This window comes from Sorex araneus, chromosome 8 (assembly GCF_027595985.1).
Source record: "Sorex araneus isolate mSorAra2 chromosome 8, mSorAra2.pri, whole genome shotgun sequence".
Lineage (NCBI taxonomy): Eukaryota > Metazoa > Chordata > Mammalia > Eulipotyphla > Soricidae > Sorex > Sorex araneus.
This window is the reverse complement of record NC_073309.1, coordinates 7,705,352-7,986,282: the sequence shown is the minus strand read 5'-3', so window position 1 is coordinate 7,986,282 and position 280,931 is coordinate 7,705,352. Positions and strand designations below refer to the sequence as shown.

The following is a 280,931-nucleotide window of genomic DNA, read 5'->3' as shown; positions in this document are numbered from 1 at the left end:
CTGAGTCATTCTTGGTCTTGCTGTCCATGGGCCCGAGTTATTGATGGGTGGGGAGATGAACAGCTAAACCATCTGTGGGGTGGGTGCCTCTGAACAGGCAGGCTGGGCAGTGAGTAACCAAGGCGCTTGGGCAACTCTCAGTGCTCCAGGCTAAACAAAACCGCCAGGGCACAAGTGACCTCGTTTCCTCCAGCTCGGTGGAGCGCTCACTCTCTCTCGACGGCGCTGGCCGGAGCCAGGGACACCTCGAACAGGGCCAGGCCATCCGTGTCCATCTGCTAGGGAAGAAAGAACACGTGACTCCGGAGAGTGTCTGCGAATCAACTCGTGACAGAAAAGAGAAGGAAGCGGAGGGGTGGGCAGAGAGAATACAGACGTTAGGGAGTGCGGTCCCAGGTGAGAGCAAGAACACAGCGTAGAGGCTGCTTGCCCTGCAAGGTGCTGACCCGGGGTCAGTCCTCGGCACCCTGTATGTTCTCCCGAGACTGCCAGGAGTGATTCCTGAGTGCAGAGCCAGGAGTAAGCGCTGAGTGTCACTAGGTGTGGTCCAAACACAAAAAATAAAACAAACAAAATGAAACAATAGCGATGGGCTGGGGAGATTGCTCAAAGGGTTGGACAGATGCTTGGTAATCGCCAGGCGCCGAGTGAGTCCGGAGACCAGAGACCAGAGACCAGACTCCACAGTGCCACTTCACAGACACCTCACCAACGGGCACCAGACCCCTTTGGGAGGGAGGCCCAAAGGAGTGGGGAAAGGAAAAATAGTAAAATTAATTTGGAAAGGCTGTGGGTGCAGCGATGCAGAGATAAACAGCCTACCAGTCCTCAGGTATGGGTTTGGGGCCAGGGTCTTCCTTAGAATTTCTTTTCCAGTGCCCACATTCCATAGCCTGTCCACCACCTGCCAGGCTCTACCCAGCAGTCAGCCGGACGCTTCTGGTGCGGGGGCAAGTGGGCCAGGCAGTGCTCTGAACCCCCACCTAAGTGCTGCACCCCCACCCAGGATTCCCACCCAGTCTCTGGGGACATTACACACTTGCTGAGTGGGGCTGCAGAACCAGCCACAGGGCCAGGTCAAAGCTAGGGAGTAAGGGACGCCTTCGCTGCCCGCGGTGCCCAGGGGCGTCTGGTCACCATCTCCCCCCTCGGTTCCTGCTCCCCGCAACTCAGATCCTTCCCTAACGCAATTCTCCCACTCTCCCATCTCCTTCACTGAGTGGGTTCTCGTGTTTCCACTCTTCTTTGCCTCGGTGACAGGTCCAGGCTCCCAGTCTCTCGAAACCGCGCTGTTTGCTGGGTTCCAGCCCTGACCCTGACCGTCTCCCCTCTCCTGAGCCTGGAAATGCACTTCCTTAAGCCCCTCCAGGCGCATCAGGCCGGGCCCAAACCCCTGATCCGTGGTTCTGAGGCCAATCTCCACAGTGACATCATGAGACTGCAAATGCTCAGTGCTGAACCCAGAATTCTCCCTCGTTTCCCTCTCCCACACTCTCCAAACCCGTGAGCCAAACCACGTGCCAGCACTACCTCCAGGATGCCTCACCTACATGTGTTTTGTTCCCAGTTTCACTGAATTCTGACACAGAATGCTGTCGTCTGAAATACTAAGTTTAAGATGTACAGCACGATGACTTAATATTCGCACAGACTGGAAAAGGTTCACTACAGTGAGTTCAGTTAATGCCGGCTACTGCGTATAATTGCATTGATTTCCTGTGATAAGGGCTTTTATGAGCTTAGCAACTTCCATTGCTAAACAATGGCTGCACAGAGGAAGATTGCAAAGTTGTGGAGCAACCTGAGGAAATCGCTATGAACTGATCTTCAAGCTACACTGCCCAGTAGAAAAAGAAAGGGGCGGAAATGGAAAGAATCAAGTGCCCGTCAGGAAGGAGATGTGGCACCATATTTACATAGTAAAATATTTTTAGTGATTGAAATATTGTGCGGTGATCAAAAGAAGGAAGTTCTGAGGCAGAGATAGCACAGGAGCTCAGGCGCTGGCCTTGCATGTGGCTAACCTGGGTTCAATCCCAGGCACCACGTACGGTCCCCAGAACACTGCCAGCAGGGGTCCCTGAGCTCAGAGCCAGGAGCAGTTCCTGAGCAGCACCAGATATAGGTCAAAACTAAAAATTAAAGAAAAAAAAGAGAACATGGAAATCTGATCACTTTCTTTTTTATATATATATACTCTTTAAAAATTTATTTATTTTTAATTAGTGAATCACCATGAGGGTACAGTTACAGATTTATACATTTTTGTGCTCATGTTTCCCTCATACAAAGTTTGAGAACCCATCCCTTCACCAGTGCCCATTCTCCACCACCGGTAAACCCAGCATCCCTCCCACCCTCCCCAATTCCATCTCCCCCCACCCCACCCTGCCACTGTGGCAGGGCATTTCCTTTTGTTCTCTCTCTCTCATTAGGTGTTGTGGTTTGCAATAGAGGTGTTGAGTGGCCACTGTGTTCAGTCTCTAGACCACATTCAGCCCGCATCACCCTTCCCCCGAATGGCCTCCAACCGACCGCATTATACTTGGTGATCCCTTCTCTGAGTTGCCCTCTCCCCAGAATGTGAGGCCAGCTTCCAAGCCATGGAGTCAACCTCCTGGTACTTAGGAAATATGATCACTTTCAAGGACAGGTTGCCTTCAAAATAAAGCAAAAGGAAATCAAATGCTTAAGAATAATTTTAACAAAAGACAGGTAGGGCCAAGGAGACAAGCATTTAAGGTGCTTGCTTGCACACAGGTGACCTCAGTTCAATCCCCAGCACCATCTGAACACCCTAAACATACCTTGAGGATTACCAGGAATGACCCCTGAGCACAGGCATATGTGGTCCAAAACCAAACAAAAGAATGCAACTGTTTTCAATTTTTTGCCCAAATGATGTCTGTGGGTTTTCCCCTGTACTACTGATTTTCAAATGCCAATTGACTTGCATTCCTAGGTTAATGTCACTTGGTTGAGCTGTAGAATTGAAGAATCTTTTTCACATGCCAATATTTGGTTTGCTAACATTTACTATATATATGTATATATGTGTATACATATATACATATATATAGTAAATATATGTGTATACATATATACATATATATAAACATATTAAAATACTTGTCTGTGATTTTCTTTTTTTTGTACTGTCTTTGGTTTGGGTATCAGGATAATATTGCCATAACATAATGAGATGGGATGAGATCTCTCCTATTCTGTTTTTTGGATAAATTGCAAAAAAGTGATATAAATTATTCTCTAAACATTTGGTAGAATTTCACTGTATCACTGTATCACTGTTATCCTGTTGCTCATCGATTTGCTCAAGCGGGCACCAGTAACGTCTCCATTGTAAGATTTGTTGTTACTGTTTTTGGCATATCGAATACGCCTTAGGTAGCTTGCCAGGCTCTACTGTATGGACAAGATACTCTTGGTAGCTTTCGGGGCCGCATACAAGGCAAACGCCCTACCTGCTGTGCTATCGCTCCAGCCCATGGTAGAATTTACCAGTGAAAAATCTGGGCATGGGCTTTTCTTTTTGGGTAGTTTTAAAATTTTTAATTCAGAGGCCAGGGACTAGGGATGTAGCTAAAAATGGTAACAAAGGCCTTGCCTGGGCCAGGCCCTGGCTTCCATGTCCGGCACCTCCTGGGCCCCAAGCAGGTGTGGTCCTCGGGACACTGACTCACATAGGGTGTGGCCCTGAAACTAACAACAACAACATAATAAAAAAAATTTAGAAACTCATTCCCTTCTAGACTAGCTAAAAAGTTTATAGATTTTGTTGATTGTTTTCAAAAAATTAACTTTTGGGCAAAAGAGAGAGCTCAAAGGGCCGAGCTTGTTGCTTGCACATGCTCTACACTCAGGAGGTCCAGGCTAGACCCCCGTACTCATGTGGTCCCTAAACACGTCCGGAAATGCCCTCGGAGCATGAAACCGGGGAGCATCCTCCAGGCACTGCCAGGAGTTTTTGAAACCCACCCCACCCCCGCCCCAAAATTAACTTTTCATTTTGTTGATTTTCCGTATTGTTTTTCAGTTCTCAGTTTCATTGCATTTTCACTCTAATCCTTATTATTCCCTTCCTTCTACTTGCTTCGGGTTGTTTTCTCACTTGTCTATACTTTCTTAAGGTGTAAGGTTAAGTTATTGACTTGAGATTTTTTTAAATATTTGGTATTGATAACTGTGAGTCTTTTCCTAAGTACTGCTTTTACCACCTCTCACAAGTTAGGAATGTTAGGAAAAAGAATGTACCTTCTTTTTCCTTTATGTTGAAATGCCTCCTAATGTTTTTTTTTTTTTTTGGGGTTTTTTTGTGATTTCTTTCCTGCCTTGCTGGTTAGTTAGGAAGTGTGGTTTAATTTTTACATGTTTCTACCAATTATTAATATGTAACTTTGTAATTCATTGCAAATTGATCAGATTTTTAAGATTTGAAATTTTTGTTTTATTTATTTATCTTTGGAGGGGCCACACCTGACAATGCTCAGGAATTACTCCTGGCGGTGTTCAGTGGTGGGGGCTGGTGGGGGGAGCATCCAGGATGCCAGCAATTGAACCTGGTTTGGCCGCATGCAAGGTAAGTGCCTTACCTGATGTACTAATTTTGGCTCCTGATTTTGAAACGTTTAAATTTATTGAACATCTGGTCAGTAATTTCATGTGGTCTACCTGAGAGACCATGAATCTGAGAAGAATCAATATTCTGTTGTTGAGGACTGTGTTCTAGATATCATTATTATTTTTTGCTTGTTTGTCTGTTTTGGGGTCACACCTGGCTCTGTGCTCAGGAATTACTCCTGACAGTGCTCAGGGCACCATATGGATTGCTGGGGATCGAACCCTGGTTGGCCACGTGCCAGGCAACTGTTGAACTATACTTCCAGCCTAAATATTATCATTATTATTATTATTATTATTATTATTATTTTTGCTTTTTGGGTCACACCCGGTGATGCACAGAGGTTACTCCTGGCTCTGCACTCAGGAATTATCCCTGGCCGTGCTCAGGGGATCATATGGGATGCTGGGAACCGAACCCGGGCTGGCCGCGTGCAAGGCAAACGCCCTACCCGCTGTGCTATCTCTCCAGCCCCTAAATATCATTTTTGTTTGTATAATTTTTGTTTTGGGGCCACGCCAGCAGTGCTTAGGGCTTTTTTTTTTTAGTCATCTTGTTCAAATTTTCTCTTTTCTTCTTCTGTCCAGTTGTTCTAAACTTTACTGAAAATGGAGTACTGCGGGCCCCAAGTGTTACTGAATTGTTTCTCCCTTCAATTTTTGGCTTTCTTCTTTTACAGCTGTTAATGCATAATTATTTCTATTATTCCTATCTTGTTTTTGGGCTTTGCATTTTTACAGCTATGTTATTACATAATTATTCCTATTATTACTACTTTGGCTTTGGGCTTTGCTTTTTTACAGCTGTTAGTACATAATTATTTCTATGATGATGATGATGATGATTTTGGGTCACACCAGCAGTTCTCCGGGGTTACTCCTGACTCTGCACTCAAGGGTCACTTCTGGTGGGGCTCAAGGGACCATATGTGGTACCAGGAAGTGACTCTGGGCCAGCCACGGGCAAGGCAAGCAAACTACCCGCTATACTATCACTCAGCCCTGTAATTATTCCTATTATTAAAATTCCCAACTGATCCATTTACAATGATAAGATGTTCTATTTTATCTCTAGTAACATTTTTGCTTTAAAATGTATTTTATAATTGAGTGGCACCAGCCCACTCAGGAAACTATTTGCACAATAGTTTTCTTTCCATCCTTTCACTTTCAAATTTTTTTTGGGGGGCACATCTGGAGATGTTCCTGGCTCAGCACTTAAGAATCACTCCTGGCAATCTCGAGGACCACAGGGGAAGCTGGGGAACAAACTTGAGTCGACCATGTGCAAGACAAGCGCCCACACACTGTATCATTGCTCTGGCATCAACTATTTGTGTTTTTGAAGATAAAGTATGTCCCCTAAAGACAGAATGTAGTTTAATCTTCGACTTGAAATCTAGTTCGGGCCTGACCTGAGAGATGAGACAATGAGTAAGATGCAGTTTGACCATCTCTACCTTTTCCTTGAATAATTGAATCCATTTACATTTATTCTTGACACAGGTGGAATTAAATGGCATTTTCCTTTTTTCTGTCTCCTGTGGTTTTTAATTTGCTCCTGTATTCCTCCCTCATTATTGCACTTATTGGCATTAAATGATTCTTTTCTAATGTGACATTTATTTTCTTTAATTGCTGACCATATTTATTTGGATTATGGAGCGATAGCACTGCGGTTGGGCTTTCGCCTTTCACTCGGAACAACACGTGTTCGATTCCTCCGCCCCTCTCGGAGAGCCCGGTAAGCTACCGAGAGTATCGAGCCCGAGTGGCAGAGCCTGGCAAGCTACCCGTGCGTATTGGATATGCCAAAAACAGTAACAATAAGTCTCTCAATGAGAGATGTTACTGGTGCCCGCTTGAACATTATTATTATTATTATTATTATTATTATTGACTTTTTGGGTCACACCCAGCAATCCACAGGGGTTATTCCTGGCTCTGCACTCAGGAATTACTCCTGGCGGTGCTCGGGGGACCATATGGGATGCTGGAATCGAACCCAGGTTGACTGCAGTCAAGGCAAACACCCTACCCACTGTACTATAGCTCCAGCCCCTGGATTATTATTTCTTTTTTAAGAAAGTAAGTACATGTTTATAGGCGACAGAGTTATAGTAACCGTTTGTTTTGTTTTGTTTTTTACCATCTCTGGGTCTCTTCATTTCTTTCTATGGATTCACGTTCCAGTCAGTATCCTTTCTTCTTTTCCAGAAAAACTTTGTTCTCCTCCACCTCCTTGATACTATTATTGCCACCTACATTTATTTCCATGTTCCAGGTCCAACAAAACAATGATTGATTGTATTAAACAATGTTCTGACTTGATCTCTTGCATCATGTGTTGTTTAAAACAAGCGAGGGGGGGTGGCCTGTGCTGAAAGGAAGGATGGCTCACCCATGCCAAGAGCCTGGCAGAGATGAAAGCACATGGTTTGGACAGCAAGTACGTGGAGGCACCATCTAATACCTCTGCAGTCTCAGCAGAGTCTGAGGCAAGAGCTCCCAAGAGGAGACAGAGCTCGGGGCTTCAAGGGAGGGGGAGGGCTCCGTAGATGCTGCAGGCAATGGGCCAGCCATCTGGACACTCATCTCCACAGCTGTGAGTTGGGGACAGCCCCAGGTACAGTAGTAGGAACTCCACTGACTTGATCCTTGCACCACTGCGCTGGATGCTTGCACAATGGTAAGTGGGCTTGGAGACACTCCAAAGGCAACTCGCGGCTGATCTGTGCAACAGTGCTCGTCCAAAGCCCGCACGTAGCAGCCGTTCTTGGAGAGCTGATGAAATGACTCGGAGATGGAACATACATCTTACTGACCAAGAGAAGCTTCTCATGGGCTGTCGGGGAACTGACTTTAAGACAACTTTCTGGAGATCTGCCCACAGGTCCTACCAAAAATCTGTGGTACACAGGGACATCCCTTAATTCAAGACACACGATAGAGACAAGAGCTTTAATGAAACAAAAGTCAATCAATAAAATTTTATTTATTTATTTATTTATTTTGCTTTTTGGGTCACACCTGGCGATGCACAGGGGTTATTCCTGGCTCTGCACTCAGGAATTACTCCTGGCGGTGCTCAGGGGACCATATGGAATGCTGGGAATTGAACCCGGGTCGGCCACATGCAAGGCAAACGCCCTACCCACTGTGCTATCGCCCCAGCCCCAAACTTTATTATTTTGAATCTCTGCAGATTCATCTCAGTTCTATAGATTCTGATATTTCTGGACCAACACCTCCCGATTCCACAGCACAGAAATTCCAGTAGGAGCACCCCGGATTAGATGGGAAAATAACATAGAAGCCAACTAAATTCCCCCTACCAGCCCCACTCCCATAAAGAGCTGTGGACACAGGCACAAGAGTCCTGGGAACTGACAGTGCTCAGGAGCCCTAGAGGAGAGGCCCTGCCTCACGGGGGAGGCATTCTGCCCTTTCCCTAGATCAAACACTTCCTGAAAAGGAAAAAAAAGATGAACAAAGGTGGTCAGTGGGGTGGGGGGAGGGCCAGAGAAATAGCGCAGTGGATAGCAGTAGATAGGGTGTTTGCCTTGCATGTGGTCAACCTGGGTGTAATCCCTGGCACCACATGGTCACCTGAGCCCCAGAAGGGATGTGAACCCCCCAAAAAACACCCCCAAAATAAACAAACAAACAAACAAGACTAAGTTGGGCATTCCTTAAGGCAGTGAAATAAAATTTTATTCACAACTGCTGACAGTCAGGGTCAGTGCCGAGCTCGGTCTGTCTTGATTCTGTCCAGGGAGATTGTCTCCTGCTACTGAGTCCACCCAACACCTTCCCTGAACCCAAAGCCCACCAACAACGCCTCCGTTTCCTAAAACTGACCGACAATGCAACTGTTTCACCTGCTCCAAGTTTGCCTTTCTAGTGGCCCTTTATAAGACAGCAGACCCTGGGTGCTCCTGGTGGTAAAGACGTGAAATCCTCTCTTTCATATACACTGTATTTTAGATTTTTTAAAAAAGAAGCTGAGTCCTTTGAACAAAGCAATAGTACAGCGAGTAGGGTGCCTGCCTTTCACGTGGCCAACCTGGGTTCAATCCTGGCACTTCATATAGTTCCCAGAGCACCGCCAGGAGTGATCCCTGAGTCCAGAGCCAGGAAGCACCCCTGAGCATCTCCAGTGTGGCCCCAAAACAAAACCCAAAAACACATAGTCAAGTCTTTTAAAGAACGTTATTGTATATATAATAGAGAGAAGACAAAATCCACATGGGTGGTGAAAGCTGTGCCTGCGTATTACAAAGCAAAGCCAGTGGTCCTGAGGCAGGATGGAGACGCTGATGGAAATGCGACTTCCCGCCGGGCGCTGGTCCTGAGCCTGACTCCCGCGCTGGCCTGACGGCGCCTGAGGGGCTCGGGCCTGGAGCACACTCTGAAGGAAGGCCCTGGAGACCTTGGAGGTGGGTCTGGGAAGAGGGCTGTCCACTGGGAGCTGCCCACCGCGGGGTGCGGACCTGGAGCGCAGCACCCAGCCTGCCGCCCCTCACCACTAGGTGGCGGCCACGCGCTCTCACGCAGGGCGCGGAGGATCCAGGCTCTAGAAAGTCAGTTATTTCCCGGAAACCGAGTCTCCAAGGCATTTGGGGCAGCAGGAAATGAAAATGAGCCCAACTCAGGACTTCTTAACCTTGGCGCTTTCCTTGTGGTGCCCAAACTCCTCTGGCTACCCGAAGCCGCAGCAGCGTGCTTTGCATCAGGAGTTGAGGCCTGTGTAAGGGCCGCACCCAGCTGTGCTCCTGGCTGGGAGCTCAGGGGGGGCTCCTGGCTGGGGGATGGGGGCTCCTGGCTCAGAGGGAGCTCCTGGCCCAGAGGGGGCTCCTGGCCCAGAGGGGGCTCCTGGCTCAGAGGGGGCTCCTGGCCCAGAGGGGGCTCCTGGCTCAGAGGGAGCTCCTGGCCCAGAGGGGGCTCCTGGCCCAGAGGGGGCTCCTGGCTCAGAGGGGGCTCCTGGCTGCGAGATGGGGCCCTGTGTGGCGTTGGGGACAACGCCAAGGACAGCGTTAACCTTTTCCTGCCTCCCAGGCTCGCAAATAATGTTTTTAATTTTTTTCTTCTTTTTTAATGCGTAAAAGGTGGAATAAACGGCGCCACTGGATACTTTAGAAAAGTATATGCTGGTTCCAAGGGCTCTAGACCTCGGCAGCGACGTGAATGATGGGAAAGTCAGCTTTGACAAACGGCCACAACCTCTGCGGTTTATTTGCCGCCTGCAGTCAGGAGGGTAGAAAACCCTCAATGCCACAGAGTAGCAGAATAAGGCAGTAATTGTCCTAGGCCTGCCTGCACCATGGTGAAAGAATCTTTAGGGGGAAGCACAGGCCTAGGGACCAGGAGCGTGCTGGCCTGGGTGACAAGGTGACCACTGCCAGTTCTATCCCCAGCGGTGCCAGCCCCTGCCAGGGGGCAGTACTGGCTAGGCTGGGTGCAGCCCTGGGTCACCAGGCACCATTCCTAGAGCAGCGGGACTGGCAGGAAGGAGCCTGTGGTTGTGCCCTGGGCATCACACCCTGAGGCGTGGGAGGGGTGAGACCCACCTCTACGTCTACTTCCACCTTTGAGCCTATAGACCAACTGTTGGAACATGCTAGAACGTGGAGGGATGTGGGAGGGGGCAGGAGACTCCCAGGCTTGGGGCTGTCTCAATTCCTCTGATAGTTATGATGGGAAGAAGAGTCCGGCTTCTGGGAATAAGCTGAAATTCTGGAGTGTTCAGGACCCGCCTCCCGAGTGCCCTTTGAACCAACGCTTGAAAGAAGGACCGCCTCAGCCCGCGGGATGTCTTGAGGGAAAGGGAGGTTCAGAGAGAGGGAATTAGGGGTGGGGGTGCAAAGGGACAAATGTTCATTTCTGGTGGGGCCAGGGAGGGGTCCCCGAGACCACACTGGAGCAGCTGCAGCAGGGGCAGAGGAAACACCGTCACCACCTGGGGGGGGGGCGGGGGCAGAGCAGGCAGGCTCACTCTCTGCTTTGCTGGGGTGACCCTGTTCGCCTGTGCGTGTGCCCCCGTCATGCGGAAGGACAGTCTACCACAGCCACTTCCGCAGTGTGACTGGGCAGCTACGGTCAGCGTGGACTGGGAATCACGAAGAGAAGCCATGGCAGAAAGAACAGGAACACCCATCAGGGTGGGAGCAGGGAGCCATGGGCGGAGGAGTCCGGCACTCAGGGTCTGCTATGTTCTAGTATGTTCCAGCAGTTTAGCAGACTCAGAAAGCAGCAGACACTGATGGTCTCTTGGGAGCTCCCGGGTCCCTGCCCCTTCTGCCTCTCCTGCCCAGAAGAGGCAGACGGACGAAAGAGAAAGGGTGCCATGGCAGAGAACAGGGACCAGCGTCAGCCCTAGTCAGCCCTACCCAGAGCCTAGAGTGGGGACTCTATGTCCATCTTCTCCCGTTTGAGCGGAAGTGGCAGGTCAAGCAGAAAGGTCTGCCATGTCCAGAGCTCACCAGATATTCCCGAGGCTCTGTCCAGGGATCCCAGTACCCGACGTCCATGCCTGGCTTGGGTGTATACTAGACAGCGCTGACCACACAGTAGCAATGCAGAGCTCCTGTTCAAAATCTAGGAGGAATTTGCCAAGAGCCAGGAGTAAGTCCTGAGCACCGCTGGGTGCCGCCCAACCCTCCACCACCCTCCCCAAAATGGACAACTAGGAAGAATTTCAACACAAAACTGCAGAGCATAACCCCAGCCAGACCACGCAGCCCTAAAGTAAGCCGCCCTCGTGAACTGTTTCACAATCACTTTTGCATTCTAGGGGCCAAAGTCAGGTGGCATGTAAGAAAGGAGAAGAGGAGCGGCCAGAGTGATAGCACAGCAGGTAGGGCGTTTGCCTTGCACGCAGTGGACCCAGGTTCGATCTCCAGCATCCCATATGGTCCCCCAGCACTGCCAGGAGTAATTCCTGAGTGCAGAGCCAGGAGTAACCCCTGAGAAAAAAAGGAAAGAAGAAGAGGGGGCAGAGGGATAGGACAGTGGATGTCCCGGGGTTGAATGCCAGCACTGTCCATGGTCCCCTGACCAGTCCTGGGAATGGTCCCTCAGCGCAGAGCCAGGAGCAAGCCCTACATAGTAAAACCTGGGTACTCACACACACACACACACACACACACACACACACACACACACACACACACACACACACACACACAACAACGTAAGCCTGGGCTAACAGACTTGGAGTTACGGCCTGCCTCTGGCTGGGCCGGGCGTCCTGCTGCGTTAGAATACGGGTGTGCCGGACCCCATGGGTGTCTCGTCTCAGGGTAATCTAGAAATGTGGGTCAAGCAATGACACCTACAGGCCCCGTGGGGCTGTGGCCACGGAGAGAAACTGCTGGAAGGAAAGGGTGCTGGCAGCAGCCCAGGAACAAGCCAGAAGTCACAGGGTGAAGGGCCAGTCCGAGGTGTTAGGCAAGGGCCCGGGGGCCTCTGCCCCGGCTCCGTCTGCTCTGCGGCTGTGTCCGGAAAGGCCTGGGCCTGGCGGTGAGCACCGTCATCCAGGTGTGTGGAAATGAGGCCACAGGTCAAGGGGCAGAGCTGTAGGGAGGCCACCTAGAAGGGGCTGGGGAACGAGTTTGCGGCGGTTGCTGGGGGAGGGTATCTCCAGAGGGGTTTTGTAGGAATCCGTGATGGAGATTAGGCAAAGGTGGTCTTCCCTCCGGTGCTCCCATCCAGGCAAGGGTCCTCTCTCCTGTCCAACCGAAAAATCTGATTTGGTCCATTTTTTGACTTGTGGCTCTTGTCCTGATCAGCTCATTTTCCTGACTCCAAAGACTTCCATTTTTTCCCATTGCAATTGGGGGGGTATGAGTGGGGGGCACCCCTAGATGTATTCTAGGTTTACTTCCAGCCACGTGTTCAGGGGTCGTTCTGGCAGTGCTGGGCGGGGTAAGGGGCCATAGGACCCTGGGGCTCTAAGTCTGATCTCCTGCACGCAGAGCATGTGCTCCAGCACCACACCCCACCCTGAGTTCTCTCTCTGGCCCAGCACTGCCATTTTTATCATCGATGATTTTTCTAGGCCTCCCAAACAGTGCTCAGGATTTGGGGCTAGTCCTGGGGCCCTCATGCCCTGCGCTCTGGTGTTGCTTGTTTGGGGGCCTCACCCAGCGGTGCCAAGGGTTCACCTCCAGCTCTGAGCTCATGGTCCCTCGTGGGCTCAGGGGACCGTACAGGGTGCCAGGGACCGAACCTGGGTCGGCAGCGTGCGAGGCAAACACCCTCCCTGCTGGACTACCGTTCCGGCCCTGTCTCCGTTCCCAGATGGACAGTGGTGCAGAGCAAGGGGCGCCTGGCCTTCTCCAGCACAGCACCCATCGGGGTCACCCTAAGTGACACCAGAGAATTTGCTCTAGGGGATTCAGCCGCCCCGGGGCAGGAGGGAAGCCCAGAGAGTGTGACAAAGAAGAACGCGGTGAATTCAGAAAGTGCCCCGGAGTGTGGGGTCGCGGCGATCTATGCGCTTCTGGGAAGCTATCCAGGGGTTGGCAGCCTAGAAGTTCTGAGCTGGCACGGCTGGGTGAGTGCGGGCCCCGGGGTCGAGCACGTTTGGGCACTTCTGCCAAGAGTTTCCCCCTCCCTGAAAGCCGAAACATTTAGAAATAAAAAAGCAAGGCTCAAAATGGGTGGATGATCGGAAGACATGTCTCCAAGGAGATACACAAACGCCCACAAGCCCATAGGAGGCCCAGCATGAGCGTCAGGGAGAAGCAAGTCCAGCCACAGCCCCCCGAGGCCCAGCCAGGTGCTGTGACAAAGAAACACACAAAGGTCCCAGAAAAGCGAGCGCCTGAGAAGGCGGGCGCGGGGGCCCGTGTGCATGGCTGGAGAGAACACAGCTGGCACAGATGTGACGGGAAACAGCGAGGAGGTTCCTCCAAGAGTCAGGCAGAGAAGACAGGAGAGGGAGACCATATAGCGGGTCCGGAGAAGCTGCCAGGAACACGGGAGACCCACACCGCCTGCTCCCTCCCGGGGCTCCACCAGGAGCGACCCCCCAGCACTGAGCCCCGAGTCCAGCCGTGAGCACAGCCAGGCGTGACTCAACAGCTCCGTCCCAGGTGAGAGCCACGACGGTCGCATGATCCAGAAATTCTGTTCAGGGGTGGGGGCGGGTGGCCGGCCCGCTGAGGCTCTGTTCTGGGCTGCACCCCGGGGAGCTGGAGTAGGGTCGTGAGAGCGAGTCCCCTCTCCGGGTACGCGGCAGGGTCATTCACGGCAGCTCGAGCGCGGCAGAGATCCCGGAGCCTGTGAACATACAAACCGACATGGGCGAGATGCTGCGCTGTCCGGCCCGACCAGGCGGCGGGATGCTGACACGGGCGGTACGGCCCACGGGGAAACACGCCAGCCCCCACAGAGACCCAACGGCCACCTGTCACATTGGGTCAGCCACAGTCAGACAGGAAGTGGCGCGGCGGCTGCCAGGGGCTGGGGCGACTGGCTAAGAGGGACAGAAATTGGGTCTCAGAAGACGAAAAGGGTTTGGGGGCCGGGGCAAGAGGACAGCAGGGAGGGCGCAGCCCAGCACACGGCTGACCTGGGCTTAAGGCCTGATGGTCCCCAGAGCCCTTCCGGGAGATTCCTGAGTGCAGAGCCGGGAGTAAGTCCAGAGCACCCCTGGGTGTGACGCCCTTCCCCCCACAGGATGGAAAGGGTATGGAGGAGGGTGGGGTGACGGCTGCCCCTCTCTGTGAGGGCGCTTTCCACTCCTGAACTCGACAGGCTAAACGGCCATGAGGGCTGGAGAGCTCACCGGTCAGCACAGACCTGCGTGGCGGAGGCCTGGCTTCTGTCCCTACACCACCCGGTCCCCTGGCACTGCCAGGAGTGAGCCTGAGCAAAGAGCCAGGAGTAGCCCCTGAGCATTGCTGGGTGTCACCTCACCCCCCATTTTTTTTTAATAAAATGGTCCTGGGGGCTGGAGCGATAGCACAGCGGGTAGGGCGTTTGCCTTGCACGCAGCTGATCCAGGTTCGATTCCCAGCATCCCATATGGTCCCCTGAGCACCGCCAGGAGTAATTCCTGAGTGCAAAGCCAGGAGTATCCCCTGAGCATCGCCGGGTGTGACCCAAAAAGCAATCAATCAATCAATCAATAAAATGGGCCTGAGGGGCTGGGGAGGTAGCACGGGGTGGGCACATGCTTCACACAGGACTGATCAGGGGTAGGTCCCTGGCACCATGTGGATTCCTGAGCACTGCAGGAGCGACACTGGTGGTCCCAGGCTCTCCAGGACCTGTCATGGCATTGCCAGTCTGGTAGGCTGAGTATCACTGGGATGGCCCTGGGCCCCTGGCAGTATAAGGGAGACCCTCCCCCCAATAAAACACACATACAGAGAGAGAGAAAGAAAGATGGAGGGTAAAGAGAGGGGGGGAGAGGAGGTCACAGTGGAGGCCAGGGAGGGGCTGGAGCGATAGCACAGCGGGGAGGGCATTTGCCTTGCACGCGGCCAACCAGGGTTCAATTCCCAGCATCCCATATGGTCCCCCGAGCACCGCCAGGAGTAATTCCTGAGTGTAAAGCCAGGAGTAACCTCTGTGCATCGCTGGGTCTGACCCAAAAAGCAAAAAACAGTGGAGGCCGGGGAGATGGGTCACAGTGAGCACCGGCGTTCGTGCTCCCTGGCACCACATGTGCCCCAAGCGCCTCTGGGCGTGGCCCCAGCAGTGAGCTGGGAGTAGCCGAGCTTAGCTGGGCAGTTCAGCCCCACCAAGAACATGGTCAGATTTACCTTACATGCACTTCAACACAGTAAACATGCATCTGCAGGTTCTTTTTTTTTGCTGTTGTTTGTGGTTTGTGGTTTGGTTTTTCGGCCTCACCCTGTGATGCTCAGGGCCTTCTTGGGCTCTGCACTCAGGAACCAGCCCAGGCAGTGCTCGAGGGAACCATGTGGGATGCGGGGGAGAAACTCCCTTCCCGCTGTCCTAACGCTCAGGCCCCGCATCTGAAGGGTCTCCGGGAGCCCGCGGTGGGGAAGCTGTGAGCTCAACCCTGCCACTGCCGGCTGGTGCCAGACACCGCAGACTCACATGGACAGTGCTCCCAGGACAGGACTATGGGCAGAAAGGTCAAAGAGGAGGGACTTGCTGTGACAGACTGTGACCCAGGGAAGATTCTAGAGCAGTACCCTACTGCATCCAGGCCCGAGCCCAAGAGGGGCTGACGCCAGGATGAGCCCCTGGGGGTGGAGGCATCAGCGGCCCCAGGGTTATGGGGACCCTCACTTTCCTTGGACCCCATGCGGACAGCCGCCCTCTCTCCTGCCACCCCACCACAGAGAGAGAATTGGGGGGTGCAGGGGGTCGAGGAAGCCTCTGACCTTTTCGTCACTGAAGGTGTTGGGAATTGACGCCCCTCGGGGAGGTGAGGCCACCCTCTCTTTCCTCTGCTCCGGGGCGTGGTGGAAGCAGCTCTCTATGAACAGAGTGGGCGGCAGGCCACGCAATGGGGAAACAGGATTTCAACACTGCGGCCAAGAGTCTGAAGGCCACGGCAGGCCGGACCGGCCTCCTCCTGTTGGCCCTGCTGGGCCCCAGTCTCAGCACACAGGGACACGCGGGGCCCGTGGCCAGCTCCCCGAGTCTTTCCTAACTGGCCTCGGTCCACGGGTTCCAGTTCCAGCCCCACTCGCCCCCAGGAACCTCCACGTCGTGGTCAGTGCTGGGCTTCAGTGGGTGCGTGGGAGCCGAGTGTAGGCAGGCGCCCTGACCGGGGCCTCCGAGGTCCCCCTAACAATTCGGAGCCACCAAACACAATGAAAAAGGTGGAGCACACTGGGCGAGGGGCTCGAAAGGGCTGTTGGCCCATCACACAGGCTTCTGGGGTCTCCTGGGAAGCCAGAGTGAGTGAGCCGCTCGGGCGGGGGGGCTTCCTGCTGGTGGTGAGAGGGCTCCGAAGCGGAGGCTGGGGCCCGAGCGATACGACAGCGTCTAGAGCCTTTGCCTCGAGCTCGGCCACACGGGTTGGAGTCCCAGTACCCTATACGGTCCCCTGTGCCCTCCAGGACTGATCCTTGAGCGCAGAGCCAAGGAGTTAGGTCCTGAGCACTGCCAGGTGCGGCCAAAAACAAAACAAAAAAATTATATGATGAAAGCCACTGAACTCTGCCTTTAAATGGGAGTAACTGTGCGGCAGACTCAGTGTCACTGTTATCTTATTAAAAAACGCCTCTTAGTATGTCAAGATTTAGTACTCTATCTTTCCATAGTCTTCTGGCTTGCAGAGTGCCCTTTGATAGGTCTGCTGTACATCGTGTGGGCTTTCCTTTGTACGTAAGTTCCTTTTGAGCTTGCTGCGCTTCCAGTATTCTGTCTGTCTTTAGATTTTGCCTTTTTGGGTAAGCTGTGACTTGCAGTTTTCCTAGTTGGGTCTGTTTTCACTGGGACCTTTTTTTTTTTTTTTTGCTTTTTGGGTCACACCCAGCGATGCTCAGGGGTTACTCCTGGCTTTGCACTCAGGAATTACTCCTGGCGGTGCTTGGGGGACCATATGGGATGCCGGGGATTGAACCCAGGTGGGCCGCATGCAAGGCGAATGCCCTACCCACTGTGCTATCGCTCCGGCCCCTCACTGGGACCCTTTAGGGCCCCCTGGATCTTGATCCAGCTAGATTATCATTCACAGTTGAAGGAACTACACAGAGCTTCATGAGCAGACATAGTCTCAAATTCCCTGAGCTGTTTTGCGAGAAGTGTTAAAAGAGTTCCCTTAACAGACTGCAGAAATTTCCCATCATGTGGCATTGAGTACGGCATGCACTAGTGGTGTAAATTGCTGTCCTCTATTAGATTAAAAAAAGTTAAAGACATATAGCAATTCATCACAAATTGTTTTATATTGATTTATTCTCTAATAATTCTATTTGCCATTCTTTTAAGTTTATTTGGACCAAGTAATATAAAATAAATTTGTTATATGCCTACCAAGGGGAGAAAAACTTTTATTTGTTTGCATTTTGGGTCACACCCAACGAAGCTCAAGGATTACTCCTGGCTCTGCACTCAGAAATTATTCTAGCGGTTCTTGGGAGACCATATGGGATGCTGGGGATCAAACCCAGGTCAGCCGTGTGCAAGGCAAATGCCCTACCCGCTGTACTATCATTCCAGTCCAAGAAGAAAAATATTTTATAAACCACATACACATGGGGCTGGAGTGAGAGCACAGTGAGTAGGGCGTTTGCCTTGCATGCAGCTGACCTGGGTTCGATTCCCAGCATCCCATATTATCCCCTGAGCACCGCCAGGAGTAATTCCTGAGTGCAGAGCCAGGAGTAACCCCTGTGCAGTGCCAGGTGTGGCCCAAAAAGCAAACACACACACACACACACACACACACACACACACGAAGCCCCATTTATAACAGAAAAGATATGATGATTATAGGGGGGCAGGTGCCACCCAGCAGGTCAGCCTGTACCTGCGGAGCGAGTACACCAGCAGCCTGATGGCGTCTTCAGGCTTTCTAATACTCCAAAATTGCTGCTGTGCTTTGGCCAGACCCCAACAACTTGGGACCAAGTTTCCTGAGAAATTAAACGGCCAAAAGTTAGGTATGTGGGAGTCACGCCCACAAATCACCCCTGACTCAGCTATACAAGCTCATATATCAGCCTTGGATCAGATATCCTAAATAAATCTGAAAAGAGTTAAAAATCAGGCCACTTACATGCATTAACGGCCATGATTCAGAGACTCACAAGTAAATCTCGAAGAGCAGCAGCATGTTGCAGAGATGTCTTCCCACCCCACGCCAGGCTGATTTCACCAGGCCCCTCAGAGGGGGGCAGGTGTCTCCCTCCGCCTGCCCCCAATGAACCCCAGCAGTCATAAGCTTCCAGAACCCAATTTCCACCACGCTCACGACCAACCTTCACAAGCTCGTCTTAAGCCCCTCATGCATGAGAATGAATCTGCTGAAAAACACAGGTTTATGGGCCCAGCGACTGAAAACTCCAGGCTTCATGGGGCTGGGGGTGGGCAACCTCCCCCCATTTCCCTGCCCTTTTGGTTTCCTGGCAGTCACGACCAAGAACTGCCTCTGGGCACCATTTAAGTGCATTCATGGCCATGATTCAGACTCACAAATGAATCTTAGAAGAGAGCAGAACGGTAGAGAGATTCCTCCAGACCCAAATATTTAAAAAAATTTAGAATTCCAGTAGTGCCCAGCTGCTTTCGTGACCAAATGACATCTCATACCATTCATAACAAGCAATAAAAAATAAATTATTTAGTATCTGCCTATGGGGAAAGCTTGGGTGGTGGTGAAAAAATTCGAAATAATGGTGGTGGGAAGGTGTAATTATGGTGGGATTGGTGTTGAAATGTTGAGTATAAGCAATTGTGAACAACATTATCAAAATAAAATTTAAATGTTTTTCTTTTTGGGTCACACCCGGCAACACTCAGGGGTTACTCCTGGCTCTGCACTCAGGAATTACCCCTTCGGTGCTCAGGAGACCATATGGGATGCTGGGAATCAAACCGGGTCGGTCGCATGCAAGGCAAACGCCCTACCTGCTGTGCTATTGCTCCAGCCCCTAAAATTTAAATTTTTTTTAAAAAGTAATGTGGAGTTCATGCCTGCTTCAGTCAGCTTAATCAGTGACTGAATAAACAGCAGTACTCCTACATTAATATATATATATACATATATATACATATTTGGCATATCGAATATGCCACAAGTAGCTTGCCAGGCTCTGCCGTGCCGGGGGGATACTCTTGGTAGCTTGCCGGGCTTGCCAGGCTTGCTGAGAGGGATGGAGGAATATGGAGGAATAGGGCTGGAGTGATAGCACAGCAGGTAGGGCGTTTGCCTTGCATGCGGCCAAACTGGGGTCAATTCCAAGCATCCCATATAGTCCACTGAGCACCGCCAGGAGTAATTCCTGAGAATAATCCCTGTGCAACGTTGGGTGTGACCCAAAACGCAATATATATATATATATATATATATATATATATATAATTACAATAAGGTTCAAGTCACTGTCACTGTCACTGTCATCCCATTGCTCATTGATTTGCTTGAGCGGGCACCAGTAACATCTCCATTGTGAGACTTGCTATTACTGTTTTTGGCATATAGAATACACCACGGGTAGCTTGCCAGGCTCTCCGAGATCGGGGGAGGAATCAAACCCGGGTCAGCCACATGTAAGGCAAACGCCCTTTTCACTGCGCTATCGCTCCAGCCCCAAGGTTCAAGTACAAAATAAATTTTAATGCAATATGTTTTAGATGCCAGAGTTGAAAACTTAGCTATGTAAATCAGAATAGGCAGTATTATATTAAATGATATGAATTTTCATATTCCTCCATCCCTCAGGTCCCCGCAACTCACGTCTTCTTACGCCATAGCAGGAAATATATGACTGAGTTCACTCATGGGCAACAGAGATGATGGTTTGTCCATTTGACCATGGGACTGAGGGGCTCCTCACCTCTAGGGTCTTCTATGTCAAAATCCAGCCCCTATCATGAGATGAGCCTGACACAGCCCAAGTGGAGAACATTCTCCAAAATCCCTGACCAGTCCAGTCAAGGTCATCGGCACCAGGAGCGTCTAGAAAAGGGTCAGAGCCCAGAGGAGGCACAAGGCTGAGTGGAAGGTGGGGTCCTGGAACGGAGAGGGGGGATGGGAGGCCTCGGGAGCAGGAGGGAAGTGGCATGTGCACTGGGTTGGTGAGGGTTGTGTAGGGGCTGCTTTGTCGTGACAAGTGCACAACTCATTTCGGGGAGGGTGGAAACAAGGCGTGCAGGAAGTGCGTGCTCCCTCTCTGTACTTTGCCCAGGTCTTAAAATTCTTCTGAAATAGAGTCAGTAAGGGATTTGAGATTCCTCTTGATGAACCACAACACCCAAAAGGAGAGAGAGAGAACAAAAGGGAATGCCCTGCCACAGAGGTGGGGTGGGGTGGGGGGATACTGGGATCATCAGTGGAGAATGGGCACTGGTGGAGGGATGGGTTCTTGAGCATTGTATGACTGAAACACAAGCACAAAAATATGTAAATCTGTAACTGTACCCTCATGGTGATTTACTAATAAAAAAATAAAAAAAGATTTCTCTTGATGGCAGAACCACTGCCTTCCCAAAGCATTCATAAGAGCTAAAAAATTGGCTGAAGTATATATATGTATATGTGTGTATATATATACACATATATATATATATATTCACTTCTCTAGCTTTTTCTGGGGTGTTGTTTCACATTAACACATACAGTATAGGGCCAGTGAGATAGTACAGGAGGGAGGGCATTTGCCTGGCATAGAGCCAACCCAGGTTCAATCCCTGGCATCCCATATGGTCCCCCAAACACCACCAGGAGTAATTCCTGAGTGCAGAGCCAGGAGTAAGCCCTGAGCACAACTGAGTGTGGGCACCCTCCAAAACACACACACACACACACACACACACACACACACACACACACACACACTATAGACTATCGGCAATAGCAAAATTTCAAACACCCTGATCTGGCGTTTCTAATGACCAGTCAAATGGTAATTGCTCCTGGTGTTACCAGGAGAGTTCCCTCCATTCTTAGCTTGACATTTTAAGATCAAGGAGTAATCCAGGAGCGACACAGAAGCACTTCTCAGAGGCTGATGAAAGCTTTTCCATTTGGGCTGTAAAGCCAGTTAATCGTTCCTGGAAATGAGGAGCCACTTACATAGCATCCCCAGCTGTTACTACCCTGCTCTGGTTTCACTGGGTCACAGTAACAGCCTCCACACACACATCCACGCCTACCCCTCATGAAGAAACAATCTTGGCCAGCTCAGGAGCCCACACACCCCTCGCCAGCAAAGCTAAGATGTTCCAGAAAGTCTTGGCTGGCATGTGGAAGCAGGACCAAGTGGTGCAGTCTTAGGAAACAGTTGATGAGGGGCTGGAACAATAGGACAGGGGGGAGGGTGTTCGCCTGACACGCAGCCAACCCAGCTTTGATCCCCGGGATCTCATACGAACCCCCGAGCGCTGCCAGGAGTGATCCCTGAGCTCAGAGCCAAGAGTAAGTCCTGAGCATCACCAGGTGTGGCCCAACTCTCCCCCCCGGCCGAAAGAAAAGAGTTGGGGTTGGAGAGATGGTACAGCGGGTAGGGCATTTGCCTTGCACGCGGCCGACCTGGGTTCGAGCCCCAGCATCCCATATGGTCTGCCAGCAACGCCAGGAGTAATTCCTGAGTGCAGAGGCAGGAGTAATCCCTGAGCATTGCTGGGGTATGACCCAAAAAGCAAAAAAAAAAAAAAAAAAAAGGAAAGAGTTGGTGATAGCGCTCACGCGGCTCAACTCCCAGCCCCGAGACTCGAGTTTAACTGTAGGAATTTATTCCTGCTTGCATCAGTACACACACAAAATGTTTGCCGAGACGGTTACCTCCTGCTGAAGAGAAGAATCCACCTCAGTCCGTCGGGGAGAGGTTGGCTTGCGGGGTGCGTAAACACCAAGGGTGGGGCAAATCGCACGTGCTGAGGAGGCAGGCGGCCACTGCCAGGGGACCCATAGGTATCTCGACGTGAAAAAACACACAGTCAGGACTCAGGGTGAGGCACGGTGAGGCCGTGGCCACTCCAGCGCCACGGCCAAGGTTGCGACACTGACTGTGACAATGAAGGGAGGGGCTGGATAGGGGAAAGGAAAATAAAGGTAGAAAAGAAAACAGACTGATCACACGTGCCAAGCTGGGTCCTAGTTCTTTGTTTAAATTTTGGCCAGTGTAATTTACAGCGCCGTCAAGGACAGGATCTCACAAGCTCAAGGTTCCAACACTCCACACTCCAGTGTCGGTTTTCTTCCATCATTGTTTCAGGGTCCCACCTCCCCAGACACACCCCCTGCTTCCCCTTCTCCCTGAGCTCAGTTCTGGAGGATCGATTCACATGTTCTGTTGCTTTGGGCCCTTTGCTGTTCACTTACTATGCTTCTTTCTACCCCTCAGATGCGTTCATCCGGCCTCTGTCCTCTTCCTTCTACTGACTTTGCTCGGGATAATGCCCTCCAGACCTGTCCTTGGAGAGGAAACTCGCATGGTTTCACCTTAGAGCAAGAAGACCCCCATTACGTCTATACCACCGTGTCTTTAGCCACTCGTCTGTTCTGGACACTTGGTTGCTTTCAGAGTTTGGCTATTCTAAACAGCATTGTCATGAACATTGAAGCGCAAATGTCTTTTTGAAATACAGTTTTTGGATCCATAGGGTAGGTGCCAAGAAATGGAATTGCTGGGTCATGTGGAAGCTCCATTCTTAGTAGTTTTCTAAAAATAATTTTATTTTTAATTAACTAATTTATTTTTATTTGGGAGGCACACCTGGCAGTGCCCAGGGGTTACTTCTGCTTCTGTACTCAGGATTGACTTTTGGCGCTGCTCAAGGACTATATGGGATGCTGGGGTTGAACCCGGCTCACCTCGTGCAAGGCAAGCACCCTCCTTGCTGTACTGTCACTCCAACCCCAATTGTTTTGTTTTCTTTTGTTTGGGGGCCACGCCTAGTGATGCTCAGGACTTATTCCTGGCTCTGTGCCCAGGACTTAACTCCTAGTGGGTTCAGAAAACCATATGGGATGCTAAAGATTGAACCTAGGTCAGCTGTATGCAAGGACAACAGCCTACGCGCTGTACTATGGTTCCAACCCTATTTGTGGTTTTGCTTGTTTTGGGGCCAACCCACCTGTGCCCAGGGCTTACTCCTGGCTCTGCACCCAGGGATCACTCCTGACAGGGATGGGGGACCATATGGAGAGCCAGGGATTAAACCTGGGTCAGCCGTGTGCAAGGCAGGTGCCCTACCTGCTGTATTCTGAGGCCTCCATTGTTAGCTTCTTGAGAAGTGGCCCTATTGTTCTCAGAAGGCTGAAGGCGGTGGGATTCCCGCAGCAGTGGATGCGGGCTCCTTTCCCCACCTCTCCAGCGCTCGTCATTTGGGTTCCTTTACGTGTGTGCCAGCCTCACCGCTGCCAGGTGATGTTGGTGTTTTTCAATTTTTATTTATTTTGGGGCCGCAGTTATTTATCTTGGGCCACACCTGGCAGTGCTCAGGGCTTACTCTTGGCTTTGCACTCAGGGATCATTCCTGATGGGCTCAAGGGACCATGTGTGGTGCCAGGGATCAAAATCAAGCTTGCCACATACACGACAGGTGCCTTACCTGAGGCACTATCTCTCTAGTCCATGTTGGTCTTTGAAAATACCTCTTATGTATCTTTGAATGCATAGAGAATGTATGAAAAATGATGATGTGAGCTGGAGAGACCCTACACACGGCCTTTTGCCTTGCACACGGCCAACCCTGGTTCTGCCTCTGGCACCCCAAGCTCCGCCAGGAGTGTGCGGCGTCTATGTGGTATCCCAAGGTCACCCCAAGGACACAGGAAACGGTGATCCATCAGTAAATAATTGGAAATTTCCCTGGCCAAAAGTGAGTGGTATTTTGGGTTTTTTTTTTTTTTTAAGAACATTTTGCTGGCTGTTCAGCATTTGATTGAGAGTAAGGGTTTTGGAGGTCTTGGGCAGCAAAGGTTAGATGCGAACCACTTCTGCTCCTCAGTTTTCTTCTAAAACTATAGCTGAACCCTGGCCAGCTTGTTTCCATGCATCAAAAGTGTATGCAGGGGGGCTGGAGCAATAGCACAGTGGGTAGGGCGTTTGCCTTGCATGCGGCCGACCCGGGTTCGATTCCCAGCATCCCATATGGTCCCCTGAGCACCGCCAGGAGTAATTCCTGAGTGCAGAGCCAGGAGTAACCCCTGTGCATCGCCGGGTGTGACCCAAAAAGCAAAAAAAAAAAAAAAAAAAAGTGTATGCAGGGGGACCGGGGGCGGGGCCAGAGCAATAGGACAGCGGGGAGGGTGTTTGCCTTGCATGCAGCTGACCCGGCTTCGATCCCTGGTGTCTGGTATGGTCCCCCAAGCACCGCTAAGAGTGATTCCTGAGCTCAGAGCCACGAGTAACCCCTGAGCACAGCCGGGTGTGGCCCAAAGGCAAACAAGACAAATGCCTACGCGCAGGTTTTTTGCGAGTTCTGAGCTGATTCATGCCCGGCTAAGGAGTGTTTGACAGTTCAGATCAATATCAGCCGGGCCGGAGCCAGGGGCCGCTCCTTACTCGAAGGCTGAGAGTTGAGTTACTCGACGGTGGCAATTAAAATCGTACTTTGAAAGGACGTTCCTGAAGAGCTTGGGCGTTGTGTCTGTTACACGATCCTTGGAACAACAATCCCAGAGAAGTGGACTCTTCTTTCAAAAGAGTCTCCAAAGCCAGCTGTGGAGAGAGAGAAAATAGATTCCCCACAAGGAGGCTATTTGGTGTTTGCTGCAAGGAAGTATGCAAATATATTATTTGTGTGTGGGTGTTACTGAGGGTGAACCCATCCAGAAATTTTCCTTGGTTTTGGTTTATGGTCGTCCCTGGCAGTGCTGGGACACCCCGTGACACTAGGGAGCAGAGCAAGGCCCTGGGGTCGGACAGGCGCTCCAGCCCCTGACTTACCTCTTAGACCTCACCAAGGAAATTTGATGGGGGCTGGTGGGGGTCGGAGTTCAGGCCACACCCAGCGGAGCTCAGGGCTTACACCTGGCTCTGAGCTCAGGGGCCACTCCTGGCTGTGCTTCATATCCGATGTCTGAGACCTGACTGGGTTAGGTCTCACCCCTGTACTATCTCTAAGAACTTTGATTCAGGATGCTTGAAGGAAACATGTTAATACATTTGCCTTTATTATGTTAAGTAATAGAAAAGATAAGTAGTTACGATAATAGCTTAAGTAAAAAACAGCATCACTGTATCACTGTATCACTTTCATCCCTTGTTCATTGGTTTGCTCGAGCGGGCGCCAGTAACGTCTCCGTTCATCCTAGCCCTGAGATTTTAGCAACCTTTCTTGACTCGTCCTTCCCAACGGTGCCGCATTGGAGGCTCTTTCAGAGTCAGGGAAATGAGACCCATCATTGTTACTGTTTTTGGAATATCAAACACACCATACGGAGCTTGCCAGGCTCTGCTGTGCGGGCAGGATACTCTCAGTAGCTTGCCAGGTTCTCCAAGAGGGAGAACTAGACAATCCGCTGATGATATCTCTATCCATTATCTTTCTGACTTATGTCCAAACCTGGGATATCATGTACTAAGTTCAGTAAAAGAAGAGTTTAAACTTGTGGGATGACTGTAAGGAATATAGATGTGTGCCTTAAGTCAGAAAACAACATAATTTGTGAATTTTGTTCAACTTTTAAAAACAAACCTGCACATATACAAACTTTTCAACATTTCTCTGTGTTAAAAATCAAATTTCAGAGGCTAGGGATGTAACTCAGCAATAGAATGTATGCCTTGCATGCATACGGGCCTGGGCTTAATCCCTCCATCCCTCCATCCACACATACTTTTAAAAAATTAGAATTATTCAGCATGTAAACATTGACTGAAAACTTAATTTAAATTATAAGAATTACATTAAAACCATATGTTAAGGGACCAGAGAGTAGCATGTGGATTAAGGCACTTTCCTTGCACGAAGTCAACCCCAAATCACTCCCTGGCACCTCCTAACTTGTCCCCAGAACCACCAGGAGAGGCCCTGAGCACCACCAGAGGTGGGCCCCTCCAAAAAACCCAAAACACCCCAAACCACCGCATAGGTTAGATTCTCTGGGCTATCAAATTGCAATGTTTCAAACCCCTGAAAATGGAATCAGCCCTCTAAAGAAAAGCCCCATGATCACGCAATTCTTCACCCTCTTTCTATCGAGTTTTATCTTCTCCTCTGTTTGTTCTCTGGGCGACTCTCCTCGCCACCTCAGGACGCTGGGTCGCATCTCAAGGGAGATTCAGGGTCACTGGCCTTCACCCTGATGCTGGCTGTCCGCACCCCAGGGCCTGTGTTTTGTCTCGGTGGCTCCCACCCCACTGTTAGTGGTCAGGTCGGGTTAAGACCCCAGTCAAATGTTGCCTGTTCCCCTGGTTATTTTGGCTCCATGGGGGGCCACAGCCAGCTGTGTTGGGGGGTGTCGGGACTTGAATCTGGGATCTTACATTTCCGCACATGTTCTACCACCCGAGCCTGCTGATGAGTTTCCATTCTGAGTGGCACGTGTCTCTCCTTTCCCTTTGTCACTGCAGTTTCTGACTGATGGTGACCCACAGGGTATGGGGCGAGGCATCCCCGTTGGTGGTGCCACGAGTGTACTCGGCATCTGAGGAGGTGCCAGGGGTCAAACCTGGGGCCTTGTGACTGCAAGAAGGAGGTCTGCCACCGAGCCGCCCCTGGAACCCTCTCTCTCCAGAGGCTGAAAGAGCTGGTTTTGCAAATGTGTATCTAGGGATCAGTCGCCTCTCCACGGAGCCAGTGTCTCCTCGAGTTCCGGCCTCTGCACTGGGGATCAGTTCTCTCTGCCCCGGGTTTCTGGGTCAGAAGCAGCAGAGTGGCCAGACACCGTCATCAGGGCTTTGTCCGAGTCGCCTCAGCGTCTCCGCTTCCGGCCTCCCACTCTCCCATTTCCTCATCTCTGTAAGGTGAGAGATCACTGAGGAAAGTCAAGCCCATGGACAATACACCGATGCGAAGGAAAGGACGGCGTGGACCGTGGGCCTGAGCAGAGCCTGGGCACAAAATGCCTCTATGGTCACTGCTCGCCTGACACATTTCAAAAAGAAAATCTTGACTTCCCAGAATGGCTCGTAGGGCAAGTGCTTAAAGTGACCTAATTCAGTCTCTGCGGTCAAGCAAGAAATTTCCAGACTGGGACAGATAGTACAGGGGTAAAGGCGCCTGCCTTGCACGAGACCCACCCTGGTTCCATCTCTGGTACCACCTCTAGTCCCCTGAGCCAGAGTGACCCCAGAGATGGCCAGGCTGAGAAGCATCATGTCACAGCTCACGCTCTGAACTGTCGGTCCAGGTGGAGTATTGCAAGATGGGGTCCACTCAGTCCTCAGGGTGGCCTGTGGAGGAACTCGCCGGGTTCCTCTTCCCCGGCTTTGGTGAAGACCAGGGATTAGTGTGGTTTCCCTTCCGAAGCCACATCAGACATTACAAAAGAACTGAAAGGATTTATTTTAGACAGTCATCACCAAGTCTTTCGTAAAAGTGAAGCCTCCTTCGTTCACACCAGAAGGACCCAAATAGATGTTGGGCTTCCCCCGAAATGAAAATGAATATATGAGCGGTGTGAGCAAGAATGCAGAAACTGTCAAAGCTTCCTAAGGAAAACGTTCCCCCTCCACCGCCCCCCGCCCTGCTGTCCCCTTCACCCCCACCCACTCCCGGGAGCGGAGCCGCACACCCAGACCCTTTGGAGAAGCCTCGTTCTGTGCGTGAAAAGAACTGGTTCTTTCCCCGAACAATTGTTTCACGGACTGAGCCAAGCTGTATGGTTTTAGCGTCTGCAGGTTTGGGATCCCAGATTCAGCTGCTCATACTCCCGGCGGGGTTTGAGGAACGCACGCAGTCCGGGATGAGAGCAGCGTCGCCGAGTGTAAGGCAGCGCCTTAACCCCTCACCCAGTCTGGCACCAGTCTCGACTCTCACCGCAAAGTTCTCTCCCGGAGCTCTGTGCTGCCTCTTCCTCAGACAAGACTCCAGCTCTGTTTGTATTAAGAAGGTGTTTCCAGGAGCCGGAGCCATAGTCCAGCGGGGAGGGTGTCTGCCTTGCATGTAGCCGGCCCGGGTTGGGGATATGGGTCACTATCCCATATCCCCAAGCACCACCAAGAAGAGCAGTTCCTCAGTGCAGAGTCAGGAGGAGTAACCCCCGAGCATTGCCAAAAAGGAAAATAAATAATAATTAAGAGGACCCTCTGCGCCTAAAGACTTTGATTCCAGAGATCTAACACATTCGGGCATCCAGCGCAGCATCCGATAGCAATGCACTGGGACTGCGAACTGGGCTACAACTCTGTGCTGCCGGGGGTGGATTTGTTTCCTCCCCACCCTGTCTTCCTGCACGGAAAGCGGCGGGCTGGCGGCTCCCACATGGCAGGCGCCATCTTCTAGACTCCAAACCCAGAGGTATTCGGTTTTTACTTTTGGGGCTCCCAGGAACTCATGGGAAGGGGGTGTAACCGGCATGCCCTTGGCCCAGATAAATCCGGAGCCGCTGAGCGCGAATCGGACCCTCTGCGCCTAAAGACTTTGAATTCAGAGACTTCTTACAGCAATGCACTGGGACTGTGAGCTGGACTATGTAATTTCTGGCAGAATTTTCCCTGGACTTTATACAGAAATCCAAAACCGCGCAGACGCAGCAGACTTAATATTTATAATTGTCAGCAATGTGAAATGGTTCCTTTTGAATAGGTCTGACTTGGGGGGGAAACTCCAAATAATAACAGTAAGTTTTTGTTGAAATATTGAAGATTTTTAACGTAGCAGCCACCTCTCTGGACTGTGAACTAAGCAAAAGCCCCACGCTGGCTGACGCGGCATGGCGTACACCGTACTATGAGGTGCGAGAAGGGGGATGAGGGGGAAAAAGAAAAAAAAAAAGGGAAAAGGAAAAAGAAAAAAAAGAGAGAGAGAGAGAGAGAGAGTTATGTACTTGTAGCAGTGGGGCTACATATCTCTTCATTTCCAGCAATGAAAAACTAATTATCAAATGTAGTAGGTCTGTCTCTCTTGGTTGGAAACTCCAACAACTATAGTGAGTTTTGTGTTGAATTATGGAATGTAATCAAGGTAAAGAAAAAATGAAGTGAAATTCATTAGTTATACAGTAGGGGGTAGGGGGCGGGGGCGGGGGGTATACTGGGGATTTTGGTGGTGGAATATGGGCACTGGTGAAGGGATGGGTGTTTGAATATTGTATAACTGACATATAAACCTGAGAACTTTGTAACTTTCCACATGGTGATTTAATAAAAAGTTAAAAAAAATAATTAAGAAAGTGGAGGGTTTTTTTGTTTTTTTTTTTTGTTTTTTTTTGCTTTTTGGGTCACACCCAGCAGTGCACAGGGGTTACTCCTGGCTCTGCACTCAGGAATTACCCCCTGGCAGTGCTCAGGGAACCATATGGGATGCTGGGAATCGAACCTGGGTCGGCCACGTGCAAGGCAAACGCCATACCTGCTGTGCTATTGCTCCAGCCCCGAAAGTGAAGGTATTTCTAAAGGTGGATCCTCATTAATAAATTCTATTATAATTTATAAAGAGGAGGAAGACAGCTTTAAGATCTGGGGTACCAAGTTTGAACCCTGCACTGCCTTGAGCACTGCTGGAGCAGCCTTGGGGGCCCCGGTACCTCCAGTGCCACATTCCCGGGCCCTGGTGTTGAGTCGTCCAGCTCGGTGGACTGACCGTCCCTGGTAGTGGCCCCCGGGCCCTAAGCTCTACTGGCAGCTACCCCTACCTAAGAGAGAGAAGTTCAGGGTGCCGTTTAAATTCTTGTGTCATTTGGGTTTTTTTTTTTTTTACTGTATTTTTGAGTTATTGTTTTAGAAGTTGCCCTGAATTAGAATTATAAATTCTGGGGCCAGAGCGATAGCACAGCGGGTAGGGTGTTTGCCTTGCACGTGGCCGACCCGGGTTTGATCCCTGGCATCCCATATGGTCCCCCAAGCACTGCCAGGGGTAATTCCTGAGTGCAAAGTCAGGAGTAACCCCTGAGCATTGCTGAGAGTGACCCAAAAAGCAAAAAAAAAAAAAAAAAAAAAAAGAATTATAAATTCTAATTTAGAATTGCAATTAATACTTTATCCTGTCAGAATCTCGATCTTGGGGCCAGGGAAATAGCTCAGAAGGGTTCAGTTTGAGCTCTACTACCCGAATCTCCTGAGCACCACACCCCCGGTCTGGCCCCCAAAACCCAAAACTCAGACAAAGGAATCCAGCTCTCAGGCTGACGAGGCTCAAGTAGTAAAGCCCTGAGTTTGAACCCTGGCACCTCATGCCAGGATGCTCCTGGTGGCCCCCAGTTGTCCCTGGCCCAGCCATGGCACTGCAGGACAGCACGGGACAGTCAGGCCTGTACTTCAGGGCTGAGCAATGCAGGAAGGGACCCAGCCCTGCCTTGCCCCTCCCCAGCGCCTTGGGCATGGCCCTTCTTAAAACAAAAACAAACGAAAGAATGTGCTTGTCACTCATCAGCTTGGCCTGAGTGGTACGAGGCAGCTTTGTTCCTGCAGAGCTTCATTCTGTCCCGCCTTTGTGCTCCTGCAGTCACGCAGATAAGATCTTACCAGGCTGACCACAGGACAGATTTACAATCATTGGCTTATGCAATTGTCTTTTCAATCAGATTGGAGAAAAGGGAAACTTGTGAGGACACGTTAATGAGGCTTTTTCCGATGGCCCGTGCAGGCCCGTGTACCTGTGTTACTTCTTGGGGGTTCCGGTTAGGGGTTTCCAGCTGATTCCAGAGTTTCTTTGTTTCAGCCTACAAGACCCTCTCCAGGACATCGACATCCTATAGGACAGGGTCACAAAAATAAATAAATAAATAAATTAAATTAAAAATCTGGTTTTGTTTTGTTTTGGGGCCACACTGGGTGGTGCTCAGGATTTACTCCTGGCTCTGTGTGCACGGGATCACTCCCGGTGGGCTCCCAGGAACCACTGGGGCTTATGGAGGTTCGAGCAGATCAGCTGAGTGCAAGGAACTGCCCTACCCACTGTCTGTCTCTCCAGCCCTGTCTGTTGTCTTTCTTTTTTTTTTTTCTCTTGCTTTTTGGGTCACACCTGGCAATGCACAGGGGTTACTCCTGGCTCTGCACTCAGGAATTACTCCTAGCAGTGCTTGGGGGACCATACGGGATGCTGGGAATCAAACCTGGGTCGGCCGCGTGCAAGGCAAACTGCCCTACCCACTATGCTATTGCTCCAGCCCCTGTTTCTTTTTTGTTTGTTTGTTTGGTTTTTGGTTTTTTTTTTTTCTTTTTGGGTCACACCTGGCGATGCACAGGGGTTACTCCTGGCTCTGCACTCAGGAATTACTCCTGGCGGTGCTCAGGGGACCATATGGGATGCTGGGATTTGAACCCGGGTCGGCCGTGTGCAAGGCAAACGCCCTACCTGCTGTGCTATCGCTCCAGCCCCAGCCCCTGTTTCTTTTTAAAGCAAGTTGGTACCGATTATAAAGAAACACGGCGGGCAAGTTTCCTAAACATTCTCTTCTTTTTTTTTTTCTTTTTTGCTTTTTGGGTCACACCCGGCGATACACAGGGGTTATTCCTGGCTCTGCACTCAGGAATTACTCCTGGCAGTGCTCAGGGGACCATGCTGGGAATCGAAACTGGGTTGGCCAAGTGCAAGGCAAATGCCTTACCCGCTCCAGCCCCTCTCTTCTTCTTTGAAGCCGGGGGACGGAGGAGCGGGAAGATTGTGTTTTGCTTTGTTTTTTTATTTCTCTGCGACCCCCGCCCCTTCCCTTCTTGTTGCTGCTGTGATGGGGGTCACGAGAGTCATATGCTTGACTGTGTGATTCAGCTGCTCACTGGAGCCACAGTCACTAAGTTAGGATGCTCCAGCCCATACTGGGTGTCGTGCCCATGGGCGTCATGCTCAGTGTGTGAGAGATCACACACTCGGGCACTCAGCAGAGGGTTCCAGAGGGCAGATCTGCCGTGATCGGTGTGGGGTGGCAGTGGGAGCTGACTCCCGCCCAGGGCCTCTCCGGGACACTCTTTCAGACAGGCCAGAGGTTCAGCACAAGGATGAAGCATTGTTTGGCCCAGTCCCACGGTGCTGGGGGTTCCGCAGGGCCACCCGAGTGACGCTCAGGGCCTTCTTGGCTGTGTCTGGTAGTGTTGGAAGGAGCACAAGTGCTGGGAGGTCACACTTGGGTCTGCTGCATGACAGGCACCCGAACTCCTGTACTAGCTCTCTGGCCCATATTTCTATTTCTTATACAGTTGACGGATATTTGGCAGGGACTTTTAGCTAAGGGTCCCCCTCCCCCACCGTGGTCCTTGTTTCAATTTTTGGTGCCAGGGACCAATCCCTGGGCCTCATGCATGTAAAGATGCATGTGCCCACTGGGTGTGGCACCCAAATTTTTTTTTTCTTTTTGGGTCACACCTGGCGATGCACAGGGGTTACTCCTGGCTTTGCACTCAGGAATTACCCCTGGCGGTGCTCAGGGGACCATATGGGATGCTGGGATTCGAACCCGGGTCGGCCGCGTGCAAGGCAAACGCCCTACCCGCTGTGCTATCGCTCCAGCCCCCTGTGGCACCCAAATTAAAACAATCACATCAGCCTTACTGAGGGACTTTGGGGGTAGCTCAGTGGTAGAGTCTCTGTCCCCCCTGCTACTCCCCATGAAACCAGCCTCACTGAGCCGTTGGATGGTGGTGTTTATGTGGCACCAGAAAAAAATTTAAGAACCTGTAAGCAAGGACCCTGTCGCTCCTTTCTTGCTTTCTCCAACCTTCCTGTCTCCCAGCTGAATAAAACACACCCCAGTCTTAGGAATCCTGTGTCCAAATGCTGTCGAAATTGTTCGGAAAATATTTGTGAGTGGCCCTTGCAGCCCTTTCTGCAGTGCCCCCCATGCTGGAGAATGGGGCTAGGGGGGTGTCAGCCCTGTGATGACTCTCTCCAACACGGCAGAACACACGGCAGAACGGTGAGGGGAAAAAACAACCGGTTCCTGTTTTGATTGATCCGGGCTTGAAAATTAACAACCTGTGTCACTGGAAATCATAAATCAATGGGGAAGTGGTTTTCACCTCAAACAAAGGGTGGTTAGCCAGTGGCGATTACACTCGCCCCGTTTCAAGATCCTTTGAGCGGTTAATGATGTTCTGGGAGAGCAGAAGTGGTTGGCCAAACGAATGCACATTTAGAATTCCATCTGCACTAACTCACACTGCGGATACAGGTAGTGTAACTTAAAAACAAATAAACCTGTCTCACGGGTCAGGGAGGTGTCTTGGCGGTGGGGTGTGCTGTGCCCTGGAGTTAATCCCCAGATTGGCTGTACCAAAGAAACAGCCCTAAATTAAGTGCTGGTCCTGCAAGGTGGCTGGCTGCTCTGATTTCAGGGAGACTCGGTGGAAGCTGTTTGTGGGGGCAGCTTCTGTCCACGGCTTCCTGGCCGGGCTGCTTTGTTCGGTAGCCTCACGGCTTTGAGGTCGTTTTGTAAGATCTCCAGCCCTGGCCTGTCCCTGGCGGTGAGCCGTGACCCAAGAGAAACTCGCTCGGCCCAGGACACCAGGGCACAAACCTTCCCATCTGCGCTGCTTCCTTCAGGCTTCAATGGTGAGGTGGGGCCTCTGTCCACTCCCCGCGTCCCCCACCCCACCCCGGGGCTGCTCCCCTGGGCAGTGAGCTGGAACATCCAACAGCTTTCAAAGCCTTTTCAAAGACTGAAGCAGTAAGAAAGAAGCAAACAGCGGCTGACAGTTCCTAACTTGATTGCCATGTCTTGGTAATGTTTGGGATAGCCTGGATCAAATCAAATATATTTCTTTGCAAAATAAATTTCACCTTTTTAAACATGGCTATTAGACTTTCTGTAAGTGGTTCCTACCTGTGGTTTCCACTTTATCTCCTACAAAACTGACTTTACTAGGGGAACATTAGCCAATCGATTGTCTGTCTCCTCTGAACCAGGCCAAGTGTTCAACCAGGAGGGGAGCACCGAGCCCAAGGCATCAGGGAGGCCTTCCTGGATGAAGTGGCAACTGGACTAGCCTCCCTTGCTCCAGAGATCAGCAGGAGACTCAAGTTTCTTGACTTGCTACAGACTTTGCTCCTTTCATGTCTTTTGCCCACGTTTTAAAAGCTCGAAAGACATTGTTATACATCTGAGTAAATCAAGGTAAGCAGAGGGACTTAGACCTTAAATTTTGGAGTGTGCAGTCTCGGTGGAAGATAATATTACTGGTAAAGTTGTTCAAATTTAAAAACATTTAAATGAAGATTTTAAAAAAAAAGAAATGTTGGGGTGTGCTCTACAAATCACACCCCAACATTTCTTTTTTTTATGTTTAAAACTTTTTTTAAAATTTATTATTTTTAATTAGTGAATCACCATGAGGGTACAGTTACAGATTTATATATTTTTGTGCTCATGTTACCCCATACAAAATTTGAGAACCCATCCCTTCACCATTGCCCATTCTCCACCACCGGTACACCCAACATCCCTCCTACCCTCCCCAATCCCATCTCCCCCGACCCCACCCTGCCACTGTGGCAGGGCATTTCCTTTTGTTCTCTCTCTCTCATTAGGTGTTGTGGTTTGCAATAGAGGTGTTGAGTGGCCACTGTGTTCAGTCTCTAGACCACATTCAGCCCGCATCACCCTTCCCCTGCATGGCCTCCGACCTCATTATACTTGGTGATCCCTTCTCTGAGTTGCCCTCTCCCCAGAATGTGAGGCCAGCTTCCAAGCCATGGAGTCAACCTCCTGGTACTTATTTCTACTATTCTTCAATTCTTGACACCCCAACATTTCTTTACTACTATTTTCATTTTTTTTTTTTTTTTTTTTTTTTACTGCCCTCTTGAAGTTTACTCCTGATCTACTGTTCTGTTGGTTTGGGACGTTGGAGCTCAGCGGCTACCAGGTGGGATTTACAGGTCTGCGTGGTTCTTTTTTTTTTTTTTTTTTTTGCTTTTTGGGTCACACCTGGCAATGCACAGGGGTTATTCCTGGCTCTGCACTCAGGAATCACTCCTGGCGGTGCTCAGGGGACCATATGGGATGCTGGGAATCGAACCCGGGTCGGCCGAGTGCAAGGCAAACGCCCTACCCGCTGTGCTGTTGCTCCAGCCCCAGGTCTGTGTGGTTCTGCTTTCCTTGGGCGCAGCCAGCCGTGCTCAGGGTCCGCCTCCGGCGGCATGGGTGGGGGCGGGGGCCTGAGGTCCTGGGGTCCAGGCCAGGTCACCTGCACACAAAGGCTGCGTCAACTTGTTGAACCGTCTCTTGGAATCCTTGTCTTGGAAAAGACGGAGCCGCTCTGTCTTTCCAGGAGCACTTCCTGAGAAGCAGAAGGAGCATCCTGTCCGCGAGCCTCGCTGGGCTGGACGCTGGGAGACACCTGCGCTCTGTGGCTTCGCCGGGGGCTCCTCATAGGTGAATAGTAGGGGGTGCTGTGACTCTTTTTACAAAACCGAAACAGACCCCCCCCCACGTCCCCACCTCGGCTTTATATATATATATATATATATATATATATATATATATATATATATATATAATGTAGGAGCTGTTTATTCAGCCATTGATTAAGCTGATTGAATTGGGCATGAACTCCACAAACCCCCGGCTTAAAAAGAAAGTTTTGGTTTTTCTTTTTTTTTTTTTTTTTTTTTGGGAGGGGGTTTGGGTTACACCCGACGATGCTCAGGGCTGACTTCTGGCTCTACACTCAGGAATCACTCCTGGCAGTGCTCAGGGGACTATATGGGATGCTGGGAATCGAACCCGGGTTGGCCGCATGCAAGGCAAATGCCCTACCCGCTATACTATTGCTCCAGTCCTCCCAAAAAAAGTTTTTATTTGTTTGAGGGAGGTGGGGATTTGAACCCCACCTTACAGTTCTCTCAAGGCAAGTACCCCCGGTACCGTCACTCTAGCCCACCAAAAGCATGGGATTTACGGAAATCAGCAAAAGTCCATTTGTAGTGGTTAATTGATAGATGATTTTAACCTGTGTAAATAAGCTTTTTTGTTTATTTGTTTTTGCTTGTGTGTTTTGTTTTGTTTCAGGGAGACACACCGGGCAGTGCTCAAGGTTACTTCAGGTTCTGTCTCAGGGACTGACCCTGGACAATGCAGCGTCTTTCCCTGGACTATTTTTCTGGCCCCTAAACCCCCCTCCTTTTTTTCCCCTATTAGACATGGTGATTTACAAAGCTGTTCAAAATAGAACTATTTCAGGCACACAATGTTGTGACACCTGTCCCACACCAGCGTCCCCGGGGTCCCTGCCTTCCCCAGCCAGTCCCCTTGGCAGGCATATAACAGATTCATTTCATATTGCTTGATTCATCAAAACTTAGAGAAATGGCAAGTGGAATTATCAGAAGAGAAGTCAGCAAAGTCAATTTGTAGTGATTAATTGCTATATGATTTTAACCTGTGTAGCACTGCACTATAGCACTGTCCTCCCATTGTTCATCGACTTGCTTGAGCGGGCACCAGTAACGTCTCTATTGTGAGATTTGTTGTCACTGTGACAGGGGCTGCTGTGACAGGGGTCGCCTTCTCTCCAGGAAACGAAGGCAGGACCCCGCCCTCAGCAGCTCGGGGGACCTGGAAACCAACAATACCCCTGGGGAAACAACTGTGGCTCACACTTCCCAGAGAAACTGAGGCACAATGCCAAGGACCAGGCCACCGGGCTGGGACCACACAGACCCTTACCACGGCCAGGGCTCAGCTCTGTCGAACTCACACTCCCCCATAGCCGGTGCCCAGGGGCATCTGTCCTTCAGCTGCTGGCGACTGCTCTGCATCGCCTGCTCGCTCCATCTGGACAAGTGATGCAAAGGAGGGGGATGCTGCAAGGAACAATTCAGGGGGGACCCCCAAGTGGGTGCCGGCAGAGACCTGGAGGGGGGCAGCCCCCACTCCAAGCAGGGATCTGCTGACTCAGCATCTGGGATCATCTCAGAATCGACCCCTTAGATCGGATTCTGGACCCTGTGGCCAATTTAGCAACTAAAAATACAAGTTTGGGGCCAGTTGATGGCTCCAAGGACTGGAGCTTTGACCCCCCACCCAGAGGGTCCCCGCAAGCACCTTGGGGAGCAACATCCAAAAGCTGTATTCGGAGCAGGCCCCGGGCACCCGTGGGAGTGACCCCCAAACACAGTCCACACGATTAAATTTTAACTTCAGAATACTATATTCCAACTGAAACCCAAATTTGCTGGAGAATTTTACTTAATCTGTCAGGGCTCAGAGCCCCAGGCCGATCCCCGGCAGCCCTGCAGTTCCTCTGAGTCGCTTCTCATTCATAAATCTTTCCCGCTCAGGACAGTGGCAGCGGAGGCGGCTGTGTGACACATCGCCCCACACACAGGCCCTGACGCCAGGACGTCCATGTGGAAAAGGAAAGAGTCTCGGGTGCCGAATGCTCCCAGCAAAGTGCGGGCGGGAACAAGAGTCTTGCGTAAGGACGGAACTGTGGTGCAGCCGGTGCCAGAACATTCCACGTAGGGCCACTGCGAAACATACGGAGCATCTGCCTGAGGCTGGCCTGACCCCGCAGGCATCGGGTCCCTGGAATCCTTCTGGACCTTTATTTTCCCGGGGAGCAATCAGAGAGCGGCGCCATGGGCGGGGGGGGGGGGGGGGGCTCTCCGGGCTCAGACTCCCAGCATACACGCCAACCTGTGAGGGCAGGCGTCGTCTCCGACTCACGGGCGTGTCCCCTCCGAGGGCAGCACAACCCGACAGGACACACGGACACCAGCCGGATGGAGGGGTGCAGAAGCACACGGTGGCCTTTGGAAAGACCACGTATGTCACGATTAACGTGTGCTGCCACATTCCATTTCTTCTGATCCAGAGCTGACGTCTGGCTGGCAGGACATGGGCATGTGGAGACAAAGGTGGGGGGGGTAGTTTCTTCCTGGGGGCCACGGTGCTCCCCAGGCCTCACCAATACAAGCGTTTCTGGGATGGGATGGACACCCGCTACCTTGCTGGACAGTCGGAGCCCCGCCCTGTTACCTGCATCCTGAGTCCAAGGCACGGTCACCTGCACCCACACAGGAAGGTGGGCTCAGGGCTGCTGCCTGCCCCCAGTCCCCACACCCACATTCTCGTGGGTCTCCGGGCAGCACTGCCCCTCCCTTAGCGCCCACAGTCACTGTCTTCCCCGGCTACCCACTTCACTCCATCCCTACCCCCTCCACCCCCTTGCATTGCCCCAGAAGGCAACAGTATCAAGGGGCACGCACAGGAAATCCCTTCTGGGTTCATGCCAGTCTCACATCTCTTCCTACACTCATTGCCCACTTGGTTGGGCCCTCCCAGGGACCCGCTGCCCACCACCCCAGGTGACTCTCTCAGGGAATGGGGAAACCCCCTTCATCTCATTCCTCAAGAAATGGAGCCTGCAATCTCCTCTCCTCCTCACAGACCCCAGAGGCAGCTCGCCTTTGGAACGGTCTCATCCGGGTTATGACCCTCAATGGAACCCTCCCAGGATATGTGGATCTGTGATCCCGTGGCACGCGCATGCAGTTGTGATCAGTGGCTTTACTTTTTTTTTTTCTTCCCTACTATACTTGCATTGGACTGAAAAATATTTTCCTTGGAACCTGTTTTCATTAATCCCACTTTTGATGTCAGGAACTACCGAATAAATCTAATTTGTATTTTAGCCATTAAGAAGTCAGATTTTGGGCTGGAGAGACAGTCCACGGGTAACTTACCTGCAACCATCCCCATTTGATCCTGGGCACTACACACTGTCCCCTAAGCCAGGAGTGACACCCGAGCACTGTTGGGTATGGCCCCCAAACAACCCCCTGGTTCCTTTTGTTTAGTCTTTGGGGGGTGCCACACACGGAGATGCTCAGGAACTACTTACTCCTAACAGTGCTTGGGGGACCACATGGTATGCCAGAGTTCGAACCTGGGCCAGCCATGCGCAAGGCAAACACCCTTCCAACTACACTATTGCTCCATGCCACCCCCAGCCCCGTTCTTTTTTAAGCTCCTTCATCCTATAATTCTCTGATTAATCATTTCTAACTGTAGACATTGCTCTTCATAACCCCTTTGCAGTCTAGATCCATGACCGCAATTTTCTGATTATTCACATCTTGCTCTGAAGGGTACAGGCTCTGTTTCACCATGTCCACATGAGCAAGTTTCCCTCTGAACCACCCAGCAGAAAAGTGCCCTGCTTTCCTCCTCCTGGGGCAGAGGTCCCCAGGCTAATCCGGTCCGCCGTGCTCCTTTGCAGCAAATAAGAAAATTTAGCAAATGAGCAGCAGCAACAAAACTGCTCAGCCTCTCACTGAAAATTCTTCTTCAAGGGGAACACAGAATCCCCCTTGTGGCACCCAAGTATCGCCTGGCTTGTTTGTGTACCCCCAGAAGTCATCCACTCCTTGGGAGACAGAGCAACAGAAGCATCTGGGGCTCCCCAGCATGGTCATTCTGCCCATAACCTGGGGCCCAGAGTCACACACACACACACACACACACACACACACACACTCTTTGCCATCTGAGTTTCTTCTTCAATTCTGCAACCAGTATCTGCAGAATCCTCAGGCCACCTTACCAGCCAGGCTTCTAGATTTAGTTTGACCACGTCCACCTTATTGTCAATTGTCATCTCAACCAAGTTCCTTATTTATTGTTTCAATTTTGGGGGCCCCCACCTGGCTCTGTCCTCAGGGAGAGTGCTGGGGGCCACATGGAACCGGACCTTCTACATGTGAAGGTCCATTAGACCACTGAGATCTCTCTCTCTCTCTTTCTCTCTCTCTCTCTCTGACCCTGAGTTTTTCTTCCTTTAAATAAATGTTACAGGCTCCATTTTCAGCCATCATGCCTGAAAAATCGTTCACACCCCCTTAGGTAGGTGCAGGGCAGGGTTTCAGTATTCTTTTCTGACGGTGTTAGTTCTGTCACTGGGTGAGTTACAGGGAAGCGGGGTTTTCATTTCACAACTGGAGGAACAGGTGCAGGCTGCTCTGCTTTGACCTTTATCCTTGACCTGGGCATGGGCTGAGCCCGGGCTGGATCTCTGCTGCCCCCTGGTGTCAGCAAACTATTCCAAAGACATCCTGGCAATATCTTCATCTACATAGACTTATTCCGCATTTAATATACTACCTCTTAACCTTCAAATTAAAGAATCTGATAATACTGAAATACATGCTTTAATAATATTAGAGTCTGTAGCTTTTCCCAAAAGAAAATAAAAAAAAAAGATGTCCTGGGGCTGGAGCGATAGCACAGCGGGTAGGGCGTTTGCCTTGCACGCGACCGACCCGGGTTCAAATCCCATATGGTCCCCTGAGCACCACCAGGAGTAATTCCTGAATGCAGAGCCAGGAATAACCCCTGTGCATCGCCAGGTGTGACCCAAAAAGCTAATAAATAAATAAATAAATAAATAAATAAAAGATGTCCTGGCTCTGGAAGTGCTTTCCTGCAGCCCTGGTTTGGAAACCCCAACTTTATCATAAAGTCTTCCATGGTGAAAAGGCTGAAAAACATATATTCCACTTAGGGTGCACAAACGTTTCAAGGATTCGGAGCCCAGTGAGTTCGGATAGCTCGCCAGAGGAAACACATCTGCTGCCTGAAGCTGCTGGCCAGGTCCAGCTCTTGAAGCCACGAAGCACACAGCATCCTGGAATATTTTCCTGATGAGAAAGGAAAATGCTTTCTCCCTTTCTTCCTTTGCCGATCTTCAAGAGGAAAACAAAGAGACCCCTCAAAGAGACCCCACAAAGGCAGACCTGGGGATGGTCTCCACCAACATCCTGTGTCTCTGAATCCACGTCACAGAAGAGAGTGTCACGCAGAGGCCACAAGCCCATCAGCGGGGTATTTCCTGCTGAAAGCACAGGGGAGCCGGACGCGCTCCTGGCTGGCCACCCAGCGCCAGGCCAGCGGAAATGAAGGGTCGCTCCTCTGAGATCACCTTCTCATGCGTCATACCATGCCTTGGCTCAATGGAGCAGAATCAAGACGGTGAAAAGAAACTGCTACTGATTCATGTGATTGTTAGGAAATATTTTAAGAGGTTTTAAATCAACTCCTCGTTCTTTTTTCTCATTTATGATTCTTACCTGATGGTGCTCAGGGATCATATCTGGCTGTGCGGCCAGGGATCACCGCTGGTTCCGAACTCAGGGATTACTCCTGATTGTGTGTTCAGGGATCAGCCCTGGCGGGGCACAGGGAGTGCCAGGGATTAAACCTGGGTCAGCCACAGGCCAGGCAAGTTGGACGCTGGCTCCTGGTTGTTTGTCCCTGGTACACCCAGCTGGTCCTTCTAGCTCACAGGACACCGGGGGAGAAGCCAGCAGGGAGAGGAACTGATTTGTCTTGTCCTGCCCAGCATAGGGAGGTCTAGAAGCCCCTGTGAAGGGGGAGCGAGAGAACAGCCCGGCACTGGTCTTCAGTGGGGGCACGAGGGGTCTCCAGGCCCTTGTCTGGGCTCCAAGTTCACAGTTCCCAATTGTAGTGAGTCACAGTAACCAGTTTTTTAAAATACAACCATTTAAAAAATTATTTTAGATGACTGGGCTGGAGATACAGGACATCAGCCAACCTGGTGATGTCAGGCACACAGCTGACCTGGCATCCCAGCCCTGCCAGGAGCGACTGCTGAGCACAGAACCAGGAGTAACTCTGAGTGCCACCGGATGTGTCTCAAAACCAAAATTTGGGTTAGTTTGAGGGATGAATTCAACAGCCCAGATGGCCGGGAGTGCGGGGGCGGGGAGAAGCACAAGGGTCAGTCTTGTATGCGTGGGATCTGTCCAATCCCTCACACCATGTGGTCGTGAGTGTCCCCAAGCCCCACTTGGTGTGGCCCTGGGGGCCTGCAAATACCACAGGGGTGTCCCGGTGGTTCTGCCTCCGCAGGCCTGAGCAGTGCCACAGCCTGGGCCCTCCCTCACGCGCAGGCCTGGCTGGTGGACCACCAGCAGGATTGCCTGAGAGCCCCCGCCCCCCTCCCCCGAAACAAGACACACCTCGACTACTTTGGCCGAGTTTCTCCCACGGGAACATCTCGCCAGGCCACGCAGTCTCACTCACGGACTGTGGTGGAGGTTCGAAAGCCTGCACGGCTAATGCGGCCACGACCCTTCCCGCACCACGCGGACCCCCAGCTCGGCTGCACCCCGCTCCCCTGGAGCAGCGCCCAGTCTTGGCGCTCACACTTCTCCGGCTTCCCCTGAGCTCCGCTCTGGGCTCAGCCACACAACCCCGAAAGGCGACGTCCATCGGGAGCCCTGGGCATGGCCTCTGCTCGCAGCCTCTCCACCCCCCTCACCTCCACTCCAGCCTTCTCACTTCCTCCGAGTGCTGTATGGGATTCGGGGGGTGGCTCAGAGGCGGAGAGTGTCCATCTCACAGGCATGAGGGCCAACAGTTGGACACCTGGTGCCACCCACCCAGCAGCTCTGCTGTCGGGACCCCCCGTGGGTGCCACAGCAGAGACCCCCATCTCTGGTGAGACCTGCACGAGCAGCCTAAGTGGGTGTCCCACCCACCCCACCCGTCATCACTGCGACAGCGGCGAGGGGCGGGGGCTGCTCTGGATGAGATGACACGCACCAGAGTCTCGGGGACCGGCGGTTCCCTCCACGTCGCCCCCGGGTGCCCCCGGCCAGCACATTTCTTTTTATTGCCAATCAGCATTTCACAGTGTCAACACAGAACTTAACCTGGCCATGACCGAGTGGGTGGTACCGGCCCCTCCCCCCAGGGGTCCTGTACCCATGCAGAGCTGGTCTCAGCCTCCCGTGCGTCTCAGGGGCACTTTTGGTTTTCCATTCGGAGGTGGGAGGCCCGGAGGGCATGGGGTACCAGTGTTTCCGAGAAGAGGGTGGGGGCTCCGAGAGTGTGGGCGCCTCCGGGCTAACCATACTTGGTGAAGGCCCTCTGGGTTCATTCCAGCTCGGGGTGAGCACGGATGTTTCCGGTTCTTCCGTGTTTTATTTATTTATTTTTGTAAGCTACCCTACCTTCATAGTTTTTTAGAATCTGATCTCAATTTATTTTTTTCCTTTTTTTTTTCTTTCACGAGGTAAACCACACAGAACATGCAATGTGTCGTCACGGCCATTTCTCAGTGGACAGCTCGGTGGCACTGATATATCCACCACCTTGGGCGACCCTCAGCACTACCACCCCCCCCCTGCACCCCTCCCCTGCCAAGCCCTTTCTCTGGCAAAACTGAAACTACACACATCACGTGTGAAGCTGGATGTGAACTTCACCTTCCTCCTCCCCCAAGTACCTCCTGGAAGGGGAACTATACAGTGCTTGTCTTTTTGTTCTTTGCGGCCACATCTGGCAATGTTCGGGGTTACTCTTGGCTCTGTGCTCAGGAATCACTCTTGGTGAGGCTCGGGGGGACCATGTGGAGTGAAGAGGATTGGTTGGCCACGTGCACAGCAAACACCCTACCTGCTATACTATTTCTCCGACCCCCTACAATTTTTGTTTTGTTTTTTGGGTCACACCCGGCAATGCACAGGGGTTTTACCTCCTGGCTCTGCACTCTGAAATTACTCCCTCCCGGCAGTGCTTGGAGAACCATATGGGATGCTGGGGATTGAACCTGGTCTGGCTGTGTGCAAGGCAAAGGCCCTACCTGCTGTACTATCGCTCCAGTCCCCCGCTACAATTTTATAAAAAGCCACTTGATTCCCTTTCATGGCATGACCAAGAAAAGTAAGCCATTTGGATTTGGGGACGGGGATGGGGACCGAAGACAGGAGCCCAACGCCGAGCTGGAGGCGCCTGTTCTTTCCAGCAGGCTGCCCGAGCAACCTTTGTCTGGGGCACGCCAAGCAGTTCAAAGGTGCTCGAACACACAATTTGTGTTGTTGGAACAAACAAACAAGCACCCAGGTGCCCGGAAAGATCTACTCCTGATGGCCAGCATCCAGAACATTTCCACATGTGCGCTTTGTTGTTCTGTTTGGGGTTTCCCCCATATTATCCCTTTGCTCAGGTCACCTGGGACTTCAAAGGGAACACACAGGTTGACGGCAGGCATCGGAGCATACCTGAAGTGTCGTCTTTCTCAGCCTTGCAACAGGCCTCCTGGTGTGATGGCAAGGCCCCAAGAAACAAATGCCTGCACTGCAGAGCACTGTCCCCTGAGGGGCCCGCTGCCTCCTGCCAGACTCTCTTCCCTGAGGGGGGGACCCTGGGGGTGGAGTATGGGCAGATCCCAACGTGTCAGCCACAATTGCCTGAAAGAAATGAATGTATTGGGTGGCTGGGCGTGCACAGGCATGTGTGTGTGTGTGTGTGTGTGTGTGTGTGTGTGTGTGCGCGCGCGCGCGCGCACGTGTTTCTGATGGCTCGCACTCCTATTGGCCTTTATCCGCTACGCTGACACCACAGTCCATCCGTGGGGCCTGATGTTAAGTATGACACTTTCCTGTTTGGAGGCAGGGAGTTCCCTACTTCAACATGGCCGTTTCATTCTGAGGCAAATTTCACTAGAAATCACTGTATCACTGTCATCCCGTTGTTCGTCGAATTACTCGAGCGGGCACCATTAACGTCTCTATTCCTCCAATCCCTGAGATTTTAGCAGCCTCTCCTTACTCATCTTTCCCCATTGGAGGCTCTTTCAGGGTCAGGGGAATGAGACCTTTTGGCATATCGAATACACCATGGGTAGCCTGCCAGGCTCTGCCCATGCGGGTGGGATACTCTCAGTAGCTTGCCGGGCTCTTCGATAGGTATATATATATATATATATATATATATATATATATATATCACATATATATACACACATATATATACCTATATATATATGTCTCTTAGAATAATATATATATTTTTCTCTATGATTCGTTGCCTACTTCTGAACTCCATCAAATATGGTGTGGTAATTATGGAAAATGGGTAAGAAGTGTCTTATGTGTCCGGAAAGCAGCCTGGAGCGTGGTGGCGATTGGATAGTGGAAGTCAGCTGCTGGGGCTGGGTCCCTTGGGGCAGGGAGGGTTCTCACCCGCCCCCCTCTGGGGCGCCCCAGTGAAAACAGCCTGGCTCGGAGTCCTCAGTAGAAATACCAGAAAGAAATCCCCCGGCATGTCTGAGATTTGAAGAGCTGAACTATCAGGTGGACCCAAGAGTTGGTGAAGCTGGTGGGAAGGCAGCCACGCGTGGGAGGAACGTCTGAGGTGGTCGGATGAAGGGTCCGGCCTTACCCGCCTGCCTGCACGGGGAGGGGACCCTTGGAGCTCGCTCTGCACTGCACCCCACCCCCCTTCTGCTACAGGACACAAGAAAAAGACTGGAGGGGCGAGGGGGAAAATTGTAAGCATCAGATTCTATTTCTTCTGCCAGAAGCCAAGAGTAAATCAGCATTTCCACTGAAAACCTGAGTCTCACCCTGAGACATCAACTTCAAGTCACGTATGCGGAAGATTCATTAAAATGTTACTTTCCCCATCTCTCTTTCTCCCCCCTCAAATGGCAATGAGAACTTTATTTACTGAGGAAAAGGAGCTGGAAGACAAATGTACAAAACAGACAAACGGAAAGGCATCTTGAGAACCCTATGTACATCCTCTGTTCACAATTTAAGCATCGTATTTCGAAAGGCCACGTCCACCAGTCCAGTAAATATACCAATTCCGTCACAGGCCACTTGTCGGCTAAACATCCACTGTCCTGAGGCTGGAGAGATAGCACAGCGGGTAGGGCGTTTGCCTTGCACGCGGCCGACCCGGGTTCAAATCCCAGCATCCCATATGGTCCCCTGAGCACGACCAGGGGTAATTCCTGAGTGCAGAGCCAGGAGTAACCCCTGTGCATCGCCAGGTGTGACCCAAAAAGAAAAAAACAAAAAAACAAACAAAAAAAAACAACATCCACTGCCCTTCGGCTCCAGGGACCGTCCTCTGCATCCTCGCTGGGCCACGAGAGGGCTGGTGGCGCACGGTCCACGGGAGGGAGGCGCTTTTTCCCGTGAGCATTTCCACTTGGCTGCCTTCGCCCTGGGCAGCGGCGTGCTGGCCGAAGTCAGCGAAGAGATGAGAAGATGGAGGCTGGCGCCAGAGTGTGCCACGGCCATCCAGGAGAGGGGTGAGCCCCGTGGCGCTGGCGCTGGGTTCTGGCACGTCTCTCCGGGCCCAGGGGGCTCGGGGGGCCTCTGCAGCTCCCGCGCTGGGCGTTCAGAAAGTGCTTTCCAGCAGGCAGTGGCAACCACAGCCGGTGGGGCACACCTCCTGGGTCCGAAACCACTCCATCATGTGGCTGGTGTGGCCGCCGTGGCCGCAGGTCAGGCAGAAGTTGGAGGAGCCCCGCACGGCCACGTGGCAGATGACGCACTGGAAGGTGAAGCCTTTGCAGAGGGCGCACTGCGTGCCCCGGACCTCGCTGCGGCAGTGGCTGCAGTACACCCCGAACTCTGGAGGCCAGAACAAGACGCGTGAGATGGGGGAAGGGCGTACAACTGACACTCTGGGGGGTTTCAGGGGAGGGAGCAGAGAAAGCCCGGGACAGGACGCTGAGGAGTCTCCTGGTGCACGGACTCAGCGGCTGCCAGTCCCGGGGTGTCAGGAAACCACCCTCACGGGCTGCCTCCATGGCCAGCTGCACAGTGGTCCGTGTGTTAGCAGACACAGCCGCGGGCGAGGGAGAGGAAGACCCGCAGCCAACAGGTGGGCGCGAAACCGAGCAGCCGCCCACGGCTCAGGCAGCAGAGCCGGCACCTCGGGGGCAGAAGCTGCCCGTCTCCTGGCGCTGAGTTCTGGCCCGCCCCCACGGGGCAGGGCTGGCACCTTCCTCCCGGAGACATGTTTGGGTCCACGGAAGACTCCCCCCCCGCACCGAACCACCTCACCCCCTAAAACCAGGTCTGAGCCCATTCTGTGAACTCTGCCCCCCCCACCACCTTCAGGGAAATTCACTTTTGCCCCCACCCCTGCTGCAGGACGGGGGACCTCAGGTGTCACCTCACGAGCACGGAGCAAACTGCCAGACGCCCCCAGGGAGACTAGCTGGTGCTGGGGAGCCCTGTGGCAAGGTCCCGGCAGGACCCCCCATCGCTGGTGGGGGGCTCGGTGCGCCCAGTGTCCAGACTGCACAGGGATACACTTCCCCGTACTGCCTGTCGGAGGGTTCTTCACGATCCCCAAGGCCCTAAGAACCTTACACTACTGCTAACGCCAGGAGTACAGACTCTATTCATCCTAGAATATCATTCCACCTTCTGGAGTTTCTATTTTTCCTCTGGATTATAGAGTTCTGGGCCCCCGCCCCCCGCCCCCACCCTCCCTACAGACTCTCGTGAGGCTGCGGGACGCACGGGAACAGCTACAAATCTCTTCCCGAAAGCAACTTTTTTTTTTTTTCTTTTTGGGTCACAGCCAGCGATGCTCAGGGGTTACTCCTGGCTCTGCACTCAGGAATCACTCCTGGCGGTGCTCAGGGGACCATATGGGATGCTGGAAATCGAACCTGGATCAGCCACGTGCAAGGCAAACACCCTACCCGCTGTGCTATCTCTCCAGCCTCCCAAAAGCAACTTTTGAAAGATCAAGGGCTCCAAGTTCTCCCTGATATACCAACAAGCACTTAGATACCCTAAAGAAATACACATCCAATAGCCTTTGTGTCTGCAATTTTTCCCAGGACACAGACACAGACACACACACAGACATACACAGACACATATGCACACACATATACACACACAGACACACATGTGCACGCACGCACACACACACATATGCAGAGTAAAATAGTCCTTGCTGCTTGACAACTAAATCTGTTTTATTTTTTGTTCTGTTTTAATGGCAACTACCTGCCTAACAACTTTAAGAGTCAAAGACATCTGTACCTTTTTTTTTGGGGGGGAAGGGGTGGTAGGTTAAACCCAGTGATGCGCTCTCTCCAGCCCCACTTCTGTACATCTTTTTTGTTTGTTTGTTTTTTAGGCCACACCTGCAATGGTCAGGGGTTACTTCTGACTCTGCGCTCAGAAATCACTCCTGGCGGGGCTCGGGGGACCATACGGGGTGCCGGGGATGGAGGCCAGGTCTGTCTCTCCAGCGCCCCTACTTCTGGACATTTTACCAACAAACCCGACACTGGCGCCCGGCGCACCCTGCCCCTCTGAGGAAACCGCCAGCTCCCCTGAGCCTCCGCCTCCCTCTCTCTCAGCACCGCTACTAACGTCATTTCCGGCTTCGCAAACCTCAAGATTTTCTACGACGGTTCCCCAGTGACCCGTCCCTGTCGTCTCAGCGCACACAGCGGCAAAGTCCCTCAGGCGAGGCGTTCCCCGGTTAGTGCTGACTGCTCGGTACTGTTTGTTTTTTAAATATTTATCTAAACACGACTCAAAGTCAGTCATGCAGCACAGGGACACTTCCCTTCGACGTTGTTTTCCCGAGAGCCTTATTCATTTGCAATAAATCATCTCCGAACCCTCCCTCAAATATCTGACTCCTGCAGAAACGTGCTCAAGACTAGAAAGCCCTAGAACCTCTCGGCGCGCTCCTTTCCTTCAGAACAGCTCTCCCAGCGCTGCTCTCCCGCCCCGCCCAGGCGCCCTTCCCTGCTAGCTCACACTTCCCAGCCGAAGCCACGTGTCCGAAGACAGGGTAGGGGGTCCTCTCGGGGGGCCACATCGTCCGGGCCGTCTACACCGGATTGAACTCACTGCTGCGTCACTGCAGGTGCAGCCCCACTGTCCTCGCGGTCCCCGTGCCCGGCTCTGTCTCCGCTCCAGCGGCCAGAAGCCATTCCTATTCTGCACCTTTTATGTGGGACCTGGGTCCTCTCTGGAACCTTCTGGGACTTCCTCTCTACCCCGGGTCTTCCTTCGTCATGCTGGGAGCTGAGGGGCCCTTAGGGTCTGGAGAACAAAGCTCCGATCTTCTGCTGGACTCCCAGCTCGGGCTGCTCTTGGCGGCACTCAGGGGACCACGCGGCCCGGGGCTCCTTCAAGCGGAGCACTGCTCGGCCTGTCCACCCCCTCCGGCCTGCAGGCGACACTTTACCACGACTCACAGATCCTCCATCACCTTAGGGTCCGATTCTATCCCACTCTCCTGCATCACCGCGTTCCGGCCAGCAGCCTCCCTCCCTGCTACAGGGCCCATCCCCCACTGGTCTGGCGCGTGGCCAGCTCACTGCTGCCCACACCGAGGGCTCCTTCTTGCAGACGCAGCTCCTCAGAGGCCTTCTGGAGCCCCCCAGCGTGGCTCCCAAAACGCTTCCTCTCTACCCTGACATCCTCTCTGTCTGCTCAGGAATGGGTTCCCTATTTGTAATAATATTTAAGTTTTCTGCTTCACGGTCTAAGTTCCACAAGGGGAAGTGAAACATGCGAGCACTGGGCCTAGGAGGAACTTGATATATAATGGCTGAGTACAAATGCTAATAAATGTTCCTTACTTCCCACCAATATCTGAGCACGTTGCATAAAAACTACTTGTTTTTTTCAAGAGAAATGCAAATTCGGAGGCTGAAGCAATAGCACAGCGGGTAGGGTGTTTGCCTTGCACGTGGCCAACTCAGGTTCGATTCCCAGCATCCCTTATATATGGTTCCCTGAGCACCGCCAGGGGTAATTCCTGAGTGCAGAGCCAAGAGTAACCCCTGTGCATTGCTGGGTGTGACCCAAAAATAAAATTTAAAAAAAAAAGGAAAGAAAAAAAATTTGTCATTAAATGCAAACTTTTGTGTTTGGGCTTCCGAACCACACGATGGTGCTCAGTAGCCAGTCCCGGCTCTGCGGTCAAAGGGGAGCCCTGGTTACGCTCAGGGACCCCTGGGTGGCACTGGGAATCAAGAAGGGATCAGCTGGGGCTGGAGCAATAGTACAGTGGGTAGGGCGTTTGCCTTGCACGCAGCCAACTCAGGTTCGATTCCTAGCATCCCAGATAGTCCCCTGAGCACCACCAGGAGTAATTCCTGAGTGCATGAGCCAGGAGTAACCCCTGTGCATCACCGGGTGTGACCCAAAAAAAAAAAAAAAGAAAAAAAAAAAGAAAAAAAAAAAGAAGGGATCAGCTGGATGCCAGGCAAGTGCCTACCCCCCAGGGTTGGTGGTCTGACCCCCAAACTTTGTGTATGTTTGAGTCTCCGAAGCTCTTCTCCAGGGCTGCCAGCAGGACCCAGGCTGTGTGTGGGGGGGAGGGGAGGGGTCAGCTGGTGCTGAGAAATGGCCTCAGGTGCCTGGCACCATGCCCGCCGCCTGCCTCGTGAGCCCCCTCCCAGTCCGGAGAGCAAAGGTTCTCAGAAGCTCATCTTCCGAGTGGACGCTCTCGGACAGCGACGGGAGAGGAGGCGGCTCCCACTCACCGATGCCTTTGTGAGGGTCAGGCGGGCAGGACACGAACTTCAGCACCTCGGCGCGCTTCTCCCGAAGCCCCCAGCGGTACAGGATCTCCCCGTAGCACTTCTTGAAGTCGTCAAACTGCTGGGTGTTGGCAGGGTCCAGCAGCCTGGGGCAGTGGCAAAGGCGTCCGGTCAGCCCCTCTCCGGCCCTGAGCCCATCTCTGGGGGCCTGGGAGGGCGCCGCGCCGCCGCTACCTTTTGTTTTTGTCGTGCTGGTCACGCTCCCGCTCTCGGGGGTCGCTGTAGGTCAGGCTCCCGAAGCGGATCTCTTCCGGGGAAGACTCTCCCCAGGGGGAGGACGTGTGCTCCGTGTCTCTGCCCGCTGCGGAGAATCAAGTGGGAGGTAGAGAAGAAATCAGACCGAGGGGGCACGATCCGAAATCCCCCCAACACGGCGGGCATCCAAATTACTTCCTGGAGGAAACGAGGCTCAGGTGGAGGGCCTGAGAAAGAGAACTAAGCTGGGCCGGGAGCAGCACCGCGGGCGGGTCGACCGGGGCTCCATCTCCAGCATCCAACATGGTCCTCGGAGCCTGCAGGAGCGATCCCCGGGCCAGAGTGAAGCCCTGGGCACCGCCAGTGGGGCCCCCAAACAAAAAAGAAACAGAACTTCCCTACTCAAACTTTCTAGTGCAAGGCTCTGGATATTATGATTTTATTTTAAATTTGTGGTTGGAGTGACATGTGTGAGGCAAGCGCCTCCCTTCCCATGCTGCCCCTCGGGCCCCAGTGTTTATTACTAGGTGACTTGAAAGTCAGTACTCGAGGGATCATCAGGCAAATGACAGTCTGGGCTGGTCGGGTAGCAGGCCACTGTTATTATAAAAGCTTTCTGACATGTTCAAGTGTGAAAACGACATGAGAAGATGAGAAGATTTAAAACGGAACACAAAATCACAGTTATAGAATGATCCCACACACCCAAAGACTGGAAGAAAATGTTCTGGAATGTTAAACAGATGTTATTTCTAGGCGGAGGATTAGTGATTACTAATTTCTCCTCTAATATTTGCATCAGCTTTTCACTCCAGGCTCTGAGCTCAGCCAAGTCCAAGGCAAATGCCCGACCTTCAGCACTACTGCCCTGACCCCGAACTGCATTTATAATAATCATAATAATCTGTAACAAATCATCATGAGCAACTTTGTAAAAACCTAAATAAGTCAATCAATATTTAAAAAAATAATCATAATAAAAAAACAACTAAGATCATTTTTACAGGGGAAACTTAACCTGGCGCACGGGCTAGAGCAGCTGCTTGCAGGATGGCGCCTGGTCATCAGGGTCCCTTAGCATCAGCAGGGGCAAAGTGGCCCTCAGGCACTGAGCTGGGGGCAGACCCAAGCACTGCTGAGTCTGGCCCAGAAACAAAAACCAAGCAATGTTTAAAATCCAGAAGACATAAATGTATCCACTAATCAGATTTTTATGGCAGGTGTAATCACACTCAGCTTTGCTTCTCCACATCAACAGGAGGCGCTTGGGAAGAGGCGGACAATCAAGACAGAGGCTTGTGAAGGAGCAAGGGAGGGAAGGGCTCTGGCGTGAACAGTGCGAACTACCACTGTCAGGCCCTTAAGATGGTGAGACGGAAAGAGCCCAGCAAGCTGGCGAGGTGGCCTGGCACTACAGCACTCGCCTTGCATGTATGAGGCCCCGGGTTCAGTTTGTGGCACCACATCTGCACACGCACACACGTGTACATACACACACACACACACACACACACACACACACACAAACACACGGAATTCAGAAAAACAGCAGAACCTATAGAAACAGCCTGTTCAAATGTGAAAAACACACTCCCCTGATAATACAGCTATAGAAGAGATCCGAAAAGCCATGCAAAATAGTCATCCACCAAGAACAAGTATCAGGAGCCGGGAGCTCACAGGGCTGAATCCACTCTGCAGGTGCGAGACTGTGGTGCCGCCTCTGAGTGTAGCACCCACTGGGTGTAGCACCCCCAAAGCAAAACACACGCTCCATGACGGGAGCTCACAGGAAGCTCCCGGAGCACGGGAAATGCAGCCGGCCTACCGCGTGCTAACCTACCTATGTTCCAGCCGCCGGTGTTGAGCCCTGGGTCGGACATGCTCGAACAGGAGCCAGAGGAAGTAAAGCTGGGCTGTCGGACGGACAGACAGACAGACAGGAGCAGCATCAGAACAGTGTCCCCAGGCAGGCTGACCCCCGGGGCAAGTCAGACACAGCGGGAAAGTGGGGGCTTACGTAGCGACTGTGTGACACCACGAGGTTGGAGGAGCGGCTGGGGAAGGGCCCGAAGGGGTTGGGGATCCCCTGAGGCCGAGACTGGGCTTCAAACACGCTGCAGAGCATCGCCAACGTCTGGACGTCCCGGAGGCGGCAGTAATGAGCCAACCTGGGCACAGGGGAGCGGGGAGAAATGCATCAAGAGAAGGGGCGGAGGAAGAGGGGCCCTGGGGCCTCGGCCTCCTCCAGGGACACACCCCACTGGCCTGGTGAGAGGTCACCTACACCATCCTTCTGTCCCCGTTCCAAAGGAAAGTCCCACTGCCCTTGGGATGGGCCCCCCCCCCCGATACTTTAATCAAGTGACCTAGAGCTACATGAAGTCTCCCCTGAGCACGGTAAGCAGAGTCCAGAGCAGCTCATGACACACACGAGCTACTATCTCAGGGCACAGATGCAACATGCATCCCGTGAGCTAAGGATCAGAGACCGCCTCTGCAGAGGGGTACTGATGCTTTCCAAGAAACAGGCTTTATTTCAGGCGTGTCTTCACCTTCCTTACGGTGTCTGTACTTGACCGGGGGTGGGTGGGACAAGCACGATCATCTCAGGGTCGGCATTGGGAAACTGAGGCATGTGTCCTGGGTGGGGACTCCATGGGGAAAGCCAGCTCCCCCCAAGGAAACCAGAGCTGCTTCTCGGTCAGGACCTGGGCCTCATACAATGGAGATAAAAGTGGCTGTGGATCACTTGGCACATTTTATTTCTAGTTTGCAACGCAATAAATGAAGCTCAAGTCCAACAGCTCCATAAACTGCCTGATGGGGCGAAAGCGTCAGGTCTCTGGAAACCATGAAAACCAACATGCAATGGCTGAATCTGCACTCGGTGTAAAACTCTACAGCACCCAAAAAACTGCCCATCTCAGGAGCTCCAGTTCCTGAGTGGCGACTGATGTGACCCACAGCCACTGCATCCATCTCTCAGGGAGCCTCAGGGTCACACTACGAGTGACATCAATGACACAGTTCCTCCTGCTCAAAGAAATCCATTCTGCACAGAAACCGCCTTGGCGCAGAAAGGAAAGCTCTCCCTTCCTCCCCGGTCTCAGGCCACGGGACTCCTCTCTTCCTGGACCTAGAAGGGGCATCACTCCTTTTCCTCACTTCCAGTTCTCAAAACCTACAGGGACTCCAGCAGCTGTCGCCCAAACGGATGTCGCGCCCAGGGTGTCTCCAGATCCGGGTCAGACTTCGGACCAAGGCAAAGGTCTGTAGCAACTGTGGCCAGCGACCAAACCTGGACAGGTCAGAGAGAAGCCCAGACTCAGCGTGGGGAGGACGGGAGCCAGCGCGGGGGAGAGCCCGCCAGCCTCCCTCGCAGCCTCCGCCTCGCTGCTCTGGGCTGGGAGGCAGAATCTGAAGTCCCGCTGCAGGCCTGCTGAATCCGAATCTGCATTTTTAATAAGCTCCTCTGAGGGCGGAGTGCCCGATCATGTCTGAGACGCACGAGCCTTAGCAACTTCCACTAAAGGCACTTTGAAAAAAATGACTTGAAGAAATCTCTCCGGGTGGAGAGAGAGTAGAGTGGGGAGGGCACTCGCCTTGCATGCAGCCAACTGGGGTTCAATCCCGGAATTCCATAAGGTCCCTGAGCATCACCAGGAGTGATCCCTGAGTGCAGCGTCAGAAGAAACCCCTGAGTATTGTGTGGGTGTGACCCAAAAACCAAAACACAACAAAAGGACAATAAATGACAATTCAGTGAGTTGTCTGTTTGCTTGGGGGGCACACGCCGTGGTGCTCAGGGCTTACTGCTGGCTCTACCCTCAGAAATCACGCGTGGAGGGAGGGGCTCTGGGGACCAGAAGTGGTGCCCGGGATCAAACCCCGGTTGGCTACATGCAAGGCAAGCCCCTCACTCACTGTATTATCTCTGGCCTCCTGGATTCTGGTTAATCACTAACTTGGTGGTTTTGTCTGTTGTTAAGTTAGTAATCGGATGGGGAATAAAAAAGAGTAAGTGCATTCCAGGGTTTTATTTTTTTTTTCTTTTTGGGTCACACCCAGCAATGCACAGGGGTAACTCCTGGCTCTGTACTCAGGAATTTCTCCTGGTGGTGCTCAGGGGACCATAGGGGATGCTGGGAATTGAACCCGGGTCAGCCATATGCAAGGCAAACACCCAACCCACTGTGCTCTCGCTCCAGCCCCGGGTTTTTTTGTTGTTGTTGTTGCTGTTGTTTGGGAGTCCCACCCAGAGGTTTTCAGGAGAGGTAGGCCACATGCACATGCAAGGCAAATGCCCTACCGCCCTACCCCCCTACCCGCTGTACGGACCGCTCCAGGCCAAGTAAGGCATTCTGATTCCCCTGAGATCTGCCTTTCTTTCCCAGTTAATGAAAAACTTACAAGTTTAGATATGTAACCATAATCATGGTGCAAGATTAGGGAAGAGATATGATCAAGAAAAAGTATAGACTGGGGCTGGAGTGATAGCACAGCGGGTAGGGCGTTTGCCTTGCACACGGCCGACCCGGGTTCAAATCCCAGCATCCCATATGGTCCCCTGAGCACTGCCAGGGGTGATTCCTGAGTGCATGAGCCAGGAGTGACCCCTGTGCATTGCTGGATGTGACCCAAAAAAAGAAAAAAAAAAAAAAGAAAAAGTATAGACTAAATACATTCTGGACCTTCTCAAGTAAGAACCCATAAAAAAAAAAAACGCGCAAGGGATTTAGAAAACCAGATCCAGCCCCAGAGTTTGGCAAAGAAAATGGGAGAACTGCGAAGGAGGAGGGACATCTTGGAATGTCACGAACTCACAACCTCAGGCAAAAATAACGTGCTGCAGGAGGGAAACGTGAGAGCCCCAGCCAGAGGCATGGACCCTACCTGGACAAGGTCCTTCCGGCCCACCAGCAAGGCAGAGGTGGCATTCTTCTGGCAGGTCTCTTGAATGTCATTCACATTCAATCTGCAATGTCAGGAAGGAACAAGGAAGTTGCTGTCCAGGCCACCGTCCAAGTGCGGGCCCTGGTTTTGCAAACAGATTAGGAATGGCCTCCGTGGCCTCACTCAGGAGGTGCCGTGACTCTTGTCAACACGCAGACTTTGTTCCCACATGGCAGCGAAGAAAGCGCTCAACCCTGGCTGCCGTGGGGCGCCCAGGGGTGCTGGCAGACAGGTGGTGCCGGGGATGGCACCCAGAGTCTCATAGTGCAAGGCGAGTGCTCTGCCACTCAGCCCCGAGGGGTCCTGCAGCAGCTGGCCTGTTCCTGGAGGTAGGAGGGCATTTCTGAGGGCAGTTCCCGGCCCCCTACCGCTCACTCCCTGCATAACTCCGTCCACCAGCAAAGGCCCCTCCGAAATGTTCATGGCACATCCCTCCTGTGGACTTGTCGAAGGGGCGGTAGCTGGGGCGGGCCTGACCCAATCGAACTGCAGAGACTGCTGCCGCTCCGGGAGATGAGGCCAGCCACAGGCGGGCAGTCTACCAGCAGCCTGAGTGAGGCAGGACTGGAACCCTGAGCACTGAGCATCGGGTAGAGGAGACCACTCGCCTCGAGGGTGAGCCCCAGCCAAGACACGCCCAGACTTCTGACCCAAGCAAATCAGGAGGCAATAAACGATCTTGTCTGAGGCCACTCAACTTCCGGAGCAGCAAAAGAAAGCTATGTCAATGGGCTTCCAAAATATCTGCCTTAGAAAGAACAAAGGATTTCGAAGCTTGGAAAAAAAGAAAGAAAATCGTGACAACTGTGATGACGGGAAGTGACCAGCACAGCCTTCTTAAACTCACATATAAAGTTCTCCCAGCGACTTGTGAACCGGAAGCAGGCAGGCAATGTCCTGGATGACCACCTTGCCGGCAGCCTTGATGGGGCGGTTGCCGGAGTCCGACCCCTCACGCTTGCTCTTCCACCTCCTTGATTTCTGCAGGGAGAGAAGAGGCTGTGAGGAACGGGGGTGTGGCGGGGGAGGGGAGCGGCAGCTGCAGAGCTCAGGGAGCTGGCGCGCTGCTGAGACTGGCGTTGCATCGGACCCACAAACACACCACTTCGCATCTGGAGAAAACGAAAGGGGACCAAAGGGCCTGGAACTCTAGGGCCCAAAATCCCAACAGGAAAAACAAAAGCACCTGCCAAGGGCTGTGTACATTCTGGGTGCTCAGAACGGACATCCCTGAAGTCAGGATTTAAAAACAAACAAATAGAAAAAAAAAGGGGGGGGGAAGGGTCAGAAAGCAAATCAGTAAAGACCTCGAAAATGTGGGAGAAGGACAACTTTTGTTTTTTCCCATGTTCGGTTCAGGGCCAAGTTCAAAGTTTTCACTTGCTACTGATCACTGTCTTCACAGTTTTCATCAGATTTGTCGAGAACTTAACTCAGACAGACACCGCAGTGTGGCCTCTCCACCCCCGCCGTGCCTGGCAGACAGAAACAGCAGCTCGGGGAGAATGGGACAACAAAACCTCTGCTGCTACCAGACTCGGCGAGTTTGTAAAGCCATCGCTTCAGCATGTCTGAAACCCTGGGGCAGAGGGGGCTGCATAATGGACGCGGAAGAGCTTCACCTACAGACAGTTACGGGGGGCTCAGATGTGTCCAATGAGAGAGGTGCTGGAAAATGAGAATTACTGGTGCGTCCCATCTGGAATCTTCTGGATGAAATCAGCCTCAGGGGCAATGCTCTATTTTACTTTATTGTCAGAGTTCAGAAGGGGGCCAGCAGGCCGGAGCAAGAGGACATCGGGTACTTGCCTCGCACGCAGCTGACTGGGTTCAATCCCCAGCACCCCGTAGCATCCCCTGAGGCCTCCAGGAGTGATCCCTGAGCACAGAGCCAAGAGTTAGCCCAGCACAGCCATGTGTGCCTCCCTCCGCCATCCCCCACAAAAAGAAAATCAAAGAAAGGAGCCAGTAAAGTGATTCCATTCCAGAAGGAAGTAACATACTCATTGACAAAAGAGGGAGAAGTCAAGGGGCTGGAGAGATCGACAGGTTCATCACATGGTTTGCGTGTGGGAGGTCCCAGTTCAATGTCTGACACCATATGGTCCTCTGAGCACCAAACCACGAACAGTCTTTGAGGGTGCACATGAATGTGTGCACATGAGCGCGCACACACACACATACACACACACACACACACACACACACACACACAATCTGAAATCAGAAAGCCAAGGTTTCCTGGTATGGTCACTATATGCGCTGGTCCACATGTCCCCAGCCGAGTTACTTCCATTCTCCTTCTCTCTTCCCAGTGGTGGCCTGTAGGTCAGGACGAGCTATGCAGTCTCAATCTCACAGGACTGAGGTACACTCGGGAAATGAGTGGACATGATGTGAGAACCAGACACGTGTGACTGAAACATCGGCAACTTATATATACAAGGTCACAGTAATAGAGATGATATGTATTTTTTTTTGGGGGGGGGGTTTGGGTCATACCCGACAATGCTCAGGGCTGACTCCTGGCTCTATACTCAGGAATCACTCCTGGCAGTGCTCAGGGGACTATATGGGATGCTGGGAATCGAACCTGGGTTGGCCGCATGCAAGGCAAACACCCTACCCGCTGTGCTATCACTCCAGCCCCTGATATGTATTTTTTAAAGTGACTCTCAAATAGACTCATCTTTCACGACTGATTTGGGTTGTTTGTTTTTTCTTTTAGTTTTTGGGACACACCCAGTGATGCTCAGGGATGACTCCTTGCTCTGTGCTCAGGGATCACTCTTGGTGGTGCTCAGGGGATTAGACCTGGGTTGACCGCATGCATGGCCAGTGCCCTCCCTGCTGTGCTGTCATCACTCCAGGCCCACTCAGGCACCTTCTGATGAAGGCAAATGGGAAGCATCTGAACAATCCACTGACTCCCCAGGCTCGGCCCAAGAGGGCACAAATGGAGGGTCTGCAGCCTCCAGGCCAGGTGAAAACATCTCAACTCCCGAACTTCGAAGCAATCGGAATAAAAGCTTTAGATAAAGGCGAATGTGCCAGAGTGACTCGTTCGCAGAGTAGCTCATTCCAAACCTCTTCCTTGGGGCTAGAAATGTCGTTCTGTATGAGGCATAAGGTGTGAGCCCCAGGATCCCCTAGAATTGGGCAGGGGGAAGGGTCTTTTCCTAGTAGACTCAGATGATTTCTGGAGAGCGATTGCAGAACACCTGAAAACATCTGAGCAGAAATATCTGGGCAATGGAAAGAAACAGGAGCAAAGACCCTATCTCAGAGTCTGGCTCGCCGGTGGGAAGGAGACACAGGCAAGAACAGACATCAGGGGTTGGGCCACACTTGCGTATACTCTGAGCTTCCTCCTGGCTCCGTGATCAGGAACTTCCCTGGTTTCTGTGGGGACTGACCCAGGGTCGGGATGTGCCAAGGCGAGTGCCTTGCCCTGGACTCTCTCCAGTCCCTTGGCTTGGGAATTCAAACTCCTGTGCGGCTACTTCACTTCACCCGTGCAGAGGTCTGCTCGCCCTGGGGGTGTCTCAGCCTGGGCAGTCCATCCCTTACTCCAGGCGTGAAACTGAGGGTCAACACAGCACCTAAGCCTGTACTCGTTAAGAGTGCTCATGCGCGTGTGACTTCAGGCTAGAGAGGGAAAAGACGGGGAGGGTGAAGGGACTGGAGGGACAGCAGGGGAGGGTTTCTGACACGCTGACGGTGGCAGAGTGCACTAACATTAAAGGCCTCAGATATGACTATTAATATCACTGTAAATCAGGATATCTCAGTAAATTTTGCAGTTTTTTAGTTTTTTAATTTTTAGTTTTTCTTTTTTGCTATTTGGGTCACACCCGGTAATGCACAGGGGTTACTCCTGGCTCTGCACTCAGGAATCACCCCTGGCGGTGCTCAGAGGACCATATGGGATGCTGGGAATTGAACCCGGGTCAGCCGCGGGCAAGGCAAACTACTACCTGTACTATTGCTGTACAAGCAAGGCTGTACTATTGCTCCAGCCCCTTGTGTTTTTAAATGTTTGTTTTTTATTTTTTATAAAAAAGGAAAACTGTCCGTTCCTAAGATACATGTGAAAACGGTTTTGGTCCATTACTTATTATCATAAGATCTTTATATACAGGCTATATCCAGTGTCCTGGGGCTTGAGGCCACTCCTGGACAGTGTTTAGGGGATCACAGGGTGCCAGGGATCAAATATGGGGCCTTGCACATTTGAGAATGGTCCTAGCATTTTTTTTTTCTTTTTGGGTCACACCTGGCAGTGCACAGGAGTCATTCCTGGCTCATGCACTCAGGAATTATCCCTGGCGGTGCTCAAGGGACCATATGGGTTGCTGGGATTCGAACCCGGGTCGACCACGTGCAAGGCAAATGCCCTACCCGCTGTGCTATCACTCCAGCCCCATTGGTCCTAGCACTTGAGCTTCCTCCTGGCCTTGGTTCATTTTAACCAGACCCGTTCCTTCCTGCACCGGCGAGACCAATACCAGGTCTGGGGACCCTGGGGCGCCATTCCATAATCCAGTCACTCGCTTCCCAGCCCTCCTCCACCGAGCGGTGCGGGAGGGTTCAAGGAGGCAGGTTCAAGAGCCAGGACTTCCCATTGCTCAGCCAGCTGGGTGTGAGCCACACACGGGGGAGCAGACATCAGACACTCCCCCAATCAGGCTTAGGTGTGGAGGGACAGGGGGAGACAAATCAAAGTGTCACCAGGAAGCCTGAAGACCATGTAATGGACAATGGTCAGGGAGAGTTTCTGGCAACTTCCCCCCGGAGTGATGGAAAACACCGTTTGTTTCCTAGGCTTCTAGATGCTTCCCTACTTGATCTCTTTTCTTCTGAGGTGACATTTTGCGAAACCTCACTCAGGAGCCTGTGGGCCAGGGACAGGAGCATCCGCAGCTCCGGCTCCCCCTCACAGCTGCCGCCAAGAACCGAACTGCGGGAGTGACCACGGGACAGCTCTGAATCCAGCCCGGAAGAGCTGCCAGCCGCCAGCCAGTTTCGTGATTTGAGGGGAAATCACGAAACACTGTTGGCTTTTAATTTACCGGGTGGTAGTTTTCAACGCAAAACACCTGCCCTCTGGGCTCTCGGGGCCCTGATAACCCTGTGCGTGACTAGTTCCTCTGGAGCTGACGAAACACACTAGCTCAATGAGGCCACACAGTGGCTGGACGCCGGTCCCAGTGCGCTTCCAACAGCATGGCCGGCTGCTCTATGCAGAGCGCCTAGTCCACCCTGGCTCCCAGCACTTCTCTTGGCCTTAACACTGTGTGCTGGGGCTGGGGTGATGCACAGCGGGCAGGGCGTCTGCCTTGTACGCGGCCGACCCGAGTTCGATTCCCAGCATCCATTTTGGTCCCCCGAGCACTGCCAGGAGTAATTCCTGAGTGCATGAGCCAGGAGTATCCCCTGAGCATCGCTGGGTGTGACCCAAAAAGCAAAAGAAAAGAACCTGTGTGCTGATTCAGGGAGCTTCTCTTGTCTACACAACGGCAGGGGCGCAACAGTAAGAGAGTGATGACACGCTGGGCTATGATCTCCCTGGGCTCAAGAAAGGCCTTGAGGGGCTGGAGCGATAGCACAGCGGGCAGGGCGTTTGCCTTGCACGTGGCCAACCCGGGATCGATTCCCAGCATCCCATATGGTCCCCTGAGCACCGCCAGGAGTAATTCCTGAGTGCAGAGCCAGGAGTAATCCCTGAACATCGCTGGGTGTGACCCAAAAAGAAAAAAAAAAAAGAAAGAAAGAAAGAAAGAAAGACCTTGAAATGAGGGTGGGAGGAGAGTTTCCTTGCAGCAGACGGGGCCCCTGGGAGGCCAAGACTGGTGCATCTCTCTGGGTCCTGTTAGAGCCCGTCCACAGAAATGCCCAGCCCCACACATTCCACGAACAAGGACGGAGGGCAGAGAGACAAAGCAAGACAAAGGATTACATTATGAGTACCGGGTGGCTCCTGTGAACAGACCAAAAAGCCTCATGGAATTAGGGGAAAGAGGCGGGAAAGAGGAGAGGGCGGGCAGGGGAGGGCGGGGAGGGGGGAGGCACTGCATGGGTAGCACCAAAGGACAACCAAGAGCCAGCTTGCCACTGTACCACCAGCTACTGCTACACTCGGAGGCAACATCAATGCCAGCAAATGGGGTTAAGTGCAGCAACAGCCCAAGAATAAGCCACCAACAGCTTCGCAGCAACCCCACCAGCGGCGCGCAACCAGCGGCGTGGGCAGCGGGGCCAATGGGTTCCTATGGAAACAGCAGCAGGAGCATAGAAACTTCTGGAAAATTCACCCCCAGCTGGGCTGGCAGGGACGGGACTGTCTGAGGGGAAAGCGTGCACGGCTGCGGCTCCACCACTGCTGGTGGCAGCCCTGGGACTGGCTAACCAGGGCTCCTGACTCCCGCTGGGTTTGGGACGACAGGGCGACAGGGCTGCCTGGGCCCTAAGGAGCTGTTTGGTGGTGGGTTTTGTTTTGTTTTTACACCCAATGAAATTTGTTACACAAAAGCGTCAAGGCTGTGTTGGCATTACTGAAGCACAGAGGGAAGGCCGACAGGAGTAAGAAGAGCGGAACCGTGGCTGCCTGCCCGCGCTTTTGCTGCCCAGAGGTTTTGCTGCCATCACCCACTGCGGGTGGCAAGGGGGAAACTGCTCCAGAAAATTCCCACAGGATTCCACATGGGCTTGCGAGTCGTGCCAGTGAGGCAGATGGGCACTTCCCTCTTGGAACTGGACCAAGAGTCTAAAAACAGACAAAAGGAAAAAAAAAAAAAAACCCAATAGGCTGGAAGCCTCTTTTCTCTTCCTCGCCTGCGCCCTGCCAAAGGCAGGCAACTGCCCGTTCTCAGGCCATATAAAGACTCCAAGGGAAATCAGGTGCGCTAAAGGCTTACAGTGGGTTCTTTCCAAGAAACTTGGATTTTTTTTTAAATCAAGTTTTGGTTTTTTTTAATGTTTTTTTGGGTCACCACAGCTGGGGGTGCTCAGAGGCGAGTTAGTCTAAGGGGTGACCCCTGGTGATGCTCTGGTCCATATGAGGCTCAGAGACTGGGTCAGCAGCGTGCCAGGCACGTGCCTCTCTGGCCTGAAACCCAAAATATCACTTCCTTTTCAGAGAAAGCCAGTCCCGTCCTCCCCAAGTCCCCGGCCTCCAGGGAACTCGTGGGGGCCTGACTCCTGCGGGCTCGGGAAGCGGCAGGTTCCTCCGAGCCAGGCCGGTGGCATTTTATTCTTGGGCCTTGGGGGAGGCAGGGGCAGCCGGGAGAGCGTTTGCACAGCGCACAGTACCGGGAAGTCGCTGACCGCTTGTATGGACCAACGCCGCCGGGCGGAGCGAGGAGACATCTGTGCGAAAACGTTACACCCGGAGAAGGGAGAGAAACACCAAGAAAAAAATTAAAAGGAAGAAAGAGAGAAAGAAAGGAAAGCTTCCCACGCGTCCGACGGATCAAATGGCACAGTCACGCCATGGAGTGGCTCAGCGACCACACCACCCTCCCGACTCCTCCGGCTCCAAACACAGCTTCGGGGACGCTGCCAGGCTGGTGGGAGGCCGGCGTCCCCGGCTCTGCCATCTGCGATGGGGTGACCCAGAGCAAGACGCAGGGGACACGAGAGGACAGGAGAGGGTGAGAGTCCAGAGTCCCCTTCCCCAAATGGAAATTCTTAGAGGAAATGCGATACCTATTTTTTTTTCTTTTGACCACACTGGGCTGTGCCTTAGGTTACTCCCAGCTCAGTGCTCAGAACTACTCCCAGCAGTGCTCAGTGGAGCATGCAGTGCTGGAAATTGAACCCAGAGCCTTACACACGCAAGGCAAGCACCTACCACTGGGTCACACCCCCAACCCCTCAATACCAACTTTTGCGGGGGACAAGTGCCTTGGGGGGCAGGTGTTTTCTGAGTGAAGCCAGGGAAGACAGAGCCAGAGCACCCCATGGGGGAAAGAGTGGGGAAGGCTGTGGTCACTCCTGGGGACACTCTCCCGGTGCCGGGGCCAAGGGCTGAGTGTAGAAATCAGAAACCACCCACGATCTCTAAGACGCCCCTCAGCCGGCCACACTCACACTGACATGTAGGGCTACCTCAGGGAACGCAAACTAAAGACACGGAAGGTCGCAAACATTACTTTAGTGCTTATAGGACAATGCCTGATGCTCGTCTTAAATTCTGGGCCTTCTCACTGACCTCAGAGTAAACGGTCTTTCAGCAACTCTTACGAGCCAGCCCAGGTCCCAAACGAGCATTGGCATCGTTTTGGCACCTTCTAACTTCCTCTGAAATGTGATGTTAGATTTTTTTCTTAAGGCCTTGCAAAATTTAAAAAAAAATTAATTTCTAAGGTGCAAACGTTGGAAATCCCAGCCGGAGAGCATGTGTGTTACTGGCCGCAGGGACGTCGTGTGGCAGGCGGGAAGCACAAAGCCCAGCACTGGCCGCCTCCGTGCCAGGACCCTGGGAAGCAAGCCCACCCTCACGCCCACCCCAGACGGCAGTTACGCTTATGCCTTTATTCGTGCTCACTTAAGGTTCTTGGGGTAGCGATCTAAAATAGAATAAAAAAATAAGTGGGAGGCTGGAAAATGGTGCAGGGGTCAAGGCACTCGCCTTGCACAGGCCGAGCCCGCACCCGTTTGATACCAAACCACCCGTCTGAGCTCCAGCACCACAAATGGTTCCCTGAGCACTGCTGTGTGTGCCCCCCATCTCCCCCCACCAAAAAAAAATAAGAGAATAAAATGGGACTGAGCTGAGAGAAATTTAGCAAATGAATCTTTTCCAGAACCAATATCACAAACATGAGATAAGGTGACATGTGAAGCTTGGCGTGTGAGGATTAGAAAATATGCCTCCAGGGGGCCAGAGCGATAGCACAGCGGGTAGGGCGTTTGCCTTGCACATGGCCGACCTGGGTTCGATCCCCGGCATCCCATAAGGTCCCCCAAGCACTGCCAGGAGTAATTCCTGAGTGCAAAGCCAGGAGTAACCCCTGAGCATTGCTGGGTGTGACCCAAAAAGCAAAAAAAAAAAAAAAAAGAAAAGAAAATATGCCTCCAGGGACATGTTGACCTCTGACCTCTGTGGGTTAGGTCAGACAGCCTACGGGAGACCCCAGAGCAGAGTTTCCTTTCTTCAACCCTCAACTGCCCCCATACGAGGGAATGGAGGCGAGGGGGCTCGAGGAGAGACGGCCTCACGTCAGATCGCTCGCAGTCACTGGCTTGTCCGCTGGATCTTATTAGGCTGAATCACACCTTTTTATTTAAGGTCAAGACTGGCCAGATGGCAGCAATTTCTTGGAGCTTAATCTAAAAGTCACTGACGCGTCGGCTTTCTTTAGGGCCCCTGGGGTTCCTGTGATGGTCTATTTCTTGGCCCGTGAGACTTGGGAATTCGCTGCATTACACACTTCAGACATGCGGCATTACCTGCACGGAGGTCGCACAGTGACAGAAAAATCCCTCTGCGACTATAACACAAGTGTCCTCCCCTTTCATCCGTACGTGAAGGGCCGTCAGCCAAGGGCCTGCCATAGCCCATCTTATGGAGTAGGGCCCCACCTGCAAGACGGATCCCCTCGACCCCACAGCTCCCACCCAATACAGAACCTGAAGAGAGGCGAGGCCCTTCTGCAGAACCACGGTGTCCATCATGAAGGAAAGCAGACCCCCACAAACACCAACACAGCCCTTACAAACAGTTTTGCCTTGGGCAAAGTCCCGTCTTAGGGCCAGGTGTGGCCTGTAGACACTACCGGAAGCCCGGCCAGTCCGTCTCAGCCCAGTCCATCAGCACTGGCCCGAACCAGAACAGACTCAGAAGCTCCCTAGCCTGGCCCCTGTGCAGAAGACACCCCGCCTTTACCACACCGGGAGTTTGTTGGGTTGTTAGGCAAGCAAAATGCCTTCATTCTAACCAGTCACCTGTCACCACCTTGAGGGGAGAGAGAGCGAGAGAGAGCGAGAGAGAGAGAGAGAGAGAGAGAGCGCATGCCCTAAAAAACCTGAATGTAAAGACCTGGGAGGTTAGCTGTGTTCCAAGGTGTGACAGTCAGGAAGCAGCAGAGCCCACCATTGAGCAGGACTCCAGGGCCCAAGGCAATTGGTCACCGTCCTTGTTCTAATGAACGGCTGTGCCCAAGGCTGGTCCCCCGTTCGGGCCCAACCACTTACGACCCTCAGACCAGGCCAAATCCGAGACGCCCAACTATGGCGTGAACCGGGAGGGTCGAACCCTGCCGCTACCGCGCCCCAGCTGCAGGGTCTGATGCGTGCTAGATGGTGGAGCTGGGCTTTAGTTTTTTTAATTTAAAAATAAATTTTAAAAAATTTAATGATAATGAAGACACCGTTTCTTGTTCAGTAGGAGACAACAACAAAGAATTGCTACAAGTTCATGCACTGTTCAGTCAAACTGCTACTGAAATTATGACAGCAGCAACAAGCTGGTGTGCCAGACTTGACCTGATACCACAGAAAAAGTTCATCACTCCTAACCTCTACCAGCTTTCCCCACGCCGTCACCACCGACGGCATCTGAGGACTTAAGAGCCACGTTAGGGACAAAGATTTCATTAAACCAGAACATAAAGCCAAGTTCAGGTTGAGTTTTACACAAGCAAGTCCATTTAGTGGGGACTAGGTGTGGACCTGGTAAAAGTGCAAACGTTTTGGAGGCCACTTTAAGAAGTTCCAAACAGGGGCTGGAGTGATAGCACAGTGGGTAAGGCGTTTGCCTTGCATGCGGCCAACCCAGGTTTGATTCCCAGCATCCCATAGGGTCCCCTGAACAGTGCCAGGAGTAATTCCTGAGTGCAGAGCCAGGAGTAACCCCTGTGCATCGCCGGGTGTGACCCAAAAAGAAAAAAAAAAAAAAAAAAAGTCCCAAACATACAAAAATCCCATGCCTTCCGAAGCACCCTGAATATGCTGACAAATCCCCAAGTATGAAGGAAGACTGAGGTTGTACCGAGAGGAGGGGAGCCGGGGATGAAGGGGATTTGCTCCCCGCACTCTCCCTGCCCACTTACAGATAACGATGGGGGGATGGGGGAAGTGGACGCTCTGGCGGGGGCCGTGGGCTGGGGATGCCGGAGGCATGAAGCCCTGCCGTGAACAGTATGTAAATCACGGCGCCGAGAACGAAAAAGGGTTTCGCAGGGCGTGAAGATACATGAGGGCTGGTCGTCCCACGCACACACAACTAACGGTCGCTGGAACCGAGGGGACAGAACAAACTGGTCATGACTGTCAGAGACCTAACGGGGATGCTGGTTCCACGGGGGTGGGCGAGAACAGGAAGGCGGGAGGGCGCCCGGCTTACCCGCTCCTTGTAGTAGAAGGAGCTGACGGAGACCTGTTCCTTCTCGCTGCGGGTGGGGCTGCCGCTGTACAGGCGCAGGTTCCCGGGCGCCTCCGTGCGGATCTTCATGGGCGCGATCAAGCCAGTGTGATAGGCAGACAAGGCCGAGAGGGACCTGCGTGAGAAACACACGATTATCTGTCCTGGTGTCCCTCTGCCCATCCTTGTGAGTGGTGCCACGCTTGGCTCTTGATGAGACACTGAGAGGACGACAAATGGGAAAAACTGGAAACTCTGAAGAGGGAAGCAAACGGAACGTTTAAACCCGGAAAACGCTTCCACTGCAGAAGCAGAGAACGAGTCTGTGACTGCATACGTAGGAAACGCAAAGGAATCTACAAACTACAGGCATGTGTGAACTGGGTCCAGGTGAAGCCGCTCTCTGTCCATGGGACGCGAAGGGCTAGAGCTCTTTTCTGATACACACACTGACATAATTTCCAAAGACTAAAGATGTGCTGGTGATGTGAGAATCGAATATTATTAGCGTTGTGGAACCCCACATCATCTCACTTTCCTAGTTTTAGTTAACGTTCAGATAACGCCTTAGTGACGGGAGGAAAGGAAAGCACATTAAAAAAAATTAAAAGTCCGGGGCTGGAGTAGCACAGCGGGTAGGGCGTTTGCCTTGCACACAGCTGACCTGGGTTCGATTCCCAGGATCCCACATGGTCCCCTGAGCACCTCCAGGAATAATTCCTGAGTAACCCCTGTGCAACATCGGGTGTGACCCAAAAAGAAAAAAATAAAAAAGACAAAGTCTACCTTGTTCTGACAAACCAAGTCATCCCTTCCAGGGCTTCTGTGGGAACCACACAACAGAAATGTCAGCTTAGCTGCAATCTAAGGGGAATTAGTTGATCTTTCATCACTAGAATGAGTTCTGGGTTTGTTTTGTTTTATTTTTTTCTTTTTCGGTCACACTGGGCACTGCTCAGGGGATACTTCGGGCTTTGCACTCAGTGGTCACACCTGGCAGTGCTCGGGGGACCATATGGAATCAAACCTGGGTTGGCCGTGTGCCAGGGAAACACTCCCCACTGGACTATCGCTCCGGCCTCCCAACTAGAATGAATCCTACAGTGGATGTTCACTGAAGAATGAACTCAACATGTCTAAAGAGAAGTTCCGGGGCCGAAGCGATAGCACAGTGGGTAGGGCGTTTGCCTTGCATGCGGCCGACCCGGGTTCGATCCCCGGCATCCCATATGGTCCCCCAAGCACTGCCAGGAGTAACCTCTGAGCATCACTGGGTGTGACCCAAAAAGCAAAAAAAAAAAAAAAAAAGAAGTTCCGTGGTCCTCCCAGGTTTCACACCTCGCTGGGCACGTGAACACGTCCCTCACACTCACCTGGGAGTAGGCTCCGTCGGAGACACGGCTCGGTGCATCGTCATGGGCCTTGTGAAGTACACCAGGGACCCTGAGGGGACACAGCGGAGCCGACATCAGTCCCTGAGCCAGGAGCGCTGCGAGCAGCCCTGCCAGTCTTTATTTCTCTCGACTTTCCAAAGGACAAGATGTTACCTGCATAGGAGCAAAGACCCAACCCTCCAGCGCCCGGCGAGATGGCAAGGGGGACAGTCTGGCCTTCTAGTCCCCCAAGAGGACCCTGTCCCTGGGGAGAACCAGAACTCTGGTGCATATGCTACGGTTGGCTCTGTGGCAGCAGGAACCAAGCCCCGGGCCTCCTCCCTAAGGGTCTCACTGGAAGATCAGCTAAGGCCAACTGTGTGGCGTGCATTCTGGGCAGATGCCCACGGATGCTAATTTGTCATCAGATCTAATGACATTTCCACAGAGATCCTCTGGGTTCTCGGGAAATAAAACCCTAGGGACGTTTACGAATAGAGACTTTTCTATAGAATATACAAAATCTCTCTCCGACTCTCCCCCCAGGCAGAGAAGCCAAAGAAACCAACCTGCCCCACAGAACCGAGCCCCAGACGTCCTTGGGAAGGGAATGTTGGCGTCCTGGTAGGACCCGTAGGCGGTGGTGACCCGGGCAAAGGTCGGTAAGGGCGGGGTGACGGAGTTTGGGAGCGCAAAGGGATTGCTGGAAGCGCTGTCTTCTTGGTTCTGGAATTTAAACACCAGTAGATTCAACGCCACCGTCTCAAGCTCAAAGAAAGCAAATTCCCGGGCTGGAGTGATAGCACAGTGGGGAGGGCATTTGCCTTGCATGCGGGCGACCCGGGTTTGATCCCCAGCATCCCATATAGTCCCCTGAGCACCGCCAGGAGCGATTCCTGAGAGCATGAGCCAGGAGTAACCCCTGTGCATCACCAGGTGTGACCTCCCCCCTCCAAAAAAAGAAATTCCACCATTTTAATGGAAAGTAAAATCATAAAATCGGGGGACATGATGACGTGTCAGGGCACGCAGGACACGGGAAGCCCACCACAAAGGACTCCAGGCAGGAGACCAGCTGGCGCAGGCAGGGCTCCAGGCAGCTCTGGTTCCGCTTCACCTTCTGCAGGGACGTGTCCTTCAGGATCTAGAAGGAAGCGGCACAAGCAGTCAGGGAGGGCCACCGCTGACCCTGCCCAACAGTGGCCAGCTGGGAGCACTGGGGCTGGAGCCCGCTGCAGCTCCCGACACCCTGAGCCACCTCCCCCTTTAGGGACGCTCGGGAGCAGCTGGCTTCAGGGAAAGGCCATGTGCCAGGCTGGACAGGGCCCTCATGCAGTCACGGCATGAAGCCACCTCCGTCCACCTCCCCCGCCCTGCCCGCTCCGGGAGGAAGCTGGGGGCCCCAGAAGGAGCGTCTGCTGGGCTGGAGTGGGCAGCACTCAGCCCCCGGGGACACACATTTCACTTTAGTGAAAATCACAATCAGTATCAATCTCTCTCTTCCCTCCATCCCTCCCTCCCTCCTTTTTTGGTCCTTTCAATGAGCCCTAAGAAGGCTGCAAAGCTCAGTCAGTGTAAGCCGGCCCAGGCTAAGAGGCACGGGCACTGGGGGGCTGAGCTGCCCAGCACTGCAGCCTCTGGCCTGCGGGGAGACAGAGCAAGGCCAGTGGGCAGTTCGCACCACAGGACCACCCGACAAAAAGAACACAAGTTAGATGGGTGAGGGCTGCCCTGATTACACACTATGTGGTAATACTTTGGATACACTGAATTGACATGGAGTTAGCTGCTACCTTTAGGGTATCTGTGTGTGTGATTACCGGAAAGTTTCAAATTTTGTCCTGAAACAAACATTAGCAGACCATGGCCTGTGTTGTTCCTCTTGAACCACAGGGATTCAGGCCTGTGAGAATTCCTACTCCTCCTCCCATGACAGTGGAACTACTGGCCCTTTTTTCCTATTTCTACAGATACAAAGAAATCTTCAGATTTCAGGGGCTGGAGCAATAGCACAGCGGGTAAGGCGTTTGCCTTGCACTCGGCCGACCCGGGTTCAATTCCCAGCATCCCATATGGTCCCCTGAGCACCTCCAGGGGTAATTCCTGAGTGCAGAGCAGGAATAACCCCTGGGCATCGCTGGGTGTGACCCAAAAAGCAAAAAAAAAAAAAAACAGAAATCTTCAGATTTCAAATACAGAAGGTTCAGCAGCCCCAAACCAGAGTGACCGCATGGCAACTGACCCCACCAAACAAAGGCCTCGGTCTCAGGTCACCCCTGAGAGGACGTACCGACCCAGCAGGACGACACAAACAAGGCCAAGTGAAGAGCGTGCAGGCTACTGGGCTGAGGCCAGCACTTGCCCGTCCCTCACAGGTAACAGGAGCTCTGGGGAACAAGGTGGACCCCGTCAGCTCTCAGCCACGTGTGGCGGCCTCTGCCGTATCCACTCTGTGTAAGCAGGTGATGCAGGACCGTGAGCCTGGAGGGGTCCAGAGCAGATGCCCAGCGGTGGCCACTCTACGAGAGCCCAGTGGAGACCCTGGGCCAAGGCTCTCACACAGGGCTGTGCTTTGTGGGGACACATTCCAGTGACCTGTTTCCTGACTTTCTACAAAGTAGCCTTAGACCACCTCCTGTCCACTGTTGGGGGAAAAACACGAAGTCACAAACACAGGGTTCTGCATATGACGGGACAGCTGGAGTCAGACCCGAGAGCAGGCTGGGGACGCCTGGGGAACTGCACAGGGTTTATGTACACGCAGTGTACCTGAAGCCACGTGCCACTCGCCATCAGTTTTCAGCAAGGCACCAGTGGTTTCCATGAGACTTCCAAAGTGGAGGCCAGGGGGCATGACTCAGAATAAGCAGAGAGGGGCTGGAACAATGGCACAGCGGGTAGGGCGTTTGCCTTGCACTCGGCCGACCCAGGTTCGATTCCCAGCATCCCATATGGTCCCCTGAGCACCGCCAGGAGTGATTCCTGAGTGCAGAGCCAGGAGTAAAACCCCTGTGCATCGCTGGGTGTGACACAAAAAGCAAAAAAAAAAAAAAAAGAAGAAGAAGAAGCAGAGAACCACTTTTCCTATGTTTTCCCCAGAAAATCAATGGGGACTACTGGCCTCGCAGTGCCAAAGGGCAGCTGGCTTTGAAACCACCTCCACACAGTCTCCCTCAACTTCCCACTCGGCCCCACACACCCCCAGCAACGCAGGCCCGAGCCCCACCTTCAGCAGTTTGGCTTTCATGGTGGCCGTGATGGTGGTGGGGTTGATGAACTGGAAGGACGGGGCAGCGTTGTTAGGGTACTGCGCAGGGAACCTCACCAGCATCTTCACGCGGTGGTTGCTGCAGTGCACGGACACCGTGCAGCTCCTGTCGGCAGCGGCCATCTGCAAGGGGCAAGGGGACAGGCTCCCTGCAGCGAGGTGCATGGGCCTCTCCTGGGGCACGGGCTAGTACGGAGGACTAGAGGGCCCGGTGACCAGAAGAGTCTCCCTCCAGACACAAATGGGTTGGGAAGGGCCAGAGAACCAACTTCCAAAACGGATTGTTAACGGTAGTGCTTTTAGGAGCATCGTTCCAAAGCTCCAAAGAAGACAGAAATGTGCTGTTTACTTTGCAATAAGAAAGGAAGCAGGAAGCGGGACGGAGAGGTAGTTCAGTGGGTAGGGCACTTGCCTGCCCAGCAGACCAGGGTACATCCGCGGATCCCCGTGTGGTCCCCTGAGCCCCACTAAGAGTGATCTTAGAGCACAGAGCCAAGAATATGCTCTGCGCAGAGATCAGGCCCCCTCCACTGCCACCCTGTGCCTGTCCCCTGCAGTGACCCGGCCCCTGCACAGGGCCCTCCCCTTCACGGTGACCCACCCCACCAGTAACCCCGCCCTGTGCACAGGGCCTGCCCTTTCATAATGACCACGCCCCCATACATGGCCCTGCCCCCTCTACTGCTACCCCGCCCCTCCACGGTGACCCCGCCCCTCCACAGGCCCTGCCCCCTTCATAGTGACCCCACTCCTCCACTGCCACTCCACCCACCTGCACATTGACGTTGCGGATCTGCACGTTGATGAGCGAGAACTCCTGCTGCAGAGTCTGCGACAGGCCGGCCTGGTCACTTTTCTTCTCCTCAAGGAGGCTGCTCGGGGGGTCTTCCTTCAAGGCTAGCGGGAGATTGGGGAAAGGCTTCTGAAGAGGAGCCAGAGCAAGAGCGCCTGGGGAAGGCGCGGGGCTGGTGCGTTACTAACCTTCCTCCTCCCCGTGGCCCGAGCTGTGCTGCTGGTCGGGGTCCGGGGCCTGCAGGGGCTTCTCGGGCTCCGGCAGCAGGGACATGCTCTCGATGAAGTCTTCCACGCTGTCCAGGATGTCGTTGGCGCAGAGCTGCCACAAAGCCAGAGTGAGACCCAAGCAGCACCGGTGGTTGGAAAGATCATGCCATGCTTGAGTTCTGATTCTACTTTTTTATTCATTTATAAATTTGGCTTTGGGGTCACACCTGGCAGTGCCCGGGAATGCAGGGGGACCTACTACTTGGGAGTCACTCCCGGGAATGCTCAGGGGACTACAAGGTGCCAAAACTCAAACCGAACCATGACCTCCAGCAAGCAAAGGACGTATCCTTGGACGGATCTGCTGCACCCTGGAATTTGGCTTTAAAACGGGGACCCCACTGCAGAGGCACGAGTCATCCCAGGACAGGGAAGGCCAAGAGGTCTCATGCCTCACCAGCTCTCCCTCGTCAGACCCGCGGCACCAGATTGTGCTGTTCTGCCCTGGACATTTTCACCCCATTCAGAGAAGAGCAAGTCAAAGAAACTGCTACTGAACATCTCAGACCTTCATGGAACTATTTTTACTTAGGGCAAAGATACCGTAATTACAAAGCATTTGGGACAAATGGTGCCTTTTTTGGAGAAACAGATTCAAAAGTGAAGTAGCACTTGACCCTGTGATGAAACCGGCCTAACGCGCAAAGTGACAGTGTGCCAGGGAGAACTGCGAACTGAAGCCAGAGTTTTCTATGAACTTTGGAGGGGGGCAAAAGAAGTGAGACAAGATTCGGGTCTTCCAGGAACACAGCTAGAGCGAGGAGAAAGGAGGCCCAGAGGGGCGGGGCGGAGCCAGGGCCCCCCCCACACTGCTGCCCCCCACTGCCCACACTCCCGGGCTTCACAGGCTTCTCAGTCCCTGAACACAGCAAAGTCGCCGGCAGACTCCACATAATGCCCACACTACCCTGTGCCAAGACGAGAGAAAAGACCCACCAGAGGCTGCTGGTGTTAAAAGGTCGAGACGCCAGGACTAGAGAGATAGTCCGGCAGGTCCACTTGCAGAACCAGGAGTAAGCCCTGAGCACAACCGGGGGTAGCCCCAAAAAATAAAACAAAAACAAAACAAGGAAAAAATGCTGGATGAAATGATTATATGGGGGTACGGTGCTTGCCTGCCTTGCACAGGGCCTCAGTTCCCAGCACCTCACATCCCCACCACTGCCTGAAGTCGAGCCAAGAACACATCCTGAGGGACTGGAGTGATAGCACAGCGGGTAGGGCGTTTGCCTTGCATGCAGCAGACCCGGGTTCGATTCCCAGCATCCCATATGGTCCCCTAAGTACCGCCAGGAATGATTCCTGAGTGCAAAGCCAGGAGTAATCCCTGAGCATTGTCGGGTGTGACCCATAAAGCAAAAAACAAAAACAAACAAGAACACATCCTGAGTCCCAAAAATCTCCCCCACCAAAACCATGTTTTAAATAAAGCATGAAATACAGAGCTGGAGTCTCAGTGGGGCGCACAGAGAGTGGCAGGGGTGTGGCACAGGCCCGGCCGTGTGGCCTCGGACTCCCACAACCCCCACCCAGCGGCCGTCCTCCCAGCAGGCCTGCACACATACCCTCTGCATCTGCGAGTCCACGCGCCACATTCGCAGGCTCTGGTCCCGGGACCACGTGACCAGCTGATAGTCCTTGGAGCCTAGAAACCGCCAAGTAAGAAACCAGGACAAATGTTAAGCTCCGACGTCAGTTTTGCTACATGTCGGGGTGGGGGGGTGGCGGGATGAAGTTCATTCACTGAAATACATCTCGTGACAGTTCCTGGATGCTGGGCATTTGGGGCACTGGCACTGAACGTCACAGAACCACCGCTGTCTCTACGCAACTTCTTGCTGAGGGTGGAGAGAGACAGGCCAGTGCCCAGTGGTGAGCGTTATAAGGCCCCAGCATAGCAGACAGCAACTGGCAGGAGCCCCATTTGTGCAGAAATGCACCTGACTTAGGCTCCTGCATCGGCTGAATGACAAGGGCCCAATGCCAGAGACCCCCGAGCTTTCCAGCCCGTGGCACGCCCCCAGATAGATCTACCGGCCTCTCAAGGAGCGTCTGCTCTGAACTGTGGGGGAGGGCAGGAGCCTGGGGGGAGAAGAGCAGCCTGTGCCCATGCCCCGCACCAGGGGAAGCAGAGGCCGGGGAGCCCCCGCCCGGCCCGCGCCTTCTCTCCCACTCACCCTCCTTCTGCTTCCGCCACTGGAACTCCAGCACCACGTCATCGTGCCCCACAAACGTGTGGACCGGGGTGTTGAGGTCAAAGACGTTCCACAGGAGGAGGCTGTTTTCCCTCCGCAGCTGGGGGACCATCACCGTCACCAGCCCATTGCTGAAGGGCTGCAGCAAGGAAGCACAGAGACGGTGGGTTAGTCCAGGAAGACTCCGCCCCGCGCCTTCAGGTACCAGAGCCGGAAGCCTTTCCCCACGGAGACAAACCCAGGTGACGGGAGGCCCTCGGCGGTCTGGGGTCTCAGCTAGCCTGGGCTCCATCCCCAGCACCCCACATCCCTGAGCACAGAGCCAGGAGTAACCCTAAGCACCACCAGCTGTGGCCCCCAGATCCTAAAGAAGCAGAACTAAGATATGTGCTTGAAGAACATTTGAGAATTTGAAGCAGAAAAGGGTGCCCTCACTGACGCCCGCTGGGAGACCCACCCGGAGTCCCAAAGACAGTGCTCAAGTGTCTTCCCTACAGAGCAGGTGAGGCTGGGAGCGCCAGGTGGGATGGGAGCCTGCCAGAAACGGACACCACCCCTGGGAAGCCTTCCTCTTGTCCCAGCAGCCGCTCTCACCCTCACAACCCAACTCCTGAGCGCAGGACACTCCTCCACACCCAAAGTACAGGCAGCTGGAGGTGACCCTCATCGCACCCTGTTGCTTGAGAGAGACTGACTCCGGGAGACGAGTCCCTCCACCTCACGGCCCGGTGGCTCTCCTGGACTGCTCCGTTCATTTTCATTGATTTATGGCTTTCTGGGTCACACCCAGCGATGCGCAGGGGTTTTGCACTCAGAAATTACTGCTGTCGGTGCTCAGGGGGCCATATGGGATGGTGGGGATCAAACCCGGGTCAGCTGCGTACAAAGCAAATGCCCTACCCGCTGTGCTCTCGCTCCAGCCCCAAGCTCTGTTCATTTTTAAAGCAGACACATGAAACCTGAGGAGGATTTCAAGCAAAACAAGGATTTCGAGCACAACGTCTGGTCCCTCGACAAGGGCTCCCAGACGCGGAACCACTGAATATTCAACGCATCTCTAGGGCTTCCCAACGCTCTGGGAGCCAAGCCAGCGCACCAGCCCTCTCACACCCCTGTGCCGCCCTTTCAAAGTGACACCAACAGGAATCAACTATCCCGCATCATCATGTGGCCACGGGAGGACTGGTGGGACATTCACAGCCATCTGCCTGCCCACTGCACCTGGAGCAGCTTACAACTGCTAAAGCGTCTTCATATGCAGTCTTTCGAAAGAAGGCAAGTTGTGAACGCACATGCACACCTTCATCTGCTGAGCTGACTGGGTTTTCCGGAGTGTGCAGCTGCATTTGTGGCAGTGCGACATCCAAAACCTACAACGATGACATCGCAGTGGAGCCCACCAGATTGGATGGGAATGGAATGTAGAAGCCAAATAATCTCCACCAAGGAAAACATTAGCACGCAGAAGGCTGAACTTGCGGCAACCGCTTAGGAAACCCCCAGACAAGGACTTAAGGTCCCCATGGTGAAGGATGATTTTCTCAAATGTTCTATTACTGAAGTATTTTTTTTTAATCATTCCATTAGCCATTTAGTGGTAAGAAGCAATATAAAATAAGTGACTGTGGGCCTGCTATAGAGGCAGGCTTGAGAGGTGGCTGGGAAAGTGGAGACAATGGTGGAGGGAAGGAGACAGGGGTGGTGGGACAGGGGTGGAACACTGAATGCCTGCCACAAGTCACCATGAACAACTTTGTAAACCACAGTATTTAAATAAAGTGGGAGAATAAAATAAAATGGTGAACTGAGAGAATTTAGGGCATGCACCCAGCAGACTGGGTTTGGTTCCTGAAACTGCATGATCTTTGTGTACCACAACTCCTGAGCACAGAGCCAGGAGTAGCTCTGAGTACGGCCAGGTGTGCCCACCCAACACCGCACCCCCGCAATCCCCTCAAAAAAAAAAACCCCACAAATGGTGTATTTATGCAATTAAAAAATAGTAGGAAAAACTATTATATTCCACAAAGAAACTTGTTCCAAATCATCAAGGGCGTTGCCCCAACACCACACAAGCGTTAAACAGATCACCGCAGTGGGAGTCACAATCAGCAAGACATGGAAACAACCAGTGTCCAGTAACAAACCCGGGAAGAAGACGTGGCTGATCCACACGACAGAATCCTACCCAGCCAGGAGGCAGGCGGACACCCTGCCGTGACACAGCAAGGAGGGGCGGCCACATTACGGGGCATGTGCCACTTAAGCAGAAGCTGAAAAAGCCGAACTCCCAGAAACGGATTAGAATGATGTTTACGGAGGCCGGGTGGGGGGGGGGGTGGCTGCAGGTGGCGGGAGGGAAGGGAAAAGTGGATCAGAGATCACAGACTCCCCGCTGGAAAACAGTCACTCCTGGGGATGTGATGCATTACACGGGGATTATAGCTAATGAGATTGTTCCACATCCCGCAAGCCGCTGACGGATCTGAAATGCTCTCGCCACGTTAGGAGTGTGTCTAAGGCCAGCGTCACCTGATGCCGTGGCGGGAATCCTGCAGGAGGCGGGTCCCTCAGGGTAAGGGAAGCTAAGCACTTTTTCATACACCTACTGGCCATCCACCCGGCTTCCTCTGAGAAATGTCACCAACTTTGAAATGAGCCTGTCAAGGTGACGGAAGGGGGTTGGGGAGAGGGTGGGGTGGGGGCCATGACACGGGTGGTGGACTGGTGCTGGAATGTTGCATGCCTAAGTCTCAATAACTTTGTACATCATAGCTCTTTAATAAATAATTTTTAAAAAAGTGGGTAGGACATTTGCCTTGCACATGGCCAACCCCAGTTAGATTCCCGGTATCCCATATGGTCCCCTCAGCACTGCCAGGAGTAATTCCTGAGTGCAAAGCCAGGAAGAACCCCTGAGCATCGCTGGGTTGTGACCCAAAAAGAAAAAAAAAAAGTGGATCCCCTCAACCGTGCACACGGTGGGTGAGTCATGGTATGTCAAATCTCTCTCCATAGTCAGTGGATACATGACACGTCCTCAAGCTGGGGGAAATTGTCAATTACACCGCTGGGCCCCAAACCCAGGTCTTCCGAACCCAAAGCCAGACTTCCTTCTCCACAATACAATCACCACCTGTCTCGGACCCCATTAATGATGACCCCAGATGGCTACTTTCCAACTGAGCCCTGAAGCGGGCTAAAGCCTTTTTCATACGAATTACATAATATACAATTAATATCTAGCACCTCTGTCCACCTCTTACCTGGAAAGAGGGACAAAACCACCTTACAAAGTAGAGATGCCATCCCTTGGCCCCTGTGCCCGGAGCCCCCTGATGCAGCCCCCTGCCCAGGGCAGCCTGTCCCACTCACCGTGTATCTGGCCTTCCACACGGGCACCTGGCAAGGCAGGATGTTGAGGTATTTCCGGGGCTGGCGGTAATCCCAGAACTGGAAGGAAGCAAGCAGGAGCACTGTGAGATGAATGTCACCCACCACTCAGCCACTGGGCCCAGCACATCGCGAGCCTACAGCTCTCCGTCCCCAAAGGTACACCCCAACCCAGCACGACAGTCCTGTCTGGCTCCACACCACAGCAGATAGCCCCCTCTCCTGCTGGCAACGGTCATGGGGAGAACGGCAGGGTTCAGGAGAACCCCCACTTAGGGTGGGGCACACTGGCAGGCCCGGGTGAGAGGCAAGGATTCCGCCAGGGACCGCCAGCCTCTTCCCATGGAGGGTAACTGAACTCGCCACAACCGCACTGGGTGTCCCAAGGACTTAAAGCACTCAGAGGCTCAGAGATCTGGTGTTTCTGTTTTTAAAACCTCATGGAATTTCTACAACCACCACCTACTCTACAGACCAATCTCTTTTTCAAATGCAGAAGCAAAACTGCAAGAGGCACCCGACAATCCTTCATCTCCCGGAGTGGCGGTGTGGGACATGCGGGCAGGAATGGCAGCACTGCCTTAGAGCTGCCGGGACTTTTCTCTTTTTGTTTGCTTGTTTTTCAGGGACAGACCCACTGACGCTTGGGGGGACCACGGGGTGCTGAGCCAGCTCTCCGACATAACTGGCAACACTTTTAATGGAGTGTTTGTCACAAAAGTAAGAAACAGCAGAGCAGGGACCAGAGCAATAGTACAGTGGGGAGGGCGTTTTGCACTTGGGCAACCTCAGTTTGATCTCCAGCATCCCATATGGTACCCTGAGCACCATCAGGAGTGATTCGTGACTGCAGAGCCAGGAGAAATCCCTGAGCATCGCCAGGTGTGGCCCCAAAAGAACAACAAAAAGAAAAACAAAAATGAACCAAATTTAAAAAAAAAAGGAGTGGGGCTGAGGCAATGGCACAGCGGGTAGGGCATTTGCCTTGCACACCCGGGTTCAATTCCCAGTATCCCATATGGTTCCCCCAAGCACCGCCAGGAGTAATTCCTGAGTAAAGAGCCAGGAGTAACCACTGAGCATAGCTAGGTGTGACCCAAAAAGCCAAAAAAAGAAAAAAAAAAGAGTTTTTAAAATCATGAGGAATGGGGCTGGAGAGATAGTAGAACAGGTAAGGTGTTTGCCTTGCACACAGCTGACTTGGGTTCAATCCCAGCAACCCATCTGGCCCCTGAACCCTGCCAAAGTGATCCCTGAGTGCAGAGCCAGTAGTAAGCCCTGAGCATCGCTGGTGTGTCACTCCTGCACTCCCCAACCAAAAAAAAAAAAAAAAAGATGTGAGATCAAGTAGTGGTTTCTAGGATTTCACAGGGAGAAAGAACTGGCCTAGGGGCTGGAGCGATAGCACAGCGGGTAGGGCGTTTGCCTTGCACGCGGCCGACTCGGGTTCTAATCCCAGCATCCCATATGGTCCCCTGAGCACTGCCAGGGGTATTCCTGAGTGAAGAGCCAGGAGTAACCCCTGTGCATTGCCGGGTGTGACCCAAAAACCAAAAAAAAAAAAGAACTGGCCTCCAGAAACAGAATGATACAATTGCACATCCCCAACACTCTGACACCAAGGCAGCGCTACTTCAAGTAAGACAGAGAGATGAATGCACAATCAAAGGGAGGCACTGCAGAACCTGCGGCCCAGCGGTTCTTGTGCGGCTCTGGACTCGGTCCTGTGAGGGCGTCCAGGAGGCACAGCCCAGACCAGGAGGCGCTGCAGGAAGAAAGCCAAGGAGGAAGCCGGCCGCACAGAATGCAGTCGGGCACACAGGAGGCGATCGCCGGGAACTGGCTGCCTCAAGGCCCCCGGAAAGACATCTCCAACATGCAAAGGGGAGTGGCACAGTCCCCCACCCAGAGATGAGCCGGGTGACTCCCCGAGTTTTCAGGAATGAAGGCTGAGGTTCCGAAATCCAAAGAGCGGGGCCAGAGCAATGGTACAGCGGGTAGGGCATTTGTCTTGCACGCTGCCGACCCAGGTTCGATTCCCAGCATCCCATGTAGTCCCCCCAGCACCACCAGGAGTAATTCCTGAGTGTGGAGCCAGGAGTAACCCCTGATCATCACTGGGTGTGACCCAAAAGGAAAAAAAAAAACAGAAGGGCTAGGCGCTCGGGAAGCATGCACAGGCTCAGCCAAGGCTACCTGGAAAGAGAAAAAGAAACCCAAGGCGAGAGACTGGTTCAGCGGCTAAAAGTGTGAGTCTGCAAGTGTGAGGTCATGGTTTGATCCTGGGCCTCCCAGCATGGTCTCAGTGGCTCTGTCGGGGGGACCCCTCACACCCCAACACAGTGTGGGATCAGCAGGTGAGTGCTTGCACTGAGACTGAAGATGTGTGAGCACAGCTGCCAGATAAGCAACCCCAGGGCCACAACCAGAGAAAGTGCACAAAGAACATGAGCACTGGACAGCGCCTTGTGAGCACCACCTCGTGACAGGCACCCCAGCAACACTGGAAAGGGAAAGGAAGGAGAGAAAGGGGAAGCACGGAAGCCCGGGCGCTGACTGAGAGAGCTGGTGAACGACAACACCGCAGGACCCGGACAGTTTCCACGTAAGGGAGGAAGCATTTTCTAAAACCTGGCTTATGGGGCCAGGGAGACAGCACAAGGGCTGAAGCACGAGCTGTGCACGAGAGATCCCTGGTCCAATCCTCAGTATCACATGGTCCCCAAAGTATCAGATAACATTGGTTTGTCCTTGCCCCTCCTGAAGGGAGCTCAGGCTTATTGAGTTGCACCCACCACAGGCTCCCAGGCACACCCAATTCCATCAGGCACTCCTAATCCTTTATTGCTTTTCTCTTTCTTTAAGTCCTTTGCATAGTTGCATGCAGCTGACCCGGTTTGATTCCTCCATCCCTCTCGGAGAGCCCAGCAAGCTACCAAGAGTATCCCGCCTGCACGGCAGAGCCTGGCAAGCTACCCGTGGCATATTAGATATGCCAAAAACAGTAACAAGTCTCACAATGGAGACGTTACTGGTGCCTGCTCGAGCAAATCGATGAACAATAGGATGACAGTGCTACAGTGCAGTGCTACTAACCTTCTGTGTTTCTCTTCTTCCCCTGCTATATTGCTTTCCTCTTTCCTTTATGTCCTTTGCATAGTTCATTTTAGAGCCATGTGCTTTGTGTATAGACACAGGAAGACAGTTAATACTCTACTTTTGTAACATGGGAGTTAACTGACTCCGAATAATATTTGCTCCTGGACATCCATCATATTTACTTGACTTAAGCCTTAGTTGCCCTCACTTCCTAATGCCCCCAAAAGGAGGTTCTGGTGAGGGGCCTGGATGGACCCAGGCAAGCTGTAAGCTACTTGGCACTGAAAAGGGACAGGCTAAGTGCCATAAGAAGTTCATGGAACAAACTTTCTCATGACCCAAAAAGAAGTACCTGAATAGGGACCCTGCTGGGGTTAGGAAAGATTGATCTAGCCTGAGGACCATAGTCTGGGATATATAGCAAGATGTCCCCAGGAAGAGCCAACTTTTAAGCTAAATATATCTCTTACTGTGTGCCTACAAAATGACTAAAACTATTAGTAAGAAGTAAATTTAATATGATTATTTAAATGGATTACTAGCTAAGGAAAGGAGAAAGCAATAATCCATAGATGGAATCCCGCCCTTGAGAGGATCTAATAATCTAGAGTGCTGAACCCCCAGATGAGATTTTGTGCTCAAAGTTAATCTCCTAGGAGAACTTTCTCTGAAGGCTTTACATCTGTTTATTGTGATGATAATGTTCAGCCACACCTATGTGTACAATTTCTATATAACTTACCGCTGTGAGACTTAAATAAAGGGTCACTAATTACCAACCAGCCTGTTGCCCCACTTCTTCGTTCATCCATCGCTGTCAGCCGGCTGGGGGAATGGTTGGTTTGGTTCTTGGCCACCGAACGCACCCCTGCTTGAACTCACACCAAGTACTGCTAGAGTAGCCCCTGAGCATCACTGGATGCAGCCAGTCAACCAAGTTAAAGACTGAGAGATGGAATATAATTTACAGGTGCACAGCCTTGTCCCTTTTACTTTATTATCTGCTAAAAAACCGGAAAGGATTTAACCACCTTTGACCATGCTAGTATGCACGGCCCTCCAGCGGGCACCTCCCCAGACCCTTTTTGTTTTAGTAACAACAGATTTCTGAGTCTAGGTCAGGCCAGCTTTCAACTATAAAAGAGTACTGGGGCTAACCCGCTTTGAATCCCTGATACCACACATGGTCCCGAGCAAGCCCAGAGGCAGGAACATCCCTGAGCATGCCTGGGTGTGCTCCACCTCCAAAAGTCACTCCACTACTGGACGGGGTTCCTTATCCTGACACATAGTCTTGATTTTTTTAGTGTTTTTTGTAATATTCTCAACTTATGTTAAGTCCTTAAAAAAAAAAATGGGGCTGGAGAGATAGTACAGGGTAGGCAGCTTGCCATGCACGGCCGGCCAAGGTCCAATCCCCAGCCTCCCTACGGCCCCCTGCACACCACCAGGAGCAGCTCCTGAGTGCAGAGACAGGAGGAAGCCCGGAGTATAGCCCAGGGTGGCCCAAAACCAAAAGCCAAGGGGGCTGGAGCAATAGCACAGCGGGTAGGGCATTTGCCTTGCACACGGCCAACCCGGGTTCGATTCCCAGCATCCCATATGGTTCCCCGAGCACGCCAGGAGTAATTCCTGAGTGCATGAGCCAGGAGTAGCCCCTGTGCATCGCCGGGTGTGACCCAAAAACCAAAAAAAAAAAAAACAAAACCAAAAGCCAAAACAAACTAATCCTAATGATTATTGTTATTTTATTTTTACTCCAAGTCAAATACACATCAGAATACTTCATCTTTGGACTTATGATTTATACTTACCTATGCTTCTTCTGTTAATTTTTTTTTTTTGCTAAATTTAGGTCTCAAATTCAAAATAATAAAATTCTGGAGTCGCAGAGAGAACACCACAGGCTGAGGGCACACTTGGCATGCAGGAGGCCCGAGTTCAATCCCTGCCACCCCTGGCCTCCTTAGCCCCTCCAGGAGTTACCCTGCCCCCAAACATAATCTGGGAAGCATCTGGAGTCCCAACAGGGGAAAACAAAACCAAACCTTAAGGTCAAAAACCAAAAACCATAAAATCATTCCATCATCCTTCCTATCTAAACTCTACTCGGGTATCTCAGATGGCCAGAGAATAAACTATAATTTATTCCCTCAATGTACTTACCAAGAAAAGAAAGAAAACTCGAAATAATTAGGTATGCTTAGCATTCCCCAGATTTTTAATTAGCTCAACATTTTGTGAATTCCTCCCTGTTATCAAGTCCACCATATGTGCAAAACTAGCAAATAAACAGAAGTCCGACTTTAGTTAATTATAGACATGCCACTAATATGAATGCATCTCGGTAATTGTTTACTTTCAGGCTGAAAGAAGCGGAGTCATGTTCATTTACAAAGAGTGACATGATAACCGTTAACAAAATTAAGCCTGTAAAACAAGATTTGGCTGCTCGATTTAAATGTGCTCATCCACTAGTGACAGTAACATCTGATCTCGAGGCTCCAGGAGAGGCCCTGCAGGCCTGACGTCGCTCCCCGCCTCCACATCTCCAGGGTCCGGACACAGGAAATCTACCCCTGAAGAGGGACATCCCTGTTTCTCCCCTGTGACATCCTGCTGTGGTGCAGACAAATTGAAGCCAGCGCTCAGCCTGTGCCCTTCCCCCAGAGGTGGTTACGGGAGTAAGTGAACCACAGCCATGCCAGCCTTCCACATGGGCACCTTAAACCCTGCCCAGGGCACCACAGGGCTTCCAGAGACGTGTGGGAAGGGGCTCGGTGCAGTCAGACAGCCCTGACTAACTGCTGATGTCACAGGATCAGTCTTGTGGGCTTAGGATTCTTGGGCAGGCTGCCCCTGACCCACACACCTGTCTGCAGGTACCAGGAGATCATACCTGGATTTCCAGAACTCCCAAGTCAAGAAGACGATTTTGTAAAATAGATTATTTGACCCAAGATCAGAGGGGAAATGGGGGCCTGAGTGACAGCTGAGCAAGTAGGTCACTTGCCTTGCATGCAGTCGACCCAGGTTCGACTCCCAGTACTCCTTACAGTCCCCTAAGCCCACTAGGAACAAATCCTGAGTGAAGAGCCAGGAAAAAGGATTGACCATCTCTGACTGTGGGCCCCCCAAAAAAAGAATCGGAAGGAGAAAAGCAAATATCTAAAGTGATGGGAGGGGCTGGAGTGATAGCACAGCGGGTAGGGCGTTTGCCTTGCACGCGGCCGACCCGGGTTCGATCCCCGGCATCCCATATGGTCCCTCAAGCGCTGCCAGGAGTAATTCCTGAGTGCAAAGCCAGGAGTAACCCCTGTGCATTGCTGGGTGTGACCCAAAAAGCAAAAAATAAATAAATAAATAAATAAATAAATAAATAAATAAAGTGATGGGAATGAATTTCATGGGGGCTAATGTTTTTTTTTTCCAGGTTTGATGCTTGTTTTGAGGGGTGTAAGGGATCAAATCCATGGCTGTCGCGCAAGGCACAGGCTCTGCCACAAATCTGTTCTGTCGCTGTTTGGGGGCCAGTGCTAGGGGCTGGGGACACGGCTCACAGTAAGAGCACTTGCCTTGCATGTGTGAGTCCCTAAATTCAATCCCTGGCAACATTAAAAAAAAATAGAAGAAAGAAAAAGATTATGTAGGAGGAAAATGACACAAACTGATCCTGAGCAGCAAATTACTAAAAACAATGCCTGGCAATTATGCAAAGTGGTTCTAAACTGCTTTACTTTATGATTATGTTATTATTATTTATATGCGCGCGCACACACACACACGCCTTTCCTATCAGGACAGAGTGTATTAGACCCACTATCATAGCAAAACTTTCAATTAACTTGGAAACTAAGCCTGCATGCTGGGTGCAAGGTCTGCATTTCCCACACGGAAACGGGCCTGTTGTCTGCGAGATTATCTAGGGGATATTATCGTAGCCTATAACAATGTCTCTTGCCTTGTACACGGCCAGCCGGGATCAATCCCTGGAATCCCATCTAATCCCCTGAGCACCACCAGGACTGATTCCTGAGTGCAGAACAAAGAGTGACTCCTGAACACAGCTGGGTGTGACCCAAAATTTTTAAAAAAAAAAGAAAAGAAAGGGGCTGGAGTGATAGTGCAGTGGGTAGGACATTTGCCTTGCAAACAGCCAACCCAGGTTCAATTCCCAGCATCCCATATTGTCCCCTGAGCATCGCAAGGAGTAATTTCTGAGTGCAGAGCCAAGAATAACCCTTGTGCATTGCTAGGTAGGACCCAAAAAGCAAAAAAAATAAAAAAGGAAAAGAAATAGAAAATCTCTAACACAATAACTCTACTGATAAAGAGGTCCTAAATTACTTTTGCAGAAAAATGACAAGTATGTGAGAAAGTGGTTATCTTCTACCTCAAACTATACACTAAGTTATCTTAACAATTTTGTGGGCTTTTCTTCTTTGACTTATCTGTGGCGTTTTTTACTTTGACCCGCTAGTCCTTCTGAAATCTTTTTTTTTTTTTTTTGGCTTTTTTGGGGTCACACCTGGCAATGTACAGGGGCCACTCCTGGCTCTGCACTCAGGAATTACCCCTGGCAGTGCTCCGGGGACCATAGGGGATGCTGGGAATCGAACCCCAGTCGGCCGAGTGCAAGGCAAACACCCTACCCGCTGTGCTATTGCTCCAGCCCCAGTCCTTCTGAAATCTGACTTCCTAGCAACCTCTTTGCTAGAGAACTCTTTTTGGTTTGTTTTTGGTGTCACAGCCTGAGGTGTTCGGGGTTGGGGGCCACTCCCTGGTGATGCTCAGGTAGGACACGCAGCTGGGGACCCCTGGAAGGCCTCCAGCATGCACTCAGCCCACGCACACTCGCAAGAGAACTGTTCTCTTCCCTGACTTCACCCCACGAAGGGAAAGGAGAAAACCTCTGAACCAAGTCTGGGAGCCACATCAGGAACATTCCGGCCACATTAACAGGGCCGTGGCCCGGCGTCGCTGGGCACACGGGCCCCTGAACACTCCTTCCAGGGAAGAGCTGGACCTGTCCGCAGCCCCGCCACTCACCTTGACAGAGTTGTCCTGGCTGGAGGTTGCCAGGATGTGCTCGCTGTCTGGGTGCCAGTCCAGGCCGTGGATCTTGGAGAGGTGGGCGGCGAGGTACTCGACGGCCGTGCTTGGTTTCTGCGACAGATGCTGGGTTAGAGCGCAAAGCCCGAGTCTGCCACCCACAGCGGCCCGTCAGGTGCTAGGAAGGCACATAATCATTCCCTGAAGCCATCTCCGTCCCCAACGTCCCCAGGTCTGCTTGGCAGCACACAGAGCAACAGTGCCCTCGAGGTACGTGGCCCAGGAGAGCGGACTCGCACAGCCCGCACCCGGGGCCCGGCTTGGCCAAGGCGGGCGAGAGACAGGGGCGTCGTCTTTCCCGGCAGCCACTCTCCCTTGTGGCAGCCCCGGCAGGAGCCTGGCCAGGAGTCCTCTGCCTGTGTTCCCACACGGCAGGGACCATGGGACGACAGAGCTCACGGCGAAACCCCCAAATCGTTCATGTCGTCAATGGCTTTGACAGCTGTCCACAGCCAATATGTTTGCAGGACAAATTAACCAAACATTTCAATAGTTCTTCAAAAACTTTTTTTTTTTTTGGTTTTGGTCTCGGTTTCTTTGGGCCACACTGTGCTCAGGGCTTAACCTGGCTCTGCGTTCAGGAGTCACTCCTGGTGGTGCTTGGGGACCGTTTCATCAAGGATGGGGTCACTTCCAGATGAGACGGAAGACCAGAAGGTCCGGCCGTCTGGAGGCGCCGGTTCCCCAGGCCGCTCAAGGTGAGGACTGCCACGACACCTCCCGTCCATCGTAAGCCGGGAGAAGACAAGGTCACTCACCCGCTTGTCCCAAATGCGCACGTCGCCGTCATGACTGGTGGCCAGACAATTGGCATTTTTTTTATTCCATTTCACCTGGGAGGCGCCCGCTGCAGAGAGAAAGCAGGGGAAGGAGCTGCCGGGTGCGGGGCGGCCCTTGGGGTGTCGAATCCTGAGCTCGGTAGAGGACTGAAGGTGACACAGAACCAGCACCCAGAACGTGAAGAGCCACCGAGGAAATCATCTCACTCGCGGGGAAGGTCGGCCAGCCACCCCCCGGCAGCCAGTGAGGAAACGCGGCTTCAGACTGAGCAGGTCGGCGTGGCGCCGTGGGCTGGGCCGGCCTTGTGACACGACCCGGGCCTCTGGCATCGCCACGGACCACGCTGGCGCGCCCTGGGAGGGGCAGGCTCGGTAGGCCAGAGCCAGGACCGAAGCCCAGCGCTGCCCAGCACTGAGCTCAGAGGGCAGGGACGGAGAATACTTCCCCGCACTGCCACAAGGAGGGGACAGCAATGACAACTGGGTGGGAGGGGGCACCCAGGGCGGGCACGTGGAGAGCCGGGACCCGACCACACTTTGCGGTGACCCTTCAAACTAATTCAGCCAGAGCCGGGGACACGGCCCAGCAGCCAGGGCGCTGGCCTCGGGACTCCACCGGCCGTGACGGGGCATGGGCTGTCCCGGGAGGGAAAGGGCACAAGGGACAGGGTGGAGGTGAGCAGGGAGGCGCACTGGCTTACCCACGGCAGACAGGGCGACAGAAGGTTTCCTGGTGTCTCTGCAACAACACGGCCGGAAGTCAAAGGCGCTCCTGCAGCACCTGCCCCCACACTGCCTCCAATTTCCACGGGGAAGGACGGGAAAGGAGGACCCGAGACTGCTAAGGACCTTGCCTCGAACAGGACTGACCCTAATTTCACCCCCAGAACAACGTGGTCGCCGGACCTGAGCCCTAAGCACAGAGCCAGGAAAGGCCCCCTGCACTGCTGGGTGTGACCCACGATCCAAAACAGACGCAGCCGCATTAAGAGACGCATGCCTCCACCAGGGCCCAAGCCACGTCGGACCTTCATGTGAGAGTACTGTGTTCATAGAGACACATGGCCCAGTGTCACCCTGATGGAGAGCCCAAAGACTCCCTGTGGGTGCAGGGAGTGAGCTCCCAGTGCTGAGCGCATGCAGGAGGCACGGGTTTCATCCCCAGTACCTCATGGTAGCCCCCCCACCCTGAGCACTGAGCAAGGAGCAGTCCCTTTGCAATCCTGACTGTGCCCACCTTCAATCCCCTAAAAAAAGTCCCTCTGGTGTCGTTTCTCTGAGGGGCAAGGAGGTGACAGCCCGGGGAAAGTAATTCTGCAGGAACTTCCCAGCAGCATTTCCAAACTGCCCTGGATGTTTCACGGCAGTCGGGACGGGGACGTGACCTGGGTGCCCACAGCTGATGGCCGAGGTCAGTACTAGAAGCAGCCCTCAGGGGAAACCCTCCAGGGAGAAGTCAGCCCGAGGGAGAGGGACAGACAGAACGACTCTCTCTGATGGGGACACAGGGAAACATAGGGAGGGGAGAACAAGTGGGCAAAGGCAACGGAACCCAAGAACTGGGGGACGTGCCCCCCTCTGTGCTCTGAGAAGAGGACCCCCCCCCACTGCCCTTTCACAGGAAGGAAACAGGACACGGGGAAGGGATGGGGCATGCGGGGAAACGGGGCCCTGCAATCTCCCGAGCAGCTGACGTCCCCAGCCAACAAGGCCCCCTTCCCCACGGCCCACGGCCGCCCTCGCTGCTGACGCCCGGTCAGTTGCACCTTCAGCCAGTGACCGACGGTGGACAGCAGCGGTGCTGCAGTGCAACCCGTCGAGGGGACACCAGGGGCCCAGCTGAGAGGAAGTGCCATGGCTCCGAGTGAGCGGCAGGACCTGCCCGAGCCCCTCACTCACCCCCCACCAGCACTTCTTTCCTCCTCCCAGGGTCTGGATGCAGGGAAACCAAGCTAATGCTCTGGGGGAGGAGGAGCTTGGGCCATACCCACTGGTACTTGGGGCTACTCCTGACTCTGTGCTCAGGGGTCAATCCCAGTGGTGCTCGGGGCCAACCCCAGTGGCCTCAGGGCTACTCTGCTCTACTCAAGGGACCGTGTAAGACCGGGATCAAACCAGAGTCGGTCACTTGCAAGGCAAGTGCCTTCACCCCGGTACTGTCTCTCCAGCCCCCGACTAAGACGTCTGAGCTCTAAGAGGAGGGTCCCAGATGCCTCCCTCCCACCAAGGGGTGACGCCGCTTAACTGTTCTTACTTGATATCCCAAATGTAGATGTAGGTGTCCACGGAGCTGGTGACCAGGAGATCGGGCTCAAACACTGCCCAGTCCAAGTCGCTTGGGAACACAAGAGCACACAGAAATGAAGAGGGAGAGTCCAGGCTCCAGCTCCAGAGCCCACAACAATTTCATCTCTAGTGACCTCAGAAAGTTCCCCCCGGAGGGTGGGAATCTGTCGAGCCCAGAGAAGGGTCAGGCCCTTCCCCAAATCATCGCTAGCTCTACAGTCACTTGACCCCCCCAAAAAAAATAGCTCTGTCTGTCTGTCTGTCTCTCTGTCTGTCTCTCTGCCTGTCTCTCTGCCTGTCTCTCTGTCTCTCTCTGTAAGCAAAGCAAAGGGAAAATACATGGAGTGTGACCTTGGAGCATGTCCACCTCCCGTTTCCTACCTCACCCCTCAGCAGGGGCCTGGTCGTATCACGGTGTGGCCCCCAGATGTCCCACCATTACTCCCCACCCAAACAGTGAGGCCCAGGGGTCTGCCTCCCCTCACGGCCCAGGACAGCTTGTCCCGCCCTGCTGCTGCTTCCCAGGGCCGAATTGGGGACCCGGAGAGAGGGTGAATGAAGGAGCACTCTATTCGCCATGAGGGGGTCCCCGCAGAGACGAGTTCTTGGGGTGCGGGAACTTAAGCGGCCAGACGGTGCCACAGAATCATCCCGGTGTCTCGGTGCCCCGGAAGCTGAGGGTCTGCGACACGCTTCCCATCCCTCCTTCCAGACAAGACTTGCCCCTGCCTGCTTCCTCCCACCTGCTGGGGACACTGGGGACCTAGCAGCCCGCAGTCGGCCGAGGCGAAAGCGGGGAGGTGGAGGCGTCTTCATCTCGCCCCGAGGGCATGTGGCCAAGTGAGCCGGGCCCGGCGTACCTGATGACGCGAGTGTGGCCCTGGAGGCTGGTGCCCACCTCCCCGCTGCCGTCCTTCCACTTATACAGGTCCACCCGCTGGTTACTCTGGAGAGACACAAAGGGCGAGAAAGGGGCGGGTGGGACAGCAGGACAGAAGCTCTCCGGCCCCTCCTGTCGCCTGCAGGCTGGAGGGGGAAGCGGCGTAGAAACCAACAGCGAAGACCCTGCAGGGCGCCCGTCTTTCAGAAGCCACCACAGGCCTGTCCCGTGCCCCTCAGCTGGGACAGGGACCCTGAGGTTCGACGTACACAGGCAGTGCCGGCTTCCAGCAGCACTGGGTGGCCCGCGAGTGTGGCCCGTGACCTCAGCCGGAGCTCACCCACCCTCTCGCAAAGGCCCGGAGCCACCTGCCATGCAGAGGCCGGAGGAAGAAACAGAACCCCCAGCAAAAGGTGGGCCGGGAAGGCAAAATTACACAAGAATCCTTGAAACCAGCCTGACTCAACACCTAAGAGGCTGAGGAGGAAAGACACAGGAGAAACGGGCCAGAAGAAACCATCGCTATCATAGGAGAAAGAAGAAAAACAAGCTCCAGCAAACCTATGTTTCACTTACAGAGGACAATGAATGGCTCTCAAAATTGTGAGTTAAGGAAACTGTAAGTAAATCAAGATTACTAACAGACAGGGTCATTCCAGCCTAGTTTCCCTTAAAGATGACTAGCAAGCAGAGGCTCCCTGAATAGCAAGAGTTTATAAAACAGTGAAAGTGAATAAAGAAAACTAATAGACAGGAACCCTTCAATAACCTCTGAACTGAAGCTTAGACAAGAGGCTCCTTCCTGTATTTTAGCCCGGACAGAGAGATATACAAAATTCTGGGAGTTTCACCCATAAACGTCTATATCCAGCTCTGCACAGGTACAGTTCCCGTGCAAAGGGTAGGATTCCAACCACCTTCCACAGTGGGGACAGGAGCGGACAGGAAACCGCCCTCGTCGCCCAGCCGCTCCCCGCCAGAAGGCTGCCTTTCCTACCCCCTGGCGCCCAGGGCACTGGGGCCTGCCTGAACACCAGAGAGGGCTGAGACTAACACAGCCCGGTGGGCTGGAGCACAGTCCTTGCGTGCCGGAGGCCTGGGTGCCGTCCCTGGTACCACATGATCTCCTAAGTACTGCGCGGGCTGAGCAACCCCCAAGCCAGGACGCCCCCAGCATGGCCGAGTGTGACCCAAAACACAGAGACACAAGCAGAGTCAACAGGTACCTAGACAGGGGCTCGGCGTCATTAGCTCTTCAGGAATCGCAAAGCCAGAGCCACAGTGAGGTTCCACCTAAGTTGGATCTAATAAAAAAAATAGTAAAAGGGGCTAGAGCAATAGCACAGCCAGGTAGGGCGTTTGCCTTGCACGCGGCTGACCCGGATTCAATTCCCAGCATCCCATATGGTCCCCTGAGCACCGCCAGAAGTAATTCCTGAATGCAGAGCCAGGAGTAACCCCTGAGCATTGCCGGGTGTGACCCAAAAAGCAAAACAAACAAAAAAAATTAAGAAAATAATAAAAACGAAACCTGGGAAAGAGTCGGTGCCACCGAGCAAGTGCAGAAATCAGACCTTCACACGCTGCCAATGAGCCACAGCCACCATGGGCCAGTTTACGGGACCGTTCCCCTCAGGCAGCGAGGCTCCTGTGGGGGCCAGAGAGGGCTGGGGCCTGGAGCACAAGCTCTGCAGGCAGGAACCCTGCTCCACGCCCCAGCACTGCAGGGGCCCCCATGCAACGCCCAAGGGCTGCCGACTGCAACTGGAAGCAGCTCAAACCCACGTACTGGAGAAACGGCCAGTGCTCAGGGCACCTGCCTTGCAAGCGGACGGTCATGAGTTCAACTCCCCCTCAACCCACCAGCGCCGAGTGATGGGGCAGCTCTGCCCAAGTGCCCCCAAACACAAACAAGGCGCCGTAATGTGTCAGCGGTGCCAAATCCTGGGCCTGGGATCAAGGGCTCAGGACAAAGGGGGCCTCCAGAAATGAGCCAGCAAAAAATCCTCCGCCCTAATGCGCAGGACAGCGGGGGAGAAGGGAGAAGCCGCCGCTGTCTCCCTCCTCTCTCAGAGCGCTCGGCGCCCCCAACCACTCAGCTCAGACATCAGTGTCTGAAGTCAGATTCGATTTTAAACATCACTGGGGAGAGCCACGTTCGGATCCTTCGAAAGCGGACAGCCTGCCCGATTTTGTCCCAGAGAAGGGCCTTTCAAAACTGCTCTTCGTGGGGGCACCACACGGGGTCCCCTGAGCCCTGCCAGGAGTGATGCCAGAGCGCAGAGCCAGGAGGAAGCCCCGAGCAGTCGGGTGTAAGGCCCCCAAAACCCTGATGCTAGAAGGTTCCCTCCAGTCCTCTCCTCCTGCTTGGGGCGAGAAGAGCCGTCAGCATAGGAGTCTGCGTGTTCTCGGAGAACGGAAGGCTGGTCTGGAGACTAAAGGCAATGTAGCCCAGTCACAACCCCCTTGGAAACCTACCAACACCTTTCTCTTGGGAAAATCCACACCTGAATAGAAGTTCAGAAGTTTAGGGGCCGGAGCGATAGCACAGCGGGGAGGGCGTTTTTGCCTTGCACGCGGCCGACCCAGTTTCGATCCCTGGCATCCCATATGGTCCCCCAAGCACCGCCAGGAGTAATTCCTGAGTGCAAAGCCAGGAGTAACCCCTGAGCATCGCTGGGTGTGACCCAAAAAGAAAAAAAAAAAGTTCAGAAGTTTAGGGCCTGGAAGGTCAAATCACCTTTCCCACAGGCATGAGGTCGCGAGTTCAAACCCTAGTACTGCCACATGCACTGAGGCGAATATGACAACTCCACGGGTCTGAGATCCCTGAAAAAGGCAAAATATAATTTCTGGGGCCAACAAGATGGCTCAAGAGGCTAAAGCATAAATTTCAATCCCCTAGGGGGCCGGAGCAATAATACAGCAGGGAGGGCGTTTGCCTTGCACATAGCCAACCAGGCTCAATCCCCAGTATCCCATGGTCCCCCAAGCACCACCAGGAGTAACTCCTGGTCGCAGAGCCAGGAGTAAGCCCTGACCATCCCGGGTGTGGCCCAAAAATTGGAAAAAAAAACAACTTCAACCCCTTGCACTGCATGGTATCGCCCCAAAACTGAAAAAAATTTTAAAAAAAGAACATTTCTGGAGGTTGACCAATCTACTTCCCCTCAAGAGAGTACTGTGCTTTGAGCAGGAGAGAGGTGGTAGTCAGCAGTAGAATTCTTGCCTTGCATGCAGAAGACCCTGAGTTCAATCCCCAGGCCCTGAGCACTGCCCAGTGTGGCCCAAAGGGCACCTCCCACATAAGTTTTTAATTCAAATAAATAAATGAATGAAAGCATCTCTGGACCCTCTGAATCTCAGGCAAAGACCGACCACAGAGCAGCTGGGCTATCCCTCCTCGGGCCTGACCATCCAGCCTCAATGGCCAGTCTCCTGCTTTGCCTTGGACGGCTCCCATCACTTCCTTTTCAGAATCTGCAGCCACTCCTTCGAAACAGACGGTGTGACATGGATGAGACCCGCAAGCCTCCTCACACGTATACACACGTGTATTTTGCTCATCTGTCTACTTTGGGCTTAGGGTCACACTCGGACAGTGCTGGGGGGCTGTCCCTGGCTCCACGTTCAGGGGAACCAAGCCTGAGCCTCCTGCGTGCAAGGCAGAGGGGCGTGCACACAGCCCCCTGCGCTATCGTGCCAGTCCCACATCTATTATTAGTTTTGTTTGGGGCCACACTCGGCAGTACTCAGGGTTTACTCCTGGTTCCGTGCTTAGGAACCTGGTTCCGTGCTTAGTCCTGGTGGTACTCTGGGTACTGTGGGTGGTGCCAGGCATCAAGCAGGGGCTGGCTGTAAGCCAAGGCAAGTGCTCTACCCCCCTGTACGATCTCTCTGGCCTATTGTTTTTATCTGTCGCTTGCCTCTTTTCCACGTGAGAAATGAGTGCTCTGCTCTTCTTGGCGTAAGACATTATCTGTCAGCCCAACCACATGTCAAACATGAAACGCTTTTCCCTCTGTTCCACTTGATGCATCGTGAGCCATAAGAGCATTATTACTCGGGGTTTAGCATACACCCACCACCAAACCACCGGCCCCCCCCCCCCCCCCGTCCCCACTTCCCGAGCTCCTTAAATAAACTCACAGAAGCTGCAAAGTAGTGTGCAAAGCTGTCATGCGGATTCCACTGCACGGCGCCAATGTCCCACTTGCTCTGGCGAGAGATCTTCCGGTGACCTTCAAAAGGGGCATCGAGATTAACGATGTAGAGGAATCTGCGGCTAGGAAAACAAGATTACAAGGCGATAACAGCATTAGCGCTGGACAGGAGGGCAGTTAGCAAACGCCGCTCCCAAACTCCCCAGGAATACATCACACTGATGGGCCCTGCAAGTGCACCAGGGCAGCAGGCCTGCCCCGAGAGCGCCCCCTGCAGGGCAGTCTTCCCTACCACACCCTGGGAGGCTCACTCCTTCCCAGCAGGTGCAGCTCAGCCTGGCCCTGGCCACCTTTGCCCATCTGAACCCTTGGCCTCTGAGAGGACCAGGACCATCCTCTACACGGAGGTCTACAACGCCCGCAGCCCTGATTTGGAGCACAACTCGCATTCACAACTCCCCTGGAAAGGGCTGGGGACTGCAGTGTGGGCCAGTCTTCAGCACGTCGGGGGCCTGGGGACACTGGTCTCAGTGGTTCTGGAAGCCACCAAGGCTACATCCAGCTGTGCCAGGAGGCCACTCAGTGCAGGGGACTCAAACCCGGGGCCCTAGTGTGCCAGGCCGCGCTACAGCCCTTTCTGTTCTTTTCAGCCTTTGGACACCTTTTATGCCACACATGCTAGGCATGGCGCATTGGATTCATTTAAATGTGCGAAATTAAGGATATGATTTATCCCTTCATCAAATACTGTGTAGTCGCAAACTTATTTGAGACTCCTGCCCCCTTTTCAGAAAGAAAATCACTCACTAACCCCCTAGAAAGGTTGCTGTCTGTAAGGAAATAAACATGAAGCGCCCGGCCTCTAATTGCACCCGGGCTGCTGCTTCCCCTACACACAAACTCTGGTTTGGTCCAGGGGCCCGGGGGGCAGTACTGCCCCCTTGGGGAAACTCTACAGACAATCTCAGATTTCCCAGCAAGCCAACTGAGGGGAACAAAATTAAATCTAACAGGAGATGAAATTAACCTCAAAATAGTAACAGTAATTAAAACAACATAGTGTCAGTGATATTCAGGGGCCCATCAGAATCAGGATCTGAGAGCAAGGACATCCTGAGTTCACCCATTTGACTTTTGGGTCTTTTTTGTTTTGGGAGGGGTCACATCCAGTGACGCTCAGGGGTTACTCCTGTTCTGCACCTAGGAATCAGTCCTGGCAGTGCTCGAGGGACCATATGGGACGCCGGAGCTCAAATCCAGGTTTGCCACGTGCAGGGCAAGTGCCCTCCCCGCTGTACTATCGGTCCAACCCTTGACTCCTGTTTAAAGCGGAAAATCCCAGGTGTTGAACCGACATCTCAGCAGCCACCAGCTGTCAGTTCTCGGCTGTCAGGGGCTCTGAGTGCAGACACCCCTGAAGACCCTGGGCTCCACAATGAAGACTCAGCTGACGCCTCTGTCCTTCCACGGAAGACACAGGACGGGAGGCTCAGAGGAGGGGACACTGGTGAAGGGACTGATGCTGGAACAATGTATGCCTGAAACTCAATCCTAAATACTTTTTGTAAGTTTGCAATTCACAGTGATTCAATTAAAAAATAAAAAAAACTACAGGGGCTGGAGCAATAGCACAGCGGGTAGGGCATTTGCCTTGCACACAGCCAACCCAGGTTCGAATCCCAGCATCCCATGTGGTCCCCTGAGCACGCCTGGGGTGATCCCTGAGTGCAGAGCCAGGAGTAACCCCTGTGCATCGCTGGGTATGACCCAAAAAGAAAAAAAAAAAACTACAATAAAATAAGGAAGTAGGAATCCAGTGTAACATGAAGAGGAAGAGGCTCTGACCACCACATTCTATTGTATTTGTGCAATGTCAGGGTTATTGATAAACTCAGGGGTGAGTCTTAATTGCCAGGACCATAAACATTTTGCGTGAGAAAGCACTAAGAAACTCCAACTCAGTTTCATCGGGATGAAATCTAATTCATTCACGATGTACCAGAAATCCAGGGAGACCACAGGAATGAATGTCCAGGACTCGGGGGTGGCACTGTCCAAGGAGGGCCCGGACTCCTTGGGACTCGTGAGCCCTGGCAGAGAGCTGCAGCAGCGCCTGTGAGGGCCTGTCTGCACAACACCACCAGGGGCTGGAGCCGTAGCACAGCGGGTGGGGCATTTGCCTTGCATGCGGCTGACACGGATTTGATTCCCAGCATCCCACATGGTCCCCCCGAGCACCGCCAGGAGTAATTCCTGAGTGCACAGCCAGGAGTAACCCCTGTGCATCACCAGGTGTGACCCAAAAAGGCAAAAAAAAAAAAAAGAATGGTGTCAGTACAAGGCCAAGGGCTGCACCTCACCCATCCCAGCCTCCCAGAAACCCGCGCCGACCAACCGTGCAAGCTCACTTACCCGGAAAGCACCGCGTGCTGCCCGAGACAGTCCACAGACATGGCGGTCGCCTGCGGGGGGAACACAGATTGAGTTGGGCCAGGGCGGCCACTCCGGCTGGGACCAGCAACCGCCGCGGCCAGCAGGGTACTGGCAAGAGATCAGTCCTCAAGCAGTGAACCCCGACACTGAGTCCCTTCTGGTCACATGTGAACCCCACAATTCACCTTCTGAGTCGGGGCGGCTGCTACCTGCCCCGAGGGGAGCCCCTCCCCCCAACAGCAGGACCGCAGCCACACAGGCCGGCTCTGTCTACCTCAATTGAGCACGGAGGTTCCGGAGCCCCTGGGGAAGGTGACAAACAAGGCCACTAAGAGCCCCTTCTGAGAACTGCCCGGCCCGAACCACTGTGTGCTTGTGCACGCACAGACAGGGACACGCACAATCACGGCTGCCCCCTCCAAATCCATGGTCACGCTCTTGCCTCTGAGACACTCGCTGACATTCAATCTGAAATTGCTACCAGGCAGAACTGGTTTCCGTTCCCCAGGCTCCCCAGGTCCCGGGGGCTCCAACATCCAGTTCCCAAGAGTTCCCCCCAAATCACACAGGTGTGCACTCAGGTACGGAGGACATAGTTAGGCCGGAGTCATCTCTCTGGCCAAGGTCGCGCCCTGCCATGTTCTCGGGACATGACCGGACACCACGTGTGCCACTGTTTGATTACCAGAGGCTCTTTCCCGAGGATTCTCCTTTTGAACCTCCTGCTTCCCCCGCCCATCACAGAGAGTAAAGAAATTCTCTCCCCCACCTCGGGCTCGTTTTACTAATGGCGCCTCACATGTGTCGGTCTTCAGAGACATGCCACTGAGGAAGGAATGCCGAGGAGACGCCAGAAGGGTTCACCGAGAGCAGGAAAGTGATCATTACACATCCTTCGTTCCACCGGAGTTGTGAGCAGAGAAAAGCCCAGCTGGAAGAGCGGGCAGCAAACTGAGATGCTATTCCCAGAGCTCTCTCACGCGGTTTACAGATTAATGGGAGGAAAGCGGCAAGACGGCGCCCCCAACCAGGTGGAGAATGTCTTTCTGGAGGGTGTGCTGTGACAGAACCTTAATATGACCCCCAATCCTGAACCCCCGGTGCACACACTTTCTCTCCGTTACTCGAACACTAAGTGCTGCCATGAAGAGGCTGTGAAGGCCAGTGTGTTTAAGGTGAAGGGCACGGGGAAAGGCATACCTGATAACCTTCCACCATCGGCATCGCGAGCCATAGGCCCGAGAGAGAGAAGGAAAGAGAACAAGAGGAGAGAGAAAGAGAGAGAGAAGGAGAAAGGAGACAGAAAGAAGGAGAGAGAGAGAGAGAGAGAGAGAGAGAGAGAGAAGAAGGAAAGTGCCTGCCATGGGGGGGAGGGGCGAGGGAACTGGGACCACTGGTGGTGGGAAAAGTACACGATGAAGGGGTGGGTGCTGGAACATTATATGACTGAAATCCAACTTTGAATGAACAACGTTGTAAATGTGTATATTACTGATTCAATTTAAAAAATAAATGGAGGGGCTGGAGTAATAGCACAGTGGGTAGGGCATTTGCCTTGCACGTGGCCGACCCGGGTTCGATCCCCGGTATCCCATATGGTCCATCCCCCAAGCGCCACCAGGAGCAATTCCTGAGTACAAAGCCAGGAGTAACCCCTGAATGTTGCTGGTTGTGACCCAAAAAGAAAAAAAGTGGAAAAAATATATATATACACACACTAACACTAAACTCAAAAAAGGCAGGGGGAAGGACCAGAGCGTTGTACGGTAGCCAAGGTGCTTGCCTTGCACCTGCCCGGCCTGGGTTTAATTCCCAGCATCCCAGACAGTCCCCCAAGCAATGCAAGGAGTAAGCCCTGGGCTGCACCAACGTTGCCCCCCTCAAAAATAAATTGATAATAAACAAAAAATAAAACAGAGAAGGCTGAAGCAAGTCACGTGTCCATCAGCAGACAAGAGGTTGTGGTGACTGTGACAGGCTGTGACAATGAGAAACAAACCAGCCACCTTTCTTCCAGCGCCCAGCACAGGGAAACTCAACAGAAGCAGAATCATAGAGGTGGCTAGGGACAGGGCGACGAGTGAGAGATGGGGGTTAACGCTGGTTTAATGACCAGAGTCTCTCATTCTGTTGCTTTGTTTATGGGCCATGCCCAGCGATGCTTAGGGCTCACTCTGGTGGTGCTCAGGGGACCATCTGGGGTGCAGGGATCAAACCTGGGTCGGCCTCTGTACCCTATCTCTGGCTCCCAGAGTTTCTTCTTTGGAAGAGATGGCAAGGTTCTCAAGAGGGGGCAAAGGCGAAAGGACCCCGGAGCCGATCACATGGGCCTCCAGAGGAGAACATCCTCCACCGACACTTGCTTTCCGCGTGGAGACAAAGCAGTGCCTGCTCTGCCGACCTGCAGTGTCCTGTGCTAATAAACAGATGCTGTTTCCAACTGCACCGCCGGGGATGCAGTGACAGGACGCCGAAAAGGGTGATCTGGATAATTATATACAGAGACGCCGCCGTGCTCTTTGACTCCGTGATTCCACCTCCACAATCAGCCCCAGATACAGCAACACTCTTCTACACAGAGCTGCTTACTTCGTGTTCTCTGCAAGTTAATTATGTACCTCCATAGAGTGGAATATTCTGGAAGCATTAAAAAGTGACACCAAAATTGCAGAAGTCAAAGCTAACAAATACAGCAGCATAAATCACCACATGACCTTCGCGGAGGGAGTTATTTTATCAAGGGGAAAGGAAACCACCTGCCTGAGCTTTCCTCTCGCCTCACTGGGGCGTGGGGCGGCGGTTGGGGGGGGCGGACGACACCACTGGGCTCAAGGGAGGAGCATGGGCTGGGCCGGGCCCCAAGGGTCGAGAGAGGGAGGTGAAACTAGCCTGCGGGTGCAAAACCTGGGGCTGTGTGTGGGCCAGGGGGACCCTTCCCCAGGCCCACCCCCCTTTATGACACCGGACAGAGATCAGCTAAGTCAAAACCTCAGGGAGTTCCGACATGTTCCCACTAGCTCCCACACACTCAGCGACACCAGTGGCGCATCTCTGGGAAAATCCCTCGACCTTCCCGGACTCGGGTTCCTAATAAAATGAACGGGCGCGGCGGCCCTTGCAGACGGCGCCCTCAGCCCCGGGGCCCCACCTGTCTGGTGAGTGACATCTCGCAGGCAGGCTTTTCCACAGAATCCTCACCGTCACCGATGTGCACTGACCACTATGTGGTCGTGTGTCCCACCTGAGGGGCACAGAGCTCTCTACGGCACAAGGGTGGGCAGGACCCGGGTTGGGCTGGCTGATGGCAGGCGCCGGGGAACAGGGCCCGGGGGAGTGCTCCTAGCCTCCCTACTGAGAAGTGCAGCTCCCGGGGGAGTGCTCCCAGCCTCCCTGCTGAGAAATACGGCTCCTGGGGGAGTGCTCCCAGCCTCCCTGCTGAGAAATACGGCTCCTGAGGAAGTGCTCCCAGCCTCCCCACTAAGAAGTACAGTTCCTGGGGGAGTGCTCCCAGCCTCTCTATTGAGAAGTGCAGCTCCCAGGAAGTGCTCCCAGCCTCCCTACTGAGAAGTGCAGCTCCCGGGGGAGTGCTCCCAGCCTCCCTACTGAGAAGTGCAGCTCCCAAGGGAGTGCTCCCGGCCTTCCTTCTGGGAAGTGCAGCTCCCGGGCCTGAACCTTATGGACAAGGTGGTTCCTGCGAGCACCAGCTGTCTTCCCGGCGCTGGGGAGCAGGCCAGCCGGGGGACACCTGTGCGGCTCCTGGCCAGGGAGGCAACGCCCCGGGTGGCCCGCCTTGAGACTGCTGGAACCTCCTGCCTGTTTCCTCCGGACTGCACACCCACCTCCCGTTGCTTTCGCCTCGCAAGTATCTACTGTCCGACATTCTAACTCAGCACAGCTCTGACTCCTCCAAGAGGCACTGGGAGTAGTCTGGAGATTCCTGGACAGGCAGGAGCTGTCAGTCTTGTTCGGAGATAAGGAAATGAGGGTTGACAGAAGTAACGAGCCTGCCACAGGCATGGCACACCTGCAGCCGCTCAGCAACGGGAAGATGCGCTTCCCTCCTCTCTCTCCATCACTGCAATTTTTATTATTAATATTAGTATTATTATTTGGCCTGGGGGTGACAAATGACAGTGCCCAGGGCTTACTCCTGGCTCTGTACCCAGGGGATCATACCCTACAGGCTCGGGGTGCTGGGGATCAAACCCAGGTCAGGCACATGCAAGGCAAGTGCCCTATACCTCTGGAACAAATCGCTGTATCTTCATTTGGTTTTGTTTTCTTTGTCTGTTTGGGGGTCAGATCCAGTAGTGCTCAGGGGCCCCACCTGGAGGTGTTCAGGGATCATGCATCGCCAGGGATGGAACCCAGGGCTTCTGCATGCCAAAGCAAGTCCTCAGCCCTCTGAGCCATCTCCCCAGACCCCCCGCCAGGACACTGTTATGACAAGGAATTGTGCTGATGCTTGGAAGGATAACCTGGAAGGGGGCAGAGACTGTGGTGCAGGAGAGTGACCCCAGACTTGGGGCAGATTCCCCAGACATACTGAGCCTGAGCTCCCTGGCAGGTGTCCAGGTGCTGGCCTCCAGCAGACAGCTGTGGGGTCTGCACTTCCCCTCTTCATCTCAACGGTCACATATGTCCTCCCAGTGCATTGCACCCCTCCGCCTGCGTCTCTCCGGGAATGGAAACTGTTTCCATCTCAAGGGACTTTGCAAAATCCGTAAATGGCAATTATTGAAAATTTAAACTGAAAATTCACTTCAGGCCAGACAGCTGGAGCTAAGCACCAGTGAAGCACTCTTCACCAGCAGAAGGCGGGCAGCGGGCCCTGGCACTGCAGAGGTCCTACTGCCGGGAGGACCTTCGAGCACAGAGGCGGAAAAAAGCCCAGCGCACTCCCGTGTATCATGTGACCCAAAAACTAAACTGAAAGAAAGACAAATACACTAGCCCTGGGGCAGAGACGCAGCTCAGAAGTTAAGGCACCTGCCTCGCGTGGGCCACAGGTTCTATCGCCAACACCCCATGGTTTCCTGAGCACGACCAGGCCGCGCGGCCCTGCTGGCCCCGAGCACGGCTGAGCTTAAGCAGAAGCACTCCGCCAGGCCCCAGCTTTGACGCCACCCGCCCTGGCTGGCCAAGTGTCTCCCACAGCGGGGCCCCGATGCCGAGAGCACTCCGTGGGGTTCCCCCCGACACACTATCTCGGCCACACCAGCTCCATTCCAAGTACTCAGCAGGCACGTTTCCATTAGCACAGAAAATTCTACCGATGGTCACAGTCTAGAAGATGATCTCTGAGCTGCCTCTCAGTTCCCTGATTCCAGAGACCACATCAGAGTCACTGCAAAGCAGCACAAGTTCTTCCCTAGTGTCCGGGCATGACAGTAGCTCAAGGGACAGTGCAGTAACGCTGGCAACACTTGCACCGTTTTGGAGAGTTCCATCTTTCAGGCTGGAGCTTTTCTCTGAAAAGTCTAGAAGCTTTTTCTTAAGTTGCTTTTTATTTTTCGAAGAAGAGGGGAGTGTCTGCGAAGTGTGCTTTTCTGGCCTTTTGCAGAAGGCACTGGCTGAAGGGCACTAATGGTTTCTTCCCACATTAATGAAATCCTTAATAAAACGGGTCCCTAGCCCCTCCCGATCACCATCGGAATCCACTGCAAAACCACACTAATTCACACGGAGACATCCGCTTCCAGCTAAAAATCAGAGAGGAAAAAAGAAACTCCCACAAGGCCATCAAATTACCCCACCGACTGGGCCCGGGTCCTCATCCTGTGGCAATTGCAGCTGGGGTTTAATTATTTGACAGGACTTCAAGGCTTCCTGATGGATGTGGCAGCACCCTCTCCTCGGGAGCCTCCAATTAAGGCTCCTCGGAGAAGCAGGCAGACTGCCTGGGTGTCTGCGAGAATTAGAGGCCCTGCAGATTAGTAGCTTCCCAATCAGCAGGTGCTGAGGTACACCGCGAAAGCAATTATCCGGACGGGAAACAGGAACAGGGTGCTTTCTCCCTAATCCTGGCACCTCCCCGGGCAGAGCAAGCGTCCCAGGGACAGTGCCCACAGTGTGAAGAGTTGCAAGGACCTTCCACGTGGCAACAGCTGCTCAAGTCCTGCACGGCCCCTCCATCAACCCCCTGATGGCAAAAGACAGAATGAGGTGTTTCGGGGGTGTTTGGGGGGTTTGTTGTTTCAAGGGCTATACCCGGCAATGCTCAAGGCTTACTCCTGTCTCAGCACTACAGAATTACTCCTGGTGGGGCCTAGGGGACCATATGGGATGCTGGGAGCCACCTGCAAGGCAAATGCCCTACCCGCTGTACTATCTCTCCAGCCCCAACAATAAAGGCCTTAAGGGGTGGACGAGGCAGGAGTGTTCATTTTGGGGGCCACATCCTGTGGTGCTGAGGGGCTACTCCTGGCTCCATGCCCAGAGGCAGTGTCCAGGGAATTCCAGGGACTATATGATGAAACCAGAGCCAGCCACGTGCAAATCACTAGCCCTGGTCCCTGTACTCTCTCTCTCCAGTCAGAAAATGAGGTTTTGGAAGGAAGAACCCACACCCCCCTCTTGCTGAAATCCAAATGGAACCTTCAGTAGATGGAGGATTGCCACAGTTTCCGGCTGTGTGGCCCTCGCAGGAAGAGAAGAGACAAGGAGCTGGGGACTGGTACAGTGGGTAGGGCACTGCCTTACATGCTGCCCACCAGGATGGCCTTGATCCCCACAGACTCCATATGATCGCCCCAGCCCGCCAGAGTCAGGAGTAAGCCTTAAGCACCAGTGAGTGTGACCCCAAGATAAACAGATACAGAACCGGTAAGTGAATGAAATCCTGGCACGCGGGAGTATTAAATGAAGACATGAATAAATAAAGAGAATCTCCTAGACATGGTCATAGGTGCTGCAGCTGGAGGAAAGTGATGTTCTCATAGAAAGGGCCGCACAGCATGAAGCCAAGAAGGATGATATGCCCCTCAAAAGCCCAGGGGCCAGCAGGCCGTGCCCAAACTCCAGGACCCAATGGGAGCTGTTGGCCAAGGTGCTTGAGAACAAACAGGGGTTAGTTTCACCACTTATTATTCTTTGTTTTGTTTTGAGATGCCAGGCATCAAACCTCAAGCCTCACGCATATAAGCAAACTTAAGGGCTGTACCAGCGAGCCACACCCAGAGCCTCAATTGCACCCCTTTGGAAAACAATGGGTCAATATTTACTTCTCAGGCAGGGTTTTTTCATGAAATACAAGAGAAAATATACATATATATATATGTATATATGTCACTTATACAAGGCATATGGAAGCCATGAAACAGAAAAAACATTTTAAAATATATACATACATATATATACATATATATGTGTGTATGTATGTATGTACATATATATCCGGGCAGGAGCAATAGTACAGAAAGTTGGGCATTTGCCTTGCACACAGCTGACCCGGATTCCATCCCCGGCATCCCATATGGTACCCCCAGCACTGCCAAGAGTAATTCCTGAGTGCAGAGCCAGGAGGAACCCCTGAGCATCGCTGGGTATGACCCAAAAAAAAAAAAAAAAAATCCTCACTAGAGAGATGAAATTCCCCTCGGGCAGAGGCTGAGTAGCAGAGCGCATGCAGAGCATGCGGGAGACCTGGGCACAACCAAACCAACCGAAAACGGTGCTGCGAGGCTTACCCACGTGCTTGTCACTGGGCTAGGCATTGAATGCAAGACCTCAAAAATGGCTCGTGCCAGCCGAATGAAGGAGGAACTACTCCCGTACTCTGTGAGGGGCACTGCACCCTGGCTGGGCCAGGATTCGAGGCCGGGCAATTCGTCCGGGGCTCGTACCCACCCCCTGGCCGTGTTTCCCACCTCGATGCCAGGGCACCACCGAGACAAGCACTTTCACAGGCAGTTTTGCAGCTGCTGCTGTTGTTGATTACGTCCACTCCCAAGTCCCGGGAGGCGGGGTGACGGCCACGCAGCTGCGACGGGCGCTGTCACCTAACACAGCCCCGGGTGGGCAGAGACCTCCCCGCACGTGCGTCCCCTCGGCTCTTCGGCAGACCCCTCCCTACCCTGCCCAGGACACCCCCAAACCCGCACCACCGCTCCCGACGGCTCTCGAAGCTCCCCCCACCCTCGCGGGCCTGGCACCTGGCCGGTACCCCCTTGCTCATCTCCCCAACCCGCACCGGGGGTCGCCCGACACCTCCAGTGAAGCGCCTGGCAGCGTGGGGGAAGGGAACCACTGAGGGCGCATGCCCAGAAGGTTCTATTTGCCCCCCCCCTTCCACCCGCCTTTACCCACCTCCCCACTCACCTGGGAGTCACGAAACTCCACCACCACGTTCTCGCTGCTCCATCGCGCCGCCATCTCCCGCGCCCTGCCGCCTCCCGACCCCCCGACCCCGCGTTCCGGGGTGCAGGGAGTCCAGAGCAGCCCGCGAGTCAACCCTGCCACGCCCCGTTCCCCACTTTCGTCCGACCGCAAGCCATTGGCTCACCCAGACTCAGGCTCCGCCCCCTCCCCCCGCTCCTCCAATTGTGGCACCGCGCCTGCCCCCAAACAGGCACGCCCCCTCCACTTCCGTCCCTCAGCTGGTGTCACCCACGCTCCTCGAGGCTGTGCACCCACGCCTCCTGCCGCAAGTGCTGCCGGGAGTTGTAGTTCCAAGTTGGAGTCAAATCGGGTAACCCGGGAAGAACTTGAAGACCAGGATTTGAGGGAAGACAGAGCTTGCCCTTCCCTATCTCCTTACTGGTGTCCTTGGCAAAGCCCAGTCGGTTTACAAACCAAAACTCGACAAAGATGCAATTCCAAATTATCTCTTCCCCTGAGACCGGCCATAAATGCATTGGAAATGCTCTATTTATTGCTCCATACAATATCTCCTGCCAAAGTATCCATTACCGCGGGTCTGTCTCCAGGATAGTTCAGAAGTCTCCGGAGGCAAAGCCTGCTTCATAATTCTCTAAGAAATTGCCTCCCTTTCACCTATCATTCGAGTACAATAGAGTTCTCCAGAAATGCGTGAATGGTATAAGAAACCAGAGCTTCCCTAGTTAGAAAACTAAAGGAGATTTGCTACTCTTCTTAATAAAAAAAGGTTTTGTTCCAGAAATATAGTCATTTCTCATTAATCAAATGCATTATTAATGGAATGTTTGTTGATTTTTAAATATGAAGGGACCAGAGGAAGGTCAAGAGGCTGACCTCACACTTTGAATACTGGAGGCTAGTTTCCCTCCCTGTCACCACACGGTCCCCTGGAGCACAGCCGGGAGTACTCGCTGAGCACGACCAGATATGGTCCCCAAATATAAAATAATAAAACTAATTAAATAAATAATCTTTAAAAAATCAGTTTTGATTTAAAATGATCACTACCAATAGATAAAATTTACAAGAAAGTATTCTTTCCTAGGGCTGGAGCGATAGACAGTGGGTAAGGCACACTTGTATATGGCTGACCTGGATTCTATCCTTAACACCACATATAACTCCTCACATATCCCCCCTGACCTAATCCCAAGCCCTATCAGATGTGGCCCTCCTCCACAAAAAAAAAAAAAAAGAGAGAGAGAGAGAGAAGGAAAAACAAGTGCTCTGACCCTCTTTAATAACCCTTAAGATCAAAAGGGGTCCTGAGCTCACAAAACTTGAGGGTGGCTGTGTCAGCCTGGGGAGCAGTGATTCAATTCTCTTTTCATTCTCAGCCTCCCCAACCCTCGCTGAACTGGTTTAACTTCAGTTTCTCTATAGAAAGGGAACATGAACTACTGCGTTTGGTGGTTTTCAAAGGAGTTAAGTACAGAGCCTGGACTGTATCCAGTAATTCAGGTGTAAACTATGATTATTGGTGTTATTACCAATACTTCTCTACGGCAAGAGATGTGAGCAGAGGGGTAGGCTTCCTCTCCCTTCTGGACTGCAGGCGTCCCAGCAAACCTCCAGTCCACACACACTGGGACAGTGGGTCTCTGTCAACAGGTCAACACTTGGTGGCATTTGCTGTGTTTTTTAAAGACTTGCAAGCAATGTGCCAGAAGAGGACAGCCTGAAGGAGGGTCTGGACTTGGAAACCTAAAAGAAAGGTGATTTTTTTATGCTCTTCCATCTAATATTAGAATGTTTTGTTTGTTGATTTTATTTTTGGGTTACACCCAATAGTGGTCAGGACTTTGCACTCAGAAATTACTGCTGTCAGTGCTCTGGGGACCATAGGAATGCTGGGATCGAACCCAGCTGCGTGTAAGGCAGATGCTCTACCTGCTGTACTATTCCTCTTGCCCCTAGTATTGGGTTTTAATAGAATGCACTAATAGAAAAAGGCATGTCAGCAAGTAAAGTGTGAGCAGAGACCCAAAACTGTGATGCAGTGATGAGTTCCAGAGACAGACAGGACGGTGGGACGTAGGCCTGGCATGCATGAGGTCTTCAGTGAGCTGCCCCGCACTGCAAAGAAAGTGACATAACAACAACAAAGACATAAAGCAGTTCTCCAGCTGGCATTCAAGGTGCTGCGCCTCCTTCATGCCTTCAAAATATGTGACACCTTGGGGTCGGAGCGGTAGTACAGTGGGGAGGGCATTTGCCTTGCACTTGACCAACCGGGGTTTGATCCCTGGCATCCCTCTCATATGGTCCCCAGAGCACTGCCAGGGGTAACTACTGAGTGCAGAGCCAGGAGTAACTCCTGGGCACCACTGGGAATGACCCAAGAAGCACACATCCCCCCAAAAAGAAGCAGCACCATTTATAATTTGTCTCTTTGACATTTTTTTTTTAACATCCAGCAATACTCAGGGGTTACTCCTGGCTCTGCACTCAGGAATCATTTCTGGCAGTACGCAGGGGACCATATGGGATGCCAGGGATCGAACCCAGGTGTCAGCTTCATGCAAGGCAAACACCCGACCTGCTTTACTATTGCTCCGGCTCCAGTTTCTTTGACATTTTCAAGCTCCAGGAGTCCAGGGACTAGGTCACACAGAGCAGGGCAACTGTCCCTCTCCACGGTGAGTGCATATTCAGGACTCTCCATGAACGGATGCGGAGAGCAGATAAAATCACGGCGCAAGTGTGCTGCATTCTGGCCGGGTCAGAAGGGCACCTGTGAGACAGGAGTGATTTTGAAAACTAGACAAGGTCTTGATTCTTGTCATTCTTCCTTTATGTTCTTCCTTTTCTTTTTTTCTGGTACCAGGAATTGAACTCCAGGTCTTAAAGGTATAAAATATGGGTTCTGTTTCTGAGCCCTTTGCTTCCCAGCCCTTTGTTTTTACTTTCTTACACCTAAAATGAATCAAGCATCATTCTCCTTAAAGATACTTTGGCTTGGAGCAGAGAGGTAGTTCAGCAGGTATGAGCCCTGCACACCATCAGGAGTGATCCCTGAGCACAGAATCAAGAGAAAGCCCTAATACCATCAGGTATGGCCCCCAAACCAAGGGGGAAATTTCCTTCAGTTCCTTCCCACTCACTTACAGTTAGTCTCACACCCTACAGCCCTTAGAGAACTCTTTCGGGGTCAGGAGCTTGAACGCATGCGTGGCATGCACAGGACCCAGGTTTGGGCACCACGTGACCCACCAAACATGCTTCGGTGCCCTGGAGGCCCCTTGCACCACGAGAGAGGCTGTAAGTCCCCAGAATAAAATTCCAGCCCTAACCTCCACACTCCTGTACAGGTTGTTATCCAACAACCAGGTCCTTAACAATTCTCCCTTATAAAAGGCTTCAGCTACGCACCCGAGGGATAGATAGCTCAAAGGGCTGAGCACGTGCTTTGCACGAGGTGGGTGGGGAGTGGGGGTGGGGATCAGGTTCAATCCTCAGCACCTCTGAGAATCACGGGAGCAACCCTTAAACACAGAGCTGGAAGTAGTTCCTGGAAACTACCAGATGCAGCCCCCAAACCCAAAAGATTCATAAGGCCGGGGAGAAGGCCACCTGCAAGCCAGGCACAAGAGCAGGGAGAAGGAAAGATAAGGAATGCTGTCTATGGGGCTGGACGATAGCACAGTGGGGAGGGCGTTTGCCTTGCCTGCGGTCGACCCGGGTTCGATTCCCAGCATCCTATATGGTCCCCCTGAGCACCGCCAGGGGTAATTCCTAAGTGCAGGGCCAGGAGTAATCCCTGAGCATCGCCAGGTGTGACCCAAAGAGAGAGAGAGAGAGAGAGAGAGAGAGAGAGAGAGAGAGAGAGAGAGAGAGAGAGAATGCTGTCTAGAGGGGCTGGAGCTATAGTATAGCAGGTAGGATGTTTGCCTTGCATGCGGCTGACCGGGGTTTGATTCCCAGCATCCCATATGGTCCTCTGAGCACCACCAGGAGTAATTCCTGAGTGCAGAGGCAGGAGTAACCCCTGAGCATCTCTGGGTGTGACCTGAAAAAAAAAAAAAAAGAATGCTGTCTAGGGGGAAGGAAGATTGCTCGAGGCCTGGAGTTGCATGCTTTGCATGCTGGAGCCCTGGGCTCAACATCCAGAATAGCAGGGTCCTCTAAGGATTACAAAGAACAACCCCTGAGTACTGAACTGGGAGTCATCTCTAGCACACAAGAAAGAAAGAGAGAGAGAAAAGAAAGGAAGAAAGGAAGGAAGGATGGAAGGAAAAAAGAGAAAGTGTTGTTTGGCATAATCAGGCCATCACAGAGGACTGAGTGGATTAATTCATCTAATACATCATGTTATTATCGCTTTGCTTTTTCTGCCTAGGATATAATAGGTGCTCAATTAGTTGTTGTTAAAGGCACAACTTCAGCAAGATCAGGTTTTTGGCTATAACATACAATGCATGTATGGCAGGATGCAGTGCAAAATACAGCGGGAAAAGTTGAAAGTGTTGCTTAAGAAGGTCCCTGCTAGCACCAGAGAAATAGCACAGGGTAGGTAAGATTTTTGCATGCAACAGAACCTGAAAAAAAAAGAGAGAGATAGCTCCTGCTTAGGACTTTGGGATTTAATTTGCATGTAGAATTCGGGGTGGTGACAGAAAGAAACACATGGCTCTAAACTCAACTGCGGGTCTGTGTACCATTCGGTAATTGTTCCCCACTGAAACCAGTGGGACTGTCCTTGTCTGAGCACTTTGGTAGCCCTCCCCAGCTCCCAGCATATCTGTCTGTTTCTCAAAATCTGCCTGAAATGGTTCGCAGGCACAGAAAGTACTTTGGGTTTGGAGTCCTTGGTGCGCTCTGTTCTCTCTCTGTTCTCTTTCTTAAATGTGCAAATCGGCTGGTTGGATTTTTGAGAGAGGGAACATAAGCCCCTTTCAAACTGTCTCCTCAGGACTTTCCTCTCCATCTCCCTCCCACTCTGTCACAGGAAAGAGAGGGCTCTTGGGAGCTAAAGCCGAATCTTCCTGGCACTGTCTGCACGGTTGTGTGTCTCTGAGAGACACATGTGTACATCAGGTGTGTATCAGTCTCAAGGACCGAGGGTCCCTTATCAAGTAGAGTTCAGCTTGCTGATGAGACAAACCGTCCTTATCACCAAACACTGTCTCAGGAGGTCACTTGCTCTCCACACTGCAGGAAGGCAGCCCCAGAAATCCTGGGCATTGGCTGGTGCTTATCGGCTGCTAGCCTTGGAGTTCCAGCAGGATCCTTTATCTTTCTGGCCCTGTTTCCTCTTCAGCAGAATGTGCAGTTCACTGAGCCCTTAGTCAGTTACACCATGTGTCTTGGGACCCTGCCCTCCTGCCCCCTGCTCTGAATCAGAATATCTTGCTGGACATTCTGTGTGCTCAGCCCCTTGCTAAAGACATCTGGTTGCTTGTTACTCTTGTTTTGTTTTTGATTTTGTTTTGCTTTGGGGGCCACACCGGTCAGTGCTTAGGGTTTACTCCTGGCTCTGATGTCAGGAATTACTCCTGGCGATGCATGTGGCACCATATGGGATGCCAGGGATGCAACCTGGGGATGCAACCTGGGTCGACCATGTGCAAGGCAAGTGCCTTACCCTCTGCTGTGCCACTGCTCTGCCCCCCATTACTGTTATGTTTCTATTGTCTTCCTTTCATTTTTTCTCCCTTCTTTGTTATGTTTTGAGGAGGGGCACTCCCAGCAGTGCACAGGAGCCACTCCTGGCTCTGGGGAACCGTGTGATGTTGAGGGTCAAACCCAGGCCTCCTGCATGCAAAGCGTGACTCAGCCCACTGATCCATCTCTCCAGCCCCTAACATTCCTTTTTCCAAGCAAAACTATTAAAATGTAAGGAGCTCTGAGAACTTTGGGAGAAACTTTCTGATTTGGAGGGCGAGGGAGGTCCTTCTTCCCACCCCTCCACCCCCAAGACCCAGGGAGGAGGTAACAAGTTACAAGGATTCTGAGAATCATAGCAAAGCATTTCTTCCACTTTGCTTTTTGTTTTGTTTTGTTTTGTTTTGGGGGCCACACCTGATGGTGCTGGTGCTCAGGGGTTACTCCTTGCTGTGTGCTCAGATACCACTTCTGGGGGGACTCAGGGGACCATATTGAGTGTCAGGGATTGAACCCAGGTCAACCACATGCAAGACAAGCCTCATGCCCACTATCTCTCCGGTCCCCACCCCCCTTCCTATAACCTTTGAGTCCCAGATTTTCATTGTTCCTGGCATGTTTAAATCTGGGCCTTGGCGGTGTTGATAGGCACTCTTCTGACAAGTGATGTTATCAGCCCTTTCTCCTGACTGCCCTTGCGGGAGGGTGAGTGGTTGATTAACCTGTTTCACAGCTGAAGATGAGCCAGGAAGTGGCTTGCCCAGAGTCAGTAGGGGCCTGGAGACAAAAAAAAAAAACAAAAACACAGAGGCCCCAAAGCGTTTCAGGTCTCCTGCACTTGCCTTCAGGAAGTTCAAAACAACTTGACATGATGGGGGTTAAGGCACTTTCCTTGCATAAAGCAGGCCCTGGTTTGACCCCTGGCACCCCACGGTCCCGAGAAATGCTAGGAGAAGCCCCAAATTCAGAGCTCAAAGTAGCCCCAGACAACTGCCAAGCGTGGCTCCCCAATCGAAACAACAAAGAAATATCTCACATGACACCACTTGACACAGCCTGAAGCCCCTTCATTTAGTTGTTTATTTGCAGGTGTTGGGACTCAAAGCCGGGGTCCTGGCCTGCTAGGCGTGTGCTCGACCTCTGAGCCACATGCCCAGCCAGACTCATTAACTTTCTTTTCTTTTCTCCTTTCTTTTTTTTTTTGGGGGGGGGGAGGAGTCACACCTGGCAGTGCTCAAGGATTGCTCCTACTTTTGCACTCTGGAATCACTCCTGGTGGGCTCAGGGGGCCATATGAGATGCGAGGGATTGAACTTGGGTCAGCCACATGCAAGGCAGGCGCCCTACTATCTTTCTAGCCTGTAACATCAATTACCTTTAACCAAGAAGGTTCCTGGACAGACCATCCAGGGGGTAAGGTGCTGGCCCTGCATGTGGCCAAACCCAGTTTGATTCCTAGCACCACACCTGGTGCCTTCAGCGCTGCCAGGTGTGACCCCTGAGCACAGAGCCAAGACTAGGCTCTTATCACCGCTGAGTGCTGCACCAAAACCAAGAACCCAACCAAACCAAGAACCTGCAGGAGAAACTTGAGACAAAACCCGTACTAGACTCAATGCAACAGAAGAGCCGATGACTCTCGTCCAAGGTGGCGAGCTCTGGGGTGCCAGCCCGTGTCACTCTACAACTGCGAAGGTTAGAACGAAGCTCTCAAATGAACGACGAGCCCTGTGCAGGTGTTTCCTACTTTCAGTCCGCCCTGGGAATGTGGCCTGCACAAGTGCACAGAAGCTAACCAGGGCCTTGTCCCGGCCTTCCAGGGCAGCTGAACGTCTAGCCACTCCCTTCTAGAGAGGAGATGCTTTCCTGCAGTTCAGACTCTCGGCTGATTACTGAGACTGGCTCACGATAACCTGGATGCTGGAATACAAACCTTATTGTCCAATTATTCTTGTGCACAAAGAAACACAGCTGTGAAGCAGCTTTAATCCTTTTTATTCTGTTGCAAAGTGGACAGAGAAAACAAAAGATCTTGGATAAGCATGTTTACTGTGAACCGCGGGAGTCCAGCTCCGCGCCTATTAGCTATGTGACTTCCCTGTGCAAATGTGGTTTATATTGTACATGGTCCCATCTATCCATCTATTTATCATCCAAGCACGCAGCCATCCATTATCTCTGCATAGCTCAAACACTAAAAGGTAAAAAGCCCTATAATACAATGACATTGAAAATCTCTCTTGGTTTTTACTTTGGACGCCCCCATGATGCTCGGGGTTTATTCCAGACTCGGTGTTTGGGGCCACTCCTGGCTATTGCTTAGGGGAACACGTCATGTTGGAGAGTAACCCCGGGCTCATGGAGCTGACTGAAATATTTCTCCTCCATCTTGTCACCTACTCAGCAATTCCTGCTGTCCATCCCCTGGGACTGCAATATGTTGTTTCATGTTTTCATATTCTCCTTCCTGAATATATAAGCAGAGAAAAACATGGAGATCTTTACTTGGGAAGAGGTCACATTCCCTCATTTTTTGAGACATGGCATTTTAATGCTCATTAATCATTGCTCACTATTATTAATGATCATGGCGTTGATTAAACATCCCTACTTCTCTGTCCCTAAGGATATGCTCACAGGGACCCACGGGCCATTCTTGTCTGGCCCTTTGAGGGGCCTTAGTTTTGGATCCCATCTCCTCCTATTGAAACCCTCTGGGATTTCATGCTTTCTGTTGAATGTCATGCTCTTTCATCTTCAAACAGGCTCTTCCCTTCGCTCGGAACGTTCTCCTGAAGCACAGTTCTCTGCCTACCGCCCCTTCCAGCTCCCGTGTCTGCCTTATCTCAGACCTGGGCTTACAATCGCTGTCAGTGCCTGTTTCCAGCCTTTCCATCAGCACCGCGCTCGCTCTCCCAGCCTCCGAGCACACTACCATTCACCCGTTCGTTCAACAGATGCTCAGCGTCTGCTGTCTGCCATGCACTGCCAGCACACTGCATTGCCACTGCAGGTACACACACACGTGTGTGTGTGTGTGTGTGTGTGTATACATATATTATAGTATAATGCTATATATATTTCCTATATTGTACTATAATTCACCTATTTAAGTATTCAATTCAGAGGATTTGGGCGCATTTACAACCATGACTGCTCCCATGATCCAATTCTAGAATATTTTCAACTCTAAAAAGCAAGTCCAGGGGGCTGGGGAGATAGCTTAGGAGTTAGAGGTGCATGCCTTGCATGTATCAGGACCGAGTTTTGTCCCAGAAGTGCATCTAGCTTTCCTTGACCACAGAACTTCTGGGTGTGCCCCTGAGTACCACTGAACTAAATAGCCCGGCCTGGTCGGCCCAATAGCGTCAGGTGTGCCCCCTGGGCCACTGGAGCAGTGCTTGAGAGGCCCCAAATAAAAATGGAACAAGTCCAAACAAAGTACCAGGAGCTGGCTCAAAGGGCTGAAACAGATGGGAGCCCCAAGTTTGATCCCTGATACTGCATGTTTTCCTGAGCACCACCAGAAATAGTCCCCAAGCAACAAGAATGTGGGTACCCCCCAAATAATAAAGGAAAAGGTGGAGTCAGAGAGGACAGGAATTACAGTTCTTGTCTTACATGAGGCCAACCCTGGTTTGAGCCCCAGTACGACATGTGGTCCCCAGAGCATGACCAGGAGTGACCTTTGAGCACAGAGCTAGGAATAGATCCTGAGCACCACTGGCTATGGCTCAACCCCTGTCAGCCAAAAAATAAAATAAAATGAACCATTAGCAGTGCAGTCACTCCCCAATCTCTGCTCCTCCAAGACTCTGGATACCATTAAGCTTTCTGAATTAATGGACTTTTCTGAACACTTCTGTCAAGCGATTTGCTCAGTATGTGAACTACTGGGATTGATTTTGTTTTCCAGGGCTTCATACTTTAAGACATTATGATTACCTTCTTGTACTTGTATGGTTCCCAAGCTTGGTTCATGTTGAAGCAAGTTATCACCAAGCATCAGCACTCTGTTTCTTTCAAGACTAACAGTCTACTGCATAGCTATGCCACATTTGTTTCTTTCATTCACCACTTGATGAATACTTGGGTTGTTTCTTTTCTTCTGTTCAATCTGTATGGGCCACATGGGGCAGTGCTTAGGGGTACTTTAGCATGGTGCTCAGGACTCAGTCCTGGCTCAGTCCTTTGGGTGGGTTTGGGGACCATGCTGTGCCCGGGACGAGAGCTGGGGCTCCATTCCTTCAAGTCCTCTCCCTAGCTCCTTTCTATTTTAACATTACTGCTGTGAATATTCTTGTAGGAGTTTTTAAAATTTGTTGTTGCTTTTTGTTTTTGTTTTTATTGGGCCACACCCAGCCGTTCTCAGGGGTGACTCCTGCCGGTGTATGGCGGGGAAGGCAAGTGGGGGAGGATGACAACCATATGGGATGCTGTGTGCAAGGCAAGCCCTACTTGTTGCATTATCACTCTGTCCCCCTAAAATTTGTTTTCAGATGTCAAATCCAGAGTCTACCACTGAGCCACATCCCTGATCCTCCTATACAAAGTTTTTTTGTGTGTGTGCACATCTGAGGTGGCCCTGGTGATGCCCAGCACCTTGGTGGGGCTGAGTCTTGCTGCATCACCAGCTTTGTACCATGCACCTGGTTGGTCGATTGCTGGAAGTATTCCCTAGTACTGCTTGGGAGCACACACATCTGGAAAATCAAGGTCAGAGGTAGATCACTCACTTGCCTTGCAAAAGTGGGACGCAAGGTTCTGTCCGTGGCACCTGAAAAACAAACAAACAAAAAAAGGTGAAATCCTTCCTAGCTGCATTACTCCGTACTTTCCCCCTTGGCACCTCTAAGGATCTTTAGTGCCAAGCTTGAGCTGAGGAACGCTACTCACCTGCTTAAGCCCCAATAGGAAGTTCTGACCTACTAACTGTTAGCAAAATTCAAGATCGTAAGTGCCCGGAGTGCATCGTTTAACCACCTTGTGCGAAAAATTTCCCCAATGCTAAATCCTCTGATTTGAGGGGAGGAGGGTCCCTGGACGCAGGGAGAACCCCAAAGAACAGACAGCACGTCCACCAGAGGGTGCTGTGGGGGCAAATTTGTGCCGGGAGGGGAGCGTGACCGAGTGTCTCCGAGCCAGGTAGGCGTCTCGGGGAATTTTCATTCTTCCTGGTGTTTCCTCCCCTCCCCCTGGAACCACGGCGCCCCTCCCCCCTAGGTGCTTCGCGTTCCCCCTCCCCGCCGCCCCCACTCCTCCCTCCCTCCCCCCGCCCCCCGAATCATCAGCCCCCCGTGGCGGGGACCTCACGGACGCCCGCTTCCGCGGAAGCCCCTCCGGGCGCCGGCCGCGGGGCCGGGTGGCCCGGTGGGTGGGGACCTCCTTGGGCGTCGGCGGGCGCGCGCCGCAGGGGCCGCGAAGGGGTTAAGGCGGCGGGGGGAGGGGAGGGGGCGCGGGCCGCGCCTGCGCTCTGCCGCCCTCCATTGTCTGCACGGCGGCGAGGAGCGCCGGCGAGCGCAGCCCGGGAGCGAGCGGGGCGGCGCGGCCGGGGCGAGAGCGCGACGCGACGGGACCGCGGCCCGCCGAGGCCGGCACGGTGGCGGCGCCCTGAGCGGGGGACGCGGCCGCGCGGCCTGGCCGGGCGCCTCCCCGCGCGCGCCCGCCTCCCTGCGGCTCCGGCGCGGGGCCCGGGGGCGGCCTGAGGGGAACATGCGTGTGGCCGCGCGCGGCCGCCAGCCCTAGCCGGGCCGCTCCCCGCCGCTTCCGCCCGCCGCCCGCCGCCCGCCGCCCGGAGGTTTTATTTTTCCCTTTGCTCCTGCCCTTCTCTTTTCTCTCGGGCCTCGCCCCGCGCGCCCCTCGGGAGGGCTTTCGGCCGCTTTTTTGGACGCCCCCCGTATGCTCGCCCAGCCCTCCCCCGGCTGCTGAGGCGTGGGGGGGAGGGTCTCGGCCTCCACGTTCCCGCCCCAGCGGGGCCCGGGCGAGCATGGGGGGCAAGCAGAGCACGGCGGCCCGCTCGCGGGGCCCCTTCCCGGGGGTCTCCACCGATGACAGCGCCGTGCCCCCGCCCGGAGGGGCGCCCCACTTCGGGCACTACCGGGCGGGCGGCGGGGCCATGGGGCTGCGCAGCCGCTCGGTCAGCTCGGTGGCCGGCATGGGCATGGACCCCGGCACGGCCGGAGGGGTGCCCTTTGGCCTCTACACCCCCGCCTCCCGGGGCCCCGGCGACTCGGAGAGGGCGCCCGGCGGCGGGGGGTCGGCGTCCGACGCCACCTATGCCCACGGCAATGGTTACCCGGAGACGGGCGGCGGTCACCATAGAGACGGGATGCTGTACCTGGGCTCCCGAGCCTCGCTGGCGGATGCTCTACCTCTGCACATCGCGCCCAGGTGGTTCAGCTCGCACAGCGGTGAGTCGGCGGGCGCGGGGAGGACGCCGCCGGCGGGCGCCCTCGGACGCGGGCGTGGGCTCACTTGTGGATGGGCAGCGCCAAGGGCGCCGCGCCGGGTTCCCCAGGGCTGGCGCCCGCCGCCCCTGGGGGTAGGGGGTCGGCCGTGGCCACCAGCCCGTCGCCGCCTCGGAGCTTCCCCGTCTGTCACTGCCGCGGTGTCCCCGCCTCGCCGTTCCCCAGAGGGAGGACACGGGGGTGGGGGGTGGGGGGGTCCGGTTTACCGAGCGGTGCCACCCAGAGTGTGTGCAAAGAAAATGGGGAGCAAGTGGGGCTCCGATGGGGGGCTTTCACCCAGACGGAGGCGCCCAGTTTGGCCACCTGGCTGGAGATGTGCTTGGATGGTTTAAAATGGAGCAGCAAGGAGGCCCCTGGCAGAGACAGGTGTGGCCGGATGAGAGGAAGGCCCAGCCCGCAGCCTCCCTGGGAGGCCTTGAAGGATCAGGGCCCCGGAAGCTCGCTGCATGCTTGCAGTAGGCTTGGCTCACTCTTCCCTCCATCTTTTTCCTCTTCCAAACCCATCCCCTTCCATGCTAAGATCTTGATCCGGTCCTCCCAGCAATCTGTACCTTTGGGTAACAGAGGTGGGAGTTTATCGCTGGCACATGACCGGAAGAGGGTTCAAAGAATCTACGTGAATTCGTTTTGTGAACTCCTGGGGACAGGTCAGTAAAAAGCTGAAAGTGGATTTCCCAGTCTCTGGCTGGCAGAGCTTGGGGAGAAAACAGGTCTGTCTACTCAGCTAACCCGAGGAGCCAGGTTAGGCTTCTCTGGTCAAAAGGGGTGTGAGGCCTCTCTCTTGCTAATTGTGCAGTTGAGAAGACAAGTCAGAACCTTTGAGAGGGTTGAGAAAATGTAAATGTTGGATAGGAGAAAGGTTGCTTACAGGGATTTTTATCTGTTGCATCACTGCTCTAGGTGTTGTGAAATATGGTAAGGTTTTTTTAGATCTCTTTATTTCTGAAAATGGTCTGCTTTTTGTTTTTCTAACTTAGGATCCTCTTAGCACTGCCTTTTTGAATTGTTAGGGTGACATTTTAATCCTTGAACAGACTACTAGATAACATTTGGAACTTCTCTGACCTGCATTGGGAATCTGTCCTGAAAGAGACAAGAGGTTTGGCTATCTCTGTCACTTTCAGTCATTTGATTCACTTTGGACATCTTGAGATTAAGCATTCTTTCTTACAAAAATCAGTTTAAGAAGAATCAGCTATTTGAGATGATGTGGTTAAGTTTTTAAAAGAACTGTCCTTAGTTTCTGATTTTAAAGTGAAAGCTTAAAGAGTTCTCTATAAAATCACAGTTGTGTTTGTTATAAACTAAATGTAATCCCATAAAGGTTTGTCTACAGAAAGAGTTTTCTTATTGCTAATTTTTCCTCCCTATGCCAAGGACTGAATGTAGGACCGAATGCATGTTAGGCATTAACATTTAAGTTTGTCTCTTATTAGAAAATATATTCTTTTGTTTTGTCTTCGGGCCATACCTGGTGGTACTAAAACCTTACTCTTGCCTGTGTGATCAGGGATCACTCCTGGTGGTGCTTGGGAGACCATTTAAGGTACCAGAGGGATTGACCCCTGGTCAGCTGCATGCACGACGAGCGCCATACCTGATGTACTTTCTCTCCAGTCCAGAAATGTCTTCATTCTTACTCTGCTGCAAGGTCCCATGCCATGATTTGTGATTGGACTAAAAAATTTTAGATTCCTCAGTTCACAAAGCTCCTTAGTTATTAAATATTTCGCCTCCCCTTCCAGTTGTGTTGATGGCAGAGTGAGCCAGTGAGTCATGGGAAATAAACGCTGGAGCCGGTTCATCCTCTAGGGAGGGGTATCTAATGTGTTTCTAAGGGCTGGGGAGATAGCACAGTGGGACGGGACCACGAGTCTTCCATGCAGGAGACCTGGGTTTGATCTCCAAGTCCCCTGAGCACTGCTTGGAGCAACACTGTTGAACCGGGACTAGGCTTCAGGAACTACCCCCCAAAAAGAAAAAAAATGGTTTTTTGTTTTTTTTTTGGTGTGTGTGCATGCATGTGCAGTTAATGTATATATTCTTTAGGGGATGGAGAGAGTATAGGGGGTAAAGTGTCTTACATCATTTGAGTTTGGTTCCTCACACCTCCAGGAGTGATCGCTGAGCACAGGGCCACAAGTAGCCATTGAGCTACTGCCAGCTGTTGCCCAAGTCCCCACCCCCAAGTTTTATATGTGTGTAAACACACATACACATTTGGTTTTTGGTCCACACCTGGTGATGCTCAAGGGTTATTCCTGGTCTTGCACCCAGGAATCACTCCTGGCGGTGTTCCGGGGACTCTACGGAATGTCGGGGATTGAGCTTGGGTCAGCTGCTTGCAAGGTGAACATCATACCTATTGTACTATTGCTCTGGCCTCCCGATATATGTATACTTTATAGGGCAATCCTGTCTGTAAGACATTGATTGCAACTAGTCTGCCCTCTACTTTCTGTGCATTTCCAGTTGTTCTTGGTGGGAGAGAGTGGCAGCACCCTTAATGAGAATCTCTGACATAGGGATTTGTTCTTCTTACTTTTTTATTTGGGTCACACCCAGAGTGCTCGAGGCTCTCTTCTGGTTCTGTGCTCAGGAATCAAGGGACCTTGTGGGTTGCCGGGGATCAAACCCAGGTCAGCCGTGTGCAAGGCAAGTGCCCTACCTCTGTACTATTGCTCCAGCCTGAGATTTGTTCTATCCAAGAAATGAAATTAGGTTTTCCTGTGCACAGTTAATCATTGATTTGACCCTTCATATTTCCAGTCTGTTGCAATGGTGATTCTATCTCCCCTACGGACAAGGCTATGGGATTCTCCTTTTTCCTTTTTCTTTTGTTTGTTGCTGTAAAAAGATAACTTTCTATGTTGTAGCCTTTGAGTAAGGTTTTTGCTCTGGTGTCCTGCAAGTCAGAGGGTAAGAATTTCAGTGTCCAGTTGGCCAGATGCCTGGAGCTGATGTGATGATGTTTGTTGCTTATATTTTCAAGGTGCTTTTATCACTCTTCATGGGCATAGAAAGCCACCGCGAAGCAAAGGAAGTGAGGGGAGTTCTGTGTGCACTGGCCTCCCCAGAGGGAGTGAGCCGGTGTGTTCGGAGGTAGACTGTGGTTCCCAGCTCCTCCTCTGAGGGGCTGTGACCTTGGGGGAGACACATCCTCTCCAGGCTCACTTGGTTATTTTAAGGGTAGACGTGGTGGGGCCAGTGAGATAGTTTTAAGGAGCCAAAGACATACCTGGCATTCGGAGGCCCTGGGTTCTTTCCCAGAGCACTCCCCAGGGCTTGCCATGGTGGCCCCAGCACAGCTGGGCCTGAGCATTGAGTCATCTGAGAATTGCTGGCCATTTCCAGAGCCCCAGAGCTCTGCTTTCGGGTGCCCTGTCCCCCATCTTAAAAAAAAAAAAGATTATAAGAATAGGTGCAGTGATCTCTAGCAACCAACCTATAGAAGTTGTTGCTCAAATCCTGTGAAGGTTCCCTGAAGTTACACTTCCCTTCTCTCAGTCCCCCGGTGCCTGCTCTTCCCCGAGCTGAGACCCTCAGTAGCCTCTTCCCTGTCCCTCAGATGTTGTTTGTTTCCTATTTCTGGAGAATTCCTTTGACCCCTGGGGGCTCAGCTGTATTCCTTCACAGGGATCAATAGTGGGGTCCTTTCTCTTTGCCTCACCGTAACTCACCTGCCATCTTAATGACACTTAAACACAGTCTTTTTAAACTCTCTTTCCTTTAGGGCCGGGGAGATGGGTGCTTGCTTTGCACATGGTCAACCCAAGTTTAATCCCCCAAACCACATTTTGTTTCCTGAATACAGAGCCAGAAGTAAGCCCTGAGCACAGCCAGGTGTGGCCCCAAGCCCAGACAAGCAAAACCTAATTCCTTTTATAAGCTCTGTGAGAGCAGGATTCTGTCTCTTGATGACTAGTGTGACTTTGTACTGTGTGTCTGACACAATTTGTTGTGGGATTGAATTTGAGGGCCTTGAGTCTATCTCATTTAATCTCATTTAATGAGGTCAGACTATTCCTCTTCTACAGGTGAGGGAACTGAAATTTCAGGGCACGTTAACGAGTCCACAGTGGGTCAGATCGATAATAGGTGGTTAAGTTGGAATGGAAACCAGCCTGCAGGGCCAGCGCCTGAGCGTTACACTCACGACACCCCACCACGTCGCCCTGGAACCTCAGGGCGCTGGGGGCTGTCCTGGATGCCACACTAGCTGAGAGTCCCAAGGGCCAGGCTCAGCTCCCTCCTGGGCTTCAGATCAACTGCCTGGCCTGGGACCTTGGGAAAGTGAGTCATTTGTTACGCGTTTATTTATTGTGGTGCCAGAGATGCATGCCTGAGAGGCTCACGCATGCGAGAGCCCTGAGCTCTCTCCCTAGCCATTACTGCAAGTCAGATGTTTTAGCCAGAGTCACCATTATGTCACCTGTAAGATGGAGACAGTGTCCTGCTTACCCTGCGGGCTTGTCTGTGAGGGTCTCGTGAGATACTCTATGACAGCAGCTGACCATGCGTAATGAAAGCCACCGTTTATAGAGTTCTCTTCCTTCAATATGTGTGTTTTGGCCGGGTGCTTCCAAACGCTACTCAGGGAATCTGAGGGCCACTTGCAGCAGTACTTGCCCCCCCCCCCCCCCCCGCCCCCGTTGGAACATTGAGTGTTAAGGCTCAGCAGTGTGGCTGGGTTCCACGGGCGCACACCTGCGGTGCTCCTGTGGTGCTCCTGCGGATGTGATGCCTTGGTGCATGCAAGGCATGGCCCTGAGCTATCTCCTCAGCCCTGGCCTCCTAGAATTCGCTGGGCAGAGAGGTTTCGAACTGTGGAATATGTCCCCAGTGTGGAAGCTCATGCTCTCTCCTGCAAGCTGACCTACATTGGCGAACTGTTCATGATAATGGGTGCTCTCGAGAAGGTCGCTTCATGGGTTCAGAATGAATGTCCCTTCCATTCCACATTCAAGTTGATTAGTTGATTGGGCCTGAGTCACACATATACCTGCCATGTGTGAAGCCTGAGTTCGACCCTTAATACCTGCCCCCCCCCACACACACACACACACTCAAGTCGAATTGCTTGGTTGCTTGGATGATATTCTGTAGGTTTGGTCATTCTGTGTTGGTTGTTTTGTTTAGCTTAGAATATTAATTTCTAGATTTTAGCAGAAAACACAAAGGATCCACTATGTATGTGTGTGTTCGGGATGGTGGTAGTGGTTATTTTCTATGTCGTGTTGAAAATGAAAGGTTATTAAGGATTTCACTGACTTCCTGGCCATATGGATTTGTCCATGTGTATATTAAGAAAAATCCAAACTGTTCTCCGTTGTCACCATGCCATCATCTGAAGCTGACATACATGAGGTGACCTTTTTTCCAGTGGATGGAACACAGAGCCTCATCGGTGGAGGCGTTTGCTCTACCACTGAGCTATACTCCTCGCCCCACTCTCACTTTTTGTTGAGGGGAGGGGAGAGTTGGGTCACACCCAGTGATGCTCAGGGGTCACTCCTGGCAGGCTTGGGGGACTGTATGGGTTGCTGGGGATTGAAACTGGGTCTGCCGTGTGCAAGGCAAGTGCTGTGCCTGCTGTATATTATCTCTGCCTCCCCCCTCTCCTGCCCGCCCCCACCATGTCTTTGAGCATATTTGCAGCATTAGGTTAGGGAGAGTATCTGTGCTCCTTGCCCAGTGGCCCAGGAGGCCTCTGCCTCACCTTAGATATGCTTGTGGGGTTGATACTCTCTGTGGTTTCTTGGAGAAGTGGAAACGTTCTGTGGTCTCCAAGGAGCAGGATGGTCTCATGACCTGCCGAAGTGTGGTGTTTTTGTTTTTAACCCCCACTTTGAGAATCATACTTTTTTGTTTTCAGGAGGCCACACCCAGCAGTGTGCAGGACTTACTCCTGGCTCTGTGCTCAAATATTACTCCTGGCAGATTCAGGGTACCATATAAGATGAACCTGGGTTGACTGTGTACAAGGCAAGTGCCCTATTCGGTATACTACTGCTCCTGCCCAAGAGGCACGCACGCGCGTGTGTGTGTGTGTGTGTGTGTGTGTGTATTTATTTTTAACTTTAAAAAAATTGGGATAATTTTGGCTTCCAATCCCATTTTCAATTTAGGGGTGCAATTTAACATTGCTGTAAAATGTCACTACAGCATACCTCCCACCCAGGTAGCAATATCCCAACTTCCTTTGCACCCTCTCCTCATTCAGCTCTTTCCCCTGCTCTTTTGATAACCTCAGTTCTGCGTCAGAATGGAGGGCTGGGTTTTCATGTGGCTTTGTCTGATCTTTTTCTTTGTTTCTTTGTATGTCACATATGAGTGAGATTTTCAGTGTTCTTTTTCTCGTGCTGGATTGTTTTGCTTAACTCAGTCCCTTCCAATTCCATCTGTATTGTAGCAGAGAGCAAGGTTTCAGCTTCCATGGTTAAGTATATTCCATTATACCACATCTGTATTCACCCATCACTCCGTGAGCGCTTGGATTCTTTCCATAGTTTGGAACTACAGTGATCATTTCTTTTCTTTGAGTTGAATATAGGAGTGGAATTCTTTTCTTTAAAACAATTTCTTTTTGGTTTTGGGTCACACCTGGTGATGCTCAGGGGTTACTGTCGGCTCTGTGCTCAGAAATTACCCCTGGTGGTGCTCAGGGGACCATATGGGATGCTGGGAATCGGACCCGGGTTGGCCACGTGCAAGGCAAATGCCTTAACCACTGTGCTATCACTCCAGCCCCACCTATTTTAATATCTTGAGAAATTTCCATGCTGTTTTCCATAGGAGTTGGGCCAATTTGCACTTGACTAGCAGGTTACAATGGTTCCTTTTTCTCGGCATCCCAACTGGCACTTACAGTCTTTCTGCCTTTCTGATATAATGATTCTCATGGTATGAGATGCTATTATTTGGTATTGTGAGTTGCATTTCTCAGAAAATGAATGATAATGAGGATTTTTTTTTCAGGTGCCTGATGGATATTTGTAAGGCTACTCAAAAGAAAATTTTTTTTCTTTAACATTTTTTAGTTTGGGGGGCTGGAGCGATATACAGTGGGTAGGGCATTTGCCCTACACACGGCCGACCCAGGTTCGATCCCTGGCATCCTATATACTTATACCCAGTCCCCCAAGAACTGCCAGGAGTAATTTCTGAGTGCAGAGTCAGGAGTAACTCCTGAGCATCGCTGGGTGTGACCCAAAAAGCAAGAAAAATTAAAAAAAAATAAATTTTTTTATTTTGGGACCCTACCAAGCCTTGGAGACATATAGTACTGGAGATTGAACCCAAGTATCTTGCATGCAGAGCGTGTGCTCCAGCTCCTTGAGCTATCTTCCTAACTTCCAGAGTTCATTTTTGGGGAGTGAATGGGGAAGGCTGCCACACTCGGTGGTACTCAGGGCTTATTCCTAGCTCTGTACTCAGATAGGAAGAAGCATGGTGGACTTGGAGGACCATATCAGGTTCTAGGGACCAAACCTGGGTCTGCCACACACAAGGCAAGCACCCTACAGCTGTTCTATCTTCCAGCCCTTAGAGGCTTACTTTTTCTTTTCTTTTTTCTTTTTTTTTGGGGGGGGTCACACCCGGCGATGCACAGGGGTTACTCCTGGCTCTGCACTCAGGAATTACCCCTGGCACTGCTCAGGGGACCATATGGGATGCTGGGAATCGAACCCGGGTTGGCTGCGTGCAAGGCAAACGCCCTACCCGCTATGCTATCACTCCAGCCCCTAGAGGCTTACTCTTGGCTCTGTGCTCAGGCATCACTCCTTGTGGTGCTCAGGGGACCGTAGGTGGTTCCAGAGATCAAATGAGTTGGCGTACAAGGAGAGTGTCTTGTTTGGGGGCCATACCCAGCAATGCTCTGGTGTTAATTCTGGCTCTGGACTCAGGAATCATTCCTGGCTGGCGGTGCTCAGTGGACCATACGAAATGCTGGGGAATCAAATCTGGGTTGGCCATGTGCAAGGCAAGCACCCACCTATCGTGCTATGTCTCCAGTCCCCAACATTTTAAAAATATTTCTTGGTTTTTGGGCCACACCCAGCAGCGCACAAGACTTACTCCTGGCTCTGCACTCAGGGCTCCTCCCAGTGAGGATCAGGGGATGGAATGTGGTGCAGGGATCGAACTGGGATCGGCCGTGTGCAAGGCAAGCACATTACCCACTGTACTATCACTCCATCCCCTGAAGACTTTCTTAAAAGCAGAGTTTTTGGTTCTCTATTATCATGAGGACTTATTTTCTATAAAATTAAAAATGTTTCCTTAAGGAGAAGATAATTTTGGTTTTTGAGCCATACCTGACAGTGTTCAAGGCCTACACCTGTTCTGTGTTCTGGGGTCATTCCAGCTGTTGCTTAGCGGGGGAACGTGTGGTGCTGTGGCCTGAACCTGAACTTGCTACATGCTAATTATATATCCAGCCTGTTGAGCTATGTCTGGCTTAAAAAAAGAAAAAGAAAAAAGAGACAGTCGTTTATTCACGAAGTATTGTTTTATGATATCTCTACGTTTTGCTGCTAAGTAAAGTCATACCCCAATATTGCTCAGGGAGTACCCTGAGCCAAACCGTTCTTTTGGTGGGTGGTTTGGGGCCACGTCCCGTGAAGCTCAGGGCTTCCTCCTGGGGTCTCAGGGAACTATTGTGTGGCTGCTGTTAGACAGGTGCCACCCCCACTCCCCTTTGGCTCTCAGGCACTCTTAATGACATGAATGAGCCCTAGTTCCCTTTGGGGAAAGGGTTGTTTTTCACAGCAGCGGGTCCCTGAGGCATTAGGAACTGGAGCCCCAAACCGCCCAGTCCTTTAGAAGGATGAATGTGTATAACTTCCATCTGTTTCTTTCCCAAGCTCATCAGAATGTCTATTTGGGGGAGTGGCTACTCCCAGGGGTCAAGAGGGCCACTCCTGCCAGGGTTCTGAGCATCAAACCCAAGGGCTCTTGCAAGTGAAGTGTGTAAGCTCTTCCTGGCCCCTGCTTCTGAAACTTAGGATCTCAGCAGGACACAAGTTTGTCCTTGACCCAGCAGCTGGGGCCCTGATTTTGATGTTGTTGGGATAAATGAATACCAGGAAGACTAACCCTCGGGTGTGACGTAGAAACACGATCGAGTTGAATCTTTTCTTTGGGAGGGGTCAAGGGGTGTGGAATGGGGAGGTGCCACCCCCCACTGCTGAGTGAGTGGGGCTCCACTCACAGGTACCTAGGAGGCTGCGACTTGATTGGAACCCAAGCCCTGCTGCCAGGCATGCACTCCAGCTCTTCTCGCATCCTTCCTAGCCCCCGGTTTAATCTTAAAATCAGCATCTAGGGTAGTTTCCAGAGTGCGAGGGCTTTTCCCCTTGAGCTCTCTTGGTCCCCTTGGTCTTCTGTGAATTAAGAGCACAGCCTTCCTCTTTGGCGAGTGAAGAGGAAGAAGGGATCACTGGTCTCTGAATGCGAGTCAGAGGAGGCACGATAAGAATTTGTAGCACATTCTTGGGTCTGTAACAAGAAGGCAGATACAATCAAGAACTTTCCCGATTTCCGTGAATGGTTCAAAGGGTTGCCCAACTTCTGCCCAACATTCTCTGGGGGGCTTGTTAACAATGCCTATGGCTGCACCCCACTCAGGAATTCAGTTTGTAACAAATGATTCTGAAAATGTCATCAGAGAACTTGCCTGTGTTTGTAGCTCAACTCTGCCATGGGTTTAGCTTTTCTTTCCCCAAGACAAATTCTGAATGCTTTTTTGGGTACTGTTATTAGCATTTTTTTTTTTTTGGTTGGTTTTGGGCCACCCTTGGCTGTGCTTAGGGCCTACTCCTGGCTCTGTACTCTGAGATCACTTCTGGTGAGATTTGGAGAACCACATAGGGTGCTGGGGATAGAACCCAGGTTGGCTGCATGCAAGGCAAACAAGTCCCCTGCCTGCTGTACTCTTTCTACCCCTCCCCACCAGCATTATTTTCACTATGACAAACTAGTTGGATATTTCCTAAGCAGAGTCCTTACCAGTCTTTTCTCCGTTCCTCCCGTTGGGTGGACTCACCCAGCAAGAGTGCTGTTCCTGATTGGATGTTTCCTTTCCCCCTTGGGGTGGAGTGAGAGATGCTGGTCTCATAGTGCCTGGGTGGGGGTGACGAGGGGGGGACGTCATGTGGTGCTGGGCAAGGACCCCAAGGCTGTGCACTCAAAGTGTGCCCTTTCTCCCTTGGATCTGTCTCCCCAATCTTTTTAAAACCAATAAATAAAATTGGGAGGATTGAACCCAGGGATTCGCAGCAGCAAGGCACATGCTCTATGCTGAGCTACATCCCCTGGATGTTTTCTTTTGCACATGGAGCTCAGCATTTTCCTTCTACAGATAGTCCTGAGCCAATCTGCCTTGTCCCGAGAATTGAAGCTGTTCGGAACAGAAGGTAATTGTGGCCGTGTCCCTTTGCCTTCTGTGCTTGTCATCTCCTGATTTCTCTGCAGCACAGCTGCCTTTGGCTGATCGTGCTCCAGAAAGGCTCACTGGTTACATCCTCTTTCATACAGTCCCAGCCAGGCAGCGAGAGAAGCCAAGACTTCAGGAGGGATCCAGCCTCTCAAGTGGACGGAATTGGGCTGGAGAGAGCTCTTGGGGCTGAACACAGGCTTTGCATGTGGGAGGCCTGAGTTTGATCCCTGGTACCATCTGGTCTCCTGGGCACTGGAGGGCGTGGCCCCAAATAAAGAGACATAATGCTGAGCCAGGGCTGTAGCTCAACGCGAGCATATTTGCCTTGCTTGTATGAGGCCCTGGGTTCCACCCCAGCACAGCAAAACAAAAAACGAAGCAAAAAAAAACCCCCAAAAAGTACCAAAAACTCAACCCAATGATTAGATAGGGCCAGGTTGTGACCCAAAAACCAAAATCAAACAAAAACAATAAATAGAGTGAATTAAATGCCAGCTTTCCCTTTCCTGTCCTGCTTGTTGTATATGTGTGTGTGTGTGTGCTCTATTAAGCTTTGTTTTTTCAACTCCTGTATATCGGGTTCCTCCAGTATTTGGGACCTGTGTAGGGTGCTGGGAATACATTTGAGGATGGGGTCCTCCAAGCAGTGTTGAGGGGCCCAGAGAGCCAGATCGCTCCGTGCTGGGGACCTTGTGGTACTGGAGCTGGAACTTGAGGTTTCTGCAGACCAGGAATGTGCTCCAGCTCTTTGAGTTATCTCCCTTGCATAGAGTACATTATTTTCTTTTTGTATTTGGGCCGTACCCGGTGAGCTCAGGGGTTACTCCTGGCTCTGCACTCAAGAATTATTCTTGGCGGTTCTGGGGGGACCATATGGGATGCTGGGAATCGAACCTGGATTTGCTGTGAATAAGCAAGTGCCCTACCCACTGAACAGTCACTCTAGCCCCTCGGGAATGCATAGTTTAAAGGGGGCCCACCCACTTCTGGGGGACTACCAGGGTCAGTCCCAGGATGCTCAGAGAGCCATGTGTGTCTCGAGTGTGTGAGGCCAGAGCTCTGCTGATGAGCCAGCCCCTGGTCCATACATAATTTCTTAAGGAAGATGTAGTTACTTTGTTCTTTCTAAGAATCTTTGCCTTCTCACACCTTAAGAGAGAGTCTGAATCAGCTGGTGGAAGAATGTATCTTCTTTCTCCGGAACTCTTCTATAAACAAATAAATTCAGGTGTTTGCAGGTAAGGCTGATGCACAGATGATATTTCCTCCCACTGTTCATTCTCTCCTTTAATTTGGGTTTTTCGGCCATACGTGGCAGTGCTCAGGAGACTGTTGCACGGTGCTCGGGGTTGCGAGGGCTTCAGCCATGACCCCTGCTCACCTTCTGTTTAGGGATATCTGTTGATTTTTTTTTTTTTGGTCTTAGTGAATTTAGTGAATTAAACTAGTGGCTCCAGCTTTCTTGTTGGTTCCCCCCAAAAAGCCTGTCCAGTAAGCCATCCTCCGGAATCATTTTGAAATTAGTACACTACCTTTTGGTTTGTATTTTGGTTTTTGACCCATACCCAGCAGTGCTCAGAGGACCATATGTGGTGCTGGGGATTAAATCTCGGCGTTGGCAGAGTACAAGGCAAGTACCTTAACCCCTAGACTATCTCTTCGACCCCTCTTTTCCTGGAGAAGGAAGTTTTCCTTGATGAGAACTATTACAATTCTTTTATCCTGATGCTTGCCAGGTTGTCTGGAAAATCAGATTTGAGGAGAGTTCTGTGGATTCCAACCTAAACCTATAAGGTATTTGATTTACCATAAATATAAATTAGTTTCTGTTCTGTTTAGAAGGAGTGGGGGTGGGGTTTGTCCACACCCAGTTGTGCTCAGGGCTTACTCCTGGCTCTGTTCTCAGGGATCGGTACTGGCGGGGCTTGGGAACCCTGTATGGTGCTGGGGATTGAACCTTGGTTGGGCATGTGCCTTACCCGCTGTATTCTCTCCTGGAACATAGGTATTTTGACTTTTTTATTATTTACTTTTATTTAGTTGCTACACCTGGCGGTGTTTACTCTTAGCTCTGGCCTCAGAGATCACATCTCTGGTATTGCTCAGGGCACCATGTGGGGGTACTGGGGAAGATCACAGATACTTTGATACTTTTAATACCTTCAGAGTTACTATACCATCTAGCCTGCCTGCCTTCCTTCCTTCCTTCTGTTTTTTGGACCATACCTCACAATCTCAGGACTTAACTCCTGGCCCTGCACTTCGGAATCACTCCTAGCAGGGTTCGGGGGACCATATGGAGCGCCAGGGATTAAACCTAGATTAACTGTGCAAGGGCCGGGCTATCTTTCCAGCCCTGTAAGTCAGCTTTCAAAGCAACTTCATTATAGCACTGCCCACTGCTGTCACATACATCACCAAATACCCGTGTATGTCATCTGTGACTTGTTTTCCTCAGCCCTGGTCACATATGGCTGAAACATGGGTGCCTCAGCACCAGCCACACTGGAGACCCATAGCCAGGCTTTAAGAGCTGTGACGCGGCTGGCCTGCAGGCTCACTGCCTTCTGTCTCCAGAGCCCGTGAGCCAGTCTTGTTGGCAGTGTCTGGCTTGCATGTTTCCTACCCCCTTTCTGCCCAGCGGCCATGTGCAACATGAAAGACGAGTGAATCGAAGCAGCACCTGAGTTTGGAGGTACCGACGTCTCCTGTGAAGTAGCAGACCTTTGAGAAATAGTATTATGAGCTGTTCTGTTTTTGCTGTGGCTTTGGAAAACCTTTGGAATCTTCTACTGAAATTTGTTTGAAAAAAAAAAATTCTTTTTAATGAAACAGTGTGAGTCACAAAGCAGCCACTCCTTCTCATAATAGCATTTCTCACCGGGGGAATTTTTGGTAGCTGTTGGGGGAGGTATTTGAGTAGGTTGCGGGTGATAAATCCCTTGGTGGAACATCACCAGAGGCTGCCATCTCTGGACTCTGGTGCTTTCCATGCTGACAGCAGCCGTGAGCGCGGGAGAGCAGGACGCAGCGGGAGGCGGGTCTGGCCCAGCAGCCAGAGTGCGACCAGGGACTTTGAGTTTCAACATGACTGATCACCACAACACCCTTGCAAGTGAAAGGTCGAGAGTCTGAGGCCGAGGGTCATGGGGCCTGCGGCCATTTCCAGCGGAGCCTCAGCTTTCCGGACTGAGGGAATGACTGGGCTGCCCAGAGAAACTCTGGAATCACTGTGGGGATTCTTTACAAAGAGTCAATTCATAAAAATGTATCTGTACTTTTTAGGGGGGTGTGGGGAGCACCCCCGTTGATGCTCAGGGCTTACTCCTGGCTCTGAGCTCAGGAATTACTCCTTCCCGTGCTGGGGGGCCATGGTGGTGGGGACCATGTGGTCTGCCAGGGATCTCACCGGGTCAGCCACACGCAAGACAAATGCCCTCAACCACTGTGCTTTTGCTACTGCCCCATTTACTTTTTTTAGGCCACACCTGGCAGTGCTCAGGGATGACTTCTGTCTCAGTTCGCTCCTGGCAGTATGCGGAGGGGGGGGAAGGGGGTCATATAGGACCTCCTGTCCCTTGAGCTGTTTTTCCAGTCCCTATTTGTATTCATATTTTAGAGTGGAAGTACTTAGCAGAATGGAAAGGGGCCCATTACCCATCTGCTCTCTAGGAGGGTATAAAGGAAAGGCCAGAGATACTGAGTTTAGAAGACAGAATTATGGGGGGGGTGTTGTTTGTTTGGGGGCCATACCAGGTGGTGCTCAGGGCTACCCCAAGCAAAGGTTCAGGCGCTCAGTCCTTTGAGCTCTCTCTGTGGCCCTGGAATAAGCCAGGATCACTGTGTCAACATCCAGAACCGGTTCTCAACCACCTCTGCCCACTGAAACTGAATTTTAACTGTTGACAGCTTCACTGACCTACAAATAATTTGGTCCCCTGTCTGAACTGCTACTTTATGTCAGCTACTGACAGGAAAGTCTGAACAGTTATTACAACTGTGCGGAGATTTGCTTTCCTTTGGAAAATATAGCTGTCTCCATTCTGTATTTTCCTGGCTTTGTGCTTTCCTTCAAAGGTCTCCCAGTTCCAAGTCTCCAGAGCTCAGTAAAGGGGAACAGGAAGTCAGCATTTGATGCCTGAGAGCTAGCGGTAACTAAGAGAAGGGCCAAGGACAGGACTGGAAGGGGGTGCGGGCAAGGTGGGCTTGTGGAATTCTGGGTACCGCCTTCCACTTGGGCTTTAAGCAGCCCCACCAACCAGGGAAAAACAGGAATGAGAGGACTTTTTCTTAGATTATATATCTGAGGCGCAACATTTTAATTTGATGGCATAATTACAAAGTAACTTTGGCCTGAGGACTTCAGAACACTTAGGGGGAAAGCCAGTCACTTTTATGGGATAGCGGGAATTCCCTGACTCCGTATGTTGGTCTTGTTATGGGATCCAGGATGGAGCCTGACCCTTCCTTTTCCTGCTGGTTCTCTCTCAGTAGACCGACTCTTAAAGTTTCAGTCCCGTGATTGCTAAATGGCAAAGTCACTGGGGCTTGTGCTATTTCAATTTTGGTTTCTCTTGCACATTTCAGGAAATCAAATAAGTGGTGTGACGCTGAATAGGAAAGCTGGTCTCTTTTTAAACAGGCTATTTCAGGCATTCAAAAGAGTACTTGCCTACCAAGCAAGTTAATACACAGTATAGATTTGTAATTGCATGCGTTCTGATTGTCATTTTTCCCCCTCCCTTCCCAAGTGTGATCACTGCCCTCCCTCTTGCTTGTCATCCTATACGTTTTCATATCTTTACGGCGTAAATCCATCTGAAACCATATTTTACTGACTTAAAGATATTGTAATATTTCTAGCCTTCCATATCCACGTATACCTCAAATGATTTCAAGATGTATAAATTCATTTTATTATTAATTGCTCTAATTAATTCATTTTCTCTGCTTCTCTAGTGCATGAACATTCCACAAATAGCATTTATCAAACCATTATTTTACTTAAGGTTATAAGAATAGTTTTCAGTTGTTTCAAGAATGTTTTTCCTGGGCTGGAGAGCTAGTACGGCAGGTAAGGCTCTTGCCCTACACTGCCACAAGCCTGGTTCAATCCTTGGCGACCCAGAGCGTCTCCTGAGCTCTACCGCCAGAAGTGATCTCTGGGCATAGCTGGTGTGGTCCCAAGACAAATAAAATAATTTTCTAGGGTGCTGAAGAGATATCGCAAGGGTTGATTCACTTGCCTTGCACATGGCTGACTCTGATTTTGATTCCAAGCACCACATATGGTCCCTTGAGCATTGCCAGAGGTGACCCCTGAACACTGTGGGGTGTGTGGCTCGACACTCCTTTTCTCCCCTGAGAAAAATAAGTTTTTTCTGTTTCTTCACACACCCGAAAGTCTCCTTTATGACACGTGCTTGTTTGTATAAAGGGACCACATTTCTTCGGCTGCCCAGTAGAGCGCCACTGTGCTCATACTCCTTGGTAGCTTAGCTGCTCCTGCATCCGGTGATTTGTCCTGCTTTAATTTGTGGCAAACTCTAGTGTGTGTGCGACATGGCACACAATTTTTTTGTGTGTGGTACATTTACCTTGTTATACTATATTTTACAATACATATATTATGTTTAGTATATATTGATTCAGTTGTTTCCATAAAATGCTTATTCATGTCTTTTACCCATGTTTATATTGAATAGCTCATTCTTTGTCTACTAGTTTGTATGCATTTGTGTTTTCATTTTATTTCTGGTAAGTGTTTGCCCTCATGTGTAATGCAGGTGTGACTCTCCAGGTTGGCGGCTTAACTCATTATTCATGTGCGTGCATGCATGCATGCTAGGGATTGAACTTGGGGTTCTTGCATGCAGAGCATGTGCTCCAGCCTGTTGAGCAACCTCCCTCCCCCTCCTTATGATTTGTTTTGTTTTAGTGTTGTGTTTTTGAGCCACACCTCATGGTGGTCAGGGGCTGCTCCACTTCTGTGCACAGAAGTCACCCCTGGTGGTGGTTAGGGCAACATGGGGTGCCAGGGGTCAAACCCAGGCCTCCTGTATGCAGATGTGTGGTCTGCTGCTTGAATCATCTCTCCAGCCCACTCCTTGTGATTTGTTTGTTTTTTATGGGCCGGGATCACTGCTGATGCTTGGGGATCCAGGGATACGTAGTATCAAGGACCAGAGTTGCTTGACCACATTCAAGGCAGAAGTCTTACCTGCTTTACTATCTCTGCATCCCCTCGTGATTTCTTTTCTTTCTCTTTTGTTTTTGTTGTTGAATCACACCCAGCTCTGCTCAGGGCTTACCCCTGACTCTGCCTAAGGAGTTATTCTGGGCGATGATCAAAGGATCCACAGGATGGTTTCAGGTACTGGGGTAGAACCCAGGTTGGCTGGATGCAAGTCAAGTGCCTTATCTGCTGTGCTCTCTCTCCGGCCCCTCCTTGTGATTTCTCATGGTTGACTTAAGTTTAATGTACTGAACATACTGCTGTTTTCCCTTAGGACTCGGGTGGCCTAAGAAAATAAAAATTTCTCAGAGGTCATAAAAATACTATATTTTCTTCTAAATCATGGGGCTGGAGCGGTAGCACAGCCGGGAGGGCGTTTTCCTTGCACACGGCCGACCTAGGTTTGATTCCCAGCATCTCATATGGTCCCCCAAGCACCGCCAGGAGTAATTCCTGAGTGCATGAGCCTGGAGTAACCCCTGTGAGCCTGGAGTAACCCAAAAAGCAAAAAAAAATTTTTTTAAATGTCATATATATTTGTTCTTCATCAAAGGAGAATTAATTTGTTTGATGAGGGTAAGATAGTAACCTATTTCTCTTTTTTCATATGAAAACCAAGTCTCCTAGCTGCTAATGAGGAAAGATAATCTTCCTACAGATTTGCAAAGCCTTTTCTTTCATATATGATGTTTCTGTCAAAGCGTGGATTTGTTTCTGCCCTTTTGTTTTATTCTATTGGTCGATTTGTTTATCTTTGTGCTAATTCTCTCTTAATTATTATAGTTTTGTCTTCCTGAAGGGCATTTCCTTTCATCTTGTAATTTATTCTTTTTTAAAGCTTTCTTGTATAAATGAAGCTTTTTAGGGCACAAATAAGGGACTCTGATGGGATCAGCAAAGTGAAGTACAAGTCCCAGGAACTGCTTTGTTTACAGTTTGTATTCTAAATGACAGGACATCTGGCAAAGCAAACCTAATGGACAGTTTCAATCCACTGCCCCCCTCCATTATATATATATATATAATTGCACAAACAACATTTCCCTGTGTCTTTGTATTGCAAATAGCCCAATAAACAGTTCTGTATGGTACAGACAACAACTACAAAAAAATTGGTCAGCTATTTTTGGTGCTTTTTGCTTCTAGACAGATTTTTGAATCAGCTTTTGTCAACTTTCATAAGAAAACTAGGCTGTTTTCTGGGATTATTTGGAGTTTATCAGGTGCCATCTTGATGAAAGCTGGGTCACTGCTATGAAGCTTACTGGGTTGGACATACAGAAAAAAGAATAGGTGGGCTTTTACATTTTGAAAACATTTTAGGGGCCAGAGAGATAACTCAGTGGGCTGAGTGTGTGCTTTTCTTGCAGGAGGCCCAGGATTAATCTCCTATACTGGACAGTCCTCAGTACCGCTTGGAGTAGCCCCTGACCATAGAGCAGGGAGTGGCCCCCTAAGCACCAGTGGGAGTGATAAAAGAAACAAAAATGTTCGAAATGTTTTCAGACTTGCAGAAAAGTTGCAGATTTTCTACAATTACAAAGAAAGACTTATTGTCATTTTTATTTTTGAGAATTAAAAATTTTTTTTCATTATTTTGGGTCATTCCTGGTTTTGTGCTCAGGGATCTCTCCTGGTGGTGCTCAGGGGACCATATGAAGTGCTGGTGATAGAACCCAGGCCTACCCTGTGCAGAGCAAGTGCCTTACCATCTGCATGGTCTATGCAAGTAAAGTTTGCACATCCATTACCCTCAGTTCAATCTGCATTTGTTACAGAAAGAATGGTTGACTTGATAGCAAGTTCTTGATTCTACAAAGTAGCTGAAGATCTTAATAAATGAAACTTTGTAGTCTGAGAAATGACATTGACCTCTTCTGGGAAGGTGAAAGTCACCTGGCTCCATCACAGCTAGTCTCTACCCTAACTGGAAATTGAGTGCCAATCTCTGCACCCCAAGCTTGTGCTCTGTCTGTTCCAGGAGGGACTTCCATTCAGTTGAGGGTCTTCTGAGAAGGCTGTAGCCAGGGAGGGAGAGAGAGCTCGAGACTGTTGGGGAACCTCAAAGGGCTAGAGCAAATAAGTGCTTTGCCTGCAGGAACCCCAGGTTTGACTTCAGGTTGTACCCTCAGAGCCCCTCAGAGTGCAGCTCAGAAAACAAGGAAACCGCAGGTTACATCTGTCTCAGACATCAGAGCTTCTTCTGGAAGGCTTCGGCAGTAGAGCAGTTGTGTAAGGACTTGATCCCCTTGTATCTCCAAGGCAGGGCAAGAAATCCTGAATTCCTTTTGTTAGGTTTATAAACATTAGGTGCTTTAATTTGGGGGGAGTTCTTTTTGTAGTAGAAACTTAAAAAACATTTAAATAGTTGTTTCAGACTGTTTGAATATTCAGCATACTTATTGAAAGAACTCTGGTAATCTTATAGTCAAATGGGAAATAGCAACAAAGAAAATCCAAGAGAATAATGTTTGTATTTACAAATAATGTTTTTGTTATTGTTGTTTTGTTTTGGGGTCACAACTGGCAGTGCTCAGGGTTTACACCTGGCTCAGAGATATATGGGGTGCTGGGGATCCAACCTGGATTGGCTGCATGCAAGACAAGTGCCTTACTCATTTTATTATTGCCCCAGCTACAAACGTTTTGTCTTTTTTTTAAATCCTCCTGTCACTTCTCTTTGTTAATATTGTTGCTTAGTTCCTTCCAGTAATTTGTAATCATGAGAATCCTTGTTTTCTTATTAAAGAGTGCTGCTTGCACTGAAAGGATTGTTTATATTTTAGAGTAGATATCGTTTATTTGTTAACTTACGAACCATAAATGGTTATTTTATAAAAATTTTCCCTTGCATTTATTCATCTTTTTTTTTCTCCTTTCATGTGTTAATGAGGTGAATTATATTAACAGATTTTCTAATCTTAAACTGTATTCTTAAAATAAACCCTGCTTGGTTGTGCTTTTTTTTTTCTTTTTTAAATTTCTGCTGTTTACCATGTGTTTTGGTTGCATTTTTCTTATTTCCTGTCTTCTGGTAAATGGCTTGGGTTTTCTTTATCCCCTCTGTGTCACTTCCCTTCAGTTCCCACCAACAGTTTCAGTTCTTCTACAGATTACTTTTTCCCTTTGGAGTGCGTGAGGGCAGGAGGGTCATCCTGGCAGGGCTTGTGGGGACTATATGGGGTCGTGGAGATGGAACCCTCTATGCTATCTCTCTGGCTCTGAGATTACTTCTTAAATGGCTTTTTTTCTCTTGTCCCTGCCCTGCCCCCCCCTTTTTTTTGAAACTCTTATAATTTTGACCCACCTACTTGAATAGAATCTAAAGTTAAATCAGTATTTCTATTCTTTCTGAGTAGTACAAGAATTCACAGTTGATCCTACACATTGTGTGGCTCAGAATTATGATTCCACCTTGTTTTTATACCCTAGAATCTCTTGCTGTGGTTCTTATTGGAAAATTTTGGAATCTTTCATTCAGTCACCTGCGCACAAAATTCTTTGCCTCCTGTTCCTTCTTCCATCACACTTCATGTTTCTAAGCTAAATTTCCTTCTTCAGAGAGAGGATTTACTTTGTGTGTGTGTGTGTGTGTGTGTGTGTGTGTGTGTATTCATATAGACTTTTTTTTACTTGCCTAAAATTATTTTTCATAAAACCATTAAATGGAAATTTGGTTGGTTATAGAATGCTGGGTTCTTAGGTTTTTTTCAGCAGTGAATATGACTGCATTTTTGTGTTAACTGCTCTGTGTGTGTGTGTGTGTGTGTTTGTGTGTTTGCCACACCCAACAGTGCTCATGGGCTATTCCTGACTTTGCTGGTGAGGTGGGGGGGGGAAATCATATGTAGTGCCAGGAATTTTACCCTCAGTAGATGGGGTGCAAGGCAGGTTCCTTAACCCCTGAACAATCTCTGGCTTCTCAGCTATTTTTAACTGTATACATTTTATTTAGATTACTTTGCAAATGCCCATACTTTGCATACTTTGCATATGCTCATACTGCCTTACATGCTCTAGCTCTGTCATGAGGGCGGCACCTAGTGATGACTATACCATGTGCTGAGCGTTGGACTGAAAACCTTGCTTGGGTCACCTCTGTGTCCCTCTTCACCTGTTTTTTGTCCTATCCCCTGAGCTTTGCTTATTCATTCATTATTTATTTTGTGGCACATCCAGAAGCGCTTGGGGCTTAATCCTGACTGTGTATCAGGGATCAATTCCAGCAGTGTTCAGAATACCAGGCATCAGATTTGGGTTAGCCCCACGTAAGGCAAGACCCTGTCCTGCTATCTCTGCAACCCCCTATCCACTGAACTTCACATTTAATTGAGCTACATTTTCAGTTCATTAGAATAGCAAGGTGGTTATTTGTTGCTGCCCTGATTGTGTAAATACAAACAGATCATCACCTTACTTCCATGGCTTTACTTTCCTTCTTTGGGATAGTAAGTGGGGTTGATTAGTTGCTTTCTGCTCTCATCCTGTGCAAAAATTCCATGAAACCTTATTGCTGGCATTACAATGTTGAGCAAACAAGCACCAGGAACAGGGAGGCAGGAAGCTGGAAACCCATCATCATTTTGTTCTCTATTCCCAGAGGAAGAGCAGCTCCTGAGTCATGGAGGGAAGCCTTTCAGCACTATACCTCTTGGGGGCTCACAGCTGTGGCAGCGATTGTTTCTATGGCAACAGAAGGCTTAGCTCTTTTTCTGTACTCAGGATATGCAAAGGGAAGTTGCATGATCAACTTTGAGAACTTCCCATTTTCTAAGGAGCCAGGATTTCTTCCCTTTTTCTTCTAGATAGAACTGCCCAAACAGGAGCCATTAGCCTTCCTGGCAGTCAGTTTTAATTCTTTAAAACTTCAAAGTCACTAAGAAGTTAAATTCTAAGTTACACTAGCCACATTTTCAACTGTTCAGTGGCCACAAATTTGCTTGTGACTACTATCACTGGACAGTACAAGTGTAGAATATTTTCATCATTGCAGAAAGTCCCATAGGAGGGTTGGAAAGATGGTACGTCAGGTAAGGCACTTGCATTCCACATGGCTGACCCAAGTTTGATCCCTGGCAGCGCATATAGTCCTGAGTTGCCAGAGTGTTCACTGAACTCAAAGCCAGAGTAAGCTCTGAGCACTGCTGAGAGTGGCCAAGAAATGACAACAAAAACAACAATAAAAAAGAAAGTTCTGTTGGACCATCCTCTCTGAACTCCTTTACAGTGCCTGACAGAGTGTGCCATGTAAGTCTCAGAAAATGCATCAAGTGAACCTCTTGATACCCAGAATGTAGGTTTTCTTTAATGTTTCTACTATTCTGCACCATCACTGTAACAGGAAGAATTCAGGGAGGTCTTGCATGCTTAGAATGATTTACGCGATTAAGTGTTGACCCCAAGATAAGGTGTCTTATCTTGGATTTCCCCATCAGAAGGGAGAATCTGGGTAAGTAGAAAGGTGAATGATTTCTGATGTTGAATTAACTTTGCAGAACCTGGAGAAAAACCACCACCATAGGTCAATTGAGATTATGCCATTGTAATTAAACGGAGAATCAGGAGCATTGGTGTGTTGAATGACTAGAGAAAACCAGTACAAGTCTTATAGTTGAGATTTGACTCAGGCTGGAAATTCCTTGTAACGTAATCAATCTCTATCCACCCCCCTTAAATTGCCATCTGATTTTCCTTTGTGTTGCTGTACAACAGTTAAAGAGATCTTCAAAAATACGTCCTTCTTCTCCTGACCACTCCCCCCATACACACACCCACACCTTCAAATATAGCAACATTTCACAGTGACTGGCCTCAAGATAGATCAAGGCTGAGGACGATGTGGGTCACCCCAGCCCATGCCCTGGAGGAGTGGAGAGGGAAGAGTTTCCCCCTTTGTCCACAGCACACTTTGCTGAGTTTTGCTCTGGTCGTGGAGCTCAGCCTGGACCTGGAATCCTTGCCGAGGCTCTCCAGGCACCGGACTCATACCCACTAGCAGAAGTTGGCAGGAGACTAGACCTGTTTACTGTCGCTTGCTAGGGACTTGAGGCCTCAAGTTTGCTGTTCAGAGTTCCTGCGGATTGCAGAGGCTCTGTTAGGAGCCAAATGTGTTTGAATACAGACTTAGTACTGAAACATAGATTGTTCAGCCAAGATGCACTCGAAGGGCTGGAGTGCATGCTTTTGCGTGCAGGAGCACGCAAGGAACAAATGCCTCTGCTCTGTGTGGTTCCCATGCACCCTGCTGGAAGTGGCTCCTAAGCACCACCGGTGTGACACCCCCACTCCCCACCCCACACTAGAGAAGCTCAAGAGAATGAAGCTAATTTGAGGGGAAAATAGAATTTGTATTAGTAAAGGGTTCAGTCTTGAGGCTTTTTGTCAAGTTGGCAAAGGTAGCTTGGGCTTTTTGTAAGAAATTAATTGAAAGTAAAAATGGCTTATCAGTTGACTGTGAGAGGTTTAGAAAGAATTCAGAAGCGTATTTGTTTAAGGAAAACAAGACTTATTAAAAGAAGTACTGTAGGGCAGGGAAGTGGTTATACAGGCTCTGCCAGCCGGCAGGCACTCTGCAGAAGCAGAGAACTGGAGGGTTTCAGCTTTGGAAGCAAATTGAGAAGCATGGCTTCTTCTAATTCCTTTTTTCCTGGCCACAAAAATAATCAGAATATTTATTGTTAAGATTTCAAACATTAGTGTCTTTATTGTTTGATGGCATTTCGTGTATGTGGGGGACGTGTGAGGGTGGTGGTGTTTGTTTTTGTCTCTGTTGTAATTTCCAGAAACTTGTTGTACAGGGAAGTAGAATCTATTCAGATCTTCCTCCTTGCCAGCCTGTTGGAGCGAAATCAGGATGAATTAAGTGGCAGTTACCTAAGACGTTTGCCCAGAAATGCCTTAGTTCCTTTAGAGTCTCTTTGCTAGAGAAACCATATCGACTATTTAGTTTTTAAAAATCACCAACCCTGTAAGTCACGAGACCCCCTCCCCATGAATTGATCTTGTTCTCTCGGAGCAGTTACATTTTCAGCTAGAACGACCCCATTCGTCACCCCAGCTGCAGAGCCACAACCAGCCTTGTGACGGAGCCTGGTTCTTCTCTCCTGCTTTCAATTCTAAAGCATTCTGAGGGCATCTTACTTGTCCTAGAGTTCCTGGCTTCTTCTGGCTTTCTTTTTTCATGGCGCTTCTGCTTAAAGCCAGAAAATGTTGTCTTAAGGATCAGGAGAGGAAAAAATAAAATGGTCAGGAAAGTGGCTCAGGGGCACGGTTTCTGCCTCACGGGCATCTGGTCACACGTTCCAGTGCTTGGTGACCTCCCTGTGTGGCGTGCAAGCCCGGCAGCTCGGCTGGCTGTGGTTTCTGCCTGTACCACAGAAATGGGTGGGAGCCCGCAGTGACCCCTGCCCCGGCCAGCACAGTGCAGCCCCCACGGGTGGGTGTGTGTCCACGCCTTGAAGCTGCAGTAGTGGAAGTGGCGGCAGGCCCCACAAGCAGGTGTGCAAGCACTACAGCCTGAGAATGTGAATAAAACAGGCCTCAGCACCAACCTTGCAGGCTCGAGAGGATGTGGTCTCACCGTCTTCCCTGGCTCTGCAGAAAGGAAAAAACACAGTGCTAGCACCCATGGAGCAGAAAATGACCAGTAGCCAAACACCTGATTTCAGTTGTAGAACTCTGGTCTCTTCCTAACACACGAAAGACCTCAGTGGGAACAAATACCCTTAACGTTGTTGTGGGGGCCGCACCTGCTGTGTTTGGGAGCCGGGCAGGCAGCGCTGGGGATCGGACCCAGGCCTCTCACTTGAAGCACACCCCCAGCTTCCTGGAGGGGCTCTTTGAAGAGTTAATGCTATTCTATGTGACTGAGGCCAGCTGAGTTGCTGAGGTTAGGATGAAGTGGACCCTGTTGATGATAGAGTTTCTGTGACCATCCAGCCCTCGGGATGGCATGTGTCCTTTCTCCCATGTCCCCAGAAAGTGGAGAAACAGAAGCAGAGTGGGAAAAGTACTTGGAAAATTTCTGTAATGACTTGAGCCCCAGCCAGGCTTAATTCCTGAGTCTTTGAACTCTCCCCTACCGAGAGAGACTTGCTTTTTTTACAATCCGTTTTTGGTTGGTTATTGCACTTTTTAAAAAATAAGAAATAGGAGCGACCTTAAACAATAATATGTAGGGGGTTGGAGCGATAGCACAGTGGGTAGGGTGTTTGCCTTGCATGTGGCTGACCCGGGTTCGATTCCTAGCATCCCATATGGTCCCTTGAGCACCACCAGGAGTAATTCTGGTGCATGAATGCATGAGCCAGGAGTAACCTCTATGCATTGCCGGGTGTGACCCCAATAGGAAAAAAAAACAAACACAATAATATGTAATAGCAGAATTTCTAATAATAGGTATAATTTAATGGTTATTAAGTGTCAGGCATAGTTCTTTTTATATATTAATTCTTTAAATCCTTTAAAAATTTTTTCATTTATTGGGGCTGGAGTGATAGCACATGGCTTTACACATGGCCAACCCGGGTTCAATTCCCAGTATCCCATATGGTCCCCCGAGCAATGCCAGGAGTAATTCGTGAGTGCAGAGCCAGGAGCAACCCCTGAGCATCGCTGGGTGTAACCCAAAAAGAAAAAAAATTATTTATTTTGGTTTGGGGGCCACACCTGGTAGTGCTCAGGACTTACTCCTGGCTCTGCACTCAGGGATCATGCCTACCAAGATTCAGGAAACCGTATTGGATTCTGGGTTGACCATGTGCAAGGCAGGCCCCTTGCCCTCTGTCCACTCTCTCTCCAGCCCTCTTTCAGTTCTTGCCTACTATTATCATTTCCACTTTACAGACAGGAAAATGAGCCCCTGTGGAAAGGAGCAAAACTAGGAAGTGGTGTGGCTTTGCTACGTGATATTTCATATTGTTAGTAAAAGGCAGTTTGTTTGGCCATCAAAAATTTAAGTGTGGGAATCTCTCAGCTCTGTTCCTGCACTTCGCAGCTAGTAGCATTCTTGGAGCTTCACAACATCATGGAGAGGTCTCCTTACCATGCCCGCCCCTGACTGTTTCTGTCAGCCCCAGTTCTGTAACTCTCTGGGAGTCCAAGACCTGCCTTTCACGCATCTTAGTTCCTTCTCCCAGTCTCTCTTTGGGGCTGAAGAGATGGGACAGTGGGGAAGGTGCTTGCTATACTTGCAGCCAACCTGGTTCAATCCCAAGCACCTTATGTGTTCCCCTGAACACAGCTGGGTGTGGCCAATAATTTAAAAAATTGATCTGTCACTCACCATGTAACCTATTTATAAAATACACAGTGCAATGGTTTTGAGTCTATAAAGAGATTTGTGCAACCAATCATTTGGGGGCTGGAGTGATAGTGCAGTGACTCACACATTTACCTTGCACGTGATCAACGTGGTTAAGATCCCCAGAATCCCGTATGGTCCCCTGAGCACCCCTGAGTGCAGAGCCACGACTAATAAGCCCTGAGCACTGGCAAAAAAAAATAGTTAAGGGGGGTAGGGGGGGCTTGTGCACCCATCATTGCCACACCCTGACCTTCCTTCTTAACTGCTTGAATCCCTGTCATAGCCACTGCTTCAGGAAGTACCTTCTTCGCTCTTTCCCCTTCTTTTGCTTTGTCACACTTGTTAAAACCAGCTCCAGCTAAATCCAGATTTTTGCCTTCTTCCTCTGTGCGTGCACTCCTGGGGGGGGACCCCCGAGTGTGATTGCTGGCTGTGCCATTCATTCACCTTCCTGAGCAGCGGCTGCTATTGGGGAGTCCTGCTCTTTCTGTACTTCTCTCCACCCTCCTCCTGGGTGGCTTGTTCTGCGCCATCATCGCTCTCTCTCCCTTTCCCCTCACTCTCCCTCCCTCCCTCCCTCCCCTCTCCTTCTTCCTCTCTTTCTCTCCCTTTCCCCCTTTCTCCCCCTCTCTCTCCCTCCTCCGCCTTCTTATTTCATGGAGAAGACAAGTCATTGGCCGCCTCCCTGCTTGCCTCTGTCTCCGCTGGTTTCACCTTGCTTCTCTCTAGGTTTGAGCTGTCTGTGCTCCTGGCAGGCGGCCCCCGCTTGTGCACTAGATTTCATTCTTGCTGAGTCAAGAGCATTGCTTCAGCCTTCCCTTCTCTCAGGTAGGTAATATTCCTTCTCAGGTGGCACCTTCCCACTAGCCCACAAACTGCTGGTGTTTCTCCATTGTGGAAATAGCAAATTCTCTTGATTCTTCTTCTCCAGAACCTTCCTCATTTCTCTGCTTTCTTCCACAGCAAAACTCGCTTAAGAAAATTTTCTTGATGTTCTGCTGTTTCTCCTTCCAGTCTCCTCAAGTCGACTTCACTGAGGTGCTTGTCCTTACCACTCATTTGAAACTGCTGTTATCAAGGTCACCGAGGGTCAGTGGATGTTGCTAGACCCTAGTGCAGTCTCAGTCATTGAGGTGGGAAAGCCAACTGCATTTGGTCTCCATGGGACCTGTTATTCACCTGCCCCTTGTTGCTCCCCTCCCTCTCTCATTGAGTGGTCTGATCTGCTTTGTGGATTCTTCCTTGCTAGTGTGAACTGTGCCTCTAATGGGGAGGTGTCTGGAGGCTTAGTACCTTCCACAGAAGCTGGGAACTATAAGCGCCCTGGAGATGCTGCTGACCCCAAAGTGTCCTCTTCAGCTCAGCTGCTCCCTTGACTTTTTTCCCCCTTTTAAATATAACTGCTTTTGCGGGCTTGACCTGTAGAACAGCAGGTGGGATGTTTGCCTTGCATGAGTCTGATCCAGGTTCTATCTCCAGAACCCCATTTGGTCCCCTGAGCACTTCCGAAGAGTGATCCCTGAGCTCAGAGCCATGAGTAAACCCCTGAGGACCACTGGTGTGACCCAAAAAACAAATGAAAAAATGAACTACTCTTGGGGTTCAAGAGATAATATAGTGGGGAAGGCACTTGCTCTCTATGCAGCCGGCCCAGTTCAGTCCCCGCCACTGCATTTAGTGTACTGATCCCCCAAGCACAGCTGGTGTGACCAGTTAATTAAAAAAAAAAAAAGTATTGGGGCCGGAGCAATAGCACAGCAGGTAGGGCGTTCGCCTTGCACGAGGCCTACCCGGGTTCGATCCCCTGCATCCCATATGGTCCCCCAAGCACCGCCAGGAGTAATTCCTGAGTGCAAAGCCAGGAGTAACCCCTGAGCATGCTGGGTGTGACCCCAAAAAAGCAAAACAAAAAAAAAGTATTGAGCTGTTATTCACATGCCACTTAACCCATTTATAAAATGGACAGTGCAGTGGGTTTTAAGAGACTTGTACAACTGTCACTCCACAATTAATGCAGAACATTTTCTTTTTTTTTTTGCTTTTTGGGTCACACCTGGCGATGCACAGGGGTTACTCCTGGCTCTGCACTCAGGAATCACCCCTGGCAGTGCTCAGGGGACCATATGGGATGCTGGGAATCGAACCCGGGTCGGCCTCGTGCAAGGCAAACGCCCTACCCGCTGTGCTATTCCTCCAGCCCCCAATGCAGAACATTTTCATGACAACTGATCTGCATCCTCCCTCCCCACTTCCAGTGTTTTTATGGAGCCAGAGATTGAAGTTAGGAAGCTCAGCCTTGTAGAAAGTGAGTGGGACCTCCCAGTCTAACTACTTTCTAGTATTGTCTATTCTAGACATTTCATGGAAGCAGAGTCGGATGTGTATGGTATTTCATGTCTGACATCTTTGACTTAATATACTGTTACTTTCTTTAATTTTCTCCTTCTCCCGCACCCCTTGGTTTGTTTGTTTGTGGGCCACACCTGGCAATGCTCAGGGATTACCCCTGGCTCTGCTCAGGAGTGACTCCTGGCAGTGCTTGGGGACCATCTGGGATGCAGGCATTTAAACCCAGGTTGGCTGCATGTAGACAGGAGCCCTTCCTGCTGACCTGTCGCACCGGCCCTCCCTTTCCCTCTGTTGTGATCACGCAGAATGCACACTTGGTGGTGGTGCACCAGAGATCACACATTGCTGCCAGGGAATCCCAAATGGCAGTTCCATCTGGATCTCCCTCGGCGTGCGGGGATGTGCTGGGAATCAGAGTCACGGCCTCATGCCTGCCAGTCACTCGCTCTACTACTGAGCTGTTCCCAAAATCTGACGGAGATGTCAGATTTTGTTGGTGTGGTATTAGTATTTTATTCCTTTTTGTGGTTGAGTAGTATTCCACTGGATGGATTTCCGTGTCAATGTGTTGGTCAGCCACAGTCTGCGAATACAACAGTAGTCCCAATTGGTTAGGACAAGCCTAGATGTGTGTAAACGGGACCATTTTGTTTGAGTAATAAAATCATCTAACTACGCATTTCTTATGACAATTATTAAATGATTCTTGGTGGACGTTTGGGTTCCCACACTTTAGCTACTAAAAACAACGCTGCTATCAACATTTGGGTACAAGTTTTTGTGTGGACATGCAGAAATGTAACTGGGGCAAATGTAGTTGAGGTAGAATTGCTATGACATAGGATAACTACACTTGATCTTTGGGGGCAGTTGAAGACCCCCGGTGGTGCTCAGGAATACTTCTAGCTTGATGTGCTGGAGCTACTGGTTTAGAACACACTCAGCAGTGCTGGGGGCTACCACTAGCTCTGTGCTTGGGGACTCTCATGTCCCTATAAGCTATTTTCCTGGTCTTTGACAGTGTATTTTTTTCAAACCTTATTTTTCTAGTTTGTTGCTGATCTATGTAAGTGCGGTTGATTTTCTGTTATGTTGATATTATATCCTATGATCTTACTAGGTTCACTTGCTAGTTCTAGCAGCTAACTTCTAAGTTTAGTTACATTATCTAGGAACAAAACGTTGTTCCTTCTTTTCCAGTCAGTGTGCCTTACTTACTTCTCTGCATTGGCTAGGATGTTCAGTACAGTGTTGAAAGAAGCTGAGAAAAAGATATCCTTGGCTTAGAGGAAGCATTCTGTTAAATGCAATGTTAGCTGTAGGTGTTTCACGGAAGTTTCCTTCTAGTTCTATTTGCTATGAGTTATTAGTATTAATGATTGTTGAATCAGTCAGATTTCTAATTCTACATCTATTGAGATGGTCCTAGAATTTTTCTTTTATTGTTAATATAAATAACATTGATTTTTAAGAGGAAACCAGTCGATCACAGTGTGTTATTCTTTTTATATTCAAAGTGTTAAATTTTAAGAATTTTTTGCTTTTGTGTTCATGGACTGTTTTTGTAATGTAAAAGAATATTTAGTGTGGGTTGCCAGGGAGGTGGTTCAGAGGCCTGCAGTGCATGTGTTGAATGCTGGACCCAGGGTTTGATCCCCAGCACCTCATTGTCCCAGGAGCATCCCCTGAGCATTGAGCTGAGAGTGGCCCCTGAATACCACTACTGGGGGTGATCCCTCCACATTTTGTGGATCTGGGCTGCATCTGTTGCTGCTGCGGGGAGGAGGGACCCGCGTGGGCCATGCACACCTTTGAGGTACGTCCCAGTCCTTTTCTTCATCTAATGTTTAAATTTTTTTTTATTAGTGAATCATCTAATATTTTTATCTTGCTATTTTATCAGCAAGATAAATATTGGCCTCACAAAGTGTTTTGAAAACTGTTCCTTTTCCGATTTCTGAGGATGTATATTTAAATGTTGATGGAAGTCACTGTAAGTCCTGCTGGACATGGAGTTTAATTTGTGGGAAAATGGTGGGGTTAGGGTTTGGTTTGGAGGGTGTGTGTGTGTGTGTGTATGTATTTTCTTCTGTCTGGGGATTGAAATTGGCCTCATAATATATAAAAACACAGCTTTTAACAGGTACAGGGTTATTTAAGTTATATATTTCTAATAAGCTACAGTAAGCTTTTTCATGTAATTTGTTCATTTCATCTGGTTTGTTGAACTTTATAGCAAAATGTTGTTTGCAGCATTTCCTTGTTTTTTTTTTGTTTGTTTTTGAATTTCAAAGTTGCTGGCTGTTTTAAAGTTACTTTATTTAAAGTGGCACTCTCTAACCTGGGAATTAAAAGGTTAAGACTGGTTTTCTTGGGGCTGGAGCGATAGCACAGTGGGTAGTGCGTTTGCCTTGCACGAGGCCGACCCGGGTTCGATTCCCAGCATCCCATATGGTCCCCTGAGCACCACCAAGAGTGATTCCTGAGTGCAGAGCCAGGAGTAACCCCTGAGCATCGCCGGGTGTGACCGAAAAAGCAAAAAAAAAAAAAAAAAAGACTTGTTTTCTTATCTGACCTTTGGTCCTTATTTTTTTAGTGGCTATCAGGATAGTTAGAAATAAACCATTCGTTCCTGCCAGTGGTAATTTGTGTCTTCTGATTAGGCAGGCTAAAGATTTATCAATTTTATTAATTGTTTCAAAGACTCAGCTTGTAGCTTCATTAAATTAATCTGTTTATTTTTCTTTCACCTTAATTTTCTTTTTCTAGATGTTAAAGGCTGAAGCTTAGATAAGTGATTTTAGATCTTTGTTCCTTTTTTTGTTTGTTTTTGAGCCACATCTGGTGATATCCTGGCTTAGTGCTCAGGGATCACTCCTGGTGGGGCTAAGTGACCATATGGGATGCCAGGGATGGAATCCAGGTTAGCCACATGCAAGGCAAGCTTTACGTGCAGTACTCTCACTCTGGCCCCACCTTTATTCTTTTCTAATACATACATTTAAAATTGTAAATTTCCTTGTAAATACAATTTTATTTAGCTCGTGCGCGCGCGCGCGCGTGTGTGTGTGTGTGTGTGTGTGTGTGTGTAATCTTGAATTACACCCAGCAGTGCTCAGGGATTAGGTGTTGGGAATCGAACCCAGGTCAGCCATGTGCAAAGTAAGCTCCCACCCCACTGTACTATCACTCCAACCCCATATACATCTTTTTATGGTTTGATCTGGGTCCATACTTGGTAGTGCTTCAGGGACCAGGTGGTGCTGGGGGTGGAGCCCAGGGCTCCCTCACTGAGCAGCCTCCTCCCACTCCCATCCACAGTCCCCCATTTTTGATTTCTGTTGTTGCAGTGACAGGTCGCTCACACATGGTTGTGGAACTCACTGGGGGTCTCACATGTTAGATGTGGTGCCATCACTCTTGGTGGTGTGCTGGGCATCTCGAAGGGCAGTGCCAGGCATTAAACCCAAAGCTTCATGCTTGCAGGCAGAGGCTCCACCCCTCAGTCCCAGGAGGCATTCTTTTACTTCTGTTCAATGCATTCATTTGTTTTCCAGGGATTTTTTCCCCCCATAACTCATATGTTATTAAGAATATTTAATTGTAGGTACTTGGGGATTTTTTAGGTTTCTTCCTAGAACTCAATTTTGTTTTATTCTTTTGTGATCAAAGAAGGACTGGAGCGATAGCACAATGGGTAGGGCATTTGCTTTGCACGTGGCCAACCCGGGTTCGATTCCTCCATCCCTCTCGGAGAGCCCGGCAAGCTACTGAGAGTATCCCGCCTGTGCAGCAGAGCCTGGCAAGCTACCTGTGGCGTATTCGATATGCCAGAAATAGTAACAAGTCTCACAATGGAAATGTTACTGGTGCCCGCTCGAGCAAATTGATGAACTGGACGACAGTGTGACTGTGTGATCAGAGAATATCACTTTAAAATACTTTGTATGATTAGACGCCTTTGCAATTTTTTCTTGACTTGTCTTATCTCCTAGAGTGCGCATGGCTTGGTGAATGTTCCCCAGCCATTCCAGATGAGTGTGTCTCCTGCTGCTGTTGGGTGCGTCGTTCTGTTCCATGTCAAGTGTTCTAGAACTGTCCTGGTTGTGTCTACTTGTTTCTTTCTCACAGACTAATGATTACTGAAATCTCCAACAATTGTGGCTATTCACACCCTCTTCAACTCTTTTGGATTAGTGTTTGCACGGTTGTCTTCTATTCTTTACTCTAACTCTGAACCTATGCTTATTTCAAATGAGTTTCTCAGAGAAGTGTGTTCTTCGGTGGGTTTTTATTTCAAGGCCTTCCCTGGAAGTGCTCAGGGGCTTTTTGTTGCTCGTGTTGGCTCCCAGCAGGGCTCTGGGTCCGGGGGTCCAGGGCTTGCACCCCGGCCTCCATGCAGAGCCTGCACTCAGCCCCTGAGCTCTTCCCTGGCCCCATCTGATCTCCAATACAAGCAGCTTACTAGTCTTTTTGCCCCTTTGGCTTACATTTTTAGTGTTTGCTCTAGGTTTTAAACTAGACAGCTTTGGGGAGTTAGCGGGAGTATGGCCTCCTAATGGTGTTCAAGAGGCTTGGCTGTAGTAGGGCCAGCCAGGCCAGTAGTTGGGTTCCAAGGCCCAAGGATGTGGTAGTGCCAGGGAGTATCAAGGCAGTGCTTGAAAACAGCTAGGGCTGGGGCCAGAGTGATAGTACAGTGGGCAGGGCACTTCACTGGCACCACATATGCTCCGCTGAGCACCACCAGGAGTGACCCCTGAGTGTAGATCCAGGAGACAGCCCTGAGTGCACTGGGTGTGGCCCCAAAACAAAACCAAAAAGACCTTGTAGGGCCCCACCAGAGGTAACCTACTTGATGATCAGGGTAAGGGAACTGTCAGCACTGCTCATGCATCTCCTCGTGCCCCTGTGAAATTGTCCTCTGTGACATAGATGCATGGCCATGTATGTACATGTATAAATCTCAGAATGTGGGACCAGGGAGATAGTACAGGCATAAGGGCATGCAGCTCCTGACCCTGACCCCCAGCCCTAGCACCACATACCCCCAGTGTTTCACTGGGTGGAAGCCATCAAGGTCCCTGATATTACACAGTGTATGGCCCTAGAGGTGCCTGAAGCATTGCCACTGGTGTTTTTGGACTGCATTCAGCCATATGGCCTGGTGGGACAGGAATCGCCGAGTGGATTTTTGCGGACTCCCTCCCCACTTAACACTTGAAGCCCCCTTATACCCCCCACCAAAAACAAACCTCAGAATACACTGTTGAGGGGACGTTGTTTATTTTTATTTAAGCAGTAAGCTCTCTTTTACAGAAACTTAAATTTAAGAAGTCTTTTCATACCCACCCGTGCGAATTTGGGTTTTTTTTTTTTTTTTTTTTTTTTTGCTCTTTGGGTCACACCCAGTGATGCACAGGGGTTACTCCTGGCTTTGCACTCAGGAATTACTCCTGGCAGTACTTGGGGGACCATATGGGATGCCGGGGATCGAACCCAGGTCGGCCGCGTGCAAGGCAAATACCCTACCCGCTATGCTATCACTCCGGCCCCCTATACTACCCGTGCGAATTTGATTTCAGTTTCCCCCGCCCCCCTCAGGGCCTCATGTGCAAGGCCAGTGCTCTACCTGCTGAGTTGTATCGGGGTGCTGGGGTCAGGTTTCAGATGTGTTCCCAAATAGACGCCTGTAGGAGCAGCAGCAGAGCCAGCCAGTGTGCCTGAGGAAGGTGAATGAGTAGGGCCTAAAGAATTAAATCCAGGCTTCAGGCTTCACACAGCAGACTCTCTAAAAGCTGAGCTAGTATATAGACTGAAAACTAACATTTAGTCTCCTTTTTCTGTGGTTAAAGTGACTAAAAAATAAGGGAAATTTTAGGATGTTTTGCATTCGGGGGCCACGGTTGTTGACGCTCGGGGCCCATACAATACCAGAGGCCACGTGCCACATGAAAGGCATGAGCTCAGCTCAGGCCGAGCTGTGTCTGGCATGGGACGTTTCTTTGTAATCAAGACAGGAGGAGATGACTGGGTTTACTTAGTGGGGGCTGCCATTATCAGTTTATAGCCCCTTAAAGTAGGAAACCCTACTTACTTCAAAGAGGGCCCCATCGGAAATTGTTTCTGTCCTTCCAGACCCCGTAGAACTGATGGTGCACTAGCTTCTCTACCTGTCAACACCCTCCTGAATACCAGGACTGTAGACCCTCTCTCAGCCAGATCCTTTCTCTCGACCCATAGGCCCGAGAGCTTGCTAGACCCATGCACTGTCCTCAGTTCTTAGGGCTCATCCCTGCAGTTCTTGCAGTTTTCTTTTAAAGTCCCTTTTTTTTTTTTTTTTTTTGCGTCACGCCTGGTGATGCACAGGGGTTACTCCTGGCTCTGCACTCAGGAATTACTCTTTTTTTTTTTTTTTAAGTAAATAGATTTTATTCAGAGGTTTCTGAGGGAAGGAGGGAAGGGATAAGTGGGAGAGAGAATAGTGAAAATAACGTGGGCTTCTCCAAGGGTGGAGGAAGCCCCTACACATAACCGAGCTTTAGACACAAAGATATGAAAGTACACATCTCAAGAGGGGAGATGCGGGTGACACATGTGCTCGGCCACATGGGCGCAAGCAGCACATGGGCTCAGGCAGCATATGCACCAGGAATTACCCTTGGCAGTGCTCAGGGGACCATATGGGATGCTGGGAATTGAACCTGGGTCTGCCGCGTGCAAGGCAAACGCCCTTCCCGCTGTGCCATTGCTCCAGCCCCAGGTCCCATCTTTAGACTTGTAGCCTGTTCTCTGGCAACTAACTTCTGTTCTCTCATCCAGAGAACTTTGACGACCTGTCCAGAAATACAAAAGCAAGTTCATTCATTCTCTGTCTCTGCACTTATTTTTCTTAAGCATTTAAGATGGATAGAAATAACTGTGTGATCCTTGAATGAGTAGAAAATGTCTGGTGAACTTGGATGGCACATGCTTATATACACATGTGTTTAGCTCCCCGACCACTACAATCCAGGCCATATGTAATTCATCTTCTCGGTTGCGTTCCCTTAGATAAACACATTCAGCAGAATCCTGTGCAACACTTCATGAGTTCAGTTGCATTGATTTGCAAGGGAAGAGAAAGGGAAACATGAACTTAACATTTCTTAAGTGCTTGTTCAGTGACAGAACCAGAATTTGAATGCACCAGACTGCAACAGTGCTTGGGGAAGCTATTGGGATGGGAAGCATTTGATGTGGATTGGGTTTAAACTCTCTTTCCTGAGGCTGGGAGTGTCTCCTGAGCCTGGGGGTGTGGCTCAGTGTGGAATTCATGTCTTGCATACATGAAACCTGCATTTGTACCCTGATACCACACACAAGCACACACACACACACACACCAAAAACCTCTCATTGTATAAAGTTGATAGGAAGTGCTCATGTATAGATGAGAGCTGAGTGGATGAGGCAGTAGTGAGACACCCAGCTCTGAGTGCTTTGTTCCTCCTGCCCGTCCTGTGCTCGAGGTGGAGGCACTGATGGCTTGACGTGGCGTTGGCGGCCCTCGGCCCCGTTTGGCAGTTAGAAGGGGCAGGAAATACGCATGCAGTCTTGCTTTTCAGTCTTGCTTTCCACTTCCCTTTGGGTTGAGATAACCGAAGGCCACCCAGCCTGAATGTGTTCACATGTGGGGTTGAGGTGTTCATGCACTTAGTTGTAGGCCAGGGGTCACACAGTGCTCAGGAGGGACTCCAGCCTGGCACGTGCTCTGCCACTTGAGTCATCTCCCGGCCTTGGGGAGTTGGTTGCACACTTCAGGTGTGGTGGGCCTAACACAGTGTTGGTTGCAAGCTTTTTGTTGAGCACAAGCTTTTTGGTTTTAGTTTTAGATTTTGGGGCCATGCCCAGCGGTGCTCAAAGCTTAATCCTGGCTCTGCGCTCAGGGATCACTCCTGGCAGTGCTCAGGGAACCATGTGGGATGCCAGGGATGGAACCCAGGTTGGCTGTATGCAAGGCAAGAACAAAGTATCCATCGCTGTAGCTCTGGCCCCAAGCACATTTTTCTTGCTGTTTGTCACATGCTTGGAATTGGTGCTTGCACACTTAATCGTGATGTGTGAGAGATCACACATCACACATTTTGTTGCCGTGCTGGGGATTCTAACCATTGCCCCTCTAGGATAGATAACACCTGCCTGTGGGGTGGGGTGGGAGGCTGCTGGGGGTTAAGCTATAATTGTGGCCTTAGGCCTGCAGTGCAGGTGCAGTAACTTGCCTTTTGTGTGTGTGGTTCCAAGAATCAGACCCTGGGCCCTCAACAATTTGCAACATATAACATTTGAAGTGCAACATTTTTTTTTTTTTTTTTTTTTTTTTTTTTGCAGACACAGGGAAAGATCTTTAATAAGGAAACAAGTGGGTCTGGTTTGGAAACACCTATTTTCTACCCTTTGTTAGCTGGTTGCCACCTAACAATATGGAGACCAAATCCAGACTTGCCGACCACATTGTAGACCACATTGTACGTAGTGTTCACCTGAAAGAATGTTCTGTTGTTCTTAAGACTGAGGGCTCAGCTAGCTGGGCAGTTCGGAGGTGGGCATAGCTGGGGTATCCCTGAGGGGGATTCAGATACCCCGTACGGATGAAGCATCTTCGATGGCTGCTCTCAGGTCTGGTGGCCGTGCTTTGACCTGAATCAAGGGCCAAGCCCACTCTTTGTGGCCCTCCATCCATGTAGCCGGCTTGGGTTTCCTACCCTGGCAGCAAGTTCCAGGAGGGAGCTTTGGGAGTGTGAAGGCTGAGCTGCCTTTCTCTCGGAGCCAGACTCGAAGACATGGCATGGTAGCATTTGGTCCACATTCCGGTGGTCAGAGTAAGAATTTGGGCCAGCCCCGTGAGAAGGGAGAGGGGCCACTGTTGCTTCTAGGGTCTGCAGAAAATCTGCCACAGCCTCCTTTGGCAAGCTGCCGCACTGGGGTGGGTTCGTGCAGTCTGGAAGCTCAGGAGCTGATTCTTGGGGTGCCCGGCGCCCAGCCTGCGCTTCTCCGCACCCTGAGGCCTGCTGTCTGCCTCTTCTGGGCCGCTGCCACTCTGCTGGGCCACAACAACAAGAGACATGGAGTGTGTTTTAAATTACATTCTTCTTTCTGCCCGCCCTCGCCCCCCTCAGTCCTACTTTAAAATTTTCTCCATCTGCCCCCACATACAGATTTTTTTTTTAAGTACTCTTGTATTCGATATGCCAAAAACAGTAACAACAAGTCTCACAATAGAGATGTTACTGGTGCCAGCTCAAGCAAATCTATGAGCAGCGGGATGATAGTGACAGTGACTCTTGTTTATAATAGCAAAACTTACGGTGAATTCCTGTTAAGTACTGTCTTCTTCTGCACCCAACTGTGTCTCTGGTTTTAGAATAGCACTAGTCTGCGGTAGGTATGTGAAAAATCATCTAATTGAGCCCCTGAACATGGCTCTTCTGCTGCCAAGTGGCATCAGTACTGTTGGCTTTGTTGGAGTTTGTTGATGAAGCAATTGCTCACCCCCACTAAGAATTCAGAGAAACATGTCATCACACACTTGAACAGATTTGAAGTTAAACTTGAAAAGTATCCTAAACATTTTAATGGGAGAAAAAACACTTGTTCGCCAGGGCCTCATATATGTGAAATATATACTCTACTACCAAGCTACATCTTGGCCCCAAAAAAAAACACTTAAAAAAATGGGGAACACAGGGTTGCTTTGCAGCTTAGCGGTAGAGCACTTGCCCGTGTGTGAGGCCCTGGATTCTAGCCCCAGCTCCGAAAGGGGAGAGGGGAGTACAGTCTTACTTAGAATACCTTGACTAAATATCATCCAGACTGGAAGTACTGTCTTCCAGGCCCCTAAGTACAACTAAGTAAACAGTTGTACTTAGGGGCCTGGAAGACAGTACTAGTGGGTTGGGTGCTTGCCCTGCACACACTTAAGCTAGGTTCAGTCCCTGGCACGCTTTTTGGTCCCTAAGCCCTACTTAGAGTGACTCCTGAGTACAGAGCCAGAAGTAAGCCCTGAGCATTGCTGGGTCTGGCCCCAAAATGAAATAAATTTAAAATAAACACAGTTCACATACTGTAAAATTCAGCTTTTGGAAGTGCATGATCTAGAATTTTTCCTAAACTTACAGAGTAGTGTATCTGTCTCTAAAAGTCAGGGTTAGTGATGTTTTAATACTTCTCCACGAAAAGTTCCATTATGTTCATTTGCACTGGGTCTGTGATCTACAGTGGTTGGTCTGTTTGTTTGATTTGGGAGCCACAGCTATCAGTACTCAGGGCTTACTCCTAACTCTGTGCTCGGGATCACTCCTGAGGAGGTTTCAGGGGACATATGTGGTGCCTGGGATTGAACGTGGTCTGGCTCTGTGTGCGAGGCCTTAACCCCGTCCTGTCTCTCTGCTCCCTGATCTCACAGTGTATTACAGTCTCTCTGTGTACAAATCTGCCACATTTTTCTATCCATTCACCAGTTGTAGACATCGATTTTCAGTCTTAGGCATGAGAGCCTGAATAAACAAATTTTTGTGTTCATATGTATTGATATGTATGGTGGAAAAGTTGATTGTACATTTCAAGGATACATACATATCCTTGCCAATCATAAGACTAACTCTGGCAGTCTTATGAGTTACAGTCATTCTAGTAAGTATGTAATAGTGTCTTGTTTGGTTTTAATTTGCATTTCCCTAGTGACTAATGATGTGAGCTTCTTTCATGTGTTTATTAGCAATTTATATATCTTCCTTTGTAAAATGTGTCTGCAAATCTTTGCCCATTTGATTTTTATTGGCCTGTTGGCCAGCTTATAATTGAGTTGTAAAAGTCCCTTGAGAGTTCTGGACAGAAGTCTTTCATCAGGTAGATGATTTGCATATTTTCTTTCAATATGTGGCTCGTCTCTTATGATGTCTTTGGAAGTACAAACATTCTTAAACTACAGTTAAGTCCAATTATTTCATGTTTTTCTTTAATACATCATACAAATTTTTTGTTGGTTTGGTTTTGTTTTTTGGCCCACACCCAACAGTGCTCAGGGCTTTCTGAACTCAGGAATCATTCCTGGTGGGCTTGGGGGACCATATGGGGTGCCAGGGATTGAACCTGGGTTGGCCGCATATTATTGCTCTCCCGTTGTGCCATCCCAATGCATTGTACTTTTGCTGTTGAATATAAAAAAATATCGATACTTTGTCTGAGATCATCAAGAGTTTTCACGGTTTTTGTCTAAAAGCACTGTTGGGGGGGTGGCTTTTTGGCTTTTTGGGTCACACCCGCAAAGCTCAGGGGATGCTCCTGGCGCTGCTCTCAGGAATTTCTCCTGGTGGTGCTTGGGACCAGATGGGATGCTGGGGATTGAACCCAGGTTGGCCCGTGCAAGGAGACGCCCTCCCCGCCGTACTTGCATCACTCAGGTCCCTAGAAGTTTTCTAGTTTTAGCTTTTCCATGTGTGTTCCCTATTGAGTTGTTGGGAGATGTCATGTGGAGAGGGTCTGTTTCTTTCCTTTCAGGCAGGGCTACTCCGAGCCCTGCTGTCATGGCTCGTGCCTGGGCAGGAGCGGACGCACGGGCTCCCTGTCCCTCAAAGGTTTTATTCCTCGTGTTGTAACCTCACCGAGAGATGCTCCGGCTAGCTCCCTACTCTTTGAGAAGTTCCGTGAGTGGATTTTGCCAGGGCTGGGTGTGCTTAACGTTCCTCCGAGTTAGGTGTGTGAGGGTGAACAGCCTGCAGGGACAGCAGACAGGTTCCTGCCACCTCAGTGTCTCCTGGCCTCAGCTCTAGTGAGGAGCAGGGTGAGGTGGCACTTCTGTCCTGTGTCCTTGAGCCGTTCTTATTTGAAGTTATGCCGCGAGTCAGGAAGCAGTAGGCCATCTTCCCTGTGATAGGGGCAGCTTCGAAAGTGGATGGCTTTTTCAGATTTTTCCCACCTGTTTTGCCTGAGCCTGTAGTACCTGACTCAAGCCAGATGTGCTTTATCTTCCCAGAAACTGGGGAAGGGGAATTCTTATTAATTTGGCACCACATCCAGTGATGCTAAGAAGCTACTCCCAGCTTTGTGCCCAGTGGTCACCCCTGGAGGTACTGGGGGTGGAAGGTGGGGATGGACCATATAGTACTCTGCTGGGGACAAATCCCAGACTCTACTCTGCAGAATTTGCACACTGGCCCTTTGAGCTCTCCCCATCCCCCCTTCATATACATGTAATGTTTGAAGGCCACACCTAGCAGTGCTCAAGGGCTACTCCTGATATTATTCAAGGACCATGAGGTGCTAGGGGCAGACCCCGGCCTTCTGAGGGCAGAGCGTGCACACTCAGGGCCCCCTTCATATTTTTTTTTTTTTTTTTTTTTGCTTTTTGGGTCACACCTGGCGATGCACAGGGGTTACTCCTGGCTCTGCACTCAGGAATTACCCCTGGCCGTGCTCAGGGGACCATATGGGATGCTGGGATTTGAACCCGGGTCGGCCGCGTGCAAGGCAAACGCCCTACCCGCTGTGCTATCTCTCCAGCCCCCCCCTTCATATTTTATTTTATTTTTTTATTTATTTATTTATTTATTTTTTTTTGCTTTTTGGGTCACACCTGGCGATGCACAGGGGTTACTCCTGGTTCTACACTCAGGAATTACTCCTGGCGGTGCTCAGGGGACCATATGGGATGCTGGGATTCGAACCCGGGTCGGCCGAGTGCAAGGCAAACGCCCTACCCGCTGTGCTATCTCTCCAGCCCCCCCCTTTCATATTTTAAAACCATAATTTTGACTTTTGAGAATTTAATCCTGGAGATTCTTGCAGTGGTTTAGCTGCCAGCCTTCCTAGGTGTGGAGTCCAGGCTTCCTTGTCCTGTTACTCTCGCTGATTTGGGATATATTTGCGATCAAGTTACTTGATGGATATTCTGCTTTCCCCTGGAAAAAGAGCTGTCTGTATAACATACAAACCATGCTCTGCATACTTATTGTGGAATAGCAATATTCTAAGCACCTCACCTGGTATTTGATATGTTAATCCCCTGGGAAGTATAGAATGGTTCTCTGTTGTCCCGGAAACTTCTTGAAAGTAGAATTCTTTTTCTCTCGCTTTGTTTAGTATTTCCAGAAGGAGGAGGTGGGAGAGGATTTGCAATAGTGATTCTGTTAGCTGCTGCCCTATCCTCTTCTGTGCTGTGGGGTGTCTGATGGCCTTGTGGACCTGGTTACCCATGTGTTCTTGGGCAGCTGGTGAGAGAGTTTTGTTTATTTGTTTTTACACACCGTAAAAACCATGCACCCCAGGCCAGTACCAGAATAACCCTGGCCAGGACTCAAGAACGACCTGGTAACTGATCTAAAATTAAATGCATGAACTGAACTCTGCCTGCCCTTTACATAGGACTTCTGTTACCTTTTCTCCCCCTTGGAAAAGGGCTAGTAAGAAGCAACTTGGTTATTGTCCCGGGTATTGACAGGCAGGGAAGGTTGTTGATGATGATCACAGGTGGGGTCAGTACAAGTTTTACTGGAGCAAAGACTTTTTTTTTGGCCCAGCAATAAAGATCCCATAGCATTATCAATCTGAGCTTTCTCTGAGCAATCCGTATTACGGTCTTTGAGTCATATTATGGGCTTTGCTCTTTTGACTCAACTGAATCTTTTTAATGAGCTCACTGACTGCTCCCAGGTGAAGAGTATAGCATTTTATCCCTGATGTCTTTTGGCTGCTGCTGGTGGTGGGCTGCTTTTTATTTCAGGGCTGCAATATTAGTCGGTTGTTCTTGGCTGTGCCTGGAGACCAGGCAGTTCTGGGATCAGCCTCGGGCTCCAGCATCCCAAGCTTTGGCATAACTGGGAAGTTGATGTCTGGCGAGCACCCTGTGTGAGCACCCTGTGTGAGCACCGCAGCAACCACTGGTGAGCTTACTTGCGGGCACTGCATCAAAAGGAGTGCAGTCCTTAGCACTGTGGCTGGGTGTGAGCCCTGAAGCGTGAAGTGCAGCCCCTGACGAGTGCCACAGCACCACAGCCAACCAGGTACGAGCACCACTACTGGGCCCGCCACATGGCAGCGACAACAGGGAAGGGAAGAGGACAGGGGAAATTTAGTAATAATAATAATAATAATAATAAAAACAATAATATGTTTTAAAACAATAACATTTAAAAACAAACAAACCCTCCAGGCAGTTTCCATTTCCCCCAGGTTTCCCAGACTTTGGTGCTTTAACTTCTTATCTCCAGAGATTTGCCTGGTTTAGGAGATGCATTTTAAATTCCCCTGTGTTCTGCTGAGCTATATGCCACCGCTCTTTCTAATCAGAGAAGTATTATTTTTCTATCTCTTTTTTATTAACTCCTTTTCCAAAAATCACTTTGATATTAACATAAGAAGCCTTCTGCTAATTTAGTATTCAGTACTTATGACTATAGAATATATACTGAAAATACTCTTAGATCTTTTTGGTGACGTTGGCAATTACATTTTCTTAGATAATCCAATACATATGCATTCCGTTATCTGCTCAGTTTAAAGTAGAATGGAATTGAGATCCCCTTAAAAGTGGGGCCAGAGGGATGACTCAATAATGAATACATGCTTTATTACATGCTGGAAGGCCCAGATTTTATCCCCAGCACCACTGGGTGTGACCCCCCAATCAAAAATAATAACAAGAAATAAGTGAACTAACTCTCCCTCAAATAATCTCCTGGGAGCGTCCTTATTTTACATTATTCTGTTTAAAAATGCAAGAAATCATTCTTCAAGTACTTCCCGGTCCTTTTATTCTTTTTTGGTTTGGTTTGGTTTTTTTGTTTTGCTTTTTTGAACCACAACTGGCAATGCTTGGGGCTAACTCCTGGCTCTGCACTCAGGAATTACTTCTGGCAGTGTTTGGGGAACCGTATGGATTCCAGGGATCAAACCCAGGTTGGCCAAGTACGACACAAATGCCCTACCTGCTGTACCTCTCTCCGACCCTAGAGGTGCATTTTCTTGTCTTCCTTTTCCATCCTTCCTCTGTAATGCCCTGCTCTGGAATCTTGAGCCTTTAATCTTTTGACATTATACTTACTTCCCAGGGTTTGTCCAATATTCTGTGTTCTGATTCCAGCTCCTGGGTGGCAGGTGTGGGAGGTGCTTGGGTGGTTCCAGAGCTCAATAGAGACTTTCCCTGGGCCTGATACATTTGGGCAGACACGCCCCGGCCCTCTCCCCACCACCTTCTGTTTTCACTTCTCACACAAGCACTTGGGGAATTTCCAGTTCTCTGGCTCTCCCATACTATCTGGTATCGGTAGCAGTAGGGGTTTCTCCTTATCTAGGATGTCATATTACTGCTACTAGAAGTTTCCCCAATTTTTATTTTCAAACTTGAGACTTGGCGTGTGAAAGAATTCTTAAGTCTTCTGTGTTTAGCTCTCAGCAAGTGACTGAAGTTGCTATCTTCCTCGGGATTTTTGCAGTTTCTGGAATCTTAGCTCTAAAATTATTATTGATTTTGATCAGTGAGGTTTTACAGATTATCAGTATTTTGTGTAATGACGGGGTTGAAATGGTGGGGTGACATGGTGCTGGAAACGGGAAGCTGCCAGCACAGATGTCTTGTGCTGTTTAATCTCTCGGTTCTTCAGGGCAACCGTACGTCTGTCTACATTGAAGTGTGTCAGAACGGTTTTTCAAGATGAACAAGCTGGAGTGATTATTACATTTTTAAAAGATTAAAAGAATCATGGTTTGCTCACCAACTGAGGTTGTAGTTTGAAGGGCTTATGACTTTATAACATTTTCATTTCTTAGGGAGGATCTTATTTTCAACCACAGATGAAGACCTGTGTAGAGCACGTTCCCTTCTGCACCTCATGGAATTTACTAGCAAATCATGGTTTAGGAACTCCCAAATTGGAGACTGTGCCACTTGGTCAAACCCAGGCTTGAGTCTGATGATTGTTTAAAGCCAAGCATAATTTTCATTTTGCAGATCTGTGACTGCCCTGATGTAGTTACCAAAACCTCTATCCCTCTCCCCTTTTAACTTCTCCTTTTTCTCTTTCACTTTCCTCTCTCCAAAATTATCTATTTTGGTGGTCTCAGTTCTAATTTTGGGGGGTGTGGGGATCACACACCCAGTGTGTTGCCCCTGAGCATCACATACCCAGTGATACTCAGGGGCAACTTCCAGCTCAGGGCTGGTCCCATGTGCTGAGGCTCAGTCCTGGAGCGCTCCCGTGCAGACGCGTCATGTGTTCATCTCTCCAGTCCTTAACCCTAGCATTTTAATGGCAAAGTAAGATTACTGTCCCAGGGAAGAAAGCGGGGACATCAGGTATAAGTAGCTCAGAAGTAATACTGGACCATTTTGGTAATTAACTTCCCTTTAATTTTGGAATTCGTAGCTAAAAGCATTTGTGACTGGGAGCCTTCTTTGGAGTTTGGTTTTCTTTTCTTCTCTACAATGAGTGGTTTGACTTCAGCAGTAGGGGTATGTAAGTCTGTGGGGCAGAGAGCAGGGGGAATGTTACGCCCAGCTCAGGCGACCATGTGGTACTTGATCTAGCCCGGACCTCCCACACGCAAAGCGAGCCTTTAGCCTGTTGAGCTGTCTCTTCCAGCCTGAGACCTGTAGGTATTCACCAGTATGTTTTGGAATCATATGAAAAACTTGTAGCATTTTTGTTCGTTTCTTTGGGGGCCACATCTGGCAGTGCTTGGGCTTACACGCGGTTCTGAGTTCAGGGATCACTCCTGACAGAGCTCAGGGGACTCTATGGTACCAGCAGATCGAACCCGGCTCAGCTGCATGCAAGGCAGATGCCTTGCCCACTGTATTGTCTTTCCGGCCCCATAACTTTGAATTTTGAAATATTAGTGCTCAGGATGCTGGTAAACTTTAAAAAATAAAGAAGTACAGTGGTCCCTTTTGCCTACACCCATTTTCGCCAAAGGTACAGCTTAATGTGGTTGTTTCTGGACCACACCAAGGTGTTGATCTGCTAAGAATCGCATTGGTATCATTGGTATCTTTGGTATGATTCATAGAACTACTCTGATTTCATTACTTTGACAGCAGCCAGTTTTATGTGTATGTGTGCGTTTTATGGCGTGTGTCAGGCCTGACTATCCACCAGCACACGGTGACCCCTGATGATTTCCTTTATAGTCACACCCATCTCCCTGTTGGCTGCACCACACGCTGTGTGTCTGTGTGGTTCCTCCGCTGCATCTCCCATGGCAGCTGGAATCTTTGCACAGCCACCTCTGTGGTCTGTTCCGTTGAGGCACCAGGGAGGGAATTCCGGCAGAGCTGGCCTCCAGGGAGGGAATCCCGACAGAAGAAGGGAGAAGCCTTTTTTTTTTTTTTGCTGCCCGCAGGGACCTGGCATGTTCCTTGCCACCACTCTCCATCCTCTGCCATAGCAGGGGGCGGGGGGTGGGGGGGGACCTTCACTGAGAGCAAAGAAGGAATCTCCCAAGGGAATGGACTCTGAAAACCCCTCCTGTAGGTAGGCTGACTGCCTTCCTGAAGCTTTATTTATGGATCCCAGAGGAAATCTAGGGGATTTTATCTCACTTCCCACCCTACCTTATAAAATTAGTTCAGGTGGGTGGTTAGAACCTTAAACTCCAATTATCTAAATATACATAAAAGGTGGGAACAGAGGGTCAGAAAATAATTATGTTCTCCAACTTGAGGGCTTGAGCTGGAAGGAGAAAAATTTCAAATGCCCAGCGTCTGCTACTATGTGGCACTTCTTGATACTGAGGTTTTCCTCATGCTACAGACACAATTCACATATTAAATAAACAAATGTGATTTGTAGAAGTGGAGCTATTTTCTTATAAACAGATTACATCTTTACAGCTTATACTTGGGGTGTGCAACAGGTCACATTTGGGAGAAAATCTAACACTTTGAGGTGCTCTGGCTGGTCCTAGGATTCCTTCAGGCTCCTTCTGATGAAGCTTCTACTATACCCAGCGATGCTCAGGAATTACTCCTAGCTCTGTGCTCAGGGATCACTCCTAGCAGGCTCAGGGGACTGATGGGGTGCCAGGGATTGAACCCAGGTTGGCCTTGTGCAAGAAAGTGTCCTCCCCACTGTACTGTCCCCCCAGTCTAAACTCAGTGCCTGCGGCCCTTACATTTCCTTTCACTTTAAATCATCTCCTTCCTTGTGGACTCTGTGCATTGTCTTCCCCAGCCCCCAGGAAGACACCTCACTTTCCCCTGTTTTTTCGGTTCCTTGGAAGAGTTGAACCTGCTTTTGTGCGCGGGCGTGTCTCAGCAGCGCCATTGACAGTCTTCGTATGTGGGCTTCATCCTCCAGAGTGGGAAGGGCCTTCTTGACTGCCTGCATCCTGTTTGGGTTGGAAGAGGGTGAGTGAGACCCAGTGACCGTTGTTACTTTTAGGGGTTTGGTTGTGTGAGTCCAGTTATGGGGTGGCCCTGCAGGAGTAGCCGGCGCTGCTTTCTCTTCCTGCCCTGCTGTTCTGCCTCCTTGCCGGCTCTCTGTCCAAGCTCACGGTCTCTGAGGTAAAATACCAGGCAGGTTTCCCCTAGGACTGGGTAGGAGCGGCACAGAGCTGCACACAGCCCAGCTCAGCTAGACTTAGGGGCTCTCAGGCCGGACAGTTGACCCCAACTCTGGAGAGGGAATCTAGGCATTGCCCAGCCCGCTAATACTGGGCAGGTGCAGCCTTCCCATTCACTGGCCTCTCCTGGAGCCCGAGGCCTCTTTGTGGCCAGGATGTTCAGCCCCTGCGCCTCTCACTTGCCTTCCACACTGGTTAAGTCCAAACAGGAGGGTCGCTTCTCCCGGGAAGCTCTCTTCTGGCAGAGCAGTTAGTTATTAAAGGGGCCTGCTTGGGTACGAGTGGGCCTGTGGCCGTGATCTTATCACCTTCCCACAGCAGATGCGTAAAGAAGCCGTTGTGAAGGGTCTGAAGAGTGGGCCCCCTGGCTTGCAGGAAGAGCAGCTTCCCTCTCCCAGCGCATACGTAGACCTGAGCATCCTTCCGAGCTGCTGGGATGCTGGAAGAGAATGAAGGCATGTGAAAACATCATTTCGTCTTTCTCCTTCCTTGTCCTCGATTTAGTGTTTTCCAAAGGAACAACGCCCTTGGTAGAAAGGGAACGGCAGCACTTGCCAACTGAAACCCACTCTCCCCTTGGGCACATCCACTTAGCTTCTCAGCCCCTCGGCTCTGTTCAGAAGTGCTCCCATCCAGGGACAGAGGCACGGGCCCAGGTTCTCTCAGGGTCTACAGACAGTTGGGGGTCTTTTTGGGAAGGTTCTGCTTGCTGGGGGCCACATCCTGCCAGGTGCATATCAGGGTGCCCTGCCTCCTGCCCCCTGCCCCCTTCAGGTGAGCGTGGACACGAAAGGACTCTGGTTTGACACAAGAGCTGATACAGGCACACGGTTCTGCTGTGTGCTTCCCCGCCCTGAGGAGCAGACCCCCGAAGTGGCTGCTGCTTTGCAGACTTCTACATTTCTGCCCCAGTATTTTTTAGTGAAGTCATTTGCAAGCTGTGACCTAAAGCCATCCCTGAGCTGCTGAGAATTTCGACACTTGCTGAACCAGCAGGTTATATTTACATATAATCGGGACTCTCTGCTATTGGCAAACATTCTAAGGACTGAAGTTATTTTTAGCTATTAATAGCTAATGGTTATTTTTAAATGTAAAAACAAATTTGGGTTTTGGAGCACACCTGGTAGTGCTCAGGGGATAGAACCCCCAGCTTCTGCACGCAGAGCATGTGCACCAGCCACTTCAGATCCCTCCCCGGCCCAATTGCCCATGGGTGTCCCTGTAGGACCCTCTGCTTCTATCACTTTCCACTTGGTCTTTGTATCGGGTTGGAGGTTTTAGAGCGTGTGAAGTGAATTGGAATTTTTCTCTGGAGAGGTGAGAGCAGAAGCTGACCAGGAAAGGTCCCTGACCTTCCCTGCTGGTGCCTGTGCTGGTTCCCATGGTCAGCGGGCAGCTCTGGCCACGGGCCCCAGAGCCTGGGTTTCAGGCTGAGGAGTCCACCCATCCCAGTGACAGTACTGCCCATAAGTCCTAACCATCGGAGCAGTTTGGAAAGTCAGGTGTAGAATTCTGATATTGGCATTTACCTTTCTCAGTTAAAAACATAGATCCAACATTTGCCCCTCTCTGTGATAAGCAGGATCGATAGTCTTTCTTGCCCAAAGACTTAACGATGTGGACCTTCATACCCAGAGTGTGAGACACATAAACTAATCTCATGGAAGGGGCTGTGTAAAATTGCCGTGGGGTGCACTGGGAGCCTCTGGTACCAGGGATTGAGCTCAGCGCCTGTTCCATTCAGGTATATACTGTGCAACTTAAACCAGACCCCTGGCCCCTCATGGGAGAGGCTTTTGTTTGTTTGTTTATTGGTTTAGAGGCCAAAACCAATGATGCTCAGGACTTACTCCTAACTCTCCGTTCAGGGATCACTCCTGGTGGGGTTCAAAGGACCATGTGGCTCTGGGGATCAAACCTGATCAGCCATCTGATCAGCCACCTACAAGGCAAGCACATTACCTGCTGAACTATCTGGCCTCAGGACTTATTTTAATTAAAAAAAAAATTTTTTTTTCCCCACACCTGGCATTGCTTGCTTGGGGGAATTCCATAGTATATGGGATTGAACCTGAGTCTCTCACATGCAGTGCATCCTTCAGCCCATTGAGCTATTTCTGCAGTCCTGAGTAGACCTTTGAGTCCCACCAATCACCATAGACATCCCTTTAGAACCAGCTCGAAATCTCAAAGCTCTCTGACCCTGGTAAACAGGGTTGGCAGCTATATAGGAGCCCTTCGTTTCAAAGTTAACCAAAGTGACAGTGAGTCTGAGTGGCCCCTGGTTGACAGCTGGAGAACAGGGCAGAGGTGCGTGCTTCATCCGGGAAGACCTCCCAGGCCTGTGAACTCAGTGTGGAGAAGGTGCTGGAGGGCTGCCAACTGTTGCCTGAAGTTTTCCAGGACAGAAAACTTGCCCTGTGCTGATGTGGGCATTCAGACCTCTGTGCCATCCTCCAGGGCACTTTCATGGTGGCTGCCTCAGACAGAAGGTTCTGGATGGTTTTGGATTCCTATTCTGTTTCTCCTGACAGTAATGCTGTTCCACTTTCTCTTCGCTTTGTTCTGATGCTCCAGGGCATCCTTGGCATCCGTCTACATCCCTGCCCCTCGCCCCGCCTCCCCGCTCCTTCGGCTGCTGTGTTTCTAATGCTTCCGTGTGCTCATTCATGCCGAGCAGATTTCTGATCCAAACAGAATTCACTCTGCAAATACAGGTAGATGGAGGCTGAGTGCTGTTTCTTGTTTGCTCAGCACAAGACACTAGGTTTGAGCTAAAGATGTAGCTCAGCGGACTGAGCCCATGTTTTGCTTGTGGGAGCCCAGGTTGGGTTCCCAGCATCACTAAGTCTTCTGCACACTCTTGGGAGCAACCCTGGGACACAGAGCCAGGAGTAGCCCCCAAGCACTGTGTGGTGTGGGCTCACCCCCAAAACGGTCTGAGAGTTGGCTGGAGACTGGGGCCTCCCTTCCAGATCAGAAATAGCCTCACACGAGGGTTTGAAGGAGAGCTGGAGCCCAGCAGTTCACTGGGGTACCATCTTTGGGTGGACGAGCGGCCCATCACTTCCCGTCTCTTGGGAAAGAAGTGTTTAGAATAGCAAGGTGGTAACTTGGAGAGAGGCTCAGCAGAAGCAGGGTGCAGCCTGGCTGTCGGATCCCTTAGTGTCTTTCCACACGGTCCTTTTTCTTTTGTAAGCCAGACGCCTTGCCAGGAGGCACACTTCTGCATGCCTGAGATGAAAAGTCTTAGCCATCTTTGGATTTTCCCTTGATCCTGTTCTGAGCTGTGGCCCTCCCAGCCATTTATATTTGAATATGAATGTCTAGATCCTGGCCTTGGTCTCCAGCGTGGCCAGCGTTAGGAGCTGTACGGGAAGCTCTCCGGATGTCCCAGGCCAGCCTTCTCTATAGAGAGAGCCAGAATCCAGACACTTAGCATTGCCCTACCCTTTGCAGCTGGTGTTAAGTATCCGTGGAATTTTAAAGAGAGCAGCGTAATAAATGCCCAGTGGGGTCAGGAGGTAAGTATAGCCTTTCAAATTTTCGTTTGAATGCGTGAGTCACCCGTGAGCCAGTTTTCTGTTGTGGAGACTCTGGGGTCTTTTTGGAGTTTGTTCTTCAGACTCGCTTCAACCTTTTATTTCTCCATGTGAGCAAAGAAATATTTGAAGCCAAGCATTTGAGGTTTTTGCTCAACCTGTAGGAGTTGGCATTGCATAAATTAGTGTAAAAGTGGACCAAAGGGTGGACCTGACCCCGCCCCGCCCCTCGGCAGCTTTCCTTTCCGTTGACCGTTGAGAGTCCTGTTTTGTTTCTTCATCCTTCCTGCTTCTTTCTCCCTGCTCTCTGTGCTTACAAATCCAGAGGATTAGAGTTTGGGTAGGGTTGTATGACTAGAGGCCCTGGTTTAATTATTTGGTACTGATAAAAAGAAAAAAGGTTCAGGCCGTAGGGCACTTGCTTTGCACACAGCCAGTCCAGGTTTGATCCCCAGCACTGTGTATGGGACCCCAATCTCACAAGGAGTGATCCCCAAACACAGAGTCAGGAGTAAGCCCCGGAGTGGTAAAAAAGCAACAAAACAAGTTTGTGGCCAAATAGCTGAATGGGCTGGGGTGCGTATTTTGCATGTAGGAGCCCGAGCATCACATTGTTCCCTGAGCACCACTCGGTGTGTCCCCAAAATCAAGTAAATAAAAGAACAGTTCATGAAGTTGGCGGTATGTCCACTAGCAGATGGAAAGGAACCCCGAGTAAATACGAAACAAAAGACTTTCTGGCAGAGAAGATGGGACTAAGAAAGTGACTTGTTTGTGGCCAGGTCACATGTTGTTAAAGGGATCACAGAAGTCTCTCTGCGTATCCCCTCCCTATGCTAACCAGGTAATTCCAGGTAGGTCAGAGGAGGGTGAAACTAATTAGGTTTAGGAGTAAGTTGCAGTTCATTAGCACAGGTGATTCCATCTGGGACCATTTTCTCTTCCAGCAGCCCAGTCCAGGATGTGAAGAGCCTCTGCGTCACAGAAGACGTGGAAACACTTGGATTTGCCTTTGCCCAGACTGAGGACATGGGTGTATGGGGGGCGGGGGGGCAGCCCAGGTGGGGTCTCAGGAGCTGGGGACAGACCCTTCCTCCTTGGGTGAGCTCTGGGGCCTCAGCATCTGGGGAATCCAGAAAGCTGGGCTTTTCTTGTTAATTTTTTGGTTTGTTTTTAGGTCACACCCAACAGTGCTCAGGGCTTACTACTTGGCTCTGGGATCACTTCTAGCAGAGTTGGGGAACCACATGGGGTGTTGGAGATTGAACCCGGGTGAGCTGCGTGCAAGGCAAATGCCCTACCCCCTGAATTATTTCACTCTGGCTTCTTTCAAGTTAATTTTATTAAAGTTGCTTTTCCAGAAACTATTTTGAAAGTATGGCAATAAATTTGGGACCCGTAAGTCCTTAAAATTCTTAGGTCATCTTCAGTGATGTTGGTCAGGAAGTTCGTTGCCAGAATAACTTCTCCACCTCCAGAATATTTTGGGTTTCTTTTCAACAGTAGCAGGTGGTCTTGTCTTGACAGGATATTTGACATAACAGCAAACAATCCAGGAGTCAGTACCTAAGTAAAAGCAAAGATAGCGCGTTGGTGGGCGGTGGGCATCGTGGGTCACATCCTCCCAGGGGATGTGGTCAGGTGAGAATCTGTGCCAGCCGGCTTTCGTTGGCCACACCTCCCACCCGCGCCGCAGCCCTGTCTCCTGGCCTTCAGTCTTCACCTCCTCAGCTCTCGCAGCTGCTGCAGCCGTGGTGTCTCGTCTGGCGTGTGCCCCAGCGTGTCATCACTGGCACCGAGGCGGGAGAACACTGTGTGCCCCTGAGCCAGGGACACTCGCACTCCCACCCGGCACCTGCCAGAGCCCGGGTTCGGCACGGCTGCCTCTCCGGGAGGGCCTGGGGTTTCTTAGCAGCGTCACTTGGGTGGCCCATGGGGGTGGCCCCTGCCTGACGTAATGGACCCAGGCCTTGCAGTGAACTTGGATCCTCTTGCTGCCAGGTTCCGTGACAGCAGAGACAAGGGGAGGGACATCAAAGTGTTGGGGCTCCTCCCTCAATCCCTGCACCCCCAGCTCACTTTCACTGCCCAAGCTTTCTCAGCCATCATGCCACCAGCATGGATTAATTGGGGGATTCAGCTCGAGCAGTTTCTGGCCTGGTTGAGGTCTTCTAATGGGCACTGGCCAGTGTGTGGGACTCCGATCCCCAGAGTCAGGTCTCTAAGCCATGGAAGTCACTCATCGATGTTGTATTTCTCTCTAGTCAGCACACAAAAGAAATTTACAAGGCTCAAGAGATCCTGCAGGTGGTAGTGCCTGCCTTGCACAGCTGACCCAGATTTGATCCCCAGCATCCCATTTGGCTCCCCAAGCACCCCCAAGAGTGATTTCTGAGTGTAGAGCCAGGAGTATAGCTGGGTGTGGCTCCAAAATAAAGATTAAAAAAAGGAAAGAAAAGAAAAGTTTTAAGATTCAAGATCTGGTAGGTGGTTTGGATTTGGCAAAGTATCAGTGTTCTTGCTGGTTACGTTGCTTGGAAGGATCAAATGGCTGTTCTGTAACTTCAAAGGAGTGGAGAGAGTGTAAAGAACTTGCTTTGATAGACCTGTTGTATGTCGTTTATAATAACACGCTGAGAACCTTATTTATTTAAGAGCGTCTCAGGAAAAAGGTGATGCTTGTGGTTGCCCGCTGGGAAGCACCATTAAGTACAGAACTTGAAGATTGGGTGTCACAGATGGAAGCCTCCATTTCTGTTGGGAAAGTGCATTCCATAGTCACACGGGAAAGACAGACCATCCGGTCTCCCCTGGCACGGCGGGGAAATCCCCCTCCACAAAGAGCGCAGGTTTGGTTGGTGGGGTGAGTGCGGAGGGCTGGGAGGGGAGCACCAGGCAGAGCTGCCCCTGGGTTATTTGCATAGTCGGGAGCTGGTGGGGGTAGAGGGAGACAGAGAGCACGAGTGCTCGCCCATGGCACAGAGGAAAAGGCACCGCCAGAGTTGAGGTTTAGGTGTAGGGGTTCCTAGCGGAGTGCCCCACCCTGGCACTGGAAGCTGCTCTGTGGGTAGATGGGTAGAGCCCTTTGTGGGTGGCTGCCAAGGCCCAGGGTCTCTCAGTCACCTCCTGGGGGTTGCACGGTAGGTGAGTGGAGAGAGCCCTGGTGGCTGGTGCGTCCAGGGAGCCGCTTTGTGAGCTGTGAAATGGCTCAGAGCTGGCCCAGGTGAAGGCTGGCGGCTGCCTGTCCGGGTCCCCCTACCTCTGCCTGATAGGGGAGGACCTGCTCTGGTCAGGTGCGGGAATAAAGGGGCCTGCGGCCACCTTTGCAGTCAACTGTGACTTCCCGACCATGTCTGGCTCCTTCCTGCCAGCTGAGACTGGCCGACTTCCTTTTCTCAGGGTTTTTTCTCGAGTACACGGCCATTCCCCTTTATTCTCCAAGTTTTTCCTGTGTATCACAGGATCACCAGAGGTTATCATCATCATCATCATCATCATCATCATCATCATCATCATCATCATCATCATCATCCCATTGATCGTAGATTTTCTCGAGTGATCTCAGTAACGTCTCCACTCGCCCTAGCCCTGAGATTTTAGAATAACTAGAGGAATATATAATAACCAGAGGAGTAATGTTATTCCTGTCTGCTCTCCCAACCTGAGTCTCCATCAGCTCATCTTTGAGATGACGGTTTGATTTTAAATCCAGTCTTGGTTGTCGTGGCAGGGTGCGGGGTGCAGTATTCCTCACCCCTCCTCATCCTGTGCCTTCCACTTGGTTCTTTGTCTCGCCCTGATTGTCTGCTCAGCGTTTCAGTGCCTCACAGCTCTTTGACCTTTGCTTCTCTTGTGCCTGGTAAAGAACTTGATAGTGCCTGGCAGGGAGGCTTGAGTGATTGAGCGCAGTCATGCAGACAGGGCACCCAGAGCTGGTGCTGGGCACTTAGGAGTGGCCCTGAAAATGCAGGCCACCTCGCTGCCCTTTCTTTCTCCTCCTCCTCCCTGCCCCGCCCCCGGCTGCACAAAAAAGCTAAATGAGCAGCCAACTCAGCTGCCACAGAGAGAAGGAGGAGACTTTCTGGCTGCTCTTGGCTGTTCTGGCAATACTTGGCACGTGGACTGTCTTGCAGGGTGAGAGCTAGTGGGGCCTTTCAGAAAGGCTGAGTGCCCAGCCCGGCCCTGGCCTCACTAGGCGTCCTCCCTCTGCTGCCCTTGTGCATGCCCTGTGCCCCAGGGGGCTGTGTAGAACATCCCCGGCCAGTGCATGATTTCCAGCCCAGCCCTGCTGGAATGCAGTGTCCAGTCCATTCAGACCAGGGAATCGCTGCTGCTCCTGGGACCCCGGGGTGATTCCCACCTGGTTTTATGTGAGATGGACCAAGTTCCTACGGGCCTTGCTCAGTCGCTCTGGGCCTTCAAATAAGGATGGAGGGAGCACGTTAGCAATGGCACTGTTTCAGGGGCCAGAGGGATACTCTGTGGGTAGGGCGCTTGCTGTGCACGCGGCCAGCCCGGGGTCAGTCCCCAGCACATAGTCTTCAGCACTTTCAAGAGTGACCCCTGAGCAGAGTCAGAAGTAAGCCCTGAGCACTGCTGGGGGTGACCCAGGGCCAAAATATAGCAGTAAGGCTTTTGCTTGGCATGCAGCCTACCCACATTCGCTCCATGGTACTCCATACCGTCCCCTGAATGCAGAGCAGGAGAAGCCCCTGAGCATTGAGGCTATGCCCCCCCCCATCCCCAAAAAAGGGAAAAATGACACCAACTCATTGCTGCCATAATAGTAGTGTTTTGCTTTTGGTTTTGGGCCACACCAGCAATACTCAGGGGTTACTCCTGGCTCTGTACTCATTACTTAACTTCTGGTGGTGCTCAGGGGACCATATGGGATGCCAGGGATCGAACCCAGGTTGGCCGTGCGCAGGGCATGTGGTCTACCTGTTGTACTATCAGTCCAGCCCCAATTGTAGTTTATTACACATGCTGAAAACAAACATGATTTCTACTGAGATTCAGGGTTGTAGGGCTGAGGCTTACTAAGGGGATGGATCTGACAAGAGGCTTTTCTGGTTCTTGTAATGATGAAATTCATTACCACAAACAGAACGAGCGTTTGAGGTTAGACACTTGCTCCCGCTCCTGCTCCCTGCCCGAAGGCAAGCAGGTGGCTGCTAGGAGCCAGGTGCAGTCACATTTTTATGTTCAAGCAGGCGCGTGTGTTTACTAAACCTGTCACATCCTATTGTCCTGCAACTTGGAGTTTTTTGTTTTTCTGGATTTTTTAACACCATCTGTAGCTGTATTAGTGTACAGAGAGGAGTTCCACTGTATTGTGCCTAGTAACTAGCCCATCACACAGACCTGTCGGATCTCGGCTAACTTGACAGTAAGAGGGCCGGGAGGAGGACAGAGGCAGGAAAGGCTGCAGATGCAAGAGGCCACGACAGTGTGGGATCTCCAGAGCACTGCGGGCAGAGGGGTGGGGGTTGACTGGGCATGCGCTACTCCCAGTGAGCACTGGCAGGAGCACCACAGCCAACGTGTGAGACCTCCACGACCCCAGCTTAGAAAGTGGGGGCAGTTGTCACTCCTCTCCCAGGCTGTAAGCTTGGGGGCACTGAGTTAAGGTCTCCAACCCTGAGTTAAGGTCTCCAGCACAAGGACAGGCCTGGTCCCTGGAGGCTCTGCAAGTGCTCTCGCTGAGCCACACCTGCAGGTCAGGTGTCTTGATGTCTTGTAACTGACTTAACGTGATTCCACAAAAAATTTGATGCGCATGTACAGGAAGAACAAATATGGCAGATTGTTCGTAGATTTTGAGGTTGGATGGTGTCTATATGGTCTGCCCAACTGGACTACTGTTTTAAGTTTGGGGGGCTTTTTGGGTTTTTTTGGGGGCCACACTCATCTATGATCAGGGAATAACTCCTTGTGGGCTCAGGGGACCATATGAGGTGCTGGGATTCAAACCCAGGTTGGCTGTGTGCAAGACAAGCAGCCTACCTACTGTACTATCTCTGTGGCCCCTGTTTAAGTTTTTGAATATCAGAAATGTTTGATAATAAAACTGCTGTGACATGTAAGAGATCCACTTAAATGAAGTAGGGTAAAGAAATGATTAACTGCCACTTAAATTGGCAGTTAATAAGTAATGAAATTTTTTTATATCTTAGAGCTTTCTGAATTTCATATTTGTAGATCGGGGATAGTGAAACTTATTAATTTTGTGATGTTGCAACTCATTTAGCTCTTTATTTCTAGAATTTTCCATACATGTGCTATTCCTTAGTGTTGTGATCTATAGTTTTCCACTTAGTGAGAAAATTCTCTTCTGATCTATCTACTAAACAATGCGTCCTTCCTCGCGGACTCACAGTGCTCCATGATGTTCCTGTATGCACGTGGGATTCGTGTCCGACATCTTGATTCTGTTCCATGTGTTGTTGTTGGTTTGGGGGCCCCCAGTGATGCTCAGGCTTCCTCCTGGCTCTGCACTCAGGGATCCTTCCTGGCAGGCTCGGGGGACCCTATACAGTGCTTGGGGCACCCAGGCCCAGCTTCTGTGGGTGCCAGGGATTGACTTGGGACTTCACACAGGCCAGGTGGGTAGGCTTGTGCTCTGCCCTTTGAACTGTGTCCAGGGCCCTGTTTCACTGGCCATTTACCTGCTCTCACGTAGACACTGTGGCATGATAGCTGGAAGTTCCTTTTTTCTAGAGGTTGAGTTGCTTCAAGTGCTTTTCATTACTTCAGATGAGTCTAACCGGCAGCCGCCCCTGCCCTGAGTTCTGAATGGGATGAATGGGAGTGCACTGGGCGTGGCAGACTTTTCCAGACACGGCACCACCAGTGTGCGTCTCAGCCCATCACGCTACTGCAGGGTGGTGTGACCATCTTCTGTGGAGACACGGGTCTGCGTTCCTCTCCTGCTGCCCATGGTGACCTCTGCACCTGCCTTAGGCAATAATGTAGCCGGGGGGTGATGCCACATGACTCAGTGGTGGCTCAGACATATGTGACTTCCTTCTGGCTGTCTTGACACAAGGCCATGAGATCGTGGGCAGATAGTTGGGAAGTCCTGGGGCTCCGTGTTGGGGAAATCACGTGACAGCTCCCAGAGAGAGAGAGAGAGAGAGAGATGCCAGGCACCCCCTCCCCCGTAGCCACCAGCTGCTTGCGTTTTCCTGCACCAGGTTCTGGTATGTGTGAAAAAGCCTTCGAGACTATTCTATCCACAACTACCGTCAGATTAAAACCTCACCAGAGACTTCAAAAAAGCAAAACTGCCTGGAAAAGTTTCTCCCAAATGACTGACTCACAAAAACTGAGGAAGAATAATTCTGGTTACTTAAACTGCGGGGTAATTTGTTACTCCATAGTTTCTGAGGAAGTACTGAGTCTACATCAATGTGAGCCAAAGAGAAGTGTCTTTATAATACCCAGGCTCATATAAGAATACAGAATGTTGGACCGGCTTCCCTCCCCAGCACCCCACCTGCCCCCCAAGTACCTCCAGGAGTGACACAGAGAGTGCTTCCCCCTTAGAGACTCAGCATGCTCTCATTCCAGTTACACACTGGGAACTTTATGGTTTCCTGTGTTTTGTTTCTTACATTTCCTAGACAGTAGTCCTGGGATAGGGAAATACCTCTTGATTTGGCAGATTATATCATGTGAAAGTAAGTGTCATCTTTTCCCTCCAATTCTTCATTTTCGGGGCCTGGGGATGTAGCTCAGTTGTAAAGCCTTGCTTGTGTGAGGTGCCGATTAGGTCCCAGGGACTTCAAAGCCAAACAAACATTGTGGCACTTAATCTGCTGCTAATATATTACTGAGTATAGGTGTCTCTGAAGGGGGGAAGAGCATTTTTCTCCAGTATCACAATATGATTGTCATACCTTAAAAAGTTAACCTTAATTTAATGATACCATAATATCTAATGAAATCTAATAACGTGGTCCACATTCAGGCTCCCCTGCTTTTCCCAAAAAATGTTTTCCCCACTCAGCACAGGCTGATGAGCTTAGAACATAGTCTGTTTATTGTTCATTGAGCAGTAACGTTTAGGGACCATTATTGAACATCTATTGTAAGTTACTATAGAAAACATAAACAGGGGGCCGGAGCGATAGCACAGTGGGTAGGGCGTTTGCTTTGCATGCGGCCGACCCGGGTTCAATCCCCGGCATCCCATATGGTCCCCCAAGCACCGCCAGGAGTAATTCCTGAGTGCAAAGCCAGGAGTAACCCCTGAGCATCGCTGGGTGTGACCCAAAAAGCAAAAAAAAAAAAAAAAAACATAAACATGTTCACTGCCCTCAGGAACAATCCTGGGTGAGGAATGCAAATGTATTTTTTAAAAAAACAACCTTTGGTGTCAGGCACACCGAAGTAGGCCCTGTAATACTGACAGAAAACCCCACTCCTCGTCCAGAGAGCATGATGCTCTCAGGGAGACTGAGATCCTTTCCCCGGGCTCGGCCCCAGCTCTCTGCTCAGACTTAGTGATTCCCAGCTAAAGGGCATTTGGCCTTTGAGAGACCAGAAATGTATTTTTGAGATAGATTCATTGAGCAGAGATCTAGTGTAGATCCCTCTGTTGCAGCTGTTGGGGGTTTCTGCCCTTTCTCTCGTCCAGAACCAGACATGTCTGAGATAACTGCACTGTAGACCAGAGCCACTGATGTAGGGATCACCATCATTCTGCATTTGACTGATGCATTTCTCCTGTGTCCTTGGGTTTCTGTATCTCACTGTCCCTTATCATTGTTTATAAACTGGAAGCTAGGCCAGAGGGTTTGTTTTGGTTTAAATATTTTTAGTAAGACTGCAGGTAGTGTTGCCACATACTTTGCATGGTAGTGCATAAGGAGCCATGTGATGTTAGGTTTTCTACCCTCAGTTCTGCTAAGATTGATCATTCTGATAAGGTGATTACTGCTAGATCTTTTGCTTGTAAAACTACACTTTTCCCCTTTGAGTTAGCAAGTTACTTACAAGGCCATTCATTATTGGCTTGCAATTATATTCTCCAACAACCTAATGGTCAAGTCTTACGGTTGCTTTCCTATCCATGGATGATCCTTGCCTGAATCATTTCTTCAGCGGGACAAGTCAGCACTGTTGATGTGTGTAATTGTGCTGTGATGCTAGAGTATCTTATGACATGACCTTTTGTTTCTGTTTTTGGACCACATCTAGCTGTACTCCAGACTTACTCTCGGCCATGAGCTCAGGGATCGCTCCAGGTGGGCTATGGAGTCCCAGGGATCGAACACAGGTCCACTTGTAAGGCAAGAGCCTTACTGGCTGTACTATCACTTTGACCCCTAGCATCACCTTTCTTAAGTCTGGAAAAATCTGAATTCCAAAATGCCTCTGGGCCCAAGGTTGCGGATAAGGGACTGTAAACAATTTGGGGAAATGTGGTTTATCTTTGTATCACAGGAGCAAGGAAGGAATTTTTAAAGCACAAATAAATCATAAACATGGATGGCATCTAAAGCCCGGAGATCCTGGAGGCAGAGGCTGAAGAAGAGTGAGGGTGGTAGGTGATGGGGAGGAGGGGGAGGGAGCACGGGGAGCCCACAGGGGTGGCCAGTGTGGTAACAGGAGAACCAGGTGCCCGGTGCAGGAGGCAGGCCAAGGCAGTGCCCAAAGGAGCAGGGGCCTCACCCGCACTCTGGGCGAGCTCTGGCAGATGGCACTGAAGGTTGGCTGGGTTGCCACCAGTGGTAACCCTCTGGGAGCAGTTTTGATGCAGTGATGAAGGCAGGAGTCTGACAGAAGTGGGTTCAGGGTGAAGGAGAAATGAGACATAAGTGAGTGTTAACCCCCCCGGGGAGGAGTTTTGGTCCACAGCATGCAAGGAAACAGGGAGGTAGCTGTCAAGTAAGGCAGAGTCAGGGTGTCCTTCCAAACCTGGAAGAAGAACCAGCATGTTTGTTTGCTGCTTGGGATGAGCCAGTGAAGAGCAGAACCAGAACCCATCATCCAAGCAGGAGGCCAGGGAGATGGTCGGCTGTGCTGAGCATGTGTGAGGCCCAGAGTCCATCCCTGGCACCAGCAGACCCCTTCCTCAGCACCTCTGGGTGTAGCTCCTGTTAGAGAGAGAGAGGGAACAAAAACCTCACTGCCCACAGCCTAGCCCACATCTGCAAGCTTATCTATGTAAGCCGGGGCTGTAGAGCGCTCAGTTAGATGGCTGCTTCCTGGGGAGGTGGCCAGGAGGGAAGAGCATGCAGTGACCCCCTAGAGGAAAAGGAAACTGGCCAGAAAAACATCTCTGCTTCAGACCAGGGCGCCTTCAGCTGTGGAATGTGATTAAATCAGCACTGGGAAGATAAAAGCAAAGAGGAGGGCAGAACTGGCTGGCTGTGTCTCGCCCTGAAGCTACAGGTCAGCCAGGCCCACTGTCCACCTGCGAGGGAGGATCCAGGTCATTTGCGAGGGCCTCCAAAAATTAACCCTTTTCCAGGAAGATCCTGGAGGTATGCTCCCTTCAGGTGAGGAACAACACTCAGAAAGAAGAACCAGGAGAGAGAACCTAGCAAAGGGGGAGGTAGAGGGCCAGTTACTCTGGAGAGGGAACCCCAGCTTTTCACGCTGGCTTTTCCCCTTGTGCCCCGTGTAGCACTTACATGCTTATGTAAAGCAGTATGTAAAGGTACTTGCATAAAGTACCTCTGTCTTAACTAAGTAGTTTTATGTTTCCAAGCAATTAAATTTACCCGAAAGATGAGACTGGACCAGTGCCCCAGGATTCTCCATGGGTGCCAAGGTGGAATGTTTCGATACGAAAATATGCAACAACCAGAGTGTCTCTCTGGGAAGTTAGTGGTGTATTAAATTTCCACAAGTTTGGAGACTAGACAACACAATCCTTTTTCTTCTTGGGGTGCTGGGGATCGAATCCAGAGCCCCATACATGCAAGGTGGTGTTCTGCTACCAAGCCCCACTAATGATTTCTTAAAGGAAAGAGGGAGGAGGGTGGAGTACAGGACTTAAGGCGCTTTCCTTGCCTGCAGCCCACCCCAGTTTGGTTCCCTAAGCATTGCACAGGGTTCCAGGAGTCACGGAGCTGAGATTGTCCATGAGCACCACTGGGCGTGACCCCAACCTTGCCCTCACACCACACCCCCTCCAAAGAGAGCAGCGGGCTATAATTTCTGTGGAAAGAAGTTTGATTGGCTTTTTTTTTTAAAAGCTAATTGGAATAGTTTATATGACATGGATATAAAAAAAAGTCACAATGTACTACTTTTTTTTTTTAGAAATACATTTATTATAGAAGGAAATATATATATATATATGCCTCTGGGAGAGCCTGGCAAGCTCCCTGTGGCGTATTCAATATGCCAAAAACAAACCCCTTTTGATATTGGAGGAAGGCAGTGTCGCATAAAACAGGCCTCCGAGTTCAGTGCTCTGCTTTCCCCAAGGAGAAATACTGGGGAGGCTTGGGGTAGGGAGACCCTTTACTGGATGCGTGAATGTCAGCCCATCTCACGACAGGAAGAAGGGACCTTCCTCTGGGGCCCCCGACCACGACCGGGCGGCCACGCCATCCCACCAGTCCTTTTCTCGGAAGCTGTTAGTTGGCTCCCAGTCCGGCTGCTTTTTCACACTCTCTGGTCCATTGCTTTTGCTTATTGGAGCCAGCCCACCTTTTCCAGATGAAAAGTTAGCGACCCCGCTCATCCTCCAGTTGAGAGTGTATTTGCCTCTGAAGCAGGGCACGGGGTGGGGATGCTCCCACACCAGCCCTAGGTGAGCTTTGCTGAGGCTGGTTCTGGGCTCTGGAGTTGCCCCAAGCTTTTCCATCTCTCCCTGGGGACTGATATCTAATCTCCCATTGACCGTGGCAGCTGGGACCTCTCTCACCCTAAACCCGGTTCCCTCCTTGGTGTCAAGTCAGTGTCCCCTCTGTAAAAAGCCTAGAAGCAAACAGCCTCCATCTCCTCTTCATTCCACAGTGGCTGGCATCCCCCAGTGGCTGAGACCCAGTGGGTCCACAGGTATTACACTGAAGATGGGTTCATCTTTTCAAAGACCTAAGTTAGCTTAGGCAAAGACAAGAGGTGCTCTTCTTAGGGGACTGTGGCACACCTTGTGATGCTTAGGGCTCCCTCCCAGCTTTGTGCTCATGTCTCACTCCTGGTCAGCTCAGGGGACAGTATGGCATGCTGGCGATCAAACCTGGGTCAGCCATGTGCAAAGCAGTGTCCTACCTCCAGCACGAAATAGCGCCTTTGCCCTGGACCTGAGCATTGAGCCACCAGCCCCGTTGGCCAAGAATAGGCCCCAAGTCCCCTCAGCACCAGGGGGACCCACAGAACTAAGAGCTCTGTTGTCCGTCTCAGACCCATGGGATAGCTTCATAGATCGCTCTCCCTGCTGACAGGCCCCCTTCCCTGACACCACCGCTCCCCCTACCCCCAACTCCTGGGGAGAACGTCTCATATGGCTCCTTGTCCCGGCCGTGCCATCCAGTGACTGGTGACGAGGTAGTGTGCGTGCCTGTGCACTGGGGGGTCCCCACGTGGGAGCTGGCTCCATGAAGGAGCCCTTTCTGCCTTGAATGCTTATCACTGTCTGGCGCCAAGCGAACCCCGGCCAAGGGGAGAAAACGGATCCAGTCTTCAGAGGCGGCTACGAAGGCTGATCAGCAGCACAGTGCGGGACAAAGGGTCAGTCCCGGGGTGGTCACCCACACACGAGCTCACGTGTTACAAAAGCATCCAAGCGTGGGCAGTTCTGGTGTAGAGGGTCTCGTCAGACCCTCTCCATCGCAGTGGACACGGCTGTGAAGCCCCACCCAGCTGGAGGCAGAGTCTCCCTTCCGGGACGTCCCCAGATGGCGCTGTGGTGACTCCAGCACCCCCGTGAAGCACAGGGGCTGGGTTGCTCCGACGCTTGCATGCCTCACAACCCTTTGACTGGACGTGCAGCAGCGTTGTTTTTCTGCGTCTCTGTAGAGACGAGAGATTCTTCTGTGTCAGTGTCTGTCCCTCAGCCCCACTCTCCTGCCCAGGTCCTGGGCCACTTGTCAGCCAGTTATCTAGGTGCGTGACCAAGAGCGTTTAAAAATGGAGGCCCAAAAATAAATAAATAAATAAATAAATAAATAAATAAATAAATAAATAAATAAATAAATAAATGAAAATGGAGGCCCAACTTCTTTCTCAAAGCCTTGTTGTCAGTTGGCGTGTGTCAATAGTGCACCTTTGCCCGTTTCTTTTAGACACGCTCTGGTGCACAAGTGCGTTCATTCTCCACCTCGATTTGTGACACATAGGCCAGGGTCTGGGCACTGTGCTCCTCTTGGTTGTGTCTGTTTATTCGGTCCCCTCGCCCTCCTTGGCTGACCAGCCACATATGCTAGATTCTCGGGGCAGCATGATCGGAACTGTTGCTTTGTGTGCATAGGTGAGGTTTTGGTTTCTGGATTCGGATTTTAGTTTCGTGTGTATGTGTGTGTGTGCACGCGCGTGCGTGCGTGTGTGTTTAATCGAAGTAGCCAGCATGGTGCTGCAGACCCTTTTTTATCTGAGTTGGGTGCTGTGTTCCGATTCCCTCTCCTAGGCTGAGTGCCCTCTTAGTGCCCAGCTCAGCCTGCTTTGTGGTGGGCACCGTGCTGGCTTCCAGACTTGAAAGTTTCTCTGGGCAACTTACCCAACAGGGGCTTTCTAGAGTTATTCCTTCTGCTGGCTCAGGACACTTGGTTGTGTTCCCTGCAAAGGAGGTGCTTAGTTAGACTTGACCTCCTCACCTGTGTTCCAGCCTGCTCTGGCATCTTGTACCGTCCAGAGAGCAGAGGTGGGGCCTGGCGTCTCGTCCCTTGTCTGAGTTAGTTCTTTTCCACATGGTTGGCATCTGCACTGCTGCCGGCTGCAGATTTGGAAAGAGCCATGGCTCCCGAGGCGGGTCCCACCGTCCCGATTGCTTCAGAACCGCAGTGTGGCAGCAAGGGACGGAGTCTGTGAGTGGAGTCATGTATAAGCTCAGGAGTGGCTTCTCCACGTGCGTGCAGCTCCATTGCGCCGTATTGCAGTCTCTGGTATCCAGGAACTGGGAGCTCACGCCTGGAATGCGCAAGGCCCAGGTGCAGTTCCCGGCCCTGCCCAGCCAGATCGCGTCTTCAGGCGCTGCACGGCCAGTTTCTGGCTACACGGCCCGGCCAAGAATCGCCGGGATTCATCTCTACTATATATTTTTTCTTATCAGGGTGTTGGTGGCCATACCCAGCAGTGCTCAGGAGTCACATTCTGTTGGTGCTCGGAGCCCATATGCACTGCTGGAAATCAGACCAAGGTTGGCCGTGTGCAAGGCAAGCACCTTAACCTCTGTAGTCTCTCTCTAGCCCTAAAAGTAAGGTGCTTTTTATTTGTGTAAATTTTGTTTGTTTTTGTCACACCTGATGGTGCTTCAGGCTATAATCTGTGCTCTGGAGTGACTGCTGGCACTGCTTAGGGTACCAACTGCATGTGGCGCTGGGGATTTGAACCCAGGTCAGTGGGGTTAATCCCTGTAGATTAAAATCCCCAGTATGCAGGAAACAGCACGTGGGCTGGCTGCCTAGCTGGGTGAGGAAGTCAGGCTTAGATGCCCTGTTGCTGCTCGCCCGCCTGCTTTGCTGGAGGGGGACGGCGGCGGTCTGGCGCATGCTGAGACTGGGCTTAGCGTAGGTGGTGGCTGGCTACTCGCTGCTTGCAGTACTGCCAGGGCCTGCCCCGGTGGCCGCCACGCAGACCCCGCCGTCGGCGCCGTGCCGTGCTGCAGCCTGCACCGGAGCTCGCAGGGCCCTTATCTGGGCCCTTATCAGCACCGCCAGCTGCGCAGGAAGCCGCGTGGCCAAACTGCCATTGTGTGGCGGAGGGTGCCTGTGCTGGTGTGGACCCCAACGACATCCTCATAGCAAGTCTCTCTTCCTGGTCAGGCTGCGGGGTCGCTCCCACAGTGCTCCTCCAAGTGTGCTCAGCATTTCCACACATACTCACCAGATGCTCTGGTGTGCTGCCATCCAGGATCTTGTACAGGGGCGGGGGCACCCCAGGTGTGTGGTGGTGAGTGCTGGGAGGATAATGGAGCCTGTGGAAGGAAGGAGGGGCCCTAGGGCGACTGTTCAGACTGTTGCAGACTCAGGTGAGAGAACGCACAGGTGTCTGAGACAGTCACTACAGGGGCCCAGAAACCGTCCCATGGGGGTGTGGGGGGAGGGGGAAGCTCCTCTTCAGATGCTGCTGAGTGGGGATTGCTCTGTGGAAACCCCGGGAAGGTCCCTGACCACCAGTGTCAGGGTAACGTGGTGTGTGGAGGTGAAGGCGGGATGTGTCAGTCCACTCAGCGGGCAGCTGGTGGAGGTGTGAGTGGGACAGGGTGAGGCAGTGCGCACCGCGACTCCCTGGCTGCAGCCAGCCGTGGACAGCCCTGATCAGGAGGGAGAGCCCTCGGGGCCTGTCCACTTCCCGTTTCCCTCGGAGTCCACTCTGCACTCTGGCCGCCGCCTGTGTTTGGACTCTTCCCCAGCATCTGTCAGACTGTTTCCGTTGTTCATCTGTCCTCTTCCTCCTCTGGGGTCTCAGACCCACAACCTCTTGGCACCAGCTGGGGTGTGATCTACACTCCGGGTAGAACACGTGAAGTGTGTGGGTCCATGGGCTCAGTCCCCACAGTGCAAAGAAAACAAATAAAATCTGCGGCTCCACACTGCGGAACGAGCCTGGCACCACATCCCCATCGGAGTATGGACTAGACAGGCATGAAAGGCCGTGACGATGGCGGGAATAAAGATGAGCAATCTCTGGCTTGGTTCTTCTCTCTTCTTACCTGTTTCGGGTTTCTTGGGGGGCTTGGGGGTACTTTCTGAGGCCACTCCTGAGGCACTTGGGGGACCTTGAGGTTGAGGACTCCTGCATGTGGAGCCTGAGCTCCAGCCCCTCCTCCATGCTGATAGGGTCACTAGTGCCTTGAGAGTAGGCTTTTTCTTCTTACCACTTAATAACTAATTTAAATAAACAGGCTGATTCACTTGGTTGCTCACCCTGCCTCAGGGCAGCGAGTGGTGCAGTTAAGGGGAGTTATTTTGGAAGTGCTGGGGGGACCATGAGATGTAGTACGGGGGATCAAACCCGAGTCTCCCCCATTGGCTTACCTGTCTGCTCCACCCTTTGTTTTTTGGGCCATCCCCAATGGTGCTCAGGGGGTTTCCTGGCCTCGTGCTCAGCAGTGGCCCCTGGTGGTGCTCAAAGGACATTATGTCGTGACTGTGGATCAGACGAAGGCCCGCTGCCTCCAAGGCAAGCGCCTTAACCCTGTACTACCTATCTCTCTGGCCTCATTTTTTAGCGGTGCCCTGATGATACTGGAATTTTTAGTAGAGCTAGGGAACCCAAGGGATCACTTTAAAATGTTGATCCTTTAGGGAAAAAAACACTTTGTATTGATTTCGGGTTACTGTTGTAGTAAATTACCACAAGTTTGGACAACATAGATTTATTCTCTTGCACTTTCAGTGGTTAGAAAAATCTGAAATGGTCTGAGTGGGCTTAAATCAAGGAGTGGCAGAGTTGTGTTTTGTTTAGAAGTTTCAGGAGAGGCTCCACTTCCTTGCTTTTCCCACCTTCATCTTCAAACCAGCAGCATTAACATTTCTAATTCTCTCTCCGACATCTGCTATTCTGACCCTTTTGCTCCTTCTTTCCCTTATAAGGCCCCTTGTGATTATACTGAGCCCACCTGGGTAATTCAAAAACACTTTCTCACTTTAAAATATTTAATTAGGGACGGGGTGCTGGAGAGATAGTACACCAGTGAGGGCATTTGCTTTGCACACAGCTGACCCAGGTTCAATCCCCAGCATCCCACATATTCCACTGAGCACCACCGGGAGTAATTCATGACTGCGGAGCCATGGCCAGATGAGTGACCCAAAGACCCCCAAACAACAACAACAAAAAATACTTAATTGGGAGGGAGGAGGGAGGAAAGTGGGCAAAGCATTTGCCTTGCACAAGGTTAATCCAGGTTCAAACCCCTGGCACTGCATTTGATCACCTAAGCACCACCAGTAGTGATCCCTGAGCACGGCTGGGTATAGCCCAAAAAGCAAAAGAAGAAAAATCTCAATTTGGGGTCAAGGAGATAGCTTAAAGGATTGGAGTGCATCTTTTGCGTACTCGAAGCCCAGATTTGGGGGAGGGGCTTCCACATTTATTGGGTGCTCTAGCGCTGAACTCAGGGATCACTCCTGGTGGGCCTTAGGGGGATATGTGAGATGCTGGGGATCAAACCTGGGTCAGCCACATGCAAGGCAAGTGCCCTATTTGCTGTAATACCTCTCCAGCCTCAATTCCCTGAACACAACTTTGGGGAAGTGTGTCCTGTGACACACTTCCCTCACCGCCCCCCACCCCAGATATTTGCCTTGCAGGGTGACATTCGCAGCTTTCAGGCACTGAGTGTAGGCATCTGTGGGGAACTGTGATTCTGCCCCTGTGCATTCACTCAGCTCTTTACACATTGGCTCTTATGCATGGCTGGATTGGTAAAATTGTTCCTCTAGAAACAGGTGAGGAAACGGAAGCTCAGGGAGGTTAGATCTCAGGCCTTTGACCACATAACCCGGTGCTGGAGCTCCGGAATTCCTAGTCCAGATTCACCGCACTCTCTTCTGTTTGGCAGCTTGACATTCTCTTGTGTTTCACAGATGTCAGTTAGTTCTTTTTGTCACTATTTAGGCTCTTGGTGCCAGTAATTTTCTGGTAAGGTGATGTGTAGACTTGAAATGAGGGAATATCAAGCTGTAAGAATGGTTGTCAGGGCAAGAGTCGAAGTGGAGGAGGAACTCCCAGTTGCTGTGGCCTTTCCCTTTTAAGAATGTATATTCGGACTTTCATACACTCACTTGATGATACAGCGCATCCCACCTCTTCTGCTTGCCAGCCCGCCAGATTGTGCTGTTTGGAGCTCCCTCTCCTTGCTGACCTTGAGCTGCTACCAGGAATGAAGGCTTGGGAAACTGCCCGGTGTGCCATCACCTTGCGCTGCTTCTCCCTCCTTGCCCGGCCCGCCCCTTCATTCTTGTCCTCCAAACTCAGTCTAAACCAGAGGTGAAGAACACCAGCAAGCAGCTTTAGGAGGCTTGGTGTGGGGCCTCTCCTACTTCAGGGAGCTAAGAGTTAGCGAGCCTTCTTGCTCGTGGTTTGTCTTGAAATCTTTTTTAAATCATTGCTCAGTCCCCCCTAGCTCTTAGAGTCTCTCTCTGTCTCTCTCTCTCTCCCCCCTTCTTACTCCCCCCCCCTCTCTCTCTCACACACACACACACACACACACACACACACACGATTGCTCACTCTGCGGCTGTCGGGTTTTCTAACAGCCCATTCGTTTCTCTGGCCTCTTCTCTGTGGATTCCATTTCAGCACGCAGTTGTAGCCTACAGGGCCGTGTCCTCTGCGTCCCTGCCTCCATCTGCTTCTGTGTGGGAGGTACAGCTGTGCCGAGGATGCCCCGCAGAGAAGGAACCAGGCCTCGATCTGGGCAAGGAGCCAGCCAGCACTCGTTCTCCCCAGTCGCGGGGCTCAGCCTGCAGTGTTGCTGCATGCCAGGGGCCCTCGCCAGCGCGGGCTGTTTGCATGAATGCAGCAGCACGTGCTCTGCATCCGGAGCATCTCGCAGGCCTCCAGGGACCTGAGGGTCTGGGTTGTCGGTGGCAGTAAATGTAAGTGCCACAGTGCCAAGCAAATGGTATTTTTTCGATGTGAGCAGTCACCTAGACCTGAGTGTCGTGTGCATTTGCCTGGTGAGTCAGATACGAGCGGAACACAATCGAGTAATGTGTCCAAGCGTTCTTCTTGTTAATGGGAAATCCTTCTGCTATGAGGACAATGCCTCCAAGGAACCCAGAAATAAACTCTTGGCCCTGTCTAGATTTGTGTAAAATTTTCCTCCCTTTTCCTCTCTTTCCTCGTTAACTATGTCAGTGAAGACTGGCTCGGGAAAGAGTGTCCATGGAGAACTGGACAGCAGCGACAGCACCGTGTCCAGTCCCGCGCTCTAGCAGACCACAGAGGCACCTGCTCTGAGGCCCCGCAGGAATGGGGGGCTTCTGAGCCCCCTCAAACCCTCGGGTCCTGAGAACTGCCTAGTGGGCCCAGCTTCTCTTGCTCCCTGTCGCGTCTGAAGGGAGGTGTCCTTGGCCCCACCCAGCCCTGCCTTTGTGCGAAGGCCAGGAAGCCGCCATTCCGGAGAGTGCCCGGGCATTGCCCAGGAATGTCCACTCGACCCCAGCCCTGCAGCAGCTGGAACATGGACAGGAGCAGAGGTGTGTGGAGTGTTGGGGATCACGATGAAGGAATAGAAAGGCCGGCACACTTGTCTGTCCCAGAGTCTACCTTGTAAAAATCTAAAACGCAGACTCGGGGCTGGAGCGGTAGCACAGTGGGTAGGGCCTTGCATACGGCCGACCCGGGTTCAATTCCCCGCATCCCATTTGGTCCCTTGAGCACTGCCAGGAGTAATTCCTGAGTGCAGAGCCAGGAGTAACCCCTGTGCATTGCCGGGTGTGACCCAAAAAGCAAAGAATAAATAAAATAAAACGCAGACTCTGGGAGGAGTTCTGGCATGACCCTTTGCAGACAGCGCGATCCTCCTCCCTCACCAGATGGCCTGTCCTCAAACAAGGCGTCTCCCCAGCAGAAGCCCACTGTTCATCTGGAGATTACAGCTCCACTTTCGGAGGGAATCACGCTCGGAGGCCCTCAGCATGCCCAGGCATCACTGTCCTGTCCTCGGGCAGTCGGGCACGTGGGTGCGCCTCCGCAGAAGCTTCCCTCTCTATCGTGTCTGTGCCAGCTCCATCCCTCACACGGCACTTCCCCGCTTTCCTCCTCTAAACCGTCCTTCCTGCTGGAGGAACAGATCAGGGGTCACAGGGAACAGGACCCAGCCACACTATGGCTCCAGCTCCTAGCAGATGCCTCGGTGCGCTGGGGCCCGCCTGCCCACCTCCCCGGGCGACACTGTGTCCTTGCTGTGCCGCAGGTGGGCGTGAGACCTCTGGGCACATCCAGGCATGTGCTCACAGTTCTGCCCTGAGTTTGCTGCGTTTGTAGCAAATGAACAGGAATAAGGGCATAAGGATTCCACTTCTACACAGCTTTCGAAAGAGCTGAAGTGGATTTTGGGGGCTGACATCTCTTCACTAGCAACTTCCCGGTGATAGTTTTTGTTGTTGTTAGATTGAAGTAGGACAGTGCTGATCTCTACCACATTAACCATCTGCAAATTCAGGATACAGCCAGCTGCAGGAAAGCAAAGTTTCTGGATTCTTATTTTTTACCATTAAGTTAGAGCCGATGCTGAATAGTAGAATAGTTTGTTTTACATAGGTTTTCTGGGAAGAATTTTGGTTTCTTGATTTGTGAATTGGGGAACATACACAAACCATTGCCTTATAGATAGGTGATTCAGATGATTATTTTAAATGGGTATTAGAAAATTAAATATCTGTGCTTAGTTTTTCATCTGTTTATTGATTTTAAGACACCTGCATTCCCAGTTAACAATTCTAAAGTCAGCTTTTATCATATAATGACATAATCAGCAGTTTTTTCCTCTTGTGGATTCACATTGATAGCTCTTGAAAGTGTTGACTTACGTGGCCGGAGAGATACCACAGTGGGTAGAGTGCTTGCCTTGCAATCATCCAACCCAGGTTTGCTCCCCGGCATCCCACATGGTCCCCCAAATACCACCAGGAGTAATCCCTAAGCAGAGAGCCAGGAGTAACCCCTGAGCATCGACAGGTGTGCATTCCGCAAAAAAAAAAAAAATTCATGTTGACATCTTATAATCCACCAAATACACTATTTTGAGTCAGTTCCTTTTTCGCTTCTTTGCCTGAGATCATGGGGGTTTATTCCTCAAGTAAGCAGTTTACAGGCACAACCTCTGTATGTTCCAGCGGTGCTGGGGGCAGCCAGACATAGGCCTTCCACGGTCTGCTTCTCTCTGCACAGTGCACACACCCCTTTCGTGGGCTTCCACACAGGGCAGGCTGGGCGCTTGCTCTTCAGGTAATGCCAGGTAGCGTGTCCTTGGCCACCCGCTTTCGGTTGGGAGATCCTGTTCCATCTGGCTCTGGAATTTCCTTCCCTACACACTAGTTACCTGGAGCCTAGAAAGAGCAGAAATGTGTCAGAGGTAGACGGTACTGTCTTAGGGAATGGAGAGTACGACTGAGAGAAAAACCTTCCTGCTAGGTAAAAATTTGGAATCCAGACACCCACCAGAGAAAATAGTGAAGCCCAGAATATCATCACTATAGAGTGTGTAGACGCTGGAAATGACAAGTGTGCGAATGATTGCTGATGGAAGCTGATGGAAGTGTGTATGCTTAAAGAGCAGAATTTGAATATCCAGGCAGGGTTGATTCTGGAAAGGTGGCGGCTGGAATGGGTGTCTTATCTCTCAGACACATGGTGCCAACCATTTACTTTAAGCCAAGTGGGGGTGGGCAGGCAGGACCTAGAAGAAATTAAAAACTGGGCTCCCCAGAAAATGCCGAGATAGAGAAGGCACAGACTCAAGATGAGAGGTGGAGCAGGAGGACCAACTACTTGGTCCCCTCGTGACTGCACCTTCCCACATTTTCCTCAGGTGAGGGATGCGCAAAGGCCGTCACCTCACCCCAGCGGGCCTCATGGGACACGCTGGGATGTGGGTGCGTTCTCCCTGTTACAGACCCACCTTTATCCTTAGAGGGAGTGGGCAAATGATCCTACCACATAGGCAGCTGGTAGGAGGAAAGGTATTCTTAGAGAAATAACTAAGGGATGTCCAAGCAAACCCTGGCCAAATTTCTTAACACTAAGTATGAAAGGGGAAAAGAAAAAAACTTAAAACTTCCAGGCCAGAGAAACATTATTTACAACAGAACTATGCTGGGATCATATATTTTTATTTGTAGCATCAAAAAGCTAGAATATGGCGGAATTTTATCTACAAATCACTGAGGGGTAAAAGGAGGGGGGAGGATTCCATATGGTCCCCTGAGCCCACCAGCAGTGATTCCTGAGTACAGAGCCAGGAATATCCCCTGAGCTTTGCCACATGTGGCCAAAAACAAACAAACAAACAAAAAAAAAAAACCTTAGAGCTAATAAGCAGGTTCAGTAAAGTTAATGAACTCTCAGAAAAGAAATGAAGAAAAGTAACTCTGTGGTTGAGGGCAGGCCTAGCTGCTACCCCTTGCACTTCTCCTTTCTGGTCTTCGGACAGTCTTCACCCGCCCCCCCCCCCCCCGCTGCCGCTGACCACTGACCGCTGGACGTCAGCATAGGCACAGTTTTCTGCTTGATGCTTTTTTTCCATTCTGTTTATGAATTTTTCAAATATTCAGAAAAGTTGGGCTTGAACTGATCTTATCTTTTTTTTTATGCATTAATGAATTAATTCAGTTTCCTCTAAAAGCCCCCTGTCTATCATTAGGTATAGTTCCTACTTGTTTGCAGTGGGTTTTTGTTTGTTTGTTTTTGCTTTTTGGGTCACACCCGGCAATGCACAGGGGTTACTCCTGGCTCTGCACTCAGGAATTACCCCTGGCGATGCTCGGGGGACCATATGGGATGCTGGGAATCGAACCCGGGTCAGCTGCATTCAAGGCAAATGCCCTACCCACTGTGCTATTGCTCCAGCCCCTTATTTGCAGTTTTATTTCTGGCTGAGGTCCGCTGAGCATTCTCAGATCTCAAATCTACCGTCACTGAATTCTGACAAACACAGACTTGTGTGCTCCCCAAACATTCCATCTCCCCAGAAGACTCTCCCAGCCGGTTTTCAGAATCTCCCTGAAGTCTCGTCCCTGAGAAACAGCCACTGTTCTGACATTTTCTACCATAGATTGAATTTCTCTGCTCTCCAGCATCTCGTAATTGGACCAGAATCATATTTGCTCTCCTTTGTCCTTCCTCAGCCTGTCTCCAGCTTCTAGGAGTCACTGTATCCTGTGATCACCTTTTGTGACTAAAGTTGCCTTGAACTTTGTAATACAGATGTATTCTTAGTTGTGTTTTTGTTTTGTCTTTGATTTGGGGACCACATTCATCAGTGTCTGAGGGATCCAACCCAACACTTATGCATGCGAGGCCTTTGAGCATCTGACCCATGTTTCCATCTCTCGGGGGATGATGGAACCCCTTGGGTTGTTTTTTATGAGAAACTACTGGGCCTTTTCCCAAAGTGACGGTCTACGCCCTCCAACAGTAGATGAGAATTCCAGTTGCTTCACATCCTGACATTTGATATCCATCCTAAAAATCTTATTGTTTGGCATTTTAATAAACAGGCTATATATTCTGTTGGATGTGTATGTACAGAGACAGTTTTGAGTTTTGGGCCACACCCAGCAGTGCTCAGGGCTTACTCCTGACTCTGCACTCAGGGATCGAACCCGGGTCAGCTGCATGTACAGCAAGTGCCCTCCCCACTGTACCATCTCATCTCTCTGCCCCATCGCTTTCTGGGTCATACCAGCAGTGCCCGGGGGACCATATGGGATGCTAGGGATCGAACCCGGGTTGGCCTCATGCAAGGCTAACGCCCTACCACTGTACCACGGCTCCGGCCTCTGCCCCATCAGTTCTTATCAAGAATTTGCTCCTAAAGTGATCAGAGCTGCTTCTGCCCTTTTGCTCTTTTCAGGTCTTTATCAGATGGGCTGATGCCCATCCCCATAGGAGACAGCGAGCGTTTTGCTCAGTCTACCAGGCCACGTGTTACTCTCACCCAGAAACGCTCGATCAGACCCCCCAAAGATGCTGTCAGCCAACATCCGATAACAAATACTTGATGGTGGTAATCAGTTGACACATAAGTTGACCATCACAGCAGTTGTTTACAGCCCTGATTTGTTCTGTTGATTTGAGGGTCACATTTCTCTTTTGCTATCTGCTTGTGGAAATTTCCTCGGCTTCCAGGCCAGCACATGAATCCCAGAGCCTGTTACACAGCTGCAGAGACCCGGTTCAGAAGGGAAGTGTTGCGAGGGGCAAAAGTGAGAAGTTTGAGGCCTTTCCCTAGTCTACAAGATTCTCCAGGAAGTAGCAATGGCGACTTATTGAGTGTGATGTTGGTTTCCGGTTATTTCTAAGAGGAAGAGGGATGGAGAAGAGGAGTAAGAGCACTCCTGTGGCAGGGAATTGTAAGAGAAAGCCTTCGGGCCCCTTGATCTTCCCCTTCCATTTGGAATAAATCCCGTTTAATAAGCCGCACTTAGTCACGTCTTGTTTGACAGACATTAGACATCATAAGGATACAGGAGGGAGGCTGAAAACCAGGAGCTGAGCTTTTGGGCAAAGACTGGGGTGGCACCTGGAGCCCCCAGGTGGCAGGACCCCACCCCTGCCCACCGCTGGGCCCCGAGGCCTGCCTTGCCCTTATCCTGGCCGAGCACTCTGCTTTTGATCCTCCTCCCTTTAGGTGATCCCAGAGACGGCAGAACTGGGGCAGCCTAGTGAAAATAGCGCATCAGCCCTGGAGGGGGGGCGGGGAGGGAACTGGGGCAACGTGCAGAGCACATGTCCTGCCCGAGAAATCAGGTCTTAAAGGAGAAGCGCGCGGTTTGGGAGGAAGACAGCCACTCTGATCTCTCTCAGGGTCCAGGCTGCAGGGGTCTGGGAGAGGGCTGCCCTGACCCGGTGGCCCCTCCCCTGCCTCAGCAGCCCCATTAGCAAAATGGAAAGCCTGGGTGACGTCCAAAGGAGGGGCCTAGTTACCCATCCAGGAAGATGCTTGGTGACGTGGGCACAGTGCTGTTGGCACTGGTGGGTTCCCTCCCAGTGGGCTTCCCCCAACGGCGAGAGGGACCCTGGGGACCGGCAGGCAGGGACTGGCACCCCTGGTGGCTGCAGGCTTGTCTTTGGCCCCCTGGCCTGTGGTCCAGCTCAGGACTCCCCCACCCAGGCGTCATCCTTGATGAAAGGCAGGGAGCAGCCTGGCACTGCCAGCTGCGTACTGCTGAGCTGATCTAGTGGCCGGAGGAAGAGGGCTGAAGATCACTGCCAGGGGCTCTCTGCGCTGTCCGGAGCCGGTGGAGGCATCCGCAGAGCCCACTCGGCACAGAAGCAGGGAGAGGTAGAGGCCCCCCACGCCCCCAGCTGCCATTCCCGCGTGCCTGGCATTCAGAGGCTGGCAGAAAGGGAGGAAGCTGGTGAGTCCCAGGCATGTGGGCACAGACACCAAGCAGGGGAACCCGTGGACAGCCTGGGCGGAATTCTAATTCTAAGGGCGCTGACTCCAAGAGACTGTTCAAAGGGGGGTGCACAGAAGGCTCTAGATGCCCTGACATCTGCTCTCCTGCCTGCCAGGGCGTGGCTTGGAGACGCTTCCTGGGTGCTGGGGAAGAGTACCCGTGGAATCTGCCAGAACCCTGTTGCCTGAATGACTTTCGTGATTATTTTGCCGGGCAGATTTCAGTTCCATTTAGACTTCCTCTAAAGGCTATCACAATTCCCAGGCTATTTGAACCCTCGGGTCGTGGTATTTGCGCATGCATTTACATGCTGTCCTGACTGGTGTCTGGGGGGTTGCTGAGAGACGTGGTGTGGGGTGATGCATCCATCACAGGTGGCCTCTGTGTTCCGTGTTGTCTCTGCCCCTTACCTTTCCCTGTTTCCTCCATCCCTCTTAGCCTTTTGCTCTTTATTTCCCACCTAAAGGAGAATCCGCAAACAGAACCCTGTCCTTTCGTGTTCTAGATTTTCCAGGGGGAGGAGAAAGGAACAGTTCCAGTTTGCGGGATTCTTTGGGGCGCCAGGCACTTAAGACGGAGCTGCCTCCTGAGGCTGGAGGTTTGAGGTTGGCTGGTGCTCGGTGCATCCTGCCCTTTAGGGCCTTGAGGCTGAAGCCCGGGTGATCTTGGCCTTGCGCTCACACTCCCCCCTCACCTCCTCAAACCCTGAGCTGGAGATTAGGGTCCCTGCGCCCGGATCTGTCCACCTCTTTCTAGCTCCACAGCTGTTGTTTCCCGTCTTCCAGGGCGGTTCCAACTCAGCCCCACAGCGCAGTTCAGAGAGGGATTCCAGCTCCACCGCAGGCCAGGTGGATTGTACTTCTGACCCACTGGCAGTGCCCTCTCAGGCGCCCTTGATTCTCCAGGGTTATTGGGAAAGGACAGGACGGGGAACAGCCAGAGGGAAGGGACGCGTACGGCGGGCCGGCACCCCATGTGCCGGCCTGAACCCAGTCTCGTGGGGTTATTGTGGCAGCTGTTTTGCCCCGCCCGGCTTGACCGATCAAATCATTGGTCGTGCTCTGAGACTGGGGACCGCCCACCTGCCCACATCTTTGCCCGTCCAGCGTGGGCTGACAGCTCCCGGCCTCCAAGCTGGGGTGCCCCAGCAGCCAGTGCCCATCTCAGCTTGCCTTGGGACTTCCCAAGAGTCTCCCCCCACCCCCGCCCCAGCCGGTGTGGGAAAGGGGTGTGTTTCCCTGGCCAGACACTTTCTTCACCTTAATGACTCAGCTAGTTCAGGAAGAGGAAAGGCCAGTGGGGAAAAAATCACAACAAAAGAGCCTCCAGCCCCTCGGCTGTTAGGGAATCCCAAGGGCCAAAGGAGCTCTGCCCAAAGGAGACGAAGATCAAAATGTGTCTTTCTCATGGCAAACCGCAGCCTCATGCCCGGGCCCAGCTCCCCTCTGATGGCAAGGACTTCCCATTGGGACGCCTCTCGCTTTTTTCTGGGACATAAATAGCCAGTGACTCTCCCTGGTGGACCTGCCGTGGCCTCTTACTCCCTGTAACTTGACCCTCTCTGGTACTCAAGAGTCACGCTGGCGTGCAAGGGACTGAGCCGAGCTGTACTGTCACAGCCGTCACCGTGAATCTCCCAGGTTATCGGAAAAGCCAGAGGAGAAAGTAGCATGTAAGGAATTTTGTTGGGGAGAAAATTCGATGTGTCCATGACTGCCACAGGCCTGCTGGTCGGGCCTGGTCCAGGGCACATCCACCCGGGCCTCCTGTCTCTGGAGTCAGAAGAAACATCGAAGGACTCTCTGAAGAGGGAGCAGGTGGCCTGACGGCCATCGCCCAGTGCACGTCCCGGGCCTGGGCAGGAGGCAGATCCCAGGGGGCAGAGGGACCAGAGCTGAGGGTTTCTGTCTGTCCTGTCATTCAGAGCACCGTCACCGACAGGGGGTGTGGTGGAGGCTTGAGGCTGACCGCTTGTGTCCTACGGGAACATGGGAGCCACGCGCCACCGCACAGCACGGCCAGCTGTCCAGGTGGAGACAGCTGCCCCAGGCAGAGGGACTGAGCGCTCCCCCGCCGACTGTGTTACCAGCATCCAGTGAGATGGTGTTCGGAACATCTGGACTAAAAATTCAGAGGGACCAGAGAGATAGTTCAAGGATTACGGCACTTGGGACTGGAGAGATAATACAGTGACTTGAGTAATTACCTTGCATGACGTCAATCTGGGTTCAGTCCCCGGCTGCCCATGTGTTCCTCCAGGTACTGCCAAGAGTGATTCCCAAATGTAGAGCCAGGACTAACCCCTGAGCATTGCCAGGTGTGGCCCTAAAATGAAAAGGGGGGTGGGTGGGTGTGGAGGGGACTAAGGAGTTAAGGCACAGAGCTGACCTGGCTTTGATCATGGCACCACATATGGTCCCCCGAGCACCGCCACGCATTGCCGGGCTCCAGCCCCCGGTGAGCAGGCCTGAAGCAGGGGCGCCGTGAGGACTAAGGAGAGAGAAGGAAGGGGTCAGGGGGCCCCAGCGCAAGCACTGAGGGCCTCAGCTTCCTGTCCTGATTGCTTAGAGCCAGTAAACATTAGGACAACAAACATTCTTGAGTTGGATTAGACTTTTACATATCTGAGGGTGTTGGTCCGATATAAACACATAAATAAGTATAGATATGAATATGGGTTTAGTTGAATATAAATATAAACAGACGCTTTCTTCAGGGGAAATTCTAGGAGATCTGCCCAGGGTGGCTCTCCGTCTTGGGGCTTCAGCACTCTGGATTCTGGTCCCCAACAGAGTATGTCCCAGTGCCCCCCGCCCCGCCAAGTAGAAGATGGGTCTGGGCCAGAGAGATAGTGTGGCAGGTAGGGCGCCTGCTTTGCATGCCAGGTGTGACCCCCCAGCATCCCGCCAGGAGTAACCCCTGAGCATCACCAGGTGTGGCCCCACCACCTTTTTTGAAAAGAGAGATTATACAGAACTGAAGATAGAGCTCACTGGGCTGGGCACATGCTTTGTGTGGGGGATCCTGGGTTCCGTCCCCGGCACCTCAGAGTGATCTCGAGCACCATGCTGGGAGTAACCCTATAGCATCAGCAGGTATGACCCAAAAGAGCAAAAAAGCAAAGAGAATGATGAAAACTAGATCAAGGCACTCAGTTTGCTTAATGGGCTCAGCTGGGGGAGCATCTCAGCTTTGATATTGATACCAGGCCATTGTCCTGAGCCTCCTGGGTGAGTGTAAAGCACTAGGGAATAAACGCAGGATCACAGCAACCCCCCCTTCCCCTCCCCCCCCGTACTCCCCCAGCTCATGAAACAGCTGCGGCATTTGCGAGCGCTTGAAGGGCCACAAGGAGAGGCAGAGACCTGGGGCTAGGACGTGGGTGAGGACACAGGTGCAGGGGCTCAGTGCTCCCCGCCCTGCCCCCGATGCCCTCTGGGCTCCTCTGTGAGAGGGTCTTTAACCGAAAGACACTAACGAGGGAATAAGACGTTTGATGGAGTTGTCATTGACTTCTAATCAGCAAGGCCAGGGGACCCCGGAGAGGGAGGGGGTCGGAGGCTGCAATGGAGCAGCTATGGAGTGTGTGACCCAGTGAGGGAGAAACCAGGGCTGGGCTGTCCCCAAGTCGTGCGTCTCCTCAGTGGCTCCACCCCACGTGGCTCCGGCCACAGCCACTGATGTCCGTTCTCCTCCGCAGACACTCGACTGAGAGGAAACATCTCACCCTGCTTTTCCTTTCTTTCAGGTTTCAAGTGCCCCATTTGCTCCAAGTCTGTGGCTTCTGACGAGATGGAAATGCACTTTATAATGTGTCTGAGCAAACCTCGCCTCTCCTACAATGGTACGGACCGGGCAGGGGGGCTCTGGGTGAGGGTCTGCCCGGCCTCCGTGGCTCCAGCAGCCCGTGGGCGAATCCCGGGTGTCAAGGGACTGCAGAAAGGCAGCCATGGTCCCGTCTGTCCTCTCGCACCCGCCTTGTTCTCTGGTGCTCTAGTGGGAGATGGCCACACAACCCCAGGGGTCCCGGGGGGTATGCCTCCATGGGTCCCTGGGATGGGGGGACCTCCCCAGGCTGCCTCGGCAGCAGGGGAAAATCATTGGCCCAGGGAACCTAAGCACCCTTACCATGGCCTCTCTGAACAAGAGGGGTCCCAGCATCTGCCTGTGGGGAAGATGGGGCACCCGGTGTGGGTTCAGCGCCCACCGTACCCCTGACCAACCCCTGGAGCCGAGGGCGAGTTTCCTGGCCCCTGAGTGGGGGCAGTACCTGGTGCTTCAGATTGTGTCCCACTAGATTACTGCAGCCCGGAGCCAGGAACCCGGCCCCCCATTTTAGAAGTGGCAGCTGCTGGTGAAGGGATGCACCCAGGCTGTGGGTGTCATTGGCCGGAGTGCTCCGCCCCCGAACTTGCCCTGTGTCCCCTCGAGCTGTGCTCAGTCAGGTCCCAAACCCTGGCTGTCGGAAGTGTGTCTCCAGGAGAAAGGCACCAGGCTGGGGCGGGGGGTGAGCCCGGCTGGGGTGAAGGTCACAGCGTTTCTTCGTGTGTGGCCCGGGTGGAGGTGAGCCTGGAGCCCAGATGTGACAGTCTGGGTGGGCGCCTCCTGCAGGCCCGCCCTGGGCTCACCCGCGCACATGCCTTCCCACAGCTCTCACCCGCAGAAGCCTCGTCCTAATTGGTGCTGTGAGATTTTGAGTCTTTAGGCCACACCGACGGTGCTCAGGGCTCGCTCCTGGCAGGACCGGGAGGACCACATGGGTTGGTGCTGGGCTCGGGTTGGCTGTGTGCAGGACGGGCACCCTGCCTGCTCTTCTAGCTCCTGAAGAGTTTATTCTTCCTAACGTTTGCTCCTGACGGCCACAGCCAGCAGTGCGGGAGCCCATGCACTCTCTGCGATTGAACTCAGGGCCTGTGGCACAGGCCTGCACCCCCTCGCCATCTCGCTGGGCCTGTTCTCGTACTGTTTCATTTACTTGTTCAGCCAAAGCACTGGCTTTGGAATCTCCAGGCCTCACCAGGCCCAGCGCCTGTCCTAGTTTAGATGATGCACAAGTCTCAGCAGCCACAAGTCAGGACCAGACAGGACCCCCAAGTGTTTTCGTTTCGTAGATGATACTGATTTATCATCCCAGCCCTTCCCACTCACTGTTGTCTCTAAGAATTAGAAAACATGGGGCTGGAGCGATAGCATAGCGGGTAGGGCGTTTGCCTTGTACTCGGCCAACCCGGGTTCGAATCCCAGCATCCCATATGGTCCCCTGAGCACCGCCAGGAGTAATTCCTGAGTGCAAAGCCAGGAGTAACCCCTGTGCATCGCCGGGTGTGACCTGAAAAGTAAAAAAAAAAAAAAAAAAAAAGAGTTAGAAAACATGAGGAGGCCCCCACACAAGAGAATAAGTCTGCTGGAGAACCCGGGTGTGCAGGACCAGTGACTGAACGCCAGGCCTCAAGGGTCGGGACTGGGCCATCCCTTCCCATCTCCCCACCCTTCCGGGGTCCTGGCTGTCGTGCCCACAAACAGCCTCCGGGTGCCATTTAAGCACTTTAACAGCCATGACCCAGAGACTCACAAATGAATCTGAACCAAGAGCTCACTCAGAGATGCCTCGGGACCCCAATTATTTAAATTTTTAGAATCACAAGGAGCACTAGCGGCTGAGCAGTATTCCATACTGGTTTTTTGTTTTGTTTGCTTTTTTGTTGTTGTTGAATCACTGTGAGATAGACCCTTACAGGCATCTCATACTATACATAACAAGCAATACAAAATGAATTATCTAGCATCTTCCTATGGGGCAGGCTTGAGTGTTGGTGGGAAACTTCGAGATAATGGTGGTGGGATTGGTGTTGAAATAATGGATGTAATCAATTATTGTGAACAACTTTATGAAAATTAAATTTAAAAAAAAGAACACATGAGACATAAAGATTCTGTGAGGTGTTGTAGTCTTAAAGGAGGAAGATTCAGTAGGACCACTGAAACACTCAGAACCTCTGGTTACATGTGGAATTCTTTCTCTCACACACACACACACAAACTCAGAACCTCTGGTCATTCATAGAGATTCTCTCTGCCTCTCTCTCTCTCTCTCCCTCCCTCTCTCTCTCTCACTTTCTCTCTCACACACGCACACGCGCGCGCCACATTCTCTCAAGTTACTGGCACCAATTGGGGAAATTTTTAGAAAATTTACAGTGGTTACATAAGATGAAATTTAGTCAACCACCAAAGGGGAAAAAAGTAGAAATCTCCTAAATGAGGCAGATAGAAAGTAGTATTTTTCTTATTATGAGGGTTGGCCTGAGTTGCAGGTTGGAAGGCCTCCAGTAGCCGCCTGCCAGATTAAAAAAAAAAAAAAAAAAATTTGGGCACGGCAAGACGAGTTCAACTAGTTCCCCCAGCGCTGGGGAGAAATGTGAAGCCCCCTTCATGTCAGAGTTCAGCTGCTTCCCCCGTGCCCGAGAGAGACGTGGCAGCACATTCCCGCCCGCGTGGGGCTGGGAGGGACCGCCGGGGCGGGTGGTGGTCTTCCTCCCCAGAGCCCACCCAGAGGGAGGATGAGCCAGAGGGGCCGTTTTCACGGGTAACTGATCAGTTTAAGGGGGTCTCTGAGCTCTGTGCATGGTTCTGAGACGGAGAGACGGGACCATTCCCACATGTCGCCCCCAATTACGCGTTTAATTTTGACTGACGGTGCTCAGCCCGCAGAGCAGGCCTGAGATGGGGGGCTTGATTTTGCTACAAGCAGGACCGCCCTAACACTCACAGTGCGTTGGCATGTGGGCCCCGGGCGTTGAAAGCCTGACGGGCCCCAGCTCGACCGGCCAGATGGCCCTGGCCCGGGGCTGGGTGACTGTCCACTCCCTTCCAGCGAGGCTTCTCCTCAGCCTTCCTGCTGCTGCACAGACTTGTGCCACGGGGCTTGGGATCGACTGCCCCGTGCCCTCTTCCCCCGAGGACCTAGCCCGCTATCAGGCGTCAGCTGGGGCTGCTTAGGTGGAGTCCCCGGCTCCGGGCGCTGGCGATGGGTGTTCTCTGGGCCGGGAGCTGGCAGGCGCAGACGGCGGGCACTGTGGTACTTCGAGTCTCCGCCTGATGCTTCAGCTGATAGGGAGGAGGGCCTGAGGGGGAGAGCAGGGTGGAACTTTGTCACTCGCCCTTGTGCCATCATCACTGCCCACGTCGCCCGATATTAGATCCCACCTTGGGGTCCCGGGTTGTGGGGGTGGGGATGCCCCAGCGGGCAGGGGACACCGCCTGGAGACTTCCCGAGGCGGGTGGAGCTGGCACAGGGTGTCTGGGTGGCCCTACCCTGCCCTGCCTGTCCTGTCCTTCAGGCGCCAGCCGGCCGCGGCGCACATGCTGGAAACGAGGCCAGGGGGTGGGGCCCGCATCACGGGCTGGCTTCTCCCTCGGGCTCCCACCGCTGCCCGCAGGCCCGGGGGGGCGTGGGGCACGTCCTGCTCTCACCATGGTAGGAAACCAGCTGCACCTTGCGGGGGGCAGCAGTGCCACTCCACCTGCGCGCCCTCGTGTCCCCCTATGCAGTCACAGAGAGGCGGCAGCCGCCGGTGAGGTGACTGAGGGGAAGGAAGTGGGCTTGGACTCGGGGCCACAGAGCAGCCTGAGGTGGTCATGCTGTCCAGCCCCAAGGAAGACAGGCGCCATAAGCCTCCGGGTCTGCCTCTCCGTCCTCAGGGCCCAGAGGCGGGCGGGGACCACCCTCTGAAGAAGCCAACAGCCTGTCCCCCACCCCTGTCCCATCCCCTCTGAGGGACACTGGGCCCCTCTGGCCCTGACACAGCAGCACAGGAAGCTGCGGGAAGCAGAGAATCCCGGCATGCCTGTCGGCTCCCTGTCGGCAGGGGAAGGCCCAGGGCAGGCATTTGGATCAGCCAAGGCGAGGTCCCCAAGGATCCCGGCCAGAATGTGAAGAGTTCGGGAACCATAAGCCCGGGCTTGCGTTTCATGAATGAGCGCCTCGGAGCCAGGCGGAGGGAGATAGATGCCTGAAGCAGCATGGCACTCGCCTGCCCGAGCCAGGCTCTGTCCTGGATCCTGTGAGAGCTGTCAGACCTGCCGCAGAGCGTTGTCACATCCTGGAGTCCATGTTGTCCCGGACCACCCTTATTCCAGACCTATCCCCCCTCCTGCCTATCTGGGGTGTTTCACAGTACAGTGAGGACACCAGTGTGTTTCTCAGGGGGCTGGTTAGGAAAGTAATGTGTTCAGTTAAGAAACATTTGGGGGTTCATGGGAGAGCCTGGCAAGCTCCCCATGGCGTATTCATATGCCAAAGCCAGTAACAATGTTGGGTCTCATTCCCTGACCTTGAAAGAGCCTCCATGTGGCACCGTTGGGAAGGACGAGTTAAAAAGAGGCTTCTAAAGTCTCAGGGCTAGGACGAATGAAGACGGTACTGAGACCACTCGAGAAAATCAATGATCAACGGGATGATGATAGTGATGATGATGATGATGATGATGATGATGATGATGATGATGATGATGATGATGATGATGATGATGATGATGATGATGATGGGGGTACAGAGAGAACTCCCGGACCACATATGGTCCCTATGCATGGCCAGGAATAAACCCTGATCACAGCTGGGTGTGGCCAAAGGAGGGGAGTGGAGGCATCTATTAAAATGTGGATCCAAGGGGCTGGAGCGATAGCAGAGCAGGTAGGGCACTTGTCTTGCACATGGTTGACCTGGCTTCTATCCTGGGCATCCCAGAGTATCCCCCGTGTGCCACCAGGAAGGATTCCTGAAAGCAGAGCCAGGAGTAACCCCTAAGCATTCCAGTGTAGCCCCAAAACAGTATGAATCCTTCCAGACTTTTCTTGGGGGGATGGATGGGTGTGGCCATGTGTTACCCAAAAAAGCAACAAAAAAAATTTAAAAACACAAAGTGTTCTGGAAAGAACACAAATTCAACCTTTTTGTTTTGTTTTGAGGCCACACTGCCCACATCCATTCCTGACTGTGCTTGGGGCTTACTCCTGGCAGTGCTTGGGGACCGTCTGGGGCCCTAGGGATCAAAACCAGGTCTGCCGTGTTCACAAGGCAAGCGCCCTACCCCTGTACTGTCGCTCTGGCCCCAGCCTTTTTTATTCACCTCTCACTTTCCACACTTGGACTCGGGCCGCTCTCGGGCTGCAGGGGGGCCCAGCGCAGGGTGGCGGGACGCCAGGCTGGGAGCAGATTCTCTCGAGGGCCCTGGGCTCAGAGACCCAAGTACAGAAGCGATGCTACTAATAAGCTTTTCCTCTGAGGGTTTCTGGGGGACATTGTTTTTCTCCCATTGATGCATTTTATTTCCACATGGGAATTCTATCCCTCAAGAAAGAATCCCAGTGGGGCTGGAGCAATAGCACAGCGGGTAGGGCGTTTGCCTTGCACGCGGCCGACCCGGGTTCGAATCCCAACATCCCATAGGGTCCCCTGAGCACCGCCAGGAGTGATTCCTGAGTGTAGAACCAGGAGTAACCCCTGTGCATCGCCGGGTGTGACACAAAAAGCAAAAAAAAAAAAGAATCCCAGGATTTTCCCTCCTGTGAGTTTCCGTCTCGTGTCTTCGTGGCTCGCCACGCCAGCAGAGGCGCAGAGCAATGAACCCACACTCGTTGGACGGGTGCAGGTTGTTCTGCCGTTGTTCTAGCCCCGTGAGCTGCCCCGGGGGCTGATCCCGTCTCGCTTGTTCAGGCTGCCTGAGTTCCTGGCTGTGCGGCTGTGTCGAGTTAGCCAGTGTGATGGTGCTCCGTCCCCACAGCCAGGGGCCGCGTGAAGAAGGATATTCATATGCGTCCTGCTGGTGGCATGGAGAGAGGACGGGGATCGAGCACACAGTAATGGGGGGGTCACTGTAGCCTTCAAGACCATGAAGAGTTCTCATTAGATGGCCCCCACCAAGGCCCAGCAGGGGAGGGGAGGAAGACCCACACAGCTGCACCCGTCCATTCTCAGCCCTCTGATGTGTCCCCCCGCCCCCATTTTTTTTTTTTATTTTCCAAATTGTTGAGGCTCCTGACATATGCCCAGTGGTAGAACACTTGTTTCACATGTTTGAGGCCCTGGATGCAATCCGCAGTGCACATGCGCACATATGCACATGCACAATTGCATTGAAATTCATGTAACAAAATTAAGCCTTGACTCTGGAGTGGTAGTACAGTGGGTTGGGCGCTGGCCTGGCATGCAGCCGGCCCGGGTTCAGTACCCGGCATCCCATATGATCTCTTGAGCCCTGCCACCACCAAGTGTGTCCCCCAAACCAAGAAATAAATAGAAGAAAAGCATTAATTATGATTAATCTGTTTTAGCGTATTTGTATGTGGGTGGTGCCAGAGCGTGAACCCAAGATCTCAGACATACGAAGCCTCCACTGCTACCACTGAGCCGCTTCCCTGGCAGGAACGAAGCATTTCTCAGTGGCCTGGTCAGGAGCATATAGGGCCCCTGGCATTGTCCAGTGGCTTGTCATCGCTCTCTAGCTCGGGGTCTGTTCAGCCGAGAAGCAGGTCCCATGTACGCAAGGTCTCAAAATGCATCCTGTGGAGCGTGGGGCCCGGGCTGAGGGGCGAGGCTGGATCTGTGGCCTCTCGGGGACAGACGGTTCAGCTCCGGCGCTGCGCCCGCCGTGGCCCTCTTCTCCCTCGCTCACTCCGGCCATTCGTGTCTGGCTCAGTGGTCTTTTGTGTCTGGCTCTCTGACTTGGCAGCCCACGTGCAGGGTGTGTCCACGTGCCGCTGTGGGGCCACACTCCCCCCGGCTTAGCCTCATCAGCTGGCAGGCACTGGGCGCTTTCCACCTTTTCCCACTGGTGGGGGGGCCCCCGTGCGTCCCCCCAGAGCTTGTTTCCTGCCTTTCCCCCACTGTGTTCCATCTCCCGTGACGGCCTTTGTCTGAGACACAGATGGGCGCTGGGCGAGAATACGAAATCAGGGGCGAGGGAGGAGCCCATCCGGGGCAGGGTCACTGGGCCCCTGGACGTCCCGTGCATGGTGACACACCTTGTCCCTGCAGGGAGGGCCTGCCGGCCAAGGTCTCTCGGGCCTCTGTGTCCTCGCTCCGCCACAGCCTGGCATCATGGGTAAGCCAGGCCAGCCTGGAGCCCTTGTCATTGGTGACTGTCTCCGTCCCCTGCTCTCCCTGCCCCCTCTGCAGATGACGTGCTGACTAAAGACGCGGGGGAGTGTGTGATCTGCCTGGAGGAGCTGCTGCAGGGGGACACGATAGCCAGGCTGCCCTGCCTCTGCATCTACCACAAAAGGTACCGGGCCTTCCGTCCCTGTGCCCATGCGCACCGGGCAGTGGGAGAAGCTGGACAGACCCCGAGTTTGCACCCCATGGGTGCAGAGGCCACGGGGGCCCCTGTCCCGGGGGCTGGGCTGCTGGACATTGTGCCATCATTAGCAGGGCTGAGATTGTCCTCTGCTCCGATAGCACCTCCTCCTCCCCCAGATGCTGGACACTGTGCTGCCATGCCACGGGCTGCGGGCGGCGCCGGCATAAGGACCAGTTTGGGGGAGCCCCAAGCTCGGACTGGCCTGGCTGACCGGGCACAGAGCACTCCAGTGGCCCAGCCGCAGGAGCAAGAGGAAGAAAAGCTTTACCCTTGGGGAGAGTCTGGCAGATCTTTTCTGGTCCCTGTCTTAGAAATCCTTCAGGAAGGGTCCCGGGGCCGTCTCTGTTCCTCTCCTTTCCTGCGGGCCCATCTGCCTGGCTGACTGTGGGCCACTGGGCCACAGGGCCAGGCCTCCCTCCCCAGCCCGTGGCCTGGAGCTTACGGGTCTCCTGAGAGGTCACCTGCGGCCGGAGGAGCCCCTCAGCTGCTCCCCGACCCAGGCAAGGGCTCCCGGAACTCCCGACCCGGAGCCTGTGGGTTGTGTCCTCACGGCCCTCCACTTCCCCCTGGCCCCATCCTCTGGACACCCCGCCTGAGGCACCCAGATCTCAGTCGGTCCCCATACCACAAGCCTTAGGGACTTCCCTTCTCTGGCTTTTGAAAGTGGGTGTCAGGGGCTCAGCTGTTTCTCCCGGGGCCCTGGCAGGGGAGAACAGGGCATCCCTGTACCCGTGGCCATTCTGGGTCCTGGTAGGGGAGATCAGGACATCCTTGCACACCTGTGACTGTCCAGGCTTCCCTACGGGGTCCTGGCAGGGGAGATCAGGCATCCCTGCACACCTGTGACTGTCCAGGCTTCCCTGCGGGGTCCTGGCAGGGGAGATCAGGCATCCCTGCCCACCGTGACAGTTTTCCTTGCTCCCTCCCCGCAGTTGCATAGACTCGTGGTTCGAAGTGAACAGATCTTGTCCAGAACACCCCGCAGACTGACCTTGCCGGGCTTGCTGACTCCTCTCAAAGGTGAGCATGTGGTTTGGGGGTGCCCCAGACCTAGAACTTGGGGTCGAGTCCCCCTGGGACCTGAGTGGGGTGCCAAGCCACTCCGCACGCCCCCCTGGGAAGAAGGGGGAGTCTCCGTGGTCCACAGTGCTCGGGCCAGTGATTCCTGGGCAGAATGAGTGATGGGAACATCGCTGGGCGGGGGGACGGCCGGTGAGCTCCCCACCTGCGGGCAGCGAGGGCAGGCCTTCACCCTGCGTGCCTGCCCACCGCCCAGCCCCTGACCGTGTCGCAGCCCTTGCTGAGCTGTGCTCGCTGCTCGTCTCCGGCCCCCTCCTGACCTCTCCGTTTCTTCCCCAGGGCGCCTTGCTTTACTGCTGACTGTCCTGTCCCCTAGCTGCCTCCCTGCCCCCTCAGGGCTAGACTGGCACTATTTGCTGGCAGACATACGAGCCCCCCAAGCCCGAACCCTTCCCCCACCCATCTCACATCCAAAGGTTTGGGGATCTCCCTTTCTCTCTCTCTCTCTCTCTTTCTCTGTCTCTCTCGTGTTTTTGTTTCCTTTTGTTCTTCGTTAGGTTTATTTTATGTATTCCAAGTAAACTCCTAGAACAGCTGATGATATCAGGCAAATCAGGGACATTTGCTCTTTTACCTTCACCCCTAAAACTGAGGACCTGGGGAGAAGCCGCAGCAGGGGTGCGAGTGAGGCCAGGCCCCGCTGCCGGTGCTGGAGCCCCCTGGCCGGCGTGACATGTGGCTTCCGGGGGGCCGCCTCAGACGTAACCAGGCACCCCCGCCGGCCGGCCTGCATCCCAGACTGCACGTCCGAGGAGCACGACTCACGTGTCATGGTCCACACAGGGACAGCCAGCCCTGTGCCCAAGAGGAGCCCCGGAGCCTGGGCAGAGCTACACTGACTCCAGAGAACGGGTGGCCTTTCTCCCCGTGGACGCCACACCACGCTGGGGAGAGCGAGTTTGAGAGAAGGAAGAAGCGGCCACCGCTGCCCTGCCCTTTGCGTCCTCCCGGAAGGCAGGGCATTCTCTTCCCACCTCCGAAAGGCATTGTGGGGTCTGTCTCTGGTGTTTACCAAAAAAAAAAAAAAAAAAATACAAAAAAAAGTCTAGTGTCGACTGGTGTTTTCCCTCGTGATGTTCACAGATGCGCCTCCGCCCGGCTCGGACCCACCCTGTGACCGAGACCAGCAGAGCCCGGGTCCCACCGCCCGTTCCAGTGGCCTGGCGCCCGCATCGGCCCTCTCCGTCACCGACCGCTCGGCCTCGGGGCCCCCCACCCCGTTTTCTGGCTTGGTTTTGCACTTTCCTCCCTGATATTTTGACTTCATTGCCAAAAGAACCGCCCCCACCGAGGACCTTCGCCCCACCGTTCTCTGCTCCCTTCCTCCCGACAGTCAGTTCTGAGGACTGCTCTCACAAGTGTCCTGCAAAGATGCCTGGACATTTTTCTTAGACCCTTGTGGATCTTTGTTTTCCAGAAAACTGAAACAAAAGACTTACTATTAAAGGAACATGTACAGCCACCCTTGTTTTGGGGCACTCTTGTTTGAGAACATTTTAGCCATTGATGTTCACATGTGGCGCCAGCCCATGCAAGATAGGTTTCTGTATTTATATATTCAAACACACAAAAGAAACCTTATCAGATGTTTAAAACGATGTTCAAAGCTTGGGGGAAAGCTTTCTTCATTAGTCAAGGTGTTTTGATATGGTATTAAAATAATGTCTAATAAAAGATGCACTGTGTGACTTGATTTTAATGGAGAACCTGTGCATTGCACACAGAGGCGTTGGGGGCGGGAGGCCTGTCCCCTCTCACCTACCTCCTTAGCCTGCCCTCAGGCCGCCTCTGGGGGCTGCAGGGGTGTGCAGTGGCTCCCGGGGGTCCCCTCCAGCCTCATCTGGAGCCTCATCTCCAGCCTGTCACTGCCCTGCCATTAGAGTGGAGTAGCTGAGGAGCTTCCAGAACCATCTCCGGATACAGATTCTTCAGCCAACCAGGGCAGCAGCAGGGCTTCGGGGCTTCTTCCAGGTGTGGGCCCTCATCCCCCCACCGGTTCAGCCTCAGCGCCCTCTGCTGCCCTGCCCTGCCCTGCCCTGCCCTGCCCTGCCCTGCCTTGGCCCTGCGCGCAGCTGAGTGCTGACTCACAAGTGGGCTCCACGGAGGCCCAGGAACGGGTTCTGGCTGGGGGCTGCGTGGGCGTCAGCACACCCCAGATGGGCAGAAGCTCAGGGACTCCTCGTCGTCGTGTGCCCGACCTGTGTCCCTGTGCCAGGCCGGCTCCTTGAGCGACAGTGCAGAGCCCGCCCTGGAGCCTGCCAAGGAAATCAATCTCTGGAGGACGCCGTTGAGGCCACCGCCTGCCTGTGCCGTGGCTCAGGCCCTGGGTCTGCAGCCGATACACAGGACAGCCACAAGTGTGGGTCTGCCCAGGGCCCCGGGCTCCAGAACCAGCCACTGCTGTGGCCACCCACGGTGCCCCCGCACAGAGGTCACCCACCGGGAGGGAGCCCGGAGGCGCCGGAAGCCCCTGGCACGGCAGCAGCTCCCTGGCAGCACGGCGCCCGGCGCTCTGTGCTATTCCCAGCGCCTCCTGCTTCTGCCTGGCAACTGTGTCTCCCTGTTCTATATTTAATTCCCCCGGCAAAGCTGGCCCTGAAGATCTCCTTGCCTGACCCCGGGGCTGCTGGGGGGGCCCCGGGGCCACCTGGGCGAGCCTGGGGTCGTGAGCCCATGCTGACTGCTATTCTGGGCTTGCCCCCCAGCCCCGCTCTGCAGCCCCCTGCTGGCTGCCCGCTCCTCCCAGTGTAGCCCCAGGCTGCGGGGGAGGTGGGACTGTCCGGCAGCCCTGGTGCTCTTTGGGGGGGGGCGGGAGGGGGCTCTTCCCAGACCATCTAGTAGCCATCTAATACCCGGGGGACTTTCAAACGAATGACCTTATTCTTTGTCTCTGGATGCTGACTTGTATAGATAAATGATGTCGAGAAATGTGGCAGTTATAGCTAAACGGTTCCTGCACGCACGCACGCGCGCGCGCACACACGCACGCACACGAAGAAACCACACAAAGCAAGATGACTCGTTGAATCTTCAGGGGCTGGTATTTCTGTGAACAGTGAACGTCCTTGTTCTTCCAACTCTCCTTGGTCGGGGTTTTTTCCTCATCGAAGCCTGCGGCAAGTGGCCGTTTGCTGAGCATCCACTTGCTGCCAGGCGCCGGAGGGGGCGGGCGTCAGAGGGGAGAAGCCAGGGAGGGGGGGTGCCCCAGGGGTGCAGCCTGCAAGGAGGCCCTGGAGAGGGCTCTCCCGGGAATACACACACTAATTAGTCAGTCATGGACCAGAGGTGGTTGTGGGGGAGGCCCCCGGGACCTGCTCCGGGGGAGAGGCTTAGGGCAGGCAGCATTAGCTCAGAGGCTCCCGAGGAGCTGGATTGGGGACCCGCAGGCTGGGGGGGGAGGGAAGGAGTCACGCGCGGGAGGGCAGTGGAGGGTGCTGCCCCCTCCACTCCTGAGGGAGAGGCGGGGAGGGCGGGGGGTGGGGGGGGGCTGAGCACCAGACCCTGACAGGTGTGTCCTGGGAATCGATGCCCAGAGCCAGATGCTGTGGTGTTGGGCGCCCCCTGATGGACGGAGGGAACAATGCCAAGTCCCCGGCGATGACTGGCGCCTGGGGCCGGGATCCCCGATGCTTAGTGATGGCAGCAAAGCTGGTGGCGTCATACAACACATGGCGAAGAGGCTCAGCGCCAGGACGCTCCCGCCCCGCTTCCCAGGGCTGCCGGGACATGCTGTGAAGGCTCGCAGGCCCCTCGGAGGCTCCGGGAACCGTCGGTGCTGCAGGCCTGGCGTTCGGTTCCAGGCTGGGGGGAGGCAAGTGGGCCGGGCATCTGCGCCCCTGGAAGCCACTTCCACGGCCTCAGCCCCTTCTTCAGGCTGCAGCAAGTAGGGAGGAGGCCGCCAGGGAGGAGGGGAAGGCAGGCGTGGTGCTGCCCGGAGGAGACATCCTGGCACACAGGTCACGGGATGTGGGGGTGGGCGGGGGGGGGCTTCCTATGGCAGGACCGGCCCAGGGGTGGGAGCCCAGAGCTCTAGCCCAGTCCCTGACGGGGGAGGGGAGAGGGAAAACTCGCAGAAGAGGAGGGGCCGGCAGGGGCTTGGGGGGCCCTCACAGCACCTTGCCTGGGTTCATGAGGCCCCGGGGGTCCAGCACAGCCTTGAGCTGCCGCATGGTTTCCACGCCCACGGCGCCCACCTCCTCCTGCAGCAGCTGCCGCTTGCCCAGCCCCACGCCGTGCTCCCCAGTACACGTCCCGTGGAGGGCCAGAGCCCGCCTGGTTGTGCAGAGAAGAGCACCTCAGTGGGGTGCCCTTCCCCCTCCCCCCCTCCCCGCCACCTTCTGGCCCTGCTGACCTGCCTAGTCGTTTGGCAAAGGCCTCCACCCTGCGGACTTCCTCAGCGTCCTCTGGGTCTACCAGCAGGATGCAATGAAAGTTGCCATCGCCCACGTGCCCGACGATGGCTCCTGGGGGTCCAGAGGACACAGCTGCCACCCCTGGCCCTGCCCGCCCCGGCCCCGGCTCCCACACATGCTCAGGCCGGGGGCAGCGGAACCTGTGATGCCAGATGCCGTCATGTCCTCCTTGGCCTGCACCACGATCTCGGGCAGCCGGGAGATGGGCACACACACGTCGGTGGAGTAGCCCTGAGTCAGAAGCAGGCCCCATGAGGGACTCTCCACGGGCAAGGGGGCGGCGTTCTGCAGGCTAAGGGGAGGCTGGGGTGCTCTAGGAGTTCGGGGCCCGTGTGGAGGTGGGGCAGCTCCCACCTTGCTCCCCGCCCCGACTTCCTCCATGTCCCCTGGCGCCCACTCTACCTTGGCACAGCTGTCTGGAACCCCACCTGCTCTCCCTGTTCCTTCTGGTTGGCTTTGCCTCTCCCTCCAGGAAGGCCTCCGCTCTATGCATCAGCCCTTAGAGCGGCAGGGCCTGGCTCACACAGGGTGTGGGAGTCGGGGAGCAGAGGGTGGGGGCCCGAGCTCGGCCCAGCCTCCTCACCTTGCTGCCGGGCCGCAGCGCCAGCACCGAGTACCAGGCGTTGTGCCTCGCTGCCCAGAGCCGGCTGCGCTCCTCCGCCTCCTTGGCCCAGGAGAAGTGCAGGGCTCCGTTGTGCCGGCTGATCTCCTCTGCGGGGAGTGGGGGCTTCGCACCGGGCCCTCGCCGGGGCGGCCCTCGCCAGCCCTGCTCCCCGAGCCCGACACCCCGGCACACCTGAGCGGTGCAGCTGCTCGGCCAGCGTCTCCTCGGCACCGTGGAACTCCAGGAAGAGCGTGGGCGCCACGGTGTAGCTCAGCTTGCTGTACTTGTTGCAGGCGTCCATCATGACGTCATCCAGGAACTCTGGGAGCACGCAGCGGGCAGGGCACGTGAGGCGCGGTCACCTCTTCCAGAGAGCCCCCGAGGCCCTCCCGCGCCAGCTCACCGATGCGGGCCACGGGCACTGCAGACTGGAGGATTTGCACAGTGCTGTCCACGGCCGCCTGGATGCTGGGGAATGCACAGGTGGCCACCATCGTGGCCTCGGGAGCGGGGTGCAGGCGCAGGGTGGCAGCTGTGATGAGTCCCAGGGTCCCCTCGGAGCCCACAAAGAGCCCCGTGAGGTTGTAGCCAGCAGCACTCTTCCTGCGCACGGGGACACGGGCCAGGTGCGTGAGGGCCTGGGAGCTCGCCGGGCCCCCCCCCCTCGGCTCTCCTACACGGTGGGCGCTGAGCCCGTCCTGAGCTGACTGTCAGCCCAGACTGCCGTTCTGGGGACACCCCGGACTTTGCCCAAACTGGCATTACTCAGGAAGAACCAGCCCCTCCCAGCCGCCCCACCCGAGCAGAATGACCCTGTCCTGCCCACGGGTCGGGGCCCCCGTTGGAAGTAGGAGAGATGATACGGGAGTGCTCCCCGGGAATGGCAGGCAGGACCTCGGGTGCTCACGGGAAATGGCAGAAGTGATGTGTGTGTGCACGTGATGTGGTGGCTGATGGGGTTGCCCACGCCAAGTGGGAGAAACGAGGGAGCACCCACCAGGAAGAGTGGGAGCGGGGAGGGAGCACCCACCCAAAGTGATGGGCACAGGGGCTGGAGCAATAGCACAGCGGGTAGGGCATTTGCCTTGCACGCGGCCAACCCGGGTTCGATTCCCAGCATCCCATAAGGTCCCCTGAGCACCGCCAGGGGTGATTCCTGAGTGCAGAGCCAGGAGTAACCCCTGTGCATCGCCGGGTGTGACCCAAAAAGCAAAAAAAAAAAAAAAAAAAAACCAAAAAACCAAAGTGATGGGCACAGTGTAGCAAGCTCCCAGGAAGTGGGGGGCGGCCCCCAGAGGTGATCCCAGTGGGAGCACTCACCGGAAGTGGCGGCCTGGGCCCGCAGTATGAAGCAGCTGACCCCCGGGCAACACCACCTCCAGGTTCAGCACGTTGTCGCGCATGGTGCCGTAGCGCACAGCGTTGGTGCCCGAGGCCCCGGTGGCAGCCATGCCACAGAGAGAGGCATCAGCACCTGGATCTGGGAGCAGAGGAGTCCCCTGAAGCCCTGGACAGAGCCCTGCCTCCTGGGTGCCCACAGGGCCCGGGGGAAGGGCTTGGCGACCAGCCTACCCACGGGAAACCAGAGGCCGCTGTCCCGCAGGTGGGTGTTGAGGGCCTTGCGGGTCACGCCGGGCTCCACCACCACAGAGAAGTCTTCAGGGCTCAGCGCCAGGATCCGGTCCATCCGGGTCAGGTTGATGCAGACGCCGCCCTGGGAGGGGGAGTGGGCAAATGGCCACTGTCCTGAGTCTCCCAGACACGGCCCCAGAGTCCAGTGGAACGAGCCCCAGCAGCGGGAGCCCCTGGGGAGCCGGTCAGCGGGGCCTGGAGTGTTGGATGGACGGAAACGTGGGGCGGGCTGCCCGGCGACCACCCTACCTGCACGGCGCACACGCCGCCCTCCAGCCCGGTGCCCGTGCCGAACGGGATGATGGGCACGCCCTGGCCGTAGCACAGCTCGGCCACCTGGCTGACCTGCTCCGCCGTCTGCGGCCACACCACCACGTCCGGAGGCTGGCACCTGAAACCACATCCTTGTTTGTCTTGGGAGGCGTGGCACCGCCAGGCGGTTGCTTTGGGTTCTGTTTTCTCGGGTTCTGGGGTCTCATGGGCCAGTGCTCTGCGAGGAGGCCCAGGCCTTGCTGGGGAGCCACCCCTCCCCCCGCCCCGTCATGAGGCCCCTCAAGGCTGTAAGGTGGGAGAGAGCTGAGACACCTTTCGGGGTGGGAGTGGAGAAGAGGCAGCGATGGCCAGAGCTCCCCCAGACGGGTGTGTCGGGAGGAAGGGGGACCCCCCCGCACCCCATACCTGTGCATGGACTCGTCATGCCCGTGCTGCTCCCGGACTGCAGGAGCCGTGGACACCTGGGGGCTCCCCACGACTGCCTTCAGCGCCTCCAGGAAACCCTTGCTGAGCTCTCCCTGCAGGGGTGAAGCACGGGGGCAGAGGGAGGGGACACGCCCTCCTTAAACCCTGCGGGGCATGTAAAGCTAAAGCCCCGGGGCAGTGAAGGGGGGCCCCAGGGCACCTAGAGACCCGGCATCACTTCTGAAGACCCCACGTGGGTAAAGGGAAAACTCAGGTTCCCTCTACAGGGGGACGGGTGGGGGGGTGCTCATAACGGCAGCTCGCCTGTATCCTTCCTCCCAGCCCACGGGGGGCCTGGTGGGCGGGTGTCTGCAGTGTGCCCAGACCCATCGGGAGTGTCCCCCGTCTTACAGACCTGGACCAAGGGCCGGCAAGGCTCGCACAGGCCTGGCCCCGGACCCCGGCCTGCGGCCGGCCAACTTGTGTTCAGAACGTGTGTGGCAGAAGTGGGGACCCCAGGCCCCTGGCCCGTGTGGCCTGAGCCCCGAATCCCCCACCCTCCACGCCGGGCGAGCAGGAAGCCGGGTGGAGCCTGGAATGCGGCATCCCCTGCCTCCACCTACCTGCGACCCCCTGGAGCAGTAGCCCCTCCCGGGGAACAGCCCGCGGGTCGCAGCCCGGAGCAGGCGAGCCATGGCCAGGCGCGCAGCGGGCACTGAGCGGGCGGACGCCGGCGGCTCAAACCCATTGGCGGTTCCAGGGGCGGGGCTTGCTCGAGGGGCCGGCCTTAAGGTGGCGCGCCTTAAGGTGGCCCCACCGCAGCGGGGCAGGTCATCTAGCAGGTCACTTCTGTCTAGCTCATCGCCTTAGCTGCTCAGAACTTTCTTTTTTCTTTTTGGGTCACACCCGGCGATGCACAGGGGTTACTCCTGGCTCTGCACTCAGGAATTACCCCCTGGTGGTGCTCAGAGGACCATGTGGGATGCTGGGAATTGAACCTGGGTCTGCCGCTTTCAAGGCAAACGCCCTCCCCGCTGTGCTATTGCTCCAGCCCCTGCTCAGAACTTTCAAATGAGAAGTGAAGGCTGGAGCAGTGGTACAGTGGGTAAGGCGCTTGCCTTGCACGTGGCTGACCCGGGTTTGTTCCTCCCAAGCCTGCCAGGAGTAGTAACCCCTAAGTAGTGTCTGGTGTGCCGCCCCATGAGAGTCAAGAGAGAGACAGATACAGAGAGCAAGAGAGAAAGAGAGCTAGCAAGTGAGAGAGACAGAGAGCAAGCGAGCAAGAAAGAGAGACAGGGAGGGAGAGACAGAGACAGACAGAGAGGGAGAGAGAGAGAGACAGAGCAAGAAACAGAGAGAGAGAGACAGAGAGAGACAGAGCGTGCCTAAAGGGAAATAGGCACTGCCTGGCTTACGCCTCTGTGCAGGCTCCGGTGGTGCTGAAACTACCAGGCTGAGATAGAGACGAGGGTAAGGTTGCATGAGCCAACCCTGCTTCCATCCCGGCACTCCATTCAGTTCCCGATACTGCCAGGGGTCACACCTAAGGACAGCCCCTGGATGACCCAACCGATCCCCTGCCCCCAGGGACACCACCCACCCAAACTAAAGAAAAGCAAGCACCCTGCAGATGGCTGCTGACCTCTCCCTCCACTCCCCTTCTTTCCAGTCTCCTCTCCGCACTTCCCTTCCGGTCCCTTTCTGGTCCTTCATCCAGGCTCTGAGCCCGGGCACACTCCCTGTCCAGAGTGTGTGCTAAAGAACTGCTTGGGGGACTGCTGGCCCAGTTCTCACTTGTCCAGCAGGTGTCAGCTCTAGTGGCCTGAGTGTATCATGACCAGAGCTAAGGAGATGGAAACACGGAGCCCGAGGGCTTTGGAGATGGAATAGGCAGCAAGGCAAGCAGCAGGGAGGAAGCTGCTTTCCTGAATGAGCCACGCTGCTATATGCCAGCAGGTTAGAGAGACTTTGAACCAGAAGAAGGAACAGATTCGAAATAGAGTTCAAAGTGCCCGGCGAGCCAAGCCTGACCTTGGAGCCGGTACTGGCTAACTCCACTCTTGGGAACCCTCAGAGTCCTACTGGCATTCCTCATCAGTTGCATAATAAGCGAAGCCCAGAAATTCATTGCTGATCGTCTCCAGCACTTTAAGCTGCAGTCCTTGGTTCGTCAGTATCACCCACTTCAAGACAGGTTGAATTAGGTTTGAATTAGGCTTTGATTTGTATGCTAAGTCTAAAGAGGAGGGAACAACGAAGAGGAAAAATTTAGAGGCAGAATCAGGGAACTAGAGGCTGAACCTCTGGGTGACCCATTCTGGGAGCGGGGTAGAGATAAATGAGTTGTAAAGCACAAAGTTCTGACCAGAACAGAGCAGAACAGAGCTGACCAGGGGTCTTGGGCAGGAGCAGGACAGGGCCACAGAAATAGCTAGTAAATGTCTATGTGGAACATAGAACTGATTGTGTTAATCATTGATTGCACCAACTATGTATGTATCAGCAATTGCATTTGAAACCTTCATTGTGTATGTTAAATGAAAAACATACACATTTCCATAGATCTTGCATCTAACTTATTTAAGCTCTTTTTTTTTTTTTTTTTTTTTTTTGCTTTTTGGGTCACACCCAGCGATGCTCAGGGGTTACTCCTGGCTTTGCACTCAGGAATTACTCCTGACGGTGCTTGGTGGACCATATGGGATGCCGGGGATTGAACCTGGGTCGGCCGCATGCAAGGCGAACACCCTACCCACTGTGCTATCGCTCCGGCCCCTACTTAAGCTCTTCGAAAGCTGTGTTTGGGGCTTGGAACGATTTGGCAATAGCCAGGCTGAGTCTATATGTATAAATAAAATTGGCTCTCTCCATTATTTCTCAAGTGGCACCTGTGTTTTGGTCAGATTTCTGTGACTGTGGGGCACTTTTCTTGCATATGTGAGGCCTTGCGTATTCTCCCAAATGCCTCAAATAAATAAGGTAATTCATTAAGCTTTGATGAATTACCTTATTCATCAAGAAAGAAAGAAGAAAAATTTAATAAGGCAATTAAGCAGAGGAAAGAGAAAAAAGCAATTTTTCATGTTTGAAAGTTTCCCTGGACTGGAGCGATAGCACAGTGCGTAGGGTGTTTGTCTTGCACCCAGCCAACCCAGGTTCTATTCCTCCGCCCCTCTCAGAGAGCTCCGCCCCTCTCAGAGAGCCCGGCAAGCTACCGAGAATATCCTGCCCGCACAGCAGAGCCTGGCAAGCTACCCGTGCTGTATTCAATATGCCAGAAACAGTAACAAGTCTCACAGTGGAGACGTTACTGGTGCCCGCTCAAGCAAATCGATGAACAACCGGACTGGACTACAGTGCTACAGTGCAGTGAAAGTTTCCCAAAGTTATGTTAGTGCTAGAAAGACCGGGAAAGCTCCCTCCCACTGCTCCCGAGGAGCACTTCACAGCGGCTGCCTTTCGGGGTGCACACAAGGGCATGTGAACACTGTGTCGGGGAAGGAGTTACAGTCAGCGTCAGCAGTCACAGGTCACTACAATGGCCACATAGGCACAAGGTTGAGTGGTATCCTCCCCAGATGCCTGCTCCTCCCAGGACTGCAGTACATGACTCTCTTTGGAAAGTAAGTGGCTGGGAAGGAAACTTAAGATGAGCTTATAATGATGTGGGGTGGCCCAGAATCCATCCTACCTGGTCTCCTTATGAAAAGAGGCAGTGAGCATTAGTCAGACTCATGAATGTCAGGTATTAAAAGTAGCACCCAGGTAAGAAAAGCTAAAAATCACGCAATTTGCTGCTACAGTGGATGAATCTGGAAAGTATCATAGAGAGTGAAGTGAGCCAGAGGGAGAGGGGCAGACACAGATTGAACTTTCTCATGGGGGGATATAAGAAATATAGCAGGGGAGGGGGCCGGAGCGATAGCATAGCGGGTAGGGCGTTTGCCTTGCATGCGGCTGACCCGGGTTCGATCCCCGGCATTCCATATGGTCCCCCAAGCACCGCCAGGAGTATTCCTGAGTGCAAAGCCAGGAGTAACCCCTGAGCATCGCTGGGTGTGACCAAAAAAACAAAAACAACAACAACAACAAAAAAGAAATATAGCAGGGGAATAACACATGCCCAAAGGCATCAGGCAAGAGAGGGAACATTGGTGGAGGGACACGGTTACTCTGGAGAATGCTTACACGGCTGCCTGCCACAGAGGCAGGCTTGGGAGCAGGAGGGTGACTGGGGATATCAGTGGAGGGTGGTGGCCAATGGGGCAGGTACTGGTGTTGGAACATTGTATGTCAATGTTCAAACATAAAATACTTAGTAACTTTGAAACTCGTGGTAATTCAATTTTTTTTTTTTTAACAAAGGGGGGTGTGCTCAGGGCCAGGATTATAGTTCTGAGGTAGAGCATTTGTTTTGCTTTTGTGAGGTCCTGGATTAGAATCCTAATACCACCCAAAAAAAGGAAGAAAAGAGGGCCTGAGGGATAGCACAGGGAGAACGCGAATGCCCTGCTCCAGCCAGCCTGGGTTCAATTCCCAGCGCTACATATGGGCCCCCAAGCCCTCTAGGAATTATCCCTGAGCACAGAGCCAGGAATTAGCCCTGACCCGAGCACAGCCAGGTGTGGTCCCAGCCCCTCCCCCCAAAAAAATTAAACAGAAAAAGTAGAAAACAAATAAAACAGGGAAATCTGTGGTTGTAGAAAAAGATGCAGGAACTCTACCATTCGCTGAGTTATTTGTAAATATAGTTTCTCTGATAAAAATAAAATAATGAAAATGAGATAATCAACGGGGAGCAATTCACCCTAAACCCTCTAATGAAATGTGTGGGTTCGTTACATTAACTGATAGACCAAAGACAGATGAGCTTATAACGGTGTGGGGTGTTGCAACATCGTATGTTCCAAAGACAGATCAGGAAGCTCAGAAACGTCCCCAAATACACAGTTTATAGATGGAAGAGGTGGCGCCTAAGTCAGCGTAGGGAAGATGGGCTTCAGCCACAGGGTTTGGGGCCAGGGACTGCTTCCAAGGGCTGGAGCACCACAGGCTTTTTCCATGTAGGCACCTCTGGGTCCCGGCCGGGTGATGAAAGAAGTTACCAGGAGAGTGAGACCGGGTAGGAAGAATAAAATGAATTTATTGAAAGAGAGTGCACTGGCCAGACTGACGCAGCGGGAGCCTCCGGAGAGAGACCAACTTAGCCCAGTCCTGGGGCGTCTTTTACCGTGTGTGTCTCTGGGCTGCCTCGGTGGAAGTTCCCGCCGCCTCCAGACCCGTCCGGGAGCGGGTGAGCAGCAGAGCGGAGCCTCCTCCCGGGCTCGGGCGGCCCGTTGGGAGGCGGCGGCGGGCGAGTCGCCCAGGCACAGCGGACGAGGCGGGCAGCGACGGGACCCCCGGTGGTGCTCGCACGCACAGTCTCAGCCAGCCAGCCAGGCTTTAAGTGGGGGCTTTGGCCAGGCATCCCTGGGGGTCCCAGTAACAAACGTGCTTCGCTGTTGGGGGACCTGATGCTGGAGGAGGCGGCTGAGGATACTGAAGTGCACCGGCACATGGGATGGTACTTCCTCTTTCACTGCTTTCTCGTTTGGGGGGACACCTGGCGATGCTCAGGGGGGCTCTGCACTCAGAGGTCACTTCTGGCGGTGCTCGGGTGGGACCCACCTGCAGCGCCCCGCCGGAGCAAGCCACATCCCGGAGCGTCCCCACGGCGCGGCCCAGCGGGCTTCTGGGAAATGTAGTCCCGGGGTCCGCCGGACCCCCTCGGAGGGCCCCGGGGCCGCGAGCAGCCCCCGCCTCTGCGCATGTGCGGGGCCGCCCGGGCGCCGCCGGCCGCCCCTCCCCCAGCGCGGGCCGCGAGGGGTGACAGGGGCGCGTCCCCGCGCCGTGCCCGGCCCCGCGCCCCGCCCCGCGTGCAGGCGGCCCCCCCGGGTAGGTCGCGGCGGGGCCCCGGGGCGGCCGACGTGAGGGAGGGCCGGGGCGCGCGCGGGGGGGGGCCCGCGCGGGGCGGGCGCGGGGAGGCGGGGACGGGCCGCGGGGGCCGCGCGCCTTTGTCGGGGCCGCGTGTGGACGGCGGGCGGCGCGGGCCCGGGTGGCGGCTGCTGCCCCAGGCGCTGCCGGGGCCGGGAGGGGCCGAGCGGGGGCGGCGCTGTCACCTGAGGGCGGTGGCGGCTCCCGCCGTCTGCGAGCTGGCACCGTGCGCCCCCGGGGCCTGCCTCGTCTCTAGGGATTAGACGGGGAGTGTGTGTGTGTGTGTGTGTGTGTGTGTGTGTGTGTGTGTGTGTGTGTGTGTGTCTTCCTCACCTCGAGAGTGTGTGTGTGTGTGTGTGTCTCACCTCGAGAGAGTGTGTGTGTGTGTGTGTTTTCCTCACCTCGAGGGAGTGTGTGAGTGTGTGTGTGTGCTCACCTCGAGAGAGAGTGTGAGTGTGTGTGTGTTTTCCTCACCTCGAGAGTGTGTGTGTGTGTCTTCCTCACCTCGAGAGAGTGTGTGAGTGTGTGTGAGAGAGTGTGTGAGTGTGTGTGTCTCACCTTGAGAGAGAGTGTGTGTGTGTGTGTGTGTCTTACCTCGAGAGAGTGTGTGAGTGTGTGTGTGTCTCACCTCGAGAGAGTGTGTGTGTGTGTGTGTCCTACGCTTTCCTCACCACTTCAGATTACACAGAGAGTGTGTGTGTTTGTGTGTGAGATCTCCGGGTTTTGGCCCAAGCCTTCTTCACCACTTCGAGATTATACAGTGTGTTTGTGTATGTGTGTATCAGTCCCTGTGTGTGTGTGTCCGTCCGTCCGTCTGTGTCCATTGTTTCTGGGTTTTTTTTTGTTTTTGTTCTTTTTGGGTCATACCTGGCGATGCACAGGGGTTACTCCTGGCTCTGCACTCAGGAATTACTCCTGACAGTGCTCAGGGGACCTCATGAGATGCTGGGAACCGAACCTGTGTCGGCCGTGTGCAAGGCAAACGCCCTACCCGCTGTCGCTCCAGCCCCAGTGCTTCTGGTTTTTAGTAGAGGCATGAAACCCTTTTGAGGTTGAGCCTTACCTGTCATCCACCCTGCGTTTTCCTCCTCCTGTATTTTGTCTCCCCCATGGCAGTGTTTCAGACTTTTCTTCTTAAAAAAAAAAAACAACTTGCATTTTCCTAAACTTTTTTCTTTTCTTCTTAAAAAAAAAAAAAAAAACCCTTCAGCAGATCGACTTTAGGGTGGAGAAACTCCAAATCAATAATAGTGAATTTTTTTTTGTTTAAATATTGAATGTAATCAAAGTAAAGTGAAAGTAAAGTGAAATTTACCAGTTACACATGCGGGGTGGGGGGCTGGGGAGGTGGGGGGAAGGGGGGAGGTATATCGTGATTCTTGGTGGTGGAATATATGCACTGGTGAAGGGATGGGTGTTTGAGCATTGTATAACTGAGACTTTAACCTGAACCCTTTGTAACTTTCCACATGGTGACTTAATAAAAGAATTAAAAAAAAAAAAAAAGAAAGCATTCCAAAAATACAAGTTAGAATGATGCATATTCTACTTTCTGTAGCCACATTTTATTGGCTACTTATTGACTCTTAAGCTATATTTCATTTGTATATCAAGCCTTGGAGGACCAAACTAAGTATAAATCTGTTGATCTGTCAAATATAATATCTGTTGGATCAATACTAAAAAAAAAAAAAAAACTTGCATTTTCCTAAACTTTTTTCTTTTAACGCTTTTTCTTTAGGGGGCGGGGGAAGGGGGCACATCAGCAGTGCTCAGGGCTGACTCCTGGCTCTATACTCAGGGATCTCTCCTGGTGGGGCTTGAAGGACCCGTTATGGGGTGCTGGCCAAGTGCAAGACACCCTACCCATTCTCCCTCCCGACAATACTGATCTATTTTTATTGCCAAAGAATAGCCCTTTGGGGGATAGTGGTGGGTGGGGGTGTCTCGGGACTGAACCCAGAGTCTTATAAATGGGAAGCATGCTCCCTGCTCCTGACCTGCATCCCCGACTTTGAATATGTTAAATGTCTGTAGCATTCCTAGTCCTGTCCGTTCAGTCTTGTGTGTGTGTGTGTGTGTGTGTGTGTGTGTGTGTGTGTGTGTGAAGCAAGAGTTTTTATTGAAATTTATTTAGAAAGATTGAGGCGAGAGAAAGGAGCATGTGTTCAAGAGAGAACAAGCTTCTGCAAAGGTAGAACACAGGTTTTACCAAAGCCTGTCCTTTTGATCATTCTTTTTTTTTTCTAATGGTGATTGTTTGTTTGTTTGTTTGTTTTTCTTTTTTGGGTCACACCCAGTGATGCACAGGGGTTACTCCTGGCTCTACACTCAGGAATTACTCCTGGCAGTGCTCAGGGACCATATGGGATGCTGGGAATTGAACCCGGGTTGGCCGCATGCAAGGCACACGCCCTACCTGCTTTGCTATCACTCCAGCCCCTCTAATGGTGATAGTTTTTATTGATACTTTGAAAGATGTGAAGGAAGAGAGGGAGAGGAAGTACATATTCAAGAAAGGACACCAGCTTGTCCAGAGTGGAAAAAGCAAAGAGATGTAAAAACAAGCAAGTGGGGTACATGTTCAGGGGAGAACAAGAGCTTCAGTCATTTCATTTTTTAATTTTTGGGGGAGTACCCCAGATGGTGCTTAGGGCTTGATCCCAGTACCAAACACACACACAAAGTGGAGTGCTAGCAGCTTGGTCTTTTCAGCTGCTTCTGAAGAAGCAAAGAGAAATATTCCAGGTGAAGTGAAGGGGTTTTTAACTGTCCCTCTTGGACTTCTGAGGTGGTAGAGTTGATCTTTAATAATAAAACCTTCTCTTTTCTTTTATTCCAGTTCTGCCTTCATAGTTCTCTGCCTTTATGCAAAACTGTAGAAAATGAACAAATCTGAGGTAAGTTTATTTTGTTTTTCAGTGCATTTGAGGAAATTTATAAGGATCCAGAAAATGAAGTAAGTAAATTTAGATGAGTATAACGCAAGGAAAACGTAAGAATCAATGGTCCCAGAGCGATAGTACGGGGGTAGGGCACTTGCCTTGCATGTGGCTGACCTGGGTTCTACTCCTAGCATCCAGTAAGTCACATGGTGAGCACCAGCTGGAGTGATTCCCTGAGCCAGGAGTAAGCCCTAAGCATAGCCCCAAAAATGAACAAAAAGAAGCATCAATAGCAGCAACCAAAAGATAAACAAATTCATTGTTGTACATTTTTTATGAATGTCATTTTCAGGTTGTCTAGTGTTCGTTCTAAAATTTTATGGACCTTTATAAAATTTTATGGACCTTTATACCATATAGCAATACCATTGCTATATGGTATTCATATAGCAATCTTAAGTGTAAGTGCAAGATATTACTGTAATTTATTTTTTCAGTCAGAAAATCAAATTACATTTCTACCAGGAAATTTGGGAAATAGGTATGTTTTTATTTTTATTTATTTATTTATTTATTTATTTGCTTTTTGGGTCACACCCGGCAATGCATAGAGGTTACTCCTGGCTCATGCACTCAGGAATTACTCCTGGCAGTGCTCGGGGGACCATATGGGATGCTGGGAATTGAACCCCGGTTGGCCATGTGCATGGCAAACACCCTACCCACTGTATTATTGCTCCAGCCCCCCAAATAGAGATATTTTTAAATTTCTCCCTGATTCCTCTATATATCATTGTCACTGCTTTCTTGAGCACTTTCCAGAATTTATACAGTTCTGGGGACCTGGTGCTTGGACCACACCTGGCTGTGTTCAGGACTTATTTCTGTCTGTGCTCAGGGAACCATTTTATGGGGTGCTGGGGATGAAACCCAGGTCATCCATGTGCATGCCCAGCACTTTACCTCTTGTACCATCTCACCAGCTTCCCAATGTAGACTTCTATGATGTTATGTTTTTAATTAAGATATTTGATTTTTTTTTACATTGAATCACCGTGAGATAGTTACAAAGCTTTCATGTTTGAAACTCAGTAATACAGAGTAATACAGTGATCAAACACCCACCCCTCCGCCAGTGCACATTCTCCACCACCAGTGTCCCCAGTATCCCCCCATCCCACTCTCCAACCCTCCCCCTGCCTCTGTGGCAGGCAGTTTCCCCCATACTCTCTCTCTACTTTTGGGCATTTTGGTTTGCAATATAAATACTGAGAGATGATGTTTGGTCCTTTATCTACTTCTTTTTTTTTTTTTTTTTGCTTTTTGGGTCGCACTCGGCGATGCACAGGGGTTACTCCTGGCTCTGCACTCAGGAATCACCCCTAGCGGTGTTTGGGGGACCCTATGGGATGCTGGGAATCGAACCCGGGTTGGCCGCGTGCAAGGCAAACGCCCTACCCGCTGTGGTATTTCTCCAGCCCCGACAAAAAAATACTTTTAAAAATCAAATATCAGGGCCGGAGCAATAGCACAGCGGGTAGGGCGTTTGCCTTGCACGCGGCTGAGCTGGGTTCGATTCCCAGCATCCCATAGGGTCCCCCGAGCACCGCCAGGGGGTAATTCCTGAGTGCAGAGCAAGGAGTAACCCCTGTGCATCATCGGGTGTGACCCAAAAAGCAAAAAAAATGAAGTATTTTTTTGTTTACAGAAAACTTAAGTGGTAAGAATTCTCATATACTACTCCCTCATTTACATTAGGTACATAGTTACCCTATTATCAGTTAATCTCATGTTGATGTGTTATTACTAAAGTTTATAGTTTAAATTAGGTTCCATTTTTTTTTATTTTAGGTTTTATTCTTGATGTTGTACTTTCTATAGGCTTATGGAAAGATACGATGACAAATATCTACCATTACAGTATATAGAACTGTTTCACTGACCCAAAAATTCCGTGTGCCTTGTCTACCTATTTATTCCTCTCCTTACGTTCTGCTGATCTTTTCACTATCTCTGTAGTTTTGCAATTTCTAAGACATCAGAGAGTTGGACCTACATAGTCCAACCTATATAATCCGTAATTTTCAGATTTATTTCTTGCATTTAAGATATGCATTTAAAAGACTTCCATATCTCTTTTTTAAGTTTCACAATTTAAGAAACTATAAAACCATATTCTAAACTGACTTAGCCATTTTGTGTTTCTACCATCAAAGAAATGAATCCTGTTTCACATCCTTGTCAGCTTTTAGTGTTTTCAGTGTAAAATACTTTGTCCATTCCAATAAGTGTGTAGCAGTACCTCATTATATATACAGCCTTTTTTTTTTTTTTTTTTTTTGCTTTTTGGGTCACACCCAGCGATGCTCAGGGGTTACTCCTGGCTTTGCACTCAGGAATTACTCCTGGCGGTGCTTGGGGGACCATATGGGATGCCGGGGATCGAACCCGGGTCGGCCGCGTGCAAGGCAAACGCCCTACCCGCTGTGCTATCGCTCCGGCCCCAATTTGGGCCTTTTTTGTTTGTTTGTTTGTTTAACCATACCCAGCAGTTCTTGGGGTCTACTCCCAGCTCAGTACATGAGGATCTCTTCAGTAGGGCTGGGTGACTGTTAGTGCCAGAGTGGAACAAGGGGCTCCTGCATGCAAAGCATGTGCTCCAGCCTCTTAATTTATTTCTCAGACCCTTATTTGCCAACTGTATGCGTTCTTTGGTGAAGTATCTGTTAAGATCTTGTGTTTGTTTGGGGGCCACACCTGGCAGTGCCCGGAGTTTTCTCTGTGCTCAGGGATCACTCCTGTCATCCTTCGGGAACCACATATGTGGTACTGGAATCGGCCACATACAAGACAAAAGTCTTTTTTTTTTTTTTTTGCTTTTTGGGTCACACCTGGCAATGCACAGGGGTTACTCCTGGCTCTGCACTCAGGAATCACCCCTGGCAGTGCTCAGAGGACCATATGGGATGCTGGGAATCGAACCTGGGTCGGCCGCGTGCAAGGCAAACGCCTTACCCGCTGTGCTATCGCTCCAGCCCCAAGACAAAAGTCTTTAACCTTTGTACTATCTCTTCAGCCTGACAGGTTTTTAAGGCATTGTTTTTATAAGTTACATTAACCGGTGTTAGTTAAAAAGAGGTGAGGCACTCATATTGCTGCTGATAATATAACCAGTACTGCCTTACTGGGGAGCAAGGACAAACTTAATTGTTCAAAGAAATTTTGTTAATATCAGATAACCTCCTTTAGGAGAGGAGGGCATAAATTAGTCTTCGGGTCTGTCAGGCTTCATCTTTTCTGAGAGCTTACAGAAATCCCAACTGAAGAACTTATTTTGTAAGGTCATGAGAAACAAAACTAAAGGGCTGAGGTGGTTGTACCATCAGACAGGGTTAGAGCATGAATCAGGTGTTAAATGTCTGGTGAGTTGATGGGCTACTGTTTTCTTCCTTTTTGGTGGGACAGCATACCCAAGTGTGCTCAGGACTTGCTCTTGACTCTGTGCTTGTGGGTCACCCCTAGCAGTGCTCAGGGGACCATATGGGGTGCTGGGGGTCAAACCAGGTTGGCCATGAGCAAGGCCAACACTACCCGCTGTACTGCAGCCTCTCTCTATTTTCTTTTAGCTCTTAGGTCAACTGCCAAGTCAGGAGTAGATGGAAGCAGAGGACATCTGTGAGATGAGATGAGATGAGATGATGAGATGAGATGAAAGTGGTCATCTGGTCTAAGGCAGCATAGTGAGAAGGGAGATGCCATCAGCACGTTCTCCCCACCAGCCAGCCAGGCACTGATAGCGGTCTGTGCTAGCCTCGCACAGGTATTCTACCCTCTGGTGAAAATGGTATCATAGCTTCCTGTGTCTCACTGGTGACAGTCACATTCCTGCTTTTGAATCACCCTGTTCCAAACTAAGTAACAATTTGATATCAGTAGGGAATCTGATCCTGCAGTCTCATTCTATCGCAGAATTTTCTTCTGCACTTTGTAGTTTTCATCTTTTTGGATTAATTTTGTTTTACTGACTTCTTCAGATCAGGTACACCTACCATTTTGTTTTTGTCTTTGGGTCATACCCAGTGATGCTCAGGGATTACTCCTGGCTTTGCATTCAGGAATTACTCCTGGCAGTTCCTGGGGTGTATGCAAAGCAAACGCCCTACCTGCTGTGCTATTACTCCACCCCCTTGTATGTGTCTTTGTCTGTGATAGTACTTCTTGTCTGATTCTTTTTTTTTTTTTTTTTTGGTTTTTGGGTCACACCTGGCGATGCACAGGGGTTACTCCTGGCTCTACACTCAGGAATTACCCCTGGCGGTGCTCAGGGGACCATATGGGATGCTGGGATTCGGACCCAGGTCGGCCTCGTGCAAGGCAAATGCCCTACCCTCTGTGCTATCGCTCCAGCCCCACTTCTTGTCTGATTCTTTCTTACATTTGTTTTTCAGTGCCGGCCTAATTCATGAGAGGCAGGTGCTGTGAGCCACACTCCCATCACAGGTCCTGTGGATGGGCAGATCCACTCTGGTGGTGCTTGGGGAGCCATGTGCTACCAAGGTTTAAGCTGTCTGTCCTCTTCCCTCCCCCATTCTTTTTTTTTTTTTTAATAATGTAATTCGAATTACTCCTGGCATTGCTCAGGGGATCATATGGAATATTGGGGATCGTACCCGGGTCACTGCATATAAGGCAAGCCCCTACCCACTCTACTATCTTTCTGGCCCCCTTCAGTCTACTTTTCTACTTAAAAGTCGGAGATTGCTTTCTTAAAACTAGTACAGAAATTGCAAACGATTGCTATAATACTTCCAAAAATTGTGGTTAATCTGACTTACCAGAAAATACACAGAAATGACATTCATTCAGTAATAAAAACCTATCACCACATAAGTACCTTTTTATCTTTTTGAAGTTTTGGGGGCACACCTTGCAGTGCTGAGGAGTTATTCCTGGTTCTGCATTCAGGAATCACTACTGGTGGTCCTCTAGGGATCATATGGGATGCCTGAGGTCAAACCCAGGTCAGTTATGTGCAAGGCAAGTGCCTTACCTGCTGTACTATCTCTCTGACCCCAATCTTTTTGTATTTAAAATTAAAAGATAGGGCGCTGGAGCAATAGCACAGCGGGTAGGGCGTTTGCCTTGCACACGGCCAACCCAGGTTTGATTCCCAGCATCCCATATGGTCACCTGAGCACCGCAGGGGTGATTCCTGAGTGCATGAGCCAGGAGTAACCCCTGTACATCGCTGGGTGTGACCCAAAAACAAAACAAACAAAAAACCAAAAAAAAAAAACCCTAAAAGATAAAACTGAAGTGTTAATTGACATTTATGTGAGAATAGGGGTGTAGACCATTTTTTTGTTTGTTTGTTTGGTTTTTTTTTTTTTTTTTTTTGGTTTTTGGGTCACACCCGGCGATGCACAGGGGTTACTCCTGGCTCTTCACTCAGGAATTACCCCTGGCGGTGCTCAGGGGACCATATGGGATGCTGGGAATCAAACCCGGGTCGGCCGCGTGCAAGGCAAACGCCCTACCCACTGTGCTATCGCTCCAGCCCCGGGTGTAGACCATTTTTAAAAAATTTAGGCGCATATGGGGCTGGAGCGACAGCACAGCAGGTAGGGTGTTTGCCTTGCACGAAGCCGACCTGGGTTCGATTCCCAGCACCCCATATGGTCCCCCAAGCACCGCCAGGGGTGATTCCTGAGTGCATGAGCCAGGAGTAACCCTTGTGCATCGCCGGGTGTGACCAAAAAAGCAAAAAAAAAAAAAAAAAAATTAGGCACATAATTTGCAATACTGTCAATGATCAGACTGGAGTGATAGCACAGTAGGTAGGGCATTTGCCTTGCATGTGGCTGAGCCAGGTTCATTTCCTTCGTTTGGAGAGACACTCGGAGAGCCCAGCAACCGAGAGTGTCCCACCCGCACAGCAGAGCCTGGCAAGCTACCCATGGCGTATTCGATATGCCAAAAACAGTAACAAGTCTCACAATGGGGACGTTACTAGTGCCTGCTCGAGCAAATCGATGAACAACTGGAGGACAATGTAGTACTGCTATTTATTCAGCCATTGATTAAGCTGATTGAGTTGGGCATGAACTTACATTACTTTTTTTTTATTCTGTTCTGAATGTTTATTATTTTATTATTATTTTTCCCCGTTTTTTTATTCACCGTGAGATAGAGCAAGAAAGCTTTCGTGTTTGAGCTTTGATCATATAATCATCAAACACCCATCCCTTCACCAGTGCACACTTTCCACCACTAAAATCCTCAGTATTCCCTTCCACCCTTTCCAATCCTTCCCCTGCTTGTGTGGCAGACAATTTCCCCCATACTCTCTCTTTGGTTACATTTGATATTTCAACACCAGTCTCACCACCACTCAAACCTGCCGAAAAGGCAATGCTAGATGATTTGTATTGCTTGTTATGGGTAGAATATAATGTCCAGGAAATTCTGTGTCATTCTCTTCCGAGAGCTTTAGTTTATAGTCTCTGGGTCTTGGCCATTGATGAGATTATATGGCGCCAGGGGCAGTTTGTGGGTGTGACTGCCAAGCTTCTGGAAATCTGGGGACCTGGGGGAGGAGACCCAGTTCTGATCCAAACGGGCTTGGAGGTCTCAGTCACGGGTTCCCGCATATCTGGGTTTTCCTGCCAGTATCCCTCCCCCATTCTTTTTTTTTTTTTTTTTTTTGGTCACACTCAGCAATGCTCAGGGTTTACTCCTGGCTCTGCAATCAGGAATTACTCCTGGCGGTACTTGGGAAACCATCTGGGATGCGGGGCATCGAACCCAGGTCGGCCTTGTGCAAAGCAAACACCTACCCCGCTGTACTGTCGCTCCGGCCCCTCTCCCATTCTTTTGTGTCATCCTTGTTGGTGTTATTGTTGTACTTACCAGAGGTAGCACACGTGTCCGAGGTATTGATGGCACATTTCCATGTGGTGTTCTTGGGGGCCACACACCAGCTCGAGGTGCTGGCACCCTCAGCTGCAGTGTTCACTGAGCTTTGGACTCCTGGAGCTTGTGTCTCTGCTCACCAGGCATCACACTCTTAGTTGGGGCTCCTGAATGAGGGTGGGACTTGGTGTTCGGAAAGGTGCACTGGTGAAGGGACAGGCGTTGGAACATTGTATGACTGAAACCTAATCATAAACAACTCTAACTGTGTATCATGGTAATTCAATAAAAAAAATTAACTTTTTAAACTTTCATAAGATAGTTTCTGAAAAGATCATAAGAACTTACAAAAACACCCTTATATAATTCTGTTAAAGTGTAAAGAAATAGACAATTAAAATCTTTTGACTTAAAAAAAAAAAATCCCAAAAGAAGTCCAAAGGCCTGTCTGCCTGTCAGAACATGAGCGGTTTATTTTCTTTCCTGCAATGTGTATTGTACTCTTTGTACTGAGTGCTTTTACATTTTCTGATTATTTATTTTTCCTCCTTTTTGCCTGGAAGTTCATAGGTTTGCTTCTCCCCAGCTCCCTCCCCCCTCAGCCCGCCCCTTTAAAATCTTTTTTTAGGTGTCCCGGGTTCAAATCCCAGCATCCCATATGGTCCCCTGAGCACCGCCAGGGGTAATACCTGAGTGCAGAGCCAGGAGTAACCCCTGTGCATCGCCAGGTGTGACCCAAAAAAGCAAAAAAAAAAAAATCTTTTTTTAGGTGAATTCCACTATGCCCTTCTCTTGTGCCCTTATCTTGGCCTGAGCTATGTGCTCTCAGCTTTTCCTCTCTAGAATAACCCAGGTTCGCTCCTGAACATGTGTCTCTTTCTCCCCGCATATTTCTCTCAGCAAATTTCTATAAATATAACTATTATACATCTCTTAAAAACCACAAATAATAAAATATTTTATTTGATTTTGTGAAATATAAAAATGCACTGAGATACAAATAAGAATAGGTTGAATTATATAAAATTGCCATCTTTAACTTGTTCATACTTGGTCATACTGCTGGTGGTTTACACGTGACTGTGGTTTAATGAATGTAAATTTCTGCTTGTTTTTTCTTTTTTTTTTTTATTTTTGGGTCACACCCAGCGATGCTCAGTGGTTGCTCCTGGCTTTGCACTCAGGAATTACTCCTGGCGGTGCTTGGGGGACCATATGGGGTGCCGGGGATTGAACCCAGGTCGGCTGCGTGCAAGGCAAACGCCCTACCCGCTGTGCTATCGCTCTGGCCCCCTCTGCTTGTTTTTTCTAAAGGCACTTTCGTGTATCAAATAGTGCTTGTTAGGACCAGAGAGACAGGAGAGCATATGGCTGGTCAGCACATGGTTCCTGGCAATGAAGGGCTCCCCCTGCGCATCGCGGGGTGCTACCCTGGCGGCCCTCAAGGACAGTGGGGCGCAGGCAACACCGTTACCTAATTCACACCATGTGCGTGTGTCCTCCTCTGTCATGGTGTGCGCCCTCACTTGTTCTCCATTTGAAGTTCCCTCAGTGCTATTAAAAAAGCATTTTCTTCACTTTAGAGAGAGCCAAAAAGTTTTGTGTAGATATACCCGGTCCTCTTTTGAGTACTTTTGCATACATTACTGAAATTTAGAGACTGGAGGGTAGGTGGAGGTCGAGTATTGTTATTTTCAGGCCTTTGTGTGATTTTTTTGCACGTATGTTCTGCTAAACTATTTCCTGTGCCAGCCTTGTAACGTATTTTTAGGACTTTGTTATTTAAACTTGTCTCTAGAAAACTGTGTTTTGTGTACAAGGAACTTGAAGGTCTTAATGTTTTATTAAACATTACATTTTATTTTTATTTACTTATTATTATTATTATTATTATTATTATTTTTGCTTTTTGGGTCACACCCAGCAATGCTCAGGGGTTACTCCTGGCTTTGCACTCAGGAATTACTCCTGGCAGTGCTTGGGGAACCATATGGGATGCCGGGGATCGAACCCGGGTCGGCCGCGTGCAAGGCAAATGCCCTACCTGCTGTGCTATCACTCCGGCCCCCAAAATATTACATTTTGTTTTAATTATAATTCGAGATTTGCATTTTCTCCCAAACACAGTGCTTTTTTGTTTTGTTTTGTTTGTTTGTTTGGGGGCTATGCTCAGAGCTTACTCCTGCTCTGCACTCAGGGATCACTCCTGGCACTGCTCTGCAGATCAAACCCGGGCTGGCTGCATGCAAGGCAAGTGCCTTACGTGCTGTAGTCTCTCTGCCCCCTGTATATACTATATTTTTTATTTGCTTTCTCCTTGTATATATCATAAGAGAGAAAGAAGCATTTAATTTATCTTAGTCACCAGGCACATAGGATGTGCTATAGAAATAGGTGCATCTGAATAAATGCTTTATTTATAAAAAATAAGTATTGACAACATTACAAAGCATAGTGGACAGTATATACATTTGATGTTATGTAAATTTTCATGGCAAATTATTTCCACAGCCCATGCAAGAATCCGTTTGTTTTTTTTTTAAGTCACATGTCCTCCAAATGTTGATCATTTCCAAATCATTAGCAATCTGTCATTTTCAGGGATCTGTTTCTTTCACGGATGTAACAGTGGATTTCACCCAGGAGGAGTGGGAGCAGCTGGATCCCGCTCAGAAGATCCTGTACATGGACGTGATGCTGGAGAATTATAGCAACTTGCTGTCAGTGGGTAAGGATGGGCACTTTTTATGTTATGGATGTTTGGCCTCAGACTTAAGTGTTAAAGCTGAGAGAGTTTTACCTTCATTTTCAGGATTTCTAAAGTCTAAGCACCAAGTCGCTACATTCCCTTAGCAAATTGTACAGTCAAGCCAGGTCTGATGCTCAGGTTGGAATAACGAAGAGTTATGAATAGCAGAGTAGCAGTTGCCCACTCAGAACTTTCTGGAGGAGAATCAGAAGCCCGTGGAAGTGATAGCCCAGAGACTGTGAATGGTTTGGTCTCCCTGAGCCTGGCTCATAGCTGAGAACAGAAGACCTGTGTCCCCTCTAGCACCTCAGGCACCTGTTCTTCCGGCTTTACTCTTCTTGTTTAATTGTAAGCCTTTGCTTTGTGTTTGGTTCCCTTTTATTAGTATTTATTAGTATTTGAGTTTGCCCTAATGTTTACTTTTTCTGTTTGGTGGAAATGGTGTGATGGCCTCAAGGAAGAGAGAATTTCTTCGATACAAGAGTTTAATTTTTCTCCTGGACACAAGTGATAAGAGTCAGAAATAGCCCAGGTCCTGGAGATAGTACATGGGTAAGGGAATGCAGGGCACAAAGATCCCCTTTCTCCCCTCCACTCATTCCATTCCCAGCACTGCAAAGCTCCTGAGAATAACTTGGTGTAGCTCTGGAGCCCTGAGTACTGCCAGCACAGCCCTGACTGTCCCTGGTACCACAGAGCCCTCGAACCTTTGCACATTGAACTGCTACTTGGTTGACTGAGAATCACCATCCTAGGAGGGGACCCTGAACCTCTTTTTATTTTTCTTTTTTTGGTCACACCCAGCGATGCTCAGGGGTTACTCCTGGCTCTGCCCTCAGGAATCACTCGTGGTGGTGCTTGGGGGACCATATGGGATGCCGGGGATTGAACCCGGGTCGGCCACGTGCAAGGCAAACGCCCTACCCGCTGTGCTATCACTCCAGCCCCAAGGCCCTGAACCTCTTGAGCAACACATGTGAAGCAAAAAAGTAAAAGAATAATACATAGATAAAATAATACATAGATTTAAAAAAATGCAATACATAAATGAAACTAAAGATTATTTAAGTCCTTGGTTGAGACTTAAATAATAATAACTTACATAATAATTTGATCCAATGATCTCTTCAGTGGTTTGGGGAGAAATTAAACACATTAGATGGAGAGAGCTCGAATGTGATAGTAAAAGCACATTCTCCAACAGCTTCAGGAGAAAATGGTGAATCCTGCTCAGGCAATAGTAATTGAATATGTTGTGAGGATATTGAAGATTTAGTTTCTGGATATTTCCATCTATTTGCATAAATCTTACTTTAGAGATTTGGAGCCTTGAAAGCCTGTAAGAAATACTGTTTTTAGAAAGTTACTTGGGATAGATGAGAGGGGAGAGAAGTGGGCATGTAGAATAAGGGCTGGTTTGACCCTTGGAATTCAGAGTCAGAGAGTTGGTGCTAAACTCAGAAATGCCTGTGTAATTGTCTCTAACATATTTCTGTTTTCCATCTTTTTTTTTTTTTTTTTGCTTTTTGGGTCACACCCGGCGATGCACAGGGGTTACTCCTGGCTTTGCACTCAGGAATTACCCCTGGCGGTGCTCAGGGGACCATATGGGATGCTGGGAATCGAACCCGAGTCGGCCGAGTGCAAGGCAAATGCCCTACCCGCTGTGCTATTGCTCCAGCCGGTTTTCCATCTTGATGCTACAACACCCAGCAGTACAAAGGGACTACTGGCAGTCTGGCAGTGTGACTTGTATCCATTATCAGCTCCCACATTTTTTTGACCTGGGTTTTTGTTTCTGCCTACCTTTTTTATTTTTAATCACCATGAATTAGAAAGTTTCGAAGTGATTAATAATTAGGGCTATTTTTGTTTTTGTTTGATTTTTACTGTTGTTGTTTTTTTTTGTCACACCAGTGATGCTCAGGGGTTATTCCTGGGTTTGCACTCAGGAATTACTCCTGGCGATGCTTGGGAGACCATATGGGATACCGGGGTTTAACCCAGATTAGCCATGTGCAAGGCAAAAGCCCTATCCGCTGTACTATTGCCCCAGGCCCTAATGATTAGTTTTCAGGTGTCTAATGTTCCAACACCAATCCCTTCAGCAGTGTCTACTTCCTTCTACCAGTGTCCTCAGTTTCCCTCCTGCCTCCAGCCTGCCTATATGGCAGGCACTTTTTCCTTTTTCTTTTTCCCTTTTTGGGCAGTGTTGTTTACAATACTGTTACTGATAGAGTATCATGCATATGATTTTACCCCCTTTCAATACGCAGTCCTCATCCCAAGTGACCACTTCCCTCTATTTTTGTCTAATGGTCCCTACCCTGACCTATCCTTTTCTTTCCCAGTGGCAGACTTCCTCCTCAGGGCCAGTTCTGCTCTTTGTTTCTATTGTCTTGGGGATTAGTTATTTCCCTGCTGCGTTTCTGGTTATCTGCATATGAGAGAGATTCTATCTGTCCCTCTTCTCTGACTCATTTCACTCAGCATGATAACTCTTCAGGTCCACGTATCAGCAAATTGCATGACTTAATCTTTTTTTGGAGGCTACACCTGGTAATGTTCAGGACTGGCTCTGCGCTCAGGGATCACTCCCAGTAGGCTTGGGGGGCCATGTGCCCTGCCGGGATTGTACATGGGTCAGCTACATGCAAGGCAGGCTCCCTTCTTGCTACACTGTCACTCCAGCCCCAACTTCATCTTTTCTTACAGCTGAGTAGTATTCCACTGTGTATTTGTACCATAGCCTCTATACCCAGCCATCTGTTCTTGGGCGCTTGGGTTGTTTCCAGATTTTGTTTCTTGTTATTACAGGAGAGCTGAGGTGTTTTCTGCTTTGTGTTTTTGGGTCCTTGGGGTATATTCCAAGGTGTGGAATTGCTGGGTTATGTGGAAGCTCAGTTCCTAGTTTTCTGAGGTGTGTGCGTATTATTTTCCCAAAAGCTGAACCAATTAACTTTCCCACCAGCAGTGAAGGACAGTCCCTTTCCCCCCACTTTCTCACCAACACTGGCTGCTGTTGTTCCTTTTTTTTTTTTTTTTTTTGCTTTTTGGGTCACACCTGGCGATGCACAGGGGTTACTCCTGGCTCTGCACTCAGGAATTACCCCTGGCGGCACTCAAGGGACCATATGGGATGCTGGGATTTGAACCCGGGTGGGCTGCGTGCAAGGCAAACACCCTACCCACTATGCTATCTCTCCAGCTCCTGTTGTTCCTTTTGATATGTGCCAGTACTCCCTGTGGTGTGAGGTGATTTGATTTGCATTTCCCTGGTGATTAATGATCCAGAGCATTTTCTCATGCCCAATTTGGCCATTGTGTTTCTTCTTTGAGGAAATTTCTGTTTATCTCTTCTCCCTGTTTTTTCATGGGGTTGAATTTTTTTTCTTGTATGGTTTTACCAGTCCTTTATAAATTTTGGATACTAATCCTTTTTTGGATGAATGATTAACAGCTATCAAAATTTAAAAGCCGGGGGGACTTTTTGTGTATGTTTGGGTGGAGGTTTGATTTGGGGCCACACTGGGTGATACTCAGGGTCCACTGCTGGCAGTGCTTAGGAGAACATGTGTGGTTCTGGGGATTGAACCTGCATTGCTACAAGCAGGGGGAGTCCCTTAACCTCTACGCTGTCTTCATGGCCTGCAGTGGGGACTCTCAGTATTGGAAGTTCAGGTTCCAGATAAAACCAGAGGCCTCGTGATCAAGCATTCACCTTCTGCAATGTTCCCATGTTCTTTCCTAGAAGTGTGGAAGGCCGATGACCAGGTGGAGAAGAAACACAGAAACCCAGATGAGCAAGCAAGGCAATCTGTCATCCTCAAGAATCAGAGCCCAATTGAGGACAGAGGTGACCTCTCTGAGAAAACATTTGATCTCAGCGCAGACTTTATTTCTTTACGACAAGTACCCTATAAATATGATTTATATGAAAAATCCTTGAAGTACAACTCAGACTTACTTAGTAGTAATAAAAGCTATCTACGAAAGCAAACTGACGATGAGTATGATGGGTTTGGAAAAGCACTCGTCTATCTGAAGCAAGAGAAAACCCATTCTGGAGTGGAATACTCTGATTATAAGAAAATTGAGAAAGCTTTCAGTCATAAAGAAACCATTTTTAAACATCAGAAGATTAGAAATTTGGTGCAGCCCTTTATTTGTAATTATTGTGACAAAGCTTTTTCTTTTAAGTCACTCCTTATTAGTCATAAGAGAATACATACTGGAGAGAAACCTTATGAATGTAACGTATGTAAGAAAACCTTCTCCCATAAGGCAAATCTCATTAAACATCAAAGAATTCATACCGGGGAGAAGCCTTTTGAATGCCTTGAATGTGGAAAAGCTTTCACTCACCAGTCAAACCTCATTGTACACCAGAGGGCACACATGGAAAAAAAGCCCTATGGGTGCAGTGAATGTGGCAAGACCTTTGCCCAGAAATTTGAACTTACCACGCACCAGAGAATTCACACAGGAGAGCGACCCTATGAATGCAGTGAATGTGCAAAAACTTTCTTCAAGAAATCAAACCTAATCATCCACCAGAAAATTCACACAGGGGAGAAACGCTATGAGTGCAGTGAATGTGGAAAGTCCTTTATCCAGAACTCACAACTTATTATACACATGAGGACACACACAGGAGAGAAGCCCTATGAATGTACTGAATGCGGTAAGACATTCAGCCAGAGGTCAACTCTCAGATTGCATTTACGAATTCACACGGGAGAGAAGCCCTACGAGTGTTCCGAGTGCGGGAAGGCCTTCAGCCGAAAGTCCCGACTCAGCGTCCATCAGAGAGTTCACATAGGAGACAAACCCTGAGACTGAACCTTCCCTGGAGGAGAAACCTCAGGAAGGTACTGAAGAAACACAGAAATTCACAGCGAGATACGGTCTGTAAACTAAGACATGGAAATGAACATGATACTGAAGTCAGATACAATACAGATCTGACTAAATGGCTAAAGAGTACATAGCAGGATATAAATAGCCATGCCTAGCTGTTTTACAAACTTGTTTCAAATTCTTGATTCATTTAAGAATGAAATATTCTGGGCATTGGCATAGAGGATCTACAAATTGTACCCTTGGAATGTAATGGCTTTGTTAAATTATGCTACAAAAAATGCAGATTGTGTGTGCTTGATTTGCACATGAGGGTGTCGCTGAGAATTGGAAAGCTTTGTCCTGTGATGATGAGGACACACCAAGCAAAACTTTCATACCTGATGGCCTGTGTTCTTCAGTACCCTTTACAACCCAGTATGCATTCCAGTGAAGTGTCTGAGGGTCTTTCCAGTACCCGGGAGATTTTCTCCACAGGGTGGAGCTGCATGGTGAGTAGACAGAAGACTCTGTTGACACTTCAACCTAGGCGGAGGGTTTCCTGGCATTTGCACAAATATGCAAATATGATGTAAGGAAGATATTCAGAGAGTGAAAGGAGACAGCTTGGCCTGTATGGCACCACCTGATGGGAATGGGCTCTGAGAAGACCCACATACCAGCGGCTTCCACCGTGGGTGGGGTGTCTCCATACAGATATGCATGACTTATGTCCAAATATTTATAACTCAGAACGGTTTGTATTTTTGTGTGCTTCTCATTTCTCTCATACTTCATGAATTTTATGAATTGTCTTGCAGAAAGTAGGATGCATAAATAGTTCCCATGTATGACATTTCAGATAATTTAGAGCAAAATTTTTAAGAAACTCATTAAATATGTTATCTTTTTAAGTGTCCACATTTTACTTTAGAAATAAAAATCTGCTATTTTCTATTTAAAGTAGGCATTTCCACTTCTTTGAGTCTTCAAAGAATTTCTCTTTGAAGCCAGACAGTGTATTTAAAGTATTTTAAAGAATCACAAACACTAAAATTAGACTTCTTGGGGTCAGAGTGATAGCACAGTGAGTAGGGCATTTGCCTTGCACACAGCCAACCCAGGTTCAATCCCTGGCATCCCATATCACCTCCCCCGCCATGCACCACCAAAAGTAATTCCTGAGTGCAGAGCCAGGAATAATCCTTGAGCACTGTTGGGTATGACCCAAAAAGTAAAAAAAAAAAAAATTAATTAATTAAATTAGACTTCTCAGTGACCTCTACACGTAGTGTTTGATGATCAACCTCTAAAAATGCTTGGCTGGGCTGGGCAGACAGGACAGAGGGTAGGGTGCTTGCCTCTCACATCGCGGACCCCAGTTCCATCCCAGGCACCAATATGGTCCCTGAGCACTGCTGGGTTTGGTGCCCCCTAAAAAACACCCAAAATAATATTTTGTTTTGTTTTACATAATTCAGATACCACTTTAGGGACTCTCGCACATGCCTTGGATTCAGTCCCCAACACTGCATGAGTATGATACAAAAATAATACACCATATTAAGCTTGACTTCAAATGATGAGAGTCAGCCTCACCCCGTCCTTCATAAATTGTATTAGAATTGCCAACAAAAATGCTAACTAGCTTTCCGCTTGTTTTTGAGGGGCGTATCTGGTGTGCTTGGCAGGGAAGGCCCCACCCAGCAGTGCTAGGGACCGTGCAGTGCTGGGTGTTAAACCCATGTGCAAAGTCTGTTCCAGTCCTCAGCCAGCTCCTCTGCCACTAGCTTTTTTTTTTTTTCTTAAAATTTAAGATCACTGATATGCTGTAACTGTTGATAATGTGACTTTCTGAATCACTTGTATCATTTGTCATCCCGTTGCTCATCAGTTTGCTCAAGTGGGCACCAGTAACGTCTCCATTCGTCCCTGTCCATGCTATTGTAGCCCAGTGGCGTCTGCTCGTTCCAGGAGCACGAAGAGCATCAAACCATTCATTCAGGGTCTTTTTTTCTTTTTTTCTCTTTGGGTCACACCTAGCCATGTCAGGGGTTACTCCTGGTTTTGCACTCAGGAATTACTCCTGGTGGTGCTTGGGGGACCATATGGGATGCCGGGGATCGAACCTGGGTTGGCCACATGCAAGGCAAATGTCCTACCTGCTGTACTATCGCTCCGGCCCATTCATTCAGGGTCTTGACGAAGAAGTCTGACCATCTTTTTTTTTTTTTTTGCTTTTTGGGTCACACCCAGCGATGCTCAGGGGTTACTCCTGGCTTTGCACTCAGGAATTACTCCTGGCGGTGCTTGGGGGACCATATGGGTTGCCGGGGATCGAACCCGGGTCGGCCGCGTGCAAGGCAAACGCCCTACCCACTGTGCTATCGCTCCGGCCCCGAAGTCTGACCATCTTGTAGGTGGGCGGCCAGGCGTTCTTTTGACATCCCGTGGAATCTAGTTGGTAACAGCTCTAGTCCAGTGGACGACCGGACAATCCAAATTGCATTATGTGTCCAGCCCATCTGATTTTTGATGCCTTGGCAAACGAGGCAGCATCCCTGATTCCTGATCGTCAGTGGAGGTCGGAACTCTGGATTCCTTCTTTTCTCACTTCTCTCACTTTCTGAATACATTTGCCAAAATATCCATAGTACATTAAGTTCTTGTCTTTCTAAGTGTTCCTCTTCCCTGTTAACAGCAAGGAAGCAGGAGAAGAGGTTAATTTAATACATTATTTTTATAAAGGCAAATTGTGGCCAACCTCCTTGGAAATTATGGCCCTTTTCACATTAAAAATATACACACCTTGGGACCAGAGAGATAGGGTGCTTGCCGGTGTATAGGGTGCTTGCCTTTCACATAGTCCACCCATTTTCAATCCCTAGCACCACTTATGTGTCCCCTTGAGCCTGCCAGGGGATCCCAGAGTGCAGAGCCAGATGTGGCCCCCAAATTAAAAAGTTTACATTCTTCATTCCAAGAATTTCAATCCTGGGAGGTTATTCCTAAGGGAAGAAAGTGCCAGTACTTAAGATATTTTTATCAGTGTGTATTGTATTTTTGTCAGGGACTTAAAAAACAAAAAGGAAATAGTGTGAATGAACCCCAGTAAGAGAGTAATTGCATAAACTGGTGAAAACATAGCGTGGCTGGAGAGGTTCCATGGAAAAGAATGTGTAGGATTAAACACCTCCGGCTAGAGGAGGAAAGCAAGGGAAGTATGTGTGTTGTGGATGTGTGTGTACACAAACTTTTAAAAAATAAACATCTAAGATCCCGGTATGTGTATTTGTGTATGATTTCATGGACCAGGAAAACAGAATTCCCCAACTAAAAAATATTCTTACTGGGACTGGGTTGATGACACAAAGGGGTGGAGCACAGCCCTTGCATGAGACTCCAGGTTTCATCTCCATGTTATTCATGACTTTCTGAATACGTTTGCCAAAATACCCATAGTTCATTAAGCCTTTGTTTTTCTAAATGTTTCTCTTACCTGTTAACAGCAAGGAAGCAGGGGAAAAGGTTCATGTACATATTATGAATACTAGCCCATTCCCTGGTATTGCTAGGAGTAGCCCCCAGGAATGGAACATGTGGGTGTGCTTGAGCCCACGCCGGACTCACTGCTCCAGAGTCACACACAGTGGTACTTTGGAGACCATGTGGTGCCTGCGATCAAACCTGGGGCTCCTTCATGCAAAGTATGTATTCCAGCCAGTTGAGTTAGCTCCCTGCAGGTACAGGTATTTTTTTTTCCCCTCTGTGTGTGTGTATATATGGTTAGTTGTTTGGTTGGTTGTTTTTATTTGGTGGGGTGGGGGGAGTCACATCCAGTGATACTTAGGGGTTACTCCTGACATTGCACTCAGGAATTGCTCCAGTGGGTGCTAGCAAGGTCAGCTACGTGCAAGCACCAGCCTGCTGTACTGTCTGTCCGCCCTGTGTTTCGTTTGTTTTGGGCTACCCCAGTGGTACTCAGGGATCACTCCTGAGCACAGAGCCAGGGGTAATATATAGCTCAGGGTACTGCATATAGTGTCAGGGATCAAACCCAGCAAGGAAAGCGCCCTACCCACTGTAGGACAGAAATCATAGTGAATTCTTAGAAATGTGCGTGGGCTTGCCCCTGGACTGAGCACTGCTAGGTGTGGCCTCACATGTTTAAAGGTGGTTGAGGCCCCTACTTGTGACCAGCAGGACCAAGTAAGGAAAGAAAGCCACATGGGGGAGGATAAGCAAAGTGTGTTGTCATTCATGAGTGATCAGTAAACCAGCTTATTGTGCGAGAGCCTCAGAGCTTTCTATTTCCATACAAAATGACTCCCATTCACTCGGTTTATCTCAGGTATGTGGAAAGCCCAGTTATCTCCTGACTTTCTCAAACAACTTAATAACTCTTGCCAAATGAACTAGGTGGAGTACAATGATCTCTCACCAAAAAGAGTCTTGAACAAATTTTTTAATCAATTCCAAATAAGTAAATGTGGTTGATGCTAACTGGCAAGAGAATTTGGCTAAAGTTACCCAGTAATAAAAACCCCACTCGAGAAGCTGATGAGCTGGAGAGATAATAAAGGGGTTAAAACACTTCCTTGCCTGAATATCTCTTATTTTATGTTTTCTATTTTTACGGATAGTAAATTGCTCTGAGAATAATTTAATTGTTTCGATAAAGCTGCTGTTGTCATACTGACCGCCAGGTGGCAGAATCTCCCTGGGACTGATTTTTAATACTGGACATGGAGCGCAGGTGAGCCAGTGAGAATAGGTAAAGACAAGCCTTGAAAGTGATTAAGAAAACTATTTAACTAGGTGAGTGCTTGCACTATTTTATTTTATTTTATTTTTTTTGGTTTTTGGGTCACACCCAGCGATGCTCAGGGGTTACTCTTGGCTTTGCACTCAAGAATTACTCCTGGCGGTGCTTGGGGGACCATATGGGATGCCGGGGATCGAACCCAGGTCGGCCGCGTGCAAGGCAAACGCCCTACCCGCTGTGCTATCGCTCCGGCCCCTGCTTGCACTATTTTAAATGTGGATTTCTTTGTTTTTGTTTTTGTTTGGGGTCCCACCTGGAGTTACTCAGAGGTTACTCCTGGTGGTACCTAAAGGTTAATCCTGGCAGTGCTCAGGGGATTGTATGGGATGTCGGGGATCAAACCCAGGTTGGCTGTGTGCAAGGCAAACACTTTACCCTCTGTACTATCACTCAGCCCCGACTTTTTTTTTTTTTTTGCTTTTTGGAAAGGGCACCAGTAACATCTCGATGCACAGGGGTTATTTCTGGCTCATGCACTTAGGAATTACTCCTGGTGGTGCTTGGGGGATCATATGGGATACTGGGAATCAAACCCGGGTCAGCTGCGTGCAAGGCAAACACCCTACCCACTGTGCTATTGCTCCAGCCCCATCAGCCACGACTTTTTAGTGCTTGGGAAGGCACTCCTAGAGATGTCCAGGGTACTGGAAGGTGGTCCTTGCTCCCTGCTTTTTATATTCACCCCACCCATCTTCATTGTGGTAAATCAAAATCGATGCAGAAAGTACATGTCCTTTGCTCTTCTGAGTTTGGGAGTGGTTTTTTTTTTCTACACCCCTGCAGTGCTGGGGTTCTTTCGAAGAATGAGCTTTGGGTGTGGGGCAAGGCAGATGATTCAAAGGACTGGAAGTGCAAGCTTTGCATGCAGGATCTGGGGTTCTACCCCTGGCACCATATGGTGCCCCCAGCCCTGACCCAGGAGCAGCCCCCTGAGCACCACCAGGAGTGACCAAGTAAATAATGCAACAGTTGCCTTTCAAACAGCTGTTTCAGGTTAAAATCCACATACCACGTATGGTTTACTGACCACTAGAGGTCACTCTTGAGCAAAGAACCAGGAATAGTGCCTGAGCACCACCAGTTATAGGCTCAAAAAAAGTGGGGGGGGGGAGGTTGGCCTTTAATTTTAATTGTTGTTTGCTTTTACTGTTTTTAGTTTTGTTTTGGGGCCACACAGTGGTCGGGGTTTATTCCTGGTTCTGCATTAAGCCCAGATCAGCCATTCGGAAGAAAAAGAGCCATTCTCACTGTACCATCTCTCCAGCCCGAAGGAGCCTTCTTTCTTTTTTTCCTGTTTTTAGGGGGAGAGGCCCACATCCAGCAATGCTCAGAGGTTCCTCCTGGATGTGCACTCAGGAATTACTCCTAGTGGTGCTCAGGGCAGCTTAAGGGATGCTGGGGATTGAACCCTTTGCCATGTGCAAGGCAAACACCCTACCACTCTACTATTGCTCCTTTTGCCTTTTGCTCTACTCACACATTCAGCTACAATTTGGGTTCTTTCCTGTTCTCAGTAATGAAGTTATATCTGTAACCAGATCACTCAACATACTAAGGGCCCAGCTTCCTGCAGAGGAGTGTAGGAAATGATGGGCAGAGGAAAGTAGGAGGAACAACTCTGGAGGAAAAATTTAAGAAGCAGCTCAGCTCCACTCCTGTGGAAAAGTCACTGGGGTGGACTGCAAGCTGGCTGCCCTAGATTTAGGGACACCGGAGAAAAAGAGGGGTGTGGGCAAGAGGAGACAAGAAGAGGGGTGACTCGGGGAAGCAGGACTGGGTGTGTATCTCATTGCACTGGCTGGACCCCTGCACTGGGGGAGCAGAAACAAAGTGTCAGAACTGATCCATCTGGGGCAGTGGTGACCCCCAGACCATCTGACACTCAGGGGTCCTGCAGAAAGGGCCAACACAGGACCCACAGGGAAGAAGGGGCAAGCTCAGGAGAACCCCCACAGTGAGTCAGGACATCTCCCAGCCCACCTGGAAGAACTCAGAGGTGGGAGAGTTTGAGCTTCCATAGAAAGAATGATGACTGGAATGCATGAAGAGCCTCAAAAGATGCTTGAAACCCCAGATGCAAGAGTCTAGAAAACTAAAGCATATTCGTAAGGTCCCCGTGGAGTACGACAGAAAAGGAGGTCATTATAAAAGTGTGCTTCATGCAGGAGAGATGGTACAGTGGGTAGGGCCATTGCTCTGCACGCGGCGGACCAGGGTCCATCACATATAGACCCCACGCTCTGCCAAGAGTGAGCCCTGATCACAAAACCAGAAGTAAGCCCAGAGCATCACCAGGTGTGTCCCAAATGCCCATCATGTCCCATAAAGAGTGTGTGCTTCAAGGGGAGGGGGAGGAGCAGCAGCAACAAGAAAAGGCGTGCTGAGGGGAATCCTGGAAGAGCCGCGAGCAGTGCCCTGCTGCAGGAGACCCAGGCTGGAGCCCCAGCGCCACGGCCTCCCCGAACATGTCCTGGAGGGAGCCATGAACACAAAGCCATGAATAGCACGCGAGCACTGCAGACTTCTGGCTCGCAAACGGAAGAAAACAAAAGCAAAGCCTGTGCTTCGAAGGGTGCGGCCCTGGGCTGGCCTGTAGGATTTGACTTCTCTGGCTAGGCTGTGTATACAACAGCCTTGAAGCCAAGTGCACTCTACATAGATGTACTCTGCTTCCAGAAGGTTCCGTCCAAACAAATACTATGACACGGGTTGAGAAGCGTGACTTCATCATGAATGACCCGTCCATGTGGGAGAGGTGGGACCAAGCACTGGACACGGACACCAGGGACTGGGCTTAAGTCAGTTTATTGCGATGTGAGGCGCAGGAGGGCGCTCGCGAGCAGGGGCAGCCCCGCCTTAGTTGTCGGCCAGGATCTGGCGCACCCAGGGCATGAGCTCGGTGACGCGGGCGTACACGCCGGGCATGGAGGTGGAGCAGACGCCGCTGCCCCAGGACACGATGCCCACCAGGGTCCAGGCGCCGTCCTTCTGGCAGACCAGGGGGCCGCCGGAGTCACCCTGCGGGAGGAAAGGGAGTCAGGTTGAGGGAGGGGACGGCTGGCGGGGCCAGGGGGCCCGGGGCCCCCGCTGCTGCGAGTCCTCCCGACTCGGGCAGGAGCACCGGGCGCGGCGCGGACAAACGCCCAAGGCTGATCCTCGCACCCGGAGCCCGCGGGGTCGCGCGCGGGGACGCACCATGCAGGAGGAGACGCCGCTGGCGCCGGCGCACACCATCAGGTCGGTGATCTTGTTGCCCCAGAACTTCTTGCACTCGTCGTTGGCCAGCAGGGGCAGGGAGGCCTGCTGCAGCCTGTCGGGGGTGTTGGCATCTGCCGGGACAGCGCGGGTGAGGCCGCGTCCCCCGGCCCCGCGGGCCCCGGCCCGCCCGGCCCGCCCGCCGCACTCACTGTTGTACTTGGTCTTGCCCCAGCCCGAGGTGGCGCACACGGAGCCGGCGGGGAAGCTGTCGGCCTCGCTGGGCAGGCACACGGCGGACACGGTCTCGGAGAAGCGGGCGGGGGTGGCCAGCTTCAGCAGGGTGATGTCGTTGTTGATGGTGAACATGTTGAACTTGGGGTTCTTGAAGACCTGCGGGCGGGACACACGGCGTGGTGGGGGGAGGGCAGGACCAGGACGCGGGGTCTGCGGCAGGACCCCCGCCCTGCTTTCCGCCTCTTTAGAGGCCCCATCAGAGGGTCCCGAGGAGGGTCTCGGAGGGGGCTCGGCCGGGGCCCTGCGAGATTTGGGGTCACCATACCTGGGCGATCTTCAGCACCTGGATGTCCTCGGCATCGGAGCCCTGGTCAAACTCGCCAGCCACGACCAGGTGGGAGGTTCTGTAGAGACCGGGAAAGGGGGGTTCAGGCCCCAGGGAGGGGCGGGAAGCGGTCGGGGGGCACAGAGGAGGGGAGTTCTGGGCTGCAGGGACGGGGCGTCGAAAGGGGCGTGGTTAGAAGGGAGGGGCTGCGCAAAACGGGGGCCTGGGGGCATGGTCGAGCCGCGGGGCGGGGTCCCTGAGGGGCGTGGCCAAAGGGTGGGGCTGCACAGAGTAGTTCAGGGCGTGGTCCGATCCGATGGGCGGGACGCGAAGGGGGCGTGGTTAGAAGGGCGGGACTGTGGCGAATACGAGGTCCAGGGGCGTGGTGAAGGCCGCGGGGCGGGGCATCAGGGGGCGGGGCTAAGGAACTGCTGCAGAGTAGGGGAGTTGGAGGCGTGGTCGGCCCTGACGGGGCGGGACTATGGGCGGGTCTTCTCAGCTGCTATTCCACACAGCTCAGGACTGCCCTAAGCATCTACAAGAAACTGTGTGGGGACAAAAGATGGGGCGTAGCCAGTGTCCCCCAAAAGTGTCCACACCCAGTTCCTTCCTAGCAACCCTGAGTGACGTACGGGACTGAATTCTTGGGTTTTCCGAGAAAGGGAAGAGGTACGATGTTGAGAGAGGCTTAACCCACCAAGGAAAGACCCCCCCTAACCCCAGGGTCCCCGGGAACTCGCAATCTCACCTCACACCGCAGTGGGCAGCGGTCACCACCCAGTTCTCGCTGATGAGGGAACCACCGCAGAAGTGGAAGCCGGTTTTGTCCTGTGGGATGGGCGGAGGGTCAATACTGGGGACTCAGTGACACCCCCACCAACAGCGCCCCCATACTGATCTAAATCCAAAATCCTTGTGCGCAAACCCCCCTTACCTGCAGGGACACCTGCCAGGGCCAGGAGCCGGGGATGGCATCCTCACCGTTGACGATCCTGGACAGACCGCTCAGGACGGGGTGGATGGCAGGGACTCCGCAGCCTGAGGGACACGGGGTGGTCAAGGCTGCTTGGCCTGTGTGCACAGCTGTGCCTCCGTCCCCCCGCCCCAGGCATCTCTGCATCCCGTGTCACCGTCCTCCAGAACAGCGCAACCCAAAACCCTAGGGAAGGGTCCCCACACAGCTGTGTCCCTGTCCCCCTTCCAGCAGAGCTGCTCCTCCCTGTTTAGGATCCTCCAGAGATACACATATTTGTACATTTTAAACTCATTATGGGGCTGGAGTGATAGCACAGCAAGTAGGGCATTTGCCTTACACGGGACACCCCAGGTTCATGCCTCCGCACCTCTCGGAGAGCCGGGCAAGCTACCCGTTGCATATTCAATATGCCAAAAACAGTAACAAGTCTCACAATAGAGACATTACTGGTGCCCACCTGAGCAAATCAATGAGCAATGGGGTGACAGTGATACAGTGATACAGTGAAACTCGTTAAAACAAAAACGAAATTCCAAAGACCTAGTCCCCAGAACCAGGATATAGAGTCCAGTGCTCACCTACGCGCGCCCACCTGGCTTCTAGCCCCGCAGCCCTGGACTCCCTGGCAGCGCTGGACAGCTCTGGATGCCTCAAAATATTGCGGGGTGCCACCCCCAGAGGCCCAAAAAACTGTCAGGCTGCCCCGGGATCCCCAGCAGCCCCGCGGACTCAGGCCTCACATGAGCTGCTGGGCCGGTAGGTTAGAGTCACCAGGAGTGGGCCCGGGGCCTCAGACACCCCTTGAAAAGAACCCCAAGTGACCCTGAGCTGGAGAGAGCTCTGGGGGCCGAGGCGCAGGTTGGAGGTGGGGCTCTGTCCCTGAGACCCCAGAGGGCTCCCTGAGCACCACCAGGTGAGGCCCAAAAAGGAGAAACAAGATGAAAAGCAACCAATACACTTCCGGAGAGACCTTGGGGGTCCACACTCCCACCATGTGCTCTTGGGCCTCTGCTGCCCTCAGAGGCCCTCCCTGCCCCCCCAGCTGCGGCAGTGAGAGCTCACAGAGCCGAGAGAACCGTCCGCTACTGCCCACCCGGCCTGTCAGGGCCCGAGGCTCAGGGTGGTGAAGGGGCTCAGCGCTCCCCCGGCCCGGCCCAGCGTCCCCCGACAGCTCACAGGTACTCGTGGCCACTGAGGCCGCCACTCACCGAAGGCGGAGCCCAGGAGGGCGAAGCAGGACACGAGCCACAGGAAGGCCATGGTGTGCAGCAGGCGATGTGGGGCTGCCAGCCGCGGGCCCCTCTTATGGCCCCGAACCCCAGGCCCCGCCCAGTGACCTTCAGTGAGAAGGGGCCAGCTGGGCACACCAGCGCCTGGGAACAGGGCAGCTGCAGGCTTGCATCAGCCCATGCTCCCCGGGCACAGGGGGCGAGGCCAGTCAGGTCCCAGGTGGGCAGGAGGCCCCACTCCTGAGGACGGACACCCCCAGCCTCCACAGCCCCCCAGTCCTAGAGCCCCCGCGGTGCACTCATGGTCATTCTCATGCAAGCAGCCAGGTGCTTGGCCGATCACGCCCACACCAGGTCACAGATCGGGCTCCCACCTCTCTGCTCTACTCCAGAAAAGTCTCCCCCACCCTGAACTGGAGAATACCAGGTGGGGGCCCAGCAGAGTCCGGGGATAGGCAGAGCCCAGGAGTCAACCCACGGGGGCTCCAAGCATGGGGGCTGTCCCACACCCCCGGTCGCCCTTTGTGTGACAGTCACATTGTCAGGATTAGGTGCAGCCTGAGACCCCAGGTGCTCACCAAAGGTCGCCGCGGTGCCCCAGACCCCAGAGGGAGCAGAGGTGCAGGCACGGCTGGGGGCAGCTGCAGCCGGGAATCCACATGTGGCAAGGACACCCGAACCCATGACAGGCCTCAAATGCGCACCCACACAGGCTGCTGGGACACACAGACAGACAGAAACTCTGAGCACCAAGAGAACAGAGGGACCTGGAGAAATCTCTAGGACTGAGCACCTGGTTTAACCCGGGGGTGACCCTCAGCACCACAGGCTCCCCCAAGTAAAAAGCAAACCCTAAAGGAGAGTTTGCCCAACTAGGGTGAGGGGGCCTGGCCAGGATTTGGGGGACAAGCCCAGAGCGAGCAGCACTCCAAGCTCAGGCTGTGGGAAGCGGCCGCCTGTGGTAGAACAGGCCCGTCTGGGACTCGTGGGCTCGGCTGAGGCGCATCTTACTCGGATGTCAGTGTTCCACCCGCCAGCCTGAGTCAACCAGGGCCTTCGGGGAGCTTAGGGGGCACATCTGGGCCAATGGGCTGGATCGGTGCTAGTGGCCGCCTGAAGCTTCTGGGACTTCCCACAGCTGAGTGAAGCTGGAGTGTCAGGGGGCTTCGGGCTCTGGGACACTGTGAATCCGCCCAGTCCTGACCACAGTTCTGAATGCAGCTGCAGGAGGCTGAAGAGAGCCCCCGGGCCCCACCCGCGGCCCCACCCTGCCCTGTATCTGGCCAGATGAGAGGCCACAGGGCCCAACCTCTAAGGCTAGAAGAAGTCTAAGACCAAGACCCCAACCTGCAGGAACAGCTGCAGCACACAACCAGGACCCCCAAGGCAGCCGGAACCCCCTGAAGGCAGCCGGTACCGCTGTTCTCTGCAGCCCCTGGCAGGACCCGGCTGTGTTTGTGCCCTCTTGGGTGGGAGACCATGGGGAGCGGTGACTCTCTTGCCTGTAGCTTTTCGTTCTGTTCTCACTGTGGACACTGTGCCAGCCCCACCGACAGCGGCAATAGAGGTTCCCCGGATTAGGAGACGCCCCTCTCCCCGCCAGGAGAGAGCTGCGCCCCGGTGTGTGTCTCTGAGCACTGCTTTGTGACTCTGAGTCCTGGTGTGTCCCCGACTCCTGGTGTGTGACCCTGAGCACAGGCCTGAGGCCTGGTGTGTGTCCCAGGCTGTGACCCAGGGCCTCTCCTGTGACCCTGGACCCTGGGTGTGACCCTGAGTGTTTGTTGGTCCTGTCCCCCTGCTGGGAACTTGGGGAGCAGATGCTGTCAAGAGGCTGTGACTGTGCCCATCTGACACGTCCTGCACATGCCCCCCAGCTCCTGCAGGGCCCCTAGCAAAAGGGCTTTACAGTCCAGAGCCCAGTCTGCAGAGCAGAGGGAGCCGCAGGTGCCTTCAAGGTCAGGAGCGGCCGCAACACTCGCCCCAGTGAAGGGCTTGGACCAGAGGAACAGCCGACAGCCAGCGGAGGTGAGAAATATTGATTTACTGATTTTTCCTTTATGTGAGTGTGCGATGTGGGTGGTGGAGATTTTGAACCACACTTGGCGGTGCTCAGGGCTTACTCAGGCAGAGCTAGGGGACCATGTGTGATGCCAGGAATGGAACCGGCGTGGGCTGTGTGGAGGCAAAAGCATTCCCGCTGGGCTATCCTCTGGCCCTGGTTTTGCTTTGAGCGAGGAAGTCAAGGGGACAGTTCCCCATAGTTGTGACAACTTGGAGTCTGGCTTTTCCTCGTGACTCCAAAACAGTTGCTGATGCACTAAACGTCATGTCATGTCTCTTTGTTGGGAGTGTCCACAGCCGGTGGTACTCAGGGCTCCTCCTGGCTCCGTGTTTAGATATCACTCCCGGCAGGTCTCAGGGACCCTATATGATGCTCGGGCCGATCATCCTACCCGCTGTACTCTCCCTCCGGCCCATCTCACAGCACATCTTGTAGCAGCAACAGGATACCCACGAAGGGCGGAGGGCCTGCCCTGCCGCCCAGGTTTGGGGTTCCCTGAAGCTAGCCGAGGGCACCCCCACAGGCTAGATTCTGGTATCACTGAGGAAATCACGAGCCCATGAGAAGACCCTGGCCCTCCTGGTTATTCCGGGCTTGGGTTCTGGGAGTCAAGGGGATTGGGGGTGTGAAGGAGCAGCAGCCTCCATGTGCCAGGGGAGCTGGAGGGAAAGGGGGTGCACTCCCACGTGAGCACCTCCAGCTGTGCGAGGATGTGGAGCTGCGTTGGGTCACAGGGCCACGGGCTGGGTGGGGACGCAACCAGAAAAGACATCAGCAAGGCCTGGAGCAGAGTAACTGGGCCGACGTGCAGGGAACTGGGGGCTGCCGAGTGACCTCCCGCCCCCCTCCACTGAGATCTCCGTGCAGCCCTGCCTCCTTCCTCTGCACCCAGAGACCTGTGCGTCTCCACATCAACAATGACGATATCGGTGTGTGTGAATGCTGGGGAGAACCGTTGGCTGGTCCAGCCTTTTTGGGAAAACGCCATGGACATTCCTCAGAAAACTGGGAATTGAGCTGTCATAGGACCGGGTCATTCCACTCCTTGGAATTCCCAGGGACCCAAAATCACAGTGCAGGAAAGACCCTTGCTCTCCTGTGTTCCTACAGCATCATCCGAAATAGCCAAACTCTCGAAACAACCCAGCTCCCAAGAATAGATGACAGGGCATAGAAGCTATGGTACACATCATCATCATCGTCATCATCATCATCATTATCTCATTAATCGTTGAATTTCTCTAGAGGTCTCAGAAACGTCTCCATTCACCCTAGCCCTGAGATTTAGATTGTTTTTTTTTTTTTCTTTTTGGGTCACACCTGGCGATGCACAGGGGTTACTCCTGGCTCTGCACTCAGGAATTATTCCTGGCGGTGCTCAGGGGACCAAATGGGATGCTGGGAATCGAACCCCGGTCGGCCTCGTGCAAGGCAAACGCCCTACCTGCTGTGCTATTGCTCCAGCCCCGCCTTGAGATTTTAAAAGCCTCCCTTTACTCATCCTTCCAAATGACGCTGCATTGAGGCTCTTTCAGTGTCAGGGGAATGAGACCCAGCATTGCTACTGGTTTTGGCATATGAATACACACTGGGGAGTTTGCGAGGCTCTCCCATGTGGGCCGGAAACTCTCAGTAGCTTGGCAGGTTCTCCAGCACGCCTGGCTGTCTTCCCTGGGGCCTCTGGAGTGGGTGGGCTCCAGCTTCCCTCCTGCCCCGAGCAGACCTCCCGAGGATGAAGAGCTCCAGAGCCTAGCCACAGCCAGGCTCAAGGCTCCTGTCCACAAGTTCAGACGAGCCTCATGCATGAAGGTACCGGCAGAGGAACCCTGGTGTGTGGACCCGGGACTGAGACCTCCAAGCCTGCTCGGATCGGGACTGGGCCTCTTCCAGCCAGATTTCCCATTTTCCAGTAGCTAGGCGGTCACACCCAGGGACTTCCCCCGGCACTGTGTAATCCCACAAATGGCCAACATGGCACATATGTGCAGTGGAATACTACTCAGCCGTAAGAAACGATGAAGTCGGACAAGGCTGGATCTGGAGAGTGTCTTGATGTGAGAGACAGGGACAGAACGGCCTCCCTGTGGAGGGGGCTTCCCTCTCCGCCCATCCAGACGAACTCCCAGTGGCCACATGCTTTCAGAAGAAAACCCAGGTACGCGGGATCTGGGACTAAGACTCCAGGCCACAGGGCGACTATGGAGACAAGCCCGCCTTCCTATTCCCCCTCCCCTTGGGGTTCAGGCTGCCACACCCACGAACTGCCTCCAGGCTACATCTCAGTACATTAAAGGCCTTGATCCTGAGACTCCTCACAGGTGAATCTCAGAATGGATTAGCTCCCTACTGAGATGTCCCTGGACCCCCGCATTTACAATTTTGGAATTCCAGAAGTGCGCAGTCTTTTTCATGACAGCGTGACCGCTCCTAATATTCATAATAAAGAATAGAAAATAAATTATGTAGCATCTGCCCTGTAGGCAGGCCTGAGTGGTGGTGGAAAAATTCAAAATAATGGTGGTGGGAAGGTGTGATGCTGGTGGATTGGTGTTGAAATACTGTACGGAATCAATGAATGCGAGTGAGCCGGAACCAGCTGCAGTTTCTTTCTCTGGCCCAGAGCCGCTGCACTGGAAAGAAGCAGCTGAACTTGTTTTGTGCCGGACGCCCAGAGCACAAACAGCAAAAGGAGCGCAAGGTGTGAGCAGCACCCCAAAGCGAGGCCATGCGGTTTTCGCCAGCTGCTGTGCAGAGGGGACATCCGTGGCGCTGTGAGCTGCTCCATCTCGCCGTGTCTGCAGGGTCTGTTCCGTGTTTCTCCATGTCGACTCCACGTTTCCTTTCTGCAGTTTCTCATTTGAGCAGAGTTTTTTCAAACCAGTTTTAGTACTCCACAGCCTAGCCTAGGCGCTGTAGTTCCCTCCTGACCAGCTTCTTCCAGCTGAAGGGCCGGCCAAGCAGCCCTCGGGCCCTGCAGATCCTGTCTGAGTGTCATCGCTCACTGGGGCAGCAGAGGTCATTAACACTTCCAACAGGGCTGGTCTGGGCTCTGCACAGGAAGCTTACAGAGGATCTGGGCTTTGCCTGAGAGCTTGAAGTTACCTGCCTCTGTCACTCACACGCTAGGTCACTGCCTGATACAGGAACTACAGAGAGCTCCCTTACTCATAGAAAAGTGCTCCTTAAAATTCTCCTATCACTGTAATGAGTTTTTTCTGAAATCTGTAACCCACTGTGTCCTGTTACTTTGTGGGGCTGGAGTGATAGCACAGCTGGTGGGGCACTTGCCTTGCATGCAGCCAACCCAGGTTAGATACCCAGCATCCTATGTGGTCCCCTGAGCACCACCAGGAGTGGTTTCTGGGTGCAGAGCCAGGAGTGATGCAAAAAGAAAGTAAAAAGTTACTTTGATTCCTCCGCCCCTCTCGGAGCCCGGCAAGCTACTGAGAGTAGTATCTCGCCCACATGGCAGAGCCTGGCAAGCTACCCGTGGTGTATTCGATAAGCCAAAAACAGAAACAGATCTCACAAAGGAGACATTACTGGTGCCTGCTCGAGCAAATCGATGAACAACGCGATGACAGTGATACAGTGACAGTTAATGTGAAGAACCTTAAGAAATAAAGTAAAAAAAGTAAAAAAAAGATCCCCCCTGCAATGAGAGATGGAGTAGGGTGTAGGGGACTAACTACTGCCCAGAAGCAGCAGAAACAATTGAAAAGGGTGTGAAAACTGGTCCTCAGCAGGAACCCTGCCCCTAGGGTGGGGCAGGGCAGTCAGATGAGGGACCACTATAGCAATGGCCGAGGAGAGTGGCCACTCAGGACAAGACCTGGGCACAGAAAGGAGGTGGGGAAAGTGCCTACACAGAGGCAGCTGGGGAGCAGGAGGGAAACTGGGACCTTGGTGACAGGCAGTGGACCCTGGTGACAGGATTTTCGTTGTTGAAACATCACACCTGAAACTCACAACCAACTTTGAAACTCTGTAATTCACCATAACATAAGTATGAAAAAAGAATCTGAAATACATAAGAATAAAAGGCCTGTATGAATGGGAAAGGATACTTACACAATACCCATCAGATAAGGGGTTGATATCAAGGGTATATAAAGCACTGGTTGAACTCTACAAGAAGAAAACATCCAACCCCATCAAAAAATGGGGCGAAGAAATGAACAGAAACTTTACCAAGGAAGAGATACGAATGGCCAAAAGACACATGAAAAAGTGCTCTACATCACTAATCGTCAGAGAGATGCAGATCAAAACAACCATGAGCTACCACCTCACACCACAGAGACTAGCACACATCCAAAAGAACAAAAGCAACCGCTGTCGGAGAGGATGTGGGGAGAAAGGGACCCTTCTACACTGCTGGTGGGAATGCCGGCTAGTTCAGCCCTTTTGGAAAACAGTATGGACGATTCTCAAAAAACTAGAGGTTGAGCTCCCATTTGACCCAGCAATACCACTGCTGGGAATATATCCCAGAAAAGCCAAAAAGTATAGTCGAAGTGACATATGCACTTATATGTTCACCGCAGCACTGTTTACAATAGCCAGAATCTGGAAAAAACCCAAGTGCCCTAGAACAGATGACTGGTTGAAGAAATCTGGTACATCTATACAATGGAATACTATGCAGCTGTTAGAAAAAATGAGGTCATGACGTTTGCATATAAGTGGATCAACATGGAAAGTATCATGCTAAGTGAAATGAGTCAGAAAGAGAGAGACAGACATATAAAGATTGCACTCATCTGTGGAATATAGAATAATAGACTATAAGACTAACGCCCAAGAATAGTAGAAATAAGTACCAGGAGATTGTTTCCATGGCTTGGAGGCTGGTCTCTCATTCTGGGTAACTCAGGGAAGGGACCACCAAGTAAAATGTGGTTGGAGGTCATGTGGGGGAAGGGTGATGCGGGCCGAATACAGACTAGAGACTGAACACAATGGCCACTCAACACCTTTATTGCAAACCACAACACGTAATCAGAGAGAGAGAACAAAAGGGAATTCCCTGCCATAGTGGCAGGGTGGGGTGGGGGGAGACCGGACTGGGGAGGGGGGTAGGGATGTTGGGTTTACTGGTGGTGGAGAATGGGCACTGGTGAAGGGATGGGTTATCAAACTTTGTATGGGGGAAACATGAGCACAAAGATGTATGGATCTGTAACTGTACCCTCACGATGACTCTCTAATTAAAAATAAACTAATAAAAAAAAATAAAAAATAAAAAAAAAGAATAAAAGGCCTGTACCTTTCACTACACATAAAGTCTGTTTGTATATCGAACCGGGGGCTCTTGGGGGTTCTAGCCAGGAGCTCGCAGGGGCTATTCCTGCACAGTTCTCAGGAGTGACCCTGATATACTCGGGGACCCAGCGTGGTGTTGGCTCAGGCGGGATCCACCACAGAGAGGCAAGACCGGACCCGTAGACTGTCTTCCGGCCCCCCGGGACCCTGATTTCTGGGAGTATTGTGGGGCCACACCTGGGAGCTCTGGGGTGAGGCCTGAGCCTGACTCTCCCTCCTGTCTGGCATTGAAATGCCACACGCCCTACCCCACGCCCCCACGGCCCCCCCACAGTGCACTGCTTTGGGGGGTGCTAGGGGTCACACTCAGCAGTGCAAGCTGTGGCAGACTCCTGACTCTACTGGGGTCACTCAGGGTGACTGAGCCCGCACCCAGCCTTGAGCTGTCGCCGCATCATTCCCTGGAAAGGAATGGGGGCAGGGAGACAGTACAGCAGGCAGGGCGCGGGCCTCGCACAGGGCCGGCATGAGGGACCCCGGCACCGCATACGGCCCCTGAGCTCACTGAGCCCACCACCAACGGTCCCGAGAGCAGAGCCGGCAGTAACGAGACAGCAACCAAAGGAGGTTTGGGGGCGCCGGGAGTCAGGACGGCGGGTAGGTGGTACAGCGGGCCGGGTGCTTGTGCGACACGTGTCTGAAACAGGGTTAGCCCCAGCACCCTTGAGTGACCCCAAGCACAGATCCCCGTGAGCCCACCAGAAATAGCCCCTGAGAACAGCCAATTGTGGTACGGGAGAAAGAGAAAGAAAAGCAGAGACCCCGAGTCTGACCAGCATCCGGCTCTCAGAAAACCCTCAAATAAGGGACAGGGACACACAGGGGACAGCCAGGGCTGGGCAGAAAGGACAGGGTCCAACCGGTCACGGCCCTGAGGGGCCCAGTGGGCACAGGGGGTACCAGCTGAACCTTCCATAAGGTTTGTCTCCGGGTCCATCTGGCACTGACCCATCCCAAGGACCTAGAGACGGGCTGAGAAGCGCGGCTTTGGCAGGAATGACCCGTCCACCCCCGGTGCAGAGCTGAGCTGGCCCAGAGGCTGCCCAGGGCTGCGACCTGCTAGCGTCACCATAGCCCACCATCGCCCCTGGTGGGCGGCAGGGGAACTGCAGCCCCCTCCCCGGGTAAGACAGACACTCCAGAGCCAGCACTTGGGTGAAGAGGCTTTTATTGGGGGGCAGGGGAATGGGCACGGAGGAGCCCCGCCTTAGTTGGCGGCCATGATCTCCTGCACCCAGGGCATGAGCTCGGTGACGCGGGCGTACACGGCGGGAGTGGAGGTGGAGCAGAAGCCGCTGCCCCAGGACACGATGCCCACCAGGGTCCAGGCGCCGTCCTTCTGGCAGACCAGGGGGCCGCCGGAGTCACCCTGCGGGAGGAGAGGGAGCTGTGAGCGCCCCTGGGCCCGGAGCCTGTCCCCGGATGCGCGGGGAGCAGGGGCCAGGGCCCCGCACTGCCCGGCTTGGTCCTGAAGCAGGACATGCCCTGGACGCCCGCGGGGGCGGCGCGGGGGAGGGGGACGCACCATGCAGGAGGAGACGCCGCTGGCGCCGGCGCACACCATCACGTCGGTGATCTTGTTGCCCCAGAACTTCTTGCACTCGTCGTTGGACAGCAGGGGCAGGGAGGCCTGCTGCAGCTTGTCGGGGGTCTTGTTGGCTGCGGGACAGAGACGCGGTCAGGGCTTCTCGGCGCCCCCGGCGCCCTGGTTCCCGGCGTGGAGGAGGGCTCTGGCCGGCCGGCCAGCCTTGGGGCCCGCGGAGCGGGGAGCGGCCGGCTGCCCCTGACCCACCCCGCGGGATCCCCGCTGCCCGCGCTCCAGCCCAGCCAGTACAGGGGCCCGGGCCACCCCGCGGTTGCGGGTGGGCGCTGCGGGGACCCAGTGTCTCCTGGCCCCGGGCCACGGGGGGTGGCGGGCAGCTCTGGGCACTCGCGTTGGGTTTCCCCTTCCCTCATTACCAGACAACTGTGGGTCGGGGCCCAGAGGCCAAGCCCCCTCCCACCCCGGGAGCCGCGGGGGCCTCAGCCCGGCCTGACCGCGGCCTGACCACTCACCGTTGTACTTGGTCTTGCCCCAGCCGGTGGTGGCGCAGATGGAGCCAGCGGGGAAGTCATCGTCGGCGCTGGGCAGGCACACGGCGGACACGGTCTCGGAGAAGCGGGCGGGGGTGGCCAGCTTCAGCAGGGTGATGTCGTTGCGCACGGTCAGCATGTTGAACTTGGGGTTCTTGAAGACCTGGGGGCGGGTCAGGACCCGGAGGTGAGCGGGCACAGCAGGACGCAGCGGCTGTGTGGGACGCCCCGGCCGGCCAGCCGGCCCCCGAGGAAGACGCCGGTGCCCGCCCCAAGCAGCCCCGCTTACCTGGGCGATCTCCAGAACCTGGACGTTCTCGGCATCGGAGCCCTGGTCGAACTCGCCAGCGACCACCACGTGGGAGGTTCTGTAGAAAAACGGGAAAGGTTGGGGCCCGCGGGAGGAGCAGAACGCGGGCGGGGAGCAGGGAGGAAGGGAGTTTGGGGGCGTGGTCTGGCCCGCGGGGCGTGGACCTGGAGGCGCGTGCTTCTGTGGGCGTGGCCGCACTGAGGCGGTAGTTCCGGGCGCGGTTGGACCGCGGGGGAGGGGATTGGACGGGCGTGGCTCTGGGGCGTGGCCGCACCTGAAAGGGCTTCAGGGGGCGTGGTCGGCCCGACGGGGCGGGACTTGCGGAAGGGACTCTGAGCCCCTATTTCCCTACAGCTCAGGACTGGCCCCAGCATCTACAAGCACCTGTATGGGGGCGCAGCCAGTGTCCCCGAAATGTGCCCACACCCATTCCCTTCCTAGCAGCCCTGGGTGACCTGCAGGACTGAACTCTCTGGGTGTTCCAAGGAAGGGGAGAGGTACAAGGTTGACAGAGGCTTAACCCACCATAAAAGGGCCCCCCTAATCCCAGGGTCTTTCCCGTTCTCACTTCACACCGCAGTGGGCAGCGGTCACCACCCAGTTCTCGCTGATGAGGGAACCACCGCAGAAGTGGAAGCCGGTTTTGTCCTGTGGGAGGGACGGACGGAGGGTCAGCGCTGGGGACTCCAGCGACACCCCCACCAGCAGCCCCCCGGCCTGTCTAAATCCAAAATCCTTGTGCGCAAACCCCCCTTACCTGCAGGGACACCTGCCAGGGCCAGGAGCCGGGGATGGCATCCTCACCGTTGACGATCCTGGACAGACCGCTCAGGACGGGGTGGATGGCGGGGACTCCGCAGCCTGGGGACACGGGGTGGTCAAGGCTGCTTGGCCTGTGTGCACAGCTGGTGCCTCCGTCCCCCCTGCCCAGGCCGCTCTGCATCCTGTGTCACCCTCCTCCAGAAAAGCTCAACCTACAACCCTAGTGGAGGGTCCCCACACAGCTGTGTCCCTGTCCCCCTTCCCGGCCAGAGCTGCTCCTCCCTCTTCAGCCCCTTTCGGAAATTCACATATCTGTACTTTTTTTTTTTCTTTTTTAGGTCACACCGGACAATGCCCCGGGGTTAGTCCTGGCTCTGCACTCAGGAATCACCCCTGGCAGTGCTCAGGGGACCATATGGGATGCTGGGATTCGAACCCGGCCCGGGCACATGCAAGGCAAACGCCCTACCTGCTGTACTATCACCACAGCCCCATATCTGTACCTTTTTTAACTCGTTAAAACAAAAATGAAATTCCCCAAGAGCCAGTCCATAGAACCAGGAGGTAAAGGGTCCAGTACTCGCCCTGCGCGGCCCACCTGGCTTCTAGCCCTGCAGCCCTGGACTCCCCGGCAGCGCTGCACGCCTCTGAACACTGCGGCATTCAGAGGCCACCCCCGGAGATCGAGAACTTTCAGGCTGCCCCACGAACTCAGGCCTCACGTGAGCTGCTGGGCCGGTAGGTAGAGTCACCAGGCGTGGGCCCGGGGCCTCAGACACCCCTTGAGAGGAACCTCAAGTGACCTTGGGCTCGAGAGAGCTCTGGGGCCGAGGCGCAGGTTGGAAGGCAGGGCTCTGTCCCTGACACCCAGAGGGCTCCCTGAGCACCACCAGGTGAGGCCCAAAAAGTAGAAACAAGATGAAAAGCAACCCATGCACTTCCGGAGAGATCTGGAGGGGGCCCACCGTGTGCTCTTGGGCCTCTGCTGCCCTCACAGACCCTCTCGTTCCCCCAGCTGCGACAGTGAGAGCTCACAGAGCCCAGAGGACCGTCCCCTCCTGCCCACCCGGCCTGTCAGGGCCCGAGGCTCAGGGTGGGGAAGGGGCTCAGCGCTCCCCCCGGCCAGACCCAGCGTCTCCTGACAGCTCACAGGTATTCATGGCCGCTGAGGCCGCCACTCACCGAAGGCGGAGCCCAGGAGGGCGAAGCAGGACACGAGCCACAGGAAGGCCATGGTGTGCAGCAGGCGATGTGGGGCTGCCGGCCGCGGGCCCCTCTTATGGCCCCTAACCCCCGGCCCCGCCCAGTGACCTTCAGTGAGAAGGGGCCAGCTGGGCACACCAGCGCCTGGGAACAGGGCAGCTGCAGGCTTGCATAAGCTGTGCTCTCCGGGCCCAGGGGGCGAGGCAGGGGCCCCGCTCCTGAGGACAGACGCCCCCAGTCCCCACAGTCCCCGGCCCTAGAGCCCCACGGCTCCCCCGTGGTTGTTATCATGAAAAGCAGCCTGGTTCTGAGGTTGGCCGGATCCCGCCTCTCTGTTCCACTCTGGAAAAGTCTGCCCCTGAATTACCTGCTGTGGAGGCAGGGTGAGGACTGGGATGGGGGAGGATACACGGGACAATGGTGGTGGAGGGGGTGCACTGGGGGAGGGATGGGTGTTCGATCATTTCAGGGCTGCATCCTAACATGAAAGCTTTGTCATTATCTCATGGGGATTCAATAAAAAAGACAATAAAGTATGTGGAATTCAAGCCCAATTTAATCAGCTTAATCAATGGCTGAGCAAATAGCAGTACTCCTACATTGAAAACAAAAACAGACTCCCCCACCGTGAACCGAAAAATATCAGGTGGGCACTCCTGGGAACCCGGAGCAGACACAACCGAGGAGAGGCCCCAGGCCAGGGGGTGCCTGCCCCCCGGGTTCCCTGTGCATGAGCCACAACGTCTGGACTAACTGTGGCCCGAGACCCGGGTGCTCAATAAAGGGGCTGCGGTGTCCTGGGGACAAGCCCAGAGGGGGCAGACGTGCAGGCAAGGCTGGGGGGGCAGGGGCAGCCCCTCAGGCACAGGCTGGGGAAGGGTCAGCGCACGACATGCATGGACAAGCCCCCTCGACACAGGCCTGCGCGCTGGCCCCTGTAGGCGGGACAGCGGCCCCCTGGGGTAGAACAGGCCCGTCTGGGACTCGTGGGCTTGGCTGAGGCGCATCTTACTAGGATGTCAGTGTTCCACCCGCCAGCCTGAGTCAACCAGGGCCCGTGGGCAGCTTAGGGGGCACATCTGGGCCAAGGGGCTGGATCGGTGCTAGTGGCCGCCTGATTCTGAAGCTTCTGGGACTTCCCACAGCTGGCTGGGCCCGGAGTGTCAGGGGGCTTCGGGCTCTGGGACCCTGTGAATCTGCCCAGTCCTCACCGCAGTTCTGAATGCAGCTGCAGGAGGCTGAAGAGAGCCCCCGGCCCCACCCTGCCCTGCATCTGGCCAGATGAGAGGCCACAGGGCCCGACCTCTAAGGCTAGAGGAAGTCTAACACCAAGACCCCAACCTGCAGGAACAGCTGCAACACACAACCAGGACCCCCAAGGCAGCCAGAACCCCCCGAAGGCAGCAGGTACCGCTGTTCTCAGCAGCCCCTGGCAGGACCCGGCTGTGTTTGTGCCCGCGTGGGTGGGAGACCACGGGGAGCGGTGACTCTCCTGCCTGTAGCTTTTCGTTCTGTTCTCACTGTGGACACTGTGCCAGCCCCACCGACAGCGGCAACAGAGGTTCCCCGGGTTAGGAGACGCCCCTATCCCGCCAGGAGAGAGCTGGGCCCCGGTATGTGTCTCTGAGCACTGCTTTGTGACTCTGAGTCCTGGTGTGTCCCTGGTTGTGACCCTGAGTGTGCTTTGTGACCCTAGGCTCTGATGTGTCTCCAAGTCCTGGTGTGTGAGCCTTAGTCCTGGTGTGTGAGCCTCAGTCCTGGTGTGTGAGCCTCAGTCCTGGTGTGTGTCCCTGAGTCCTGGTTTGCATCCCTGAGGCCTGGTGTGTGTGTCAGTGACAGGACCCTCCCCTCGATCGACCGGGCTCGCAGGAACTCGCCAGTCTCTGCTCCCCCGGCCTTACCTCCACGCTGAGCCAGACCCCGTGGCGGAGGGCAGGACTCAGGCCTGTGCTGAGAGGCGGTTCTGTGCGCTAAGTGTGGCATGACTGCGGTGTGACTCCCAGAAGCTTCAGAACCTGGCACAACTAGACCTATACAGCCCCTTGTCCCCAGATGTGCCCCCTAAGCTCCCCCCGGACTGGAGCCTCTCCAGGCTTCTGTCTGCTCCGGGTTCCCAGGAGTGCCCACCTGGTATTTTCCGGTTAACGGTGGGGGAGTCTGTTTTTGTTTTCAATGTAGGAGTACTGCTATTTGTTCAGCCATTGATTAAGCTGATTGAATTGGGCTTGAACTCCACATACTTTATTGTCTTTTTCATTGAATAACCATGAGATAATGACAAAGCTTTCATGTTAGGATGCAGCCCTGAAATGATCGAACACCCATCCCTCCCCCAGTGCACCCCCTCCACCACCATTGTCCCGTGTATCCTCCCCCATCCCTGTCCTAACCCTGCCTCCATGGCAGGTAATTCAGGGACAGACTTTTCCAGAGTGGAACAGAGAGGCGGGATCCGGCCAACCTCAGAACCAGGCTGCTTTTCATGAAAACGACCACGGGGGAGCCGTGGGGCTCTAGGGCCGGGGACTGTGGGGACTGGGGGCGTCTGTCCTCAGGAGCGGGGCCCCTGCCTCGCCCCCTGGGCCCGGAGAGCACAGCTTATGCAAGCCTGCAGCTGCCCTGTTCCCAGGCGCTGGTGTGCCCAGCTGGCCCCTTCTCACTGAAGGTCTCTGGGTGGGGCCGGGGGTTAGGGGCCATAAGAGGGGCCCGCGGCCAGCAGCCCCACATCGCCTACTGCACACCATGGCCTTCCTGTGGCTCGTGTCCTGCTTCGCCCTCCTGGGCTCCGCCTTCAGTGAGTGGCGGCCTCAGCGGCCACGAGTACTTGTGAGCTGTCAGGGGACGCTGGGCCTTGCTGAGGGGAGCGCTGAGCCCCTTCCCCACCCTGAGCCTCGGGCCCTGACAGGCCGGGTGGGCAGGAGGGGACGGTCCTCTGGGCTCTGTGAGCTCTCACCGCCCCCGCTGGGGGAACGAGAGGGTCTGTGAGGGCATCAGAGGCCCAAGAGCACAGGTGGGGGTGTGGACCCCCCAGATTCTCCGGAAGTGCATGGGTTGCTTCTCATCTTGTTTCTCCTTTTTAGGCCTCACCTGGTGGTAGTCAGGGAGCCCTCTGGGGTGTCAGGGACAGAGCCTCATCTCCCAACCTGCGCCTCAGCCCCCGAGCTCTCTCGAGCCCAGGGTCACTTGGGGTTCCTCTCAAGGGGTGTCTGAGGCCCCGGGCCCACGCCTGGTGACTCTAACCTACCGGCCCAGCAGCTCATGTGAGGCCTGAGTCTGCGGGGCTGCTGGGGACCCCGGGGCAGCCTGACAGTTCTCGGGCCTCCTGGATGGCCTCTGAATACCCCAGTGTTCAGAGGCGTCCAGAGCTGTCAAGTGCTGAAGGGAGTCCAGGGCTGTGGGGCTAGAAGCCAGGTGGGCGCGCGGAGGGCAAGCACTGGACCCTTTATCTCCTGGTTCTATGGACTGGCTCTTGGGGAATTTCATTTTTGTTTTAACGAGTTAAAAAAGGTACAGATATGGGGCTGTGGTGATAGTACAGTGGGTAGGGTGTTTACCTTGCACGTGCCCGGGCCGGGTTTGATTCCCAGTATCCCATATGGTCCTCTGAGTACTGCCAGGGGTGATTCCTGAGTGCAGAGCAGGAGTGACCCCAGGGCATTGCCCAGTGTGACCCAAAAAGAAAGAAAGAATGTATGGATATGTGAATTTCCGAAGGGGGCTGAAGAGGGAGGAGCAGCTCTGGCCGGGAAGGGGGACAGGGACACAACTGTTGGGGACCCTCCACTAGGGTTGTAGGTTGAGCTTTTCTGGAGGAGGGTGACACAGGATGCAGAGCGGCCTGGGCAGGGGGGACGGAGGCACCAGCTGTGCACACAGGCCAAGCAGCCTTGACCACCCCGTGTCCCCAGGCTGCGGAGTCCCCGCCATCCACCCCGTCCTGAGCGGTCTGTCCAGGATCGTCAACGGTGAGGATGCCATCCCCGGCTCCTGGCCCTGGCAGGTGTCCCTGCAGGTAAGGGGGGTTTGCGCACAAGGATTTTGGATTTAGACAGGCCGGGGGGCTGCTGGTGGGGGTGTCGCTGGAGTCCCCAGCGCTGACCCTCCGTCCGTCCCTCCCACAGGACAAAACCGGCTTCCACTTCTGCGGTGGTTCCCTCATCAGCGAGAACTGGGTGGTGACCGCTGCTCACTGCGGTGTGAAGTGAGAACGGGAAAGACCCTGGGATTAGGGGGGCCCTTTTATGGTGGGTTAAGCCTCTGTCAACCTTGTACCTCTCCCCTTCCTTGGAACACCCAGAGAGTTCAGTCCTGCAGGTCACCCAGGGCTGCTAGGAAGGGAATGGGTGTGGGCACATTTCGGGGACACTGGCTGCGCCCCCATACAGGTGCTTGTAGATGCTGGGGCCAGTCCTGAGCTGTAGGGAAATAGGGGCTCAGAAGTCCCTTCCGCAAGTCCCGCCCCGTCGGGCCGACCACGCCCCCTGAAGCCCTTTCAGGTGCGGCCACGCCCCAGAGCCACGCCCGTCCAATCCCCGCCCCCGCGGTCCGACCGCGCCCCCGAGCTCCCTTCCTCCCTGCTCCTCGCCCGCGTTCTGCTCCTCCCGCCGGCCCCAACCTTTCCCGTTTTTCTACAGAACCTCCCACGTGGTGGTCGCGGGCGAGTTCGACCAGGGCTCCGATGCCGAGGACGTCCAGGTCCTAAAGATCGCCCAGGTAAGCGGGGCTGCTGGGTGCGGGCACCGGCGTCTCCCTCGGGGGCTGGACGCTGCGTCCTGCTGTGCCCGCTCACCTCCGGGTCCTGACCCGCCCCCCAGGTCTTCAAGAACCCCAAGTACAACACGTTCACCACCAACAACGACATCACCCTGCTGAAGCTGGCCACCCCCGCCCGCTTCTCCGAGACCGTGTCCGCCGTGTGCCTGCCCAGCGCCGACGATGACTTCCCCGCTGGCGCCATCTGCGCCACCACCGGCTGGGGCAAGACCAAGTACAATGGTGAGTGGTCAGGCCGCGGTCAGGCCGGGCTGAGGCCCCGGCGGCTCCCGGGTTGGAGGGGGCTGGGCCTCTGGACCCCGACCCCACTTCTCTCTGCAAATAAGAGAAGGCAAAACCCACGGCGGGTGCCCTGGGCTGCCCGCGACCACCCCATGCCCCGGGGCTAGGAGACACTGGGTCCCCGCAGCGCCCACCCGCAGCCGCGTGGTGGCCCGGGCCCCTGTACCGGCTGGGCTGGAGCGCGGGCAGCGGGGATCCCGCGGGGTGGGTCAGGGGCAGCCGGCCGCTCCCCGCTCCGCGGGCCCCAAGGCTGGCCGGCCGGCCAGAGCCCTCCTCCACGCCGGGAACCAGGGCGCCGGGGGCGCCGAGAAGCCCTGACCGCGTCTCTGTCCCGCAGCCAACAAGACCCCCGACAAGCTGCAGCAGGCCTCCCTGCCCCTGCTGGCCAACGACGAATGCAAGAAGTTCTGGGGCAACAAGATCACCGACGTGATGGTGTGCGCCGGCGCCAGCGGCGTCTCCTCCTGCATGGTGCGTCCCCCCTGCCACCCCCGCGGGCGTCCAGGGCATGTCCTGCTTCAGGGCCAAGCCGGGCAGTGCGGGGCCCTGGCCCCTGCTCCCCGCGCATCCGGGGACAGGCTCCGGGCCCAGGGGCGCTCACAGCTCCCTCTCCTCCCGCAGGGTGACTCCGGCGGCCCCCTGGTCTGCCAGAAGGACGGCGCCTGGACCCTGGTGGGCATCGTGTCCTGGGGCAGCGGCTTCTGCTCCACCTCCACTCCCGCCGTGTACGCCCGCGTCACCGAGCTCATGCCCTGGGTGCAGGAGATCATGGCCGCCAACTAAGGCGGGGCTCCTCCGTGCCCATTCCCCTGCCCCCCAATAAAAGCCTCTTCACCCAAGTGCTGGCTCTGGAGTGTCTGTCTTACCCGGGGAGTGGGCTGCAGTTCCCCTGCCGCCCACCAGGGGCGATGGTGGCGTTCTGCAGGCCGCAGCCATGGCAGCCTCTGGACCAGCTCAGCTCTGCACCGGGGGTGGACGGGTCATTCCTGCCAAAGCTGCGCTTCTCAGCCCGTCTCTAGGTCCTTGGGATGGGTCAGCGCCAGATGGACCTGGCCAACGAACCTTCTGGAAGACAGGGTTCACTCTCGCGTGGGCTTTGCCTTCAAGCCACTCGATACACAGCTGAGCTGGCAACATGTCCAGCTGGTACCCCCTCTGCCCACTGGGCCCCTCAGGGCCGTGACCGGTTGGACCCTGTCCTTTCTGCCCAGCCCTGGCTGTCCCCTGTGTGTCCCTGTCCCTTGTTTGAGGGTTTGCCGAGAGCCGGATGTTGGTCAGACTCGGGGTCTGTGCTTTTCTTTCTTTCTCCCGTACCACACTTGGCTGTTCTCAGGGGCTATTTCTGGTGGGCTCAGGGGGATCTGTGCTTGGGGTCACTCAAGGGTGCTGGGATCAAACCTGTGTCAGCCACATGTCGGACAAGCACCCGGCCCGCTGTACCACCTACCCGCCGTCCTGACTCTCCCAGCGCCCCCAAACCTCCTTTGCTTGCTGTTGTCGTTTCTCCCAGCTCTGCTCTCGGGACCGTTGGCGGTGGGCTCAGGGGCCGTAAGCGGTGCCGGGGTCCCTAGTGCTGGCCCTGTGCAAGGCCGGCGCCCTGCCTGCTGCACTGTCTCCCTGCCCCCATTCCTTTCCAGTGAATGATGCGGCGACAGATCAAGGCTGGGTGTGGGCTCGGTCACCCTTGAGTGACCTGAGCATAATCAGGAGTCTGCCCCCGCTTGCACTGCTGGGCGTGACCCCTAGTACCCCCCAAAGCAGTGCACTGTGGGGGGGCCGTGGGGGCGTGGGGTAGGGCGTGTGGCGTCTCAATGCCGGACAGGAGGGAGAGTCAGGCTCAGCATCACCCCAGAGCTCCCAGGTGTGGCCCCACAATACTCTCAGAAATCAGGGTCCCGGGGGGCTGGAGAGACAGTCTACGGGTCCGGTCTTGCCTCTCTGTGGCGGAGCCCGACTGAGCCAACACCATGCTGGCTCCCCGACTTTATCAGGGTCACTCCTGAGAACTGTGCAGGAATAGCCCCTGCGAGCTCCTGGCTAGAACCCCCAAGAGCCCCCGGTTCGATGTACAAACAGACTTTATGTGTAGTGAAAGGTACGGACTTTTTCTTCTTGTGTATTTCAGACTCTTTTTTCAAACTTATATTATGGTGAATTACAGAGCTTCAAAGTTGGTTGTGAGTTGCAGGTGTGATGTTTCAACAACACCAATCCTGTCACCAGGGTCCACTGCCTGACACCAAGGTCCCAGTTTCCCTCCTGCTCCCCAGCTGCCTCTGTGCAGGCACTTTCCCCACCTCCTTTCTGTGCCCAGGTCTTGTCGGGAGTGGCCACTCCCCTCCGCCATTGCTATAGTGGTCCCTCATCTGACTGCCCTGCCCCACCCTAGGGGCAGGGTTCCTGCTGAGGACCAGGTTTCACACCTTTTCAATTGTTTCTGCTGCTTCTGGGCCTTAGTTAGTCCCCTACACCCTACTCCATCTCTCACTGCAGGGGAGATCTTTTTTAAACTTTATTTCTTAAGGTTGTTCACATTAACTGTCACTGTATCACTGTCATCTGTTGTTCACCTATTTGCTGGAACAGACACAGGAATGTCTCCTTTGTGAGATTTGTTACTGTTTTTGGCGCATCGAATACACCATGGGTAGCTTGCCAGGCTCTGCCATGTGGGCGAGATACTACTCTAGGTAGCTTGCCGGGCTCCGAGAGGGGCGGAGGAATCAAAGTAACTTTTTTTTTCTTTTTGCGTCACTCCTGGCTCTGCATCCAGAAACCACACCTGGTGGTGCTCAGGGGACCACATGGGATGCCTGGTATCGAACCTGGGTTGGCTGCATGCAAGGCAAGTGCCCCACCAACTGTGCTATCGCTCCAGCCCCACAAAGTAACAGTACACAGTGGGTTACAGATTTCAGAAAAAACTCATTACAGTGGTAGGAGAATTTTTTTTTTTTTTTTTTGGTTTTTGGGTCACACCCGGCGATGCACAGGGGTTACTCCTGGCTCTTCACTCAGGAATTACCCCTGGCATTGCTCAGGGGACCATATGGGATGCTGGGATTAGAACCCAGGTCGGCCGCGTGCAAGGCAAACGCCCTACCCGCTGTGCTATCGCTCCAGCCCCACAGTGGTAGGAGAATTTTAAGGAGCACTTTTCTATGAGTAAGGGAGCTCTCTGTAGTTCCTGTATCAGGCAGTGACCTAGCGTGTGAGTGACAGAGGCAGGTAACTTCAAGCTCTCAGGCAAAGCCCAGATCCTCTGTAAGCTTCCTGTGCAGAGCCCAGACCAGCCCTGTTGGAAGTGTTAATGACCTCTGCTGCCCCAGTGAGCGATGACACTCAGACAGGATCTGCAGGGCCCGAGGGCTGCTTGGCCGGCCCTTCAGCTGGAAGAAGCTGGTCAGGAGGGAACTACAGCGCCTAGGCTAGGCTGTGGAGTACTAAGACTTGGTTTGAAAAAACTCTGCTCAAATGAGAAACTGCAGAAAGGAAACGTGGAGTCGACATGGAGAAACACGGAACAGACCCTGCAGACACGGCGAGATGGAGCAGCTCACAGCGCCACGGATGTCCCCTCTGCACAGCAGCTGGCGAAAACCGCATGGCCTCGCTTTGGGGTGCTGCTCACACCTTGCGCTCCTTTTGCTGTTTGTGCTCTGGGCGTCCGGCACAAAACAAGTTCAGCTGCTTCTTTCCAGTGCAGCGGCTCTGGGCCAGAGAAAGAAACTGCAGCTGGTTCCGGCTCACTCGCATTCATTGATTCCGTACAGTATTTCAACACCAATCCACCAGCATCACACCTTCCCACCACCATTATTTTGAATTTTTCCACCACCACTCAGGCCTGCCTACAGGGCAGATGCTACATAATTTATTTTCTATTCTTTATTATGAATATTAGGAGCGGTCACGCTGTCAGGAAAACGACTGCGTACTTCTGGAATTCCAAAATTGTAAATGCGGGGGTCCAGGGACATCTCAGTAGGGAGCTAATCCATTCTGAGATTCACCTGTGAGGAGTCTCTGGATCAAGGCCTTTAATGTACTGAGATGTAGCCTGGAGTGAGTTCATGGGTGTGGCAGCCAGAACTCCAAGGGGAGGGGGAATAGGAAGGCGGGCTTGTCTCCATAGTCGCCCTGTGGCCTGGAGTCTTAGTCCCAGATCCCGCGTACCTGGGTTTTCTTCTTTTTTTTTTTTTTTTCTGGGTTTTCTTCTGAAAGCATGTGGCCACTGGGAGTTCGTCTGGATGGGCGGAGAGGGAAGCCCCCTCCACAGGGAGGCCGTTCTGTCCCTGACTCTCACATCAAGACACTCTCCAGATCCAGCCTTGTCCGACTTCATCGTTTCTTACGGCTGAGTAGTATTCCACTGCACATATGTACCATGTTGGCCATTTGTGGGATTACACAGTGCTAGGGCAGTCCCTGGGTGTGACCGCCTAGCTACTGGAAAATGGGAAATCTGGCTGGAAGAGGCCCAGTCCCGATCCGAGCAGGCTTGGAGGTCTCAGTCCCGGGTCCACACACCAGGGTTCCTCTGCTGGTACCTTCATGCATGAGGCTCGTCTGAACTTGTGGACAGGAGCCTTGAGCCTGGCTGTGGCTAGGCTCTGGAGGTCTTCATCCGCGGGAGGTCTGCTCGGGGCAGGAGGGAAGCTGGAGCCCACCCACTCCAGAGGCCCCAGGGAAGACAGCCAGGCGTGCTGGAGAACCTGCCAAGCTACTGAGAGTTTCCGGCCCACATGGGAGAGCCTCGCAAACTCCCCAGTGTGTATTCATATGCCAAAACCAGTAGCAATGCTGGGTCTCATTCCCCTGACACTGAAAGAGCCTCAATGCAGCACCATTTGGAAGGATGAGTAAAGGGAGGCTTCTAAAATCTCAAGGCGGGGCTGGAGCAATAGCACAGCGGGTAGGGCATTTGCCTTGCACGAGGCCGACCAGGGTTCGATTCCCAGCATCCCATATGGTCCCCTGAGCACCGCCAGGAGTAATTCCTGAGTGCAGAGCCAGGAGTAACCCCTGTGCATCGCCAGGTGTGACCCAAAAAGAAAGAAAAAAAACAAACTAAAATCTCAGGGCTAGGGTGAATGGAGACGTTTCTGAGACCTCTAGAGAAATTCAACGATCAACGAGATAATGATGATGATGATGATGATGATGATGATGACGACGATGATGATGATGTGTACCATAGCTTCTATGCCCTGTCATCTGTTCTTGGGAGCCGGGTTGTTTCGAGAGTTTGGCTACTGCGGATGATGCTGTGGGAACACAGGAGAGCAGAGGTCTTTCCTGCACTGTGATTTTGGGTCCCTGGGAATTGCAAGGAGTGGAATGACCCGGTCCTATGAAAGCTCAATTCCCAGTTTTCTGAGGAATGTCCATGGCGTTTTCCCAAAAAAGGCTGGACCAGCCAACGGTTCTGCCCAGCATTCACACACACTGATACCATCATTGTTGATGTGGAGACGCACAGGTCTCTGGGTGCAGAGGAAGGAGGCAGGGCTGCACGGAGATCTCAGCCGCGGGGGGCGGGAGGTCGACTCGGCTGCCCCCAGTTCCCTGCACGTCGGTCCAGTTCCCCTGCTCAAGGCCGTGCTGATGTCTTTTCCTGTTGCGTCCCCACCTAGCCCGTGGCCCTGTGACCCAACGCAGCTCCACATCCTCGCACAGCTGGAGGTGCTCACGTGGGAGTGCACCCCCTCCAGCTCCCGTGGCACATGGAGGCTGCTGCCCCTTCACACCCCCAATCCCCTTGACTCCCAGTTCCCAAGCCCGGAATAACCAGGAGGGCCAGGGTCTTCTCATGGGCTTGTGATTTCCTCAGTGATACCAGAATCTAGCCTGTGGGGGTGCCCTCGGCTGGCTTCAGGGAACCCCAAACCTGGGCGGCAGGGCTGGCCCTCCGCCCTTCGTGGGAATCCCGTTGCTGCTACAAGATGTGCTGTGAGATGGGCCGGAGGGAGAGTACAGCGGGTAGGATGATCGGCCCGAGCATCATATAGGGTCCCTGAGACCTGCCGGGAGTGATATCTAAACACGGAGCCAGGAGGATCCTGAGCACCACCGGCTGTGGACACTCCCAACAAAGAGACATGACATGATGTTTAGTGCATCAGCAACTGTTTTGGAGTCACGAGGAGAAGCCAGACTCCAAGTTGTCACAGCTGTGGGGAACTGTCCCCTTGACTTCCTCGCTCAAAGCAAAACCAGGGCCAGAGGATAGTCCAGCGGGAATGCTTTTGCCTCCACACAGCCCACGCCGGTTCCATCCCTGGCATCACACATGGTCCCTAGCTCTGCCTGAGTAAGCCCTGAGCACCGCCAAGTGTGGTTCAAAATCTCCACCACCCATATCGCACACTCACATAAAGGAAAAATCAGTAAATCAATATTTCTTGCCTCCGCTGGCTGTCGGCTGTTCCTCTGGTCCAAGCCCTTCACTGGGGCGAGTGTTGCGGCCGCTCCTGACCTTGAAGGCACCTGCGGCTCCCTCTGCTCTGCTGACTGGGCTCTGGACTCTGAAGCCCTTTTGCTAGGGGCCCTGCAGGAGCTGGGGGGCATGTGCAGGACGTGTCAGACAGGCACAGTCACAGCCTCTTGACAGCATCTGCTCCCCAAGTTCCCAGCGGGGGGACAGGACCCAACAAACACTCAGGGTCACACCCAGGGTCCAGGGTCACAGGAGAGGCCCTGGGTCACAGCCTGGGACACACACCAGGCCTCAGGCCTGTGCTCAGGGTCACACACCAGGAGTCGGGGACACACCAGGACTCAGAGTCACAAAGCAGTGCTCAGAGACACACACCGGGGCGCAGCTCTCTCCTGGCGGGGAGAGGGGCGTCTCCTAACCTGGGGAAACTTTATTGCCGCTGTCGGTGGGGCTGGCACAGTGTCCACAGTGAGAATAGAACGAAAAGCTACAGGCTAGAGAGTCACCACTCCCCGTGGTCTCCCACCCACGCAGGCACAAACACAGCTGGGTCCTGCCAGGGGCTGCAGTGAACAGCGGTACCGGCTGCCTTTGGGGGGTTCCAGCTGCTTTGGGGGTCCTGGTTGCGTGTTGAAGCTGTTCCTGCAGGTTGGGGTCCTGGTCTTAGCCTTAGAGGTCGGGCCCTGTGGCCTCTCATCTGGCCAGATGCAGGGCAGGGTGGGGCCGGGGGCTCTCTTCAGCCTCTTGTAGCTATAGTTCAGAACTGCGGTGAGGGATGGGCGGATTCACAGGGTCCCAGAGCCCGAAGCCCCCTGACACTCCGGGCCCACCCAGAAGTGGAAAGTCCCAGAAGTTTTAGAATCAGGCAGCCACTAGCACCGATCCAGCCCCTTGGCCCAGATGTGCCCCCTAAGCTGCCCGCAGGCCCTGGTTGACTAAGGCTGGCGGGTGGAACACTGACATCCGAGTAAGATGCGCCTCAGCCGAGCCCACGAGTCCCAGACGGGCCTGTTCTACCCTAAGCGGCCGCTTCCCACAGCCTGAGCTTGGGGTGCTGCTCCCTCTGGGCTTGTCCCCCAAAACCTGGCCAGGCCGCTCCCTCTGGGCTTGTTCCCCAAAACCTGTCAGGCCCCCTCACTCTAGTTGGGAAAACTCTCCTTAGTGTTTGCTTTTTACTTGGGGGACCCTGTGGTGCTGAGGGTCACCCCCGGGTTAAACCAGGTGCTCAGTCCTAGAGATTTCTCCAGGTCCCTCTGTTCTCTTGGTGCTCAGAGTTTCTGTCTGTCTGTGTGTCCCAGAAGCCCGGGTGGATGCGCATTTGAGGCCTGTCGTGGGTTCGGGTGTCCTTGCCACATGTGGATTCCCGGCTGCAGCTGCCCCCAGCCGTGCCTGCACCTCTGCTCCCTCTGGGGCCCAGGGCACCGCGGCCCCTTTGGTGAGCACCTGGGGTCTCAGGCTGCACCTAATCCTGACAATGTGACTATCACACGAAGGGCGACCGGGGGTGTGGGACAGCCCCCATGCTTGGAGCCCCGGTGGGTTGACTCTTGGGCTCTGCCTATCCCTGGACTCTGCTGGGCGCCCACCTGGTATTCTCCAGTTCAGGGTGGGGGAGACTTTTCTGGAGTAGAGCAGAGAGGTGGGAGCCCGATCTGTGACCTGGTGTGGGCATGATTGGCCAAGCACCTGGCTGCTTTGCATGAGAATGACCATGAGTGCACCGCGGGGGCTCTAGGACTGGGGGGCTGTGGAGGCTGGGGGCGTCCGTCCTCAGGAGTGGGGCCTCCTGCCCACCTGCAACCTGACTGGCCTCTCCCCCTGTGCCCAGGGAGCATGGGCTGATGCAAGCCTGCAGCTGCCCTGTTCCCAGGCGCTGGTGTGCCCAGCTGGCCCCTTCTCACTGAAGGTCACTGGGTGGGGCCTGGGGTTTGGGGCCATAAGAGGGGCCCGCGGCCGGCAGCCCCACATCGCCTGCTGCACACCATGGCCTTCCTGTGGCTCGTGTCCTGCTTCGCCCTCCTGGGCTCCGCCTTCGGTGAGTGGCGGCCTCAGCGGCCACGAGTACCTGTGAGCTGTCGGGGGACGCTGGGCCGGGCCAGGGGGAGCGCTGAGCCCCTTCCCCACCCTGAGCCTCGGGCCCTGATAGGCTGGGTAGGCAGGAGGGGACGGTCCTCTGGGCTTGTGAGCTCTCACCACCCCAGCTGGGGGGCAGGGAGTGCCCTGAGGGCAGTAGAGGCCCAAGAGCACATGGTGGGAGTGTGGACCCTCAAGGTCTCTCCAGAAGTGTATGGGTTGCTTTTTGTCTTGTTTCCCCTTTTTGGGCCTCACCTGGTGGTGCTCAGGGAACCCTCTGGGGTCTCAGGGACAGAGCCCCACCTTACAACCTGCGCCTCAGCCCCCAGAGCTCTCTCCAGCCCAGGGTCACTTGGGGTTCTTTTCAAGGGGTGTCTGAGGCCCCGGACCTCTCCCCTGGTGGTCCAGCGGCTCATGTGATGCCTGAGTCCGCGGGGCTGTTGGGGAACCCGGGGCAGCCTGATAGTTCTCAGGCCTCTGGGGGCAGCACCCTGTAGTGTTCAGAGGCATCCAGAGCTGTCCAGCTCTGCTGGGGAGTCCAGGGTACGGAGCTAGAAGCCAGCTGGGCACGTGCAGTGCGAGCACTGGACCCTTTTTCTCCTGGTTCTGGGGACTAGGTCTTTGGGAATTTAGTTTTTGTTTTAACGAGTTTCACTGTATCACTGTATGATGTAATCCCGTTTCTCATCGATTTGCACGAGCGGGCACCAGTAACATCTCCATTGTGAGACTTGTTACTGTTTATGGCATATTGAGTATACCATGGTTAGCTTGCCAGGCTGTGCCGTGCGGGCAAGATACACTGGGTAGGGTCTAGAGCAATAGCACAGCGGGTAGGGCATTTGCCTTGCACGCGGCCGACCTGGGTTCTATTCTCAGCATCCCATAGGGTCCCCTGAGCGCCGCCAGGAGTAATTTCTGAATGTAGGCCCAGGAGTAACCACTGTGCATCTCCAGGTCTGACCCAAAAAGCAAACAAAGCAAAACAAAACAAGATACCCTCAGTAGCTTGCCAGGTTCCCCGAGAGTGCGGAGGAATGAGCCCGGGTGGCCCCGTGCAAAGCAAGTGCCCTACCCGCTGTGCTATCGCTCCAGCCCATAGCGAGTTTAAAATGTACAGATAAGTCTATCTCTGGAGGATCCTGAACAGCGAGGAGCAACTCTGCCGGAAGGGGGACAGGGACACAGCTGTTGGGGACCCTCCACTAGGGTTGTAGGTTGAGCTTTTCTGGAGGAGGGTGACACAGGATGCAGAGCGGCCTGGGCAGGGGGGACGGAGGCACCGGCTGTGCACACAGGACAAGCAGCCTTGACCACCCCGTGTCCCCAGGCTGCGGAGTCCCCGCCATCCACCCCGTCCTGAGCGGTCTGTCCAGGATCGTCAACGGTGAGGATGCCATCCCCGGCTCCTGGCCCTGGCAGGTGTCCCTGCAGGTAAGGGGGGATCCACGAACAAGGATTTTGGATTTAGACCAGGCCGGGGGTCTGCTGGTGGGGGTGTCGCTGGAGTCCCCAGCGCTGACCCTCTGTCCGTCCCTCCCACAGGACAAAACCGGCTTCCACTTCTGCGGTGGTTCCCTCATCAGCGAGAACTGGGTGGTGACCGCTGCCCACTGTGGTGTGAGGTGAGATTGCGAGTTCCCGGAGACCCTGGGGTTAGGGGGGTCTTTCCTTGGTGGGTTAAGCCTCCCTCAACATCGTACCTCTTCCCTTAATCGGGACACCCAGAGAACTCAGTCCTGCACATCACCCAGGGTTGCTAGGAAGGAATTGGATAGGGACACTTTTGTGGGACACTGGCTACGCCCCATCTTTTTTTTTTTTTAATTTATTTATTTTTAATTAGAGAATCACCGTGAGGGTACAGTTACAGATTTATACACTATTTGTGCTTATACTTCCCTCATACAAAGTTCGGGAACCCATCCCTTCACCAGTGCCCATTCTCCACCACCCGTAAACCCAGCGTCCCTCCCACCCTCCCCAATCCCATCTCCCCCCCACCCCACCCTGCCACTGTGGCAAGGCATTCCCTTCTGTTCTCTCTCTCTAATTAGCTGTTGTGGTTTGCAATAAAGGTGTTGAGTGGCCGCTGTGTTCAGTCTCTAGCCCTCATTCAGCCCGCAACTCCCTTCCCCCATATGGCCTTCGACTACAATGTAGTTGGTGATCGCTTCTCTGAGTTGACCTTTCCCCGGAACGTGAGGCCAGCCTCGAAGCCATGGAGTCAACCTCCTGGTACTTATTTCTACAGTTCTTGGGTGTTAGTCTCCCACTCTGTTATTCTATATACCATAGGTGAGTGCAATCTTTCTATGTCTGTCTCTCTCTTTCTGACTCATTTCACTCAGCATGAAACTTTTCATGCCCATCCACTTAACTACAAAATTCTTGACCTCCTTTTTTCTAACAGCTGCATAGTATTCCATTGTATAGATGTACCAAAGTTTGCTCAACCAGTCATCCGTTCTGGGGCATTCGGGTTTTTTCCAGATTCTGGCTATTGTAAACAGTGCTGCGATGAACATACATGTGCAGATGTTGTTTCGATTGTACTTTTTTGCCTCTCTGGGATATATTCCCAGCAGTGGTATTGCTGGGTCAAATGGGAATTCAATATCTAATTTTTTGAGAGTCGTCCAAATTGTTTTCCAGAAGGGCTGAACCAGTCGGTATTCCCACCAGCAGTGAAGAAGTGTCCCTTTCTCCCCACATCCTCTCCAACAGCGGTTGCTTTTGTTCTTTTGGATGTGTGCTAGTCTCTGTGGTGTGAGGTGGTATCTCATGGTTGTTTTGATCTGCATCTCTCTGATGATTAGTGATGCAGAGCACTTTTTCATGTGCCTTTTGGCCATTCGTATTTCTTCCTTGGTAAAGTTTCTGTTCATTTCTTCGCCCCATTTTTTGATGGGGTTGGATGTTTTCTTCTTGTAGAGTTCAACCAGTGCTTTATATACCATTGATATCAACCCCTTATCTGATGGGTATTGTGTAAATATCCTTTCCCATTCTGTGGATAGTCTTTGGATTCTGGTCACTGTATCTCTTGCGGTGCAGAAGCTTTTTAGTTTAATGTAGTCCCATTTGTTGATCTCTGTTTTTACTAGATTGCTTAGTTCCGTGTCACCTTTGAAGATACCTTTATCTTCAATATCGTGGAGGGTTTTGCCGACCTTGTCTTCAATGTACCTTATGGTTTGTGGTCTAATGTTGAGGTCTTTAATCCATTTTGATCTGACTTTTGTGCATGGTGTCAGGTCAAGGTCTAAACCCATTTTTTTGCATGTGGTTGTCCAGTTGTGCCAGCACCATTTGTTAAAGAGGCTTTCCTTGCTCCACTTCACATCTCTTGCTCCCTTATCAAAGATTAGATGGTTATACATTTGGGGTTGTGTGTAGGGATATTCCACCCTGTTCCATTGGTCTACGGCTCTGCCTTTGTTCCAGTACCATGCTGTTTTAATTGTTACTGCTTTGTAGTAAATTTGAGGTTGGGGATGGTGATGCCTCCCATCATCTTTTTCCCAAGAATTGTTTTAGCTATCCTTGGACGTTTGTTATTCCATATGAATTTTAGGATTGCTTGACCCATTTCTTTGAAGAGTGTCATGGGTATATTTATAGGGATCGCATTGAATCTGTATAATGCTTTAGGGAGTATTGCCATTTTGACAACATTGATTCTCCCTATCCACGAGCAGGGTATATGTTTCCATTTCCTCATGTCCTCTTTGATTTCATGGAGTAGCGTTTTGTAGTTTTCTTTGTAAAGGTCTTTTACTTCCTTGGTTAAGCTGATTCCCAGGTACTTGATTTTCTGGGTACGCCCCATCTTTTGTCCCCACACAGTATCTTGCAGATGCTTAGGGCAGTCCTGAGCTGTGTGGAATAGAAGCTGAGAAGCCCCGCCCCTAGCCCCTCCCCGTCAGGGCCGACCACGCCTCCAACTCCCTACTCTGCAGCAGTTCCTTAGCCACGCACCTTGGTGCCCCGCCCCACGGCCCTAACCACGCCCCTTGACCTCTTGTTCGCCGCAGTCCCGCCCTTCTTACCACGCCCCCTTCGAGTCCCGCCCATCGGATCGGACCCCGCCCCGAATGACTCTCCTCTGGGCAGCCCCACCCTTTGGTCACGCCCTTCAGAGACCCCGCCCCGCTGCCCGACCACGCCCCCAGCCCCCCGTTTTTGCGCAGCCCCTCCCTTCTAGCCACGCCCCTTTCGACGCCCTGTCCCTGCAGCCCAGAACTCCCCTCCTCTGTGCCCCCCGACCGCGGCCCGCACCTCCCTGGGGCCTGAACCCCCCTTTCCCGGTCTCTACAGAACCTCCCACCTGGTCGTGGCTGGCGAGTTTGACCAGGGCTCCGATGCCGAGGACATCCAGGTGCTGAAGATCGCCCAGGTATGGTGACCCCAAATCTCGCAGGGCCCCGGCCGAGCCCCCTCCGAGACCCTCCTCGGGACCCTCTGATGGGGCCTCTAAAGAGGCGGAAAGCAGGGCGGGGTTCCTGCCGCAGACCCCGCGGGACCTTCCTGGTCCTGCCCTCCCCCCACCACGCCGTGTGTCCCGCCCGCAGGTCTTCAAGAACCCCAAGTTCAACATGTTCACCATCAACAACGACATCACCCTGCTGAAGCTGGCCACCCCCGCCCGCTTCTCCGAGACCGTGTCCGCCGTGTGCCTGCCCAGCGAGGCCGACAGCTTCCCCGCCGGCTCCGTGTGCGCCACCTCGGGCTGGGGCAAGACCAAGTACAACAGTGAGTGCGGCGGGCGGGCCGGGCGGGGCGGGCGGGGCGGGGCGGGCGGGGGACGCGGCCTCACCCGCGCTGTCCCGGCAGATGCCAACACCCCCGACAGGCTGCAGCAGGCCTCCCTGCCCCTGCTGGCCAACGACGAGTGCAAGAAGTTCTGGGGCAACAAGATCACCGACCTGATGGTGTGCGCCGGCGCCAGCGGCGTCTCCTCCTGCATGGTGCGTCCCCGCGCGCGACCCCGCGGGCTCCGGGTGCGAGGACCAGCCGCGCGCGTTTCTCCGCGCCGTGCCCGGTGCTCCTGCCCGAGTCGGGAGGACTCGCAGCAGCGGGGGCCCCGGGCCCCCCAGCCCCGCCAGCCGTCCCCTCCCTCAACCCGACTCCCTCTCCTCCCGCAGGGTGACTCCGGCGGCCCCCTGGTCTGCCAGAAGGACGGCGCCTGGACCCTGGTGGGCATCGTGTCCTGGGGCAGCGGCGTCTGCTCCACCTCCATGCCCGGCGTGTACGCCCGCGTCACCGAGCTCATGCCCTGGGTGCGCCAGATCCTGGCCGACAACTAAGGCGGGGCTGCCCCTGCTCGCGAGCGCCCTCCTGCGCCTCACATCGCAATAAACTGACTTAAGCCCAGTCCCTGGTGTTCGTGTCCAGTGCTCCGTCCCGCCTCTCCCAAATGGACGGGTCATTCATGATGAAGTCACGCTTCTCAGCCCGTGTCATAGTATTTGTTTGGACGGAACCTTCTGGAAGCATAGTACATCTATGTAGAGTGCGCTTGGCTTCAAGTATATACAGCTTAGCCAGAGAACTCAAATCCTACAGGCCAGCCCAGGGCCTCACCTTTGAAGCACAGGCTTTGCTGAGTCTCATTCCCCAGACCCTGAAAGAGCCTCAATGCAGCGTCATTTGGAAGGACGAATAAAGGGGAGGCTTCTAAAATCTCAGGGCTAGGATGAATGGAGATGTTTCTGAGACTGCTTGAGAAATTCAGCGATCAATGAGAAGATGATGATGATGATGACGATGATGATGATATGTACCATAGCCCCTATGCCCTGTCATCTGTTCTTGGGAGCTTGGATTGTTTCCAGAGTTTCGCTATTCTGGATGATGCTGTAGGAACACAGGAGAGCAAGGGTCTTCCCTGCATTGTTATTGTGGGTCCCTGAGAATTCCAAGGAGTGGAATGACCCGGTCCTCTTAAAGCTCAATTCCCAGTTTTCTGAGGAATGTCCATGGCATTTACCAAAAAGGCTGGACCAGCCAACGCTTCTCCCCAGCATTCACACACACCAATACCATCATTGTTGATGTGACACAAGCAGGTTTTTAGGGGTGCAGAGGAAGGAGGCAGGGCTGCACGGAGATCTCAGCGGTGAGGGGCGGGAGGTCAACTCGGCAGCCCCCAGTTTCCTGCATGCCGGCCCAGTTCCCCTGCTGTAGGCCGTGCTGATGTCTTTCCCCAGAAACGCTGGCTTCAGCTCACAGCCGTCAGGGGCGTTGCGTCCCCACCCAGCCCGTGGCCCTGTGACCCAATGCAGCTCCACATCCTCACACAGCTGGAGGTGTTCACATGGGAGTGCTCCCCCTTTCCCTCCAGCTCCCGTGGGACATTGGGGCTGCTGCTCCACCTGCACACCCTCAACTTCCCTTGACTCCCAGTTCCCAAGCCCGGAATAACCAGGAAGGCCAGGTTATTCTCATGGGCTCGTGATTTCCCAAGTGATACCAGAATCTAGCCCACGGGAGTGCCCTGGGCTGGCTTCAGGGAACCCCAAAACTGGGCGGCAGGGAAGGCCCTCCGCCCTTCGTGGGAATCCCGTTGCTGCTACAAGATGTGCTGTGAGATGGGCCGGAGGGAGAGTGCAGCCGGTAGGGTGATCGGCCTGAGCATCATATGGGGTCCCTGAGACCTGCCGGGAGTGATCTCTAAACACGGAGCCAGGAGGAGCCCTGAGCACCACCGGCTGTGGACACTCCCAACAAAGAGACATGACATGATGTTTAGTGCATCAGCAACTGTTTTGGAGTCACGAGGAGAAGCCAGACTCCAAGTTGTCACAGCTGTGGGGAACTGTCCCCTTGACTTCCTCGCTCAAAGCAAAACCAGGGCCAGAGGATAGTCCAGCGGGAATGCTTTTGCCTCCACACAGCCCACGCCGGTTCCATCCCTGGCATCACACATGGTCCCCTAGTTCTGCCTGAGTAAGCCCTGAGCACCGCCAAGTGTGGTTCAAACTCTCCACTCCCCATCCCCTGCACACACACACACACACACACACACACACACACACACACACACACACACAAAGGAAAAATCAGTAAATCAATATTTCTCGCCTCCGCTGGCTGTCGGCTGTTCCTCTGGTCCAAGCCCTTCACTGGGGCGAGTGTTGCGGCCGCTCCTGACCTTGAAGGCACCTGCGGCTCCCTCTGCTCTGCTCACTGGGCTCTGGACTCTGAAGCCCTTTTGCTAGGGGCCCTGCAGGAGCTGGGGGGCATGTGCAGGACGTGTCAGATGGGCACAGTCACAGCCTCTTGACAGCATCTGCTCCCCAAGTTCCCAGCAGGGGGACAGGACCAACAAACACTCAGGGTCACACCCAGGGTCCAGGGTCACAGGAGAGGCCCTGGGTCAAACTGTGGGACACACACCAGGCCTCAGGCCTGTGCTCAGGGTCACACACCAGGAGTCGGGGACACACCAGGACTCAAGAGTCACAAAGCAGTGCTCAGAGACACACACCGGGGCCCAGCTCTCTCCTGGCGGGATAGGGGCGTCTCCTAACCCGGGGAACCTCTATTGCCGCTGTCGGTGGGGCTGGCACAGTGTCCACAGTGAGAATAGAACGAAAAGCTACAGGCAAGAGAGTCACCGCTCCCCGTGGTCTCCCATCCACGTGGGCACAAACACAGCCGGGTCCTGCCAGGGGCTGCAGAGAAGAGCGGTACCGGCTGCCTTCAGGGGGTTCCGGCTGCCTTGGGGGTCCTGGTTGTGTGCTGCAGCTGTTCCTGCAGGTTGGGGTCCTGGTCTTAGACTTCCTCTAGCCTTAGAGGTCGGGCCCTGTGGCCTCTCATCTGGCCAGATGCAGGGCAGGGTGGGGCCGGGGTGGGGGCCGGAGGGGCCAGCGCGCAGGCCTGTGCCTAGGGGGCTTGTCCATGCGTGTCGTGCACTGACCCTCCTGCAGCCTGAGCTTGGGGTGCAGCTCCCTCTGGGCTTGTCCCCCAAATCCTGGCCAGACTCACTGCACCCTAGTTGGGCAAACTCTCCTTTAGGGTTTGCTTTTTACTTGGGGGACCTGTGGTGCTGAGGGTCATCCCCGGGTTAAACCAGGTGCTCAGTCCTAGAGATTTCTCCAGGTCCCTCTGTTCTCTTGGTGCTCAGAGTTTCTGTCTGTCTGTGTGTCCCAGCAGCCTGGGTGGATGCGCATTCGAGGCCTGCCGTGGGTTTGGGGGTCCTGCATGTGGATCCCCTGCTGCAGCTGCCCCCAGCTGTGCCTGCACTTCTGCTCCCTCTGGGGCCCAGGGCACCGCGGCCCCTTTG

General features: G+C 52.4%; 8 protein-coding genes across 14 annotated transcripts; 4 read left to right on the top strand and 4 right to left on the bottom strand.

Moving 5' to 3' along the window:
- Window positions 1-45,782: 45,782 nt before the first annotated feature.
- Window positions 45,783-105,726, bottom strand: WDR59 (WD repeat domain 59). 3 transcript variants are annotated; one of them, XM_055145955.1, is made up of 27 exons: window positions 105,578-105,726; window positions 97,238-97,287; window positions 94,812-94,947; window positions 90,643-90,728; window positions 89,751-89,831; window positions 88,198-88,235; window positions 87,476-87,564; window positions 86,655-86,771; window positions 78,489-78,566; window positions 75,096-75,252; window positions 74,484-74,563; window positions 72,838-72,970; window positions 72,629-72,753; window positions 71,815-71,979; window positions 69,637-69,732; window positions 69,158-69,314; window positions 68,589-68,658; window positions 67,198-67,351; window positions 63,162-63,218; window positions 56,698-56,831; window positions 55,791-55,872; window positions 54,083-54,195; window positions 52,915-53,065; window positions 52,738-52,810; window positions 50,874-51,000; window positions 50,643-50,785; window positions 45,783-46,737 (listed from the first exon to the last, which is right to left on the bottom strand). In XM_055145955.1, exons 1-27 carry the CDS (start codon window positions 105,629-105,631, stop codon window positions 46,502-46,504), a joined length of 2,982 nt encoding a protein of 993 aa, XP_055001930.1. In that variant the 5' UTR covers window positions 105,632-105,726; the 3' UTR covers window positions 45,783-46,501. The 3 variants fall into 3 exon arrangements, with proteins under 3 accessions (XP_055001930.1, XP_012788099.2, XP_055001931.1); XM_012932645.2 differs by lacking the exon at window positions 63,162-63,218; XM_055145956.1 differs by lacking the exons at window positions 45,783-46,737; window positions 50,643-50,785; window positions 50,874-51,000; ... (3 more) ...; window positions 55,791-55,872; window positions 56,698-56,831 and adding an exon at window positions 56,880-57,729.
- An 11,075-nt stretch (window positions 105,727-116,801) lies between these two features.
- On the top strand, window positions 116,802-207,553 carry ZNRF1 (zinc and ring finger 1). 4 transcript variants are annotated; one of them, XM_055145221.1, is made up of 5 exons: window positions 116,802-117,651; window positions 197,180-197,275; window positions 204,608-204,713; window positions 205,721-205,808; window positions 206,652-207,553. In XM_055145221.1, exons 1-4 carry the CDS (start codon window positions 117,228-117,230, stop codon window positions 205,776-205,778), a joined length of 684 nt encoding a protein of 227 aa, XP_055001196.1. In that variant the 5' UTR covers window positions 116,802-117,227; the 3' UTR covers window positions 205,779-205,808; window positions 206,652-207,553. The 4 variants fall into 4 exon arrangements, with proteins under 4 accessions (XP_055001196.1, XP_055001198.1, XP_055001197.1 ...); XM_055145223.1 differs by lacking the exon at window positions 206,652-207,553 and adding an exon at window positions 206,148-206,330; XM_055145222.1 differs by having other exon boundaries at window positions 116,803-117,651; window positions 206,952-207,553.
- Window positions 207,554-208,890: 1,337 nt separating this feature from the next.
- On the bottom strand, window positions 208,891-213,924 carry LDHD (lactate dehydrogenase D). The gene is made up of 11 exons (XM_004600523.2): window positions 213,818-213,924; window positions 213,195-213,307; window positions 212,766-212,907; window positions 212,457-212,598; window positions 212,205-212,364; window positions 211,288-211,487; window positions 211,077-211,205; window positions 210,864-210,991; window positions 210,421-210,511; window positions 210,220-210,331; window positions 208,891-210,140 (listed from the first exon to the last, which is right to left on the bottom strand). Exons 1-11 carry the CDS (start codon window positions 213,887-213,889, stop codon window positions 209,975-209,977), a joined length of 1,455 nt encoding a protein of 484 aa, XP_004600580.1. The 5' UTR covers window positions 213,890-213,924; the 3' UTR covers window positions 208,891-209,974.
- Window positions 213,925-219,012: 5,088 nt separating this feature from the next.
- On the top strand, window positions 219,013-239,926 carry ZFP1 (ZFP1 zinc finger protein). Of its 2 annotated transcripts, none has more exons than XM_055146360.1 (4): window positions 219,013-219,128; window positions 222,010-222,067; window positions 231,566-231,692; window positions 235,465-239,926. In XM_055146360.1, exons 2-4 carry the CDS (start codon window positions 222,053-222,055, stop codon window positions 236,547-236,549), a joined length of 1,227 nt encoding a protein of 408 aa, XP_055002335.1. In that variant the 5' UTR covers window positions 219,013-219,128; window positions 222,010-222,052; the 3' UTR covers window positions 236,550-239,926. The 2 variants fall into 2 exon arrangements, with proteins under 2 accessions (XP_055002335.1, XP_055002337.1); XM_055146362.1 differs by lacking the exon at window positions 219,013-219,128 and adding an exon at window positions 220,907-221,915.
- A 4,239-nt stretch (window positions 239,927-244,165) lies between these two features.
- On the bottom strand, window positions 244,166-247,418 carry LOC101559191 (chymotrypsinogen 2). The gene is made up of 7 exons (XM_004600871.2): window positions 247,319-247,418; window positions 246,069-246,172; window positions 245,883-245,962; window positions 245,135-245,213; window positions 244,785-244,965; window positions 244,573-244,706; window positions 244,166-244,395 (listed from the first exon to the last, which is right to left on the bottom strand). Exons 1-7 carry the CDS (start codon window positions 247,368-247,370, stop codon window positions 244,234-244,236), a joined length of 792 nt encoding a protein of 263 aa, XP_004600928.2. The 5' UTR covers window positions 247,371-247,418; the 3' UTR covers window positions 244,166-244,233.
- Window positions 247,419-255,877: 8,459 nt separating this feature from the next.
- LOC129406814 (chymotrypsinogen B) lies at window positions 255,878-259,134 on the bottom strand. Its single transcript, XM_055146019.1, has 7 exons — window positions 259,054-259,134; window positions 257,867-257,970; window positions 257,678-257,757; window positions 257,089-257,167; window positions 256,782-256,962; window positions 256,252-256,385; window positions 255,878-256,095 (listed from the first exon to the last, which is right to left on the bottom strand). Exons 1-7 carry the CDS (start codon window positions 259,103-259,105, stop codon window positions 255,934-255,936), a joined length of 792 nt encoding a protein of 263 aa, XP_055001994.1. The 5' UTR covers window positions 259,106-259,134; the 3' UTR covers window positions 255,878-255,933.
- A 2,669-nt stretch (window positions 259,135-261,803) lies between these two features.
- On the top strand, window positions 261,804-264,962 carry LOC101557385 (chymotrypsinogen B). Its single transcript, XM_004600521.2, has 7 exons — window positions 261,804-261,868; window positions 262,983-263,086; window positions 263,196-263,275; window positions 263,709-263,787; window positions 263,889-264,069; window positions 264,467-264,600; window positions 264,751-264,962. The coding sequence occupies exons 1-7, from the start codon at window positions 261,817-261,819 to the stop codon at window positions 264,910-264,912; spliced, it is 792 nt and encodes a 263-aa protein (XP_004600578.2). The 5' UTR covers window positions 261,804-261,816; the 3' UTR covers window positions 264,913-264,962.
- Window positions 264,963-272,522: 7,560 nt separating this feature from the next.
- Window positions 272,523-278,018, top strand: LOC129406803 (chymotrypsinogen 2). Its single transcript, XM_055145834.1, has 7 exons — window positions 272,523-272,603; window positions 273,972-274,075; window positions 274,187-274,266; window positions 276,962-277,040; window positions 277,216-277,396; window positions 277,478-277,611; window positions 277,789-278,018. Exons 1-7 carry the CDS (start codon window positions 272,552-272,554, stop codon window positions 277,948-277,950), a joined length of 792 nt encoding a protein of 263 aa, XP_055001809.1. The 5' UTR covers window positions 272,523-272,551; the 3' UTR covers window positions 277,951-278,018.
- The last annotated feature ends 2,913 nt before the right edge of the window (window positions 278,019-280,931 follow it).

Excerpts from the sequence above, each read along its gene's own strand:
- LDHD (XM_004600523.2), bottom strand. The coding sequence starts at position 213,889 with ATGGCTCGCCTGCTCCGGGCTGCGACCCGCGGGCTGTTCCCCGGGAGG. Across the intron at positions 212,599-212,765 it reads GCGGCGTGTGCGCCGTGCAG|GGCGGCGTCTGCATCAACCT; the intron begins GTAGGGTGGTCG and ends TCCCCCTCCCAG. Across the intron at positions 212,365-212,456 it reads CGGCCTCTGGTTTCCCGTGG|ATCCAGGTGCTGATGCCTCT; the intron begins GTAGGCTGGTCG and ends CTCTGCTCCCAG.
- LOC129406814 (XM_055146019.1), bottom strand. The coding sequence starts at position 259,105 with ATGGCCTTCCTGTGGCTCGTGTCCTGCTTCGCCCTCCTGGGCTCCGCC. Across the intron at positions 257,758-257,866 it reads CCTGGCAGGTGTCCCTGCAG|GACAAAACCGGCTTCCACTT; the intron begins GTAAGGGGGGTT and ends TCCCTCCCACAG. Across the intron at positions 257,168-257,677 it reads GCTGCCCACTGCGGTGTGAA|AACCTCCCACGTGGTGGTCG; the intron begins GTGAGAACGGGA and ends GTTTTTCTACAG.
- ZFP1 (XM_055146360.1), top strand. Across the intron at positions 231,693-235,464 it reads TAGCAACTTGCTGTCAGTGG|AAGTGTGGAAGGCCGATGAC; the intron begins GTAAGGATGGGC and ends GTTCTTTCCTAG.
- WDR59 (XM_055145955.1), bottom strand. The coding sequence starts at position 105,631 with ATGGCGGCGCGATGGAGCAGCGAGAACGTGGTGGTGGAGTTTCGTGAC. Across the intron at positions 72,754-72,837 it reads GGGCCACGGGGAGGAGGAAG|CCTTGAAGGAAGACCCCCCG; the intron begins GTTAGTAACGCA and ends ATCTCCCGCTAG. Across the intron at positions 69,733-71,814 it reads TGAAAGCCAAACTGCTGAAG|ATCCTGAAGGACACGTCCCT; the intron begins GTGGGGCTCGGG and ends GCTTCCTTCTAG.
- LOC101559191 (XM_004600871.2), bottom strand. The coding sequence starts at position 247,370 with ATGGCCTTCCTGTGGCTCGTGTCCTGCTTCGCCCTCCTGGGCTCCGCC. Across the intron at positions 244,707-244,784 it reads GGGCAAGACCAAGTACAACA|ATGCCAACACCCCCGACAGG; the intron begins GTGAGTGCGGCG and ends CTGTCCCGGCAG. Across the intron at positions 244,396-244,572 it reads GCGGCGTCTCCTCCTGCATG|GGTGACTCCGGCGGCCCCCT; the intron begins GTGCGTCCCCGC and ends TTCCTCCCGCAG.
- LOC129406803 (XM_055145834.1), top strand. The coding sequence starts at position 272,552 with ATGGCCTTCCTGTGGCTCGTGTCCTGCTTCGCCCTCCTGGGCTCCGCC. Across the intron at positions 274,076-274,186 it reads CCTGGCAGGTGTCCCTGCAG|GACAAAACCGGCTTCCACTT; the intron begins GTAAGGGGGGAT and ends TCCCTCCCACAG. Across the intron at positions 274,267-276,961 it reads GCTGCCCACTGTGGTGTGAG|AACCTCCCACCTGGTCGTGG; the intron begins GTGAGATTGCGA and ends CGGTCTCTACAG.
- LOC101557385 (XM_004600521.2), top strand. The coding sequence starts at position 261,817 with ATGGCCTTCCTGTGGCTCGTGTCCTGCTTCGCCCTCCTGGGCTCCGCC. Across the intron at positions 261,869-262,982 it reads CCTCCTGGGCTCCGCCTTCA|GCTGCGGAGTCCCCGCCATC; the intron begins GTGAGTGGCGGC and ends CCGTGTCCCCAG. Across the intron at positions 264,601-264,750 it reads GCGGCGTCTCCTCCTGCATG|GGTGACTCCGGCGGCCCCCT; the intron begins GTGCGTCCCCCC and ends CTCCTCCCGCAG.
- ZNRF1 (XM_055145221.1), top strand. The coding sequence starts at position 117,228 with ATGGGGGGCAAGCAGAGCACGGCGGCCCGCTCGCGGGGCCCCTTCCCG. Across the intron at positions 117,652-197,179 it reads GTGGTTCAGCTCGCACAGCG|GTTTCAAGTGCCCCATTTGC; the intron begins GTGAGTCGGCGG and ends CCTTTCTTTCAG. Across the intron at positions 204,714-205,720 it reads CTCTGCATCTACCACAAAAG|TTGCATAGACTCGTGGTTCG; the intron begins GTACCGGGCCTT and ends CCCTCCCCGCAG.